The sequence below is a fragment of the Uloborus diversus genome, chromosome 3 (assembly GCF_026930045.1).
Source record: "Uloborus diversus isolate 005 chromosome 3, Udiv.v.3.1, whole genome shotgun sequence".
NCBI lineage: Eukaryota > Metazoa > Arthropoda > Arachnida > Araneae > Uloboridae > Uloborus > Uloborus diversus.
Window position 1 is genome coordinate 192072055 of NC_072733.1, and position 288358 is coordinate 192360412.

The 288358-nt window shown below is 32.9% G+C and overlaps 4 protein-coding genes across 5 annotated transcripts; all 4 read left to right on the top strand.

Annotated features, from left to right (window-relative positions):
* Positions 1-5834: 5834 nt before the first annotated feature.
* Positions 5835-27973, top strand: LOC129219246 (uncharacterized). The gene is made up of 6 exons (XM_054853572.1): positions 5835-5897; positions 13529-13615; positions 18684-18873; positions 20964-21171; positions 26640-26813; positions 27689-27973. Exons 1-6 carry the CDS (start codon positions 5846-5848, stop codon positions 27971-27973), a joined length of 996 nt encoding a protein of 331 aa, XP_054709547.1. The 5' UTR covers positions 5835-5845.
* Positions 27974-60759: 32786 nt separating this feature from the next.
* Positions 60760-85664, top strand: LOC129218477 (uncharacterized). The gene is made up of 4 exons (XM_054852759.1): positions 60760-61270; positions 66212-66334; positions 83570-83749; positions 84747-85664. The coding sequence occupies exons 1-4, from the start codon at positions 61267-61269 to the stop codon at positions 85013-85015; spliced, it is 576 nt and encodes a 191-aa protein (XP_054708734.1). The 5' UTR covers positions 60760-61266; the 3' UTR covers positions 85016-85664.
* A 14504-nt stretch (positions 85665-100168) lies between these two features.
* On the top strand, positions 100169-217192 carry LOC129218479 (attractin-like protein 1). The gene is made up of 24 exons (XM_054852760.1): positions 100169-100228; positions 119206-119406; positions 123705-123833; positions 128052-128230; positions 134731-134893; positions 142119-142212; positions 153846-154098; positions 154743-154923; positions 155120-155274; positions 155413-155500; positions 156299-156363; positions 159933-160079; positions 160167-160285; positions 174024-174162; positions 178393-178602; positions 184766-184963; positions 186027-186104; positions 186715-186874; positions 186954-187012; positions 190995-191159; positions 193937-194135; positions 201141-201219; positions 208689-208808; positions 216953-217192. The coding sequence occupies exons 2-24, from the start codon at positions 119261-119263 to the stop codon at positions 217190-217192; spliced, it is 3366 nt and encodes a 1121-aa protein (XP_054708735.1). The 5' UTR covers positions 100169-100228; positions 119206-119260.
* Positions 217193-239418: 22226 nt separating this feature from the next.
* On the top strand, positions 239419-280697 carry LOC129218480 (glutamate receptor ionotropic, kainate 2-like). Of its 2 annotated transcripts, XM_054852762.1 has the most exons (16): positions 239419-239523; positions 239605-239769; positions 257753-258001; positions 259610-259788; positions 259875-259928; positions 262982-263140; positions 265073-265225; positions 265342-265446; positions 268878-268991; positions 270313-270513; positions 271702-272063; positions 272143-272341; positions 272755-272980; positions 273056-273315; positions 275657-275684; positions 280136-280272. In XM_054852762.1, the coding sequence occupies exons 1-15, from the start codon at positions 239433-239435 to the stop codon at positions 275666-275668; spliced, it is 2529 nt and encodes an 842-aa protein (XP_054708737.1). In that variant the 5' UTR covers positions 239419-239432; the 3' UTR covers positions 275669-275684; positions 280136-280272. The 2 variants fall into 2 exon arrangements, with proteins under 2 accessions (XP_054708737.1, XP_054708736.1); XM_054852761.1 differs by lacking the exon at positions 275657-275684 and having other exon boundaries at positions 280136-280697.
* Positions 280698-288358: the final 7661 nt, after the last annotated feature.

Sequence of the window (288358 nt, forward strand, 5' to 3'; positions counted from 1 at the left end):
AGAAACTCCTTTTTAGTGAACACAACGTTGGTGAAGCACAAATTAGCAACAAATTGCAGACGCTTGTTTCGGGGTTTCAAGGAACTCCTTCTTCATTGCAAAAAGTCAGATTTTCGATATTATCCCACAAAGTTATTCATGAATGAAAGCAACTCATTTCAGTATAAAGCGAGACATTTTGGATTTTGGGTCGTTATAGAAGGAAGATTTTGAAGAATCTTCCGGTTTCGTACGTTCAAACGATAATAGCTGATTTGGAATGAATGAATACACAAGACGTTAGACGTACAAGGATACACATCTCTTGCGCAGCAAAAATTTGTAAAGCAAGTTTACACCGTACTCAATGAATTTATGAGACATTAAAAAAAAAAAACTAGAAAAATTGTCCAAACTTAGCACAAACGAAAGGAAAAACCGTTATAGAAAAAAACGATGGGTGGATTTTTAGGACAGAATAGGAATCTCAGTCCCTAGCAGTTCAAAGCTGAATTTCACGCTTTGCAGAGAATCCTATATTGTAGAGTAATGCCTGAATAAAAGGGAGGAGGAGGGAGATGTATTCTGAAACGGAAATTCTGCACTTTTCTTAAAAAATTGCTTTAGTACGCGAAATGTTTTTTTAATTGTGTTTTTTTCCTGAAGGGCACAATTTTGTAAAAGGAAACGATAACTGAAACGTTCGAAATTTTTTGTCTTTTTCTTGTAACCCATTGGTTCAATTTCAAACGATTAAATTCAATAAATTTTAAAGTAGTTAAAAAACTAAGCCGAATGTCCAGATCTATAGAAGAAAAATAAAAAAATAAAATAAAATAAAAATTGAACATGTATTATTACTTGTTTCTTTGATCTCTTATGAAACATATATTGATCAGAAATGAAATAATTTCAGTACGTTTCGATAATTCTTATATGCTGCAGATCATAATTAGTTTTGAGAAAAACTTTTGAACGGCACAAAATGTAATTAATGCTTTTCATAACTTTCCAGCCAAAATTTTGCTTCAAATAAAGCCCAGACTAAGAAATAAACTGCTTAGATTAAATTTAGAAAAAGACTACTTCTGAATTTGAACAAAATATTTTTACGAGGACTTCCATTAGCATCACAGTTACTGCTCGAAATTTTTGAAATGATTATGCTTCTGGTGGATTTTTTTTTTAAACTTGTTTTCAATTATATTTCACTCTGATGATACTCTAAAACTTACGGTTCAGGGCAAAAAATATTCCTTTGGTTTTCTATTCTTCCCATTTTAGAGATTTACTTTCTTGTTTTTGAACTTCAGAAGTTGGCAGTGGTGCAATGAAGAGATCGCGAAGTATATTGGAAAAAATCCATACTAATAATATAAAGCAGTAGAGTTTGTTGTTTGAACACACTAATCTCAGGAACTACTGGTTCGAATTGAAAAATTATTTTTGTGTTGAATAGTCCATTCATTGAGGAAGGCTATAGGCTATATACAACATCACACTATGACTAATAGGAGTGGAACAGCAATAAAAAAAATGTTATTAAAATGGGAAAACGTATATTATAATATAAAATGATTGAAACGCAGAATATAGCAATAGTGGCTCGACCTGAAGAAGTGGGCATCACGATCCAATAGGCGTAGGTTCGAGTCAGCCATGAGGCAAATCTCGAGGGAACTTTTCAGAGGAAATAATAAACTATGCTAAAAATGATTTGTAAAATATATATATACGTATCACTGTCTTATTTTTATTATTAACTAATAATATAAAGCTGAGGAGTTTGAACGCACAAATCTCAGGAACTACTGATTCGAATTGAAAAATTCTTTTTGTGTTGATTAGTCCATTCACTGAGGAAGGCTATATGGTATATAACATCACGCTATGACTAATAGGAGTGCAGCAGCAATAGAAAAATGTTATGAAAACGGGAAAATTTATATCTATATTAATAATTATACGGCTGAAAAGTTTGAACACGCTACTCTCAGAAGCTACTGGTTCGAATTGAAAAACTCTTTGTGTTGAATAGTCTATTTATTGAGGAAGGCTATTTCTTTAAATCAGATTGACCGAAATGTTTGTAATTGCAAATTAAATGTTTAATTAATTGTTTAGTTCTATGAATTCCTAATAGATGGCCGACAGCGTCAGTAGCTACAAGGAACCATGCCCATGCTACGTTGTTGTGATCAGCGAACAGATTTTCGAATGCGATTTTTTTTCGATGTTCAGGTACATAATTTGTAGGATTTTTCTACTGGATTTTGTTTTCCTTATTTCTTCAACATTTGGTTTTGCTCTCCTAGTTGAAGACAGTTACTTATCTAAGTAAATAATTTTATTTGTTGGATTATTCAATTGTGATTGCTCTTTATAACGCTTTTATTATAGCATTGTTTATGTGTCGGAACACTTTAAATTGCAGGGAAAAAACCGCTTCACTCGCTAAAGGGCAGGGTTACGGTAGCGTGGTTGCTTGGCGCGTACAGAGATGAACTATGTAGTTGTAGGATTATTTTGAAGAGAAAAGCTACTGTTAATATTTTTATGTGTTTTGGAGAACAGTTTTAAATTCCAAAGAGACTTCAATAGGATCATTTGACATCAGAAAGGGGACAGGGTCGTGGATTTTTTTTGTTCAACGGACTTTCTTTAACTTCTTAGCACGGGCATCGCCGTGCGGGTACTGCTAGTGAAATAATAATTTGCCTGCGATAAAAACGATGAAAAAATCTTTTTTTTAACTTGACTCGTCACTCCACTGCCTCTAGAAGCCCATTCCTCTTCGGAGGATATAAAAACTAGCTTTAAGAAGCAAAGAGAGGTTTTAAAATAAAGTAATGGTGTTGATGGCCAAGAGAAAGAGAGAGATTGCATTGCTACTATTCGATAACGGTCGGTTCTTATAGGGTGAAGCGTGACATTTTTGGCATGAAGGGAAAATAATAAAGAAATAAAAATTTGAACCTTTTAGGATTGTTTACAAAAGAAAAAATATTTTTATAATGTGAGTTTTCAGAGAGAGATACAAACATATATGTTACTGCTTTTACATGTAATGTCTCTATTCATAGCTTTTACAGATTTACATAATGTAGAATAATGCCATTAAATTAATCCTCATACGTATAATAGCCAAAGATCGAGTAAAGCTCCTGACGTCATCAACAATGAAAGTCGCGCCACGTCATGATAATTTGATAACATCTCTTAGTAATGCTTAACATGCAGGGAAAGGCTTAATTGTGACAATGCTGAACTGGATACGGTGCCTTTACTGTTTTACTAGTAAAACTGTTATTTCAGGGGAATGCAGAAAAGAAAAAGTGGTCAACAATGAATTCTATCTACTGCAGTTTAGGGTTAATGCACTGGAGTTAGGGTTAAAATTTCAACATTAAAAATTTCACCAAACAGCAATTACTTTGTTCAAATGTAAAGCTGTTTTCACCCGTCATATCTTGACGGGCGATTTTCTAGTAAAGTAATGGTGTTAATGTCCAAGAGAAAGAGAGGGATTGCATTAATATTATTCAATAACGGTTTTTTTTAGGATGAAGCATGACATTTTTGGCATGAAGGGAAAATAAAATGGAAATAAAAATTTGAAGCTTTTTAGAATTATTTACAAAAGAAAACAAGAATATTTTTGTAATATAAGTTTTAAGACAGAGATACAAAACTGTAGTGTTACTGCTGTTAAATGAAATGCATGATCGTAATGTCCCTATGCATAGCTTTTACATATTTACATAATGTAATGTTGTTAAATTAATATTTAAATATTATTACAATGCTCACTAAACAAGGGTTTATGAAAATACCGTAAAGGCTGTAAATTTTTACTGTATTTACCACTCTTGACTCTACTGTATTTACCAACCTTGTAAGTGCTCTTTGACCATTGTTATCAGTTACATATTTAGTCCTGAATCATATTAATCAACATCCATAATTTGACCACTTATCTATGTTATCCACTAAAGTACGGCACTGTTGGTGGTCAACTTACACAGGTTTCACTGTACAGCACGCAGTGCCGGCAAAAAAAAAATCTTTACATTTGGTTGGCAATTAAAAACTTTGCATGTAAACTTCTTGTCGTGATTTTACTTGGCATGCTCCGTAGTACCGAATATTTGGTATTCGGCCAAATCACTAGGGAGCTTGGCAAGTAAATCATGACAAGAAGTTTGCATGTAAAGTTTTAATTGTCAACCAAATGTAAGGATTTTTTTGCCGGCACTGTAACTTTGATTTAAAGATACCCGATTTAACGATTTCCTCAATTTAATAATACATTTCACTGGTCTGCATTCGACTACATTAAATATCTATGGTCCTCGCTTAAGCGATGTCTCTGATTTAATGATAACTTTTTCCAGTACCTTGATAATCGTTAAATCGGGGTTATACTGTATTTGTAAATGATGTGTAGATATAGAAGGAGAGGTTTTTTGCATCTTAAGAACAGATTGAAAATTTTAAGTGTTTTTTGTCCCACAAATTAAAGTGAGTTTTTCTAATTGAAAACAACTGTTAGAAACAGAAAACCAAACCTTTTTTGTATTTAAATCAGTGTGCACTTCTCATAGGAGAAGTGAGTCGCTAGCAAGAACGCTACGTGAATCATTTTCGTTTTGACCTATAGATCCAACACATTTTCATTTAAAGGCCTAAAAAAAAAAAAAAAGTTTATTATACAGTGTTACCGGCATGAAATCGTAAAAGTCGACGAATTTTTGTCAATTAGTAGGAAGCTAATAGCTACAACTAATATTGTTCAAATAGAAAAACCCTTGTTCCGCATTGGACTTGATACTAAATCCGCCCGTGGAATGTTTTGTATTTGATGGTAATTGTCTCTACTACAGATTAACAGGCACGCATAGATTTTAAATGATTGTTAGATTTTAATGTGCATAAATATTTTAAGTGGATACAGTTTTGTTATGTCTGTGGGCTAAATTTCGTGCATGTAAATGTGTTCAAATTTCAAAACTCAAATTTAAGCCAATTATTAAAATTCGACGTCAAAGTCTTACCCATTTGTCTACTAACTAAAAAAATCCAACCTATTTAATGATCGAACGAAGATCGGAAAAATAGAACGTACGATTTTCTGCGACTGCACGAACGATCAACTAATTTTAATTGATCCATTTCAACTAAAAAACTATGCGATCATGACTAACAAATAACTTTTCAGCAATTGATGCCTAGTTAAAAACAAGGCGAGGGTCGAATTTGAACATATTTTTAGATAAGTGATAAATTGAGCTATGATCTTGACGATGTTTACTTTTTTTTGGGGAGGGGGGTTCATGTTGTAATTTTTAATACCTTCGGAAAACTTCAACGAAAGTAGTTTTCCACAATTCGGCCCAATTAATCTTCTCTGTTCCTGTTAACCCCCCAAAAAAGTAAATATTGCAAAAGGTCATGGATCTACTTTTGGTAATGGTTTCCCCTATAACCGCCAGAAATAAATTTATTTTTGATACTGTTAAAACAATCCCAAAACTATTCATCGAATTTCATAAAATCTTCTTTTGCAATTAAATTAGTACAGGTCCTCTGGAGCCTCGAACTCCTACGCATTTTCCCGCCTTGCCTCCTCCTTGCCCCACCCCCTCTCTCGACTTAGGCACGGTGGATGTAACCTTGCAAAAAAACATTTCTGAGTGAAAGGACCAAAAAATCAAAAAAAAAAAAAAAAAAAAAAACCCAGCAGATTCAGTTGTCTATATGTACTCAGTCCCCCAGAAGCCTTTGCTTGTGAGCGTTTTCGTCTCCGGAATGCTATCGCCTCCAACCATGTTGTTCCCGAGAGCAAAAGGGGAGGAAATTGGCGAAAATGGCAAGCTGGGAAGATTTATCTTTGCTTTGCGAAACAGAGCGGAATGACGGTAAGTGTTAATAACTTTTCAATAATAGCTGGTACTCATATTTTTCAGCAACCCCTCCCCCCCCCCCCTTTACTTTCGAAATAATTAAGCGAATTTGGCGCTCACTCTTACTTCACGTATTCTCATTCTAATACCTTTTAAAAAAATTTCTCAGTACTAAATTTCTTCAGGGATGGGTTTCGACAGGAGAATTTGAGGCGTTTCGTATCAAAACCAGCTGAATCCTTTTTTTTTTTTACATTTTACACTAGAAACGAAAGGCATGTCACGCTCTGCCCACATCATTTTTCAAAATGTTTTTTTTTTTTTTCCTTTTTCGTTTGATAAACATTCGTGCAATTTCGTATTTGAGTAAAAATGACAACAACGTGCATAAAGTACAAATAAAGTAGTATAAAAGAAGTAAAAACTTGCTGAGTTTTTAACTCTTTTATACTACTTTGTTTGTACTTTATGCATGTTGTTGTCATTTTTACTCATTCCATAGTACTAAGTTTTCGACTGCTTTTTTACAATTTCGTATTTATTTGTCGTTTAAATGAGCATTATTTACTGACAAAAAAAAAAAAAAAAAAAAAAAAAATTGGGGGAAGCTGGTATTTAAGTAAATTGACCATAATTTTATTTTTATGTTTTAATTTAAATTGAAATTAAAATTAAATTCATGTGATGTCTCACTCTTCTGCTGTGTACTAGCCTGCATAGTCAAAAATGCAAGTTGATTTAGCAATTAATTATTATAATGTTGTTCATGTTAGCAGTGCGTTGTTGCAGTGGCGATAAGGTAAAAGCACGGATTGTGCTAGTTTTGAAGTTAAATGGATTTTTGGAAAAGGTTTACAACATGATTGAGAGGGATCCATTCCAAATCGTATTCTGGAGGCTAGGCAACGAAGTATCAAATTACGGGGGAAAAAACACCTTAAAAAAAGTTGTCTGATTTTAATAAAACTAAATACTTCCACTTCATTTTAGCTCTGGCACTTCTATAGCTTTAATAAGAGATATTTTCAACGCATCTACAATAGTATTTATTTCATGCATTGAAAATAAGAAAGAAGCGTCAAGAATTTAGTCAAACGTACTTTCACGCTTTGTATTTAAATAAAAATTTAGCATGTTTCGAAAATGGTGTAAAAATCTAATGAAGTTTTTTTAGTGTTATATATATTTTTTTTAAGTAAAAAATAATAAACATTTTTCAATTTAAAAACAGAAATAGCACTCATCTCTTCTTTTCCTTTTTATTTAATCTTTAGCTTTCGTTTTACAAGGAAATTGATCACTGTTATGGTTTTCACTGTTTTCGCAAATTTCACTTCTCTAAAATGAATTTCACACCTCTGACACTGGCAAGAAATATTTTCACTTTTAATAAAGTCTCTGGGTCAGCTTAGGTCTCTGGTTTTGATTAAGAGTAAAACTACGTCTTAGAATCCTTTAAAATCGTTCTTAAACAATGAAACATATAAGACAAGATAAAATTCTGAGAAGACACATTCCTTGACTTTACCTATCAATAGAACTATTTTAATAATATTACCAAGCGTTTTATTTGTAACAAATGTGCTGCAGCGACTATAGAAAAATCTCAACAAAATGGTTTAAACTAAGTAACAGAAGTTACGAAGAAGAGGAAAAAAAAAAAAAAAAAAAAATATATATATATATATATATATATATATATAATAAAAGTGAAAAATATTGAAAAGACCACACCAAAAGCCCATAGATGCGCAACGCAGCAAAACTAAAAAGCCAAGTAAATATAAAATTAAGCAAACAGAATTTCAAATATTAAACAAATTATATATAATTAATGATGATAAAAAGGAAAATTGCAAACAGCTATTAAGTAGGAAAAGATAAAGTATGAATCCAGAGCTCATCAGTTCATAGTTAAAATTTTGGTCTTTTGACCATAATTAATGAATCCTCCACGGCTGATGAGCTCTGGATTCATACTTTATCTTTTCCTACTTAATAGCTGTTTGCAATTTTCCTTTTTATCATCATTAATTATTTATAATTTGTTTAATATTTGAAATTCTGTTTGCTTAATTTTATATATATATATATATATATATATATATATATATATATATATATATATATATATATATATATATATACCTCAGTAAAATGCAATTTATTCAACAATACCTGATATTTTGTTTATATTCTCAAACAGCCAATGTGATTGATTTTCTGAAAACTCACTACAAGTTTCCGTTTGCACCAATGTTTTGCTCTTTTGACGGAAAAGGGAGAAATTGTTATGAAGAGGTCACACAAGCATGTGATATCATAAAATAGAATCTGAACTTGGAAGATCAATTTTATAATTTTTAAATTCGAAATAACATCAACAATTTATTAGGAGAAATTGATTATGCTCGAAAAAAAAGTGATATGATGTTAAAAAATATTTAAAAAAAAAACAACGTATTTCAAAGGAACTTGATTTTAGATCGACAAAAATATCAGTGATGATCTAAAATGCACCATGTTACCAAAAGAATTGGGAAACTTTTAATTATTTAATGTTTCTATTTATTTTAAGATTTTTGCAGGAGTTGTAAGAAAATTTCTCATATTTTGATGAAGTGATTATTTTACAATGTTAATTGCGAAAGGCATTTTAGGAAACAACGGCTATGTTGTCATTCTGTTTGAATAATTGAGCAATACTATTGGCAATGTAGAGTAAGGTTCTGATAAGCTAAAAATTTTGTTGTAAATACTGTTCAGCCTTGAATTTCGTGTAGATCAAAAGAATTATCATTCCTGTCCCAATTGGGTTTAAACACATTTCTTCCTATCAAACTGTGGCTTTCGATTGGTATTAAAATTTAAATTGGGGAAGAATTTTTCATACTTATAATTGAATATTTATTTTAAAAGTTGATTGAAATTGAACAAAAAATAAGTAAATAAATCAAATTGAAAGAAAAACAAATTTTTAGAGAAATCGCTTCGAGGAACGCAACTTCAATTTCTGAATAAATTTTGAGCCCAATTTCAGGCCTTTAGGTGTGACAAGTGCGTCTGCACATCGTGACATAATACACACACACACACACATGCACAATACAACCAAAAAGTTTGAGGCACTTTGGCACTTTTACGAATTTCTTGAGAAATAAGGGACCAATTGTTCTGTAACCTTTTGTCACACAAAAGGTATGCCCCAGCTTTCATTTTCCAGTCAAAGCTTCCAGTTTTTAAGTCAACCTTGCATTTAGGGGACCAGCAAGAAATTGAGAGAAACAGAAAAGTTTTCTGATCATCCTTCGCCGTAAATAGCTGGGAATTAGCTGTAAATTTCAGAAGTTAGTTGACTTACTATGTGCAAGTATTTTACATATCTTCGGGTCTTTCACGAAGATATAAGAATATTTTTTCGTTTGAAAATACGAATTTGATATTGAATGTTTTTGGCTCGTAACACGCAGAATTCTCCGTTAAACCTAAGCAAACTTTCAGAAAATTTGAAAGTATACTAGATAAATATTATACAAAAATTCAAACTCAAAATATTAAAAACTTAAGGAAATATGATCGTAAAAAGCAATTATTTTTTACTTCGCCGGCGCCAAAGATAGCAATTTCCAACCGTCATAATTTAAAACCAAAGTAGATGTGGCAATTCATAAAATTTTTACCAGTGGACTAGCTTAAAAATTTAGAAAGATTTTGGCTTTGTATGAGCTGTACTTTAATGATTCTCGAAAGCACGATGAATTACAAGGTGTTTGTTCACAAATAAAATGTTTCTACTACAAACTACACCGTAGAAACGCTGAACAATGACAAGTGTTGCCAATTTGCGAACGATCCCTTACGGTTCGTCTCCTATCCGAGAATAATTGAAATTCAGCTGATTATGTCGCCAATACCATTTTAAGCTTTCATGCAAATAGAATTTTTTTTATGTGTTTCCATATCTACTTGGCTACGAAATTTTGAATGTTTTTTGTAAAAATTGTCTGCCAAAAATGAAAAGTAATTTTTCAAGGTAAGTTTTATCGTAAAATAAATTTTATTTCTATATATCCTGTAGTTTTCAAAACAAATTTCCAATTTGTTCATTTTGAAAAATGTTAGTTAATCTTATGTATTTCATTTTGCCTCAGATTCCCTTACCTAATAACAAGTGCAAAAATAAAGCAGAAATGCTTACTCTTCTGGCATCTAAGGAGCTTTTAACAAAAATGGTATCGAGCAAGTCAATACGTAAACGAGAGACACGCAAATGAATATTGAATAAGGCACACACAGGGTTTTTGAATTCATTTGAAGTTGTTGTGGCGGTACTATGATCACACAAGTGCGTGAAACTTGGCAATCTCATCGAGCACTTGAATCTTTTAAGGACCACTGTGGGACATATATGCTCCTAAGTTCAAGTTAATGTTTTAACTGATCTAATAAAAAGATATAAATTCGATTTTTTTTCATGTTATATTGTTCTTTTTTTGAGCAATCACGATTGCTTATTGCTTTCATTTGACTGTTTTTGGCGTCCTATCATTTTATTTTCCCACCGCCACCCTCCGCACCATCACCGTCGACCGGCTCCTCGCGATGCTGCTCCTACAGCGAAAGCCGTTTCCAGGTTGCATCCATGTCCTACACACACAAAAACATACACACACACATGCACACAACTACCCACACATTCATGCCTGCACACAGACGCAAACACATATGCCTACACACACATACACATACCCCTACACACACACACACACCTCCCACACACAAACACACACGCCTACATACACACTCGTGATTGCGAAAAACATAATTTGAATTCAAGATGTCAAAATTCAATGTTTTTTTTTTTTTTTTTTGATAACACTGTAACCTTGAGCATTCCACAACAGAGCTTATCGTCCTAGCCGTAATTCGTTTGTCTTTATGTGATGCAATAATTGTGTTTTCTGTATAAAGGAGATAGTTCTGTGGAAATACTTCTCTTCGAAAGCGAAATGACTACATACAATGATGACCGGTAAATATAGCCCATTCGAATTCAGCCATTTGCATTGCAGATACATGTTATACAATGCAGTCCATCTAATTTGGGATAAAAATTTATTTATTTCTACTTTTTTTGATTTGCCTATTTAAGAACACTGGCAACCCACAAGCCCATCTACCTTAATGCATGTGTTTATGATAGAAGATAGATAGTAGGTAGGCCAAAGGTGACCATGTTAAATTTTTATGATTTTTCATATTTTTCTGATTAGGTTTATTTTGCAGACTTTTTTATGTTGAATTTTATAATTATTTATAACACATGAAATGCATTTTATTCAGTTGTCACCATTTGCACGATGTAAAATTATTCCCCCCTTAAATTTATTAGATTTTAAATCAAGTTCATACGATTCGAGAAAAAAAATCTTTTTTGAAAATGTATCCAAATTAAAAGGATAATGAATAACACATGAATTTAAAAAAAAAAATGAATTTTTACTCGGAAATGCTTCTCCTCAAAAGCGAAATCACTACATATACAATGGCAACCCATCAAGGTAGTCACTTCAAAATTCAGCCATCTGCATAGCAGATAACACATGTTTTACAATGCAGTACCGCCGGTTTGGCATCAAAATTAATCCCTACTTTTTGAGAGTTGTCTATCTCAGGAACACTGGCAACCTTTGGCTTACCTACCTTACAGCACGTGTATAATTGTAACATAACATATAGTAATGGAGACAATCTCTTATAAATTGTAAAATGAGGATGGATTGTAATGCAATTAAAATTTGGTTTCAAAATATTTAAACGACCCCCTCTAATTGTGACATTCATTCCACTTACGAAAGGCTAAAAATTTATTTCAAAATGTAAAAGAAATTGCGAACGATTCTGTCACTGGAATTAATATTCTACATTATGGAATTTTAAGGTAGCTAGTTATTCTGTATCTCCAAAGCCGCTTATCGAAAGCATTTTACGCAAATGTAATGAATAGAAATGAACTGCAGACAGATTTTGAGACTGTAAGAGGTAAAGCCGTTCTAATCAGTTCAGCAAACACAATAAACAATTTCGCAATATTTTCCTCAGAAAATTAAGCTCAGTTTTAAAATATATTTTTGGTCGTTTGTTCTGAATAAGTATCTTTCGAAATTTCTATAAAGTGAAGCAAACATATAACCGTTTCGGGACAGATACATTGAAAGGATTGAAATATTAAAGAGTTAACAGTATAAAAGAGAAATAAAGCGTTTAGTATCATAAACAGCTGAATCTATTTTTAAAAGTTTCCCCCCCCCCCCGTGGGAGAGATTTAAAAAATAAAACATTTCCTCGCTGCACACTGTATTCGTCGGTTTTTTATTTTATTTATTTATTTTTTCTTTTGAAAAACAGTTGGTATGTGACTCTATTTTTCTTTTCCTTTTCAAATGAGCAATATTGTATATTTATTTACAGATAAAAATAATGTTGTTCGAACTGGTGTTGAAGTATATCGGCCTTATTGTTTACTTTTTGCCTCTACAATCAAAATTGTACCCCATTAAGTAATGTATAACATAATCATGTTGGTGATGTCAAACCGTATGATTTCACAGTAGCGTTATGGTAAAAGCGTGGATTATTTTGGTTTTGCGATAAAACGGGATTTTGGAAGTCGTTTTTGACCAGATTGAAATTAATTCCTTTCAAATCACTTTGTGGCACGATAGTATAGAATAGACGAACTAGCAAATTACAAAAAAAAAAAAAAAATAATCTGAATTTTGTCATCCTGAATTCAAATTATGTTTTTCGCAATCACGTGTGTGTGTGTGTGTGTGTGTGTAGGCATGTGTGTTTGTGTCTGTGTACAGGCATGAGTATGTGGATAGCTGTGTGTATGAGTGTTTGTGTGCGTGGGGGCGGGGTATGTGTATGTGCGTGTAGGCATATGTGTTTGTGTGCAGGCATGAATGTGTGGGTAGTTGTGTGTATGTGTTTGTGTGCGTGTGCAGTTGTGTATGTATGCGCGTGTGTGTAGGATATGGACGCAACCTGGAGGCGGCTTTCGCTAGAGGTGCAGCATCGTGAGGAGCCGGTTGACGGTGATGCTGCAGAGGCTGGCGGTGGGAAAATAAAATGATAGGAACGTCAAAAACAGTCAAATGAAAGCAATAAGCAATCGTGATTGCTCAAAAAAAAAAAAAAAAAAAACACACACACACACATTAGTTCTTGGATTGAAAATTCTTGGATTGAGCTGGTTTCGATACTAAACTCTTCATATTTGATTTTAATTATTAGATAACTTCATGGTGGGCATGAAAAAAAGGAATCTCACCAATTCGGAGTAAAAAGTAAAAATTGAGATAAAATTTTTAAAAACGTTGAAGAAAGTTTTGACTTAAAAAAAACACCAAACAGGTTATTAATTATTTTACACTCGAAATAATTGAAATCAAAAACAATGACTACAAACTATTTCGCATTATTGTAGTTACACTTAAAGAATCAATTTCTCCGACGCAAGTTTTTAACCAAATCAGATACCCGTGGGCACATTGTATTTGTTGTAAAAATAAATGCAGTTGTGAAAAGGAAAAATAAATTTAACATATAAACTTATTTATAACATTTTCTCTTATTCACAGTACGAGTGAGCAGTCCGAAGAGCAGTAGTGGTGGCAGCAGCCCTGACAGTCGCTCCTCGAGAGTGAAACAGAAACAAGGAAAGCCGGGTAAGATTATTTCTGTGGTTCTGGGTGTGGCAAGAAAAAAGTTCCTATTGAAATACATTAGAAAAATTAATAATTTATCAAGGATGAGTGGGATTATGTTTTCCGCTTCTTATTATTATATTACTGTAAAACAATATATTATTTTGTAGTAGTATTGTAAACTGAATAAACACCAAATTGACTTCTTTCGTTTCTTTTTTGGAAAAGAAAGTCACCAAAATGTCACATCATATGCTGCAATATTTAACTGTTCTGAACTGTGTAATATTCCTAATAAAAAGAGGCCTCTTTTTGTTAACCCTTAACTGGTAGGTGGGATTACCTACACCACATAAAAATTTAAATTCTATAACTTGAACAACTTTGCTCTGCTAATTCACATACCTTTTTCTCAAGCCAAATAGAAAGTGACTGACCAAAACAACTAAAGTTAGCATTGAATGCAATCTATTATTTTGCTGTTAAGGGCGTATTTCATCCCCCGTCACCAAAAGAGTTAAAATTTTTACAGTTAAATCTATTATATTTCCCTTTTGCATGACGAAGTAATTTTGTAATTTTGTCTTAAAATAGTTTCATGATAGAAATTTCTAGCTCTGCATTTGTATTCAAAGTTCTGTTTTATTTACTTATATGGTTGTATATGTATGTGGGGCATTCCAAGGTATTTTTGACATTTATGTAGAGTCCGTAACGTGACCTTTTTTGCCATAACTTTTTAATTTACTGTTTGATTTGCATGTTATTTTATTTTGATCTTTTCCTACCAACACACTAGCTCAAATTAAAATAATTTGCAAATCAAACGGTAAATTAAAAAGTTATGGCAAAAAAAGGTCACGTTACGGACTCTACATAATGTCCAAAATACCGTGGAATGCCCCATGTACACTTACGTACCATTTCAGTTTTATGTAAATATGCAACATAAAAATCAATGTGGAAGTTTTCTTCTTTAAATAAACAATCTTTCGAGGAGTATACAAGAAATATACGACCTTGGGAACGGAAAGAGCAGTATCAGCATTATTTTTTCAGCATTTTTGTCATCTATAGTACCGTAAAATGGTGCAACTATGGGTCACTTTTCGATGTTTTCAATGAAAATTCCATGTATATCTTTGATTTAGAAATTTGAGGACTTAAACAATGGTAGCTACACATCTCGTCTTTCAAATGAAATGTTTAAAAAAATCTAAGTTGGAAAGAAGAGGAAGGGGAATTTTTTCCCCGTGCCCCATAGTTGTACCCCTACTGGATACAACTATGAGCCACCTCATTTTAACCTAGAAAACACCGTGAAAACTTGATCTGGCCTACTTTTGTCTGCGACTACATGTTGTCCTCTGCTTGAAACTGTATAAAGAATTTTTTTTATACCATCATTTACCTTTTTTTTTTTTTTCAATTTTTAAAGACTAAATCATTATTTGTCGTTTTGAGTGATTAATAAAGTTCAACATGGTAAACGTAGGTAACGTTCTTTATTTTCTAACTTGGTTTTGACATAGAAACATTTGAAAACTAGAAAAATCTCACGAGCTAAAGACTAGGTACCTATACATTGGTCTCAGAAAATGCGTAGGTCTAACCCATTTTAAACGAGATCAAAAAAATATTTTTGATAACTAAAATTCGAAATCACATTTCTTATTCCAAATCTCATCAAAATAAATAATTTTTAAAAATTATCTCAGTTTGTATTTGGTCCGGCTTTCAGTCAGCACCTTCTTCAAAAACTCCCAGTACGGGCTCATGAGTACGGGCGATAGAGCAACCCCCAAGCCTTCTTCTTTCTTTTCTTGCCATTATTTACAATAAGTAAAACAAAATATGACAAAAGCATCCATACAGAGAATAAAATGAAGCTTCAAGACACTAAAAACCGTGAAAAATAGGTGGCCCATTGTTGTACCCCAACATTCCCATTTTCGATAAATGTTGAGAGCTTGTGAAAACTACGAAAAATTTTAAGTCAACAAGCGGCTTAATTCATAACTGACAAACTAGTAAAACAAATCTGAACTTACCAGACCTTGGAAAACAATTTTAATGGTCTGCCCGAAGGAAACTTTTGGCTCTTCTACGAGTGAGTCGAATCACGCACTAAGAGCGATTAAATTATCCGAGGCATACAAAAATAATGGCAATCTCTGATGAAGCGTCTTTAACTACCTAAATGGTTACACTACCCGATGATTTTTTTGGAGCACGTAAGTTCGAAAAATAGGCCACTAGATATCAAAATCATAGTTATGGCAACAGCGGCCCATTGTTGCTCCCCTTGGCACAAAGTTGTACCGTTTTACGGTACTTAGCTTACTTGATTTTCGCTGAAAATAATGCACGAAACAAACGTTAAATCCCAATATTTCCATATGCTAGTATGGAAGCCAAAACACGTTTCCTCAAATACCTCAAAAAATATTTCTGCAGATACTGCCTTTTATCTTCCCACGGTAAATGCTGTGGTTACACACGCCCCACCGCTTACATTTCAAAAGTATCACCTCACCAGTTAAGTGTTAATAGGTATATTTTTCATTCAAATTATTTGCATTTAATTTTTTTGTGAAAAAAAATACCGATATTCATTCTAGGTTAACAATAGCCAAACTAGCAGAGACAAAACATTCAATTACAAAAGTACTGAAACTAATGCTCGCTCTAAGATATACGAGGCCACAGCTTATTCACTAAGTCAAATATCGAGATAAAAAAAAAAAATCCTTTTCAATGATTTAAGTTAAAATGTCGCAATTTTTCATTCTAGCAGACTAATGCATGATGGAGAATAATATCTATTCAACTGATGTCACAAACCTTAATTATTTTTCTCTAAAGTGTTAATATGTCAATGTCAAGTTAAACCCTCTTATTACAAAAAAAAAGTTAAGCCCTAACAATACAATTTGTGAGTATAAAGATACATTTCGCTGGTTCAAGCCTCTGTATGGCTGTGTGTGTGCATGGAAACCTTTAAAAGTCACTCGAAAACCCTTTTAGTGAGCATATTATTATTGTTTCTACGATCAAATTGCTCTAGGAAAGCGAACTAAACATAACAAAAGTAAATATTGAAAAATACAGATGGGGGACAAAATAATATGAACACCTATGAAAAAGTATGCCGTATTTCACACCTATAGTACAGCCACGCCACCTGCAACAGAAGTCTGCCACCTGGTGAGCGTGGAGAGGAACCTATCAGTGTCTCAACAGTAGTCACAAATGTTGCGTGCTTGGTTCTAAATTTCTGTAATAAGTCGAGATGTCAGACCTTACAGAGTTCCAAAGAGGAATGATTGTTGGGGCGCGTTTAAGTGGAGCATCGGTTACGGAAACAGCAAAGCTTTTGGGGCGTGCAAGAGGTACGGTGTCAGAGGTTATGACAGCATACACGAAAGAAGGTAAGACGACGTCTTCAAAGCACCACAGTGGCCGGAAAAAGCTTGCTGATAGGGATAGAAGAGCTTTGAAGCGCATAGTAGCCCGAAAGCGCAAGCAATCCTTATCCGAAATAACATCTGAAATGAACAGCCATCTCCAGGACCCCGTTTCAACAAAAACTGTCAAAAGGGAACTTTATGCTGCGAACATTTATGGCAGAGTGGCAATTCGAAAACCCTTGGTGACAGCAACTAATGCTTTCAAGCGACGCCAATGGTGCAGAGACCACAAAGTTTGGTCCCCACAGATGTGGCAACAGGTAATATGGTCAGATGAATCATCATTTACCCTATTTCAGACTACAGGGCGCGTTTATGTCTGAAAATTCCCTCAGAAGCCTTTAATCCTGAATGCCTCTTGCCGACTGTGAAGAATGGGGGTGGCTCAATTATGGTATGGGGTGCGATATCTTGGCGTGGTCTTGGGCCACTTGTTATTCTGCATTTTTTTTTTATTTGACACAAAAAGAAACTCCCTATGCACCACATAGTATCACATAGGGCCCGAAAGTAAGAGGCACAACAGTACAAAATACACAAAATAAAATGAGCACAACATACAATTAACAACGAATAGAGAAGAAAAAAAAACACACACACACACACATACAAAAAGGTCAAACAACTGAATAAATAAAACGTTTAAAAAGAGAAAAAGTCTCGACGCTCTGAACTAGAGCAGAAGGAACAGGAGGCCAAGAAACGGACAACTTCCTCAGCTCCCGCATAAGAATTTCTCTCTGGGGGTTAAAAAGATTGCAGCGAAACAACAAGTGTTCTGGATTTTCAATATCCTGTCCACAATCACACACGTTACTAGTAGAAATATTAAATTTATACAAGTACTCTTTGAAATTACCATGCCCAGTAAGAAACTGAGTGACAAAAAAATCAGTTTTGAGATGTTGCCGTTTCAATCTAAAGAAAATAGTGGGAAGGAAGCGCTTGGTCCATTTTCCCTTATTTGAAGACAGATAGTCTGAATTCCAATCCTTAGTAGCTTTCTTAGAGTAGAACAGTTTCCAGAACGAGGGAGGATTAACTACATCTAAGGAAAAAGGTAAACGAGTAGCCTCTTTTGCTAAAGCATCAGCTCTTTCATTTCCTCGAATTCCTGAGTGACCTCGCACATGGGTAAAATCGACACAAATATCGTGTGAATTAATATTGCTTATAATGCTTTGAACTTCCACAATGAGCTTTTCAAAACTTCTGACATTCAAGAGAGAAAAAAGAGAGATGTGTCCAAGAATGGTTCGAAGAGCATGACAGTGAAGTTGAACATCTCGCCTGGCCCCCTCAGTCTCCAGACTTAAATATTATTGAACATTTATGGGGTTATTTAGAGTCCAAACTTCGTTCCCGATTTCCACCTCCATCCGGACTTTCAGAATTAGAGACTATTCTGCAGGAGGAATGGCTTAATATTCCTTTAAATGTTGTCCATGACATTTATGCATCTATCCCCCGTCGCATTCAATCTGTTCTTCAATCAAAGGGTGGTCCAACCCCCCTCTGAATAAAGATTTTTCCTTATTTCACAGGTGTTCATATTATTTTGTCCCCGATCTGTATGTTTCATAGTAATTTGTAACTTATGCTCTCTTATTTTACACTAGGGACTTCACCTCTTGCAAAAGATAATAGATCAGATACGGTGAGCATCCAAGTACCGGACGTGAGAATCCATTTTCAAGCCCAAGAAGTGTCTGCTCTACAAAGGGAAGTCGAAGTTCTGCGACTGGAGCTCAGTCATGCTCAAAACACAATCCACTCTCTTCAAGAAAGAGAACAAAAACTTAAAGCAAGGTAAGATGATGAAAGTTGGAGATGAAATTGAGCTTAAAGCTTCTTTATGCAGAAGGGAGTGACAAAACGCGAATAAAGATTTAATGAAAAACTTATTGTGATTGCATTTTGTATGGAAAAAGAGAGACACTTTTCAAATCCATGCAGTTCATATTAATGAGATCATCCAGCAAAATAGGGGAAAAAAACTGTCCACAATTTTAGTTACCGTCTGTACAAACTTAAAACTCTTGAAACTGTTGATAAAATAATAGAAACCTGAGTTATATCAATATATTGCCGAACAAAATATAAACCTTAAGCAAGTACAGAAACTATAGCAATTTTCTGTAACATGCCATTTGCTTAAAAAAAATAATAATTTTATGCAAGCAATTTAAAAAGAGCATGGCTAAAATCATCAGTAGTTAATACTGCGCTAGTACATAGATGACACTTACAAAGAAAAAATAAAATAATAAGAGAAACACAGGAACCAAAATTTCAGCTATGAATAAGCTGAATGGTAAGCATTGCAAATTCAAACACCATTTAATAATTTGTAATTTTTGTACGATTTAATTATGCCTTTTATTTCCTCTTTATAAGTATCAACTACTCGCGTAGCGTCACTACAGGTTGTTTTACTTTATAAAAGGGTTGTAAATTAAATAGTAGCAATTTTACCTAGAAACTTGTAGACGATGTAGCATGCTCAAATAGGAGCGTTTTAGATGCGGTGTGAAGAGCGGTGTGGTAGAACTGTTGTCGATGTGTAATGCAAAAAACAGTTAATCTAGTAAGAAAGTTAATTGTTGTGTTTCTTTTAATTAAAAAAAATCGTTTTCATCGCTTTGAAGCATGTTTTTAAATGGTACTTAGCGGTCGTGGCTTAAGATCGAAGATTCCCGTGGCAAAAAAAGATCATAAAGGTATCGAGTATTACTGAAAGAGCCTTACCGTATAGAACAGTTGCATGATGGATTAAAGCGTTTCTTTCGGGTCGAAATGAGACTGCGAATTTGCAATGCACAGATCGGTCCTCGATTCCTCAAGATCAGATTGACATCCTGAGCGGTCTTCTTGGCATTGACTTTCGATGAACTGTCCAAGGATCATCCCTAGAGGTTGGTCTTACTCATCATATGCCCGAGCATTAAGGTGCTGTATCTCTGACATCGACAATAAACGCCCTGCTAGTGGTCTCCAACGACTTCCTGACACATGAAAAAAAATTATAACCGTTGCTGGTGGTTACATAAAAGGAGTGCAATGCAATTGCTCTTGTAAATTTAACTTGAAAATTCAATGAAAAGATTTTGATACCTATGTAGCCATTACTTAATTTACAACCCTCGTATGACTACAAAAGTAACATTTAGGTTGCAAATAAATCGTAAAAGTAACATTTAGGAAGAGAAAATAAATTTATATTTTGATAAACACAAAAATGCTCGAGGAATATTATTTTTAGCAGCAAGCAAATTGATTATTGTCATATTAATTTAAGTTATTACAAACGACCCGATAAATGTTCTCGGCAAACAGAAAATTACACTACGAAGCAGCGGTTTAGTTGTCTTATATTAGTGACTGAACAAAAATAATCTCCGTTTCGGGCTATCTCGTAAAGGTTTTCGCTACATAGGGCTCAAAGCGACAAATTCACATTATATAAGGAGCCTTGTAAAAATTATGGCAAACCTTTTTTTTTTTTGATAAGCAACAATTGTATACAGAATGCAAAAAAAAAACTTTTTGCGTAACTAATAAACACATTTTGCAAAAGAAACAGTTCGTTTTAATTTAAAAAAAAATATGTCAGCCACCAGCAGAGTGGTTGAGTTTCCTGTGATACGTGCTCTACCGTGAAAAGTGGTCACATTCAGATGAGTAGATAAATCCAACGTGATAGGAGAAATTCAACTGTATTTTTAAAATTAGCATACCTATTTTGATCCACTGTAAAATATAACTCAACTCAATATAACAACACTGTTGACTTTGCAAATTTCAATTCGTGTGAATGTGCCTTGCACCTTAAAGTACTATCTATAGAAATTAAATTTCATTTATTATTATTATCATTTTTATTATTATTTGTACCTTAGGCTCGCCGAACAAGCTCAGAAGATGTTAGAACGCGGTGTCCGCTTTGAAAGTTTAGCCCTAGGCGAGAAGAGACCCACTGCATTAGTTCGCCACTATGGAAATCTCTATGCTCAAGCTCGTGTGGACACTCTGGATGCTTTGGATGCTTTGCCACCCCTCAAAGATGCAGATGAACTCAAAACTAAAATATTATTCTCCGTTATTGTAGTAAGTCTACAGTTTTGAAATCATTCGAGTTTATCGTAAAAAATTGGAAAAATAGCTTGAATGCTTTATTCAAAGCGTTTACGTAAAAAAAATTGTTAACAATAGTTTAAACATATTTGAATATTGAGCATTTTCTTCATTTCACGTGAATCATTATCAGAAGGAATAAAATGTAATAATATCTATCTTTTGCTTAGGTACATCAGTGGCGTACTTAGCAAGGGTAACACCAGGGGGGGTTATTTGTGGTGTCGTCCCCCCTCCACAAATGCAATAAAAAAAGGAGTTTTTAATGTTCTATGTAAACACAAAATTCATGTTATTTTCAGAAACTAAATTTTTTTTCGACAAAACTTTAAGTTGGCTAATATATAAAATAAAAATAAAAACTATAACCACTTTTTATGTAACTTGCCCTAGACGCATACGTGCAGGGCCGACGGGAAGTCGTTAAAGTAACAGAGAGGGGGGGGGGGCGGTTGTAGGAAAGTGATGGCCACTTAATTGTTTCAAACTTATCTGAAACAAAGGGAAGATAATGGGGTTCAATTTTTGGGATTAATGCAATATGAACCGTATCCTGAGTATGACATTCACTGTATGGTAGGGGGCAGGGTGGGGGATACGGGGGGGGGGGTTCTCACGGAAAGTTTTCAAATTTGCATTTTGAAAATGCATTCCAGATGAGCTTTGATTATGTTAGGAGGAGAAGAGGTTCGGGGGAAGTCCCCTGAAAATACTTCGAAATTGTAGCTCTTAAAACTCGGTTTTAGACACATGTTGGGGATGTTACGGAAGAGAGAGATTCGATGGCTCACGCATGGAAAATTTTCAATTTAGAGTCTTAAAAAGTCTGTCTTTGGTCTAGAGAATGTTAGTGGTTGAAGAGGTTCAGGGGCCTACCCGTGGGAATTTTCAAAATTGAGCTCTTAAAATCGCGTTTGTAGGCAGTCTTTAGAAACGTTATCGGTACTCTACGGTACTGGTACTACGGTAAAATTGTCGGTACTCTAAGTACCGACAATTTTTCGAATTAGAAGCTCTTAAAACGTAATTAAAACAACTCTTTAGAAAGCCGAGACAAAGAAAAAAATATTTATAACGAATAACGACTGATAATTGTTGATCTATTTACTGTTTTAGAACCGTTGCTCAATTGCTCAATGCTTAAACTCTGAAATGCATTTTGGGTGTCACCCCCCTAACCCAAAACAATGTCAATTGGAGCAAGCCCCCCCCCCCCCCCCCGTAGTGATGCTAATCTGCTTGATGCCAACCACAAATAAGCAAGATTGTAATGGGTAAAATAGTACATATAATATCGTGACTAAAGACTAATTGAATCAATTATTTGAGAAAAGGCAAAAGTCCCATTTTTGCAAAATTGAATTAGTTGTGGTTTTACCATATTTGTACATAGAGAAATTGACTAGTGTAGAAGGGAAGTCAATCCTTGCACAACAAAGCACTTAATTTAGGGGACACATTTTTCGTTAAGTGCAGAAAGCGCATAAGTCCCGGACATTTGATTGTCCTTTGAGACCGGGCTTTTGGGGCAGTAAAGCGAATGTTAAACAGATATGACAGATTATTACCATGGGAAATTCAATCCTTTATAAGTGAAATTCTGAAATTACATCAAAATTCACCGTCAAATCTGTTGAAAACAATAAAATCTGTAATTGCTAAAACAGGTGCCCTTCATTTTTTAAGAGTTTTCATTTATTATCCGTCAGTTACTTCATTTATTATCCCTCAAATTGAGATTTCGGAAAAAGATTCTACTGGGCGACAAATGTTTTCAGTTTTTAACAATGATGGTTATATATTCAATAGAACACCAAAGGAACGGTTTAAGGCCAGCTATGTTATAGACGGTTTTTAAGAGCATACTGCCAATTAACGCTTGTTGCTGAACTAACTACCTTTGGAATTTTTCATAGTATAGGAAAAAATAACAGACATCAAGAGGATTAATCAGTGCAATTTCGAACATAATATTATTATTATGTGCAACGAACTAGGTTCACAAAACTAGACAAGAGAAGGACAGAAACGGAAATTTAAATGGAAGATGTAATTGATGAATAAGAATAGTTTATACACATCTGAAACTTTTGCTTTTTTCTCAATTTGTTACTTTTTCTTTTTACCCCAAATTTTATTATTTCACGAAACCAAAACGAAGGAAAGAGGAAAATACAAGATATAACTTCTTAAGATAATAAATTTATACATACGAACTTCATTAGTTATTTTGTCACTTTATTATATTACTTTTAATTATCATAAATCAGTTTGAAATAAATATGTTTCACTTGATTTATATTTTCTTCACTCTAAACTAGCCTTTTAGTTATTGATTACGGAAAGGGCGTAAGTCCAAAGTTTTTTAGAAGTTTTAATTAATTTTAATGACGAATCGAAACGTTTTTTATGGTGAGGTAATGATTCTACTTGTAGCTAGATTAGTCACAAAAATTCTTGTGGAATTTAGTTCATGTATGAATGAAATAAACACTTTTTCTTGAATGTTGAAAAGTTTCATTGGTCCTTATGGACTTATGCCCTTTCTGAAAAAATCGATTGAAGTGTCACTTTCTCTGATGAAAATATGGAATTTTGGATGGCTTAGTGGAGTTATCATTCTATTAGCGTGACTTGGAAAAAGATCCGAAGAGCATATGTTGCGGGCTACAAGATGGGAGCTCGCTTATGATTTGTTGAGTCTTTGGATTTAATACGAGCACCTCTCTTTGCTCTCTAAGTTGCAGGAAAAAAATTAAAAATAGTCAACAAACTGTAGGTGAGCATTTGCTGTCATTTAGTGATCTTGCTCCCAATTGGATCTTTCGGCAAAAGAACGCTTAGATACGCACTTCTCACAGTACAAATGAAAGGTTTGCATCTCAGACTATCACTGTGTTGATCCCGTTAGCACTCGGGTCAGATATCAATCTGATAGAGAACATCTTGGAAAACTCTCACGTGACTTCTACAATAAATGGAAGGCAGTATTTTTCAGAACAAAAGCTCAAATCCGCGATTTTGAAAGCCCGTAGCCAGGGCCGCGCCAAGCCTGATCGGCGCCGTCGTGCAAATGTCTTTAGAACGCCTTTATGTTCTGGCGTTCGGGGAAAATATAGTTAACACCTGGAAAGAGGTTTTGTAAACAAATATATAATGGAAAAAAAAATACATTTGGCATTTAATTTATTTTAAAAATAATGTGTGAATATTTAATTTTGGAATATATTATACATTTTTATTTCATGTCTCGAAATTATTTAGAATGCATTTTCGAAAAAGAAAAATGTTTGAAATATCAAAATTAACGCCACTGTGAGTATCTAACTAATCTCTAAGTGATAAATAATTAATAAAGCAGTTATGTCTGTCAAAACGTGACAACAGGAGCAGTGGTGAAACTAGAAAATAGATTTAAGGGGCACATTGAAAAAAAAAAATCTCTTAAAATTTTTGAAATTTGTAGTTTTAAAAACGCAATTTTAGACGGTCTTTGGTGGTGGTATTAGGGGAAAACGGGGCTCCGCGGAAATTTGTAGAAATTGAAGCCTTAAAAAGCGATTTTAGGCCATATTTATTGAAGTTAGAATAAGAGATGGAACTTTGGGCTTCTACCCGATTTTTGTTATTATTATTATTATTATTATTGTAAAATAGATAGAAATCAGTTCCTCCTCTCCCCTCCATTTTTTTGAAATTGAACTTCCAAAAACGCAATTGTAGACAAGTTTGAAGATTTTTACAGGAAGGAGATTTTGGAGCTCCCCCTAGAACATTTTTCAAAATTAAAACCCTAAAAACTTAAGCAATATTCTATGATATTAGGAGAAGAAGTTCATAGGCTATCTCACTTAAATTTTACGTAAGTCATGCTTTAAAAACCTAAATTTTAATGATATTAAAGGAAAGCGGTTCGGAGGCCCTTGCCCGAATGTTTTCTGAAATTGAAGTCTTGAAGACGCGATTGTAAGACAATATTTGGTAACATTAGGGCCGGCAATCTTTTAAAATTGAAGTTCCAAAAACGCAATTTCAGGTGATTTTCGAACGCAGTTTCAAGCGATCTTGTTCTTGTTTGGTATTCGAGGACTTTTCCTGGAATTTTTGCGAAATTGAAGATCTGGAAACGTAATTTAAGATGCTCCATACTTTTGGCAGCTGGGAAAGGGAGAGAATGGAGAAGCATTTTGAAGACACTCTTACTTTCAGACGAACTAGAAAAAAGAAAATAATAAGGAAAAATGAAAAGAAATATGACGGAGGGCGGAGTATCTGAACAATTAGCTGTAACTAGTGAAAATTTTTAATTCAAAGAGTTCTTTTTGAAAGAAACTTAAGTTTTTCCCCAACATCATTATTTTTTTTCTTATGAAAATCACTTTGTTTTCCTAAGACGCGTTTTTTATTATTTTATTTATTTATTTATTTTTTTTTATTTAAGAATATTTTCGAAAAACATTCAACTCAGCATTCTGGAGGTGCATAAATTATAATACAACGTATTCACTGCAAGAACCAAAATGGGGAATAGCAAATTTCTTGTGTTTCGTATGCTCAACCTTGTGAATCTATAGACATACAGAAATAGCATTCACGGCTCCACATATGAAGAAAAATGCTCATGTATGCATGAATTAGCATCATGTGTTTTCAGTGCAAAAAACTGCGCTTTTGAGTAGCACGTTCGGACACAACAAGGCAATATTTTTCCTTTTAGAAAGGCAGCGAGGATGGTTGCTTGTTTTAATGAGCAGTATAATTTCACCATCACTATTAGATATAATGAAAAGTTCAATGTTATTTATCTATTTATTTATGTTATTTTTTTTTTTTGGTTGGGGAGTTTTTCTACTCATTTGGAGCATTTTTGAATGGTAGAGCTCGGCGCCTTTTTGACTTTGGCGCCGTCGTGCCCCGCACGACCTTGCACATAGGGACGGCGCGGCCCTGCCCGTAGCAGATCCGCTCTCAAAGCCTCCCACAATGCTGCATCATCAATTGAAAATCACATATCGTTGCCTCAGAGCAACAGTAAGATATCTTAGTGTTATTTTTGGGATTTGATGTCTTACTGTTTCTCTGAGGCGACGCTATTTCATCTCGTCAGGTGCAATGTAAACGCTACAGGCTACTGAAAGACTTTTGTGCTTTGTGAACTGTAAATATTTTGTTTGCATAAACTTTGGAGACAACACAAGATTTGTTTAATAATTTATTATTTTCTCTTTAATGACTTGTCTCCAAAATTGACATATGAACTAGCAATATAGTCGTTTTGATACAGTGAAAATCTCAGAGCATTCCGATGTATATATGATTTTATTGAAACATTTATCTTGCGCTTAAACTTTTGCACCTTACTGTATCTAACAATGTATTCAAAATGTTTGTACTTGAGCCTTCCGCTTTTGACCAAACATTTAATGATTTTTTTCTTTCAGCTGGCCTTCCGATCCGTTCAGAATACTCTATCGGACATTAAATATTACATTAAAACAACTCTGAAAGTATCTGAAGATTGGGAGAGAGATCCAGCAGTGAGTGATGTAGAGAATGCCATTGCATTATATCTTCGGAAAACAGCGGATTCCTTCCCACTGTCAAAGAACGTTCAGGTATGGAAGCAATTCTACCACTTTCTTTCGATTCAGGTGAAATGTCTAGTTTGTGGCATGGCATGTATACATTGACTAATTCTCGAGTCGTGTAGTATGCAACCAATGAACTCTATCGCTTTTGCTTTTCCTTATGAAGAGAAAATGGAAATTAAAAAGGGGTCTGTGTGTGTGTGCCATGTGTTTTTACCCTAACAACAACTGGGAATGCCGTGGAAACCGATTAGGTAGACTGGAAACAGACCCCTTTTAACCCACAAGTCCATTCATTGCGCAGTAAACGCTCTCTTTAAGTAAAAGGTGTCCCAAAGTTTACACAAGATGTACATAGAGTAGGGTTATGTATGCAGTAGCACATTGGGTAAATGACCTCTACGGCTTTTCTGGAACAAAATCACTTTCGACGAAATTTATAGTCTTTTGCAGAAAACATGGCTGAGTTTCGTTGATGCAGTGGAATCTCTTCCTTTAATGCCCTATTTGGATGTGAACTTGTTGACATAGACGTTCAACTTCAAATCAACCTACAGAAATTAAACCAATGGTGTTAAATCACATGATTGAAGCCAGGGATTCTTAATCTGTGGTCTGTAAGCATTGTACACGTTTAGTGGTGACGCCACAGCGTTGCCAGAAAGACGAAATTTTCCAACAAACCGTTTCTATGAGTGTTGCTAAGACAGAAAGAACACAACTTCAAACCCTTGACCGGCTGCTCTTTCGACATTCCAGTCAAACCCTTTAAAGACTTTGGTTGGGGGATTAGACATTTTTTCTATATTCACATCTTCTATTCACTATTCAATAGCATTTTTGCTTGATTTTCTATCCCCATTTTTAATACTTGAACTCATGTGTCTTTGTTTCTTTTGCAGGACGTATGTGCCCAAATTCACGCCACCTTATACGACTATCCATGCTTAAAGCGGTGTACTGGTCTACAAACATACGTCCGGGACTGCGTGCGCTTAGCCTGGTGTCTCACCAATCAAAATCCAGCTTACTTTCTCGACTACGAGACACGCACATTTCGCAGAGATATGCACGTTCGTTTCCACACTTCCAATCAAAACTCTGATACCATCAAAAGTTACTTATGGCCCACGCTGACTGAAGGTGAAAACGGACCCTGTGTTCATAAGGGCGTGGTACTTACTTGAACTCATTTACTCTTTCTCCAGCCCAACGAATTGTCACTCATTTCATTCTTTGATTTTCGTATCATCGTGTATGTGTGGGTAAATCTACGACAGCTGACGACATAAACAAAGCAAAGCAAAAGTATTTTATAACATTCCACGTAAAACATATGTTATTTAACTGAACGTTTCCCCTTGGTTTATGTCCTTTTTATAGCTGAATTTAATAGCAAAAATTTAACACAATAACTAACTCGCATATATGCAAACTACATATCGTATTGCGTTAAGAATGGCAGTCAGTTACCAGTGTAATTGTCCATAATTTCCTGTTTAATTTTTGTCATTTAACAAGAATTTTTGACTTAACTGAGTCTACTCATCAGTATTTAAACTATGTTCATTTACTAAATCATGATGTAAGGTGCATACGAATGTCACAGCAAGAGGATCAGATTACAAAATATTTCATTGTAAGTGCTATTTGTTCCGGTGTTCCTTTTGCACTTTTCAGTAAAGTAGACACAGAATCAGTAATGTCTCTTCTGTTGCTCTAGTTTTGTTTCAACGGTAAACACGTTTTTTTTATACAACTTCTATCTTCTTTTGTTTTCTACAATAAAAATACACTCTTATACACACCTAATATATATATGTGTATGTATGTATGTATATATATATATATATATATATATATATATATATATATATATATATATATATATATATATATATATATATATATATATATATGCAGCGTGTTCACGTTTAACCTGAACGACTTCTCTTTTCACAACCCAAGTCCTGGATAGATAATTCTTGTTACAAAAGTTGTCAAAGTAAGATGCAGTGCAGAGTTAAGATAATAAACATTTGAAGCAAAAAAAAAAAAAATATGGGGAAAACTTTGAGATCTAACTTTGTAAATGGCTTCAAAGGCAAAATATAGATTTAGGGAAATCAGAAGCATAACAAGATATTAACAAAAAAATTAAAGCATTTAAGACCTAACTTCAAGCAAACATTCGAGCTCAAAATTTTAAGGGAGCCATGCTGAAAATGAGATGCGAACTTATCGCCCTTTCCGAAAAACATCGATTATGGCAACTACTAAAGCAAAAGTGTATATTTATCCAAGGGGTGCTCCCCCCCCCCTAATGTAAAGTGTTAGAAGTTACGAAACGCTGCGTTTCATATCTCCCTGAACATTGGTCTTGCTAATAACATTTTTAATGTTCGGATTATTCTTTTATCCAAATGATTTCCCTAAATGCAACTGAAGGAACCTGGGATCGGTGTAAAAAGCTAGATTTCGTATTTTTTTCACTTTTTTTTCTTTCGTTTTGAACTTTTAGTATCTGAACTCTGCATCTTGTTTTAACCTTTTCTTTTTCCCTTTTTTTCTTTCTTTCTTTTGCTGCTTATTGCACAATTTTATTTTGATGAGGACTACCACCTGAGTATCTTGCCTCCTTTAGGCATGATATATTTTTATTACAGTACGGAATACATATAAACACATGAAAGAATTTACATCACAAAGATGGGAAAGTACATCCGGAGCAAGGGTGGGAGTCGAACCCATCCCCTCTACTGTGTGACAAAGCAATCGCTTAGACCACTCGGCCACTGAGGCCTCTTTACCATTTTAATCAATTTAAAGTATCTATTGAAGACTACAGTTGTGGGTACATAGATTATTCAGGTTAAACGCAAACATGCAGTATATATATTTACGTTTGAAAGATACCGGTATTCATGTACCAACACTTTCAAACCGTAAGGGTTCTCCATGTACAAACGAGGGCTGTTTGAAAAGTATCCGAACTTTGGCTGAAGAAAAACAAGTAACAAATCTGGAGCGTTGGAAACCTAATCACAGTCAAAGTAATCTTTTTGGGACTCGCCACACTTCTAGTGGTGCTGCCCTATTGTTGGAAGAGTTCCGAGAAGGCCTGTTTCGGAATGGAGTATAGCTCGGTTGTAGTTGCAGCCATAATGTCTTGTCCGAAATGTCGTACCTTTCAATCGCCTCTTGGGTTTGAAAAACAGACAGAACTCACTTCGGAGAGTCAAGAATCATTAGTCGCTTTCTTCCAGTTTCTGGCAAAATTTGGTGCAATGTAGCACTGCTTCAGTTATTCCGTTATTTTTCTTGAAATTCAAAAATTCGACTCGAGCCCTACCCACTATCGCAATCAAACACTAATTACCAGCGACTGAGGCTATTGAAACGGGGGAAAAAATCAAAAATGCGCACAAGGGCTCAGCTCATGCAAACGCGCTTGGTGCATACCTATCAGGTTTTCTCAAAATGGTCAGATACTTTTCTAACAGCCCTTGTACTTTGACCCGTGAACCTTGAAACTTAAATTAATATTTTGTCACTTGGACAGTTACTTTGCTTACATTTCAGTCCTTCAAACCACTTTTTTCGCAAATGAGATTTCGCTATGCATCAGTGTTTTATCCACTTTTCCCACCGTTCATCACTCGTTGAATTAATTCGACAATCGCAACAATTATTGTTCTTACATCTATCATATACTCATTATGGCAATTCTTAATTTAATTACTCGATGTCATTTCTTCATTGGATCATCAACACGTGTGAATTTATATTTATGCTCATTTTGTGCTCTGATAATACTCTTTCAACTAATCGACTCTTTATTTAATTATCATTTGCCTAATGATGATGAATGAAATACATTTCAATAGCCATTAAGTGTAATTTCCATACTCCATGTAACCAGTCGTGTTAGTATCTTATCTCATATTTTTAATTTTTTACTTTTGAATTATAGGCAAGACTCAACATTAATGATTATTTGTTGAAATGTATACATATATTGTGCAATACGTACTCTTAGTTATTTTACGCAAAAACTATTTTAAAGAATACTACTGCAGCAATTACTTCCTGCGAAACAATCATATCCAGGGCAGCTAAAGCTTGAATTCTTTTCCCCCGTCATAAGATCTTGAACTATTGAGGTTTTATTTGACAAACTTGGGAGGTGGGATATTTTCTCCAAGATATATATTTTGACAGAGCGATCTAGAGAGAGAGAGAGAATGGAGGTTTCCTTTACGCTCATTCTCTGACTACATAAAAGCAAGCATTGGGAAAAAGTCAAAATTCGCTGTTCTAACCCTGAAAATAATTTATCACATGTCGTAAATCTTTCCTCCCTCTCTGGCTAATACTGACGGAATAATTGTATCAATATATTAATGAAACTTTTTTCTTCCAGAGGACAATTAGACACCATTGATTAAGAATTTTGTTAAAAAGAAATGACTTTTAAGAGATCAATTTTATTTTTAAGTATCATATTTTTACGTTATCGATATTAAGGTTAATGATCTACCGAGTACAATAGTAGCAATTACAAAACATGGTGACTGGATTTCAAGAATTGTTAGTCACATTATCTTCAGTTTTGTTGCCTAAATCTTCTTAATAGTTTTCGCTCAATCTCTTGAGTTTTGTGAGAAATCTCATCGACTTCCCTTAATTCCAGCAGAATCAGTTGTGCTGTGCTTGTTATGACCACAGTGAGCTTTTTTTTTTTTTTTTTTCAGAAAGTCAACATTGAAAACAAAACTTTTGCTCATTTCCTGAGTAAATGCATAACTAATTTTAAAAAGTGATAGTTTCTTATGAGCAATAAAATGTTATAATGAGACCTTACTGTATCACTTATTTCAACAGTACCGATTGTTTGTAAACAATGTGTTTGAGCATTTGTAAAAAAATAAATAAATTTTTAGATGCAAACAGTTTATGTCATTCTTTCCAGCAAATGTCTCAATTTTGGTTCGTTCAACGTTTCCTGTACTCCTTTTTAACAATGTTCGCTCACTTTTTTCTGTAAAAGTTCGTAAATAATATTTGAAATATGCAAAATATTATGATTTAACATTAAAGATTTATGAATAGTTAGAAATAAAATAAGTGTATGCCCTATGCTATAAAAAAAGAAAGTTCGTTTAATATGTGAATAAGAAGTAGCTTGTTCTTAAAATGCTTTTTACTAAATAAGTGTAACCTCTGTTATTTAAACATATAAGAAATAAAGGTTATTAAAGCAAGATAAGTTTCAAGAAGTTATAAAGTTTATATAACTAAAAAGATTGTCTTAACTCATGTATAACATTATACTTTTTTTTTCAAGAGTTAATTATTGGACTCAAGAAAAAGAACAGCAAGCTGTCAGAGGCCTAGAATGTTCAAATGGCCCATGTTCTACTCCTGAGTGGAACTTTTTTAACCCTAGAACTATCTTTCACCTGTAAATCACAAACCGGGGTACATATTTACCCCATGGGGTTTTGGCTCTTAAAATAATTCTAAAAACTATGATCTGATTCATAAATACATGAACTTTTTTGCATTTTAATGCCGATGAGAATGGTGAAGCGTAAATTCAATTTTGTGAATATTTTGTTGGTAAAAATAAGATTTGAATAGCTAAGAGTGCTGAAAAGCGGGTTACAAATGCGCAAAACCCAGTTTTCCTGAGATAGATGTCTGCCCCGGTTTGTAGTAGTAGTGTTAAAACTCACTATTGCATGAACGTTTTTTTTTTTTATAAGGTGTAAGGTACTTTGATAACAGAGAGCTTCAGAAAGGCAATGCATTATTGGGATGCCGCCAAATAAACATAAGATTATATGTATTCCAGGGTACGCTTTTTCTTTAACTTTATGTCGACTCGGGCTGTGTTATTACCCACAAATGATCAGTGACAAAATGCTTTTGGCTTATGACTTTACATTCTTAAAATCGCAACTTTTTGCAATGTAACTCCGACTGTCGACAATTGTCTGAAAATTTTTGCTTTTAACGTTGTTTTTCTTACTGTTACATATTGCACAAGGTTATTTATTTATTTATTTATTCGTGGTGAATAACTTATGGGGGGAGGGGATATTTCTTCTTGGGTGAGTTTGGGCAAAACTCTCATGAATGACAGAAAAGTGCGGTAATGATACGGGAAGATATGACGCAGGACATACAGTCAAATGTTCTTGACGCGGGTAGGAAGCTGAGAAAGAGTGGCAACAGATGATCTCGTTAAGCGAATGAATCAGGCGATTGGAGGATATCGTTAGCTCAGAATTTCTGTGTAGAATAATGTTTATTCAACTTTAACTTGAGCCAGAAATTCCAGTACCGCAAACTCTGCCTAATTGGCCCCGAAGATGCTGTTCGACCATTATAAAACAACAAACTGCACCTTTAATTTTTATCCAGGGTATGATGACGTAGAAGTGCTTTTTTCTTGAAAAAGATCATCGCGAGGGAAAAGAGAAGGACCCGCTTCGAAACATAAAAAAGGGCTAAAATTTGCTCCAGGACCGAGAAGATGTTCTCTTAGTAGAAAACATAGAACCTGCCGCGATCATTACTTTTGTCTGTTATTGCGTTTTTCTACAGTGCTTACAAATAGCATTTAGAACAGGAGCAGATGAATGTTGTCATCAGCCATTGCCCTTCTTCATGAGAGTTTCAAGTCGCATACTGCAACTGCGACAGAAGACTATCTGCAGGGTTTTAGAAACTACGCGTTTTGTCTCCCCATCGTACAGCTTAAACTTGACCCCGTCATTTTTTTTTACTCACATGAAACACTGACTCGGAGGAGAATAGTTTGGCTCAGACAATGAGCTATGTGCCCGTTTAAAGAGTTGGCTGCAAGACCAAGCTACTGCTTCCTATAACGACGGTATTGGGAAGTCGTTACCACGCTATAACGGAAGATGGTTCTAAATATTCCAAATAAAGGTTTCCATCATTACTCTGGTTTTCATTATGTGACCAATCGAATCTCAAATAACTAATATCTATTAAAAAATTAAAAAAAAAGGAAGAAAGAAAAAAAAAACTATTTTTTCGTTGTTGCCTTGCGTTTAAATTTACCCTGTAGGTAACATTGTGACTTATTATTTTTCCTATCTGTGTTAAGTAAATGGATAAACTGTGAATGTTTTATTTTCCGGGGGAGGGGGGGTAGGCAGAATTTAAATTTCACTGGAAGGGCGTAAGATTTATATTCTTTCTAACGTTCACAACGGGCAACGCCATGGTGGAGAAAAAAGGGGCAAGTCAGCTTGTCGTCATAAGCGAATAGTTCGAAAGATATCGTAATTACCTTTAATTAAAGTTTTTTTTCTTCTTTTCGCATTTCTCAAAATACGGCTTATAATGCAGGACATGGCAGCAAAACAGGAATAAAGAGCATCAAAATGTTTATTTTGCCAATGAAAATTTGCAGAAAAGTTTGTTGAAACTTTCAAATGATATTTGAAATATAACTGAAACGATTGTTTGTTCCTTCCCTCGCTTCAACAACGGCTACGGAGCATAAATCGAATGAGCCCTGAAATGTTCTATTAAGGCTCCAAACACGAAACAGTGATTCTTGAAAATGTGAACGTTATTTTGACTTATTTTTCATGTTATCTATAACCGTTTTATTCCAGAAAAGGTCTATAAGCTGTTAAAGTTAGGATTGTTTCCAAGCCAACTAAAATACGAGATTTTTACCCCAGCTTTCCATTTAGTAACGTGCATACAGTTTACAGAAAGGAATGCAACAAACATTTATAGGTAAACAGAATAGTTGAGTATGAAAATTATTTTTAAATTTACTGGAGAAACAAGACATATTTCAAGCTCCACCCTCTTCATTTTTCCAAAAGGTGTTTTTTTTTTCGTTGAAATAACTTTCGGAGACAACAATACCTTGGATTGTGCTTGTTTAAAGTAAACTGGCCTTACTAAATGTAGTTTAAATTCATTTAAATTCGAATGAAATTTCCGTGGTTTCTCACTTTTATGTTACTTACAGTACCATCAAAAATGTGAGTTGATTAAGCAATTTATTATAATTACGCTGTTGGCGTTACACGTTAGTTTTTAGAGTGGCGATATGGTAATAGATAGGGCTATTTTTGAAGTGAAACGGATATTTGGTGGTGATGTTTGACCTGATTGAGAAATACTTTTTTTTTTTTAAACCTAATACGGCTGCATGTTTTCTACACATTATTTTCAGACTTGACAGACTGCATTCCCCTAGGGCTGGGATCAAATCAATATTTTCCTATGGCACCACTATTGGCGGGTAGCTATTATCACTTGGGATTGTCGGCGCCCAGTTCAATTCGATGCGATATTGCTATGAACATTTAAATTAGCCGACAATATCAAAGCGTATTCGCTCAAGGGATCTTTAACCCCTTCAGTCGGAATTATGAAATATTTGACCAAAAATGTTGATATTTGGTACACAGTGTACTATGGTAAAGAGTATCTTATAGACAAAATTTTGGGTTTGTAGAGAGAAAAACTAAAAGAGTTATGGCACGTCCAATATTCCAAACTTATATTTTTGAAATCAATATTTCATATACAAAAACGATAAAATACCAAACAAACTTCATTATTAAATGTTCTACGAACAATTATAAAACATGATATAAGCGTTTGAAACGATTAATTAAAGATTATATATATATTTTTAAAAAATCAGGAAAAAACCTCGCTTTTCAGATGAAAATTCATGGTTGGAATAATGAGCCACTCTCTATCTCTCAATCCTTATATGTCAGTGTTGTCAATCCCAAAACGAAAAATTATTTCACAGATTATAATAAGCAGAATGTAAAGAGTCAACTACAAAAAAAAATCAACTAATTAAGTCAATTATTAAATGATTAGCAGCTGTTCAAAGTGGTTGTCCGGTATACCGGACACCAGGTCTGAAGGGGTTAACATGCCTCATAATCATATAACACGATGACTGAAGATGTTGTGAATCTCAAAGATCCACCGATTGGATGCGGGTTTGAACCCGTGACCTTGGGCGTAAGGGGCTAACGTCTGAAAACTACGGCAATCCGCCGATTTACGTTGCTTAAATTATTTGCTTCGAATATTCTAGTACAAGTTTTATGAAAGAAAAACAATCTCTCTTTTATGTTGAGTGTTTCTTTGAAAATTTAAGATGTGTCTCTATCCATTTCCAGCATATAATTTGGTTATATTTTAACGTTAAGTCATAGTTTGTATAATGTTAGTTTTTTTCACTGGATTCAGACTTTGTAATTACAAAACAAATTGAAGATAAGGCAGTAAATTTCACTTAGTTTTTTAACTACCACTGCGCATTGACGAATAATCAAACATGTGAGCAGTTCAGATAAGTTATGTGGTCTTCAACTGGATGATATCTCTTTATGACATGTGTTTCTCACTTCGCATTCACTTTTACATATATAGATAGAAGATGGTAGGAGGAGATGAAGTAATTAAAAAAAATCTAACAATTTATTTTCTACTGCTATAAAACTGTGCATTTCAGAACAATTTTTCATTTCAGAAGCATTTCAGAACAGTAATTTAAAAAAAAAAAAATCTAACAATTTATTTTCTACTGCTATAAAACTGTGCATTTCAGAACACCAAATTAAGAAACTAACATGTTTAAAAAATATTAAATTGGAGGTAATTATTACAATAATATTTTTAAATAACAATTAAAAAGCAACATAAATGTTCCATCCCTCCCTTGCATAAGGGAGGGATGAAGCATACATTTGAAAGTAAAAATGCATGCACAATTTCCAGAAATATTACGTAAAAATGGTAAAGACAATGTATCACTTACGTTAATAAGGAGACTATTAATAGAAACTATGTCATTTAACATTGGACTTTAATAAGTCCCGATCAAATGAGAGCTATTCCTTTGCTATCAGCCATTTTTGACGGGGCAATAGCCCTGCAAAAAATGAGCTCAATCAAGCATAATTATTCAGTCTCAGGTACTGAAGTGCGGGGGGGGGGGGACATCTCTGAGTCAATCTCTTCCATCCAACCCTTTGCACAAGATGTCAATATAATGGTTTATTATTATAAACATGGTACATTTTAGGCGCAATTGACTGGCATTTCATGAAAGATACTTTACAAGATGCATAAAACATAAAAAGCAATTATATTAACATCATTAGATGAGATTGAAAACTTGTCTTGAAAAAGATGTAGTTATTACTGGTGATGACAAATCGTCTTTTCTGAAATTAATTTTACCGAGCCAACCCTACAGCTAAGATTATTTACTGTAACAAATATGGTGTTATGATCGTTCCATCATGTAAAACAGGCAGAAATTAAAAACAATTTATTTTATGCATAATTCTAGGTTTTCCATTCCTCCCTATATATATATATATATATATATATATATATATATATATATATATATATATATATATATATATATATATATATATATATATATATATATATATATATATATATAATCTGCTTCATATATTTTCTTTTCTGAAATTATGTGTTTGCTCTTAATGGTGGCGTCTTTTTAAATTTTTAAATAAAAACCATTAAATACAATCTTAGCGCTTGGTAAAACTCTATGTTAGCGGACGCCATTCACCACGCAGCGACTAAGTAAAATGAAGTGGCGACTAAACATATCATTCGCCACTCTTCCCATCCCCACTTGTGTTATTATTAGTCCCTAATATAACGAGAAATATAATCCCAACAACAAAGCTTCATGTTCACACATTTAACACTTGATTATACGATTAACATTAATTCCATTATTTAATTACAATAATCTTCATTTATACTGAAATGTTTTTCCTTTAAATAACAATTTATTGCCTTATTTCTTGTTCAGTTACGTGTTATTATTTTCAAAATATAAGTGGAAAAGAGTGGTGACTAATAAATGATCTACTCGCCACTGGCGATCTGAAAAATTTCCCAATCTTAATATTTATCGCTTGGCGATTTGGCGTGGTTCGCTAGCTCGCGTGATCTCATCCGTAATCCGCGCTTCACTTTGAACATACAGACCACCGCAAGAGTCCGCCTTCTCCCGACAGGTGAGTTCGGACTGACTCTCTCCAAAGCTTGCTCTTGTTCACCATTCCACAATTTAGCACTCGTAGATTCATTTTGTTGCCATTATCTCTTCGTTGACCTCATTTATAATGCAATATTTTTTTTCTCTTTCATTTCATTTTGCTGATTTTCATACCATGGAAATATTTTACATATATTCAGGATTAAGATTGGGAACTTTTTCTAATCTCGAGTGGATGAGTTAAAACAAAACATTTATTAATCAGCACCTTTTTCTAGTCGGACTTTTTTTTTTTTTTTTGTAAATGGAAAAAGAAAGTCACTAAGCAAGCTATTACATTTTCAAATGCTACTAAAACACAAAAAGTATCAGTTAAAATAAAATTAAATGTAACGCTAATGACAATAATATTAATTGATAAGAATTAGGTGTAGGAAAAGTGGCGAATGATGCGAATATTTTTAGTGGCTACTTATTTTTATTTAGTCACCTCGTGGTGACAGGCGACCGCTTGACTTAATTTTTAGAAATATGCTTAAATCGGACGTTTCTAGGAAATAATTTTAATGCCATGCTTTGTTTCCCAATCTGGAATTACAACTACCAATTGAATACGCTTTCCTTCATTTTGTAGCTATACATAAATATAAAGTAATACATAATATATAAACATAATTATAAACTACATATATGTTCTTTTTTTAAATTGAGCCGTTGATTTGAAAATCTAGCCAAGTCTCAAACTCTAAAAATTCGAAAAAAGTATTTTTAACTCCCTATGAAATTTTAATTAACAGAGAAGCATACAGGTATTTGGGAGAAACTTCAAATATAAAAAAAATTAAAAATCGAGCAAAACCTTAAAGGCTTTTACTTCGGTAATGAATGTCAAATTAAAATTAAAAAACGTAATTTATTTTAGCTCATGATTGTGATGGAGTTGTACACTGTCATGGGTAGGTTAACTGCTATAACTGCAGAAATGAGTTTTCGGGATACTTGAAGAAACGCGTTTTGGATTGAATCCTAGCAATAGAGAAATGTTGCAATCAGACTTTTTTTTTTTTTTTTTGCGCTTTTTTATTTTTTATTTTTAAAGCGGAATCCAAATAAGCAAGCTTGGACGAGAAAGCTAACGTACAATCGATGACGAAAATGCGAAAAATTTAAAAGTAAAAAAACTGCTGTTACTACTCTTTACCTGCCCACGGCAGTTTACTTTACCCATGTTAACTAATGTACGAGAATAGATTTTTTTAATGCTATAATTGGTATGTTATTAAAAAAAACTCAAAACTAAATTTCTAATGATTGAAAATAGAAATATTAGTGAGTAATTTTTAACCTTTAAAGTATATTAACATTCAAAAGAATTCTGACAGTTAAAGAAAAAATATATGTTGAGGAATGTAGGGAAAAATCAAATGGTAAAATATTTTCACAGTTTGCAGTGCCACTAACCTTGAAATATTTTAACTATGTTCTTAAAAATGTCGTTGACTCCAGTCAAACAAAATATTGCCCTGAAGATAAAGGTTTATAATTATACAAGAAAATTTCATAATTCCTTTTATTTAATTTTGCAAATAACATTGGCGTTGCATTTTCACCTTATTTGAATCGATAAATCTTTAATGGTAAAATTCGCAGTTTTGATTGCATTGTGCCAATCTTAATCAAGGAAATTTTGCAAGTACAGACTCACTTGCTTAAAACGAAATGCCAATTCACGAATTTGTTCGTATTGGTCGTTATTCGTAAAAATCATGAATAAGTGATATTGGGAAAATATAAAGAAACTTTACCTATATAGGTGAGAAAGGATTGATTTTGTGCTGTTAATGTTAGATACCAAAATAATACTTCATGATTTTTTTTTGCTTTTTTCCTATCAAATAATGATTTTAACACCTTTATTAATATAATATTGCAGAGAAGCATGTTTAATAAAAATTTAAATTACAATTTATTTACGTTCCTTAAATACTTTTTTTTCGTCTTCTGTTTAAACAATTTTATTTTGACTGCATATTATTATTATAGGTAAATAAAAAAAGCCGTAAAAATTTTTACTTTGTGCCTTCTTCCCCTGTCAATTTTTTTCTGGATCCACTACTGGCAACATTTTTTTAGATGCAGTTAAAATTATGCTTTCTAATCAAGAAACACACTAATATCTTGCTTAATATGATGTAATTACTTAAACACTTTATATGACAGTTGAAAGCAAAGCATAAAAATTTAGTTTTGCGCACAAAAAAACAATTTTTTACAAATACGTCGCAAACAAATAGATTTTCTCCCGCGTATTTATATCGAATAAGTATAGTTCGGTTGCTTCTTTATAAAATTTTCAGTTCTAAGCATGCATTCACTCGAAAATTAAAGCCCGTGTATCAACTTAACCCTGTATCAAATGGGGTTTGCCCTATTTTAAAAAGAGTTACTACTGTTCATTATTGCTAATACACTCATTGTAATCTTATTGTTAGTATATTCCGAAAAAAATAACTTATTTTTTAAAGTTGCGGGCCAGGTTGTAATGCAGAGCGGAAGCTTGACAGTTTTAAATGCAAGCAAATCTAAATGCCCACAGGTAAATAAATGTATTGGATCTATGTATTGTTCGACCTATTCGCACAAATGAGACATTTTGACGCATATATTTGCTCTTTATTTCCGGACTTTTAAAACTTTGGCTTTTAATTATGATATACTAACTGCGTTGCCCGGTGTTGCACGGTCTACCTCGAAAAATAAAAATTGTGTCAAGTGACGCATGTTCAACATTCAGGTAAAAAGAAAAGGAGAAAAAAAATGGAGTAAAATTTCCTGTCAAGGTTTAGAAAACATCTATTTTACGACTCAAAATTTATATTTAGACTTCTTTGGATTATTTTTTGAAAGTCCAAAAATTCCGTCAATATTGTTAATTTGCGAATATCCCTCTAAAGGGGTCAATCTCAAAAAGGAGGATTTCCCCCCCCCCCCCCCATAGTACGGCGAAAAAGCCCCAATGATAACTCCTGAACATCAAAGGACCTTCGTGCCGAATTTCGCAAAGATCTGACCTAAACACTGGATTCGGATAAGGGTAACCACATTAGGATGTTTCTTCCCTCTCATTAGGGAGTCCCCCCCCCCCATGACAACTTCTGGGCATCAAAGAACCACCACTATATCAAATTTGGCAAAGATCCAACGCAAATTGTGGATTTGTTTTTACCTTATACAAATCCACATATGCCCTCCATTATTTGGGGGTTGAAAAGCCTCCTATGGGAATTCCTGAGCATCAAAGAGCCTCTGTGCCTAATTTGGTAAAAATCAGACTTAAACTGCGGATTTGCATAAGGAACATTTTCACACACACACATAGAAATAAAATTCCATATATATATATATATCCGGATGTAGAAACTATTATATACAATAGAATATTTTGTACTTCGAATATTGATTTGTTCGTGCTGCGGCCGTGACCGATTCACAGTTTTTAAATGCAAGAATACTTTTTAAAATGTTGATACTTTATGTTATGATGCATAATAGTTCTTCGTATTACAATGAATCCCAATTAAAAGCCTGAGCCTAAATTTTCGGTAATAAAATGAAAACATATGCTAGAAATGTCTCATTTGTAATAAAGGATTGAGCAATACGAAACAATGGTTGTGCGTGTGTGTTTGTGTGTTTTTTCCTTAAAAAAATCCAGTCTTCGTCGCGTTTTTGCCAAATTTAGCACAGAGATCCTTAAATGCTCAGGAATCCACATGGGGGGGGGGGGCGTCCTTATACAAATCAATTTGCGTCGGATAGTTGACAAATTTATCACAGCGGTCCTTTGATGCTCATCGATTTCAAGTCACAAAGTTGCTCTTTTCGCACGTTTTTCATTTTCTTTTATTTCAGCCTGATTGATGAACATGAGCCACAGAACTTTTCTTTTCGAGGTAGACCGCGCAACTCCAGGCAACGTAGCTAGTATATATACTTAGGCATACAGAAGCTACATTTGTTTCTCGATACAAAATATACCTTCTACAAGCTCAAAACAATGAATATATATAAAAAGGAAAACTACAATATTCAATTACGAAAACTTTCATTGAGGAGGTTAGAAACTTTTGTTCGTTTTAGTCAAAATTTTCATTTTGATGCAAGTAAAATGCGCGATTTTTTTAAATGTAACTATAAGGCAAATCAAAGTCAACGAATAATGTGTTCGTTTTAACCTTGATTTCGTATAAACAGTTTAAGTATTAAAGGGCTTTTTTAATGCTCTTAAATAATACTTTGAATGAAATGCTTTTTTTTAAACGTTTATTCAAATGGCACTTACCGTGCCATGTGCTTTTTTTTATAAGATAATGCTTGGTAATTTCAAGCAGATAATTGTAATTTCCTGAACATAGATCAACTGTTTTTTGGTGCATAGTCAAACATAATTTACGAAAAACTCTTAAAACAAAATACTAATCTTAAATTAAAAGAGTTAAGGACAATTATTTAAGGACACCATCTTCCTACTTAATTATTAAAACCATACCGATAAACTTAGCAATATATAGCCCAAAAAAAAAAAAGTTAAGTTATAGGTACATCTGGAATTTTTTTCAAAACTACGGGTCCCTTATGCAACATTTTAAGTATCAAGAGCTCAAAAATACCGCATGGTCATTGCAAATACACTAAGAAAACATATGTAACATTGCAAACATAAGAAAACATATGGTTTAACATTTGAAATCACAAATATAATATTTCGCTACTTGCCATAAATAGTAATTATTCCGAATTACGCACTTATTCAAAAAGTGATTTAGCACTTGTTTAAATCTGCGACTGTGTGTTCTTTATATGTATTCTGTACTGTAATAAAAATATATTATGCGTAACGAAGGCAAGACACTCAGATTGTAGTCCTCATCAAAATAAACCCGTGCAATAAGCACCAAAAGAAAGAGAGTCTACTAATTCGATTTTCATTTCTAACATGTTGCATTTGTTTTTGCCTTGATTCAAGGGACCGAGTTTTGCGACGTGTACTTTCTTGAGAGGCTTTTTTAGTTTTACGAGAAAGATTTGACTGACGACGTTTCCGATTTCGCATCATCATGAGTTATACAGACTGTTTATATAGCTGTGCTGTGGTTGACTTACGTTCGTGCATTTTTGCCGAAGGTCAAGCACATGTAGCTTTAAGTCAAGTTAGGTCCCTATAGGGACTAATTATCTGTAGTTTAGACCACCGCAAGTTACTTAATAAACCTCACGATAGAAACAAACTATCCCGATGAAATGACAAGGTTGCGAAATGTATCGTGTTAACTAATAAATAATCGTATAACTAAGTCAATGGAAATTAACTAAAAAGTGTAAAAAAAAAATATTAAATAAAATCAAAAACCCCCACTGCGTAAAAACCAAAAAAAAAAAAAACTAAAAAGAAAAATGTATTAGCCCAGTAGTTGAGAATGCTATTAAGTACTACTGAATAACTACACCGTTGAAATAGTTTTATAATCGTACACAGATAAGACAAATCATAAATTCAAAAGCAGAGTAGAAGGATCAACTGTCGAGGCCCATTCAAATTTTACGGGGTGCTTTGAATCAGAAAGGAATTCAAACCATTGCGAACGTCCTCGCCAAGTTCCGACGCCAATTCCAACAAAAAAGCCTTCTTATACTTAACTAAATACGTCATACAAAATCGCTATACGTGAAAATAGTTTAATTTCTAGTATCTTATCAGTTCGTATTCCTAAGTTTTAATCGCTAAATACGCTATGCAGAATCGTTTTTTTTTTTTTTTTTTTTTTTCTGTCTGTAAAATGTCCTACTTAATTTCTAATAGCGTATTAAAAGTCTTACAGTTCGTTATGGTACGTATTAGCCGTTAAATTAATTACGCAATTTAAAATATTTTCGAAAATTTAATGTACTCTCGTCACTATCGTTGTAGATGCTGTTTATCCCATTTCTGAAGTGTAAAATTATATTATTTGTAAGCTCAATTCTAAGCTTTCTATGAAATAAAACGTCGTAAGCTAAAGATTCCGTTTTTGGTTTTTGTTTATTTGCTCCCCGTTCGAATTTCCTCAATCGTAACGGTTACAGTTACAGTCATATTCTCGCGCTTGAAAAATTCAAAGTTGCCAATATTATTTTGTAAAGGATGGCTTTTAAAGATAAGAAATAGGAGGACTTAGGCGAATCTTTCAAAATATGTCCACAAAACGCAGTTTTAAGGTATCTTCGGTCACTTAAGGGGGGGGGGGGTGATGAACCCTATGATCCCCTTCTCTCTGGATTCACACCTGATCAGAGCCAGACTAAAATGTGTGAAAAAAAGTCTGATGTTGAAAAAAGACATTTAAACTAAAAATTATTCAATTTTTTAAAAAAAAACGTAGAGTGACGGACGGCACCAGTAACAGACCTGCTTAAGACATCGCTCTCGGGCTAACTCAACTTTCTGAGCCTTTTAATGCTTTTAGACTTTTTAAATTATTTTTCTCTCATGCAACTACATCTCATCTAACGTTTGGCTGCTTCTGGATCCTCTGAATTAGTTAATTCTAATTTCATTTGCTCAATTTCAAAAAAAAGCTCCGCTACCAATAACAGACACCGAATAATCTGATAATACCTAGTAAGAGATAGGATGAGGAAAGGATCAGTTATGGACAAAATTCCCTTTTTATCTTCAAAATGTGCATGAGTTCTTTATTTTTAGAACTGAAGCCTTATTAAATTTAATTGAACATGAAACACCAGCTGACATTGTGGTGGCTGTTCCTTACCTTCCGCCACTGCCTGTAAATACCAACTAGCTTATAAAATTCACTCTGATAACACTAAATGTTCGCACCGTATTCATGAGTCACAGCAACATCAGTTCAATCCGCCTGAAGTTCATATTTTTTAACTCCAAACATATGACTGTCTGTTACTGGACCCTTGTCTGTTACTTGCCGTTACCCTACTGTTATGAGTTTTTATTAATGGCAGTTTCTTTATGAATTGAAACTTTAGTTCTGACATAAAAATATATTGGACAGTTAAAATATAACGTTTAACTTCGGAATACTAATTTCAAAAATACATCGCAATAGCATGTTTCAAATGGCTCTTAGTGAAATAAAAATGAGTTATTAAAAATAAATAAATGAAAAAAGGAGATTCTTCAAAGCAAAATTTTAACAGAAGATATAGTTGTCAGATTCACTGTAAAAAAAACTGTAAATTTTGAAGAAGTTATCCGTATTTTTTACAGAAAAAAACTATTCGTAATAAAATACAGGATTTCTCTGTTTTTTTGAATCTGTAACCGGTTATACTTTGTTTTTCTTCGAATCTTCGAAATTTCGCCCGCGTGTTTGGATTTTCTTTCTCGTGCTCGAGTTTTTGATCTTATATTTATTTAAAGCGAGTAAGTCTTAAATCGTTTGCAACTTCCATTTCATTGCATTCTAATCAATATTTTATTATGATGTTTTTTTGTCATCTGTTACAGAGGCATATTCGGAAATTTACCTTTGTATACATGTATTTCGTAGTAGTATAGTAAATATTGAAATGGATTTATGAAAATATAGTTTCATTTTTTAATCTTCATAAAATAATAAATCAGCTTGAATAAATAAAAATACGGAAGATTTCTGTAAAATAAACGGAAGAAAACTGGCGTCCTGGCTGACAGTTTTTTTCTGTAAATTTTACGGATTTTTTTTACAGTGTTGGGACATATGTTTCGAAAGAATCAACACATTGCATCATTGCAATTCCAGAAGAACTTCATGCACCTAAGATTAAAAATGTAAATTGAAAAATAATCTTTCTGTCATTAAACTGCTTCAAATATTTCAACAACGAATGAATCATTGTAATGTCTTTCTCACTCAGAAAAACGTATTTTCTGAACTTTCGTCGCTTAATAGTGTAAGAAGAAAAATTAAATTTTCATTCGCAATATTTCAAGAAGTAGTAAAACCTGTCTTTTCGTATCTAAAGGAAGAATATTTTATGTCTTTAAATGTCGTCATACAGTTCTTCCATCTCAAAGCAATAAAATTGACACATTTAACTGAGAGGATTGCTTAGGGGTTTTTTTTTTCCTAAACGGTGGAAAATAAATTTGCTTGATATATTGTACTAAACTGGGACATTAATGAGAGTAGCTTATATTAAAACGCATTTCAGGTGTTTAGTATAAAAAACAGCTCAATCCATGATTTTTTTTTTTTTTTTCAAAATTTAATACTTCTTTGTCTATACTATCACGACACACAGTGATTTGGAAACGAATTCCTCCAAATTTAGTAGAAAACCGCTGCCAAAACTCCAGTATGCTCAAATCCAGCTCAATCTCTGCTTTTACCATATTCGCCATTGTTAAAACGTACGGTTAACATCAAAATCATAACAAACTACTTAATTTGCATTTTTTATTGTACATGCATAAAATATTATAAACTACTTGAATTTTATTGCCATTTGAATGGAAAATTGGAAAATAAAAACAAAATAAGGCGGATTAACTTAAAACAGATCAATCCAAGTTATTTTTTTTTCAGTAAATAATGAGACAATACAGCTCATTTCAAAAAAAAAAGAGCAAAAATGAAACCGTGCACTGAATGTTTTCCCAAAAGAAAAAACCTTTTGGAGTAATTGATTGAGAAGTGTAAGAAATGTTTTTGTATCTTTTTTACTTCTTGTTAAGTGAATTGAGCTGATTTTAATCTAAACACTTCATTTAGTAACTTTGGCCGAATGAAGAAAAATACTTCAATTCCACAGCACGGTATAAGAATTTTGTCACAAAAAAGTTTTAGGACAATTTCAGATCTTTGTCAAAACAGAAACGATGTTAACAGACTTGTTAAATGCAGAAGAGCATATTTCTTTTTTGTAAGTCAAGAAAGAACTGTTTTTCATTGTTGATCATATTCCACGTACAAAAGGAAAGTATCTACGTAAAACACTAAGTTAGTCAATAAGCAAAGTACATTGTTTATAGTAAAAACTAATCTTTTGGCAAAATTAAAATATTTAATTCATTTTAGCTTCTGTGAAGGACTTCTTTTAGTAACATTTTCATATAAGATCCCAACTTTGAAATTAAACAGGTTCCTATATTTCAATACGTTGCACCTTACATCAGAAATATAAATAAAAGTTATGAGCTCATGACATTTGTTTACTTTATATCTGTTTAAATTAGTCTTTATTTGGGAAGCATTAAATTGATGATAGTAAATATGCCAGTAATAGGGTAGGTGGGGGTAAAGCCCCGCGTGGGGTAACCAGCGCCGATATTTTAACTTGATCACCTTGGAGTGAGAAATTCACCTCAATGTGGTGGGTTTGACTTATGGAAACCTATTGTTCCATGAAATTTTGTCCTGACTAGGCACTCCAGAGACGAGAAAGAGGGATGAGTCTGTTTTTTACTACTTAGATATAACTTTTCTAATATATTATTTGAACACTGTAAAATGTAGAGTTTGAAAAGAAGAATCACAACGAATTACACATTGATACTGTTACATTAAAGTTTCACCGTCGCGTATGAAAACAGTTATTCTAACGGCTGATTAAAAACAACATGGCACATTTTTCAGAAAGAGACAAAATGGGGCAAATCCCCCTGCAGTTGTTTTGGGGTAAAACCCCGCATCTCCAAAAGTGCAAGGATTCTCTCCACTCGACTTAAAAGTGTCTCTTTTTTGAAATATTATTATTATTTTTGTTTAGCATGAGTTTTGTACAGCTTATTCAACTGAAAAAAAAAATGTTGGTGGACATTTACTCATGAAGTTTTAAATTGGCTAAGATTCGTCAGCTAAAGTCTTACATTCATTTCAATTAAAATGTGCTTTTATTAATGTAATATATTTTTTTCTTTTTTTTAACGTTTTACGTACGTTTAATTTTTTGTTCTTGTACTTCCAAAAGAAAAACAATTCTGAACCATGATATGTGTCGAGCTTAATGAAACATATAACTTAATTGCAGAAATCTCTTCGTTCTGTATGGTAGACATTAGAGTTAAGTTCAAAAAGAACGATTGAAGACATCTCAGAAAAATGGAAAAAAAATTGGGAAAGTAGAAACTGATTTCCCTATCATTTCGAGTGAAACTGTAGAGAATAATTCAAAGCTAATCAATGCTCAATGTGGCCAAGGTAACTTTCTCCTTCTTGTCGTATTGAAGTTATGTAGAAGGTTTTTTTTATGTAAAACATCTAGAAGCCTGCGAATTTACTGAGACACACGAAGAATCCTTAATTGGCAATGAAGACGTTATTAATAAATTGTCGTAACTTGAATAGCACAGGATTCCATCCACGACGCAATAACGTTTTTAAAAAACTCAACTGAGTATACTATTTACTTAGAACACTGGGTACTAGATATTCAATTAAAGTATAGCCTCAATCAATTAAACTATTTTTTATAATGCGGCTGTCATTTTTTTCCGTGTAATTGATCCTCTTTTTGTGGAGAAGAAAATATTTTTGTAACAGTTCCAAAAAAAAAAAAAGGCTTAAACTTATACGATATTTAAGTTCGGTACTGCTAAATAACAATAAAACAATGATTCAAGGAGGTTTGCCATGTGTTTTTGTCAAGCAGTCACCTTTTTTATTCAGTCATCTTGAGTAGGGTAAAGTTCCGCATTACGAGGTTTTACCCCATTTTGTGGGGCAAAACCCCGCAATTTAGTTTTTCCTCTAAACAAATTTTCTCGGTTATTACTAATCAGACATAGCTATAATTTGAAGGGATAATAGGTAACAATTCGTGCAATGACTAATTTGAAAAAAAGAAAAGAAAATCTGCTCTTTATTGATCATAATGTTACAAAAACTGAAAATCGCGGGACTTTACCCCCACTTACCTTAACTGACTTCATTTTTACAATCATTCGAATAAATGTTTTATTAAATACCTATCCAATAAAAACTTCGGTGGAAATAAGGGAAGAAGGAAAAAAATGGTTTAAAATAAACATAAAAGATGCCTATTACAAAGACATATTAATGAACTGTAAAAATTAAAGAAAAAAAAGACCAAGAGTTAAAAAACTGCTTTCTGTTGTTCACCCTTCGATGATATCTTCTCCCGTGTTGAAAGCTGAAGAGATACTAAATCTGCCCCCGGTTTTCCCATCTGCTAGACTACTTTTAAATACTGTGAGTTCATACACATAGAAAACAAACAGCTGAAGCACGTGCCATGTTCTTTTTACAGAATTATATTCAAGATCCAGAATATCTCTTTCTATAATGCTTCTCGTAAAAGAGAGCACTGTTCATACGATACTCAAGAGGCTAGACATAACAGCATAGAAAAGGAAAGTTCTGGAAACTTGTATCTTTCTAACATGAGTTAAGAGTTTTCATGATGCTATTTAGGAGTATAAAGAAGCTTGAATGGCTTTAAACAAAATAGAAATCTTTTAGAGCAATGTTGAAACGGATACTACTTTTACGAAAACTATGTAACTCATGAGTTTGGTTAAAAATACATAGCACTTTTTTTTTTGCAATGAAAGTTTTTTCTTAGAACAAATATACCGAAAGCATATCCAAAAATATAAAAGGGTAAATGCACGTATAGATTGAATATATGGAATATATGATGAATCTTAAAAACATGTCACCAAACTTCGAGGTTTCATAAAATTGCAGTAAAGATGGTATGTACGAACACATTTCCCGTTTGTGTCATTTTCATTGTTGCAACAAAGCAATTGATTCCAACTCTGACATGATGACTACTTTTTTTGAACTCTAAGAGAAAAACTTACTGCATGACGACTTCATTATCGATTCAGTTTTCTTTTCTTCTTGCTTTTTAAATTTCTAATTGCCCTTATTTGTATTTAAATCCGGGTACAACTTCATCACCAAGTATAGTATAGTTTTCGCAAATGAATGTGACACTTCTGAATTCCTTGCCCACATATCGACTCAGTGTTCGAAGTCATTAACATCTTATTGATGAATACACATGAAAGCAAAACTCAAAATATGACTTCATTATCTATACCCTTGAAAAAGATGGCTTCTCCAAGAAGACAATATAATGTCTTTACACTGAGCTGGTATGAGACTTATAGAACCAATTTTGATTTAGTCAGTTTATATGTTTTTTTTAAATTAAGTAATTTATTTTATTTTATTTATTTATTTCTTGCTTCAGTGAAACTTGAAATGTCCTAAAAGAATTTAAATGAAAAAAGTGCAAAAAAAAAAAAAAAAGGTTCATTTGAAACGAACGTGTTTTTGAAACGTTCTTAAGTTGGTATCATTTGGAAGAGGTAACTTATAAAATGGATTCAAAATTAAAACTTTTAGGGTTAGTCAATTGCTCTAGATTTTCAAATGTTTTTTCTGAAGATGCAATGTAAATGCTAATTGTAAGAACTCGATACTCCCTTCAGAATATCTGGGCAATTTAACGTTCTCTGTAAATGCAATTATTTTCAAATTATTTTAATGTATACATATATGTGGCGTACCTCGTATGGGTGATACTTGGAGCGGTATTTTGTGGTGACCCCCTCCCCGGGAAAAATTTCAAATTTGTAGTCTTAAAAATGCATTTTAGCTTTATATTTTTCAAAAACTCTCAATTTAACTTTGGGTGCCACCCCCCAGACGGGTGACACCTGGGGCGGACTCCCGACCCCTCCTCCTGTAGCAACGCCATTGTGTGTATGTGTGTGTATATATATATATATATATATATATATATATATATATATATATATATATATATATATATATATATATATATATATATATATGTATATATATATACATAACCACAAGGTAATTTCAGAGATAAATAAATTTATGAACTAGGCTTTTTGTATCCATTAGGAAAATATAATATTGTGCTTTTGGAAGCGAAAACGACATATTTTTATTCGTGGACTTCAAATTCATGTAATTTTTTCCCCCCTACTAACACCAATATTTTACCAACCTGGATGTTTTATATGCTTTTGAGTGTTTCGTACACATTTTTTACTTGCTAAAACTACCTAGCAGTATATATTTCTCAACCATGAAAAGTAAGCATCCAAAAATATTTTAGCGACTAAAATGTAAACTTTTTCCTTTATAAATTAATAAAGAAAAAAAAATGAAATTTTAATTTTCTTAATAAGCTAAACTAGGACAGCAAACCAAAGCATTTCTTAAAAATATTCTATTATGATTGAATTACGAACAACTTGTACGCATTTTCTCCGGCTTTTACTTTTAATACTTGCTATAACATTTGCATTAACGAACACAAAGCAGCTTCATGGCATACAATTTTCAATTGCTCTTTTTGTGAGTAATTCTCGCAAAAATTGTGAAAATGAAGTCAGATTCTAGATTTTTTTTAAAAATCAAATTTAATAATTACCACATTTTTTTATCGATTCTGCACTGTACAAGTACCAATTGTTAATACAAAAGCAATTTATAAAGTATTCAAAAATATTTTTCTTCAGAACAAGAAGGAGAATATTACGTTTCCCAGCTTCAAATTGTTAAGAGTTGACATGTGATTTAAGGTTGTGCTGAAATGCGATAGTAGAAATTGCCAGTATTATACACTATATGACCAAAAATATTGGGACACTTTCAAAAATTGACATTTTTATGGATTTCTCGAGAAATAAAAGACCAATTGCTCTGTAATTTTTTTTCACATACAGAGTATACTCTAGCTGTCATTTTCCAATGAAAATTAAGTCTACTATTCATTTATGGGACAAGCAACAAATTGAGGAAACAAAGAGAGGTTTTTGGTTATTTTTCTTTGTAAATAGCTAGGAATAAGCTATAAATTTCAGAAATAAGTTTAAAAACTATCTAAAATTTATTTTTATATTTTCGTAAAAATATCTCTTATACCCACGGAGGTATAAGCATTTCTTTCAAAAAAAAAAATATATATATTTTTAAAGGTTTTCGGCTCATATCATGCTGAGTTTTCTGTCAAATGTTACTAAACTTTCAGAATATTTGATAGCATATCAGAGAAACATAATAAAATTTGAAATTGAAATATTGAAAATTCAATGAAATATGAACGTTTAAAGCAATTTATTTTTCACTGCGCATGCGTGAAAGATAGCAATTTGTAACTTTCATAATTCAAAGCTCAGGTAGATGATGCAATTCATAAAAAAATTCCACCTCAATATCTTTAAAATTGAAAAAGTTATCAACGATCTAATGAGCCGAATTTCTATAATCATTGGCTAGGCGACGAATGATAAGGGGTCCTTCGCAAACCGCAACACTTTCCTCTTATTGTTACAGACTGATTCATGATAAGAACGGATTCTTTGTGAACGATCCCTCACGAGTCGTCGTCTAGCCAAGAATATTAAAATTCGGCTCATTAGATCGCTGATAACTTCTTACATTTTAAAGATATTAAGGTGTAATTTTTTATGAGTTGTAGGATCTATCTGGGCTTCCGATTATGAAGGTTAACAATTGCTATCTTTCGCGCATGCGCAGTGAAAAAATAATTGCTTCAAACGTACATATTTCATTAAATTTTCAATATTTAACTTTAAATTTTATAATTATGTTTCTTTGATATGCTGTCGAATATTTTGAAAGTTAAGTAAAGTTTGACGGAAAACTCTGCGTGATATGAGCCGAATATCTTCAAAACAAATTTGTATTTTTGAACGATATTGCTTATATCTCCGTGGGTATAAGAAATACCTTCACGAAATTATAAAAATAAATTCTAGATTGTTTTTTAACTTATTTCTGAAATTTATAGCTAATTCCCAGCTATTTACAATGAAAAATGATCAAAAACCTTTTTTTTGTTTCCTCAATTTGTAACTGTTCCCCTAAATGAATAATAGACTTAATTTTTATTGGAAAATGACAGCTGAAGTATACTTTTTATGTGAAAAAAATTACAAAGCAATTGGTCTTTTATTTCTCGAGAAATCTGTAAAAATGTGAATTTTTGAAAGTGTCCCAATATTTTTAGTCATATAGTGCATACATTTATATAAAAATGAAGTTGCAACACAAATTAAAAATGGAAAAAAAATGTTTTTTTAAATAAATATCCCGAGACTTTCGATGTTTTGCATTGTCGAATCTGTTACAATAATTTTGTAAAGAAAATAAACAATTGCATTGAAGTAGTAAAATTTAAGTCTTTAGGTAGCTTTTTTGAATACTACTGTCAAATAACAAGGTGAGCAGAATTCTTTTTTTCTGATTGTTAATTAAAAGTGTTGAATGTCCACTCTGTTACAACGATATTAACGATTTTTTTAAAGATTTTTTTCCTTGAAATTGCAGACTGACTAACAGCTTTAGCATTATAATTTCAGTACATAGTTTTTTTTTATTGTACGTTTCGTTATGATTGGCACGATTATTTTTTTATTTTTATTTTTCCACTCTGTTACACCAAGTACTCAAAATACTTAAAAACTCTTCATAAATTGCTTATGTATAAACCAGTCATCTTTTATTATAACAGAACAAAAGAAAAATCGATGAAAAAAAAAACCAATTGGTTGGTGTAAATTATTTAACATTATAAACTAATTCAACAGTATCGGACATGATTTATACTATTTTCTCAAGAATGACTCTTTTCTCACTTGATTCTGCTTTTTTGAAAAACGCTCAAGAGTTGACACTACATAAAGAATTTTTCGATGAAGGATGTCTGAATATTTTCCATTTGATGTAGAAAATACGTACTTATTTTCCCTTTCTACCATAAATAAATCTTTCAAATGCGGCGATACAATTGATTTTAACTTAAGGTAAAACATTGGTTCCAACATCCCCATGCGTTGCATTGCGATCGGAGGAGTTGTAAATGTTTTCTCTCGCAAAACCATCTTCCAAAAAATAGTCCTAAAACAAGGAACTAGAACCAATTTTCTATCCCTAATTGTTGATTCATAGATTTCATTTAACCGGGCGAAAGAAATTACGATTTGAGAAAACTAAAACTTTGGGATTCCAATGATTTTCAACTGCATCCTAATAATGACAGATATTTAAAATTTCTTATTTGTAACATCTCACACCATTACAAACCCATGAAAATATTTAGCAAAATATTTATCCTACAAAATTAAACGTTTTATTTAAAAGCGCAACCCAGCTAATTGAAAAATTTCTTTTTCAAAAACATTAAGCCATAAAACTTGAGTTTAATTAAATACCATGCATATTAAGTACATAAAGTTTCATTCCCACCCCCCCTCGAAAAAAAAAAGAAAAATATGTACTTGCATTTTTTTTTTTCTGAAGATACTCATAACAAGAAAATGAGTTTAGACACTTCTGTAAATCAAGAAGCATACCATTTGATCTTATGTGAAATTGTTGAAGGAGTTTTTAATCATAATTCTATTTTTCTTTACTATAAACACATGTCCTTAGCCCAAATGGGAGCGCTCATTTAACCGGTTGCGTGCATTGTATGGAAATAAAGTGCATTTCTATAGATACAAGTAATCTGATTGATGAAATTAAAAAAAAAAAAAACACTTTTCCTCTCCTTATAAATCACGCCTGGTTGTTTTCTAAAGTTTACTCCTGCACTGTAGTTAATTACTTACTCGCGTATTATCAAGCACACAATTCACCTTAAAAAGAGAAAATTAATCAAGATTCGTGTAACTGTCCTCCATCCAAATGATTAATTCATAGTTGAAAGAAATGCAAATAATTTTCTGCATTCATAAGCTTTCCACATATTTAAGGGAACAAAAAAAGTTTTATTAATGTTCATTATCAGAAAACAATTTTTTGATACTTTTATAAGTAATATAGAGCTGTTATCGGGCACTTTTTGTTAATAAATGTAATACTAAATCAGAAATCCTATATAATTACTATCTCCTATATAATTACTAAATCAGAAAACACATCTGAAGCAACGAGAAGCACATTACAACTTCATATAGTGATCTCCAGAAGAATAAATATGGAATTTTTGCTATATTCTAAGCGTACTTAATCTCATTTTTTAATTTTAACTAAGGCGCTCCGCTCCCTGCTCTTTTTTCTCGTTAACTTTCCTAATGAAAAGATCGTTTTTTCTGAATTTAATCATTTTCTTATCTTTTCATAGGCGTCATACATGTTAAGTTTCGTAAATAGTGACATTTATACTCCGTTTTTATGCTATGTGCAATCTGGTACATAAAAAAAGAGAGTTTTTTAACATTTAGCCCTGAAATGTCAAAGGTTTTCTATGTTCTATCTATACATTCTGTCCGATATATAGCTTTTGATTTACGCAGTATTCACTTCTAAGGTTTATCATTTATTTCATTATTTCTGGCAGTCAATTTCTATTTCTTTCCATCGGATTGCATTATAAATCCAACGCCAACAGTACCTTATATTTCACAATCATTACATCACCTATTTGATTTCTCTATTATCGATTTGAAACAACTATCATTGCGAAAATATATTTGGAAATCTCTCTATTTCCCTTTTACAAACGTATTCTTACGTTCTCATGGCACAGATTGAAAAACTTTTATTCCTTTTGTATCAGAAACTAAAATATCATTACTACTGTTCTACCATATGACATTTCAGTTCATTGAATACAAGTTTACACTCTAAACCTTTCTCTTTAATAGACCGAACCCATTCGCGCAGAATATTTCTAACACAACTCTCAATGTACTGCATTAATATTTTCTATAACCACCAGTTTTCCATTTTTCTCCCATTTAGTTGAATTGTTTTATGACAATTCGAATGCAACAAGGTACTTCAGTTCGACCAAGCGAAACATTTTTTTTTTTTGTGACATTATTTTAAGTTAATATTTATTCAGTAAAGCATTGAGTAGTCTGTTTCAAATGTGAAAAATTGGATGTTTTGTGGAAAAACATGTATAAATGCAACAGAAGTTTTGACCGAACAAAAATGAATCTATAATTATATCGAAGTTTTTTAAATTACTGAAAAGGGCTTTGAATTATATATGTAGTTATTTGTTTTCATGTTACAAAAAGGTCATGATAGCTAAAATGAAGAGAAAATTTTCATTACATCATTGTATATTATAAGCAGCCACCCGCCCTGCCTAGTGGTCAGAGGAGTCTGACTGCGATGGAGAGGTCCCAGGTTCGAATCCGGCTCGGGCATGGATGTACAGTCTCTCTCCTGGTCCTTGTCCTTTCTTTATGTGCATGTATTGTGAATGGTTGCCTTCCCTATGAACGGAACCTTATGGAATGTGTGTCCTGTGGAAGTCGGACTTCACACCAAATTACGATACAGTTGGAAAAATGTAGCAGCATACTCCAAATTACCAACCTACCTGGCACAAGACAACAACATAACATAAGCAATAAGCTTACAGGCATTCAAGACATTTTTACTGAAAAGATTCAGGAAGCTTGAGCTTTTCCTTAGAATTTTCAGAGGGCCCAAAACTGACTGGAAACTACCATTAAAAATTCCAGTTTATGCTTTTAAATGAATTTTCAAAGAGAATGCAAATGTGTTAGAGTTGGTTCAATAAGATATTTCGATACAGTTTTAAAAAGTGAGGACAAATTTTATAAAATGCGAGCTTTTTACAAAAGTGAGATATGATTCAACTTTGTAACAATGTCCTAAATTTTAATTATGCGACAAATTAGATTCAACAGTCCTAACTATAGAACTGTAGCGCAAACACACATAATGTGAACATTTTTCATGTTGAAGTGGGAGGAGGGAAACAAATAGAATCCGGTGGAACCTTTTGGAAATTATATTTGCAGCTTCAGCGAGTTTTATTTCAAAATTTTCCGAACCAAAAAGTGATTGACCCCAGGACCGCCGAGAGGAAGTCAGTCAAGTTGAAATTGGCAGTGTAGATTGTAGAAGGTAAAGATATGGGAAGGGGCTCGTGTAATAAATTTAACATGGGTCCTCCTTGGATCTTGGTGGGCCTTGAGGACCCCAAAAAAGAAACTGTTTATCCTTTCAGAGGTTAATCGGGCTCTGAGCATATTCCGTTTATTTTCATTTCAACATGCAGTTACCAGTTCTGAAAACGCTAGAAGACTGATAAAGCTATTTTTAGAGGAAATAATTGGTTTTAACCGAAAATATCAGTACCTCACAGTCAGTGACGTAAACTCAAAAATTGCGATTTTCCGTTTATTAGTGCATTGTATGTAAAAGATTATTCCGCATCGAGCCATGTGAATGTAATTCTTTAAAACAAAATTTTACCAGGGTGAAAAGATCGCGCGTCCTAGCCTTTGCATGCGCCAGAAAAAAAAGTCTTTTATCTCTCCTGTAAAATTATCATAATGTGACTTACGTCCTTCTGGCTCTGAGGTACAGATATTAGGATACATTTTTCGCTGATTCATGGAAAAAAACACTGTTTCAATTTCATATTAACAATCATTTTTCACAACTGCTACTCTATTTGAAAAATGTGAGAGTCATTTAATGAAAAAAACAAAGCTTTTCTGTTGCAATTTATTTTACATGCAGAATTTCTTTTTTTTTCATGCGCAATGAAAATATAAAACTCATAAAAAAAATTGTGGGCGGGGGGGGGGAGCGATTGTATCGAAAATTCATTCAACTTTTTTTTATTTTATTTTAAATCATTACATACGATCAAAATTAGTTTCCTCATCGGGCTGTAACTTGAAATAAAAAAAGGGTAAAATTAAGTTATTTATTGCGAAAATAAATCATTTTCTATAAGTTGCGTCATCCCATAGAAAATTTCTTTAGAAAATTGCAGCAATAAGGAGCAGACAGCATCAGTGAAGACATTTGAAGGTCATCCAAGCAGTCGTGTTCGCAGCTTCAAAGATACCTGCTGTGTCTAATAGCCATATGCCGCGAAGCACCTGCTCACCCGGAGAAATAATCACGATATCTTCACTAAAATATTTATTTCCTTAACCTCGTCTAATACTTCGCTACAAATACGTGAAAATCATCGTTATGCGAGGGGTACCCATCCCTCACAAGAGCAATGACGCAGCAAACTCAAATGCATTCGCGAGTTTTTCCAAAAAAAAAAAAGGAGAAAAGTACCTTTTAAAAGAATCCCCCCTAAAAAGTTCGACTGCTTAACGGGCCATTCCACGAAAAGACAACCCTTTATCCCGCACGTAACGGTTTATATATTTCATTAATTAGTAATAGTTTTAAAGGGTAATGACAGTTTTTCAAAAGAAATCACACATAAGTTTGTAATTTTTTAAGCAAAAAACAATTGTTCATTAATATTTTAAAGTATTATTTTTAATGAAATATGTGAGGCGTCACGTGCGGGACAAAATGAGTTTTCCGCGGAATAGCCCTTAATCTGTGCCATGCAGTCCCCTCCCCTCAACTTCTGCCCTCTTCTTATGCTCTTGCTATAAATTTTAAATTTTCAAATGAAAAAAGAACTGACTTCAAAAAACAAAGAGGAACTAAAAAGTAAAAAAATAATTGGTCATACTTACATTCGATTTCCTACCCAAACGTATAAATCAAATTTATTTTACGATTCCAGTACAAAAATCAACTAAACACCAAATTATAAAATAAACACTAATTTTAATTACTATACGATGAATTATTTTAATACCTTACTAATTATATACGATCTCTTAGTTTTTAATAACCATTTGAAGTCGGGGCCTCCTATAAACTACTAAGTAACGTAACTGACCACCCACCAAATACTGAGTTGAACACTAAGTTAACAAAACGCGGAAGTCTTTAAAACTAAACCTACTCAGTTAGTAGTAGTTTATAGGATGCCCCGGCTTCAAATGGTAAGTAAAAATTAATATAATTAGTTAGGTATAAAAAAAATCACCGTATAGCAATTAAAATCAGTGTTTATTTCATAACTGGGTGTTTAGTTTAGTTGATTTTTGTACTGGAATTGTAAAATAAATCTGATTTATACTTTTGGGTAGCAAATCGAATGTAAGTATGACCAATTATTTTTTACTTTGTAGTTCCTCTTTATTTTTTGAAGTCGGTTCTTTTTTTATTTGAAAAAAAATTATTTTTTGCTTTTTAGTAGTGTAAATATAAAATGAGTACGTAGGGTAGAGTATGTAGTACACTCCTTACGTACATCTCGAGTGAGAAAGCGTCAAGCACAGGAGTCTGAAAACAACTAAGATGAGCAAAATAGAGAAAGAAATAGAGCTTAGCGGTCTCGAAGACTTCCGAAGACTGGCAAGGCTTTTTCAAATGCGCAATTATTTACAAAAAAAAATTGTCTTTATCATCAGTTTGACTTTATCAAAGTGTGCTTTCCGAAAAAAATTCACGAGTCACTAAAAAAACAACAGAAATCGCTTTAACTTTGCCCTTAGAATTTGAAGAGTTTTCGTGATTTTTCAAGCATCCCATCTTCAGATATGACAAATAAGGGAATGAAAGGGTGAAACAGTGTTGGACTTACCGTTTTCCTTATTGAAAAATACACTAGTTGATGCTGTTGTGATTTTTCATATTTAGCGAGACAAAATGCTTTAAAAATAACTATTTTTGAGCCCGATGCATTCTTAATGGGTAGGGTTTTCGAAGCGGTATGGGCAGGCGATCCGTCATGACGAAACAAGTTCCGATTGCTGCTATTCAGGGCTTGGCCCATGACAGTTCCTTGAAACTTTGCTCCCCTTTGAGAATATTCTCAAATACCACGATACTAAGTGAATTTTCATGATTTCGTTGAAAATTTTAACAATTATTTTAAATTAGCAGCGAGATCAAGTATTAAAAGAAAGTTTACTGAAAAAGTTTAAAAAACGACTCTGTGCACAAAATGTATCAGCGAAAAAGAGGGGACAAGTATTGAGATACCTTAAAAAGAGAGTTTGTTTTAATGCATTGAACCTGTCCAACATTAATCCAAAAAGAAGTTTTCAAACAAATCACATATGGGGAAATAACTACATTGCAGACATATGAAGGAAAACATATTGTGATCCATTATGAAACCCAAAGTAATACACTTCTGAAGCAGCTGAAGATTGTTCTGGGAGAAAGGAAGTCATAGCAGAAAATATCTCAGTTTCTGCTCTCAAAATCTATACTTTAACTCATTTTTTAAATACAGGGATTAAGAAAGGGTTTTTTTTTTCTTTTTCCAAGGCATAAAAATACTCGACATTTTTAGAAGAGTGAAATTTATGAAAACAATGAACATCGTACGAGTGATCAATTCATTATAAAACTAACTTTCTGATGATGAAATGGATTATGAAAGGTAAAGATGAAATGTACTATTTTGCTTTATATTTAGAGTTTGTGACATTTTGAATTTAGAAAAAAAAAAAAAAAAAACTAGAAGAACAATCAGATGTAACGTTCTAAAAATTCAAATTCCTTTTCTCCTCCATTTTCCACAATGCTAAATTTTCACTTGAAAGTACAAAGCATGAAAATATGCAACATCAAAAAGGCGGAAAAATCACATTGCTGTCATACTGCAGAACTAAACGTGCGAATGTTTGACCATAAAATAAGAATCCACCCCTTCAAAGGAAATGAAACTTCTGTTACATATCTTTCGCAGCCTACGCCAGACGTAATAGACAAACCGCCACATCTATGAAACAATTATCTTCAACGTTATCGTAGCATATTCTTAGCTAGTCGAATGAAGGATTGTGGACGCAGAAACGCGGCCAAATTTATATCATCAACAAACTCGATATTCCTGGTTAAAAGGTCATGCAAATGCTTCATCTTCGTGTTTTGAGCCAGTGCCTCCCCCCCCCCTCCGAAATCGCCTGAAAGACGAATAAAATATTTCTCGTGTTTTGCTTCTTGAAAAAACGAAAATGTTTGACGAGGCAGCCAGTTGAATATGGCAAGCGTCTGCTAGAGGTTGCTCATGGCAACCTCACGACTAACATAAACCTCCCCTTTTCAGCTGCCCGAGTGGATCACGCACAGATCATGTTTTGCTGAAGAATGGCTTCAGAATAGTCAATGGTCTTCACATTACCACTTCATAAATATGATCATGCGTAGAATCTCACAGACGAGTGACTGTTTTTAAATGGAGAGATAATTTGAGCCTTGACCTCCTCAATCAATTAAAAAGCAACCATTTCTAATGTCTGAAAATGAAGTTAATTCAATATTTATGAGCGCAAATTGAATTTGAGTTTATTTCAATGTGATTCAAGATTGAATCAAATTTTAAAGGTTTTCTGTAAAAAGGAGCATTTTGTAAAACGCAAATGTTTGGATGATCATTTATTTTACTTCGGTAAGCTTTTTAAAAACTGCAACAATACCACAGGTTGGATATATGACAATAATGCTGACTGTTTAATTTACAGCTTACTACTTCTGAGAGATAAACAGAAAATATGAAATGGGTAAGTGTTCATAATTTTTTTCATTTACATTCTGAAGCATTTTTAGTTAAAAAGTTAAATGTCAAATATTTTGGAAAGATGGTTATTGCTTTTTTTTTAATTTGAACTTCAATTACATCTTGCATCACCTGGTTAAAAACTAATTTCTTCTAAGAGTGCTGTGATTAATGCGCTATATTCTTTCAAAAGCTATGCTATAACGTCGATTCCAAACATTTTGTACGTATTTCAATGTAAGCTATGAAACCTTACTTCGTGTAGAAAGTTTCTCAATCATCTTCATCCAAATTAGAGACGGTTAGTTTCACTTTGTCCCCATGTTCCACTTTGATACAAGCCCCCGGAATTGAAATTATTTTTTGTTTCAACCAGATCAGTGGCACTTAGTCATATGAAAATAAGAGGATTAACAGTTGCCTTTATACAACGTATGCACGTTTAGCCTACAGGAACTCCACTTCCGAAAAAGTGTTAGTCCTAGATGCATACTTTAAATTGCAAAAATCGTCATTTTTGCATTAACATAAAAAACAATTTATAAAACTTTGTTACATTGCAAGACTAGTTGAAGCATGAATAACAATATTTAAAAGGGTTTCCTACCGATTCAGTCCAGAAATCAAGCTGAAATATAGTTGAAAGTTACTTTGAAACTTTTCCGTACCTTCTTCCTTTTCGCTATCTTTTTTTTTTTTTTTTTGTAATATAGCTTGTCCCCATTTAACCTACAAGAGCTGTATTTTCACAACTGTTACTTGTAGATACATACTTCCATTTCCCTAAATATGAATAGAGGAACATAGAAACCATGTAAAAAAGTTAGATTTCGTATTTTTTCCAATAAATTCTTTTATAGCTTCCAACATTCGACCATTTTTACAATTGGAAGTATTTATCAAGAACAAATTGTTGCGAAATAAGAGGTCTTGAAGGTTAAATGGGCACAAGCTGTATGTATGTTTCTGTAAAACACAGGAACCTGATAAATGTCAACATTCGCGTAGCATAGATATTGACGAAATACTGAATATTTCCGGTGAATCACTGGCACTGTACAATTACATTATTTCTCAGTAAAGAACATACGTTACTGGAAAGACCGAAACTCGATAAATGTCGACATTCGTCGGTGAATGTGAACATAACATTCACATAGCAAAGCATAGGCGAAAGCAAATATGTCCTATTATTAACCGATAAAGTTTGACATTCCCCAATTTCGGTCTCCTACAGCAACATACACACACACAAAATTTTACACGAAATTTTCAAGCTAAAAGGCCTGATTAGCCATTTGATGTTTTCGCTATATTTTGCTGGTGTTATCTTTCATATTGAGCATATTTCGTAACCGTGTCATCGTGACGAAAAGAATACTTATGAATTTTGTTTATCAGTTTTAATCACCTACGTACAAAATATGCTTTTATAAATTATGTATCAATTTGCGTACGGTAAAGTCAATGATTTGTATATAGAAGAAACTAGGGAAACTTGACCCAATTTTTGGTTTTTTACTTCCCTCACCCCCCTTTTTTTTTTTTTTTTTTTTTGATAGAACTGTTGGAACGAAATTAAAAAGATATATAAGTAGTTTGCCATTTTGCCATTACTATGGCTAAAAATAATAGCATAAGTCTAAGTGAAATGGTACAAAAAAATTATATTCCTCAAGTCTACATGTGGATCAATGTTCCTAGATCTAGGGAGATTTGACCCAACACTTAGGAAGATATGACCCAACTTCATAAATGTAAGAAGACTCATTGGTACTGTAATTAAAAATGCAGGTTTGATGGTGTGTTTTGCTTAAAAAGTGCTACTTAAAGTCAATGAACAAATGTTTACTCTTTACGTAAAGTGTTGCACATTTTTTAAAAATTAATCTTATTCCATATCAGAAGAAAAGCGGAAGTCTAATTCAAAACTTGATCAGCTCAAGCCTAAACAGTATTTCAGTTATTTTATTAAATAACAAATCATTAAGCTTAAATATTAATAGTATTTTAGTTATTTGTCAAACAAAAACAATTTATTGGACCAAAACATTTTAGCTGTTCATTGAGTTTAAAACAAAATCAGGCCCTCATATTCAGAATATTACAGTTATTACTTGAATAAAATAAAATCATTAAGGCCTAAATCGAAATATTTTAGCTAATCGTAAGCAAAAATTCTTTGAAAAAACACTAAATTATACTTTGGGTCAAGTCTCCTTAGTTAGCTTGGGTCAAAGCTCCCTAGGTAGCTTTATTTTGTTTACCTTAAACTTTTAGCAGCTTAAATCAATCAAGTTAAATCATTAGGCCTAAATCACAATATTGTAGCTATTAATAAACAAAAAGCCATTGAAAAAACATCAAATTAGTCTTCGGGTCAAGTCTTGCTAGTTAGTTTGTGTCAAAGTTCCCTAGGTAGCTTTCTTTTGTTTACCTTTATTTTTTAGCAACTTAGATTAAAATTATGTAAAACTACTGCAAATCAATATATAGCTTTTGAAAAGTGACTAAAACATGTATACTTTTAAAATTAATTTCCCTCAAAAATGGAGGTTAAAATCTCAGCAATTCTAAAATCTTCAAAATTTAGTTGAATGGTGCAGTATCATTTAATACTGAATTTCTTGTAAACCACAGATAACTCTAAAATGACTTGTCCTTGCAAAATACTGTTGCGTGACTGGTCAACCAATAATATGACTATAATTTTGCCTAAATATCCTTTCATAAACAAAATTCCCATGGGTCAAGTCTTCCTATGGGTCAAACCTACCTAGTTTCCCCTAGTTCTTAGTTTTTAAATATTTGGACCACTGCGTGAAACAGTAGAAAAATATGCATTTAAAAACAGTGCATGAAAAAAATTACAGTTGTAGAACGAGCATAAAATAAAATAATGATTTTAAAACTTATTCTGCCTGAAATTTAAAGAGGAAAACCCTTTTTATCATTATTAAGAATACAACTGAGAGGATATTCAACAGTTGAAATTAACTATAAGAAAAAAATTTGACTCACCTAATTTGTTGACTGGAGAGTTCAAAGTAGCAAACTGAGCAAGAAAGTTTCACTTAGTCTTCTCTAAAATGTTACTATAATCAATGAAATTGTTTATTTTATTTTTGAGAAGACTACAGCCGAGTGGACAGTGCGAAACATAAAAAATGTTGGAACATATGTAAGCAACACTAGTTTTCAAAGATTTTTTTTCTCTCAAGATGTGTTGTAAGTTGATTTTTATGCAAAAGATGATAATTTAGATTGTTGCTATTCAGCATAATATTAAATATCATTTTAACTGCTAATGATTTGAAGATGATACTTTAATATTGTCTTTGTTCAAAACAAAAATATTTTTGCACCACTTACAAATTACCGATGTGAAAACAAGTGATACTCAGTATATTATAAATAAAAATTATGGCTAACTGGCGGTAGTGTTTAAAACTCATTTAAAAAATGTCTAAATCTCGAACAAGATTTGTCCCTTTTTTACCGGAATAAACCGGTCGCACGAAGCTCCGACTAATTATTTCATTGCGTCAAAATGCAAGCACTAAGTTCTCACCATCTGTTTTATTACGTCAAAATTCATGACATGCATAGATTACTTCCAGACAGTCATAAAACTTCAAATTATTTTATGTCAACATTGGTAGATCGTTGTTTATCCACATGTGTAATTAAATGTTTTAAATTTTTCACGGAATTATAAAATTTTTCTAAGCGGCAATGCTACTCACAAACGAAAATTTGTATTTTGTTTTGAACTCATTCATTTTCTTGTACTTATAATTTTTAATCTAGTCCAACATAAATTTGAGAAGATTTACAACGTTTTCGTGTTAATTTAAAGGATAGTTGAGGATCATCTTCGGAAAAATGAAACAAATCATGTCCAAAACTTTGTAATTATTGAATCTAACTTAATAACTACCAAAATTAATCATATTTTTGTTACTGATTCTCCGTTTAATTGTATATAATCAAGTATCAGTCACATAAGTTCATAAAAACTTCAAAAATACTTTGCTAATATATGATTTAAGATTGAGCTGACATGAAATGACAGTGTAAATAAATAGACATCCTCATATATATATATATATATATATATATATATATATATATATATATATATATATATATATATATATATATATATATATATATATATATATATATAAAATAGCCAATGACCGAGTAACGCTCCTGACGTCATCAACAATGAAACTCGCTCCACGGCATGACAATTTGATAATATGTTTGGTAATGTTTAAAATGCAGGGAAAGGTTTTATTATGACAAGGCTGAACTGGATCCGGTAACTTAACAGTTTTTACTGGTAACACTGTCATTTCAGGGGAATGAAGAAACCAAAAGGTGGTCAACCATGAACGCTATCTACTGGAGTTCAGGGTTAATCCACTGGAGTTAGGGTAAAAATTTCAACTATCGAAATATCATCAAACAGGCACATGCTTCGTTCAAATGTAGAAGCAATTTTCACTCGTCATGACGGGCGATTTTCTTGTCTTTGAAATAAAAATAAAGTTACAACACTATGGGAAAAAAAAGTTCCATGATTGTTTTGAATTTTTTTACGATTTCTATATCCGATTACGCTGTGACCGTTGTAATGACGAATCTTTCTCAGAACCTGTCACCGATGTCGGGGATGTTTTTACGACACGTGCATTTGAGCTGTTGCTTGCAACTTAAAACAACCCCGCTTTAAGTATTTCTTAAAAACTAAAACGTTGTGTTATTTCGCCTCTGTGTAGCATACGAGTGATATGTTTCTCACATGTCAGTTCTTGGCTTTGTGTGCATAATCCTATGTGAAACCCTGTGTACCTGCCTTCACGCTTAGTACTAAAAGTTTTGAATGACCCTTTATTTAATACTTAAGTGTTCAGATACAAGCATTATTTTTTTACAGGTCGAAAGAGATTGAAAATGAACGGAGATTGGCCTACTCCATGGTGCTCACAGTTTGCTTCGTTTACTAAGGAATTCATCCCTACGTCCCTTATCGTCATCTTCCTCTTTAGCAGTTTCATTAGTAAGCAACTTAGCAATATAATATATTGTGTTCAAGTCTCTGTATTTCAACGTTTTTGAATGCTTTTAAAAATACTTAAGTCAGATAACTTAAGACAAAATACTAAATACATTCATATTAGTTACACGGGTGATAAGTTTTACTTCTGAAAAATCCAGCTTTGAGATTTTTTTTTTTTAACGGATTGTTCAACAGAATATAGTTTTATCAACGACAACAAGAAAGTTGGTTTACAAAATTTGAATAAAATTTAAAATATGTTTTAAAGAACAATTATGAAATTGTAGAAAAATAAATCATAGCTCGTAGAAATGAACTAACTATTTGCTAACTCTAAAAAATCGGAACCGTAATTAGAAAAAAAAACTGATGAAGATGTTTGTAGCATTAAAAATCATTAGTATAATAATTAATCGAAGGTCGATTATCTTTTTCCGAATAAACGGTAATCGGTTAGTTTACTCATTGAGGCATCCCTAGTACTATAAAGCCATATATGTAAATATTACAAAACTTTGCATGCTAATATAGAGATCTTAAAATTTCTGTTTCAAAATAACTTTGAAATGAAAAAAAAAAAAAAAATTTGACGTATCTAGTTTACTCACTGGCATCAGCATTTCAATTAGGTTAAAAACTCATAACCCATTTTATGGTATCGACGAAAATATAGCCCCGAAAATGTCATTTGGGTATCCTTATAGCTGCATTTTAAAAGGCTTGCACAATGATAGAAATGTCGATAACAATATAAAACTATAATATATAGTTGCTTATGTTATGAAAATTGCTATAATGTAACATTCTTGGACTTAAGCAGGGAGAAGTGATATAATATATGTACAAATAATTCGGTCCGTACATAGAAATGGTTGTCTCCTGTGAACTTGAAGTGGTATTGCTTATTTAAAAAACAATAAAATTTAAGAAAACCGACTTCGGTTAACCGAGGTTTCGGTTTAAAGAGTTTCGGATAACAGTTTACTTCGGTATTATTAAATATGTTTTCATTTTTTTAAAGTTTATAAACATTTCGAAAGCATGTTCATTTTTTATTTAATTTTTCTGTTTTGTATTAATCTGCACACCTGTCTTACGTAAAGTATTTTACACATATCAAGTGTCAATACATTCCCAAACACCCCACCTTTAGCATCAAGGTTCAAGATTGCCTCATAATTTAAGGATAAAGGGGCAGCATTAAATGGCTACCAATAGTAAAAAAGTCGACACTTAACTAAAAGTGTCTGCAGACAACGTTTCATTATGTTTGAATTTTCATGTTCAACAGAATATAGTTTTATCAACGACAACAAGAAAGTTGGTTTACAAAATTTGAATAAAATTTAAAATATGTTTTAAAGAACAATTATGAAATTGTATAAAAATAAATCATAGCTCGTAGAAATGAACTAACTATTTGCTAACTCTAAAAAATCGGAACCGTAATTAGAAAAAAAACTGATGAAGACGTTTGTAGCATTAAAAATCATTAGTATAATAATTAATCGAAGGTCGATTATCTTTTTCCGAATAAACGGTAATCGGTTAGTTTACTCATTGAGGCATCCCTAGTACTATAAAGCCATGTATGTAAATATTACAAAACTTTGCATGCTAATATAGAGATCTTAAAATTTCTGTTTCAAAATAACTTTGAAATGAAGTAATACAAACTACTACTACGAGACTACTTTATCTCTACTAATAATAAAGCTGAAAGTCTCTCTCTCTGGATCTCTATGACGCGCCTAAACCGTTCGACCGATTTTCATGAACTTTGGCACAGAATTAGTTTGTAGCATGGGGGTGTGCAACTCGAAGCGATTTTTCAAAAATTCGATTTTGTTCTTTTTTATTCCAATTTTAAAAACATTTTACCCTGCAAATTATCGTAACGTGGAAGAGTAAATTACCGAATTGTCATATAGTGGAACCATAACATGGGCGATCAAATGAACATAGCAAATTTGCGAGAAATTCATCATCCATTATTTATAAATATACAGGCGAACCAAATGACCTTTTAATTTTCTACTACGGGCAAAGTCGTGAGGGTACCGCTAGTTTAGAATAAAAACAATGAATTTAAATACAAAGTAAAAACAACTGCAAAAAATAGATAACTAAAAACTGCACTCGGAAAAAGTGGTAACACTTTTAATGAGGGGGGATTTATCGCACAATAAACAGCAAAATAATCGAGTGCATTCTTTGCTAACTTACTCTAGTGTGTTTAGTCACTTTCTGTTTGGTTTGAAAAAGAGGCATATGAATGCACAGCGCAATCCAGTAAAGTAAAATATCAATACTGCCGTACTAAGTGCAAAATTCGTATAGGCAGCTTTGTTCAAAAAGAGGAATTGCCGTTTAAAGTTTTGCGCCTCCGTATATTTGACTCGCATGCAATTTTTTCAGATTTTTTAAAAAAATATTTACTATTGACAAATGACCATAAAACGTTGTATTTAGTTGAAATATGTGACAAAGAACCACCTGGTGACCGTAACTCAATTTTGATGAAAAGTACAGTTACGACTTTTGTGCTTAGCACGACAAAATACCCCGCCTCTCCACTCAACTATACAAAAAACCTTCGCCAGTCAAAGGTTAATGCAGTGATATGTGGAAATAATAAATAATTCTAAAAAATAATATCATTTTCCATCTAAAACGAAAAACTTCTGCTGAAGATTTTAATTGGAAACTTGTTTGAACAGCTGATAGCGATGCACGTCGTTTTCAAAGAACCATTCTTCAAAACGCACAGCATTATTTGTTAAAGTAAAAGCTTATTTTTTTCAAAAATTCAATATATTTTGAATGAAGTGTTTTTAGGTCAGTCAACATTTGAATTGTATGTGCGTAGAATAATGTCTGAAGTGTTGTAAAAACGTATAATCATAAAAAATTTCTTAAAAAATAATAATACAAGTTTTGCATGCTAGTGTTGAATGAAAACTGTTATCTTTGACCGATCTTATGCACATAAGTTAAAATATTGTTAGCCTGCATTTCCTACAAAAAAAAAAAAAAAAAAAAATAGCATCGACGTCATTTCCACTGAAAAAAATTTGTATTCGGTAAAAGGAAACAGAAAAATAATTCTAGTTCCTTACGAAAAGCAAAAAGTATATACAACTGGAAATGTTTAGTGAAACAGCATCGAACAACGATGAACATTTGTTAAACATGCAATAAACAGCTATTTTCCTCTCCTAACTCCATTTTCTTTCCATGACCAAGGAATTATTCCTTGTAGCTTCGATTCCAAAGTCCCAATTCTTATTGTAACTTTGGGACAATCATCGTTATTTTTTCAGTATCCGTTTTTGTTCGTTTGAGCAATGACCTGTGGCGGAGACTGGGCTTTATAAGTATGGGGGAACATTTTCTTGGGGAAGTTGAAGACTATTTTTGGGGTATATTTGGGTGATTTTAAGGGAGAGAGGCTCCGGAGGCTCTCCCCCTGAAATCATTTGATGCTGAAATCTTCAAAGAAACGTTTCGGCTGTCTTTTTTAATGCAAAAAGTAAGGGAAACTCTTGCATTAAAAAAAATCTCGAAATTAGTGTCTTAAAAACACAAAATCAGACAATTTTTAGCAAACTTAGGGCAAGGGAGGTTCTGGGGTTCTCTCCAAAAGGTTTTCTAAAGTTGAAAAGCTATTTTAGACTATCTTTGGGCGACTTAGGAAGGAAGGGGTTTAGAGGTCCTCCCAGTATTTTTTTTGGGGGGGGGGGAGGGGCTGATAAAGTCCTAATAACTCTGTTTTAGACTTCGTTTAGTGACTGGAGACGAAGGTTCGGGAGACTACCCTTCTTCCCCTCCCACATTTTTTCTAAGAATTAAAAAAGAATTTCTAATAATTAAGTCTTATAAACGCAACTTTATATATATTTGCTGTTGTAAAGGTAAAGGCAAGAGTTTCCCTTCCTAGAAAAAAACGCAAAACTGGAGGAAATTTAGGCTATCTTTGAAGTTAAAGGAAGGAAGGAGTGTGTTCGAGAGTTTTCTCGGGGAAATTTCGGCAACTGAAGTCCTAAATTTGCCATTTTAAGTTATCTTCGGTTACGTTAGGGGGTTCGGGTAATCTCCCTAAATTTTTTCGAAATTAAAATCCTAAAAAAGTTTAGGTGATCTTTGATGATGCAAAAAGCGCTAAGTAGTCCCCCTTTTCTTCCCAGCTCCCAAGTCACCACTACTGGCAATAAAAAATCTTTAGAATTTGTCCAATCTAAATTGGACAAATTGGCAACCATCAATGCTCATTCCCAATATTTATACATAGTTTTTTGAACCAACAGACAAATAAGTAGTCAGATAATTTGAGGTAAATGGAAACAGAATTTCAATGCTTCAACTTCAGATCCCTTTCCTTCCTTTTGGACGTATGGATTGAAAGTTTTGTGCATCACATCCAAAACTATACTCTTTGAAAGTAACTGGAAAATTGACTTTTCAAATATTTGTTAGCGAAAAAAATTCCGTTTATATTTACCGCATCAAATTTCTACTTGCCCCAGAGAACAGGGGTAGGTAGAAGCGTCAAGTTCCTTCCCCATGAGGTTGTTGTAAGAAGAAACCATAGTAATACACAATAAATTTAGATAATTTTGAAGTTCTACTTCACCTACACTCAACCTGCAGCCCATAAGCCGCATGCGTGCAGCTAAATCCTTCAAAGGTGATCTGAAATCTTTTGAAAACGAAAATCCTCCAAAAATGTGCTCTGAATTCATATAAAATACAGTCAGCTCTCTATAACTCGATGTCCCAAGGGACCGGACGAAACATTGGAGTTATTGCACTGTTAAAAATTCAGGAAACTTTTACGGTAAACATTACTGTAAAATGGAGTGTTTACAGTACAGAAAAGTTTTTCAGTAAATTGTACGGAAAAAAATTAAACGATTGCAGCACCAATTGAGACACCACGTGATTCACAGGGTGAAGCGGATAACACCGCATTTCCCCTCCTTCGATGTGCCCCAACTGGTATGGTGGTCAGCACAGCCGACTGGCAATACGAAGGTCCCGAGATGGAACCTGCTGCTCGCATTTTACGTTTTTTAACACGTTATTCTACCTTAAAATTTTACAGTAAAATAGGATTTTACGGTAAAAGTTACTGGCAACGTGGATGCCAGTAACTTTTACTGTAAAATTTCGGGATTTTTTTAAACAATGTGGTAGTTTGAGTTATGTGAAGATCTCACAACAGTCTCAAAAGTTTGGACCCAAGGACAACTTCGAGATAAAGGAATATTCGAGTTATAAGCTTCGAGTAATCGAAATCTGATTGTACACTTAAGTGTAATTTACATCAATATTAAATCGTCCAAACGAAAAAAGATAGGAAAAATGCAAGCTTAGTTGTTTAAATGTAGCCCAGAGTGCAATGTGTATAGGGTAAGTAGAAGCCCTAAATTCCACATCAAAAGTAGTAGTGAAGTTAAAATTTATAAAGGCGTTTACTAACCTCCTGCGTGACAACTAAAACTCATTGAAATCACACTCTAGAAACAACAATTTCCAAAATGACGAAAAAGTACCCAAATTTAAACATATCGCAGAGTCAAAATGGCTCCGACTATGTGGTACTCAAATTTGAAATATTCAAATACTCATCAAATACTCGAAACAATAGGTGCTCATTTTTGATGTATTTGTGTTCATTTTAGAATATGTAATAAATTTAAAATTGAGTATTAACCGAGTTATGTACTCACTTTTGACAATGAAATAATTCAGCGCACTATTTGAAAACATGGGTACTCGTATTTGAAACAAAAGGTTTCAAAAAATTCAGAAAGCATGAATATACTCATTTTTGAAAACTTCATTTTTCTCAGTTCAGTTACTTCGCATCTGTACATCTGCTCTTGTGGAAAAGGTAAGATCTTTCAACTTCAATCAATGATTCACACACTTTTTTGCGAACACGCGGAACTCTCCGAGTGTCTTCTTTTTGTTGACTAAGCTTTACCCACCGAAAGTTTGATTTTGAAAATCACCACACACAAGTGTTGTTATACAGTTTCTTTCCATTTACTCCATCTGACCAGGGTTGTCAGGAGAAAATTCTAGCCAAACGGCTTCGTGAAATAAGCAAAAAAATAACCAACCTGTGCGAAAACTACACTCTCTTCTGAGTATTTTGGAAATCTTTAAAGGGGGATCCCCTTTCCTATATTACTAAGCTTGATAAAAACTTACTAGGAGTATAGAACAAAATTGTGAAAAGGAAAAACGAAGAGCGAAATCAATGACGCTTGATACTTAGCTAAAAGCGCTACTTATGCGAGACTTTCGATTTCAGAGTTGTGAAACTTGATCCCACTATTCAGAATCCCTCCTTAAAATATAACAATAAGATATTAAATATAGTACCCTAAACAGCCAAATTTACTCTGAAACCAGTTTCGTTAGACGCAGGGGCGGATCCAGACAGAATTCTTGGGGGGTGGGGGACATTTGGAAAAATACGATGCTTTAGAAAATTTTTGAATTTTACAAATATTAATACAGCCTATCTTTAACTAGAGCATTTTTTAAGGAATTTTCACTAGGCGACATAAGTTGAACATAAAGGCTGTAATCTTCCCAAGAAATTCCCTCTTTTCTTAACAAACGTGTGCAGTGCATATATCGTCGCCTCAAAGTGGTATTCTGTAATCAGTACTGCGTTCTGAGGCATCTGTATAGGACTTCTGGTTTAAGAGAAAGCCGATATGAACCAACCGTAAGTATAATATTAACTCCGAAGTAAAGGGGACCCGGGGGTTTTCCCCCGGGAAAATTTTCGTATTTTTAGTCTTAAAAACGCATTTTAGATGATCTTTAGTCATGTTAGGGGAGAAGAGGTTCTGTGGTGCTCTCCTCTCTATTTTTCGAAATAGTAGCTCCAAGAATGCAGTTTTAAACGATCTTTGATGATGTAAGAGGGAGGAGAGATTTGAGGGTCCATCGAAGGAAAGTTTTCTGATTTTTAATCTTAGAAATGTATTTTCACTGCCTTTCGTAATATTAAGGGCTCGGGTGTGCCTCTTCCCCCCCTCCCCGCCCATTTTTCGAAATTGACATTGCGAACGCAAACATTATCTCCAATAATGTTAAGAAAAGGGATGTTCGGGGTTCTCCTGCGGATTTTTTTTTTTTTTTTTTTTTTGCTATTGTAGAGCAAAAAACGCAGTTCAATACGATTTTTTCGTGATGATACATGGATTTGAAATTTGAGGGCCCACACCAAGAAATTTTTCTAATTTTCAGGCTTAAAGATGCCTTCTCATTATCTTTGGCAATGGTTGGGGGGAGAGGTTTGGAGCGCTCCACCCAAAATTGTAGCTACAAAAAGGCTGTTTCAGATTATTTTTGGTGATGTTAAGGAGAGGATAGATTAAAAGGCCCATCCCAGGAAATTTTACCAATTTAGAGACTTAAAAGCGCATTCTAGACTATCTTTGGTAAGGTTCGGGGTTGAAGAGATTCTGAGGTAAACTCCCAAATTTTTTTCAAAATTGAACTCTTTAAATTGCAAATGTAGACAATCCATGGTTCACGAGTAACTTTTATAGGACCAGCAATTTCCGAAATTGAAGCTCCAGAAACGTAATTCTTGAAGACTTTCAATGATGTTAGGGAGGTTTACACATAATTGTAACAATATCTATGTGCATGTAAAACAGACTTTGTAAACTGCTTTTTTGCTTTTTATCACGAGAAAAAAAAAGTATTTTAAATGTTCATTGACATTTTGGTTGTCTATTCAGTATTCAGCAAGATCATTCTCCGTCCTGTACGCGCATATTTTCTACTTTTTTACTTAATATGAACAGTTCCAGTTAGTTAAAATTTTTCGCCATGAAAAAGTTTCACTTTTTATACATTTCTACTAATGAACGTGTATATACGCATCCCTCTTTCGAGTTAGAAAATAGGTATCTAAGCCAAAAGTCTCGTCAGGCGAAGAGTGAAAAATTCTTTAAGATCTAATTAAAACCCACCTGGAACTTTTTTAATTAAATTTCATATTTCCATTCTTCTTCCCAGGTATATTAATATATAATTATCAGGAACTAAAATCCTGTAAGCAGTCACTTAACGTACAACAGCGATTAGCTTTGAATAGGTAACCCGTATTAATGTAATGGTTTAATTTTAATTAATTTATTTTTTGCATATTGTATTTAAAGCGTTTAGAATCAAAATCAGCTCAATCCATTTTAAGAACTTTGCAGGACAAACAAAATACATTTACCGCTCTGCCCACTTCTTTTTTCAAAAGATTTTATTTTCGTTTGAAAAACATTCGGTGTACGACTTCATTTCTGTTTCCTTTTTTAAATGAGCAGTATTTGCTCATTATTTGCAGATGAAAATAGTTTGGATTGACCCAGACCCAATTTTGCTGTAAGTTGGCCTTAAAAAAAATTCAATTAAACCCCTTTCACTTGTATGCCACGTACTAGCATGTACAATACAAAATGTTAGTCAGTTAAGCCACTTATAATAATGTTGATGTTACTCGTACGGTTTTAGAGTGGCGGTATGGTAAAAGCTTGGATTGTGCTGGTTTCGAAATAAAACTAGTTTCTAGCAAACGTTTTCGACCTGATCATAGATTCAACTTGTTTTGATACCAAATGCCTCATTTTTGTATAATTGTTTCATTAAAATAAACTACTCATGGAAGTGCTATTAATTAATGAAAAACTGAATGGAAAATACTCATTAAGGAGTGATCATGGCATAAGAATAATCTTGTTAGAAATGATAGAACTTGTCCTTAGTTTCGGTTTCATCTTCGGCTATACTTCATTTCTATAGTGGCTTTTTTTTTTTTTTTTTTTTAATAATAAACAAAACTTAATCTGAGCTGAGTAATATTTTGCAATTTTTATGTTCTTAAATGCACCTCTTAAATTTTTCATAAATATTTGTTCGGATTTGAAGCATTAACCATGAACTGCTATGACGCCTTTATTTTCTTTAATCAATCAATGATCTCTCGAAAAGAAAATCTCCAAAAACGAAGAAATCAATGAGTGATTTGTATTTCCGGTCACATTTTATGACGTGTTAAAACGCTTTTTATTTATTTATTTTTTAAGAAACGTTTGCTTTTGTACTAATCATTTAAAGACATGTTTTGCAAATCTGCATAACAAAACTATATATCGCTGCGTCTTTTTCAATATTTTCTCATGGTTTCTAATGCAGTAAAATTACAGAGAGTACCAGTACAACAAAATAACCGCTTCAAAGAAATACAGTTTCAGTGCTGTGTTTGCTGTCATTACATTGCTTAAGTTCAATGCAACGAAATTCCCGTTACAATGAACAATATTTGCGATCCCTTAAAGTTTGTTGAAACAAGATTAACTGTAATTTTGATTTGGTGTTGAGTAGTATTGTTTATATTCAATTAATTATTGCTTAAAAACTACAATTTTTGAGCACAGAACTGGATTTTCCGTTTATACCAACAAGGATCATTATGCTTGGATTTCCGTAGAAAAATGATTCGTGGGGTAAAAAGAGTAATGGCAATTGTATAGTTATTTGATTGAGCTAAAAAATACAATACAATTCTCAAGAGCAACTAAAATGGCCTACAAAACATATATCGCTCACCGGCAACAATACTGAAACATCTCAAACGGTATAAAAAAACGCAATAATTATTGATTTGCTAATAATTATTGAAGTAATTATTCATTGAATTTAATTTAATTTTGTTTCTTGTCATAAAATCGGCAAAAACCAATTTACATAACTGATGTGGTGATGGCGCATAAACAACATAATCAAAAGAGACATCGTTTAAATGTCATTGAAAATATTTCTAACTTTAATTATACTCTATTTAGACTACAAAAATCAACTAGTGAGCATAACATCGTGAACATGTTGCGCACATCCTAGTACTTGAGCATAAATCGGTTAAAACTAGTGTTGCGTTTTTTTTTTTTTTTTTTTGGTCACCGGCAGGATCGCGGTGATTGAATTTGTTTCAGCTTTCAGTCATCATTTTATTTTCTACATGCCTACGGTTAAAGATAATTGTCACAAGACTTACCTTCTGAATTGCGTGTCAGGACTGGCTTGGTAATATCTTTTATCTAGGTGCATCTAAAACACTAATTCATCAACCAGTAAAACATGTATATCAGGACCAAACTAGTTGTTTTCGTGAACAAATATTAATTAATCACTCTGCTACACTATTTACACTTGAAAACCTTCATTGAAACAAATCATAACCAATTAATTCTTCTCTTAACCAACTCCAATTGTTACGTCTACGCACCTGCGCTTCTGCAAGTCAAACTTCTTCTTCTTGTCACACTTTGCGGCGATCTTGCTACAGTTTACTCAAGTGGCTTTACCTCTGTTACTCTAAATTATCACTCCAGAACAACTGTTAACAAAATGAAAAACGACTGAGGAAACATAATCAAACAGATTTTTTAAAAAAAGCCCACCACCAACCCAGAAACCGAACAGCATCAAAGGTCAAAGTTATTCCGTTTTTGTTAAAACAACCTTCCAGTCTATAACTGGTGTCTGTGAACTTCATTTAAAAATGCCAGCATTAGTTTTCTTTGGTTACAGCGTTGGGATAACAGCACATATGATTTTCTTCCCGTACTTAAGTTTTATAGGAAAAAATAAATAAAAATAAATTATATTATACTCTGTACAAGAAGTTGAACAACTTCACACATGTTTATTCCAGAAGGCTGCGAAGAAAGCTCCTTGCTTTTAGACAAACTCACAGAAAAGATTAACATCACCAAGAGAAGAAAATAGCTCCTAAGACAGCGGTGAGAATCGAACCCATGACCTCCTTAATTGGGCACAGGCAGCGGTCGGAGCAAACGTTTTCCGCCGTTCGGACATGGAGGTCCCAAAATGAAACAAATACAGAGTTATCACAAAAGAAAGAACAGATATCAAAGTTGTTGTTGTTGCTGTCTTGTGCCAGCTGACAGGGAACTTGGGGTACGCTGCTTCACTTTTCCAACTGTAGAGTAATTTGGTGTGAAGTCCGACTTCCACAGTACACACATGCCATAAGAACCCGTTTATAGGGTAGGCAACCATTCACAACACATCACGTTCACACAAAAGAAGTACAAAGGCAGAAGAGAGAAAGAACATCCTTGTCCGAGTCGGGATTCGAACCCTGGACCTCCCCCATCGCAGTCAGATTCCTCTGACCACTAGACATGGCGGGCGGCACAGGATATCAGTAACTCATAATATCGAAACTAGTACACATGTTAAAGTAATTGATAATCAAAAGTCAGGAAAAATATATTGGGTTGTTCGGAAAGTAATTTCGTTTTTTCCCGTAAGAGGAATTAATTACGTTTTTTCGAAATCAACTTCACACTTAAGCCGCATAACCATTATATGTCTTGAGAGCTGATATTGCAAGGCTTGTGTGTGAAAAAGTTCTATTAATTCTACGCAGTAGTTTTTGGTTGGTGCCCTTTTAAATATGGAGAGCAATAAGCAGCATTTTCGTCATATTTTACTTTTTTACTTCAGAAAAGGTAAAAATGCTGTCCAAGCGAGAAAAAAATGGACGGATGTGTATGGAGAAGGCGTGTTAACAGTACGCCAGTGCCAGAACTGGTTTGCAAAATTTCGATCCGGCAATTTTGATGTCGAAGATGCACCACGGTCTGGAAGGCCGGTCGAAGCTGACAAAGATGCGATAAAGGCATTAGTTGATGCAAATCGGCGAATAACCACACGAGAGATCGGTGAGAGATTAAATTTGTCGAATTCGACTGTTTATGGCCATTTGAAAGGCATGGGCTTAACCTCGAAGCTCGATGTGTGGGTGCCCCATGTCCTTACGGAGCGAAATTTGTGTCGTCGCGTTGACGCGTGTGATTCGCTCCTCAAACGTCAAGAAAATGATCCATTTTTGAAGCGGATTATTACTGGGGACGAAAAATGGGTTGTATACAACAATGTTAAACGCAAGAGGTCATGGAGCAGAAAAGATGAACCGGCTCAAAGCGTGTCAAAAGCCAACATTCACCAAAAAAAGGTGATGCTCTCCGTTTGGTGGGATGTCAAAGGAATCGTTTTTTTTTTTTTTGAGCTTTTGCCGGACAATACAACGATTAATTCAGAAGTCTATTGTCATCAGCTGGACAAATTGAATGATTCACTTAAAGAGAAGAGGCCTGAATTAATCAACAGGAAGGGTGCAGTGTTCCACCAGAATAATGCGAGACCTCAGACAAGTTTGGTCACTCGCCAAAAACTTTTACAGCTTGAATGGGACGTACTGCAACATCCACCATATTCTCCAGATCTGGCGCCTTCCGACTACTATTTGTTCCGGTCCCTGCAAAATTTTTTGGATGGCAAAAACTTTACCTCAAATGAAGATGTCAAAAACCACCTGAACCAGTTTTTTGCCAGCAAGGACCAAAACTTTTATGAGAGGGGAATTATGTTACTGAGAGAAAGATGGCAAAAGGTGTTGGACCAGAATGGCCAATATATAATTTAATAAAATATTTATTCATTATACGAAAACTGTCTTTCATGTTCTCCAAAAAATACGAAATGACTTTCCGAACAACCCAATACCAAGTTCGTTTGTTTTTTCAGTTACAAATGTTCAATGTAAAAACCTTTTTGCAACGGCAGTTACATAATCTGTAATTCAGTTCGCTAAATACGTTTTGTAGAGTAGCAGAGTAGCGCAAACTCGAAACTCGATATAGCCCGGGAAAATCCAGGAAACTCGGTCACGCCTTGGCAAGACGATAAAAAACCGCGCGAAAAATCTGTCACGCCTGAATTCCCGATAACCCGAAATTTTAAAATTCAGCGACTTTTGAGTCCACAATAGCTCGGGTTTTCGGGACGTTGTGCTGTATCACATTACAAATGGTTCGTAATGACTTAGCTGTCATGTGTCTGTCATTGGTTCCTAATGTTGCACAAATGCATCTGCCAATGGTTGGTATTACTACAAATGTTACGAACCATTGACATCACTTCCATTTCTTGAGTTGGATGTCAATAGTTGATAAACAGTGCCCTCCCCCCCCCCCCTTTGATAGACAAACAAAAACGTCCCAGGACGAGCGGAGCGAACTGAATTACTGATTAGATGTTTGTCGTGTAGCAAAAGGCACACATACTGGAAATTTTTAATTGAATAGTTTATTGAGCAATAACGATTGCTTATTGTTCTCATTTGACCGTTTTTGGTGTCCGTGCCTTTTTCAACTTGAACCAGAAGCCTCTGCAGCACCACCGCCCACCGTCCTCTGCTGGCGGCGCGGCGCGGCTTCTCCGGTTTTGAGCTATCCGCTTCTCCTGGTCGGAGGCGTCCATGTCCTACACACACGCACGTTCACACACATACGCACACACGACTTCACACACACACACACACACGACTTCACACACATACACTCACACACGCCTACGTGCATACACACAGGTCTACGCACACACACAACTATGCACGCGTAACCGCCCTGGAGGAGAGGCAGGCTTGGGGGGGGGGGGGGCCAGGAGCCGTTTCTAGAAACAATAACTCCAATGAGTAGGGTCCTGTCTCAGTTCGTGATTGCGAAAAACATAATTTGAATTCAAAATTTCAGAATTCAAATTATTATTATTATTGAGCAATCACGATTGCTTATTGCTTTCATTTGACTGTTTTTGATGTTAGCTGATTTTTCCCACCGCCACCCTCTGCACCATCACCGTGGACAGGCGGGCTGCTCACGCTGCTGCTCCTATAGCGAAAGCCGTCTCCAGGTTGCATCCATGTCCTACACACACGCGCATACATACACAACTACGCACAAACACACATACATACAGACACTTACACATATATACACACAAAAACCTACACACACACACACAAAACTACCCACACTTTCATGCCTGCACACAGACACAAACACATATATCCCCCCCCCCACACTCACACTCGTGATTGCGAAAAACATAATTTGAATTCAAGATGTCGAAATTCAAATTATTTTTTTTTTCTTTAACCTCATTTTTCTATTATTTTAATGCTTATAATAGGAAAAAAACAAAGTGTAAAAGAAAATGAATATTTTTGATTACTCCTTTTTTAATGTTTTATTACACAAAAATATTGATCGTACTTTTTTAATGAAGTATTCTATTCAGACCTGTGTGTGTAAAATCTAAATCTGTATGGGGGTCTTTTTTTTTCTCGTTTGTCTGAAAGGTGCTACACGTTTCGTACTGTACGTACTGAATAAAACACTTCTTTTGTGACGTACTTGACCTAAATAAAAAGTTAAATGAAATTAAATAGCTTTTTATTTATTCATTTTGGGAAAATTAAGCTCTTTTGTTCTGAAAATGAAATATAACTGTTGTTTTATCCATACAGTTTATGTGAATTCCAGCCATACGCTGCTAATATGTTAATAGGCTTGTGAATGAAATTATGATAAGACCTGACACTGTGAACTAAGCTTTAGTGGATTAGCTATCATGTTCTTTGCGTAAAGTTGTTCAGTGAAACGTAAAACATAAAATGTAAGACACGGAGAAAGTTTCACACACCAACGTTTAACAGATTCTTAGCGAATCGCAACGTCGTAGATTCCGCTGATATGAAAGCTTTACTCAAGCGGAAACAATAGCAAGTTTCCCATTAAAATCAGAATGACATCATCATCTTCAAATCCTAAAGCTATCATTTCAACTTTTGATTGAGTAATAGATGTTCTTATGTAGTTACGTTGGCAGTATTTTCATAGCATTCACTTTCTCGTGAAACGGCTTACTGCGTAAGACAAAATAATGTAAAAGAAACGACTTTCGTTTTCTCCCAAGAAAATCCTGTTCCTCGAGAAACACCAATTGAAGCTACTCTTCAATATAAAATTATGATTAACTCTTCTTTGAGCTTGCGGGAAGAAGGGAGGAGAAGTGATAGAAATGCGTTCACAATTCGATTCCTGTAATAAGTTTTCTTCGGTGGTTTGAAGTGGTATTGTTCTTTCACTCTATGTGATCTTCAGGGACACGGACAACAACAACACAACCAAAAATAATAATAATAACAATAAATTCAAGGAAACCGACTTTTGTGTTGATTTCAAGAAAATGAAATGAATTTACGAAACCTTAGCAATTGTCATCTGCTGTCTCATTTTAACAATCGATGAATTTAGTGACGTATGGTTTCCTCACATATGGCAGCTTTATAAATCGCTGTTCCCAAACGTCTAGCTTTACCACCGAAATTTTAACTGGCAGTATGTACACTGAAAACATAATATCAATTTAAAAATTATATTTGTAAGTCATGGTGACGTGTGAATAGTTTTGAATTAGTGTTTTGACTCCTGAATACTACTACTATAAATGACACCCCTCAGTAACTTATTAATAAAATACAATTATTTCATCACGCTCTTAATATTGTTAGAATTGTACTTAAATAAATGTATTAATGTTATAAAATTTTACTTTTGAACAACTAAAGGGTAAGGGTGTGATCCAGGTCAAACTTTCACAAAAATATCCTATTCCATTATACTATTCCGTACTTTCAGAATAATTATAACATTTATACCCGACTGTTGGGAACTATTGTTTACTTGTAAGCATTATCGTGTTGTTGGTGTCCTGTCATAGTTAATACTCCCCCTTAAAGGTATGGGGTTCCGTTACCGCTCAAAGTATTAGCATTCTCATAAACATTTTATTCTCTAAAAATAGTTGTTTTACTTTTTTTTTTTTCAATTCTTTGTAGAAGTATTTTCTATTCAACTGTGAAAATCTCTTGTTTAAGTTAAGGAATTCTTTATTAAGTTTGTACTTAATTTAACTGGTAACTATTTTTTTTTCTATTTTCAGATATAAAAGTAATAAATATATAAAGTAGAACATCGATTAACCGAATTAAAGATCGGACCTCCTTCAGCAAATTGAAAATTCTGAATTAAAAAGGTACTGAAGAATGACTGTCAAGTGGCAGAAGAAACTTCAACGTAGACTTTAGACATGCTCACATTTACAAAATGACTTCTACATGTGATGCTTTTGTTCAGTAAATGTCACAAAAATCAGAAAATACAATGTAATTTAATAAGATTTAATAAAACTCAGTGGCGTACAGCACATTGGGGCCAAGGGCTAGTGTGCCCTTCTCAATTTACGAGGTCAAGGGCTATGGGGTGCAAGGTAGCGGTAGATGTTTCAGTTAGGTGGTCAACCGAGCGCGGAACCCCCAGGGTTCAGTTCCCAAGCAAGCTCGATACTCATTTTGTCTACCCGCTAAAGTGATGACAGGCTGATAAGACACGACCCTTATCTTTCTTGTGTTGCTAATAATACAGTGTAACGTATTTTTTGCTTCTTAATTTTAAACATAATACGCTAACAAATATTTACTTAGCAAAACAACATTTTACTTTCACATTTAATGGAATTTAAATATATATATATATATATATATATATATATATATATATATATATATATATATATATATATATATATATATATATATATATATATATATATATATATATATATATATATATAGAATTATTTGATGTCTTAAAAATTTACTATTGGGTTTGAGGGATTTCAAAAAAAGAAAAAAAAAACGTGGGAGGGGGGGGGAGGTTGAAATGCGTAACTAATTTGTGTTTGCAGCTGAAATGGCTGCTTCCGGTGCCTTTGAGTGATGTTGTTTACTTATATATGAGACAGTGAGAAGAAAAGGGATGTATAAGTGAACATTTTCAAGCTTTGAGCAAAACGCGTTTAAAGATAAGATCCTAGGTAGACTTTCGTTGAAATTTTTTTCTGAATCATGCTGCTCAACGGTACTCACCAGGGCTACAAGTACTATTCCTTGCCCCAAGACAGAGGAGAGGTTCACCTTATCATCTGTACTCCAAATTTTAAAATTTTGCCACTCCCATCCCTTTGCTTCTCACTGCCTGTATATATAAAAAATAAAAATTAAATTAAAAGTCAGTAAAACGACCTCATTTGACCTTTTGGTTAAAGTAAGAGTTTCAAATAATGGAGATTCTTCTGTATTTTTCAGTTCCTGTAAAATTGACATCACTTTTCATGATTTCTGAATACCGCAAAAGTCGGCAATGGAACTGTTCCTCTCCAAGTCATTCGGTGACTGTTTTTCACACAAACAAATTTTTTTTTATTCATTTTAAGGTTGTGATGCTCTCGACTGCTTCAAATGTGTCTCTGTTGGTGGTGATAATAAAGCGTGTGAGGATCCTTTTCACAACAACTATACCAGTGACATATTAGAAGCTCCATGCTGGGCAGGGAGGAAACAAAGAGATGGTGTCTTTCCAGCAACCGCTTGTATAAAACTTTCAGGTATTTACGGTGAGTTTAGGCTTTCTTCTTTGTATTTCTTAGTTTGGTTCTTTTTTAAACTTTTCAATTAGATAAGAAATAAAAGTAATTCTAAGTGTTCAAATGAACAAAATACATTGATCTATGCATGTTATACATTACCGTTTTAAGCATGAATGACAAAAATACTAACATTTGAAGTGAATTGCAGTTTGCTGCAAAGGAATGAAGAAATCCAAGCGCTTTTAACAGTAAGTCTGGGGGCCTTAGTACCCTAAGCGGGTGCTAAGGCCCCCAGAACTACATGCAATGTACCAGATAGCTCGCTTATCACATCCCACATCTTGAGGATATGATAACCGGGCTGCCTGGTATATTGCATGTAGCTCTCGATTAACCCTCTGGCTTAGGGGCGATAACTTGCTGCTAAATACCCAAGCTTTGTATTCAATTCACGAGTCAAACCGCACCATGCTGCGGACACTTGCTGGTGAGGATTAATTCACTTTATCTACCAGTTTGTTGGCACTCTCAGCCTCAATGATATGGCATCTGCCTCCAGCTCGGAGTTCTAAGACGAACGAAACTGCAATTTCAGGATGTGATAACTTGGCCGTCTGGTATATTGCAAAAAGTTTTTGATTTTTCAATTTTTTCAATGTAGCTGCAATGTAGTGAGAATTGCAAATTGTATCCTTTCCTTTAAAAAAGGTGTAACGGAAACAGTTGGAGGAAGAAAAAAGTTTAAATTTTTTTCATTATTTTGCAGCAGACTGCATTTTACTTCATCTGTTAGTATTTTTGTTATTAATGTTTATAGAATGGTGAATAACTTTTCCGAACAAGCTATATTACGAGGTCAGTATAATGCCCACTTTTCGGGTACTCCACAGGTAAAAAAAAAAAAAAAAAAGTCTATTAAGTGATAGATGAAAGTGGTGGGAATTGTAAAATTCATTTCCTGGTCATATGCAGTCAATAAGCTGATGGTTTATTAACCACTTGTTTCCTTTTTCTTTACTTTCAGAGGACACTGGACAGAAAATGGTGGTGAGAGGATGTGCTTTGGACAGCGGTACATTAACCATCGACACAGAAATAGTTCGAATGAGTCACTGTGGAGGCTTTTATTTTGATGATCGCTACGTCAGCGGATGCCTTCAGAGTTGTTCCGAAGACGCATGCAACACAGCCCAACAATGGGCCTGGCCTTGGACAATCTGGCTTTATCTGCTTTGGACAATATGTGTTACAGACTTCCATCACAACTATTTATCCATTCTTTCCTTCGAATAGGTTTCTCCCATGACATTTTCATGAAAAGGACCAAAATTTTACTGAAACTATGGTGTGAGGAGAAAGGTCATTCCATTGGTAGATCTTGAAACTGACTTTTAACTCATTGAGCATTATCATGGTGGTTCTTTTCCGTGATACATCATGCAACATGCTGGCTAGACAGCATTATAGGATGTAAAATGTGGAAACACTGCTTATTTACGTATGAAGCCGTTCTTCCAGTTATAAAAACAAACGGAAATCCGCTTACACTACTTTTTCTTCAAACTTCGTAAGATTAATCAATAATGAACATTTTAAGGTGACTAGTTTTGTAATATTTACATCGATACTGTGGTGAGTAAAGAGAATTGTAAAATCTGGATTGCCAACTTCGCAGTATTCTTCTTATAGGAAGAAGTTGAGACTTGCTAGGCACAGTGAGGGGCCTTCACATTACTCTACAACTGATACAAATATCGATCATGGAATTAAGATCGAAAAAAAAAATAATAATATTTTACATTTTTGATGCCTTTAGGAGGAAACTTTACAAAAGTATGTTTCTTGAGACTTTCTCCGAAAATTGCACATTCTCTTCCATAAAATGTGAGGTTTAAGTAGTCAACTCGTGTAGCATTACTTTCTTTCTTAATAAATTGTTCTTTTATAACTGCGTGAGTTTGAATTTTCGAGTAAGTTGATTGGTACTAAGTTTTATAGGAATTTGTATTAATGTGGTGAACAATTTCATACACTTTTTAAAGTAATTACATTTTACGTAACCTTCAGTCTGCCAAAAAAAAGCAGATGAGCAATCAAAAGCCATAATAAAGAAACTGAAATCATAAGCACTCATGTGAACTAAAGTTGTCTACTGTTTTTCAGCATTAAACACTTCGGAAGTTCTGCTATAAAATCATATTTATTTAAAAAATCAAGGGGCTGTTCATATATACCATGTCATCCTTTTTTTTCAACACATTTAACCCCTTCAATCTTTGTCACAAAGTGTCACACTTCGTCATACCCTCTTAACCTCCCCTTGTCACTTGTCACGCTATATTTTGTAACATAGGTAGTGCTATATAAAAACATATATATATTTTTTCAACTAAAATGTGTGATGTTGCACTTCTTGTTACCCCCTCCCTCCCGACACCGTTACATCATTTGTAGACGACCCCCAATGAACATATGTTGACGTAAATACATGAAAATATGAGCAAATTAGATAAATATATTGTTCATTAATTAAGAGACGGGAGAAAATAAGTGCACCTAAAAAATAAAATAATCATCGAAGGGGATAACTCCAAAGCATGAGGAAGAGTTTGAAATCATTTAACTTGCATAACTGTTTTAGGAATTTATTTTTCCGTTTATTAAATTACACTATTGGTTGAGCGGTAATGCCTGGCATAGATGTGTAAAGCTTGACCACGGCGAGATGGCGGATGACTTAGAAGCGGAAACGTCATTTGCATCATTTGTAATGGGTAGAATCAGCCAGATAGCACCGAGTAGTGTGAGGCACTTTTCTGCCGATCCTATCTATTAAAAAATAATGACAAACAACCTATTACAAATGATACAAATGATGTTTCCGAATCAAGGTCATCCGCCATCTCTCCGTGGTCAAGCTTTAATTGTACTCAAAATTTGGATATAGCATTTAAGTTCGGCAAGAGGACGTCAGATGGACAGCAAAGATAGTGTCGGGAGAATATTGCTCTAGCTAGTAACAGATGAATAAATTCACGAAGCGTTGGAAGGGAATATCTGCTACAGGAGAGACTCAAAGTCTCTTCAAACGACCCTAGAGAAAAAGATGGAAGATGTTCGATAGAGGGGGCTACTTGTACAGCAGCAGCTGACGAAATGCTAAAACGATATTGTTCTTATGAAACCCGAGAAGAATGAACTGGTGGAACATCTGATACATTATAATTCTATTCCTACTGAAGATTAAAAAGCCAAGAAGACAAACTGCAGAACTAGTGACATTATCTAACGAGGAGCAGAAAGAGTGATGATGCTTGCATCTTTTGTAATGGCCGGTATGAAAATCAAACTGACAAACAGGGTTAGATTTAGTGTAAGTAAGTCGTGTGGAGCTTCAGCCTATGAACCTTGTTCAAGTGCAGAAGAAGATCATGTTAACTTCAGATGTAATTTTTGAAATTTAATTATTTTGCTGTTGGAAGCTGATTCTTGCTTGAAACGTTAGTGAACAGTGTTCACTGAACACAGGTCTTTTATTTCCATTTTTTAATTTCAACTTCCCTTAGTTTCACCAAATAAGTGCTCTTGATAAATTTTGAACTAAATTTGAAACGGACATTGCTTTTTACTCTTTCCCTATTTTACCCGACTGGTTGTCCAAAGAGGGGATTTAAGTCATTTTTTAGAAAATATTGTCTGCTTCATCCTAATTATTTTGTTCAAACAGCAACCACATTCAGTAAGTTACCGCCCTATAGCCAGGGCTAAGGGTTTTCCACCTCCAGCTCAGTCACTCCTATGCCGGGATGATGAGTGCTAATAAGCACAAAACTGCAGTCCTCGGCTGGAATTGACTGAGCTGGCGGTGTATTTCATGTAGAAACCACATGTTCCGGTAGTATAGCAGGGCTGAGAAGTCGGAGTGAAGCTGACTGACTCCGGCTTTGATTCCAACTCCTAGAACTTGAGATCCTTCGACTCCGACTCCTTTACCCCAAAATTACAGCAATTTTGACTACACGACTCAGACTTTGACCCCGCATCTGACAGAGTTGCTGACTCGGAGGGAAAATGATCGACTCCCACTCTCGGAATTTTTAAAAGTCTTCTACTCCCGACTCCGCAGGCTTGTAGTACCTAACCTGTTCAGTGAAGAAAATAGTTTGAATGTGTTTTTATTTTAAAATATTTCTTTTGGCAGGATATATTGTTACCTTCCGCGGTTTTGGACAATTCGCCCCTCACTTCCCTCACTACATAATTTGTACATCTGTTACTTTGTTTCACAATTTCTTAAATATTGCATTTTTCCCTTTTTTCATGTATTGAAACAATTAAGAGTAAATAGTTATTAATTCCATCAAAATATGATTGCAATTAATCCTACAGCTGTATTTTATCCAAACAATACCATCATTGCATGCAACAGAAACATGAAAAACTAGTTTGCACTCTTTCCCACGTTTTCGTAAGTAGTGCAGTTTATTTATTTATTTATTTATTTATTTATACACCACTGTATACATGGATGCCTCAGTTGCCAAATCGATTAACTCCACTTTTCTAAAAAAATCCTCATTTCTGCTTTAATAGTGCTTAATCAATGCTTAGAATGTGAATTTATATTAAACTTTTGGTTCAGTACATTTCTGATCCTGCAATGGCAGAAAATGTAACACGAGGACCCATTCACTCCTATAGATAACACTATCTTCTTCATCACTTTTCTCGAATTTTTGTTTTATGGAGTTAATCGATTTGGCAAGTGAAGCATCCATATAATCTTTCTTACTTTTAACTATAGCAGCTGAATGGAATTTTGGGTATGAATAAATGCAGAGTCTTTATATATATATATATATATATATATATATATATATATATATATATATATATATATATATATATATATATATATATATATATATATATATATATATATATATATATATATATATATATATATATAGAAGTAAATGATGCATTAATCTGTCAGAGAGATGCAAAGAACATAGTGCTGAAATTTCTATCTTTTTTTAACAATTTAGTGTTCTCAAATGAAAGAGAAGCAAAAGAACTACTCACCCTTGACAGTTTTTTTTTACTTTTAGACTGATATCTGCTTCAATATGAGGATGAAAATATTGTTTTTTTTTTTTCTTTTTTTTTTCCCTACAAAGGTCCTTTTTAGTTGATCAAAGTTGCTTTAGCAAGAGCTTAAACATCATTTTTGGACAATACAGTAAAGTTATGTTCCGAAACTTTCCATTTTTCTTTGCATATCATGGTTAACATACACACACTCACAATTCAAAGATAACAAAATTCTTGAACACAAATTTAAAAAATAAATAAATACTTTAAGAAATACATTTTGCAAATTTTTTAGATTTGAGACAGAACGACACGTTTGTGAGAAAAAACGGCACAAATCCAAAGTATGGAAGAAGAAAAAAAAAAAGAGAACTTATTTATTGCATTCCGTTATGTTTTACTTTGAAAAAAATTAACGTCGTACCCATGGCTTCTCGAAAAACTATTGAAATGCATTTCTTTACATTAAGCAGTTAATTTTCTCGCTTTTAAAATGTGAAACAATAGCAGAAACAAAAGCAGCAGAAATTCGTAAATAATTGTAAACTCGAATGTTATTTACGAGGGTGAGATAAAAGTTCTAGTTCTCATTTTGAAGTTTTAAAATTGTTCATCTTAATAAGACGTCCCTTTCTTTAAATAAAAATGTTCAATAGAATATTATAAAATGCATCATTACTGATAAACCGATAGTCCGTGCTCTATTATAAATATTGTTTAAATAGTAAGGAGTGTTTCATCCCTCTCCCCAGAGTGGTTAGTTTTTCTCTTTTTCATTCCTTATGTTTATTTTTTAGCTACTTATAGCAAAAGTAAAATGAGTAAACAGAATGTTTTAAGAACGTAACTTCTCATTTGCCTTATCTGAAAGTCATTGTCTGATGTCTGAGTACTTTTGATAAAGTTTTTAATCTAGGAAAGGAAATTATACTCTTATCACTTATCACGGTAGCTTTCATTTCAAAAGCAAGCGAAAATGAGCAAACATTTTGTTTCAAAATTCATTGCTTTGATCCATTAAGAACATGTTCAGGAAAATATTGAAAAGAAGATATGGTAATGTCGTCATGACCGTTGATGATGATGATCAAAATATTTGCACATCTCTTCCCTCCAAGATAAGTACTGAAATTGTTTTTTATAGGATTCACAGTATGTTGGATTTGATTTTTTGGAGCGATTATATTATTTAAAATAATCATTATGTAGAGGGCGACTAAAAAAATGCCTTGATGATCAGATATTTCAGAATGATGAAACAAATATTATACATAAATACTGAGAAATAATTTGCTCGGCGAGTAAAAGCGCTTCCTGGCTCCTAAACTTTTATACTTTTTTCCAGATTCTGATAATTTATCAACACACTTTGGATTTTTAATAAATAAACAATATATAAAATCTATTATTTATTTATTTACTTAATTTTCTGGCTTACCGCTGCAGATATTTAGAAAAGAAGCTACTGCTCCCTGAAACTTATTTGAAAAGGCAGATGATATTAAATTTTGTTGAAAGGTACTATTCATTATCATCTCTGTATCTTCAACTCTGGACCTTAATAATTTGCGTCATATTTAAAATATGACTGAAAAAATATTAATTTCGAAGTTTATAATGTAAAGTTATAACTGTGCCTCATCTCCTTGACAAGGCACCAGACTGTAGAGTCGACCGCTTTTTTATACGCACAGTGTTTATACGAATGAATTACACATAAAGCCGTGTTTAGGGGGTAAGTTTTTAGGGTTCAAACCCCCACCGAAAATTTTCAAAACCATTCCAGAAAATACTTTTATAATATTTTTTTAGTGATTTTTTTTATTACTACTATTTTTTTTAACATTTCATTCGGAAAATAAAATTATATCATTGAAGAATTTTAAAAACTCGGTGATTTATCTTCAGTAAAAAATTTTATTGTCGTTATTGTGGACATCATTTCTTACAAAAAAAAAAAGGTGTTTTCCTTCAGATTTTAAAAACCTGACGCTCACAAAATCATCAATTTTTTTTTTTAATTTGAAAGTGCCAAACTTTATATTTAACACTTTTTTGAAGGGTCAAACACAATATGAACTTGTGAAGTACTACTCCAAATGCGCGTACATGAGCTGCTCCCCCGCGGGGGTTACGTTCCACGGAAATACCGCGTAAATCGAAAACGCGTAAATTGAGACTTAATAGTAGTGTTAAAATAGGTTAGGTTCCGTAGATAAAAAAAAGAATACTTCGTTCTAGTGATGCTGAATAATTGTATAATATGTTTAATGTGTACTTATATCGATTTTTATGCACAACATGCATAAAGAAAACATAAATTAATTTCCTGTTCTGTTTATAAAGAGGAGCTGGCTATGATAGTCTTTTGGCAGTCATTAAGAACTTTTCTCTGTAATTCTTTGCAGAGCATAAACGCATCCATGACCACTTACATCATTTCAATTATAGAATCTTCCTTCACTAACAAATCAGAAAGATCATTTCTATTGTGTAGGAATGGCTCAAAATTTTCAATGTGAAAGGTTTTGGTTGTGTGTCACCGATGTCGGTATCCTCGTTGGATTTGGCTGCATTCGTCACTCCTAAAAGCTCTTCTTCCAATTAGTTCTGAACTGTATGAATTTAATAGCTTTACTTGTGGAAAGAGCTCTGAAACCAATAGCATAAATTGGTTCCAGTGTCCCAAGCTCGATTATTAGTACTCCAAAATACAGTTTATTACGTGTAATCTGCAATCGTTTGGAGTTTGGATTTTGAAAGAGGGGAAAACGTTATCTGTTTGCATTGCCGCATCCGTGTAAAACCGAAACTCATCTGCGTAAAATAAAATAAAGGTGTCAAATCTTAAACCCCGTATAATCGAAACCGCGTAAAATAAACCCACGTAAAATGAGGGTCTACTATATTAAAATACATGGAATATTTAAAAGAGGTTAAGTTATGGTGTCCACATCAATTTTTTCTCCTTCGTTAAATAAATAAGTGATCATTTACATTTGCTCATGTTGATGTCCTTAAAGCAGAACCTCTCATTTAAATAAACTATTGTAGCAAAAAATGTACAAATGAACTCATATTTTATTGGTCATATAGATTTGACGATAAATGTGTTTGGTAAAACTCTCCCCGAAACAAAAGCCTGGTAAGACAAAATGCTGTGATGAAAATTGCGTAGACTGATTTTAGAGTTACACGAGAGACATTTTTTTCGGAACAACAAAGTAGAGGTGAGACAGAGCATAAAATAACAGGGCGTTAAAAAATACTCGTTTTATGTGGCATAACTTTATCTTCTGGCTCTGAGGGAACAAATCCGAACATGTAAATTAGGATCCTACATATGCAAAGGAAAACCCCCCTTTTTTTAAAGGTCCATTCAAACATTATATCCCCCCACTCAAAAAAAACTAAGAATGCTGATACTCAGTATTATCTTTTGTCGTACTCTGAACTCCCCCAGACCGTTCTGCGACTGCTGACCTTTTTTTCAATCGAGGTGGTAAGGTATATTCTTTGGTAAGGACCTCCACTCATGGCTTGGCACAGCAAGACGGGAGGAGGGGGGGGGGGCGGTAAACAGGAACTCTTGCTTTTTTTTTCTCTCATACGATACTGTATCTAGCAAAAGTTTTGAGATTACGTGCTTTTCTGACCTAACTTTTTCTGCAAGCAAAATTTTTTAGGACAGTATATTGATTTGCATCCCTTTTTAAAGCTCAACAAAATGCATCCATTAAACAATTGATACATATGTATGAATTAAAAATTATTCCTCAATTACCTATCAAAACTCACATAAGGAAAAGTTTAGGCATGCTTCAGTTTTTCTAAACGTTTGATGATAAAATCAATCGTCTTAATGAAAACGAAATGCAGCAATATTTAATACTTAATAGGGTATCCTTTTGCTTTGAAGAGTGTGGCGCATCGTCTTGAGATGACATGAACAAAAAACTTTCTAAGGTAGAACTAGTGATTTTTGCTTAATTCGATTGAAGAAATGAAAAGCAAAAGGTTGTAATTGGCCTTTTCAAAGTTTTGATTGAAAAGAGTTTAAAGCTCTGGCCTTGTAGACATTTATTGATTTTTTTTTTCTAAATTATGCTATACAGCAACACCTAGCAGGACTACTAGAACTATCTCTTACCCGAACGAAGAGGAGAGGTTCTCCAACCATTTTACTGATTATCTCCAAATTTTTAGTTTTATCTCTTAAATCCATTTGCTTCTTACTTCCTCAGTTGAACATTCTGAAGTAGTCATGTCGTCGAAGAATGCTTCCATGTCCCAACTTTTTTACCAATGTGTCTCCAAATGTGTTCAAATGAATTGAGGTTTAGTAACGGACTCGGTGAGGTAATTTTTTTTCCTTAGCAGTAAACCTACATGTCACCTTTTGATATTCTTTGCTACACCTCCGTTCTTGGAGTTCCTGATCTTGGAACGTCGCGCGAATCGTAAGCAAACTGCATATATGCTCAAAATTATCGACGTTATAACATCAGTCATATACAGCTTGAACACAAAAGAAACATCGAAATGGAATTTGAAACATAGGGGTTTGGGGCACATGCGCTACCGAATGAGATTGATGGATCTACACTACTATTTGTGAAAATTTCAACACCACGAAGGACTTACGCGAGTGAGCTGAAAATTGCAGGAACTGTAAAGTAGGGCATGATATACATATGATTAGAATTACAGACCGGTAGCGCATGCGTATGCTGAGCAGCGCCCTCTGAACGGCGGATCGAACCGAATATAAATGGACGGCTGTAGCGAGACGTGTATGATTATTGGTGGTTACATGCTGGAGTAAACGTTAACTCTGAATCTTTACTATGTCTCCTCGACGAAAGAAAGCGAAATTTGAGCAAATTTCGGAGTTTGAACGGGGCAGAATCGTCGGTCGTCGTGAGGCTGGATTGTCTTATCGTGCAGTAGCCGCTCGTGTGCAGCGTAACAGCAGCACAATCATGCGTGTTTGGAAGAAGTGGACGGACGAGGGTCGGACAGCTCGGAAATCCGGGAGTGGACCCCGAAATGCGACGTCAGCTCGCGATGACAGACACCTGGTGCGTAGGCGCTGACGGAACGCACAGCTTCTTCTAGACAACTGGCAGCACAGTGGTCAACAGCAACAGGTGTTTCATTGTGTGCTTCATCCATTCGGAGACGTCTGCTGCAGCGTGGGCTGCGCGCAAGGATTCCTTTATACAGAATTCCTCTCACGCAAAACCATCACCGCCTGCGGCTACAATGGACCAATGTGCATAGGAGCAGGCGTGCTGATTGGCAGCAGGTCATCTTTTCTGACGAATCCCGCTTCAATTTGTGGCACCATGAAGGCTGAATTCGTGTCAGGCGCTATGCCAGTGAACGGCACATTCCGGAATGCATTATCGAACGCCACAGTGGACGAACACCCGGAGTTATGGTCTGGGGTGCCATAACATATCATGGGCGATCGCAAGTGCTACCGAATTGTGGGCAATTTGAACGGTACCCGATACATAAACGAAATTTTACAGTCCCAAGCTATTCCTTTCCTGCAAGGATTGCCAGGGGCTGTATTCCAGCAGGATAATGCCCGTCCAGATGTCGCCTGACTGTCAAATCCTACCTTGATTCGCAGCAGGTACAGCTTCTTCCTTGGTCTGCATATTCCCCGGATATATCACCGATTGAACATGTGTGGGATTTCGTTGGACCGCGTCTCGCTTGTGAGCCTCGCCCTGTTGCTTCGACAGACGAACTTTGGTTGCGCATACAAACAATATGGAATACTCTTCCGCAGGCAGATATTCAAACTTTGTTTCACTCTATGCCGAGTCGTGTAACAGCTCTTATTGCGGCGCGTGGTGGCCACACAAAATACTAATTTCTATCTCTTTTAATTGTTTGTTTGGTTTGAATATGTAATCATTCATTTGTACCATTACCACTCAACTGTGTATTAAATTTCATTCAACTATGATGCTTTCTTCATGATGTTGCAATTTTCACAAACAGGAGTGTAAATACAGTCGAACCTGCTTAATAGAATAGCCATATTGCCACGAAAAAATATTCTAATAAGCGTGATATTCCATTAAACGGGATCAAAATAACACATTACATTGGTTTGGTACAATGAAAATGCATGATATTAAGCGGGATATTCTTTTAACCGATATTCTAATAAGCAGGCTCGACTGTAATGCTAAGCTCAACTTTTAGATTTAGTTTCAATATTGAAATTTTGATCAGCGGCAACCCTATGATTGGACCACTTTTGCTTGGGCAACCCTATGCCATCGGTTTTGTAATATTTTTACCTGTATTTTTTATATAACTTGTGTGGAAATCGATGAGTGTAAATTACTTATTTTTGGGCACCTTTTATCCCCTGGAATTAGTTCACACGCAACAAGTAGGCAACACTGCTTAAACGTTTCGTTTACAACTTTTACTCTTTATTTATGACTAGCAGTAGCCGCACGGCGATGCCCGCGCTAAGAAGTTAAAGGAAGTCCGTTGAGCAAAAGATATACATGTCCCCCTTCCCCCACCCCCTTCTGATGTGAGAGGATCATTTTTCTTTAACTAAAATGCTTACACACCTTTTCAAAAGACTTATTAAAGGCTATATGGAATTTTAAACTATTCACCAAAACACATAAAAATATTAACAGTAGCTTTAAAACTCAAAGTAATCCTTCAACTACATAGTTAATCGCTTAACACGCCAATTGACCACGCTACCGTAACCCTTCTCTTTAGCTAGTGAAGCGGTTTCCCCCCTGCAATTTAAAGTGTTTTGCCAAATAAACAATGCTAGAATATAAACGGCATAGTGAACAATCACAATTGAATAATACGACAAATCAAATTATTTACTTAGATAAGTAACTACCTTCAACTATAAGAACGAAAACAAACGTTGAAAAAATAAGGAAAACAAAACCCAGCAGAAAACTCCTTCAAAATCAAATTATGTACCTGATCATCGCAAAAAAAAGGCATTCAAAAATATATTTGCTGATCACAACAGCGTAGCATGGGCATGGTTCCTCGCAGCTATCGACACTTTTGGCCAGCGCCCTTTCGAAGAGTTAACTTACCCCGCCATCTATTAGGAATTCATAGAACTAAACTTACCTCGCCTTCTATTAGAAATTCATAGAACTAAAAAATTAATTAAACATTTAATTTGCAATTACTAATATTTCGGTCAATCTGATTAAAAAAAATATCCTACAGCCTCCTCATAAATGGTCTATTCAACACATTTTTTTTTTAAAAATTCGAACCAGTAGTTCCTGAGATTAGCGCGTTCAAACAAACACTCTTCAGTTTCATAATATTAGTACAGATATAAATTTTCCCGTTTTCATAGCATTTTTATTGCTGCTGCACTCCGATTAGTCAGAGCGTGATGTTATACAGCCTATAGCCTTTGCCAATGAATGGGCAATTTAACACAAAAAGAATTTTTCAATTCGAACCAGTTGTTCCTGAGATTGGCACGTTCAAACAAACTCTTCAGTTTTATGTTATTAGTTAATTATATTATTATAGTTAATTATTAAGAAAAATTAGACAATGATACGTATTTATATATATATATATTTTCACAAATCATTTTTAGCATCGCTTAGGATTTTCTCTGAAAAGTACCCTCGAGATTCCCTCATGGTTGACTCGAACGCAAGCCCACTTGATCGCGAAACCAGAGCGTTCAAGTCGCGCCACCGTGGACAAGAATGTTCTGCGTTCCAAGCATTTTTTATTATACTATAAATTTTCCCGTTTTCATAACATTTTTTATTGCTTCTCCACTCCTATTAGTCATAACGTGATGTTATGTAGCCTAAAGCCTTCCTCAATGAATGGACTATTCAATACAAAAAGAATTTTTCAATTTGAACTTCTAGTTCCTGAGATTAGCGCGTCCAAACAAACAAACTCTACTGCTTTATATTATTAAGTATGGATGGGTAATTCTCCAAACGCCTGACATTTTCCAATCACTTTTTTTTTAAATAAAAATTCTTAAAAACATATGAAAAAAAATTATACTTTCTCTATGTTCGAACTTATTAAGGGGAAAATAGAGAGAACTTACTTTAATTATGCTACACCCCTTAAAACAGAGGGTCAAATTTTCACACACCAGGTGATAATATGAGTTTTATCAAAGATTTTCAAAAACTAGTTATAGTAATAAAGAAACAATTGTAACCTAAAGCAAAAAGTATGTTATTGCGTGACAAAACAAGATGTATGTAAAACTTCCCTCAACGGACACTCCCAAATAACGAACATCTTTTCGAGCCGCAGTCCCTTTGTATAGTTTTTTCCACATTATTCACCCTGAATATATTACACTCCGAATAGCGGACAGTTATTTGAACAACAGAAACATTATTTTTCAATTGCTATATTAAAATTCTAAACCAACAAATTAATAACAATTTTTATATTAAGTTCTATTGATTGTTATTTCTAATTATTTTATTTAGAAAAGTATTTACCTAGTTCTAGAAAGCTATCCTCTAATTCATCCGAGTCAGAAATTTAAAGCAAGTTCATTTACCTATTCGAGCAACATTAAAATTAAACGAGCTGATGTGTGCATCACATGACTTCCTTTTACTCCAATTTAATGTCATTTTCCCATTACTGGCAATTTTAAAGTGATTCAATCGTTTGCTCCCTAAATATTATCAATAGTGGTTAAATATATAAACCAGATTTTAAAAAAAAAATTGCCAAATTTGTCGCCAAGTTGGCAACAAAAATTGGCGACCAAACTTGGCGAACAAAAGACTGGCGATATATCGCCAAGTGTCCGCCAAATTGTAACACCACTTGAGTTTACATTGAAATTAACAATGATTTCCCCCAAAAAGAGGCAAAAGACCCCTTTAGAAACACGCGAATGCAACCAAAAGGAGAAGTGCACACCTAGACCCCACTAGGAGGCTACGTACCAAATTTCAACTTTCTAGGACATACCGTTCTTGAGTTATACGACATATATCCGCACATCCGCATATACGCACATACGTATATACAGACGTCATGAGAAAACTCGTCGTAATTAACTCGGGAATCGTCAAAATGGATATTTCGCGTGTCTATACGTTTTTAGGCATTTATCCATGACAGGTCGAGTCGAAAAAAAAAACTCAGCATTCATTCGGGGGTGAGCAAAATGGAAATTAGGATCGATTTTTGAGTGAAAATTTTTTCGCGAATACAATACTTCCTTTTTTGTAAAAGGAAGTAAAAAATGAATAACCAACAAATCTATTTTTGAAAGATTCGTCTGAACAAGAAAACAAGGGGGAAAAAAAGAAGATTAAATAAATAGAATTTTTCTACTGATACATTTTTTTAATTTTTCGTTTGCTAAATTGAGCTTCAAAAATATATATATATATATAATCATATTTTCTAACTAATGTTTTGGAAATATATAAACTCTATTCTTCTTAATATAATACCAGTGCCACATAAATAATGCTAGGGGAGCTTTACTTTTTTTTTTTGCGCCAGGTGATGTGATATTTTGCGCCAGGAGAATGACATTTTTTTTGAGGGGTCGGCTAATCCAAATCCCTCTGGATCCGCTCTCGTATATGGGGGAGTACGAAATGTTATAGCCCCCACATCCGTTATTTACAGTGCTCAGGAGGAACAACTGCTGCTCTAACTTAGAAAACTAATGTATAAGTAGGAGACGATTCTGTTGTTTTTTGATGCTATTTTCATTACCCCTTGACCCGCCTCCCCCCCCAGAAAAGTTTGGAATAAAGGGCAACCCCCCCCCCCAAATCGAATTATGTTGTACTTAGCAAAACATCCATGTATGAGGCAGTGAGAAGCAAAAGGAAATGTAAGTGGACATCTTCAAGTTTTGAGTAACACATGTTTTAAATTGCGGTCCTAGGTAGACTTTCATTGAAATTCTTTTCTAAATCATGCTGTATAGCAACTACCACGGTTACTAGTACTATCTCTTGCCCCAACACAGAGGAGAGTTTCACCTGCCATTTGTATTGGTTATCTCCATGTTTTTAATTTTGGCCCTTTCATCCCTTTTTGCTTCTCACTGCCTCATATATGCTTCTGCTGTAGTACCTACTATAGTTCCACGAAATTGATTAAGTATTGAATTATCGGAAAAAAAGGCCTTTTACATTTCAAAGTTAGAAGAATAACACGTTCCCCAGCGGTGCCCACGAAGCGGGAGGAAGGGGGAGAGGGGGGGCGTGGTGCACGGGATTTTTTTTTCTTTTGAATTTTCTTTGTGGGTTTGTTTAAAGTTGTGATTTTCTTAATTTTTTTGGGGGGGGGGGGAGGAGGGGAGGCTCTCACTGTTGGGGGGGGGGGGGGGAGGTGGACTGCCGCAGCATTTGAGTGATGTGTGACATTGCTCTTGGGGGTGGGGGTCCCTGAGTTCCAAAACAGTTCGCGGCGTATTATTTAAAAAAACAAAAAAAAATCAAGAAAGTGAATATTTTCGATGTGGTCATAGTGTATCGAAAGTTACAGACCGTTACTTTAAGGTGTTTTCATTGAGGGGAGGGCGGGAGGGGGTCATCAGCCTTTTCTCTTATAAGTTGTTGAACTTGCTTTGTCAGCTGTCGATTACAGCGGCCTCTAGTCCGTAAAGAGCTAAGGAAGTCATTTAAAAAAGGAACTGCGCATATTTGGCACGTTATCGCTGCGCAGACGAAACTAGTCGTTCTTCTTCTTACATTACTTGATTACTTGCATTGTTTCGAACAAAAATTTTCATTTCTTAAAACAAAAATAAAGGAAATTGAAGAATGTGCACAAATATTCAAGTCAGAAAATAGTAACTGCTTTCTTATTCCTTTTGTTGCAGACGTTTTCGAAGCCACTTCTTTGACTAACATTTTTTTCAACACTGGAGAAAATTGTTTTTAATTTCAAAATATGCTTAATTTTTTAAAATCATGACTTGTTCAATAAACAATGATTTTAAATTAGAAATTGCAAATTAATTGCAAGAGTTGGTTTCGCTTTGTCTGACATACAGTTAAGAATACAGTTTAGTTAGTTTGGCGACAATTGCTGTGTTTTGGTTGGCAAACCTATTATGAGTGTTAGACTATGCTTGACGGTATAGTGCAGCAATGGGAGGGCGATGATGGAAAGTTTAATGGTTTTCTTTACGCATGGAAGCAAATTTAAGCTTCAAAGTTTCGTCACTTGCTTATATTTACTATTGAATTTAACATTCGCCCTCTTGATTTCTGTCGAATCTGCTGCTTTGACATCTTTTTCGTGTCACGAAGTGCAGTGTATTCACGGGGTTTGTAAAGACGGCCGTTGCATTTGCGAACAAGGGTGGCAAGGAAGTGGATGTCACCGTTGTGGTGGACGAGCAAAGTGAGTTTTTATGTTTACAAACATCTTTTTCTGTTGTGATTGTTTGTATTGTGTGAAGGAAAAAATACAACAGGAGGATTCATTAACCCTTAACTGGTGAAGTGAATTTTTTGTAACGTAAGCGGTGAGGTGAGGTCTATGTTACCCCAACATTACACTTGCACACTCCACAAAATTTAGAAAATTAAAGTGGAAACATTTTCCACTGATTCTTGTATTATTTTTTGTAAAAATGCCCTGAAACTACTGTAAGTGACATGTATATGTAAACATTACCGAACGTTAGAATGGTTGTGTAAATCACCTTACCTAACCAGATGATTTTCAGTTGCAAATTACGAATTAATTTCAAGAGTTGATTTCGCTTTGTCTTGCATACAATAAAAATTACAGTTTTGTGAGTTTGGAGACAAGGTGTAACTAGTGAGGTTTCTTAACTCCCAAGCGAAATTTAAATCCGAAAATATTTTTACTTAACATACTTGCGCTGTGGGTTCACATACACCCAAACTTGTTTTCATGAGGTGGATAGGGACGGAACATAAAAAAGATTGTTCGAAACTTCACGAGTAGCTATAAAAAATTGTTTTCGTAACACAGTTTTTTTTTATGCGGTAGATTTTGACCACACAAAAAGTCTCACCATAGAACATAACCCAAAATGTTTTTATATCAAAATAAACCAAGTGATGATAATTTTGCCAACTCCCGAAAAATTTCACAAAAAAGGACATTTTTAGGGGGTCACAGTGACTTCCCATCTGGATACCCCTGTTGTCACTTGAAGATACTACCTCCCCCTCATTTTATAAATAATTTCCTCTCATTTTGTAAATAATTTTCATATACCGCACTAAAAAAAGACCCCACAAAAACAGGTTTGGGTGCACCTTATTTTTTAGCAAAAAAGAAAGTGACTGAGTGTAAGAGAGCTAGTTAGCTTTGAATGCAGTCCATTATTTTGTTGTTGGTAGTACAATAAATCTCACCTTGCCAAAAGAGTTATAATTTTTCCCATTGTAGATTTTAGTTATATTTTTTGTATTTATTATTTCACAGTTAACTAATACTCTATCTTACATAGTATATAGATAGTGGAGCAGCCAGAAAATGTTTCTGGGAGGGGTTTTCAGAATCAAAAATTGTTGCTTTCTTATGGATTCATTTATAATGAAGAAACATACAATTTTTTTTCAAAGAGTTTCTATAGCATAGCAATTATTAATTCTCAACACTCATAGAAAACTAATTAATAATTCATACTGATATCGCTATGACTTTAAAATGAAGGACCTGGGGGAAAAGCACATTATACTTATCATTCGTTTTACTTGAATCTTGCATTCATTCTATGTGGGGTCTTTATGAATGTCAAATTTATATCCATAGAGCTGCTCATATTAAATATTACTTTGTTTATTTAAAAATTGGAAAATAATATGACTGCTTCCCGATCATTAAAAACAGTAAGATATTTTTTTGAAACCTATCCCGCTTAGAAAAACTTAATGTTTTTTCCCCCTGATTTGTGTGGGGAGGATGAATGTGTTTAAGTTCTGGGAGGGGTTTTAACCAGTGGCGTAGCTCCACTATTTGCCGCCTGAGGCGGATCCTCAATTTGTCGCTCTTTCGTTGTGAAATAGCTAATACATTAAACTGTCAAGGGTATTTAAATTAAAACTAGAAATTCAACTAAAGGAAAAAAAGATGTAATTATTTTCTACATACTTACAAAAGATAAAAAAGGAGGAGGAGGTGGCCCAAAAGTGGAGCAAATTGCTAAATTTATGTAAAAAATCATAAATTTAGTCCGTTTTTGGTGAAGTGAAAGAAAAGGGCGGGTTGGGTTTGCTTCAGATTTTTTTTTTTTCAAAACAAGTCTTTTAGTGTTTTTTGTTGACGTTAGGGGATTGGTGGGCACCGAAAGGAAATGGTTTTAAAACGTAGCTTAGGATACTTTGTGGAGAGAAGAAAATCAGGAATGGTTGGATACTCAAATTTGAAATTTTTCAGGCTCTGAAATATACAATTTTAGGCTATCTTTGGCAATGCAATTGCTTGTGTATTCCAAGGCAGTTATAAGCGTTATGGACCGGAGGGGTGCTGAGGTTTCTTACTGAAGTATTCTTTTTATTGAAATCAATTTTAAGGGTATCTTTGGTGATTTACTGGATTGGGGAAGGTTCAGCTTCTTTCTTTAAGAATTCTTTAGCACCAAAGTCTTAAAAACGCAATTCTAGGCTATCTTTGGTGACATTAAAGGGTTCCCTAACACCTAATGGCACCAAAAATGTTGCGAAGCCAGGCGGCTCTCTCATGGAAAATTTTTGTAATTAACGCCTGACTTTCGGCTTTGTTTGATATTAAGTTAGGAGCAAAAGGTGACAGAGGGAGTTTTCCTTCCCGAAATCTTTCTTCAAGCTGAAGTTCATTTTTGGCTATCTTTGAGAAGGAAGAATTAGAGAGCTCTACCACCCACCGAAATTTCTATGAGCAAAATTTTGGGCTATCTTTGGGTAGCTAGGCAAAGGTCTGAGAAGTTCAGCTTTCCTTCCATGGAAATTTTTCAAATTTAAGTTTCCAAAACACAGTTTTAATCTTTGGTGAAGTTAGATGAGGGGGGGGGGAGGGCATTAAGGTATCTTTCTCAGAAAAATTCCGAAACTGAAGTTCTAAAAACGTATTTTAAGCTATCTTTGATCAATTTAGGAGATAAAGCATAGTCAAGGTTCAAATAATATTTTAAAAAATTGATATTGAAGTATCAAGGTTTTAAAACTATAAATTTAGGCTATCTGTTGAGACTTTAGAAGAGAGAGTAGGAATTTGCTCCGGGAAAGTTTTCAGAATAAAAGTCCTAAATATGGACTTTTTGGCTGTGTTAGCTACATTGGAAGAAAAGACAGAGTTCGAGGTTCTACCCCAAAATTTTTAAACATTGAGGCCTAAAACCATATTTCTAAGCTATCTCTGGTGATATCAGGAAAAGAGATGAAAGATTCGAGAGCTCTCCCTCCTAAAAACATTTTGAAACTAGCTTTCAGACTGTTAGACTACAGAGTGGGGGTGGGAGAGGTTCTTGACCTGAATTATTTGAAACTGAATATGCTAAAAACTTTAGACTATGTTTGACCAAGTTGAGGGATCAAACCAAATGTTGAAAAATGAAATTCGCTTACCTTCCATATCCTCCATTCCATACATACCATTTCCAAACATATGATCTAAAGTTGTTGGATATATATTCTACTCTCAAAAGCGAGAAAACAGAAATCCATTAAAATTACTTTTTTTGAAATAGAGAACTCTTGTAATAAATGAGAAATCAAAGTAAATCCTGCAACATGTAAAGCCACCCCTGTGATAAGCAATAAACTGTTTCGTGTACTATTTTTCACCTTTCACTCTCTTTCTAAGAAAATCATAAAATCCAGTGTTAACTTTTTCTTACAACGATAATTGGAAAACATCATTGTTTTCTTCCTAAAAGAACATCTTGGTCTCATGACTGTCCACTGCCGCCCCTACAGAAAAAAACAAGGCATTGTACTGATATGCTATCAAGAAAGACTTTTGAAAGTTTTTGAAAGAAAGCAGAAAGTATTGCATAAAAGTAATTTTAATCTGGCAGGGACACAAAAGATTTTATTTTTGCCTACAGTAACGGATTTTAACCATAATTTCCTTATTTGAAAAATATGTTTATTTTTTCTACATCAAGAGGGTTAATTTGCCATCTCTCGAAAAAGTGCCGCTCAGGGCTGGCTGCCCCCTCCGCCCAACCATAGCTATGCCACTGGTTTGAAATCTAAAACCTTTCCTGTTGCTGCACCAGTGGGTGTAGATAATTTATAGGTTTGTGTTCAGATAGTTATATAATAGAAATGTTAAGATCTTTCTGTTAGCCTACAAAGTTTTTGTACTATTAAGGTACCGTATATACGTGCGTATAAGTCGAGAAATTTAACACAAAAAATTAATTTAGAAGTTAGAGGTCAACTCATACGCGAGGCAGGACTTTCGAAATTTTTTCCTGAAAAAGTCTTAGGGAAAAGAACCCTCAAAAACGTGGGACATTTTCCCAATTTCAGACCAACCCTTTTAAGCAGATGCTATAGAAGTAAATGCTTACACATTCTGCTATAATTTTACATGGTCTGATTGTGAAATAGACTAAATAATTACAGTAAACGGCCTACTACTTGAAAAGTGGGGGATTCGCCGTAATTGCAAATTTTCCCGATAATCGTGAATTAATGCTCATTGTTTAAAAAATAATGTGTAATATGGCTACAGTGCAGAATTTTATTGATATTTATTCAAAATAAAAGCAATAAGCAGCAAAAATCGTAACAGCAAAATTGAACCCTTTACAAAAATTGCGATTGCAAAAGTGAACTCTTTTTGTGCTAAAGAGAACTCTTTGTTCTAAAGAATAATAATCTGATGTTTTTTAACATAAAAATGTTCATTGCATTTCATTTTCCTCCGTTTTAAAACGTTCATTTTCAAAATTAACATTTACGGCAAAACATTCCCCATTTTTTTTCTGAAAGTAGGGGCTCAACTTATATGCAGGTTTTAGTTTTTTCCCCCGATTTTCCTCCTAAAAGTAGGAGGGTCAACTTATACGAGAGATCGACTAATATGAGAGTATATACCGTATATGGCTTAATATTGTATATGCAAGGCTTAATTTGCATGAAAGCTCGGTACCTGCTTTTTCAGTAGAAATAAAGCACTGGTGTATGCACGTTAACTGTGCAACTGTACTATTTCAGTTGCATTTGTGTAAAGGAACAACAAAACTCATTGGATGTTTTCGTTTGTCTGTCAACTTTTGTGGAGTACGCAGTGTTAGGAAAAGCAGTTGTTCACAGTTTGAACCCCAAAAATTTTGATTAAAGGCCTTGATTTCGAAACCTAGGTGCCAATTTTAATGCCTAAATTTTGATTGCATCAATACTTTTTGTTTCTGACTCTGTTTCTGTGAGGTTAAGACCATCATTAAAGTGAAGAATAAATTGTTTAATTGTTTACAATTATAATTTTTAAACACAATCAATTTTATGTTTACAGAATATTTTCTTCCAGCTATATATTTCAGATTTCTTTTATTACTGTTAGATTTTTTTTAATGTATTTTTTAAAAATATTGTAAGTATAGATTTGATTCAAGCATATAGATACAGACATGACAGAACTTATGGAAGCTAGTTAAGGCACTGTCAAAATGCATGTTTGGTTGCCTGCAAACTTGCACACATAAATGCATTACAGACATCGTGAACAAAAAAGTCGATATTTGTTTAGAGGTAATTAATAGCAAAATTTATATTCTTCAGTGATTGATTTTTCTGGAAGACACGAATCTTTCTCTTTGTACAAGGCAGTAAAAGGTGCTCTTTCTTATGTCAACGGAAAAGTATAAAATTTTAACCTAAAAGATTCTTGAGAGTGGACTAATTTATTTAAAAAAAAACACTTGAACTGAGCTCTTTTTTGGGGGGGGGGGGGGGGAATCAACTGAACATGGATATAACACAGTCAAACTTTGATGTCTCGCACCTCATTATCTTAAAAACCTTGATATCTTGGGGAGAAAAAGTTTTCCTCTGCAGTTCCCATATTAACTCTTATGTATTTGTAACTGAACCAACTGTTCGGCAAATGTCCAAGTGGTTGGTTTGCTTCCCAGATGTGGAGTGCATAGGAGTTGGTTAAACCAATGGGCTAAGTGTATGAACCTGGTACTTAAGGAAATTTGCGTGAAGCGTAGTATCAGGTTTATTGATGTGTGGAGTAAATGTAAACGTGATTGGATTGCTAGGGATGGCTTGCATCTGAGCTCTACAGGGGTCAAAATAGTTAGTGGTTTGGTTTTAGAGGATTCAGAATCAAAAAAACTAAGTTGGAATGGGGGGCATGGTTTAAGGAGCAGAATTCAAAAGGGGCTATTGGGATTTTAGTAGAAATGGAAATAGGGTGGCTAATAAGAGAAAAGATTTTATCAGTTGGGATTCAAATAATTGCGCAGCATTAAATAAAAGTAAGATGGGCTTACTTGAAGAAGTTTTTTACACAAATGCTCGTAGTATTAGGAAGGAGATGGAAGAATTGAAAAGCATAATAATAGACGAGAGGTTGGATATTATTGGAGATATCGAGACATGGGCTACCGAAAATGATGATGATTCATTATCTATTGCTGGGTATAATTTGTTTAGACAAGATAGAGTAGGTAAAAGAGGTGGTGGGGTTTTATTTTATGTCAGAGACACTTTAACTTGCAATGAATTGGTAATTAATGATAAACCTAATGAGGTTGATATGATTTGGCTGGAGTTGATGAGCAATAAGGGCAAAAAACTACATTTAGGGAACATTTATAGGCCACCCAACTTAAGCCAGGGCCAAGATGAACAGTTGTTTAGTATTATTACTGACATTACAAGCAAAGGGTTAGTCATAATGGGAGATTTTAATTTTCCAGGAATTGATTGGAATAATTTTTACCATAGTAATAGGAGAAGAGGAATTTTTGAAAATAATTGGTGACTGTTTCTTGCATCAAATTGTAACTCAGGGTACTCGACAGGATGTGATTTTGGATCCAGTTTTCTGTGATATGGATGGTTCCGTTCAGGGATTATGTGTAGGGGAACACATTGGAGACTGACCACTACAGTATTTAGGTTTGGGATTAAATTTGATACGCACAAAGTAGAGAATTTTAGGTTTGTGCCCAATTTCAGAAATACTGATTTTGTGGCACTTAGGCAGAGTTTGAAAGCAGTTTTTTCTTCTGGATTGGACAATAGCAATGTGAATCTTCAGTGGGCAGAGTTTAAGGAAAAGCTAGCGAAAACGGTTGGGGATCATGTTTCCTTTAGGATAAAGGGTGTCAACACTAAAATTTGGCCTATGTAGTTTTCCAGGGAAACTAAAGACACTCTAAATTACAAGCAAGCCGCTTTTCATAGGTTTAGAGAAACTGGTCACAATGCAGATAGGCTCCAATATTGTAAGGCAAGGCATAAATTTAAGTATTTGGTACGGATTCAGAAAAGAGAGTTGGAGCAAAGACTGGCAGATAACATAAACAGGAGTCCCAAGAGGTTTTTTGCATACGCTAATTCGGGGAAAGTTCGAAACAGTCATATTGGGCCACTGGTTGATGCACATTGCTAATGTTCTTAATAACTTTTTTTCGAGTGTTTTTAACGATAAATGTATCTCAACAGCCGACACCAACAAGATACAAGCTATAGTACAGCTTGAGGACTTTGTATTTTCCAGGGATGACGTTTTACTTCATTTGAAAAAAATTAAAGAGACTAAGGCTCTGGGACCAGATAATTTTATCCAAAAATTTTAGTTGAATGTGCGGAGGAATTAGCAGATGTAATCGTAAATATTTTCAATGCTTCTTATAACTCGGGGACAGTGCCAGAGGACTGGAAGCTGGCTAACATTACACCGCTCTTCAAGAAAGGGTCTAAAGGGAGTACAGGAAATTATACACCTGTGAGTCTAACTTCGGTGGTTTGCAAAATTTTTGAAACATTGATAAAAATTAAGATAGTAAATTTTCTAGAGACTAATAATCTATATTGACTAGTTTTCAGTATGGTTTCAGGAAAGGTAAATCTTGTGCAACTAATTTATTACATTTCTATGACAAAGTTACCATGGCTTTGGACAATAAGAAGCCTGTAGATGTTGTTTACATTGATTTTCAAAAAGTTTCGATAAGGTACCGCATGATGATCTACTTAGCAAATTAGCTGATATAGGAATAGGAGGGAAAACTTTCATTTGGACAAAAAACTGGCTGACCGGAAGGAAGCAAAGGGTAGTTGTAAGGGGAAATTATTCTAATTGGACTGAGGTTTTAAGCGGAGTTCCTCAAGGATCGGTGTTAGGGCCTGTTTTGTTCATTGTTTTTATGAACAATATTCACAAAAATATTTCTGGGAACATGAAGTGTTTTGCTGATGGTGTCAAGGACTGTAGAAAATGAAGAACAAGCAAATCAGCTGCAAGAGGATCTAAATCATATTACGGAGTGGGCTGATAAATGGGGTATGGCTGTTAATGTTGGGAAATGTCAAATGCTACATTTAGGGCATGGAAATAAGTGTACAAAGTTATTATTTGCAAGGTACAGTCATTAGTCAGGCAGACAAAGTTACTGATCTGGGGTTCTTAATAAGTCAGGATTTAAAGTTTAGCCAACAGTGCAGCATGGCTAGTATTAAAGCTAATAAGATGCTTGGGTTTATCAATAGATCTATTTCAAGCAAATCTAAAGAAGTTCTTCTGCCCTTATATAGAAGTTTGGTAAGACCTTATTTTGGAGTATGCTGTTCAGTTTTGGTCTCCTTATCTTAAGAAAGATGATAATGCATTGGAAATGGTTCAAAGGTGGGCTACAAGGCTAATAAATGGACTTTCTCACTTAGACAATGATTCCTGGCTTAGAAGGCTAAAAATGTACAGTCTTGAGCAAAGAAGAGACCGAGGGGACATGATTCAGTTGTTTAAATTTATTAAAATGAAAGATGTTACAGGGGTGAAGTTTAGCATTGAAAATAGGACAAGGGGTCATTGTTTTAAGCTATTTAAATCTCAGGCTAACATGGATATTAGGAAAAATTATTATTTTAGCAGGGTAGTGTAACCTTGGAACAGCTTACCGGAGGAGGTGGTAATGAGCAAGGGAGTAGATAGTTTTAAGAGGGCGTTGATCTTCACTGGGGATTGTAAATTGACTAGGACCAGTCTAGCTGGGCCCAGAGCCTGTTGCTGGTCGTCACTTTTGTATTTGTATTTTCCATAGTAAGCTCGAAATTTCTTTTCGCAAACCCTTGATGTGTCAAAATTTTTGCACAGAAGGAAATTTCAATTGTTGTTTTTCCTTTGCAATTTTGTAGTAGAACCAGCATGGTTCTGGTGCCCCAAAGAAGTGGGGGGGGGGGGGGGCATGAGGCTTTTTTTTTTTTGTAGAATTGGGTTGTATTAAAGGCTTTTAACATTTATGATTCTATGACTTCCAAAAAATGGAATATGGCCTCCAAAATTGGGACGGAGGGCCACCGCTTTCCCCTTCTAATTCGAAGTTCCACTTTTATGAAGAAAATAAAATTAGAAGTTTTAACTTTGTAGATGGAAAAAGAAAATCAAAATTGTTGGTCATTTCAAAATCTATTTCTCTACACTTTCCTCAGTTATAAAAAACCATCAAGTTATTGAGAAAATTTATGATGAAAGAAATTGTTGAAAAATGAAAATTAGGGAGTTTTCTGATCAGAGCGGCCAAGAGCCAAGGCAGTCTCCTTGCGGGGCTTCCACAATCCTTCTTTGAGTAAGCCTGGAACAGGATAGAAGCTACTAAGTGATGGTTGCCTTTTGTGGAACTTAATGTTTACGTGCTGTCTGGTATCGTTTGCTCAAACGTTTGCAATTTTTTGTATTTACGTTTGCATTTAATTAACTCTTATTTATAATTTAATCATGATTGGTGTACATTTATTTATTAAGAGTTAAAACTGCTTTTTTTGCGATAAAAATTGATATCAAGAGGTTAAATTAAAAGCACTTACTTATAAAAAAAACTATTTTTCAGCTATTTCTAAAAAGAAATTACTGTGAAGGAAATTAACAAAAATAGTTGTATTTTAATATAAAACTATCAGAGCCACATCAGCCATCTGATTTTTTCGAAACCTGTGTTTAAGAAGACACATCAAAAGGAGGTGTGGTTGGCTTTGCGTTGTAAATGATGTTTTTTTTTTTCCTTTTATTTAATTTTTTAAATTTTTTCTTTTTTCCCCTTTTTTTCTTTTTTATGGGTTAGACCTTTATATTGTCTCTTGTAATCTGAGAATAATGAAAACATATCTGTTAGGAATCATAGCTTGTTTTAAAGATTACTGCTAAGATGCGCTAATGTACTCTAACTTCCTTTTTTTTTTGCCTTTCCTTGATTTAGCATTACTATTTTTTAGTTTCGAATAAATGTTTGAAAATACTTTAATGCAAACAGATATGATTTTTTTGCTGTGTTTTCCTTTGTTCTGTTGCATGTTTCACATTATTGTAATGTCTAAATCAGGAATTTTATCAAATAAGATTTTTTCAACATTTGTTCTTATATTTTCTAAGTGGAGAAGATTTTCATCGCAAGATAAAATCAATTGAAGAAAATTTAAAACTTGCTACAAATATTTTCACAATATCTGAATCTAGATAAGTCAGTTTACTTTTATCTGTATCAAGCAAATATTCTTTTGTCATAGAATTTGTTATTTCAAATAATAACTCCTGCTAATAAGTTTAACCTTGATGTGAAGTGACATTACAGTGCAGTGACTGAACACTGCACTGTAAATGAGGTTTTAATTTATGAACAGTGTATCCAGAAAGGTAAATATAGAGAGGTATTAAATCTTCTTCAGTCATGTTATAAAAGTCAACACCTTTTATGTAAACTTTAATCACTTCTATTGGTATTTCTTTTTCTGAAAACTCACGCAAAAATTCTTTCAAATGAAAAGCGCCACATTCTTTCGAATGCAATTTCTGTAAGCTGTTTATTTTCTTTTTTTTTTCAGCTTGAAAAACTTACTCTATATAAATACTGTATAACTGTACTGTATAACTCTATATAATACTGTCACATAACTGGTGATATTGACAAAATTCGCCTTCCAAAGGGTTAGTTTGGTACTTTCCAGTTAAAAATAACTATCAGAGAATAATGTCAGTTGATGAATTATTATTTTTCTTATAGTTTTTGTGGTACGTTCAAATGAGCAAAACGTTTCTGATGTCAGTTTCCCAAGTTTCATTTTGTGTCCTGCCTGGAATTGTAACCCTTTTCCATTCCCTGACCCATTCTATACCTTTTTACAAAAAAAAATCAATCTCTTATCTGATATAAGCTTAAAAGGTTTCTATTGTCTTCCAATTGTTCATAGCCTTTGTGAGGCTATTTCGCATTAATAATGCTCCTCCATTTCTTAATTATTTGGATGAACTCTATCGTTTCTTTATATGCAGAGTCACTTTACCTTTTGAAAGTTTGGGCATTTGTCACATCAAAAACTTTTAAACACAAACGTACATTTTGACGCTCAACATTGGTTGGGTGTTATAATACTACCGTCAACTTTGAAGCACACTTAATCACAGATTTAGACTCTTCTCTGCCTAGTTTTCTCTGAAGAACTAAGAATGATTTACCCCACTAAATACTCACATGAATATCAAGAAACTTAATTCTGTAATCGTAACACAGGATTTATGATTTAAAATAAAATTTCACAACTCGAAATGTCAAAACACATGCAATGAGTAATCAATACAATGCTTAAAGCTGACCCAAAGAGTGAAGAAACCAATTTTCCCCCATTGCTTAGCTCTGGGGTCGAAGGGCGGAGGTGACACTTGTTCCAGGCCCACTGAAAGAGAAACATCTCGGAGGCCCCGCTCCTGGTCAGTTTGTTTGCCTGACCCCGCTCCACACCCTAAAACTTGCCAAATTTATACTATTCCGATTCTGAGCTGGCCCCTCAAGGGAGTTTCCGACAGGCTGGCATGGCCTCTCGTCGGCCCTGTTGCTGATTTAGAATTGGCTAACAATCTGGTTTAACAATATGTAGTAACCAGGCAAAGATTGGAGCATTACACATTGTTACATCGAAACAGGAATATAGATGAATTGGAAATCTAGTAAAATGTTCAGGAATAACTTGCTAATCGTTATATGAAGTAGTCAAATAAGTACATGTGTATACAGGGGTCTGTCCAGGATTTTTTATAGGGTCCGTTTTTTGTGAAAAATCAAATAATTTTGTGAAAAATGAATTAATTTTGTGAAAAATGAATTAATTTTGTGAAAAAATCAAAAAATTTCGCAAAAAAAAAAAAAAAAATAATTTTTTTTTTGTTAAAACGAAACTTTAGAATTTAGAGATGGCACAAACTGTATCAATTAAACTTAAAGTTGAGTGTTTTCCTCTTCTACGTCGAGAAAATCATTCTGGATTTTTTTTCTGATATTTGGCGGGGGGGGGGGGGGGGGCATCGCTCTTTCAAGTATCATTATTTATCTACCATTCTACATTATGTTAAATTATACTAGATATATTTCTGTACAGTACTTAAAATAATTGTAACAAAAATATAAATAAATAAAATAAAATTCAGAATAGGGTTCAGCATTCAACTTTTTGACCCAAGACACTCTTAAGAAGCACAGAATTTCGTTTAAAACTTTTTATTTTAACAAAAATAAAAAGATATTTCAATTGTTTACCTCTTAACAAAGCGTAATAATCATCAAAAATTCGAAAAATCGGATTCCCATCAGGGTTTCCGCTACGGTCGCATTTTTCGCAAAATGCGAAAACACTATCTAAATTGCGAAAATTAAGCAATGCATTTTCTCTTTTTTGCTCAAGTAAAAAATAAATTAGTTTTTTAAATAAAGAAGAAATGTATGATCCTAGAGAGGAAGCGTGCATGGCGATAATATACTTAATCTTTTTTAAATCTTAGCTAAGATGTTTAAACTACAATTAAGTTCAATAACTATTAGTCTTATCCAGCATTATGTCCCCCCAAAAACTGCTTTATTAGGAAGAGGGGACTGCAACGTTCTAAACACCAATCCTGTTTTCTTTTTTTTATGTTTTAAAAAAATTGCTGTTGTACTTATTTCTTCAAGGATGTCACAAATGAAATATGAATTTTATTTTCAACTGGAGATGAAACACACTGAGGCATATATAAATATATGAGAATGTGTAACATTTTAGCATTTTGCTAACATTTTTCCATCAATTTTAGCTTTTATGCTAAAGAACTTTTGAACCCAGCTTAAACCCTGATTCCCATAGCGGATGCAAAGAGATCGCAATTCTCAAAGTGAAGGCATCAAATGTATAAAAAGGGCTTGTAAAAGAAATATTTTTGATAAAATTATTTTTAAATTACATTTCAGCGTCCTATGATAAACATATCATTAATATCTGTGGACACAGTTGACCCAGAAAATAAAATAAAATAAACCATCTATTCAGCATTTTAATTTTTGACTCATAACAGAAAATGGAATTTTGCTTTAAAAACTTGAAATGAGAGTTCTAACAGAAATTAAGAGACTTTTCATTTATTTGAATCCTAACAAAGCGAAATTAGCTTGAAAAAAGAGCAAAATATGATACTCATATCGGATGTTAAAAGATTGCATTTTTCAAAATGTAGACATCTAAAGAAAAAAAAAATGGTAATTAAAAGAGTTTATTTAAAGTTAATCATCCTTGTTAGCATTGAAAAAACAAAGCCCATATAATTTTCTCCCAAAATAACAATTAAACATCCCACTGCACCCACCACCGTAAAAGCGCAAATATTGACAAGCTGGTAAAATGATGAGAATATTTTCTAATCAAGTCATTATAAAGGTTCAACGCCAGACGCTAAGTGGTGATAATTTTGAAGTTAGTAACCCTATCTGAAGCGATCATATTTTTTCCCCCACCCTTACTATCCCTTTGCAGTTCTAAGTTCATTTCGCAGATATATATTATTATTGGTTATTAAATCATGAGCAGGGAGAAAAGTGCTTACCAATGCCTTTTCAGAAAAGTTTACAACAACACCGCTGCTAATTAGCTGTGATAAAACAAACAACCATTATATTTATTGGGCAGTAGCAATTATTTATCGCTTGCAGAAGCATCCCAAGAGTGCCGTTTTTTTTTTTTTTTTTCAAAATTAGCCGATTTTGTATAAGCCGATCCCTCTAATTTGACTTAAAAAAAGGTTCCAAAAATTATCGGTTTATACACAGAAATATGAGATATTTTGCTTTCAGATTTGCTCTTTCAATAAACAATTTGTGACAGATCCTATCTTGTTTATCAGAATTTTGTGAAGGGTCCGTTTTGTTTGATCGGGATTTTGTGAAAGGTCCGTTTTGTTTGATCGGGATTTTGTGAAAGGTCCGTTTTGGTTGATCGGATTTTTGTGAAGGGTCCGTTAACGGACCCAAATATCCTCTGGCCAGACCCCTGGTATATATATATATATATATATATATATCAGTGGCATTGTTGACACCTGGGGCTGTAATTTGTGGTGTCACCCCCCCCCCCTACAAACTTAAAAGAAAAAAATATATGTAAACATAAAGACCATGCAATATTCAGAAACAACTATATGTGTGTTAAAACAATATTTTGATTGGGCTAATGTACAAAAAACAAATAAAAATGGGGGGTCGGGGGGTTTTCCCCATAAAATTTTCTGATTTATAGTCTTAAAAATGCTTTTTTAGCTTCATATTTTTCAAAAACTTACATTTTCACGTTGGGTGTTCCCCATAGCGACGCCACTGTATATGTATATAAACATCAATAAAACAAGAACCAGACAAGGTAACAAAACAAAAAAGATAAATTACATAGATGAAACCAGAACTCCTCAGCAATGGAAGCTTCATCAGGGGTCGAAGTAGTCCTATATATCCTATATTTCCTATATTTTCAAAAAAAGCATCAAAATTGTCCTATATTTCCTATATTTTTCAAAAATGTTCTATATTTCCTATATTCCCATTTTTTACCCTATATATCTTTTAAAAAGAACAGTAAATAAACTTTCTAACATCGGATTTTTCGCTAAAAGTACATGCCCAAACGAATTTCAAATTAAAAAACTCAACTGACTAAATTCTGCAACAGGCACCTTCTCTCATTAGCTACAGCAATGTGACGTCAATGTATAGTGGGCGGAGTTTCGAGAACTAAGGCTGAATTTGGTTTTAGAATTTTGCTTTTGGGGGGCAACAGCCATTTGTTTTGTTTTCCATCATGGTTTTCGTTGGTATATTTTTGTGTTCAGTGCATTTTTTGATCGGAATGTTCTAGTTTTCTTTTTGCAATCTTTTCTTTTTGTGGAATTTTGGGATTGTGGCATGTTATTTCCTTATGATGTTAAAATGTAGTTTGTTGTAATAAGTGGAATTATAATGGTGAAATCGCATCGCTTAACAAAATTTCCTGTGGAGTTGTTGAACCAGGAGGACATTAATTCTACAAATTTTGGTGCATGGTGCATGAAGGAAAAGATGATTTTACCGCTTTTTGCCATTTTTGCAACTGTTCAGTGCCCATAAGCAATTGTGGATTTTTGCAATTGAGGCAGCATGCTAAAACATTCAAGCATAAAAAAAACTTTGAGAAACGTCTGAAGGATCCTTCTCAAGCTCTGTTTGTTCTTAATACAAGTGGTAAAGGGTTCAGTTTAGATATAAAATCAAAGAACAGTGGAATTAGTATTTGGGTCATGAATGAGGAAGAAAAAATAAAAATTATCTTGGTTCAAATTTTGTTTAGTTATTTAGTCTATAAAGTACACTGTTTTTTCAAAAATTATTCTTTCAACTACAGGAAAGTCATTTCAGATGTAAGGTATAATTTTGTTTGAGATTTTTTTTAAACAAAATCATTGATAAGAATAACTAAATAATATATGATATGTATTATTTCTTTTTTCATGGCAAAATTATTCATATAATGTGTCCTATATTTTTTGTGGAAAATGTCCTATATGTGACAAGTCGGTCACTTCTACCCCTGCTTCATCCTAGGGTCAAAAGACCAAAAAATTATACTGAAACTAAATGGATTATGTCCAGTTCTGAAAAAGCTAGCATTTAGGAATACATTGGGCTAAAGGTACCACATTTAAAAAATGAATGCAGATTTCTGGAACTAAGACCTGAATCAATACACTTGGGTTTAGTCTCTGTTATTAAAAGTCAAAGGCAATCAATAATAACCCTCCATCGTACCGCCAGCAAAACTTAAAAGTCTTATGTGTCTGACTGAGTGCAAGCTAAAATCTGTGATCGTCATGTCAGTATTTCTGCCAGTTGATAAAAATAAAACAAAAACATTCAAAATAAATAAAAAAGATCATCCGTTAAAAGCAAGTCCATAAATCGTGCAGGGTCGACCGTAAAAAAAAAATCAAAAGATATTAACTGAAGTCCACATGTGTGGTTTCCAACGATTAAATCATAAAAGTGAATAGTTAGGCAATTACAGTGAAGCAAAATGTTAATTAAAGGCTATGCTAGCAAATATGTTTTTTAAAAGAACATTTAGGAAATTGTTTTCAAGTGATTTATTTTAAAGTAGATTCATTTCTTGGTTGAATGCAGTAATAGTGTTTCAAATTCTTTTGATTCTGATGACTTGTGAAACAATGATGCCAATAGAAACTTTTTTACTGAGGCAAGTAGAAAAACTTTGCTCTATAATATGTTTTCAATAGGTGTTTCAGTTTTCTTTTCATAGTCTTTTGAAAAAAAAAAAAACTTTTTTTCTCAAATGCCAATTTCAAAATTTTCATTTTCTTACTGTTAATTATTTAAACTGAGCACAACATTCCCTGAAAAGGAAAGCTTCCACTTTTTCGCTGAACTGATTTTGGAGACATTTGAAAAAATTAAGGTTTTTAAGGAACTCGTAAGAACAGACCTGAAAATTCAAAATTTTTATTCAGCAACAAGTGGCCAGAAAACACTTTTAATTTAGTTATGTAGCAAATTTAACTTTTTTTTTAATGGTGGAGAGCCATTTAATTGTCTATTGTTCCTCACCTAACCAAAAATAGGTTAAAAGGTTTTTTAGATTACTAATTTCAAGTGACTTCAAGGTTCCGTCTCATCCCCTTGCCCCACTTTCCTTGTGTTACGTTGCAAAACATAGCTTAAAAATAATTGCTTTTTAACGTTAGGAAAACTCCCAATCTTGGATCAATTCCCTTAACATTAGGCCAAAGATAGTTCCAAATTGTGTCTAAAGTGCCTCAATGTCCAAATTTCCAGGAAGAGCTCTTGTGTCTTCTCTCTTCCTATAATACAGGGAAACCTCTTCAAGCGGACACCCTTCTTAACGTCCAATTTTTTATGGTACAGATTTTTCCCCCCCATAAACTTAATGTTAAAAACACCCCTAGCAACGATTGCAGAGTGAGTGCACCCTTCCCATTTTTCAGGAAATGTTATTCACTTCAGTTCCTAATATACAGCCTTTCAGTCAGTGTGTTATTGGTTGTTAACGAATTTCAATAATTTTGGAGTAAAAATGTCACTTACCCTTATTGTATTAGTTGGTTAGTGTGTGTTTTAGTGATTGATCTGGGTTGCAAACAACATTGTTAAAGAATATTTTTATGAATCTCAAACATCGTACTGAAATTCTGAGGAATGCAAGCACTGAAAACTGGTGAGAGTATTATTTGAGCACAATTTCGAATTCTTTTCATGCACGAAACAGCGATGGAGTGCCTTGATATTTACAGTGCCAAATGAGAGAAAAGTCTTTTGGTTAACAAGTCTGCCAAAAATTAGCATTTTTCAATCAAATCTAAAGTTAATTTGAGGTTCATTTAAATTAACTATTATGTTCGCTGTTTGCATTATTAACGTTCTTAGAATAAATATTTTTTTGTGCCTTTCAGACACTAATTCGATCTTTGTTGATCAGTTTTCTAATATGGTTAAGTATTCGTCAGCCAGCTAAATTTTCAACTGAAATGATTTAAGGGTTTTGGGAATAATAGATAAAGTCATCAAAAATTTGGATGCAATCACAAATACATTGGTTAGAGATTTACATTTTGAACTGAAAAATGAATTTGAAAACAATTGTTGTAGCATAAAATCAAAAATTTTACTCTTTCTTTGAAAAATGTAAACTGATTAAATAAAATACTCTTTAGAAAAGTCTCAAACTTCCTTTTATGTGTTAAACTGGCTTATATTATGTATTATAGAAATTATATTGCCACTAACAAAAACCTTTTAAAGCATTCTTCCCCTCTGAATGGCTGAAAATAAGGGAGCGGAGGGGTGATCCCGCTTGGAGAGGCTTCACTTTATCACCAACAATGGAGACAAATTGCATTTTTAGCGCTTAAAAATTCAGAACAACACCGAAGGAGAGTTCCCCATACCCTCTGCAAACATCTCAACACATAGCTTAAAATAGTTTTTAAAACTTTAAAGTTACAATTTTCTGGAAATATCTCCCATTCTAACGTCATCAAAGTTCTCCTAAAATGATTTTAGAGCTTCAATTCCAAAAAATGGCCGGAGAGGACCTCTGAATTTTCCATATTCCCTCTACATCATCAATGATAGTCTAAAAACAACTATCTTGTTACGCCTATGCTTGACCCTTTCTAAAGAAATTCCTGGCTATGCCTGGCTAAATCACTTTCAGAATGTTTTAAACAAAACATCATATAAACAAAGTGTAAATAATTTGATTACATATTTATTTTAAACTTCAAATTATTAAAGAAATCAAATTGTACCTATTTAAATTGTCATACTTGCAAGCATAAGAATTACTAAAAAGTCAGTTTGGTATGATATACGCCTGATGAATTGGCATATTGTTCAAAATCATTATTGTCAGAGTCGTCCATTATCAGATAGCTTTTTATAAAAAAATTACAAAAACACATAGTAAAAGTTAATTTGTGGTTAACCGCTTACTTTTCTTTTATATTTATGTACTAAAAATGGATATTTTACCTTTTCCACACCAAACAACTGCTTTATAACAAAGAATTCCGAATAATAAATTAAGATGTATCATTAAAATACACCACCTGGGTTACTCAAGGCAAAATCTGCATAGGTTTAATTATTATCTAGCCTATCTATTTTGACTGGAATATATCTCAGATGGGCTGGAAGTAAAATAATGCAAGATTCAAGAGCGCCTGTGTCAGTCACGAGCATCTGTAAGTTTGCCAGTAACTTTCGCTCGTGGCAGACATGGGCAAATGCATTCAGTGGTTAATGATGTAAGTTGTATCTCAAATAAAATTGTAGAACTTATAATAATATAGTTGTGCTTTAATAACAAGTTTATTTTATTTTCTAGGTTAACGAAATCATCAGGTTTTATCATAGATGGCACAGGTAACTATAGTGTTGATATGCAATGCACATGGCTTATTGAAAGCGGTACACCAAACAGTACTATTAGATTGGAGGTAGCACATTTTGAAACTGAATGCAGCTGGGATCATTTGTATATATTTGATGGAGATTCTGTATTTTCAAAACTTTTAGCGGCATATAGGTAAATAGTTTAGACAAATTTTATTTTAAAAATAATTTAACTTTGATTAATCTAATAAGTTCACAGTATGACATCCAAAAATGTTTTAATACTAAGCTGTATATTATAGATTAATGTCAGTATATGTCAGTGACGGATCTAGCCGATCATTTTGGGAAAAGCCATCCAAAATTTTTGAACAAATTCCCCAGAAATTTTATTAAAATGAAGTTTTAAAACCTCAATGCTAGGCTATCTTTGGAGACATTAGGTGATGGGAATGGTTTTAGGGATCTCCCCCGGGGGGGGGGGGAAATGATCCAAAATTAAAACTCCCGAGTAGTTTTTTAAAATAGGGATCCTATAAACGCATTTTAGACTATTTTTGATCATGTAAGAAAAAAAGACAGGGTTCTAGTGCTAACCCAAAAATGCTTTTTGAAAATGAAGTTTTAAAGCCGAAATATTCTGCCATTATATGTTCAGAAATTAGGAGATTGGGTGGGTGCTCTTCTAGTTCTGCTAAAAAATGCACTTTTATTATGCAATGTTTGCTGATATTAAAGGGAGAGTGCTTGGAATCTCCCCTTCCTTGAAATATTTTGTCATTGAGGCTTTAAATATCCAATTTGAAGCTATTTTTGGCCTCATTAGAGATGGGAATGGAACTTCGTGAGCTCTTTCCGCCCAAAACTTTCTTTTAAAGCTATCATCAAGATATAAGCCGGGGGAGGGGGTTAATCCTATTGGAAATCTTTGTTAGTTAAAGCCCCCAAGAATGTGGATAAGCTAATCTCTGTTGAGAATTAAACCAAATTGAAGTCCTAAAATGAAATTTTCGGTTATCTTTTGTGGCACTTGTGGAGGAACATGGGAAAATGGGGCTCTCCCTCAGTAAATTTTCAAAATTAAATCCATAAAAATGCAAGTTTAGGCTCTCTTTTGTCTTGCAAGCAATAATTATACTCTGAAGACAGCAGCATTTAGAGATCGTCCAAGTGTCTTTTGTTGGCCTCAAGAGATGATAACCGTGTATTAAAATTTCGGAAATAATAGTTCTGTTTTAAGGAGAGGAATATAATTTTTCTCCCAATTAAATCCTAAATTTCTTTTAAAGTAAAACACATGTTGAATTTTGTTATTTTCTCACAGTATTTTCTTTCCTTTTTTATTCCTACAAACACAAGGCTTTGGGAGGGCACATGGCCCCCCTCTAGATCTGCCCCTGGTATATGTCAATATTGTATTTGCTATGTGTATGCAGGCAAGTGTGGTGGCCCAAGCCGAAGCAGCTGTAATGTCCAACTGTCTTCATATTTTTAGGGGGCACGGCAGTGCTCCCGCCAAGTCGAGCGCGAAGCAAACACTGCCGTACCATCCTTTACTGGAACCATTTCGCCGCATTTTCAGGCCCCTATTTGAGAACCTCTGGATGAGACCAGAACGCAGAAATTTTCGTCATCCAGTAAGCTATAATCACATACTTAAAATCCAAAATTTCAAGTCTGTAGGTCATTTAGTTCCGAAGTTAAGCGAAAGCAAAGATCTGCATTTATGACACTCACTCACTCATGATCTTAAAATAGAACTAGTACTTCCCATAAACTCAGAGAGGTGAAATTTGGTACAGAGTTAGGGTTTAATGGCCACATAAAGGGAAAACTATAAAAACTAGGCTAATCGAAGATCTGGAGTGACCCTGATTAGAAAACACAAGAGCCCAATCAAACTATTAGAGATCGACATACCGCCTTTACAAAAAATATTCAACTTGGTGGGCCGCTTCATTTGATGTCAAAAATCGAGAGTCTGAAGTTTCTAATGAAGAACCCTCAGCTGGTCTCAGCTGTATTAGAGACATAATGCCCCCTTCTACTATTGGTACATAAAAAAATCGACTGTCATTGCAAAAGTCCAGCGTAGTGGGACACATCTTCTAATTTAATCTAGCCTAACTTTAGTCTACTCGAACCTTACACAAATTAAATGCTTCTACAAAAAGAAATGAAATCCCACCAAAAACATTCTGTAAAAAACTAGCCAAGTCTAGATGGAGCTGCTTGTTTATCTCTAAAAAGTAATGAAATCCAGACAAAGTCATGACAAGTCTAAGGTTCCTTACTGCGATTTATTTATTATTATAGTTAATGTTGTTTGACTTGGCCGTTAAAGGGTACACAAAGGTACAAAACCAGGTGCTCCATGACACCATTGTACCAATCTGTCGCCAGAAGCGCTACCCATTGACGATAGAAAATTCCCTCTTGGAAAACGTGTAAGCAAAATTGACTTGTACCCACTAACGTATAAAGAATGTTTAACGGCCAAGTCACACAACATTAACTATAATAATAAAGAAATTGCAGTAAGGAACCTTAGACTTGTCATGACTTTGTCTAGATTTCATTACTTTTTAGAGATAAACAAGCAGCTCCATCGAGACTTGGCTAGTTTTTTACAGAATGTTTTTGGTGGGATTACTGTTGCTTTATAATATTTGTTTCTAGTATATCTGTGCTTTCTGAGTAAAGCATGTTAATTCTAGTAACTTTCATGTTGAATCGAACATTATTATACAGCACAACAAATGTGTAATACAAAAAATTTTTAATTACAAAAGTACATTAGAAATGCATATTAGCAACACGTTAAGAAGACAAATAATGACTGAAACTAGGGCCGAAAATATGCAGCGTTATAAAATACCAGTACCACCAAGTGTACTGTTTTTTAAAGCAAATACTGCGTTTAATTTAACTGTTCATTTATTAATGAATTCCATTCTTCGTTCATTAGCAGCAAAATATTCCATTACAGAATCAAAAAACGTGTTGGGAGAGTTGTTTTTAAAAGAACGGATGCATTTCTAATAATAATACACGTAGTTAAAGCATGAGTAAACAGCCGGAGGGAGAGAGCCTATGTGGAGCTGACTCTGACATTGAAATTTTTATCACCATGATACTTTAATAGCCTTTATTCCCATTTGGAAAGTGTGTCTGCTCCACCACTTATTAAGGTAGGAAACCCTTCTAAAGTATTTGTATATTAAGATCAAAAATCAGCATTCTGTGATTGAAAACAGCTATCGACCATCTTGGAATAATAAATACTCCATCGACAGAAAGCCGTCTTCTATTACCATCATGAAGACAAAACATCCATCATCAAAATGACAACAGCAAGCTGAGGCATGAGTAAAAAAGATCAAATAATTATTTTGAAGAATTTAAAACAAATCTCAGTTAAAAAAATCATCTTTTGTCAAAAGATTGTTCAAAATTATTCAAAATCCAAATAAAGCAAAGATAAAACAAAGTCAAGAAGACGCAATTTTTTTTCAAACCAGCTGATTTCAAAAAATGCCAAATTTCTTGAATTTGGCTCGAAGAAGGCAATGGGCAACCCTGCTTCCCCATGTGGGGAACTGCTTGCTTGGTTTCGAGTCTGAAGGAGCGCCAACAGCGGTCTCTTATCATTGGATGGGAACAACAGCATCATGGTGCTGTCATGGCAACACACCTTTCTTTTTTTGCCATGCATGGTCTGCAGTGTGGATTTCACTTTCCTTGCCTGGGGATACGTTTTCCCGCAAAATTGCCATTTGAGCGAATAATAAATGTTTCTTCAACTTATTTTCAGTGAAAGTCAAGATTTGAAAAAACTTATAATTCTTACTTCCTGTCCATTATAAGCATACAAATGAGAAATGAAAATTTATTTTTGAAGTGCCCAAGCTCTGCTTGGTTGGCTTAGGTAGACTGTGCATCACTGTATGTATGTGTAGTATTTATTAATATGGTTGCCACTTTTCAGTCCTAAGGATGGAATTCCAACTATTCCCGGCGAGCAGATTTTATTCTTTCCACTATATCCTAATACTAAAAGAATGACACATTGTCTTCAAAAAAAAAAAAAAAAATCTTAGGCACATGTTCAGAATTTTCATCATGAAAGATTTCTGGAATTTTCAAATTGCATACTTTTAATCTTGCAAATTCATCTTATATGCCTTTTGTAAAGTAGAACATAAAACTTTAAAATTTATTGTATCATGAACAGTTGTTTTTTTCCCTTGTATCTAGCTCAATTGGTTAAGAAAGTTTCATTGGTCTAATTCATTTTATGATAAATATGTAAGCATTTAAAATATAATCAGCATGTTATGAAGTCTTGAAAATGGTCTTCTGTCATTCCTGTAAAATAGGTTTAGGGCATGTTCGCTTTCTGTTATAACCAATTCATTAAATAAGCTTCTATGTATTTATTTTTCTTCAATGTTTAGTTTTTATATATGATTTTGTTTTTATTTTATTTAGTGGGGTTTTAGTGAGATATGGAGCTCCTTCTGACAAGTTATCAGAAATTGTTGCTACATCTGGTAGTGCTTATATTTATTTTTACAGTGATGCTGCATACAATATGAGTGGAGTCAACATTACGTACAGGTATGAAAAATTTTAGCTTTTCAACTTAAATGTTGTATTATAGAATTTCTGTCTGCACCTTGTAAATTTCTGCCTGGATACTGAGCAAATGCAGTAAGAATTAAGTTAATAAAAACAATAATGTTATACAATAATTAAGTTTGTTGTATGATTTGCAGTTTCTTTTAGCTGAAATAAAAATTCTATGTTTTAGTGTAGCAAAACTTTATGTGAAATTCTTAATATCATTTGTTATTGAGCTGTAAGAAATAAAGATATTGTAGGTGTAATGTTATTAATCTTAATCTAGATTATGCAAAAAACTGACTATATTGCTAGAATTATTTTACAAACAAAGCAATTTGGGAAAGGAAATTAAAGGAAAAATAACCTTATATAGTGTTCTCACATTTATTTAAACAACCTAGTATTGGTAAATCTTTCAGTTCTTATATAGATTGATACAAAATAAGTACTAACTAAAATTCTCTTCAAATTTTTAGTGATATTAAAATCAACTAAACTACCCATTTTGTGTCATCAACTTTAATTTTTTAAAACCTATTTCTAAATTTTAACTTGAACATTGAGAGAGTGGTGTCAGTGTTAAAAGTTGGCATCTAAAGAGGTAAAGACTGATTCCAACTTTTACTCCAGTCAGTGGATTTTCAAGATGCAAAAAACAGACAGCGTCTATGTTGTATGAGTATGCAGCCTGTTAAAGATCTCCAAAGTTCTTGTTTGGCTTTGAGTACCCTTGGCAAAATTAAATTCCTAGTGTAGTTTTGCATTGAAGAGAATCCAGGGGTGTTCACTTATGGTGTCAAATGAAAAGGTAGATGCTATATAAATTGATGCAAAAAGTAAAGCCTCTACCACAGCCCTGTTTGAAAAAACTTAAACTTTCAAACTGGTTTAAAGAAAAAGCGAAGGAATAAATAGTGTCATTCCATGCCAACTAAAACCATAACATGGTTTCTTGAAGTTAAAGCTTGTGTTTAATATTATTATGATGGAAACATATTGAAAATTTTCGATTGAATTGCTGGTTTTGACAGACATGCATAGTTATGTTTAAAATTTGAGATGAAAAAGAGGCAATTTTTACTTTCACTTTTAAAATGTTGCTTTTTAAAACTGCAATATCTATTTAAAATAGTGATTTTTCGTACAGTTTTATTTTATACATGAAGGTTCATTGTTTCTGAGTATATGTGTGCAGTGATTTTCTTCATTCAACGAATATTTTTGTTTTTTAAAATTAAAAAGCCTACCAAAGATTAATTTGTCCACTCTGTTACAAATTTTTAAATAAGTTTACTTTATGCAAAATATTAAAGAGTTTCAAACTTAAAAATAGGTATATACAGTAAAATTAAATAGTTTAATCATATTTTGTAATAGTTTTGAAAAGCTGTTACTAATTAGAAGAAATATAGCCTTAACAGAGGGGACATGGATGTGTAACAGAGGGAACACAGTTGGAATGTCCTTTCTGTTACAGCTTGACATTAGACTTTTTATTAAAATCTCACTTTCTGACACTGTTCATAACGGATTCTGGAAATGTATAAATGGGTAATAATATCTTGCTGAAACCACTTTCCTCTGTGTTTGATCTCATTAGGATTCGTATGCGTCTTTCAAGGTTTTGCTTTTAAAGAAAAGAAAATAAGTGCCCTGAAATTTTACTACTATCTCCTTACAAGCTCCTCATTTTTATTCTGTAAATAAGTTGCCTTAAAGTTTTTCTTCTCTACCTTTAAAGTTCAGATAATCCCGAGGACAGTGGAACAAATGAATCTGATTTGCTCTAGAGGATTTGGGCAGAATAATTGACATTCTTGTTTTAACAGCTTATCATTCCTATTTCACCATCAAGATTTTGATGCCACTTAGAGTTCATGTTGGAGCCTGTCTGCCTCAATCTGATCACAAAAACCTTAAATTTTACTCCTTCTAAAATTCTTGATTTTTAAAAATTTAGCACCACAGTTTTATGTATTTTAAAAAACATTTTTGGAGACTAATCTCATGTCTTTACAATAATGAGCTTTTTTATTTTACAATGCAAGTACATGATATTTGAGTCCTCTTACGCATGCATAGATTACTGTATTAATCACAATTCTTATTTCGTTGAATTTCTCTTCAATTTGAACCGTGAAATCGGCGGCAAGTTCGGTAGCTTTGGTAAGAATTGTCAATTACTTTTTAAAGAACTGCACTTCATAGTTTTTGATTCCCTGTTGCTTTTTATATCATTCAACTGTAGAAAAAATGCAGAAATCAACTGCTTTTGCTTTGTAAAGCAACTTCAAATGAATTAAACATGTATTTTTTTCTAGAATTTTCTTGTTTTACTAATCTTTTTCGATCTTTGAAATTTTGATCTATTTTGAGATTAAAATAATTTTTATGATTTTTTTATAAAATATCCCTAATATATGACTTAATATTGTGACTTAATTTCCTCTAGTTCTATCTCATATGAGTAAAACTTGATTTATAAACATGCCAAAATTGAACATGAGCTTCGCCAATAGTTTCTTGCCCCCCCTCCCCCCCCCAAGGTTGATGACATACCTCCTCAAATGCTACAAAGCACCCTTCTCCTCAAAATGCGAGCAAAAAACTCAAAAAATATCTCCCTTTAAAGTTTCAATGATGCAAGACAGACCATGTGATGATGCAGCATGTGTTCAGATGTCATATAGATGCCTCACTTGCCAAATCATTTAACTCCATTAAACAAAAAGTAGAGACAAGTTAAGAAGAAGATGGTGTTATCCGTAAGAGCAAATAGGACCTTGTGTTACTAAATTACCTAAGAATATTTTTAAGATCCATTGAAATTATTCCAACTTTTTCTGCTGAAGTGGTAAGAATATATCAAATCAAGCTTATTTTTGAACTTAGTCTGATTCTCATTTTTGATATATTTTTTCCCTCAATGCATAAAAATGTGTATAAATTTCTTTATTGAACTTGTTCATGAAGTTTTCAAAATCTGTTCAAGTATGCTATATTTGTATGTATTGTTTAATGCTTGAGAGTAATTGGGAAAAAATAAATAATAGAAGGCTTGATCTCAGGAATGCAACTAACAGTACTTATATTAAAAATACTTGTTTTGAAAGCAAGTTTAAAAGAGAAAAATGTTTTAATTGTTGAACAGAATCCATTTTATACTTTCTTAGTTGTCCTATGTAATTTTCAAAGTTCATATTTGATAATTGATGTCGGACTGCTGTTAACACAAAGTCAATAAAATTTCCTCTTTAATTTCTTTATTCATATCATGTGCAGAAACCACTTGATAATTTGATTTAGTGAAGTTTTTTCTGTAAAATGGATTTGACTGAAAACACTGGTTGTCAATTATTGAGAGATGGGGAAAAAACAAAAAAACCTTCACAACTTTTGAACTGTAAGCGATATTCGATTGAAACTTCGATCAAATTCAGGCCATGTTGAGATTTTTTTGCGCTTGTTTGTTGCTCTTGTTCACCTTTTAGTGATAATGTTGAACTATGACATTTCTGAGCATATATTGCTCAGCAAGGCTCTCTGCTACTCAAAGGAAATTTGACTGAGGAAAACTAAAGGCAGCTGTTGCAAGTGTCCAATTAAAAATTTGCCAAATGATAATGTGTCAAAAATTAAAAAAAAAAAAAATATCCAAAGTGCCCCATATTTTGAAAAGATGTAGTTGATACAGAATAGATCACATCCCCCATTGGACTGATATTGAGAGTATTTGAAGGCCTAGAAGAGCATATTAGAGAGTCCATGCTCACTATAGAACTCCCAGGAGACTACTGAAATAGGAATTGCTCAGCCACACTTTTCTCCTGATTTTAACTGTTGTAGCTTATCCCTGAGTGATACAATAAAGTAAAAGCTTATGAAAATTACCTTAAAACTGTCCTTAAGCTCAAAACTGCTGTTGAGGAGATATCAAAAGCATACTATTAAAACTGCAATCTCAACTCTTCAGTGAGTTTTATAGAACTTAGCTTCTCATCTGTGCGACATCATAGCCGTTGAGGGCAGAGAAGTTGATAGTTTTCTAAAATGAACTTGAATATTTATAGTTGTTTGAAACATTTATATTGAATTGTTGAACTTATTAGTTTTTGAAGGTTTCATTTTTTATTTCATGTATCTCCTGTACATATTACAACTTATGTATCAATATTACCACTTCACTAAATCTGGTATAATGTTTGTGATTAGCATTAACAGCTGTCCAAGAAACTGTTCCGGGCATGGTATATGTGTTGATGGTATTTGTACATGCTGGGCAAGTTGGACTGGTGAAGCTTGTGATGTTCCAATATGCCCTCCAAAGTGTGAAGAATTTGGAAAATGTGATACAGAGAACCATAAGTGTATTTGTATGCCAGGATATACGGGTATGTTCCATTAAAGTAAATTGTTTTACAATGAAAGAAATGACTGTTGTTTATATTTAAATTCAAAACAATCACTTCTCATAACATTTTGAATATGTTTTGTGATTTCCGTTTAAGTATTGTATTAGTAGCCATTTATAGGTTGAGCCATGACCTTGACAGTGTTTACTTCTTTTAAGAGGGTAAAGGGTAAAAGACTGTGTTTTGGTGCAGATTTAAGTTGATAACCTTTTGCAAAACTACTACAACAGTTACCCGATACAGTTCAGTGCCAATTATCCTTGCCTATTGCCTCCAAAAAGCGTAAACATTATCATGGTCAATGCTCAACTTATCAGAACCACACTGTACTCTGTAAAGGACTAGATTTGTACCAAATGACAATTAAAACAGAAGGTTATAATGCATATTGATAATTCAATTGCATATCATACAGTTTCCTCAAACTCATTTCTCTTATAAATAAAAGTGATAATGTTGCAGACTCTTGCGGAAAATCATAAAGCTTTCTTTAACTCTTAGAATTAAAAAACTTCAATTTGAAATATAAAAATTGAAAAATAAATGAGTTGATAAGGGTAATATTAATACTCTACTCTGTGAAATCTTAATATTAATAGTTTCATTTATTTAAAAACAAGGTAAGCATCATGCTTGAGGGAGATAATTTTCCACATTATGGTATAGACTCAAACCTGTTTATCTCAAATTCAAGGATAGGGGAAAAAATAAAGATATTTTTTTTGGAATACAGAGGTTTTGATAGTTAGTAATAAGTTGCAGTAATAAGCAACCGGAACAAAATCAAAGAGTTCATCAATTCCTTGACAATTATTTTATTGAACATGATACTCTGATTTATTTAAATTACAGGTTTTACTATAAGTTTATGTATACCTTTAAGAGGAAAATAATTGTTAAATGCATAACGTTAAATAATTATGAGTTTTTTACTTGATCCCTAATCAAAATAATGCAAACGTTAGAACGATATAAACCCAGTGAACAAAATAACTGTTCTCAATGTCTCAAAGGTGATAGTCATGCAGCTTTTCCACTGTTCAACAGTTCCCGAAAGCTGCCAAAACCTATGCTTACTTGCTTTTTCAAATGTAAAGTAAAACATGTCCACAGCATTTAATTGTGATTGTCACTGAAAAGGAAATGTGAGCTGATAAAGGGTGTTTGTTCACTGGTTAAGTCATCCAGGTCAAAGAGCGATGACGTCCCTGGCAAGGTGGGGCAGTCATCATCACTTAAACATAAAATAGTATTTTTCTTTTTAAAGTACTTATTGTATGGCAAAAAAAAAAAAAAAAACACAAATAATGTTCATGATTGATATTCTATTACATAAAAATAAAATTATAAGATCAAAAGCTTCCCTATAATTGCATGTTAGAATCTTTTTTCAGTAATAGTAAGGCATAAATTTATTAGCACTCTCTACTGACTCTCAATATATTTTTATTTTTTGATAATATTATAAATAAAATCAACTTTTGCTTTGTGTTTCATCATCTGTTTTTGAGCAAATGATTAAAATTTATCGATAAGTATCTTGATTTTTAGACACTAACAATCAAATAAAAGATGCTAAAGGAAAGCTTCAAATTTTTTCATGTACAAAAACAGTTAAAAGCGGTTGGTAATATATGGAAAGTATTACACTGAAAAGTTCATATGTTTTGCTTGTTATAGTGTTTGTCCTTTGTTCCAATTCCAATATATTTCTATTTTTATTTTGATTTCACTGTCTTAATCAGGTATTTCCTGAATAAGAAAAGTTTCACTGATGTGGTCTCATTCTAATACAATAAAAATATCCCTTTTGTTTCTCATTGATGATACCTTAAATTTTTTAATATTTTTTGAAGGCATAGCTGTAAAATTCTCCATTCATTACATAATTAATGAATGGCGTTGCAGGCAGCTTAAAGCATTGTTCCTTGGATTAGTGCTCATACATAAAACAGAGTATGAGTCTCGACCCCAAGGTATATTTATTTTGATTTAAAAAGTAAACTTTAGCAGCATTTCATGTCTATCGATATTAATAGGTAATGATTTCTCTAAGGCTGTTCATTAAGTTTGAAATATCTAAAATTGCAATTTGAAATACTGTATATACTTGATTATAAAACAAGAAATTTAATATAAAAATGAGGTCAAAAATTAGGGGTTGACTTATAAGTGAGACAGAACTTCCTAAAATTTTCCCCAAACAATTCTTAAAAAAAAAAAAAACACTCGAAAACATGAACATTTTCCCGATTTTAGTCCAACCCTTTTAAGCAAATGCTATAGAAGTAAATACTAACACATGCTATAGTTTTACATGATCTGACTGAAATATGGACTAAATAATTAGTAAATGGTTGACTACGCAAAAAGTGCAGGAATCGCTGTATTCGCGAATTTTCCCGACAATCGAGAATTAATGCTCATTTTTTAAAAAAATAATGTATAAGATATGGCTACAGTTATTGATATTTATTCAAAATAAAAGCAATAAGTAACAAAAAATGTGACAGCAAACTCAAACCCTTTAAAAAAATTGCTATCGCAAAAGTGAACCCTTTTTGTGCAAAAGAATAATAATTTTTAACATAAAAATGTTAATTGCATTTCATTTTTCTCCTTTTTACGTCGTTTATATTCAAAATTAGCTGCAAAACATTCCCGATATTTTCTGATAGTAGGGGCTCAAATTAATGTGGGTTTTCGATTTTTTTTTCAAGATTTTCCTCCTAAAAGTGGGGGAGTCGATTTATACGTGAGATTGACTAATACGCAAGTATATATGGTGATCAAGGAATCAAATGACATGTTATACTAGCTATACGCAGGTAAAAAGGTTTTTTATTGCTTACTGTGGTGTTTGTTTTTCGTTCCGGTTTCAATATACAGTGAAATCCTTTTTTATTAAATACTAGTAGAACAAAATATCTGTTTCAAGAAAACAAATTTTCAGTCCCAGTATAATTTTCTTTACATTGCTTGAATTTCATTGCATTAAAATTCATGCTGCAATGAACATAATGTGCAGTCTCTTGAAGCTCACTGTTTCAATATTTCACTATCACTGTATTGCTATTTTTTTCCATTTTTTTCTTGAGTATTTCCCAAATGAGCAAAATTTCACTAGTATGTTTCAACTAAGTACCATAAAATTATTTTAGTTTCTCATTGAAAAGAGCCTTCTTTTAAAATTTTTTTAAGAGCATAGCTGCAAATTTCACCATGCATTACATCATTATTACATGGTGTTGCTGGCAGTTAAGGCATTATTCCTTGGATTAGTGTACATACGCAAAATAGAGTATGAATCTTGACTCCAATAAACATTGTGTATGCTATTTCATCAGTTCACGTTAAGCCTTTTTTTGTTGAATGTATTACACTATAAATAAAGTCAAATATTGTTTCGTTTTGCAATTTTTATTTTGCGTGGATTAGTGTACATACGCAAAATAGAGTATGAATCTTGACTCTAATGTATATTTTAAAGTCAAACTTAAGCAGCATTTTATGCACCTAGCAAAATTAGTTGTTTCTCTAACTCAGGCTATTCAGGAACTTCAAAATATTGAAAAGTTGCAGCTTAAAATAACCAAGAAATTTCATGAAACATAAAATGATTTTTCTTGTATCCGATTCAACAGTTCTGTAACTTAGATTAGTGGGTCTTTCTATGTCAACTGGTATGTATTTGTCCTTTGAAAAACCATCTTTATTTCTCTACAGCTTGCCCTGCAAGCTTTCCATCTGAACGTATTGAGCATTAGTTACGTTATTATTTTTAACTATATGATGTAGATAACGAATAAATACCTTTGTGCTGAAAATTAAAATAATCAATTAACCAACGTTTTGAAGCACAAAAATTACAAAATTACTGCATACAAGTGATTGGGGGTTACAAGGGACACCTTTTTCAATGCAAATAATTGTGAGCTTCTGGATGAAAAGTCATCCATGAAAAGAAGAGTGATGTATGCTTATTTGTAAAAGTGGGTGAAAATTGGGTGCTTTCATCACTTTGAAGTGGTAACCTTCTGCATATTTGAGTTTTTTTAAAGGTTAGTGAGAAGTGATAAATAAATTAGTGCTTTTTTTCTGATTTTTAACTTTCAATTTTTATTTATGAAATAAATTCAGTTAAAAATATTTTTCACAAAACTCTGGGAGCAAAATATTTTTCCATGTTAAGAGAGTTGTATTAAATGGAACAGCATACAGTCCAGGCTGTTTCATCAGTTCACGTTAAGCCTTTTTTTGTTGAATGTATTACACTATAAATAAAGTCAAATATTGTTTTGTTTTGCAATTTTTATTTTGAATGATCTGTTGTGAGCAAAACGGTAAAATTAAACAAATAACAGCAATAATAAAACACAAGATCATGAAAAGTAAGTTTTGAATTCTTATTATACACACAGTAATTAAGACAGAAGACTGTAATAGTTTAATGTGTATTAAGTTTTACACAGAAAATGTCTGCTCTGTTGCTTGTTACTCTAACTGTTTTAATTTCCAATTCTAATATGTTACTATTTTTCTTTATTCACTGATACGTAAATTGGAATAAAATTTTGCCAGTGCATTTTAATTAAATATTACAAAAATTTATTAGTTACTCATCTTTGAAAACATCCTTCATTTTTAATGTAGTTTAGCTGTGAAATGGTCCATTCATTACATTATTAATGAATGGCGTTGCAGGCAGCTTAAAGCATTGCTCCTTGGATTAGTGCTCATACACGAAACAGAGTATGAGTCTCGACCCCAAGGCATATTTATTTTAATTTCAAAGTTAAAACTTCATGTTTTATGTATTACAAAACTAGTAATCTCTCCTAACTCAAGCAGGGTCTTGAAAATATTGGAAAATTGCAGCATGCGAAACATTTTACCAATTTCTCTGTACAAAAATGTCCCCATGATTGAATAGTCTTTTCTTTGTGTCATTCATTTTTTGAGGTTTTTAAAAAAGTTATTTCTTTACTGTATGGTGTTTAAAAAAAACATCTTCAATTGCTCACTTGAACACCTATTGAGGGCGGATGTGAACAGGCCCGGGCACATTAGAACACAATTAAAAAATGCAGGACAAGCATTATATTTTAAAGGAAAACTCTTAAATAAGAAATATGCATACATGTATCAATTACATTGTAAAGTTTGTAACCTATACTGTGCCAGTTTAAATTGTGTCATCAAGAAGGTATTTTTTCCCAAATATCTAACTGCTCATTGTCGAATATTCATCTCGTATCCTGTTCTGATCACTGGGTAGACATGAAAAAAACTTATAAGACCACATGAGCACAAAATTTTTTTTATTATGTAAAGATTATTCTAATTATATATTACTTTTAAACTTCATACAGAGTATGATAATGTATTTTCAAATGATTTTTACCTTCAGTTTTTTTAACTTTATAAAAATATTTTGTTTCTTTTTATTTCTTGTAAGTATTATATAACTCTAAATCGTAGACCATTTATTTAGAAACAAAAGAAGAAAAAAATATATATAAATATATAATTGTAATATTAATAAATATACAATCTGATTATAGAAAAATAACAATTGAGGCAGTGAGAATCAAAGGGATGTAAGCGGACATTTTCAAGTTTTGAGCTAAAACACATTTAAAGTTCCGGTCCAACGTAGGATTCCATTGAAAAGTTTTTAAAAATCATGCTGTATAGCAGCACCTACCAGGGCTACTAGTACTATAGCTTCCTCAAAACCGAGGAGAGGTTCACCTACAATTTGTATTGGTTATCTCTAAAGTTTTAATTTTGGCACTTACATGCCTTTGTTTCTCATTACCTCAATTATAAATTTTTAACGCTTGTAGTATGCTACACTAATTTTAATATTATGGAGGGGATATGGGAACTGTTCATATGTGCCCCAAGGTGTTGTGTTTTCAAGTGCCCCATCAGTAACCTTAGAATTAACTTGCACAAAAAGTGAACTCTTAATTTCATTAAAAAGAAATAAACATTGCATAATAAATTTACTATAATGTTCTTATAATAGTTTACAATAACTTAGTTTAGCTTTATAGCTAGTTTAGAATGTTTTTATGAGAACAAGAGAGTGATAAAATTACATGCAATACCTGAGATACCCAAGAAGTTGTCGCCACAGAAACATAAAATGGCTCATTGCTCTAAAAGCTTGGTAGAACTTTTATTGTCATTACTTAAGAATTTTTGCTTGAAGATTTCTTAGTAAAACTTCCCCTTATACATTTATATATTGATATAGACAGGGTGTTTCAAAACTCTTGAAACCTGTACACATTATTATCAAGCTTTTTTCATGAGTTTTATCTAAGTAGAGTATAACTTTTAACAGTATTCTCGAACATTGATACATTCTTTTGGCAACAAATTATTTTTTGTACAAAATTAATGAAATGGAATAAGTTTTACTACAGTTAGAAAGTTCCAAATTTCTTTACTTTCATATTATGTTTTAGGATTTGACTGCAGCTTTCCTATTGATGAAGGATGGTGGGCTGAAGAGTCAGTCAAAACTAAAATCCAAGGACGGGCCTTACATGAAGCAGTGGTGGTTGGTGATGACATGTGGATTATTGGAGGAGAGAATTTTTATCATTCTGTCTTCCAAAATATGATAAAGTAATTTTTAAAATTATTTTTGATAATTCATCGAAGGCTGAGTTATATGATGCTAGTATGTTCTTGACCTTTTAATTGCATAGAAGTGAAATAACTGTGATAAAAGTGAGCAATTGGGTGGATGGATCATCTAAAGAAAATATACCTTTGCTCAAAGTGGTAGAAATTTGTTTTTTAACACTGTAGTAGGTGTTCTAACAACATTGATTCAAAGAATATAAATAAAATATTTTGTGTAGATTCTGCTAAAATAATTCTTTTGAAATCATTTTTTACCTAAGCAGCATATAATAGGTTTAGTTGTGCCCTTTTTTGCAATAGTGAGTCATTCCATGTCAAGTGACCTAGGGGTCCCCACTCGACCATCTTCGATTTGGATGAAATTTTATAGAGGAGTAGAGATGCCTTTGAAACTAATCTATGCAAATTTTCAGCTTCTTAGATGCAAATCCTGAAGATCTAGGATTTGAGAAAAATGTGATCCAAGATGGCGGATTAACTTTTGGTGCCAAATTGCCAAGTTTACGCCAAATTGCCAAGTTTACACCAAATTTACAGGAAATTTTATTACACTGGAAGCCTGAAATTTTAGGCGCTTAAAGTATGTTTGACCGTTAGTATATTCAAGTACTTTTGTGAATTTGAGCTCGTTAGATTTTGTGTAGCATGAGCGTGAACTTACAAAAAATTGCAATGGGAAATTTTTTTCCCGAATTTTAGGTTGTCATAAAATCTGAGCAAAAATAATTCAAAAGCTTGTACTGCGTGATTCTATTGTAAAAGTGCTTGTTTTTAATGGGTTACAGTTACAGAGCTTAAATATCTATTATCTAGAAGATATTGTGATTCAAAGTGGCTATCAAAACTGTTCAAGTGAAAAATAGCCCATTTTCAAAGCGCAATAGCTCAAGTTTGTCACCTCACATCTTCTTTTTGTTCATAACATTAGAAAAAACACATTTTTTCCTTTCAAATTAACTTTTTTCTTCGATGGTATTCTTTCAAATAAGGATAGAAAAACGAGCTTGAAATTATATCTGTCGTAACGAATTGCCATGGTCAATCTCAGATTACAGGACATTTTATAAGACTAGAAGCCTGAAATTTTAGGAGCTTTAAGTACTTTTGGTTGTCAACACATTCTAGTATTTTTGTGAGTTGGAGTTCATTAACTTTTGTGTAGCATTTATGCAAAGTCTGGACCAAACCAAAAGAGAAATATTTTCCTGGATTTTAAAATGTCATAAATTCTAAACAAAAATGATTCAAATGCTCTAACTTTGTAATTCTATTGTCAATAAGCATGTTTTAATGGGTTATAGTTGCAGAGCATAAATATTGATTTTCTAAGAGATATTGGCATCCAAAGTGGCTATCAAAATAGTTCACATGAAAAAGAACCTGTTTTTAATGCCCTGTAGCTCAAGTTTGTCACATTGCATCTTGTTTTCGTTGGTACCATTAGATAGAACATATTTTTTCCTATAAAATTTTTTTTTTCTTTTCGATGGTGTTCTTTCAGATAAGCGGGAAAAAATGAGCCTGAAATGCTATTTGTCGTTAGCGAGAAAATCTCGTTCTACAATAAATAAAGAATGCCGTGACAACCGACTTATAGGAATTTTGCAATGTTGTAAGTCAGAAATAGTTTTTATGAATCATTTAAAAACTTCTTTTGTAAATTAAATATGTTAGATCAGAAAAATATTTTGTTCAGGAAGCTGATACAATAGACAGAACAAGATAATTTTCTTTTTTTATCGTATTTCATTTGCAAAGTATCTTTTTAAAAGATTAATAAAAAAATATTTCTGACTTATAACAGTTGCAAAATCCCCATAAGTCGGTTGTAACCAGGGCTGCAGAGTCGGATGGAAAATGGCCGACTCCGACCCCAACTCCGACTCCTGTATTTTGAAACGCCCGACTCTGACTCCGGATTTTTTTTTAAATTGTGTTTTTTCAACTCCCTCTCTCCCTTCAGGGGAAGGAGGAAAACCTCTAAACAGAGATTGAAATATTAATTCCTTTTTATGAAAATTTCACATTTTGTTTTTTATTGTAAACCCAAGACGTATACAACGTTAGAAATTCAATTTAAAAATCAAATTTTCCAATAGTTACGAGTTAAAAAGTAAGATCACTTAAAAATCCCTTTTAAAAAATTGAAAAGGATTACCTGTAATTTGCCCCCTTTTAATGTTTAACAAATAGATATTGATCAAATCGTGTGCTTTCAATTTGTGAGAGCTGTAACTTGAGAGGAAAAAAAAAAGCTTTTTTTCTAAATCCAAATTCTTGAGAGGGGGTGGTTTACTCCGGTTGACATCTATCTGGTAGATGACACCCAAAGTTAATTTCAGAGTTTATAAAAAATATAAATATTTTAATTCTGAAAATTTTCGCGAATATATTTTAAATTATATTTCATCAATAAAATGTCAACGAAAATATGGCACATATACGTCAGGAGCTATTTTTACACAAAATGCGACGGTATACAAATTTGTACGAATAGCTTTTACTATACCCTTATTCCTTCTTCGCCTAATTTTTAATTTAAATTTTATTGGCTGCTTTAGAATTAACCTCAATATGAAGATTTTAAGATTAACTGCAATAATTGAGTGTTGTAATCAAGAAATCATTTACATAATTTTGTTCCATACTTTTTAGTGAGAACCAAGCTTATAGAAATAGTCTTAATAAAGAAAAAAAACATTAGATTATTTCATCGGATCTTTTGGATTCATGCTTTTGCACCAGAACTTCTTTGAATTTGCCGATCACCCTTAAAAGTTTCAACCTTAGCCTTGACTTACTAATTTCTTACAATTTTTTAACTATTTTATATATATAACTGAGATCGAATAAAACACTATATTTCTATTTTTATTTGAAAGTGATTATTTGAAAATGTTAGGCAACAAAACTGTTTGCTGACAGTTGCTATTAGTTAAGTTAAAAAGCAAGCAAACTAGGGGACGGCTACAGAAATTTCGGTAAGCGCTCAAGCTAGCTGATTGCCATAACAGCAGTTATTTTCTCATTAGTATCTTTTTATACATGTAATCGAACCAATTGGTATTCAGTTTTAAAAAAATACAAAGAGAGTCAGTAAAAAGGAAAGAAAAAAAGAAGCTCGGAGTCGGAGTCTGCATGTTTTCCAACGACTCCGACTCCACAGCCCTGGTTGTAACGGCATTCACCATTCTTCATTTATTGCAGAAGGAGAATTTCTCGCTAACGACAAATAGCATTTCAGGCTCATTTTTCCCTGCTTATCTGAAAGAACACAATCGAAAAGAAAAATTAGTTTTACAGGAGAAAATATGTTCTATCTCATGGTATCAACGAAAAGAAGATGCAAGGTGACAAACTTGGGCTTCAGGGCATTAAAAACAGGCTATTCTTCATGTGAACTATTTTGATAGCCACTTTTGATGCCAATATCTCTTAGAAAATCAATATTTACACTCTGCCACTATAACCTATTAAAAACCTCCTTTTTGACAATAGAATTACAAAGTTCGAGCTTTTGAATCATTTTTGTTTAGAATTTATGATGTTTCAAAATCCAAGAAAACGTTTCTCTTTTGCGTTTTGTCCAGACTTTGCATACGTTCTACACAAAAGTTAATAAACTCCTATTCACAAAAATACTAGAATGTGTTGACAACCAAAAGTACTTAAAGTTCCTAACATTTCAAACTTCCAGTGTTATAAAATGTCCCGTAATCTGAGATTTAACATGACAATTCGTTACGACAGATATAATTTCAAGCTCATTTTTTTATCCTTATTCCAAAGAACACCATCGAAAAAAAACTTAATTTGAAAGGAAAATATGTGTTCATTCTAATGGTATAAATGAAAAGAAGATGTGAGGTGACAAACTTGAGCTATTGCCCTTTGAAAATGGGCTATTTTTCACTTGAACGGTTTTGATAGCCACTTTGAATCACAATACCTTCTAGAAAATGATATTTCAGGTCTGTAACTGTTACCCATTAAAAACAAGCATTTTTACAATATAATCACGTAGTACGAGCTTTTGAATTAGTTTTGTTCAAATTTTATGACAATCTAAAATCCAGAAAAAAAATTTCCAATCGCGCTTTTTCACAAGTTCACGCTCATGCTCCCCAAATCTAAAGAGCTCAAATTCACAAAAATACTTGAATATACTAAATAGTCTAAAATTTCAGACTTCCAGTGTAATAAAATTTCCTGTAAACTTGGTGTAAACTTGGAAATTTGGCACAAAAAGCTAATCCGCCATCTTGGATCATATTTTTCGGAGATCCTAAACTCTCAGGATTTGGATCTAGTAAGCTGAAAATTTGCATAGGTTAGTTTCAAAGGCATCTCTACGTTTCTATAAAATTTCATCCAAATAGGAGAAGGTCGAGTGGGGATGATTTGAAAAATTAGGTCATTTGACATGGAATGACTCTATTAAGTATTTTAATAATTGTCATGTTATTAATTAACTAAAATACTCACTTTATTAAGATGTTGTTTCCTATTTATTTTTTATTAAAAATAAAAAAAAGAAAGATCAATTAATTTTTGTGCAAAGTTTTTTTAGAAACACTTCTCTTCTAGCAGATACATAATTTTGCTGTTCCTTCTTTGATGATGGAAGTCAATGATGTCTTCAACCAGTTGCATACACGATCCTTAACCTTCTTTTTGTTGAGCCTTTGTCTCTCATAGCGTTTTTTTTTGAGAAGACCAAACAGATGGAAGTCATAGGATGACAGATATGGGCTATGGGGAGGATGTTCAAGTGACATCCAGCCCTCGTTCACCCACCTGTACATGATACAATTTCTGCTCGGACGTCAAAAGTGATAAATCCACCTGGCACACATCTTACGAAAACCTAGCTTCTCTAATTATGGAGAATGTACTACCATAACTTATACAAACAATGTTGTTGGTGATGCCTGTGCTGGGTCGGCAATCATGGCTCTTGTTTTCATATTTCTCATGTTCCTCCACAAATTCTTGAGGCCTTGCAACCACCCTTGTTCCTGATAGCGTGTCGTTCTTTTATTGTGCAGTCAATCTCCTCATATCTGCTGGTTTTACAACCACCCTCTCCCTAGCAAGAAACTTAATAATGTGCTGCACAAAAGGTAGCCCTCTGATCAGATGTTGTCACAGTGGGTACTGTAAAGAAATAGCAAGGTCGCTTTTTCCCTGTTTCTTTCACTCCCCTCACCCATGATATGTCAAAATGCAAGAAACCTTACACTTTATATATTGAATGTTTGAGGCCAAAAGTCTTGTATACATGAGATTCATCATATTTCCAAAATTATAGAAAAAGAAAAAAACCCTTTAAAATACCTTATGTTTGTCCTATCTTTAGAAGAGTTAGTTATTCTACATATCTTTGATTTCTTCACAGACACCTTATTTTCAGTTACATCGTCATGAATTACTCAGAAAATTCACCTTCCCACCGCTGTTTTCATCTTGCTGCTAAAATTATAATAATAACAATAATTGAAGGAATTCCTATATTCTGGAAAAGACTGAAAAATTTGCAAATATTATTCAAAATCAGGGAATTTTTCAATATTGACCTATCCCTAGAATGATTGTGTTAGTAATTATAAGTATTGATTGTCATAGCTTAGTAACATTTCAAAGTTGTGTTACAGAAGACCTCATTTTATGCTGGGGTTACGTTCCTTGGAGATGCCACGTGAATCAAAACCGTGTAAATTAAGACTTCATATTAGTATTAAAATAGGGGTTAGGTCTGTAAATACAAAAAAATCATTCTAGTGATGAATAATTGTATAATAAATTTAATGTGCACTAATATCGATTTCTATACATAACATGCATAAAGAAAACAAATTAATTTAGTGTTTATGAAAAGGAACTGGCTATGATAGTCTTTTGGCAGTCAAGAATTTTTCTCTGTAGTTCTTTGCAAAGCATTAATGCATCCATGATCATTTCCATAATAGAAATCTTCCTTCACTAACAAATCAGAAAGATCATTTCTATTGTATTTTCAAGGAATGGCTCAAAGTTTTCAATGTTAATGTTTTTGTTTCTGTGTCATCAATGTCGGTATCCTCGTTGCTTTTGTTCTTTGTCACTTCTAAAAGCTCTTCTTGCAGTGGGTTCTGAACTGTGTGAGCTTAATAGCTTTAATTCCGGAAAGAGCTCTGGAACTAATTGCATAAAATCTCTAGTGGCTCAAGCTCCATTATTAACACGCCAAAATGCAGTTTATTATATGTAATCTGAAATCTCAAGGAGTTTGGATTTTGAAAGAGGGGAAAATTTTATCGGTTTGAATTGCCACATCCACATAAAACAAAACTCATCCACATAAAATAAAGGCGTCAAATCTTAAACTGAGTATAGTCGAAATCGTGTAAAATGAGGGTCTACTATATTTTTAAAAGTTCTTTAATTTCCCATTTTTGTATTTTTTGTGTTTACATTTTTAAAAATGCAATCTTTTTTCATACGCTTTCATAAAAGTGTGTATTAAAGAAACTAAAAGTATCTAAAAAAGAAATTAAAGAGATTCTCAAATGTCAAAGCAGTCTCCCAAACTCAAGGAAACTTAAACTCTTACTTTAAAAAAAGAAGAAAAAAGTTTGTGAAAATGCAAATGTTCATACTTTAATGATGGACATTTGTCAAACTTTAAGCACTTTATTTATGCTTAGCTTGGTATAGCTTGACCACGAAAAGAAGGCGGCAAAACATTGAAGCAAAAACTATTAACAAAACTCAATATTTTGGAATACATAGGATTAGCGAGACCTTTCCTTTTACTATTCGGTGCTTTTTGGCAGATTCTACCTATTACAAATCATACAAATAATGTCTCACTGCAGGGTCATCCACCTTCTTTTCTTGTTAAAGCTTTAATTTTATAAAGCTATCTTTTCGACACGTCCTTGGCTTGTTGTAGAAGTGTCACAGTAATGTTTAGTTTTATGCCTTTTAACAGTATGGTGATTTTTCAACAAACCTCTCAATCTATATAAACTTTATTTAGTTGCAATGAATCGTTTCCAGATTTCAGGGTTGTTCAATTTCAAATCTAAAAGTTATAAGTCAAATTTATGTTTGTCAGTTTTAGCACCTTAGCAGCTTTTTTTTTTTTTGACAATTATGTATTTGCTCAATGCTTGTTTAATGTCTCTGCAACAACTCTAATAAACTGACATTTATTTTTTAGATATAATTTTATAAAGAAAACATGGAAAGTTATATCTAGCGAATCGTCTTTTGAACCTCTTGCAAGATACTGCCATTCTGTTGTAGCTTATGAGGTAAGCTTTACTGTTCAGTAATTGTGTATCATAATACAGTCGAACCTCCATATATCGAACTTCTACATATCAAAATTTTCTATGTATCGAAATCCCAGAAAATTTCTATGTTCATTACTTAGAAAAATTATTTCTATATATCGAAAAAATCTCTACATATCGAAATTTTTTTCGAGACATTCGTAGATTCTTTTTTCCACTTTAGACTGTTTGTCTCATGAAAAATGAAAGTTAGGGGAGAAAATTATGTTCACTAAAGGTTACTACGAAACTCATAAGGAATCTGGGGTTGAGGGGTATGTAGATAGATCGTTGTTTCGTTCTGGAGTTCTTAAATTCCCTCAAGTTTATTTCAAATCTTAGTTGTAACCAGTAACATTGTAAAATCAGTTTCAAGTTCTTCCTTTTGTCTGTTGATTATCATTCCTCGTCTTTTTAGCTGCAGTAAAAGTCATTCAAGTTAAGTAGATTGATTTTTGACTTTTCTTTCGATTACATTGTCAAAACGAAAATCCCCTAATGTTGCGGATCAAGCTGAATTGAAGAAGAATGAAGATGTATGAAGGCGCAAAAATGTAATCTTGGTTATTTTTTTAATTACTAACTTTTATTTTATCCGATGCTTGTATCAATTAGAAATATGCTTTCATACACGTAAATAAGTTTTAATTTTAATGTTTTAGGAGACTTTTAGGATAAAATAAGATCGTTTCTGTATATCAAAATTTCTATATATCGAATTTTTTTCCGACGATTTGCTACTTCGATATATGGAGGTTCGACTGTAATTTCGAAAACAAAGCTGTTAGATTGTGTTAATTTTTAAGATCTAGTTCGTCCAGTTCAGTGTTTAGAAGTAGCGCGCTACAAGTAGCGATGCTGCTGTAGTAGCTACATTTTTTAGTTTGTAGTGTAGCACACTACTTTTAAAAAAAGTAGTGTAGTGAGTAGTTCGATACAAAAAAATTGTAGCTTGTAGCAATTTCTGAAAACTACTTTTAAATAAACTTAAAAGAAAGAATCAAGATTCAAACGAATTTGACTGGCACAAATTTTGCACAAGTACATCAGCGGATGCAATGAGAAATAAGACTCATAAAAATACAAGCTGGCCTGGATATCATTTTGACTCCATATGTTCTAACTGTTTGACACCATTAGTTTGTTTAGCATCGTAATTTTCATATTTTGCCAATATTTGTATTGAATAGAGCTTAAAAAGAAACATATACGAATGAGCATTAACCTCCAATTTAGCAACTTGTTTTTCTGCCAAGAATGTCCTGTTGGTGAACATTTTAGATTTTAGATTCAGTTCCTATACCGTAAAAGCACTCATTTTCGCGAGAATGAAGATATCAGTGATTTAGCGAGTGGAAAATTTCTTGAATTTTATATGAACCGATCGAAAGTTGAAAAACAAAAATATTTCGAAAGGCAAAAATTTTAGTGATTACGACGGGCACATTTCTGTTGTTAAAACATTGTCCCTATACTCCACGTGCACCACAAAAATATTTCAATTTAAAAATATTTTTGTATCCCACCCTTTTTTCCCACAAAATTTTCTTCAAAAAATTGATTTTTTTTTCAATTTTAATTTTTAAAAATGTTAGGTAAATTTTACAAAACTATCAAGCTGAAAAATATAAACAGTAAAGTAGGTAATTAGAGTTAAATAGAACTATTCGCTCTCCTGCAATATTTAAGTCTCCCATATAATACTCAAAGATATGGATTTTTTCCAAGTTCAAGTTTTTTTCATTTTAAATGTATTATTTTTTTATTATTCTTTTGCAAATGTTGATCTGAAAATGTGTTTGCTATTAATTTTTGAACTTGATATTTTTTAAAATTTGTATGTAATTTTTTAAATATAAAAAGTAAATAGTCACTTTTTTGCAAGAAATTATAATTTTTAGGCTATCTAAATGTTTTTAAATTTGAATAACTGTTTTTGCAGTACATGTGGGGTATACGGCTAACGTTTTATCAACAGAAATTTTAAGATTCTATACAAAGTTTTTTTTTTATTCGATTTGGCCTAGCATACAATGCTGATTCATACTTTGATATGCAAGTTGGCACGAGTTGCTGTTGTTCAAATTATATGAAATTTTTTTTTTAATTGTTTTGACATAGAGGAAAAACATAAGAGGTTATGTGACTTAAAAAATAGACTTTCATGTTTTGCATGTCTAGTGTGTGTGCGTTTTATTTACTTATTTTTTGAAAAATAGAGAAGTAGCGACTACATTTCAAAAGTAGTTTGTAGTTGCTATATTTTGTAAAAAGGAGTTGTAGTTATCTACATTTGTAACAAAGTAGTTGTAGTTCGCTATGAAAAAAATGTAGTTTTTCCAACCACTTGTTAAAGGTCAAGATTAAGAAAATTTCTAAGTGGCCAGTGGCCACTAAACCCAAAAAACTTGATGGCCACTACTGTCGCCGAGTGTTAAAGTACCAAATGGGAAAGGAATTTTTACAACTTTCAAGAAAAAGCAAATAAATAGAACTTTACAGAGTTATTTTAAAAGCAATAAACATGCATTTTTTTCCTCAAAATAAATAGACAATTAAATCAGGGAAAAGTCGTCAGAAAACTGCATTTTTGAGGCAATTTACAAGAAATACAATTTTGCTGATAAAATTTCACTTTTCCAGAAAATAACTAATTAAAAAAAAAACATAATTTCTGGCCCTTTTCATGTTATTTACACTGGTTTGCACTGAGATAGTCATTCAATTCTGTTTTTGAATACTTAGGCAATTAAATAGTCTTGTCTGCTTAAATCTTTCGAATGACCAAACATGGCGACTACGCGAAAAATTTAAGATATGAAAGTAATTTTAATGATTAAAAATCCTCAAAAAACATTAATTTAGATGAAAGAGTCAGTTTTAGCACATTAGCGTCTAAAGCAATATGGAAAAAATAATATTTTGGATTTAAAATTTGAAAAAAAAAACTGCATTTTTCAAGAAAATAATTAATTATCCAGGGGGGGGGGGGGATACCGCACATATTCGGATTGTTCAATAGTTTGCATTGTATTGTAATAAACATACAATACTATTTTTGAAAACGTAGGCTCTTAAAGAATCTTGTCTACTGCCATCTTAGGAAGTGACCAAATATGGCGACTGCGCTAAAAATTAAGATTTATGTTTTTGAATTTGTTGCATAAACATAATTATAAAATAGAAAATCCTCATTGAACCTCAATTTAATTGAACTGTTATAGGTTTTAGCAGATTAGCATCCAATTCAGTAAGGATAAGATAAAATTTTAAATACAAAATTTTTCATTTCTCAAGAAAACTGTTTTAAATAATAAAAAACAAATAAATGCTTTACAGCGCATTTTGCACGATTTTCATTAGTTTGCATTTGAATAAACATCAAATTTGCTTTGTTTTTGCAAACTTAAGCACTTAAGTACTTTGCCTACTTCCATCTTGTGAGTGACCAAATATGGCGTCTATATTTCACACAGAACTGAAAAGTATTGCCGTTCTGGTCAAAAAACGATCTTCTTTGATGTGTTTATACTCAGGCTTATGTTTCCAAAGCAATTTATCTTCTTCCACCCTCTTAAATCACTGGTCATACCAAGATTTTTTTTTCTTTGGAACAACAGGGGGGTAAATGGCGACTGAGAACGTTTTTTTAGTCTGACCACTTTTTCAAACTAGGTCGCCACGTGGCGAGTGGCGACCGTGAATCTTGACCTCTACCACTTGTTCAGTTACATAAAGGCTATTTGATTTCTGCTCCAAAATTGCAAGTTTTGTGTCTGGAAAATTTTCTTGATGATGAACTACAAGTGGCAAATAAGAGGGAAAAAATACCTTTGTGGAGAAAATTTAAAAAAATATATGGAAACAAAAAATCTTAAAACTTGTAAAGAACTGCAGGCATGTGTTTTGAGTTTTTAAAGACCCCCTCTAAAGTGCAGTTTTGAGTGGAAAGTCACCGATAAAAGCAACTTGAATGAACAGTAGACTGCTTAAATACGAGGGGGTTTAAAAATGTAAGGTAACAAGCTTATGCAGCAGAAAAAAATATTCAGGAATCACAAAAACCGTTATGGAAGAAATCGTCATAATTGTGAAACCACATCAAGATGACTTGCTGAACTGCAGCTTTGGTTCTAAAATGCTGACCTCCCAATCGTTTCTTTAAAGGTCCAAAGTGATGGAAACCACTTGCTGCTAGGTTAAGACTGTAAGGAGAGTGGTCCAATTCATGCCCGGCATTTGGCCAATCAGAGGGAGGTCAGGTGACCCCTTCTAGCTTTTAAAAACAAAATGGGATTTTGCATGTTTTTTGTGTTTTTTTCCACAAAATGCATTCAGTACGCATTTGTCCCTGAAAGGACAGGCCTGGTCCAATACCTTTCAATGCAAAAACCTTATCATATTTCTTGTTTCTATGTCAGACCATGTTTCTTACAGTGCAGCATCTTCTACTTTACATTTTGTCCTATTAGAAAATCAACACACCAGAGCTCTTGTTACCTTACTTTTTGATACACTTACGTTGTAAAAATAGCAAACAAGTCAAAATATAACTCAGAGCAAAAATTTAGTATGTGATTCCCTTCAAGAAAAAGCTGTTAAGCTATAAAATTTTTCTCAAAAAATCCCATAATTATAATTTTTGTTATCCAACTGGTTGTGAAACTAGTAATTAATTTTAAAAAAAGCAATAAATATAGGTTAGAAATCTAATGTAACAAATTTATTGCTATATTTAAAGAAAGGCAAACTAAACATAATAATGGAAAAAAATTAATTTGAACTTTGACATCTTGAATTCAAATTATGTTTTTCGCAATCACGAGTGTGTGTGTGTGTGTAGGCGTGTGTGTTTGTGTGTGGGCGATTTGTGTATGTGTATGTGTTTGTGCGTCTGTATGTATGCGTGTGTGTATGTCTTTGTGTGTGTAGGTGTGTGTGTAGATGTGTGTGTAGGTGTATGTGTGTGTGTAGGTGTAAGTGTTGGCAAGTAAGTGACCCAACCTGGAGACTTTTCGCTAGAGGGCAGCATTGTGAGGCAACCGGCTGGTCGACAGTGGTGCTGCAGAGGGGGCTGGCGGGAAAATAAAATGATAGCACATCAAAACAGTCAAGTGAAAACAATAAGCAATCGTGATTGCTCAAAAAACAAATGTGCTGGGTACTATGACATAAAAATGAAAAATGGAAATCTTACGCTGGATTAATTATGTTTTTATGTCAATTATATTGGTACAGTCGAGTCACGACTTACGCGAGGGATGCGTTTCAAGACCCCTCGCATAAGTCGAAATTTCACGCTGTGGAGAAGGCTATATGTAAAATCTTTTATAAATATACGTACCCAATTATTTTTTTACTTGTAAACACCACCTAAAACTGTTAGAAATCATTTCTCAACTATAAATTATTGTTTCTTACATAAAAAAAATGAATTTTTATTTGTATTAACAAAAAATGTTTTATTTAGTCCAAAATACTGCTACGAGGCACAAAATCAATGATTAATGGGAAAGAAAGATATAAAATAAACCTGTGCGGTACGCACAATATGTAGTAAGAAAAACAGATGCACTATAGTTGTATGGTAGATTCATTGATGATATTTGTAACTTAGAAAAGAGAAGATGATGGTGGTTTATGCTGCATGATCAAACCGTTATTGTTATATATTTTTATATAAACAACAGTTGCTTCGCTAGTTTTTTTTTTTTATGTTTTTTTATAACATTTCCATCTATGGTAACACCCCTATTCCTAGTTTCTTAAATTCACAGTACAAGAGCAGTTTCCATTTTAATAATTTTTGCACTTTCCTCAAATACTACTTGGTGAACTTTTACAGATTTCCTTTTCGTGACTTTTAGTCGTACATATGGACATGCAAGGGTGCCCATCTAGGGGGGGGGGTGTCATGGCTCAGACTGCGCCATTGAAACTTTTAGGGGGTATGTGTTTTAAGGGTTATTTTCCTCTTTTTTTGGGGGGGGATCTTCATGGTATTGGAGGGGGTGTATCCTTGCTCTTAAGGGGGGTGGGCACCCCTGGTTCATGCACATAACCTTTAGCTTTTCTTTAATTGTCAGAAACTTTTTTTTTTTCCTTCACAAAGTTTTGATGACAGCGCTTTTAGGTGTCATTATATTTCATCAACATTCACATTTGAAATGAAAATAATAAATGGAAGAAAATATGGAGAGGGGGTATTTGTATAAGTGATGTTTAGACTAGTACGATGTGGGAACTTCCACTCTCAGCGATGCTAAAGGGATGAAGGTCCATTTACGAAAAAAAAAATTTAATAGCCAATAACAAAGCCAATACTTACACATCGCAATTCCTTTCTAAACATTTTCGTGTTGCGGGCGAGGAATTCACGTTAGATCTAAAATTCTTTGTTGGGGAAAAAATCGCATTTTAGCCATTTTGCGTAAGTTGGAACGCGTTGCAGCGGGAGTCGACTGTATCTAAAAATTTTCACTACAGATTTGTTAAAGTGAATTTCTAAAGCTTTTCTTAGTGCCATTTCTATTTTTTATGCTATTTTAATGCCATTTCTATACTTTTGCTGCTTTTATTTGTAAATTGCGATCTCATCCAATCTGCTGTGGGAATGTGATTTTTTTCATTTTTGACACTACTAATCTTTTAGGCAAAGCAAATATATAAATAGCTTATTTGAAATCATTAATTGATGTTCTTTAATATACTTTTGCTGCTTTTATTTGTAAATTGCGATCTCATCCAATCTGCCAGGCTTGGAGTAATCGCCGATTACGTAATCGTAATCTGAGTAATCGATTACGTTTTTGTGTAATCGTAATCTGTCGATGGGATACTGCCGTAATCGTAATCGAAATCATAATCAGGATTTTCATGCGTAATCATAACTGTAATCTAAGTAAAATAATCCGTAATTTCCCCTTGTAATCGTGTAATCTTGACTTTCTAAAAGAGAAAACATTTAAGCCTCCCTTTTATTAATGTATGGAAAGATAACATATAGTGCAATAGTAACATTGAAAACAACTTCTTTCGTTAAACGACTATTCAGTGCTCATCCCCACTCGTCCCTGTTTGCAAACAAGAGTCATAAATCGAGCCCCATCTTAAAGTGTTTAGTACAATTAGTACCCTGTGGGCGCTTTTGCACTTCTTGGCTTCTTGGGAACGTCTTCCCAAATCCCTACAATTGGTCATTCATCAGTTTCCCTTTCATCTGTCAATGTTAGGCAATCAAGCGAAGCACATTGCCGCCTCAAAATCGTATTTTGCAGAAAAGTACAATGATATCAAAAGTACAACTAAGTTTTGCGCAACAAAATGCTTTTGTTTTTTTTTATACTTTCATGAGAAAGTAGTGAATGACTGAAAAAAGATTTTGTCAAACGAAAACGGAATTCGCATTTGTGTTTCAGTGATTCTTTAAGTATTCTTGCCTCTACACGTATTGCATTTATTTTTTGCTACATGACATCTAATTTAAACCCTGGTGAATAAGATCCTCGCATAGTTTCATCTTAAATGTATGTTCATATGTTTACAACTGATTATCTCTAATTAATGAGTATGTATGAAAGTAAAAAGTTTGCATTGACAGATTTTATAAAATTTGTTTTCGTTTTATTGTATCAAGGAATTAACACAAATTTTGAACTTTAATTATCTTTTAAGCTACATTTTTAAAGTGAGAAAAATTGCACTTCAATGTTGCATTAAAACTGCGATGTATAAATATCATTATAAAATACTCATTTATGCAAAAAAAAAAGCTGTGTGACAAAAAAGTGGAAATCATAGCAAAAATATGTTATGTCCAATCTTTTTTTTTTATGAGTGTTAAGTTGAAGCCTTTTAGCGCTTGTAAAAGTGCAATTTATATGGTACGTGAGTGATTCAAAAATGAAATCAAGTTGTAGGGGTCTAACACTCATAAGTATCTTTTTGCTAAAAATAATACTACCCAAGTATTTTTTCACCTCTGCGTCATGTGCTCCAGTTCAACGATTGTTTAGCATTGCTGGATTTTTTTCACTTCTCAAAGAATGAGAGAGAAAAAAAAACAGACATCTTTGAAGTATTAATTACACTTAAATGCATTTAATTCCTTTTTTTTTATTTCAATTGTTTAGTTCCGTATTTTTTAGTTACACTTTCCGCGTATTTTATTACATTGCAGTTTTTCTGCATAAAAATCCATAGGAGGTTCTTTTTTTTTTTTTTGAATAGCTGCGCATTAAATTAATTGGTAATATATTAAATAATTGAGAGTACAATGATGAAATATACCACGCAATTTTTAGAAATAATAAGCTATAAAATGTTGAGCAGTTTAGCAATAAGCCATTGCCCTTAGCCAGGGCTAAGGCAGAACTACTGCAATGGCAAAATAATAATGAACAGCCGAGTCAAAAACAATATGCACTGTGTATCCATTTGAATAAGAGTGTGCCTATACCTGTACAGTCATTGTGGCATTGTGTAATGTACGCAATTTGAATTTTCTAGATTTTTTTTTTATCTTTCATATATTGCTCTTTCCCTGCAACAGCGCAATAATACAAAATAAATAACCTTTAAGTTAATACTACACGGTAGTTGCAATTATCTCTTTAATATTAAATCAAAAATCATAATTTTCAACTATCACGTTGTTGATGCAAATGGGTGATATATATACAATATAATATAAGTCGGTAATCGTAATCAAAATCATAATCGGCATATTATAATCGTAATCGATTACATTTTCTACATAATCGGATAGTTGCTGTAATCGTAATTATGTTTTGCCAGAGGATTATAATCGTAATTGTAATCCCCCTTTTATTGTGCCCGTAATCATAATCGTAATCGATTACATTCCCTCGTAATTGACTCCAAGCCTGCAATCTGCTGTGGGAATGTGATTTTTTTCATTTTTGACACTACTAATCTTTTAGGCAAAGCAAATATATAAATAGCTTATTTGAAATCATTAATTGATGTTCTTTAATAGTGTCGAATGTTAAAAATGCAAATGCTGAATCGATGACTTAGTTTTAGTTTTGTTTCAATCATTTTCAGTTTTGTATTGTATACGTACAGGGTTAGTACAGGTCATGGAAATCCTGGAAAGTCATGGAAAAAAAGTAAGAAAATTTCAGACCTGGAAAATTAATATTTTCTTTAAAAGTCATGGAAATGTATTTGAAGTCATGGAAAAATGTCTTGTAACAGTAGAGAATTAAAACTTTGAGTGATTTCACCATATTGCATGTAAAAGCTTTTAATACTCGAAAATTGAACAATCTCAAAAACAAATCAGAGTTTAGTAATCCTATTGCTTCCGCTTCTGTAACGCTCGTCCGCCTTTTTGTGTAATGTGATTTTACTGCTGGGACGCGCCTAATTTTGAGTTCACCACTATTTTTAGAACTTCTGTGTTATATTCTGTAGTAGTGGGCTTAGCATGTTCTTGATTTTGCCACGCCCACTCAAAAAGTGTAATTTAATTGCATCAGAGTTTATTTCAACCACTTGCAATTGTCAGAGTTTATCTTAAATTATTGAAAGCTTTAGAAAATGAAGACTTTAGTCAGGCGATAGAACATACAAATAGGAGAATTCTAATAGTCAAACATTGGTGCCCAACGTGCAGCTTGCAAATTTGATCCATGTGGCCAGCTGTAAAATCTGGTTTAGAAAAATGAATTCACTGACATTAAATGGCGAATTAATACTGGCAAGTTAGACATTAAATAGTACCATTCTCTTCATGTAACAAGATAATGAAAATGTTTATGTAGTCTTGGCAAAGTCATGGAATTTTTTCATCCGAATTGAGTGTGAACCCTGTACGTAATGTCTATTGTTAATGTTTCTCTTCTGGAATATTAATTATGTCATATTGGAATCGACTCATATTGTTAAGAGATCTGCATATTGATCTAATTTGATTCTTTTTCTGTATTCATTAGCAAGTGCAATTTTTATCAATTTGACATATTTAATTTTTGAGAGTATTTTTATCCAAAACTTTGCATCTGCTATTAAAATGAAACATTTTTTAATTGTTAAAACATACATAATTTTTAAATGAATTCCGAACTAAATGTTTCAGAAGTGAAACTTGACTGTCACACATCTATCTCTTTGTTCTTACTTTGAGCCTTGACGATACTTATTCAAAATTGTTAATGATACATTCAAAGAAATACTTGGACTTAAGTAAATGTAAAAGTTTTGAATTAAAAGTTTTTTCTTAAATTATTAGCATATGATTAAGAAATGTTAATTCTTTGGGCCTCCAAGACTTGCTATCTGCCTTTCAGAGACTTAAAAACTGTTTCTTCGTAGTTTCTGTGGACGTGCATTCCTTTACTACAGACTATGCTAGTGATAATACATTTTGTATAAAATTTTGATTTCAATTGTTTATTTCCACTAACATAATTTGTTTAAAATGCTTTAAAACTATGTTTTCCTTATTACTAATCTTCAAGAGGATAGAAGAAAAGAGAAAAAAAAAAGAAACCTTGGAATCACTTGCATTTTTTAAGATGTCTCTCAAAAGCTGATGCATGCCCTTTTTTTTTCTTCCAGTGTATTTTATTTTCCCTTTTTTTTCCTTCTTCCCTTGTTTCTATGTCTATGAAAGTAGAGTGATTCAACAGCCACTTGCCTGACTTTTTATTACATGTACACTTCACTCAGGAAGAGCAAGAGTTCTCTCCTTCGGTTTGAGAAATGAGAAAGTTCTGTTCTGACTCATTTCAAATGCTAGGATATTTTTACTTTTTATCCTTTTTGTCTTTTTGTCCAATTAACAAATCTTATAAGTGGATTGACGAAATGACGTCATTTCTTAAGTGTTGCACTTAGAGTCATTTCATTTTTTATGTCACAGTATATTAAGTGAAAATGACGAAACCCATTATTATTTTTTTAAATTTATATTTTTTGAATAACATTGCTAAATTAGAAATTTTAGGAAAATATATTTCATTATATTTTCAAGATATGTCTTTAACACTTCTTTCAGTTGATTTAAATTTAATTTTCATTTGATATAAGATTTAATTTTCATTCACTTTTAGTTTACAATTTAGCAGAATTACAAGTATTATTAATAATTTTGCTAGTGTATATTTTTTCTGTTTCTATTCTAATCAATATTAATGTGAGTTAAAATATTATTTTCATTAATTTTATTTTTATGCTAGGTTTTTAAAGTCCAACTATTAATTTTTGTAATGTTTGAGGCTTAGCTATTTTTGAGAAAATTCCATGCTTTCACTATTGTGAAAAACTTTTTTTTTTTACCTTGCTGGAGTGCAAAAAATTCCCCTTTTATAATGGAGAGTCTTTTCTTCTTAAAGATTTTGTTTTTCTCTCTTTTCTTTATGTGTTAAATAAATTGTCCAATTATGTGATAATTCTATGAAAATGATTATCATTATCAAAAATATTTTCCATAAGAGATGCTATCATGTGTCCATACCCCCCCCCCCCCAGTTTTATGTACTAAAAAAATAAAAAATGAGAGTTGATAATCACAATTTTGTTCATGTTTACTGTGATACTCGACAATGGGTTTCTATTTATCTGAATTTATTTTTCTCTTATTTCAGGGAAACTTATATATGTATGGAGGAATGTTATACAATGGAACTGTTTTGAATGAGTTGTGTGTTTATAATACTTCTAAGCGCACTTGGCACTTGCTTTCAAAAATGACGATGGATCAAAACTGCCACTCTGAACCTTGTAGTCCTTTAGCAGCTATAGGACACACAGCAACTGTTGTAGGAAAATATATGATCGTAATTTTTGGACATAACCCTGTGTATGGTTATCTTAATACAGTACAGCATTACAATTTTGGTAAGAATAATTTTGTAGCAGATTATAATTTTTATCTACTGATAATTTTATTCTTAATTTCATGTTTAAATAAATGATTTTCAAGTGCTAAGTACCACTTTAATTTACACTTTACATATATCATGGATGAAAAGAAATACATGCCAGAAGAATATTTTTTACCTTAATAATACAAAAAGAGCAGGGGCAAAAATTCAAAATTTTAAACTGATGGAATACTTCCCTTTAAGGAAATCACATATTTTTTGGAAAGGAGAAATAGTGATAATATTATAACTATTTCAAGATTTTCATCTTCCCAAATTTTATAAAAGTTTGCTCTTGGCACTGTGTTTTCCATTCAATGTGCACAAGTAAGCCAAAAATTTTGTGAAATTCTAAATCATAATGAAATAGTTTTCATTTTCATACTTATCTTAAATTTAATTTTCAATAAAAATCTCCTTTAAATTTTTTTTTTTTTTTTGGATTTATTGGTATTCCAAACTACGAATCTAATCTATGCTTAACATTAAAAATAGTTTATTAATAAATAAAATCTTAAAAAAGTTGTATAAAAAATAAAAATTTTAAAATGTAAAAAAAAAATGTATAAACCAGTGTTAAACTTAGAGTTAAGTTGTAATGCTTGTTTATTCCTAAAGCTTTAGATCAATGGGAACTGGTAACTACTCGAGGTGCTATAGTTAAAGGTGGCTATGGGCATACTAGTGTTTATGATCATCAAACACAGAGAATTTATGTTTATGGAGGTTATCATTCTCATGGGGCCGAAGCAGCACTTGTGGATTACCTGTATGCATACAACTCTTGGGAATATACTTGGTAATTATAAATTATTTTTTAATCATTAAAAAAATCAAATTTAAATTATGTTTTTCATGCTAAAATCTGTATATAATAATTTTATCCTTGCAAGTACATTGATTTGTGAAAGTCGGAGCTTATTTCTAGCTTTTTTATAATGCTAGATGATCAATAAATGTTTTTTCTTCAATTCAACTTATAACTTTCTTCCTAGGGTTCTTCTAACACCTAGCCAGTCACATCGCTATTTGCATAGCAGTGTAATTTTAAATGGAATGATGTTAGTATTTGGAGGGAATACTCACAATGGTACATCATATAGCAATGGAGGACAGTGTTTTTCAGCTGATTTTCAAGCTTATGATATAGGTAATAAATGCTCTGTCAATTACTATTGAAATTCTGCTGTTCCTTGTTTTAAATGTTAATATCCTTTCTGTGGAATTCCTTTGCTGAGTGTTACAATACTCTCTGAAGTGTGATTCTTTTTTTTTTTCCCTTTTTTAGCATGTGATACTTGGCATAGAATGAATTTTCCATCAATACATAACCAAAATATTGCAAGGTTTGGTCATTCAGCTGTTGTCTATAATGGGTAGGCTTTGTTTTTCATAAATATTATTTAACTGCAAGAATATTACTTTAAATTTTGGATGTGGGTGTTTTAAATACTATTTCTTACCAATTTAGTGCTTCTAATATCAGTTCTTTTCATTTTCTCTGCATGTTTTAGCATATGTTTTCTAGACCTTTCGAGTTTTTTTTTTATTTACTACTACAATTTGTCTTACGGGAAGACGTAACAGATGTAAGTAAAGCATTGTGAGCCTTGGCAGTATTGATCTCTGCTACACACAGTCAAGACCTAAAACAGCATCCATATAAATGTTACAGTTTTGCTGCATAAAACTGTTTTGATGTTTGTGATTTCTTTTTCAAATAGTAATAAATTTTCATATTTAGGAAAAATAAGTAAGAAGAAAGCAAAAAAGAAAATACACTCTGAAGAGAAAAAGAGCAATTTAAAGCAACAAAGCACTTAACCTACCAACCTTTGCGATAAAACAACCGCCTCTTATTTTTACTTTTCCCGTTACTCTTTTTAAAACAGATAATAGATTTGGTGTTTTTCAAAATGTGATAGTAACAGTTGAACAGCATTTTAAGATACAGTGAAATCCCTCTAATGTGGACACTAATGGGACAAATTTTTTTTGTCCGCAATACAGAGGTGTCCGCGGGACAGCGGTTTAATAATGTGATTTGCATTGGAATTGGGGAATTAAAAATCGTCCGCATAAGAGGGGTGTACGTTAGGTGGGGTTTTACTGTATATATTTCTCTAAATAGTTTCTGTGCAAAATTTAATGCTTTTTATTTCATGTAATTTCAGATCTATGTATGTTTTTGGAGGATTCAATGGGCAGATGTTAAGTGATATACAGAAATTGACACCAGGTTTGTCTTCTTAACTAATTAATGCTTTATATGTAATTATATATTTAAAATATTCCAATCTTTGCTCTGCAATTTTCAGTTATGTTCTGTAAATTTGAAGCTTATCATATTGGCACCCTCAGAAAGAATAAGCCTTGTTCAAGTATATAAGTGACTTAGAAATTTCATCAAAACTTTAAATAAATTTTATTTATTTGTCTCCAGAAAAAGTTGCCTATTTAAGTACAGCTGCTCATGCCGCTGTGTTTGGCATTGTATTCATCTGCAAATACATTTGTGTCATCAATTTGAACAAGTCCAGAGCAAGGAATGGACTTGCACTTTTCTACGACTGCATCTTTGAAGCACTACTACAAACTTTAATGAAAATTTGATACAATTTTATGTGTGATATCAATGAATTGTTGTGCATTCTTGGATTAAATTTTTATTAAATGTTATGCATTGTAGTTATCTGCTTTGCTTAGTTAAAAAAAAATATATATAATAATGATTGTACTAAGTTATACTTGCTAATTTCTTACTTAGTTTATTTTTGTGTGAACCATTTTCATTAATGATTCGCCAATATCTCTGTTCAAGTGCAAAATTAGCAATGAGTGTAAAATACATCGTGCGTGAATTTTTAAGATTTTGACACCTCCAACCCCAAACAAACTTTTTGAAGTGGCCCTCAATGCAATCAAGACTGGTGTTTGTGGCCTGCTGTTTCAAAAATGTCGTGCATTCCTGATGTATCCTATTATTTTCACCTCGTCTTATATTTAAATTTTTGTTGAGGACTTGCACACTCATAGTTTGTCACACCCACTTAAAAATTTCTCACCAGTTCTATCGAAGCTAATTTAAGCCAATGCCATTTGTCAAATTTAGTCTCATTGCTTATTAAAGATTTTGCTCATGAAGATGTTAATAAAATTAAATGTATTTTAATTATTCTTTGCTAATTTATAATGAATAGATAAGTAAATATGGGAATCCCTGGCTCAGGTACAAGGAACTGCTTAACTTGAGTAGGAATGAGGTCAAGAAGTCTGTTGGGTTACTAAATGGACACTGCTCTCTTAATAGGCACCTTAATCTGATAAGTGTTATCGACAACCCTTCGTGTAGAGGATGTCATATGGCTGATGAAAGTTCAATTCATGTGCTATGTGAATGTGACTTCTACTCTGCACAAAAATTTGAGCACTTGGGATACCACTATGTAGATCCCTGGGAACTGCCTAGAATTTCGGTTAGGCAACTGCTGAGTTTTATTTCTGTTACTGGGCTCCTTTAGTAGTCTAAGCGGGGATAGTACAATAGACCTGTGGTCTCGGTGCTCGCGCTGTTTTCAAGCGCCCCCCCCCCCCTTTTCACTTCATACTTCAAATATGGGAAATTAAAAATGCTTATACTCAAAGTATGACAGATTTATATAAAGCTGCTTTATTGGTTAAAAATATTTCTTACTGTGCTTGTGCTTTAAATGATTATCAAAGTGCAAAAACAAACTAGTTAAGTGGCTTTCTTAAAGTAAAAAAAAAATTAATGCAAAGTACCATTGTGCTTGGCAAGAATTTCAAAATGCTCTTTAAAATCACCACAGATGCTTCTCTAATTGTTTCTGCCCTGATTATGTAAAAATACAGTTTAAATCTTTATCATTTTCTTTTTCGTTTATGAAAGAAAACTTTTTAAATGCAGATAGGTAAAAATGTAAAGCCTTGTAAAGTTCTCCACTAACTGAATCCAGTTCACTGCACTAAGGGTTGAGAATCCCTGGCCTAGACTGTGTGAGATATGTTTAAAAATTTATATAATATTATGAAGTACAAGTTTCAGTCTTTGTTGAAACTGCTGCTAATCATTTGTTTCAAAGGCATGTACAAAACACTATGTTTGCTTGTAAAAGGATCATGGATTAGAATAATATTAAAAATCATTGAAAAATATATTTCGATATTTTTACCAAAGACATATTATAGTTGAAGAGCAATTCTTTGGAATCTTCACTATTTTGAAAGATTTGCATGCAATTCAATTTAGTTTCTCTTAACAGTTTGGTTATCCAATTTTTTTCTCTATACATTTTTTGGCTTCCAAGCAGAGCATCCTCACATACTTCGTCTATTCAGCTAACTGAACCAGCTTATGAGAAACATCATGTATACCTTTTTAAAATATTAAACCACCTGAATTATTAATTTTTTGCAGGGTATCCGTGCACCTGGAAAGTCGAGGAAAATCATTGAAAGTCATGCATTTGGATGATGATCGAAAATAGTCATGAAAAATTATAATTTTCAGCAAAAAATGCTCAAAAATCATGGAAACTGACAGTAATGGGTTTTAGATTCTAGAGCGTAAATACTTACCAAATTTTACAGATAGTATTAAATCTAGATATCTTAGCTGTTTGTTGCACTTTTATGTGTCACTCTCGATTTTTTTTTACACAAAAAATGCGCTTGCTTAAGGAATAGCTATTCACCCGTAGTTTTACATGCATAGTACTGCTAGTTTGAGGGTTTTTTGCATTTTGGAAAACCATTTTACAAATTGAAACTATTTTTTAATTTTTACGTTTGAAAAATTCTCGTGTATTACACCATATTTTTCAGAGAAAAAATAATAAATTTGTTCACATGTGCATTCTTCTGTGTTTCTAACTTTCATATGATTTCTCGGAAACTGAAAAATAATATCTGAAATTTTTTCTTTGTAAATGAATGCATAGTAGCAAAATATTAAGTTTAAATTTCTTATTATTTCATGTGTATCACTAGTTACTGTTTTACTTGTATTTTGTTTTTTTCGAAGACATATGTGCAAAGCATAGATCATATGGTTGAAGTTTTATTTTTTCACAAAGCACTATAATATATAAATAGATATTCTTGTAAAAGAAATGTGTTTTATCTGGAAATTACATCTTGTGAGTCATGGAAAATTACAAGTAGAAGTCATTGAAAATTGGAGAAAGTTATAAATTTCAAAACTCAAAACATAGCATATACCCTGTTTTTAGTTTTCCAAAGCTAGAGTAAATCTATTTTTGATTGCGAACACATTAAAATTCGTGTTTGTAGAGGAAAATAGTCTGTGCAAAGAAAAAATTTATAAATTTTTTTCATTATTTGTCTTTATTTTTTTAAAAATAGGTCAAAAAACCTTTTAGAAGCTTATATAAACCCTGTAAATCTCATTTTTGAACTTTTCATTTTTATTTACATAAATAATTATAACTTATAACTTTGTTTTTCCCTCAAAAAGCTCAATATACAATACCAAAATTAAGTCATTTAGCTTTGAAAATGTTTTAAAAGATATAGAGTACAAACTTGTAAAATGAACTTTTCAATTTCTTTTTTTAAGCAATTATTATCATAATATAATAGTAGTCGGCATCCATGTTAAGAGTATTTTAACTGTTGTTGCAAATTTTGTTGTGACAAAAAATCATATTATTAAAGATTAAATGTCTTTACTTCCCGAAATTTTCAAGCAGTGCACTTAGCGAGTTTCTAAAACCTAAGATTATATTATAGTTTACAGTAGTTCATTGTATTTTATTATTGTTTTAGGTTCATGTGAAAAAAATGACAACAGTGGTGCTTGTGAAAAAGCTGCTCCTGGAATTAAATGTGTTTGGAATTTTGAAAAGAAAATCTGTCAACCATTTTCAGTTACAACAAAAGTAGCTTCATATCATACATGCTCTAGGAGAGGGGGTAATGAATTATAATATTATGTTTACTATTTTTCTATTAAGTACACGCTGTTTTTGATTACTCAATGATATTTTCCCCTTTTTATAGCAAATGTTACATCTTTATGTGGTCGACTGACTTCATGTCCTAGCTGTTTAGAAAATACCTATGGATGTGTTTGGTGTGGTTCTTCCTGCTCGCATGGTCGTTGCGGAAAAAATATTAAGGTACATTTTTTTGTACCATATTTTTACTGTTTTATTATTTGATTATCATTATGTTTCAAATTGTTTTAATTTATATTTGTATTTTGTGCAATTTATTTTTGATTAATGAATGAAAATGTTCATTAACTATATGAAAATTAACCCTTTTCTTTGTAATTCTGAAAAATTGCAATATTCAGGAGTTTTGGGGCTTTAAATTATTCCCTTTACAGTAATATGATTTTTATTCTCTAAATTTTAGAATTGAAAATTTAATGCAAATTATGTGATGTGCAGGGGTGCGGACTCGCTATGAAGTGAGTGTAAAAGACATATGATGCATGAAAAATGACTTAGTCCAGGCTAGTGTCTATTGAAATGCCATGAAACCTCTTTTATATATATATATATATATATATATATATATATATATATATATATATATATATATATATATATATATATATATATATATATATATAAGGTTTTTTGATGTTTTCTGTAAGAATTCGACTTTCTGATTTCAAATCCAAGGAGTACCAGACGCTAAACCTTGAACATTTTTACCAAAATGGTAAAATTCAAGATATCTGCCAAAACAACTGTAAGGTTCGATTTCTAGGTGTTAATCATTTTTTTAAACTATGAAGGGCATTAAAATAGAATGTTTTACCAAAGATTATCATTACAATGATATATAGGGATCATAAAAGTTTTGATTTACCTTAAGAATAAACTCTAATGGATTAAAAAGGCTTAAAACATATCAGAAAACTAAAGTAGTACCTATATACACTATGTTCATGGGTCATCAGGTATTATAAGGAAAACACTAAATAAAATTACAACTACTACTTTGGCATTATTACTAGGAATATTTAATAGATTCAGAAACAATTTGAAATCAATGAAGAACGGTGATGTACAAAATGCAGTTACTTTTCATGCCAAAGAGAATCACTCACATACTGCTTCAGAATGGCAGACAAATAATTCATGAAAAACTCTCCACTTGCATTGATGCATTAAATAGCTTTGATCAACCAGGGATGGGAGTGGTTAACATTTACTACGGTATGAATATCAATGATACAATTTTAAATGTAGAAGAATCTTAAAATTGGCAAGTCACAGTGGCATGCATATAAGAAACAGTAGTCTCAAAAATTTCCAAAAGACATTAAAAAAGGCAGTTAAAACAATGGCTATATTGCTATATTCAGTAAAAAGAAGATTAAAATCGGTGATTAACGTCATACGCTGCGTACAGGATTTATATATGCTAAAATAATTCGTTTAATGGCACCATTAAGGGAACAGTCTCCTTGCAGAAATCATTCAGTCAAGAACTGGTTCCTCATCCTACTGCTTAATGTGATGATGATGGAAATATGAGAGATTCAAATAAATCTGCATTGAAGTCAAAACTGAAAGTAGATTACATGTAGGACATAGTGTTTTGGCCTGCAAGGCTAGCAGTGGTGGGTGGTTGTATTAATGCTGTAGAAAACCATGCTTAGCACCGCATACAAAGATTTCCAAGGCATACTTTGACAAATGCAATAACTTTAGCACCAAGTCACAATGTCAAGGAAAAATTTTTATGTCGCGATTTTCAACTAAATGAAGAATCATCACCTTTGCAATAAAAGATATCAGCTTGAAAGTAGCAGCAAATAAGATGAAAGTAATTAAGTTTGGTTGGAAGCAAACTGAATTTAATGAATATTCCTCTATGTCAAAGTGTAATTGTTATTCTTCTCCACAACACCCCACCTTTTAGCTTTCAGCCTTAAGTTAGTGTAATTGTTACTGGTACCGATCTTTTTTACCATTGAAATTGGTTTAGGACCATAAGCAGACGCCTGTTGTCCTGAAAAAGCTGATGTGATTATAGCAAACCACATAATTTGCGAATAAGGAAAAGGAAAGTCACATCTAAGAGTCATTTCTGATGACACGGGGTCTTTGCATCTTAGCTCATCATCTTTACATAAGAAAGGGAGTAATGCTTAAGGAACAGAGTTGATCATGAAGAGAAGCACACCAGAAACTGGAAAAAAAAATCATGCCAAACATACCATCATAGCAGCGCATGCTTTCATTGACTGTTATAAACTGCTAATTTTTCCCAGCTATAATCAAGCCTATGAGAAAGGTGAACCAGCTAATTTCTATAAAATATTTTGGTAGTGAGCAAGTAGGCAGTGTGGATAAAAACCAGCTTCAGAAGAAGGCAAGCCGCTAAGTTTTTGACACATAAATGCCTCTTTCCATTTAGATCTCCCTTTGAAACATAATTTACCACAAATTTTCTAGAGGCAGTCCATCCTGATTGCGGCCATATAAACTGGAAATAAATTTTGATGCTGAATGTATCACATTATCTATTGTCACCGTTGGAACATCTGGATGAATTATGTCCAAGACATTTGTCAGCTCCAAGCGAAATGCTCAACTTAAACAGTTGCAGGTACACTACTAGACGCAGAGTATACTCTGCTCCATGGCGAAAATTTTCTATGCAATGTCCAGGATTCTGCTTTTGTTATGGATTTGACTTCAAGGATCCTTCAAAACCATCAAATATCGATAGTAATAATGATAATGATAGCAACAATTAAAAAAATACTTTTAAGAAAAATGAAAACACAATTTGTGTGAAGTCATCTGAATATATCATTTTTCTTTTGCAAACTATTCTTTGTTCCAGCAACAAATTGTTCTATTACAGTCTGTATGTGGCTGGACTGATTTTATTCATATCCCTTTTATAAATATTTCTTCCAATAACAGTAGAATATCATTCATCCAGATTTATGACCCAGGTTGTCTGAATTAATGAAAGTAAGAATCAAACAAAATAACCTATAAAATGAGCTAAGGATCACAAACAAACTACTGTATGCAGTAAAAATTCTCAAAAGCTCCCCAGTTTGCTGTAATTGACACCAATCGACATCACCGGCACGACAGTAACTTCTATCACCGTGCCACGAGCATACATAACACATATCTACAAAAATGCGCCTACTCATCTTTTATTTATACAATCTTTACATCTAAATGGCTGTCCGGATAAGGCAAAGTCCAGTTTAAAAGGGTTTGAATGAATGAAGGTTTGCTACATATTTTGTCCTGGCTAAAAGTTGCAATAATTTTTAAAATGTCTAATACATTTCATTGCACTTATGTTTCCTATTTTTGCTTTTTACCTTTTATAGCCGCCATCTTGAGTTTTGCCATTTTTTAAAAAAATGCTCCAAGTTTAGCCTTTGGCACTCAACAGATTTGGAATCAGCAGGTCAAAATAGTATAAGAACAGTCAAAAAACATTATATATGTTCGAAAAAGAGGTATACGGCCTTCTAACCTGGACTAACTGCATTTTCTAAACACAGTGGGTCCCAAAGGATGTGCCATTTTCTGCCTCTAAGGTTTTTTTTTTTTTCCTTTCTTTCAAAGTTCATAAAAGTTAAGCCAGAGCAAAATGAGATTCAGTTTTCTCCTAAAAGAATTACAACCAGAAATCTGAAAGGCCTATTAGCAATTCCTTTGTGTTTTTCTTTCCTTTAATAGTAATGCCGGTGACAGGAGCTTGAAATGCTTACTCCATGGAGGTGTGGGGGATTATACTAGTAGTCCTTGCCCCCTGTACTTTGGAAATTAATTTATCTCTTTACATAGGTGTCAATTGCTGATCCACATCACATGCATGACTGCACATTCCCCTAATGCTTCAGCAATGCATTTGCATGAAATGGAATGTTCTTCAAGAATTTTCACTTTATGTTAAGCAATTACTTACTCTTTTCATGCTCCCTGCAAAATTGTTCTGTGCTAAAATGTACTGAGCCAATTGAGTAGCTAACAATCAAGTAGTTCCAGACCTAAAATTATCACATTCTGTGAAAATGCTGTTTAGTTACATGTATTTAATTTTTTTAAATACATTTTAAAGATGTTTATTATATTTATCTTTTAATAAATTTATTATAAGGTATCTGATACTCCTATTCTTGGCCCTAAATCAGCAATAGGGATTGAATCTTATTTTGACTTGTTTTTGATATTTTTAGGAAAAAACTATAAATTGGATAGGCAGCATCAGGCAAAGGAACTTGATAAGGGTTGACCTAGTATTAGGGCTGAAGAACTCTTTAAGTCTGAATGGAAAGTGTTAGAAGGCTGTTGGTCTTCTTGCTGGTCGTTACATTCTTAAGCCCTCCATCTTACTGTTATGAGCGTCATAACACTAGAATTACGGAAGGGGTCATTTTGATCCAAGCAAACTTTTTTTGCTAACTGCTTCTCTGTATCTTTGCATGAAACTTATTCCTTTCTTGACTTTTCCTTAATCATTTTGCTGTGCCATAATATTAAGTTTTCAGGAAAATTGTATTCTATTTCAAACCCAAATTAAATGGTTGTACCTAATATCTGGACATGTGTCATTTTGATCTTTTTGAGCAAAATAAAAATGCAAGCACATTTACTCATGCTGAAACAGAGCAGAAACTCAAAAATGTCTCTTACAACATATGATTGTCATAACTTGAAGCATGAATGATTTTTTTGTACATAAAAGGGGGCTTTAGCCCCTAGTTTCTGAAATTCAACTGAAACAGCTCTGGTTACTTTGGGGTTGTTTAAAACTTTTTAAAATTACTTCATTATATATCAGTAAAATCTTTGCATCCTTTAAATAAACTATTTCTTTTTAATATTTTCATTTGAAACTAAATTTTACCAATATATAACATTACATAGCAAACTATACAGATTTCTTTTCAGAAGGTCAAAATGACCCCCGCTGTATTTCTAGGTTTTAAATGATTGCCGTGATTCAAGTGGTAATGATCCAACTTGTAAGAGTTGCCTCTTTCAGAAAAGAATTGTTGGACACATTCTGTGGGATTGCGAGGTGTTTTCTGCCTACCGGTTTGAACACCTTGGTCGCCACTTGCTTGAGGGTTGGAAGATTCATGACATTCCCATTAGATGCTTGCTGAATTTTGCTTCTGCTATTTAAGACTTTTCTTTGAGGATTCGTACAATGGATCTCTGGTCACAGTACTTGGCTCTGTTTAGCCCCCTCTCCTTCATTTCATTTATTATCTAGATAGATCCATAGCAATAAAATAGCCTCCCTCTCACGAATATTCGGCAAACTTTATTTTTTAGATCTTTTTCACAATATTGCTAGCTAACTTCTCTCATACTTTTTTTATTTTTCGTGCAGAGATTTTTTTCCATGAAATAATTTTAACTGGATTATAATCAGAGCAACTCCGCATCTATAAAATTGCTGCATTGAGCTAAACCATTGCGGTTGAACTTTCGATTTTTTTCATGCATAGCTTTTGCCTTTCATACTTTGTAGAGATTGTTTATTTTAATCTTAAAGAACAATTACACATCCATAAAGTTTGGCATTAGCTTTTAATTTTAATTTAGTTTCAGTTAATATTGCCATTAAAAGGGGGGGGAGGGTAGATGGAGGGAGAACATTTGTTTCACGTTTATAAGATTTTTAATTAATTTTTTGAGAGTTCTAGATTTGTAAAATATTTGTTTCAACATTGCGCTAAATTGAAGTCATGCTGGTCAGGTGGCTCTAAATTGAAACATTTTTGTATTCAGTTTCATATGAGTTGGTACAAACTGTTCACTCTTAATACCATTCTTTAAATGAGAAAAAATCTAAAAGGAATCCATGATTTTAAAAAAGAATCTACATTTCTGTGAACCCTGAGCCCCTGGGACCCAATTTTATGAGTCGTCAGCGGCATCCCTATATGTATGTGTAAAAAAAAAAATGCACGCAAGTAATTGAAAAATATTAACCAAAACTGCTTTGAAAATATTCAGTTCTCATTACAAAATGTGCCAATTTTGTTTTCAATGTTCAGCTTGGGGTTTCTGTAGCAAAACATTGCTCGCTTGCATTTGGACAACGAATAAAAAAAAGTATGAAAGCAGGAGACATCTTACTTTGGAAAAAAAAAACATTATTTTTCAAGAAAACAAAATCTCTTTTCATACACTTTATGAGTATGAGTAGACACTTACATACAAGCTTATGATATACAAATATCTAAAATAGTATCAATTTAATTTTTTTTTTTTTCGGAAATAGAATGTCATGTATAGGGTCTGGTGGGGGAAAGTGGTCAATGGGGGTAAAGTAGTCATACGTCAAAGAAATGGCTATAGCTTGGAAATAAATGTTCGAATGAATGTGAAAATTTTATTTTAGAGCAGGGGGGTTAGAAACTACATTCTGAATACAAAATTTTACAACTGGAAAAATGTTATGTGGTTTAAAAAAAATATTTTGGGTGAATATGAAAAATTTTACAATCTTAACACCTCTTTTAACTTCCTCAGGAAATTTTGTTTGTTAGAATTATGAACAGATGGACTGCACAGGAAGCTTCCTACATGTCTCAAGAAATCTTACTCGTTAGCAGTTAGCTCAATCTCTTTTTGATAATTTTTTAGAGCAATTTAAGTAATATGGAGTAAAGTGGTCATAATATTAGGCTTAATGAATGTTGTTCTTCTAAAGTCACTTAATATTTAAGTATAAGGCAGATATAAATTGAATATTAATTTCACTTAACATGTTTTGTTTTTACAGTAAACGGGGTTAAATTTACGAGTATATGCGTATGCATACGCATATACTCGTGTAGACACGTATATATACGTATTCACATAAATGCACCAATAACTATGTATATGAGTGTCTGCAAGTATTTTTTATCTATATACAGCTATACATTCGGCTATACACGTATATGCTGGCTTAAACTCATATATATACGAACAGTTATATACTCAGGTAGACACGTATATACGCATTCGTACTCGAGTAGACACTTACATACAAGCTTATGATATACATGTATACAGGGTGGCTTTAAACTCTATGGCAAATCAATCCTAGGTGTTAGAGGGAAGGATAAGAAGCAAGAATCATAGGGAAAATATGGTCACTAACACAACGTTGACGTGCTACATGTACGCAAAGCCAGAAACTGATGGATGCAAAACAGGTCACAAATTTATTTCTGTTGGCCTTTAAAGGTGGACCAACGGATGTGGAATGGTAAGTTCGGGAGAAATGAAGCAATGGAAACTGAATTTCAATTTAAATAACATTTTATTCAAAAACATGTGTAAAATGTAAATAGGCAGAAACAATCAAACATTTATAAAAAGTAAATCCCCTATTAACAATTCACATATAATAATACCCCCCAACAAACAAATATCACAGAGAAATATCACAAGATTCAATTACTGAAAAAAACTATCAACAGTTCTAAAACGTTCCTAATATTTTTAAAAATTTACCCTACTCCATGCCACAACGATGGTAGCTGTCCAGAAAACTATTTAAATAATCATACCACTGGAAGTCCATACTTTTAAACTTGGCACACATAACAACGAAGGTAACATCCATCTGTCGGATGTTCAGACGAGTTGAAAACGTCCACTCGTGGACAGCAGACCAGAATCCATGGTCAATCAATCCCAGGCACACCTATGCCACAGAAACAGCAGCACAGGAAATTATTTGCCCAGCTTCAAGCAAAACAGGAACCTCCACTAGCAGAGGCTACCTCACCATATAGTGGATTCAATCCAGTCCGACCGGCTCCGTAATCGAGTATATGCCAGACGAACCTTCCGGCTTTGTTAGGCCTAATACTTAAAAAAACATCAACTCTTTAAATTTATATTCCTTAAAAAAACTCCTTCGTTACTTGTAGGGCACTGTTTTAGAACATCCTGCACTGTTAGCAGGCTATTGAATCTTGTTACTACATATCGGAAAACCTCCACGTCCTCTGCGTGGATAAATCATTCTATTCGAGCACACATGCTCAAATCAAAACACACCGTCTGCAGAACGGAAGCAAATCATAAGAGATCAATTGATTGATTGTTTTTCTATTTAAACCTTCTCTGTTACCCCGACGCAATGACATGACGTCATCAAAATTTGCATCTGAAAGCAACTCACAGTTAATCCTTTAACTGTTGCTATTTCTTAAATTTACTTTCTTGACTGCTACCAGCAGAAAGATCCTCAACTCATGAGGCCTGACGTCACGTCCGCCGATGGGCGAAACACGTGATTGACTTGTCGGGTGTTTAGTCACTTGGGGATTTCTCACGCTCAGGATTTTACGCACGCCGGTTTTTCAACAACATTTAAAAACGGAATGTATTTCTAGGATAGTTTGAGTGAATAAGTTTTAAACAATTAAAATACATTCTATCTTTTTAAGAAATTGCTCCAAGAACATAAAATATAGGCTTCTGCTAACAATTTCACAAAGACAATTTTACACAACATTTAAGGTCTCAAGAAAGTTTTAAAAAGATTTATGAAATCTGCGGATCGCAGCTGTAATACACGCGTCGCAATCACAAAACACGTTCTGTTGTAATAATGAGACTTATGAAAATCGTTCATCAGTCGCTGTGCCTTTGTTGCGATGCACGTATTAGAGTTACTACAGGCCATAACTTTTAGCAACTCCTCTAAATATTTCTTAAACTAAAATGTTGAGTAAAATACTCTTTGTGAACAAATTTGTGACCTGTTTTGCATTAATCAGTTTTTGACTTTGTGTGCATGTAGGGCATCAGCAACCATAAGTTTCTCATAATTCTTTGCTTCTTATCCTGCCCTCTCACATCCCTTAGATTTTCGCTCAAGAGTTTGGATTCACTCTGTAGGCATGCACGTATATAAGCGTTCATACTCGAGTATGCATACATGTACAGGTATATTCAAGAAAATGTACGTATATGCGTCTTATAATCGTGTTTACATACGTATATAATCGTGCTTCCATATATATACGAGTATATACCTGAGTAGTCATGTACAGACACGCACTGGGTGTATCTACGAGTTAACTCATGTATACGTGTTCATGTATGCGTGTATGTACTCTTATATATGTGTATATACGTCTACTATACACGCATATAGACAGGTATGCGCGCATATACTCAAGATACAAATGCATACGCTCATATGATGTTTGTTTACACGTGTATATACTCGTATATGCACGTGACACATTTATACATGTCATGTATATACTCGTGAAGACACTTATACACTCTTGTAGGTTATACCGTAAAAATTCTTATATACTGTGTATACACGTATATTCTTGTGTAGGCACGTGCATGCATGTATCTGATGTATACATGTATCTACTCATATATAGGAACGTGTTTACTCATGTTCACAAAACACATACATACTCGTGTATGCACGCATATACTTGTGCATATATTTGAACTATAAAAACAACCGAACTATACAAATATTAGGGTTATTTATAACGGTTTTGAAGCTATTTTTCACTATGACCACTTTACCCCATGCTATGACCACTTTCCCCCACCCCATGGGTTAACGTGGTCATAAATACATGAAGAAAAGAAAGTGTTATAAAACTACTTAAATCAATTTTTTTTCCTAAAATTCAATGTGCCGTGTTCTTTAATAATGCAATGTAAAATAATAATAAAAAAAGTTGAAGTTTTTTAAAGAAATTATAGCATTTTTTGTCCACCTAAGTTGAAAACCTACGATTTTATGGCCACTTTACCCTACCAGACCCTATTGAATATGCAATAATATTGGCTGATGACTTATAATTAAAATACTTCCGAGAAAGTATCCTCAATTTTTTTTCTGCACTTTTTTTTTTTTAGAATGTATGATTCCTATTGATTAACATTACTTGGTTCTAGACAGTTGTAAAATTATTTTATATAAAGCTGAAAACATTAATGCAATTGTCATACATGCTGAATCTACTGTTTTTTGCAGTAGCTTCTTCTCCTTTATTGGCTGCCTTAAGATTTCCCGCTTCCTTCAACTTTTTGAAATAATTTAGCCAAAATTATTTAAAAAGACTCACTGTTACAAATTAATTCATCCACAATTTTCAATGATCAAAATTGATTCGAAGATAAGATCAAACCATGGTCATATTAAAATGCAATTGTAAATTTATTTTATTCCTTACAAAGCTAGATTTTTTTGCTTTGGTTCCACACTTGAAATGAGAAATGCAATTTGTGTTGGGAATTCCATTTTTCGTTAATTTTTGATTACCTGTTAACAGGATAGTGAATAAAATTCATGTTTGTTTTTATTTTAAGTTTAGTTCTGAAAAGTTTAAACAATTTTCTGTGATTATTTTGGGTGCGCGTTTTTAAGTCATTTTTTAAAAAAGCTGGTCAAAGTTAATGGGAGCCGGATAGTTGGCACCGTCAATTTTCCTGAAACTTTCAGGATATTTTACTAGTACTGAGATAAGAGAAAGTGAAGTTTCTTTCCTCTCTGATTTGTTGACCCTCGAGTGGAGGTCAAAGTTTAGGGTCGTGAGAAAAAAGAGCTAAATATATTATTGTTTTGCTTAAAAAGCAATGAGTGAACCAAGCAGATTCTTTTAAATAAGGATACTACTTGATACTAAGTACATTTTCGTATGAATATTTTGGTGACTCACTCTTTGAGGGCAAAGGTCAATTGTACATGCTTTAAAAAAAATTTTTTTTGCCTTTTTTGGGCCTGGATATCTGCTAAAGTCGTGAGTAACCCTCAGAAATAAGAGTATGATTAACTACTCACCATAGTATAGTACTAAGAAAAATATAAAATACAGTCGAGTCCCGACTTACTCGAGGGATGTGTTCCAAGACTCCTCGCGTAACTCGAAATCTCGCGTTGTGGAAAAGGGTATGTGAAAAAACGTTTATAAACATAACCAATCATTTTAGACACTTGTAAACACCACCTGAAACAGTTAAAAACCTTTTCTTAACTATACATTACTTTTTCTCACTTAAAGAACTGAATTTTTATTTGTATTTAAAAAAGTGTTATTCAACATAAAATACTGCTATGATGCACAAAAACAATGATGAATGAGAAAGAAAGACATAAATAAACCAGTACCGTACGTATAGCATGTAGTAAGGAAAACAATTGCCCTATAGTTGTACTGTACAGTTGATTCAGTAATGATTTTTGTAACTTAAAAAAAGTGAAAATGATTATGATTTATGCTACGTGATCAAACCCTTATTCTAATTTATTTTTTAATACAGTTGCTTCACTGGTTCTTTTATAACGTTGGCTTCTTTCATTTACAATAAAGAGCAGCTTCAATTTTCATAATTTTTGCATTTTGCTTGGAAACTATTACTCGGTGAACTTTTATGGATTTCCTTTTCTTGACTTTTAATTGTATGTATGGAAGATTCACTCATACCTAACTGTTGTGCTACCCTTCGAAGCATTTTTTGGTTCAGCTTCAGCTTTTCAAGATGCTTTACCTTTTCTTTAACTGTTAGAAACAGCGCTCTTAGGTGTTGTTATATTTCGTTAACTTTCGCATTTAGAATGAAAAAAAATAATGGAAAATGAGAAGTAGTTATTTGTATAAGCGATAAAAGACTAGTACGGTGTGGGTACTTCTGCTCTTAGTGATGCTAAAGGGATGAAGGTCCATTCACAAAAATTTACACACCACGGTTCCCTTCCGAAACTTTTCATGTTGCCAGCGAGGGCTCAAAAAATTTTTACTGTTGAAAAAATTGTGTTATAGCCATTTCGTGTAAGTCGGATCGAGGTGTAGCGGGAGTCGACTGTAGCTTTCGTTTCTCTTGGCTTTAGTAGTTAAACAGTCTCAAAGCCTATGATTTTTTTAAAATGTTCAAGTTTAGAGGTCAATAACTCTGATCGTGACGAGGCAACAACTTTGGGACACAGCTCTAGTTATAGTCCAAATGGTGTAGTTTAAGATTCCGGTTAGAAACCCATGGTAACTCAAATTTTCAATTCATCCCTTTCGGAAATTTCATCCCTTTCGGGGATGATCAAGCGGGGACAGTTCGAAAAATCAGGTCAGCTGACGTGGAACACTATGCACATTTCAACCATATGTTTTGCTATAACCAAACAAAACTGTTTTTTTTTCCTTTTTTTTGACTTTTTATTTATGTTTTTCCCTTTGAGCTAAATTTAATAAATTTGCTTATTTATAAAAGTTTATTACCAAGTATTGTATATGCAAATTCTACTGTAATTATGAACTAAATCTCCCCAATTGCAATTCTCTTCCTAAAATATAGCATTGATTTATGATCATTATAAAGTCAAAAAAACAAAACAAAGATGCATGTAAATTGTCAATATTATATCAGAGTGATTCCACATCAAAAATGGCAGATCAGCTCTGTAAGAAGAACTGCCATGTTGTGGTGAAGGTTACAGAAAAATTTTATGACACTGAAAGCATGAAATTATGGGAGCTTAAAGCCCATTTGGCTGTTGATTCATTCTATAATTTATGTGAGTTTGAGCTCAGAAGATTTTGAGTAGTACCCATGAGTAGTAAACTCATGAAAAAATGCTCTTTTATACTGAAATCATCATTTTTGAGACTTTTTTTATTAAGTAATACGATTAGATCTCATGGTTTTCTAACATGAGTCTAAAACTACACCACGTAGAGCATAATTACAGCTCTTGCTCAAAGTTTTTGACTCAGGAGTTATAGAGTAATTGGTGTAAAACTTTGATTTTTGTTGTTTCAAATTATCAACTTTGAGACCGCATAGTTAAAAAAGTTGATTAGTTGCCATGGGTTTCAAACCTGGACCTTAAACTACACCACTCGGACTATAACTAGAGCTGTGTCCCAAAGTTGTTGACCCATCACGATCAAAGTTATTGACCTCTAAACTTGGCCATTTAAAAAAAATCATCGACTTTGAGACCGTTTAACTACTAAAGCCAAGAGAAACGAAAGCTGTTTTATATTTTTCTTAGTACTATACTGTGGGGAGTAGTTAATCATATACTTATTGCTGAAGGTTACTCACGGCTTTAGCAGATATCCGGGTCCAAACAAGGAAGAAAAAGTTTAAAAAATTGTATTTTCTATTGACCTTTGCCCTCAAAGCCATTGTGAGTCGCCAAAATATTTATATTAGAATGTACCTAGTATCAAGTAGTATCCTTATTTAAAAGAATTGGCTTGGTTCAATAATTGCTTTTGAAGCAAAGCATTCATATATTTAGCTCTTTTTTTCATGACCCTAAACTTTGACCCCTACTCAAGGGCAGACAAATCAGTGTTTTTAAAAAAAGGAACTTCACTTTTTCTTATCATAGTACCACTAACACATCCTGAAATTTTTACGAAAATTGAAGACATCAACTATTAAAAGTGTCCAGCTTTAAAAAAAAAATGACTCTTAAGTTTCATTAAGTTGAATGCTGAACCCAATGAAATTTTATTCAAAAAGCTGTCTTAATATTTTCAAAATAAATTCAGCTGTTTTTTGATACAAAAATCTAATTAGTTTTCTCCTGTTAGACTTAGTTTAAAAATATCTGCTGTTTTTAAAAAATGGCAAGTATTAATTGTATCTTCTATTTTGTTAGCTTCTGTAGACACTTATTTGATTTTTTTACTCTTTAAGTAAAACTATACTACTTTCAGGTTATTAATTTTATATAACTAAAGAACTTCATTCAGCTTGATAATACACAAAAGATAAAGCATTTCAGTTGCATTACTCAACCAATTTAAATGTTTTTCATTTTAAACTAAAATTTATATTATAATAATTCCGTGAAATATGTTCTTCAATTGTACCATGTTCAATTTTTTAGTTTTAATGTACTTTATTGTTTCAGGAAACAAATATAATTGAAAAATGTGAAGTTGCTGAAAGTAGTAATTGTGATAAATTACATAATTGTCATGCATGCCATACTGAGTATCATTGTGGGTGGCAAACAGATGAAAAATGCTATACATTTGTTCGTGAATCCAGTAAGAATTTTATCATTATTATTCTAGAATTACTGCATTTAGAGGTGGATAGAGCATGTTGGTACACTTATTTACTTTTAATTTTTTATCTCATCAAAACATTTAATCATCAGTTTGATTTTTTATAGTAAGTTTCACGAAACATTTCTTATCATCCTAGATTTTTTTTTTGAAATGTTGAATTGGTTCATTATGCATACAAGGTGTTTCTGAATTCTTGGACAAAACTTTAAAGGGGAATAGTACCCATATGGGCAAACAATCTAATGGCAAAAATAGGGTCCCAAACGTCTTCCGAAGCAGATAGGCACCATTAAAGTTTAGGGTTCAAAATTTCAAACGATCATAAAAAACAAAAACTTGGGTTGATTTGTTTGCGGTTTTCGCTAAAGTTTTTATTTTTATCATTATTTTCTTGAAAACAAATTTTGAAGATGTAGTTTAAAAATTGCTGATAGAGGGCACTTTAAACTTTGGAGTAACCAACAACTATTTTTACCCGTATTTTTTAATCCAATTAAATGTTTTTTAATGCTTGGAATTAAACATAAATTTTGAGCTCAAAATCCGAGTTGTTGGGAGTGATTCAGTAGCAAAAACAGAGCTGTCTTCAAAGGTTGAAATACACTTTGTCAACAAAAAAATGTATGCATCAAAAAAAAATTGAACTGCAACCAGCAAACTCGGCAGGAATGTAGTTCGGTAAGAGATGATTTGAATTTCGTCGCCAGTAACGAAAGGGTAAGCGAGGTATGCGCATACTAGATGTATAGATAAATACGATTAAAATTGTGAAAGCTTTGTCTCAAAGGGTACTTCAAACAAAACTGTTGAGTTGTAAGGACGCTATGGTGACTAGGATGACCTTTTAGAGGTATACGAAAAATTGTTGAACTTTTTAAAAGGACGAACAGTAGGTCTCAGTAAAACAGGTTGGTTGTATGCGCATATCTGCTGCCACCTCGGTCAGAGCGATATGGTAGTAGCTTAGTGTAGATTAAAATGAATGAATCACTCCATTATGGTCTGTTAAGGCATTCTAAAAATGTCCAAAAATGGTGCCACTTGTCTGTTACTGGTGCCGTCATAATATTGTTTTTTACGGGGAACCTTGTAAAGTGGACCAATGTGCCTCTACCCATGGTATGTTGATTCGCCTTTCAGGGCACATTAGAGTGCATTATGCCTACAACTTCTGTTACAATTTTGGTGAAAAATTTTATTCTTTTTTTGCTAACTTACTATCTTTTGTGTGTTGACTGCAGTAGCATAACTAGGGGTTGGCAGGAGTGGCTCTCGCCGGGAGCCCAGCAGTCAGGGGGGCAGCATTTCGACTGATTAAAAATAAAATGATTTTTAACCTGCAAAACCTTTATTTTCGCAACTGTTGGTCCTAGATGTATACTTCCAATTGCAAAAAATGTTCAAAATCAGATGCAGAGTTAAGATATTGAAAGTTTAAAGCAAGAATAAAAATGAGTCAAAAAAAAAACTTTTCATGCGTATCGTAGGACCCCTAACAAATATTTGGAGAAATAATCTCCGTTGAAAACTATTACTGACACAAAAAACTTGACATTTGTGCGACCAAAACTCAAGGAGATATTCCAGTTTAAAGTTTTTCGGGACCATACAAAAGATGAGATTGGAACTTATCGCCCATTCAGAAGAATGACAGGTCGTTAAAGTAAGAAAAACAAGGTAGTATTTATACTTTTCATTGCTATTCAAAAATAAATGCGAATGTTATGCCGTGATATGCAAAAACACACTACAAAACCTCAAACAGTTTTAAAAACCACTTTCTATGCACCCATATAGTTTTAAACACTTGTTAACCACTATGTTTTCCCCCAAAAGGTGTTATTGACGGCGAGTGAAAAGTGGTCTAAGTCACAAAACGCCATGTTTCATATCTCTGTGAATATTGGTCGTACTAATTTCAAACTTTTCGTGTTGGAATTATTTTTCAATGGAGATTATATCCCTAAATATAAGTTAGGTGACCAGGGGCCAGTATAACAAGTAAAATTTTACATTTTTTGACTTCTTTTTATTTCCACTTCCAACTTTCAACATCTTAACTCTGAACCTGTTTTTAAACATTTTTGCAATTGGAAGTATACATCTAGGACTAACAGTTATGAAAATAAAGGTCTTGCAGGTTAAAACGAAACACCCTGCATATACACATACATAACATCTACTGAGAAGGATCATTGAAAACAATTCTAAAAAACAATTCTAAAAAATTGCTGCTCCTATTTGTCAAATCAATTACTCAAAATGTTCCAAAAAAATTAATAAATTTTTTTTGAGGTCACAATGACCTCTTGTGACTTCCCATGTGGGCGACCCTGGGGGAGGGGGGGTTGCAATTTCGTTTGTTCACCAGAGGCACTAGACCACATAGTTATGCTACTGGTCAAATCATAAACCATCTTTCATTTAAAACAGCAGTAAGTGTTCACCATTAGTACACAACTATTTTTTTAAGATATAAAGAATAATTATCTAATATCACATGAAAAAAATAGTGCAGATTAAAGTTAGCAAAAGAAGTGTAATCTGGGAGCATAAAAGTCTGCTTCTTCCTGAACAGACTCTGGGTTCTGGAAGAATAAAACATATACCTCAATAAGTAGTCAACCGTTTAAGTAGTCACTCCGCTTAAGTCGTCGTTTTCCTTTGGTCCTGACAAGGTATCATTCACAGTAATGTAAAATGATCCTCTTTTACTGGTCACCAAGTTTAACTTTACCCCGGCTAACTAGTCACTCAAAAATTGTTTTCTAAAACTCTCTTTTGTTATCGTATCTTAGAAAATGGCATTAGACTTAGTTGAAATGCTGTGTGATAGTCATTTTTCCTTGAAATCTTGCTTCTCACTTCTGGTCATTCAAAGCATACTTCTTGCTACGACTCCGTCTAGTACCAATCATAGGAATCAAACTCCATCCAGCAAGACAGACAAAATTTAATACCTGGAGAACATTTGTCAGTATTTAACATTCGTTAAAGGTACAACAGACGCAGAATTTAAAGCTTGAAGCACGTTAGAAGACAGAGTTATTTTCAGTAAGCAACAACGTCATCACTGATGGATTGTTTTAGTACATTAAGCTGAGTTATTATGATTGAATAATGTATAATTAAAAGAATATAATGTTAGGTAACTATAATGAGTGTTTTTTCCTTTTTAAAGTTCCCACTAGTTTATAGACATTGATTACTCAAGCTTTTGGTTTTTCTCACTGAATTCTATAGCTAGTCATGAAAGTACTTGTGAGAAGTTTTTTTTTTTTCTTTCCTTCCTTAATTTCCCACTCCACATAAGTAGTCACTCTGCATAAGTGGTCAAAATTTTTTTGTCCCTTGAGTGACTACTTAACGAAGTTTTATTGTATCACATTTATGTACAGTTGGTAACAATGTTTCGGGGGGGGGGAAGCATTTTTTTTTCTTCATTGAGTCGCATGAAGCAAAAAAAGAAAATAGTCCTAATAAACAGATACTATGTATATCAAAGAAAAAGTGCAATGAAATTGACGTTTTTTAGTTATATGTTTGCATCCTGAAAATTTTTTTAATGAAGAAAATGAAACAAGTTAATCTTAAGAAAAATTGTTTTTGTTGTTGTTTCTATGCTAGTGCATCATTTGGCAAAATTTATGTTTAATCCCAGAACTTGATTATTTACATATACATATATTTTATTTTTTGAAAACAATTAGTCTGCAGAGTTTTAGAAAATATTTGAATATATAATTAGTAGAAAAGTAGTTTCAAAATAAGTCTTTTGGTATAATTAATTTTTTTACCAAAGTGTGAAAAAATTAATTATACCGTGTGATTTTTTTAGTGTGATTTTTAAAAATAAGTATAATATATCTTTGCTCGTTTCCCATCAAAGTTTTTTTTTTTAGAATTATTTCAAATATCAATAACATTAAATGAATGTACAAAAAAAGTCAGAATAATGTAAGAATTATTGTGTTCATTTTAATGAGTATACGGTACTTTATGAAAATTTCATTCATGCAGTTTTCAAGATTTTAATCCCTTGTCAGCTGACATTTTTCTTTTTTCATTACATATATTAACTGAATAATTAAGAGTATTTCCCCATTGACTGTACAAGTGGCACCTATATTAATGATTGAATCTTTTCTGTGTAATTCAAAAAATAACTATTTCCCTTCTGAGACTAAAGTCTTCTTTTATCAATAGGTAATGGTACAGAAAAAGCTATTCTTACTGATGATTACAGAGTTAAATGTGAAATTCCTTGTAGTAGCAGACATACTTGTGAAAACTGTACTCAAGGTCCATGCATGTGGTGTAGCAGTCAGCAAATGTGCATAGAATCCAATGCTTATGCTGCAGTTTTCCCTGTTGCCCAGTGTATGGAATGGACCACTCAATTGCCCAAATGTAGAGGTACGATGAAAGGTTTTGTTTTAAATAAGTTAAAAATTCAATGTGTTTTGCCTGCACTGTAGAATAGAAACTTGTTTTGTTTAAGGGTCTAAAAAGCACATAATTAGTAAAAATTTTCTGAGCAGTTAAGAGCAAAAATGGCATAAATCATTTTTTTTTTTTAATAATTTGTTTACAACACCAGAAATTAGTTTTAGCCTCTTTCAACTTCATGCAAATAGGGTGTAAGTCCAGGTTCAACCATTTGCCAATAGACAGTAACCGTAAAACGGAACATCAGGATTGTCTTGCGCAAAGGTAGTGTTCAACTTCTCAAAATCTTGTGCATGAAACATATGTGCTTCTCAATGTTGGTCTTGCTTAATTTGTAACTATTTAGTTACTAGGGCTCGACCGATGGCATTTTTTGGCCGATGGGCCGATGCCGATTGTTGACCGATTGTTCAAAGATGGCCGATGGCCGATGGCCGATTGTTTTCCTCCAAATGGCCGATTGCCGATGGCCGATGGCCGATGCCGTTGGCCGATGGAAAAAAAAATCAAACAGAAATAAATTAATAAGATTATCAAGGATTTAAAGGATCGTTTATTCATTTCACTTTACTTCCTTTCTACGAATAAGGAATGGTATAATCACAAAAAAAAACAAGAAAAAAACAGATTTCGACCTAAATTTCTATTTTACGATCACCCAATTTAAATTTCATAAAGTTTTTCCGGCACATTTGTACATGCATATGTACTTAAGAACATATAGATGACCGAAATATCCATTTTGAACGCCTCCTCAGTTAATTATCGCAAATTCTCGCGTAAACTTGCGCCACTCAAAAACGTTATGAAATAGTATGTTAAAAACACATACGTACTTAGTATGATCTAAAAGTTCAGGGACAAGTTGTATAAAACCTTACCCTGAATAGTTCACATTACCGAAGCACATCTATCAACAAAATAGTCACCTTGGACGACTATGCACTTCTGCCAACGTTCGTATAGCTTTTAGAAGCACTCCTGTGGAAGACATTTTTCGCAACCTCCTGTAAGGCCTCTTGCGCTGCTGCTTTAACTTCATTGTGGGGAAGAAGGCGAGTTTCATGTTGAGGCTTAGCTCCGAGTGACTTTTACTTGTTCCCAGCCAAAAAAAAAAAAAACATTTGCATGGACGTCGCTTTCTTCCGTTAGGAGAAGATAAAGCTGCATCATAGAAGGTAGCGAAAAACGGCTTCCAGGACTGATTCCAGAAGTTTCATGAACACTGGCAGAAGTACATAGTCCCTCAAGGTGACCTTTTAAAAGTGAACGTGCTTCGGCAATGTGAACTATTTTGAGTAAGGTTCTATACAGCTTGTTCCCGAACTTTTGGATCGTATTACGTACAATCTGTATAGGGTGTAGTTATGCTTCTCCTTTTTTGACTGCTGTGTGATGAAAGAGAAAGAACAACAGCCAAAAAAAAAAAAAAGAATGAAAAAAAAAGGAAGAAAAACAAAGAGACTGTTTAATAACCAATAGATTTTTTTTTTAAATTGAACATATAATTAAGATTTCAGTAATATTGTAATAATGTATGGATTTAGGTACACTAAAAATAGTTTTAAAACATTAAATTATGTTATTTAATCATTCAAAAAAAAATAATAATAACAATAAAAAAAATAAAAATAATAAGAATAAAACTGTGAAACCGTCAACAAATTACGCAATTAAAGTGGAAAGATTGCACGTAGACATTTTTTAGTCATCAAATCAAACAAAAAAGGTGTCAGATAAATTACAATATTAAATCATAATAGGAATATTTTTGTACTTATTTAAAATTTATGAATAGAAAAGTTTGCGTTTTTCATAAAAGCTATAATAGTGACATACATTTTGCTGAAAAACGAAATAGCCATGAAAAGAGCGAGGTTCTTAAAACGCAGCTACAAAAAAAAAAAAAAAACTCAATATTTACACCAAGTTAATAACCGAAATAAATATACTACTTGATCTGATGTTTGCACACATAATATTGAACAATTTGATTGTTTAATCTTTTATGAAGCTTTACAAACAAGTTCAAATTAAATTTTTAAATTTAACAATAATTTTCTGAAATTTTTTTCAAAAAATGCATAATAAAAAATCCTTGAAACTTTTCTATAAAAAACGAAAATAACTGATTCATTGATTTTATATAAATAGAAAAAAATCGTTACTCACAACAGAAGAAAAATCGATCGCTATTAATGATGCAAAAAAGAAGGCGCATTACGAAATATAGGTGAAACAAGTATGAGAAATACGCAAAATGACATTTCTTGACCAAAATAAATAATCGCTCTAAATATTTAAGAAATGCTTGAAACGACGAGGGATGGTTTGGGGGGGAGGGTCACCCTCTGATTTTGGAGTAACTCACACTTCGGCCCCATTTTAGGCCTCATTTGTTTAGTACAGAACCGCTACCACCAACGCCTCGGAAGAGTTTCTGAATCTACTTCAGCACTTCTGAAGAAAAAATTTCAAAAGTCCCTTGGATTTTCGAATTATGTCACCATTCAAAACGTCTTTAATCAATTTCTTACATTAATGCTCTAAATTCTTTCTAAACAATAGATAAAGTTTGAATAAAAAAATATCTAAATATTGTTAATTTAAAGAACTCAGAAGTACAACTAGAGTTTAATTTCAGAAATTGAGGTAGTGGGAGGAGGGGCACGCAAGTGTTCTCGGAAATTCAAAAAATAGTCGTAAAAAATCGAGTTCAAAATAATCATAAAAATAGAGCTGAAAAAACCTTTTTAAACTTGCACCCGAGTTTGTTTTGACGTGCAGTGGCGGATTTAAAATATAGCAAATGTTGCAACTGCACGAAAGGCCCCATAACTATAGGGACACCGTAGGAGTTACAAAAATGCTTATGATAAATGTTTTACAACTTCTGTGATAGAGAAATGGGGCCCCAAAATATATTTCGATGGGCCCCAAACTTGTAGCTCCGCCGAAGCGATACAGAAAAGACTGCATTAATGTGATTCATATTAAAAATATCGAAAAATTAAAAATTACCGTCGGTTCAACTGGAATCTACCAAAATGACACAAAAACCGGTTTTGCCATCTCATATTTGTTTCCATGGTTTCCAATGCGGCAATGTATCACCAAATGATCGTCAGTCTGAGACACTATATTAGTTTTACTTTGAAATAAGTAATTAATAGCTACAAAAAAGGAGTAAACCGGCTTTTCAGAACACCCAATCGAAGACAAAAAGGGAAGCGCACAACTGGAACGTACGCACACCCCGCATGCGAAAACTTAACCTTCTACAGCTTACCATCTTTGAGTTATGACTTATGAGAGATATATACGTACATCCAACTGCAAGAAACAACGCAATAATTAACTTGTTTGGTACCTGAATGTAGTATTAAAAACTCTTTCAGAGGTGACTAAAATAGAAATTCATACTGAAATTTAAGTAAACAGTTTTAAACTCCCAAAAATCAAAAACTCCCTTTACTTTGTATTAAAAAGTAAAAACAGCAAAGGTCCTTTAAAAAAAAAAAAAACATCGGCCTTTTCCATCGGCTTTTTGATGTATTTTAAGGCCGATGGGCCGATGTTTCCTGCTAGTTAGCATCGGCCGCCGATGCCGATGCCGATGGCTAAATTATTGAACCATCGGCGCCGAGTCCTATTAGTTACTAAATGAAAGGTGAGTGTTAGCGGAACTCAAAAGCAGTATTAATAGCAGGTAGTGTAACATTTTTTGAATTAAAAGAACGAATATTAAAACTATTACAATAGTGATCATTAAGGTACAAAATAGACCAGTATTGTCCAACCTGCGGCCCGCATAACTGATCCATGTGGCCAGTTGATATGTTCAATGTTATGAATTGAATAAGATATTTTGAAACCATCTAGCACAAACAATCATCTTGATTCAACATTTTGAATGATTGTTGCAAATTTGATGTTAAACAGTCAGAAATTTGTATCCAAAAAACAGTTGGAAACTTCACTCCAATGTAATAAGCATGCAAGTATGATAGCAGCAATATTCTTGATTTGTAATTTTCTTTCCTTTTCAGTTTAATACTTATTGTTATCTAAAAATATTTAAGTATATTTTAATTTTATATGTGTTCTGGCCTGCGAGATTCACTTTAATATGAGGTGCGGCCCACAAGCAAAAAAAGGTTAGACACCACTGCAATAGACCTTCAGTTTACGTTGGGAGTAGGTTTCGCGAAAATGTCACATAAGTCAAAACCACATGTTTTAGACTTAATAGTAGTGTTAAAATTAGGGTTAGGTTCCCTAGATAAAAAAAAAATGCTTCAATCTAATGACAGATCATAGCCGACAGAGTGATGCAGTGGTCAAGACGCGGGACTTTCACTCCCCAAAGATGCCGGATTAAACCTGGCTCCAGTCAGTGGATTTTCAAGATGCAGAAAATCGACAGTGTCCATATCGTGTGATTATGCAGCATGTAAAAGATCCCTCTAGTACTCATTTGGCTTAGAGCACCTCTTAGAAAAATTAAACTCCTAGTGCAGTTTCGCATTGAATAGTGCCCAGGTGCCTCCATCTAGTGGGGAAACTCGGCATCAAAATTCTCATGGCAATGGCATCCCACCAATGGTGGTGCAACATGAAAGAGTGGATGCTATGCCGGAAGATTGCACTAAGTCTGCAGTGTCTCTAAAACAGCCCCATTAGAAAGAAAAAAAATGATGGATCAAAATATAACTGGTTTAATTTCAGTGGCATATGCACAATGTGCATAAAGAAAACATGAATGAACTTAGTGCTTATAAAATATAGCTGGTTATTATAGTCTTTTGTGGAAATCATTATTTTTCTCTTTAGTTCTTTGTTGGGCATTAATGCATCCATTATATCTCGCATCTCTTCCATGAAGCATGACGAACTTTCTTCACTAACAAATCGAAAAGACAGACCTGCCAACACTCCCGTTATTCATGGGAGTCTCCCACTTTTTGCTCATTTCTCCCAGTTTTAAGTTTAAGTATTAATTTCTCCCATTTTTCTTTAGATTTCTTACTTTGTCTTAATTTTATCATAATTTATTGATAATTTTATTTGTAAAAGGAAAATTGTTTTTCTAATCCTGATTAAAAGGCACTACTATAGCCTCCAAGTTCTTTTCAGTATATGGTATGCATCTGGGGGGAAAGGCATTACTGATGTTTGGGCAGCAATCTTTTAGCATCTGTTTCTGGTTTGTCTTTTTTTTTTTTTGATTACTTCTTAAATTGTACACTGTGCAATGCCTATTGAGTTAAAATTTAAAGGTATTTTTTGGCGTCCCTTGCTTTCAGCTCCCTCCCCCCTAAAAATGGCATTTAAAATTGAAGCTTTTTGTTATGCTTGAAATGTACTGCCGCGGAAAACTCTTTAGTGATTTTTTTTTCAGTGTATGTACTTTATTTTACTGCTGGAATTAATTTTTCCCCAACTAATTAACCTAATTCAAATTGTAGCCAAATTTACCTAAGTTTCTTAGGGCTAATGACACTAATATAAACTGTATTAGTATTTTTTTTTTAATAAACCCTTTTTTTCCCCTCAAATAACATAGTTTAAACTCTCCAGTTTTCTCTCTTTAAACTTTAAGATAATTTCCTGTTTTTCATTTCGTAAGGTTGGCAGGGCTAAAAAGATCATTTGTCATTGTCAAAGAATGTCTCAAAAAGAAAAAAAAGAAAAGAAAAAAATGAAAATATTCCAATTTTTCTTAATTTTCATTCCCTGTTTTCTTGTTCTTTCAATTTCTCCCCTTGAATCTTTATCAGCCTGCAATACCTGAACGTAACTGACAACCCACCGAATCCCTGAATTAAACACTAATTTAACTATACGCGAAATTAGTCTTTAAAACTAAACCTACTCAGTTACGTTAGGTAGTAGTTTATAGGAGGCCCCGACTTCAAAAGGTTATTTTAAACCAGTGTTTATTTTATAATTCGGTGTTTAGTTTAGTTGATTTTTGTACTGGAATTGTAAAATAGATTTCATTTCTATGTTTGGGTAGGAAATAGAATGTAAGTGTAATCATTTATTTTTTGCTTTTTAGTTCCTGGGTATTTTTTGAAGGCATTTTTTTTTTTTTTTTAAGTAATTTTCTCTAAATTATTACTTACAGGTCTAAATTGCAGAGACATTCAAACATGTGACCAATGTCAAAAAAATCCTCGCTGTGGTTGGTGTGATGATGGTAGTGGAACAGGCTTGGGAATCTGTTTAGAAGGCTCTGCTGCAGGGCCTGTACATGTTGGATCAACACATCCTTCAAATAATTCCATGTGTCCTGCCGGTCAATGGTACTTCACTTCATGCCCAGGTAGATTTTAAATTTAGTACATATCCGATTACACAATTATGTAACTTAGACTGATTGGTCATTCCATGTCAGTTGGTATGCCATCTGTCCCAAAACAAAGGGGTGGATACAATGAGAAGGTCATGGGGTCATGACCCCCCCCTCCCCCAACTGTCAGAAATATCATTTGTTCCCATTGTGTTAAAATACTTTATGAACAAAGAAAAAAAAGATTTCAGTAATCTTTTCAACTATTAATTATTTTTTAAAGTAAGTATTTTATATACTACTTTTCATTGCTCATGAAATGAATTAGTAACCTTTCTATTTTATTAGGTGCCTTGTTACTGATTGATTTGGTGCTTTTTCTTGACTCCCAAACAGTTCCAGAAATTTTTCATACTGAAAACCATAGGTTTGTTCATCCGGGGGGGGGGGGGGGGGGCAATTTTCAGCATGATCCCCTCCCCCTAAAATGGTAGTCTGTATCCGCCCCTGAAAACAACATGACCGCCACAGGTAGCCAACATCTACCTGCTCCGATTGAAGTAGCCTTTATATAAATAGTTTTTTTAATAAATTCACTTTTGTTAGAGAAATGCCTAATGTAATAATTGTTTTTAATTATTGAAAACAATCCAATGATATTTAATAGTTTACTGTAACTTTCTAAAGTGTATTCATCAATCGTGCATTATTTTTTTTTTATTCTCTACTTTAACTGGAATTTTGCTTTACTGGACTCCTCCCAATCCTATTTAGCCATTTGCTTGGGAGTCTACTGAAAATAACATTGCATCCATTTTCAATTTACTTTATAAGAAAATAAAAATGGAAGGAAAAGAAACTTATAGGGTTTTAAACATAAATATTGATTTCTCCATGTGTTAATTTTTTTTAGATTGTTTTAAAGTTTTTTCAGAGTTGTGGGCATCATTCTTGCATGCTACTTGTTGCCATGTAATTCATCGTTCAGTAATAATTTGAAAGGGTATCAAGATGTACATTTTAAATATTACTTATAGTTATCTGCTTCAAATAAGCTATGTAACAAAATATGTAATTAGTTTGTTTTTGCTTATAGCATGTCAGTGCAATGGGCATAGTACTTGTCTCAATGGAACGGATAAATGTGTCATGCCTTGTCAACATTTAACAGAAGGTAAGTTATTGTACATATATATAATTACAGGGTCCAACAAATTTTGGGCGCCAGGTCACTTGGGCCTGGATAAAAGAATATTTTAGCCACTAGTTCTTTCCAAACAAGAATCTGTCATGAACCATGCTCCATTGAATTTTCCTATAAACTAAGAAATAATTTGTGTGACAGATAAATTCTGTTCCTGGCTTCTAAGATTTCACAATGTTTGTTCATTTCTCTTTGTATATTGTGTGTATGTATATATTAATGTATATTCGATAAACTTTTATCGCTTTACTCATTTCAAGCAGTGAGAAGCAAAGGGATGTAAGTGAACATTTTCTAGTTTTGAGTAAAATGCGTTTAAAGATAACATCATGGGATGGCTTTCATTGAATTCTTTTTCTAAATTATGCTGTATAGCAGCAACTGCCAGGGCTACTAGTACCATCTCTTGCCCCAAGACAGAGGAGAGGTTCACCTACCATGTGTACTGGTCATATCCAAATTTTTAATTTTGCCACTTACATCCCTTTGCTTCACACTGCCTCATTTGATAACTACTACAAAAGCATTGACAACATTATTTTTATCTGTGGTCTGACTAATATTTAAAATACTTCTGCAGGTACTCATTGTCAGCAGTGTATGGCAGGCTATCATGGAGATCCTGTTAATGGAGGCAATTGTACTCCATGCTTTTGCAATAACCATGGGGATTTGTGCCATAGGGAGACAGGAAGGTGCTATTGTACTACAAAAGGCATCAATGGGCCACATTGTAATAGGTAACTTTTTTTCCCTTTTGGCTGCTAAAGTTTTTAAATTGTTCTCTTTTGTTTTTGTAACTACCATTGATACTTTTAGATGTGATGAATCAAACCATTATGTTGGGAACCCAGAAGAAGAAAACGGATCATGTTTTTGTATGTATTTTCTTTCATTTCTTCATTTTTTTAAATGATTATTCTTCTGAGAATATATTCGATAAATTTTGTGGAATTACTAATAAAAGGATTCATGGATTTTTGTGTGGAATTATTCAGTCAATGTTTATGCTCCTGAAAGATCATTCACCGCAATTGCCTACTGATTAGGCGTACCCCTCAAAAAGTGGAGAGTGTAAAAATGTAGATAATATTTACGTACATCTCATACTTATACTTCATCATATCAATTTCTTATTTATATTTTGGTTGGACTTATGCTATTTGTTCCTATTGTTATGGGTTCATCTACATAAAGAAAATTAAGGCTTTAAGAAGCAATCTTAATCCGTTTGACTTGATTATAGGGAAGTTTTTATACCAATATTTTGTAATATCCAGCCACCATGCTCAAAATGGTTTTTTGAATACTAATAGCTATCTCTTAGGCTAACTAAGAAAGGAAGAATCAGCATTATATAATTCAGGGTAGTCAATCACTCAAGAAACCAGAAATACTTGGAATTCTCAGAATATTGAAATACCATTGGAAAACTTGAACACTCCGGGAAATTTTGAATTGGACTCTGGAAAATATGACTAGTAGCATATTGGCTTTTACTGAAACCGTTTCATGTAATTTCCACCAATGCACTTTTTGACTGCAACAATGGGAATCGTTTTTTATACTTAAATATCGAATATACTCGCATAAGAGCTTGATCCTTCTACTTTCAGAGAAAAAATCATAAGTCCACTCCACACTTACAGACGAAATTGGATGATGTTTTGCAGAGCTTTTCTTAGGAGTAATCATTGCACAAAAAAAGGAACTGAGGCAAATACCCCCCCCCCCCCCTCCCTTTTATCAGTTCTTGTGGAGGTCTGTTTTTTCAATCGAGAATTGGGTAAATGGCACGTGTTGGCTATTATGATTTTCATCTCCTCCCTATGCCCTTGTTGCACTGTAGAACTTTCCGAGCTAACCTTGTAAGCCTAGCTAGGAAAAATAAAAGTGCAACTAAAGCAAATTAGTTTGATTTTTAACTACAATTCCATTAAATCATTATCCACCTTAAATACTTCTTGTAATTTCTTTCTCTCCTCATGTTTTTGTAAAATGATGATGATTGATATAGAAAAAATCAGTAGAGAATAAAAACCATCGAACTGAGAAAAAATAAAATTTTACATTTGTATATAAATCAATCATCATTACTGAATATATCCTCTACGGAAACATAGCTTTTTCTATTATTCTCGTGTCCAATGGCATATCCAGGATTTTTCCAAGGGGGGAGGGGCTTCGATCTTCAGATAATTTTCAATGTTCAGTTGACTCGCTCTACAACGTGATTCGACTTATGCAAACGACTATAATGAGAGTTTTTCACCAGTATTGATTTTTAGAGCTGACACAAATTCTTTGCCGCAACATGAAAATTTTCGTAATCGCTTAGCGTAAGTATCGTCTTTGATTCTGGTACTAAATATTGGTTTCATGAATGGAATTCAGTCCTTTAGAACCATTGAAGTGCGGAAGTTCTCTCACCATACTTAGTTGAATCGTTGCTTTGTTATACAAATAACCACTCTGTATTTCCACTCTAAATGTAAAAACTAATTTAACATTGTAATATCTTAGCATGCTGTTTCAAATTAAGCTAGGGAAGATAAACTTTCTTAAAATTAAAGAAAAAGTATAGATTCTCAATATGCAGGAGAATATTGATATTGATCGGTCAAGCTTATCACAGCACCTACCAAACCGTTATCATCTTCAGTTTCTTAGTTATTGTAGTAATTATTATATTTATGTACTATAGAGTAGTGTAATAGTATTGCATTTCGTTAATATTATCAATGTGTACTGTACATACAGTATTGAGCTTTGTCTTCCTCTCCCATTCATCATTGATTTTGTGCTTCATAACAGTACTTTATATTGAATAATGTAGGGATTTTTTTTAATGCAGTATAAATTTAGTTCTTTATGTGGAAAATGTTGGCAAAAACTTCAGGAATGGATTAAAGTAAGCTGAAGGGTGTTTACAAGTGTCTAATATTACTGTTTATGAGTAACAACAGTTCGTATACATACCCTTTTCCACAATGCAAAATTTTGACTTACGCAAAGGGTCTTGGAATGCATCTATGATGCATGTCGAGACTAGACTATATTGTGTGTAAGAATATATACACTGATGAGCCAGAACATTATGACCACCCAGTCAATAACGCGTTATGCCACCTTTGGCCCGCAAAACAGCCACAACTTGCCTTCGCATGGATGCCACAAGCTCTTGGTAGATGTCTGGAGATAGATTGTACCTAATGTTAATGCAGCGGTAAAGCAAAAATGAGGTTTCTTGAGAAATCGCGATTCGTCAGACCAGACATTTCTCCTATAATCATCCAAGGACCAGTCTTTGTGTTTTCGGTCCCACTGTAGGCGTAGTAGGCAATGACATTGGTCAATAGAGGCACATGAGTGGGAAGTCTGCTGCACAGTCCCATATCCAACAGTGTCCACAGAACTGTATGTTTGGAAACACTTTCATTCGCAACTGCATTGCATTGAGCTGTCAGTTGATCAGCTGTCTGCCTCCGATTTTGCTTTAACAAGCGGCCTAGTTTCCGACGTCCGTTATCTTTCATGACGCGTGGCCGTTCAACACTTTTATGCCTACTGTTGGTTTCAACGTCCTTTTTCTACTTTGCATAAGTACTAACAATGGCAGATCGTGAACAACCTTCTAGTCTTAAAGTTTCTGAGATACTCGTTTCGAGTTTTCGGGCCATCACAATCTGCCCTCTATCAAATTTGCCAAGATCGTTACCCTTTCTCATAATTTGCAAAAGAAAGTGTTTGAATGAAGCCTGGCCTTCTCCAGCCTCAGTTATATAGCAACCCAAATTCATCATGTAGTCTCCACGTCATCCAGACTAATTCTTTAAAAAAGTTAGGGGTGGTCATAATGTTTTGGCTCTTTAGTGTATATATATATATATAGAGAGAGAGAGAGATACACATGTGATTGTATGCAATCATGCAAGCTCACAATTTTTGCAATAAATAAATCTTTTCTGCCATCCCCTAGACAGTTTAAAAGGTCATGTTTTCATGGCAAAGTTCACCCCTTTTTGTGTTTCGATTCACAGAGGAGACCACAGAGTTGGCCCACAAAAAACATGTATCTGGGACAATTAAATCATGCTTGCTCTGCATGATTTTTTCTCAGAAATGTAGGAGGAAAAATGATCAACCTCATTTTTATCTGGGGGGGGGGGGGGCTAATCCCTTTCCTAGATACGTCAGTGCTCTTGTCTGATTTTTATGGGCCAAGTAAGCAATCCATTGCAAAAAATTAATGTGATTATAGTTAATGTTGCAGTGTTTGAGTAGGAACTTCTTCTGTTACTTGATATTCTGCTAATATGTTCATTGTCTCAAAACAGGACATAAGGACATAATTGGGCTTCAACAATACCTTGCAAGTTATATAATTTAAAAAAAAAAATTCAATACTAAAAATGTATGATTAATCCACACACACACACAAATTTCAATGTAATATCATACTTTTTTGCTAAACCTGAATCAACCACTCTTAAAAAGTTTCACTTGTAAGTCCTTTATATTAAGTTTATATTTTCAAAGCTCCATTCCAAACATACAAATGATGCAATGTCACTGAAAATATTTTTTCTGTGTAAATAAAATTGAAAAATTGCATTCTTTTTCTGTATTTCTTGCTATATTTTCTTCTTGGTTAACCAACACATGAGTATATACAATATTTTAATTTTATTTTAATACTGAATTGCATTAATGATAATAAAACTAATACGTGTGTGTGGTTTTTCCATTTATTCATTTTTAAGGACTAGTTTTACTGGTTTTTCTGAATTGTACTATTTATTACTTGCCTAAAATTTAAAAAATGTCAATATCTGTTTCTCTCTCCTTTTTTTTTTATAGATAACTTATCCATTGATTTTCAATATACTTTCAACATGTCAAAACCAGAAGATCGTCACTTTACCAATATCAACTTCATGAATATCCCAGTCAAACCTGATGTTGATGTTGATTTCTCAATATCTTGCTCTGAATCTGCATTAGTAAATATTTCTGTTGCATCATGTAAGTCTGATATAGAATATTGCTGCTGTATTTCTAATGTTTTATTAGTAGATTATGCATATAATAATGCATTTTTCTGTATACACTTTTTTTTTTTCTCTTTGAACAAACATACTAAAAACATTATTTGGCAATCTTGTGAAAGTCACAACAACACAAAAAATGGTTAGAAAGAATTACAAGACCAGAAAGTTAGAGCAAAATCATAAGAATTTTTAAATGTAGCTTTGCTTGGACACGAGACCTAAAAACAGAAATCTCAACATTGACAAAATTGAATTTTCAGTATCCTAAAAAAATTATCATATAACCTGTATCTTTGCCTTAAATAACATTTTCATCTCAACATTCCTAGTGAATTTGATTTTTCTAGATTATGAGAAGTTGATACCTATAATTTAGCACATTTAAAAAATTTAGCTTTTCTTTTTCATGCCCCAAAAACAGTAGCACAAGTTTATTTCTGTAAAAAAAAAGATATTTTTCAAAAGCACATATTCTTCACATTTTTGAGATGGGACTTTCGTTTCATGATTAGATTTAAAAATAGGAATATTTGTGAATGATTCAATAGTATGTTATTTATTTCATTGGACATTAATATGTAATCAATTTAAAACCAGCCTAGCTTTATATGCACAGCTTCTTCCGAGACCTTAATTTGTATTTGAATGTACAATAGCATAAAGATCAGAATATTAAGCACCAAAAATTTAAGCAACATTGAAACTTTTCCGGAGCGATTTTGAAGTTCTCAGTTTTTTAATGAGTCTACTAGAATTACACTTCTGAATAAGTTTTCATAATTTGTCAGTACATTTCAAAATGGCCATTATTCAAGTTATAACTTTAAGAATGTATTATAACTCATTATGGACCGGTTACGAGAATTCTCGTGACATTCTCGTTCTCGAAAAATGACCATTTACGAGCATCACTAAGTGTCATTGTACAATGTGCACTGGTAATTTTCACACCATCTCATACATTTTGTTGTGAATTTCTAATCGGTTCTAAAGACTCATAGCACATTGACTCACATCTCTGAACAATTACACATGTGTTACATCAGGAACAACCATTTATATTTCACCGGTCAACAATGCGTTAATAGAAAAACAGTAAACTGTTCGATATTTGAAATGCAGGTAATGGGGGGAAGATACACTAATGCAAAATTAAGCTGCTATAATTTCATTGAAAACAATTAATTTGATAAGTTTTTGTATGTTTTGACATGTAGAGTAGAACTTCAATTATCCAGCCCTTATTTAACTGGATCTTTGGATTATATTGATCAATCATGTAGCATTGAAAAAAAAAAAAAGCTTACATCTAGATAATTTTAAATTATGATAGCTAAGAGTGTAACAATAAGATGTCGAACATTCACTTTCTTATTTTGTTCAGCTGTGCAGCACTTGCATAAATAAAACAGTAAATTGTTGCAATCTAACAAACACCACTGCAGCTAAACTATACAAATGAAGCGTAGATTGACCATATAAAATTCTAAAAACAATCAAACAACACACGTGTGTGAACCAAAAGACAGCTGACCAATTTTTTTTAAAGAAAATATGTAAAAATTATTTTGATGTTTTTAAATGTCTTTTAACAATTCTATTTAATTTTGCTGAATTAATGAACGAAAAGTGCTTATTTAAGAATTTGTTTTGCTTAATACCCATACTATCTGAATTACCCAGGGTTGCTTTTGGTCCCAGTTAATCCAGATAAAAGAGAATGTACTATACTTTTATTATGAATGCTACTGCGACTTCTTAGCTGTAATAATATAAACTAGTTTTTCAACAATTTTTGAAAAGTTTTGAAATCTTTTTATTAACTTCAAAATATTCCTTTAAATCTGGGCTAAAGGGAGATATCAAACCCATATCTTCATGTGTAGATTTTATACCATGTTTCATTAACATACTTCTAATGTTAAAGTACTATCGCCACAACTTTTATCTATTCTTAATATGTTGTCATTCCCATCGTGCAGTTACTTTCAGTGTCAGGTTATTCAAATTTTTGCTCCATCCTTGCTTCTCTGTATGTGATTAGTTTATTTATTTATTTACTTTTTAATGAAATACACTTGAGCTTGGTTAATATAAAATCTCAAAAATAGACAAATTTGTAAATATTGGCCATCATTCACTACAACTGTGAATTAGTGATACCCTGAAAGAATAGAAAAATGTGCTCCTACATTTAAAATATAAGTACATTCAGAAAAAATTATTTATGTGTTCAAATTGAATGTTTTTAGAAACGATTGAAAAAGATGATAATGATGGAAGATGATAATCAACAATTGTGTGTGCCAGATAGGTTGAAATCCACAATGAAATATAGACAACTTCATCTCCAAGCAAATCAAAATAACCATAGGAAAATAAGAATATGAGCTTTATTCTTGATGAAAAAGGTTTAACATTTTCTTCTTGTTGCACAATGGGCCTTCTACGACCTCAAAAAATGCTGATTAATTTCTAAAAATAAAATTGTATTATTCAATCAGAGACATTTTCAGGTCAAACATGAGGTCACAAGAGGTCAAAATGTTTTGTTCATCTTAGCTAAGACTTTCAATTGTTTAAGCATGTACTTTTGCGTGAAAATTTTAATGTTATTAAATAGCAAACCAAACTTGACAGATAAAATGTATTTTAGCCGTGATTTTGTACTAGTGTTGGACTGTTAATTAATTTTGTGGCTGTTACTATTTCCATTTTAATTTCATATATTTTTTTTCCTTTTAGCTTCAGCACCAGAAAAATTTCTTGATGAAAACCATAAATGTGGTACATTCAAACTTCGTTTCTCTCATGATGACCACATATTTGGATCTGATAATTCGACCTTTTATGTGTATGTTTTCAATTTCAACACTCCATTTGTACTGCAAATATCATTTTCTCAGCACAGACAACTAGATTTACTACAATTTTTCATCACATTTTCTAGGTAAGTTTGTTATGATACATATTTTCTAGGAATTACCCATTTCTTTGGTAGTAATTATACTTGCAATAACTTTTCTTTTGATAGCTTTTCAAGCTACTGTGCAGATTTCAATTATTTTATTTTTCATATAAGAGAAATTTTCTAACCTTCAGCTTTTTGTCTCATTGAACAGTTTTTATTTGTTAACTTCAAAGCAAAATTTGCTGTTTTAAACTCTAAGGTATATTATTTTCTCTGATATGTGCAAGTTTGTACTTGGACATTGGAAAACTTGCATTAGTGTACAGTAACTTCTGTTTGTGATTTTTTTCAATGCCAAGGTTCACTCTTAATTTCATAAGTTTTATTCCACAAATGACTTGTACTTATAGTCTATGTGAGAATGTATTGAATCAATGAAATTATGAATCACTATCAGAAAAAGCATACTAGTGCCTTACTATGAAGTCAAAATTTGTGTATGCTAACTAGGGAATAAGTTTCACAAACACCTTGCATAAAATAACTTTTGCATTATGTGAAACAAAAACAATATATTTCTCACCCGTCCAAAATTTTAACTGAGATTTTTTAATGCTGCAAAGGGATTTGATTTTTTCTTTGCATATTAGTTTATTACTAGAACATTTTATAGAAATATTTACTGGAACAAATCATTTACATATCATATAGCACAAAATTTATTTGCTAGCATCCTAAGAGACCATTACATTTAATAAGTACAACAAAGGTGCATCTTATTATTTTTGCGATTTGGACTACTTTTAAAGAAAATGAACATTAAAACCTATTTCAATGTCTGTTACATATAAGCAAGATTGATTTTTCAACTCACTTATTTACTAAATGGCACTCTAATGAAGTAGTCTCAATTGGACTGTTATTTCAGGAGCCAGTCAAACAACATATTTGTTATGAGAAATACAGGAGGAAGTGTCTAGCTACTCTGTATGTTTTTATGAAGCTGTTAATGTAATTTCTGCTAAAAGTAGACCTTATTTGATACATTATAGGTAGAAATTCATTTTCTTGCATTCTGTTTTCTTTGCAAAATAATTATTAAAACTTTTTCTGTTTGGGTCATTCCATGCGAAATGAGCAAATCAGCTGTGGCTGACATGTCACAGATTTCAATGAAAATTTTTATTTAGGTAAACCATACATATCTATGAGGGAATGCAAAGTATGGAAGTTTAAAAACTGTTTGTTGCTTTGTTATTGAAATTAGATGTTGATGCTTACGCTAAGCCTAAATTTTCAGAGTCCATTGCTACCAGTTTGTGACTCAATAACTCCATAAGTTATAAACGTACACTTAAAAAATAAATATTTCTATAAATAATTCTCTATTGAGAAAGAGCAAAGTAAAATTTATTTGGATCTTTTTTTGAATCTGAGATATTAAAAAAGATTAAAATTTGCCAAATTACTTCAGATTTTACATCACTTTTCTAGCTCTTTTAGTGAAAAAATAACAGTAAAAATGATTTAGATTGAAAAACTATCTAAAACTCACTATCTGCTCTAATTTAGTAACTGATTATGAATTTCTTGATGATGAAATTGTACTTTAAAAAATCGAAAATTTCCAAAAATTTCATTTTTTCCTCTGTTTTAGATGTTTTTTTAAGTTGAGGGAATGTTCTAAATTTACTCAATTTTTTTAACGTAACATATTGAAGTGTCTTTTAGATGCTACTAAATTTTAATCATTGGTATCAGCGTATTTTTGTTACTAGAGTAACTTGAACTAAGGTAAAATTTCATTCGTTACTTCTTTTTATTTTGTAAGTTTAGCAAAACTAAACATTTCTTTCGTGTTTCATTTTCTCAAAAGCATGTTTTTGAAGTACAGTCTGAAATGTACATTTTTTTAATTGAAATAAATGTTAATTTTACTTGCTTTTGCATCATTTAGTCGTTTATCTAATTCTTTGAATTCTCATAATTTCACATAAGGGTCAATCCATACAGGTTCCATACAGTATCAACTACTCATTCATGTTGAAATATTTCTAAGTTATCAAATTAAAATAGTTATTTTGAAAATTACAATATGTTTTTTTAATATAATGTATTATATAGGGCACAATATACGTAATTTAAGAAGGTGCCATGACGTTTTCACACTTTTTATTTCTGTTTTAGTGTATGAATTGACTAGCAAAATTGCTTAATTTCAAAGACCTGTATTTTTTTTACAAACCAAATACAAAAAACAATATGCATAACATGTATAGTACTTGAACGGAATATTCAATTGTCCAGCAAACTTTATTTTTAATTCCATCCGCTTTTGGTTTATAGGGGTCTAAAAATGTCATTTTCGTCATTTTTCCGATTTTTGAGGGACTGTAATCTATAAAGGGTGCACAAACACGCAGCAACAGTTAAATATTCTTTTTGGCATGGTTCCAGTGATTAGTTTTTGTCGTAATTCATTTTGTGTTTCCGTCCCCTACGTGAGTTATTCCCCTTTGAAATGAGTAAAATTTTTACATTTGGCCTTGAACTTTAACCTGTTGCCATTATTTTAATTATTAACTCACAGCTACATAACTCAGCATGTAAGACTATCAACTTATGCACTTCAACAACAAAGCGTTAAATTAACTTACAAATGTAATTCAAATAGATTTCGGCCAAAATGCAAAGGTCTAAAAGTCCCATTTTTGACTACGAAAATCACTTTAGATGACCTAAAAAATCAAAGGTCCAGTTGAGAAAAAATAAAAGTGGTTTTAAACATCTTTCATATGCAGCTTTTAGGAATATGAATTTAAAAAAAAAAAAAATTTAAATGGCCGAGCGCACCCATCCGTCAAACCTGTATGGATTGACACATAAACCAAAAAAAAACGCTATTTTTCTGAATTTTATTTTACGTTTGGAAATCAAAAATCAATTTTGACTTTCTTCAAGCAAATAGTAGAAACACAGCTCTATATTCTTGTAAAATTTTAAAGTTGTCTGAATTTTCCTTCATTTGAATTTTTGTGTGTATGTGAAGCGAAAAATCATCATTTTACAAATTGTTTAAAACAATTTTTAAAACTGATTTTGAAGACAAAGGAGTTTAAATACAACTTCAAAAGTAAGGTATTTCTTTTATGATACTTAGCACATTATTGGGTATTAATTTCATCAAAGCTAATGCATTCGTTAAAGATTGAGATTGAAAAATAAAATGCTTAATTATGAGAAAATTGAAATATTTTAAGTTTTTGAAACTCAGTTAAAAGTTAACTATAATAACTTTGAAAATTTTACTGATATCAAATTAATTACCCTACTCCATAGATTGCAACAATATATACCTTTTATGTTTTCATTAAATAGTTAATAAGATATAAGCCTTCAAAAGTGCAACATTTAGCATTTATGAGAATGCTGTTCAATTTGACCAAATTTCAATCGCATGTAACTATTCAAATAAAAAATGTTAAGCAAAAATATTTTAGATATTTTTATATAGGCATAAAAGGAACCTGTATACCAAATTTCATAAAAATCTGTTACCATGCGGCCACCACTTTTTTGCGAATTTTGCTCATTTCATATGGAATGACCCGTTTTTGACTTGTTTCTGCAATAACGGATCTGTTCAAATCTTGTTCAATGCTTAACTTTTTTTTTTGGGGGGGGGGGGAGTTTTGTAATAAACATGAGAATATTAGTTTAAAACAATGAATTTTGGTTTGGCATTAATTAATAATACTGATATATGATGCTGATTCTTCCTTTCTTACTTAGTGGGGGGATAGCTACTTGTCTGCACAAAACCATTTTGAGTACATGATGTTCAGACAATGCAAAATGTTGGTGCAGAAATTTTCATATGCCCAACTAGCTACAGATTAAGCTCGCTTAAGGCCTGAATTTTCTTTATAATGATGAATCTATAACAATATAAGAAGAAAATGTAGCAGTCCAACCAAAACATTAAGTTGATGTGAGAGTAAGGTGAAAAGTTCTCGGCCTAACACAGAGGTGATTCTGCTCTTTCATGTCAACCATTAGAAAGTGGGTAGCTGAAATTAAATGTAGTTGCACGTCCCTCAAGGATGAATCTGCTGAAGGTTGGCCAGAAACCATAACCACACTGGAAGATTGTGGAAAAGTATAATTTTGTGTTGGATGATAGGCGAGTAAAAATGAGGATGTGAAACCTCTTACACACAGAATTAGGAATGTAAAAACTCAATGCAAGTTACAGTGCTGGCCAAATTATTAGACTAAAGAGGTTTTTTGTACACTATTTGTACTAAACTTTTATTTATTTTACTGTTAAAGTACAGTATATATTGCACACTGATTATTACATTATTTTAGCATAATTTAATGTTTGCAAGTGGCGGTACTGTCTGCTTTGTTTATGTTCTTTGTTTATCTACCTACCAGGAACATAACCTCAATCAGCTTAAACAGTTCACTAGTTCTTTTTATTAGTGTGTTCTGTTATATTTAAAGTTAGTTTTAGGTAATTAGTGAGTGTGTGTATGTGAGTATATATAATAGTGAGTATAAACAATTTTTTTCCCTCCTTTTTAAAAAAGTTAAGAAATGGTGTAAACCTTGTGAAAAGTATGCCAAAAAGACTTAAAATGTTAATCAAAAACTAGGGAATGAATACTAAATATTAGTTAATTATTTCACTGTTCGTTATTGTGTCTATGGTTATGTAATCAATAAAGAATTTGTTTTTAAAACAGTCTTAGTCTAATAATTTGGCCAGCACTGTAGATGCCAATGTGTTGAATGCTGAATGCCAATCAAGAAAAAAAGTGGAAAAGATTTTTACAACAATGTTTGGACTTATTCAGTAGGGATCAGATTGATTTTGGACTGCTATTTGCCACCATGCTAGAGACATGGGTCCTTCACCACATACCAGAAACGAAACAGCGGCCAACTAATAACAGTTGTAAAAACTTTTCCATGGCAATCACCATCTGTTATATGTTGTAGAACAAGATTTTGTCATGAGCAACAGATAGTATTTCAAGTTTGTTATTTTCATCCTTTTCTGTAAGAACACCATCAAAAAATCCCTATTTTGATGCGAGAAAATATGTTCTTTCTAATGGTACTAACAAAAAAGGTGACAAACAAGGGTTTCCTTTGCTCCAGGAAATATACAGGGAACTCCAAAATCCGCAAAAAAAAAAAAAAAAAGAAAAAAAAAAGAAAGAAACTTGGAAAATTCAGGGAGTTTTGGAACTTTCCTTAAAATCCTGGAAAATAGTTGTTTAAAATTTCAAAAATCAATGCCAAGTATTAACTTCCAAAACAATACATGAATAAAAATTAAAAAAGAAGAAGAAAAGCAAGTAGAATAAAATAAAAATTATAATTTTGCTTCAACTTTTTTTTTGATTTTGTTTAAGTAAATATTAAATTGTCTATCATAAAAGTGGAAACGATTGATTGATTTGTTTCATATGCATCCTGAATTCCATGCACATTTAATTTAGGGAGGATGAGATTTTTCATCTGTATTAATTGTTCTGCTTAGCCTTTTTTTTTTTTAAAGGCCAAGTAATGAATTGTTTTAGCAGTCTTTTTTCCCCTTCAAAAAAAGTTAAACAAATATTCAGTCACCTTGCTGTTATTTAAGGTTTAATGGATACTTGCTTGTTCCCCTTATTTAATTAATTTATTTTTTCCTCATGATGAAACTATCAGGATAATTAATATTCTTAGAAAAATACCAGTATTTGCTTGTTTGTAATGTTGCATCTTGATACAGGAAGTTTTTCTCCCAGGATTGAGTGGCAACCCTGCAAATTAAGCTACAGCTCATTGAAAACAGGCTGTTTTTCATATGAAGGATTTTGATATTGAATTTGGATGATGACATCTGTTTCAAAATAAATTTTCATGATTTGGAACTGTACCCAATAAAAACAAGTATTCAGATAATAGATTTAAGAAGTACTAGCTTATGAATTAATTTTGTTCAGCTCTTATGACATCCTAAAAATTGAGGAAATAAATTCCCCGCTGCCTTTTGTCATGACTCTACATGTGTGCTGTACAAAAGCTAATGAGCTTAAATGTACAAAAATGCTAGAACCTATAAACAGTCAAGAGTACTTAAAGTTCTAAAATTATCAGGCTTACACAGTGTAATGATATTTTCTGCAATTTTAGCCTTAATAGACAGAATTTCAAGCTCATTTTTTTTCCCATCCTTTTCTAAAAGAACTCTTACAAAAAAAAGTAATAATAATAATTTGGTAGGGGGAAAATGGTGACAAACAGGAGCTACAGCTCATTGAAAACAGGCTATTTTTCCGCTAAAGGATTTCGATAATCACTCTGGATGTCAATATCTTTTACAAAATCAATATTTATGCTCTATAACTGTAACCAAACCTATTAAAACAAATATTTTGGTATTAGAGTTACAAAGTACTTGTTTTTCAGTTATTTTTGTTTAGAATTTATGACAGCGTAGAATCTAGGAAAAAAATTCCCCTCCAAGCTTTGTCAGACTTTCACATGCATGCTAGGCAAAAGCAATTGTGAGCTGAAACTCACAAAGAGACTAAAACATATTTGCAACCAAAAGTACTTTAAACTCCCAAAATTTTGGACTTCCAGCACCATAAAACTTTCAGCAACTTGAACCTAAACATGACAATTGGTTTCGCAAATCTGATCTGCCATTTTGGAGCCCTCTTTATGAGGGATCCATAATCCTCAGGATTTGGCTCTTGTAAGCCGAAACGTGAATAGGTGAATTTCAAAGTCATGCCATTCCAATAGGACATGGTCAGGTGAGGAGCACTATGTCACTTGACATGGAACAACTCTTCTCAAACTTATGTTTTCTTGGTAAAGGCAAACTTCTATCTTATTTAAGCTGCAAAATATGTTTAAAAAAAATAGCATATAACTAACTTCTAAGTTAAAAAACATAGATTAAATAATAAAATTAATGAATGGTCTTGAAATGATATTTTACTAGTTTCTGTATAAAACTTTCTTTTTCCTATGTAGTTGCTTCCTTTCCCTTTTAATTATGGCTGCAGTTATGTGGAAAATAAAACAAAAATATGATTTATATAGAAGAAGACAGGTAAGTGCGTGTGATTTTCTTTCAGATAAGTAAATGTTTTTAGTTCCAATATTTATTAACCTAATTTGCATATTTTTCAAAATCTTGCTGTTTTAAATGTAAACTATACTGCCACTAATAAAAAAAACCCAATAATAATGTGAAACTTTGTTAAATCAAACTAAGATTTCCTTTTTCTAAATTAAGTTTTATTTTATACATCAGACTTTGATTTTGTTGCCTTGGACTCAGCACATCTGTTGCTGTATCTCTATTGGAACAGTTACACTATGATCTAGATATCCAAGAAATTTAGCATGTTACTTTCAGTGTAATAAATGGTACTGTTATAGTCAATTGTTTTTTGCATTTTACAGAAAAAAAATGAGATTTTCAAGACAAATAGCAATCTTTCCATTAGTCCAAATTTTTGGTCATCCAACAACAGCTGTCTTTAATCATTTGGAAATAACAGAACTTTAATGTATTTCTCTCTGCAAATACATATGTAAAATGCTTTGCGCTGCATTCATTTTACAAATTGTATTAAATAATCAATATCAAAAACTGCCTAATATTAACTTAATGAGTTTTGCACAGAGATCAGTAAATCTTAATTAGTGCTTGAAATGGTAATAACAAAAATTTCTTCATTTTGAAATAAAAAATAGCATTTTTGATAAATCACCAAGTATTACAATATGGGTAGCAAATTTTGAATATGACTTGTTTAATTATGTATCTTGATCTTTAGATTTTTTTTTTTTTTTTTTTTTGAGCAATCACGGCTTGCCTTTTGTTCTCACTTGATCATTTTAGGCATTCATCCATTGTTTGATTTTATTTTTAGATCGGTAGTAATGCAAAGCAATTTCACTTTGTCCCACATTCCCTTATATCTTTTAAAACATTCTAAACTGACCTTGATACATTTCTTTCAAGTTCTAGATTTTTTTTAATTAATTTTTTTATTGTTTAAAATTTCAAAATATTATTATTATTTTTTTTTTTTCAAATATTTCAAAGTAAGGGCCTTTTTTTTTCTCTTAAGTTTTTAATTTAACTTTTTTATTATCAATAAATTGAATAGTTTGGTTGTTCGCCAGGAAATGGTGCTTGAATGAGCCATGTCATAGCTATTTTTCTTCTAAGACTAATCAATTCTGAGAAAAAATTAATGTGTGGCTCCTTAAGATTTTTCCTTGCTGTCTATGGTTTTATAATTTCTCTCTCTCGGTGTCCAAAAATATATACAGAGCAAGAGAGAGGAAAGGGAGGGGCTTAGGTGAACAAATTTCTCAGCATAAAAAAGCCCTTGTGATTGAATACTCTTTTTCATATCATGGAATTTTTTGAGATTTTTTAAAAAATCATTATTTTACTTTGATATTTTAAATAAATGATTCAGATTCCAAATGTTCACATGTGCCTCTCTAGGGGTACTCATGTGAACAGGCCTAGAGCACAAAATTAAAGTTACAAGATAAGCATCATATTTTTAAGAAAAATCTTTAATATGAAACATACATGTATATAACAGTTACATGGAAGGGTTTGTAGCATATAACTCTACCAGTTTAAATTGCACTGTAGTTGTGTTAATTAAGAAAACATTTTTTTTAAAACAAATATATAACTGCTCACTGTCAAATTTTAAGGTGTTCATGTGTTTCCAGAATAATGTGATCTCTGGATCAACATGAAAAAACTTCAAATATACTGTGCATTATTTACTTGTTTATTGTCATGATTTCTCTGATTATAATATTGCTTCCAACTTCATACAGAGTTTAATAATGTATTTCAGAATGATTTTAAGCTGCAGGTTTAACTAAATTAAAATATTTTGTCTTTATTTCCTGCAAGTATTATTTAATACTAAATTGTAGAGATACTATAAACAAAACACATTGATAAAAAAATAATTGAAGAAATAAAAAATAATTAACTAAATAGTTAATAATAATTATAATCAGTAACAATAAATTTACAATCTGATTATTGAAAAATTATAATCATAAATATATAAACATTTTAACACTTCTAACATGTTAATATTAATATTTTAGAGTTGGTACGGGAACTGTTAACATGTGTCCCTAGATGTTGTGTTCACAGGTGCTCCATTATTTATATTTAGAACTAAAAGGAGAATTCAAAATTTAATTAATGAATTTCAACATTGTTATAAATTTACATGAATGTTCACATAATGATTTGTGATAATTAAGTTTATCTTAGTAGTTAGTTCAAAATATGTTTTAACAAGAAAAAGACAGTGATTAAATTATGTAACAACATACAACACCCGCTAAAACAAAGAAGTTGCTACAACTGAAACATAAAGTTGCTCATTGCTTTCAAAGTCTAGCTGAGAGGCAGAACTGGTACTGCCATTACTTGAGAATTTGTCAAGATTCTTTGCTTGAAGTTATTGTAGTAAAACATATCACATTTTCACATGTGCCCCCTTTCTCCCATATATATATATATATATATATATATATATATATATATATATATATATATATATATATATATATATATATATATATATATATATATATATATATATGGGAGAAAGGGGGGTGTGTGTATGTATATATATATATATATATATATATATATATATATATATACACATACACACACTGGTGTGCAAAAATTAACGACGAGACGGTTTTTTAAATATAACTTTGTACAAAAGCTTTCCAAATCAACACATTTAATACCGTAAGATCCCAATACGTAAGGGACATGTGTAATGTAAGCAACACTTACTAAAAGAAAAATCAGAGGGATAAAAAGAAGCTTTATTGAAAAAGTAGCGTGGAGCGCAATGCGACTGAAGGCCGAAACATCCCTGTGATGGGTGTCCAGCAAGAAATATCCAGTCTTTAGTAGGGGATATGATCTCCCCCGACTGCTAGGCAGGTTTCACAGCGTCTGCCCATGCTGAGAATGAGGGTGTCAATGAGTTGTTGAGGCATTGCTGCCCATTCATCTTGCAGCGCCAATCGAAGCTCCCGAATCGTTACTGGTGGTAAGGTACGAGCTGCCAAGCTTCTGCCTAAAAAAACCCATACATGCTCGATGGGATTGAGATCCGGAGATAGTGCTGGCCAATCCATACGTTCAATATCCTCACTCTCTAAGAGCTGTTCGGCAGCTACTGTGCGATGACATGGTGCATTGTCGTCCATGAAAAGGAACTGCTGACACATATTGAAAATTGGTTACAACACAATGATTTGTTCCCCGGGAAAAATTAGAAAAAGAGATCTTACAATGAGTCCATGCATGGATTAAAAATCCTGTTGGTGTTCCAAGGTGACGCCTCACCGGTCGTTGGACAGCATGGCAATTTCCACGAATTGCAGGCAGGTCGATTCACACCGCGTGAGCAACAGTTCACCACATCAGGGAAAGGTATACCAGGGATGGACGCGATCTTCTTCCGCAGGAGAACAAAAGACCCACATCAGGGAAACTTAGAACTCTTTGCTTTTGTAGACGTCATCACAACACGCGGGTTCCAAACTCAAAACATCATCAGTGCTTTTCCAGGAAAAACCAGACCTCACCAAGAGGCCAATAGCAAAAAATTTAGGATGACATTTGACGAACACGTTCACGGGACACAGACAACACAAGACGAGGAGACGAGTAGAAGTAAAAAAACGAAGCGAAGCGATCGAGCTCCTGCCGGTCTGCGTATTTATAGCCAGATTCGGCCTTTCCAGAAACAATGTGACGTTACCTAATTTGCATATTGCCAAAACAACACAACCCGGAGAAAACACAGCTTGCCGGTTGCACAATTCTTATTTAATTTGGCATTCAGCACTTAACACCTCAACATGATTTCATCACGTCATTGACACGTGCTCTTTCGGAAGTTTACCGACATCTGCCGAATGACAACAACCAATCATAGCATGCCGCATGTTTTCCAAACACTTCCGATTCAAACTCGGACATTTGAGTGTTGGCGGCAGGTGGATGGGATTCTTCGCGCAAAGTTTTCTCTCGGAATGGCAAAAGGTAAGTCACAAAATGATTTTTCCTTTAAAACAATATTGGTGAAATCCTTCAAGAACCAAAAATAAAGGCATTTAGCCCAACAACTGCGAACCCATAGCGCCTCTAAAAAGACACATATGGAAGAAGAATCTCGCTACAATAACGGGTCCCATTGACTGAACCTGCGTCGAAGATGTGAAGGTCTGTACGACTACCAAGCATGATGCCTCCCCAAACGAGAACATCGCGACCTCCATACCTGTCCCTTTCAATGATGTTCGAGGGATGATTGCGGCTTCCCCGCTCTCTCCAGATGAGTATGCAATGAGAATCGCTACTCAGACTAAATCTGCTCTCATCTGTAAAGAGTACTCGTCCCCATTCATTGTCTCTCCAATTCCGGTGTTCTCGGCACCACAGAGAACGCCTTCTCCGATGGGCAGGCGTTAGAGGTACACATCGTATAGGACGTCGTGCAAACAGACCACCACCGTGCAGTCTTCTGGCCACGGTAAAACGCGATATCGGTCGTCCAGTCGCCTGTGTCGTGTGTCTAGCGATTTCTCCCGCTGTCTGCCGCCTGTTTCTTCTGGCCTGTAAGACAATATACCGGTCATCTGCGGGTGTGGTTCCTCGTGGACAACCACTACTGAACCCCCGGATAGCTGTTCCTGTAGTTTGAAATTATCTCCAAAGTCGTGAAACGATGCTGTGAGCAATTCCGAACTCTGCAGCCACACTTGTCACACCGAGGCCTTCCTCCAACTTCCCAATGATTCGACCTCGGGTTAAAGCATCCAGATGTCGTCTAACAGATTGATTATTCGCCATTTCTCACTGAGGCAGCAACTCAGTGTGATTTTAACTGCTATACGGCGTGCAATCTCTTTGCCAGAAATACTGATCTTACACCGACAACATGCTTTATACTACTCAGACACTCCCCTATTACATCTGCCTGCATATCTGCGCATGTGCTACCGTACATCACCTTACTTAATCTCCTGATTGGTCTTTCTGTCCCCTCTGCCTCTTCGTTCAGCTGATATGCTAATTTTTCGACTTCGTCCTTAATTTTTGCACACCAGTGTATATACATACACACACATGAGCCTCTAATTTACAAGCTGTTTGCGAGTCGCAAAAAAGCAGTTTTTGAAAGAAAGTAATCTTTTATTCTTTTTTACAAAGTGGAAATAGTAACAATCTCTTTTTAAGGACTTCATGTGAGGACACCAAGGACAAGAAATCTCTGGAAAAATAATTCCTTTCATTTAATTTGCAGTTATATCTTTTTTCATCTTCATTTTATTTCTATAAAGATATCGGTTCAAAAGTGATCAGCAGACTTTGATAGCTTAATCCAAATTTCTGGATGTGCGTGTTTAGACGATCCTTTATTTAACGTACAACAAAACTATTAGTTTTGATAAATCTTGTCATCAATATATGCATATCATAGTTTTCAACGTGTCAAGAGTTTACGAACTCTTGTTTTTGTAAGCATATTTTTTGGTAGAGTTCCGAAAATCAATCATCAACTGTATATACAGCGTATCCCCATTTAACCTGCAATACGTCTTATTTTTGCAAACCGTTAATCCTAAATGCGTACTTCTTATTGCAAGATAAGTTTTTGAAAGTTTGAAGTGAAAAGGAAAATAACTTTCATACGGACCCTAGGAATTCTAACTTATGTCTAAGAATTTTATCTCCTTTAAAAAATAATTCCAACATAAAATCTTTTTAAACATTTTTGAACAAATCTCAGGCAGTTATTGGAGTCTTAAATCTTAAAGGGACTGTACAGAAGTGAAATTGGAACTTATTGCCCTTTCAGAAGAATGATAAGTTCTTGTCATTGAATGATAGGTTTTTGTCAACGTATAAAATCAAAATTTTTATATTTTTCATTGCTATTGAAAATGAAATGCAAATGTTGTGGTATGATACGTTAAAATACGAGGTGTGGCTAGAAAAAAACCGAACTGATGCTATAAAAAAAATTTATTTTCCATTATTTACAATTTGATGTTATCTCCTTCAATGTACTCTCCTCCTCGGTCTATACACCGCTCCATACGAATTTTCCACTGTTCATAGCAATGCTGCAGATCATTTTCGGTAAGTCCATACATTACTTCCGTTGCTTTTTCTTTTACTGCTTCAACACTCTCAAATCTAGTTCCTTTCAAAGCTGACTTGACTTTAGGGAAAAGAAAAAAATCACAGGGGGCCAAATCAGGTGAGTAGGGTGGATGGTCTAAGATGGGAATGTTGTGATTGGCTAAAAACGTCTTCACTGACAACGCATTGTGCACTGGGGCATTTCATGTGATTCAAACTTTCATGAAGAATCTGCCTAACACTTTCCTTGTCAATTCCTGTCAACTCAGACATTGCTCTGATTGTTAAACGGCGATCTTCTCGAACAAGTTTACCGATTTTTTCAATGTTTGCATCAGTTTTTGCTGACAATGGTCTGCCAGTGCGAGCGTCATCACTTGTGTCTTCGCGGCCATCTTTAAATCGTTTAAACCACTCAAACACTTGTGTTCGCAATAAACAATCATCGCCGTAAACTTGTTGCAACATTACAAACGTTTCACTTGCAGATTTTCCAAGTTTGAAAAGAAATTTGATGTTAACACGCTGTTCTTTCTGTACACTCAACATTTTTCCGACGCACCGACAAAAAGTCAACTACTTAGAACAGACGCCACGGGCAGACTGAGTGCAGGAGGCAGATGAAACTCGAGCAGTAGGCGGAGCAAGAGTCACGCGACAGGCCAGGCGACTTTCAGCCTTATTGCATTCGTTTTATTGTTTCACCTGTGCTAGTTCGGTTTTTTTCTAGCCGCACCTCGTACATTGCAAAAACCTTGTACAATTTGAAAAGGCACTCTATGCATACATGTAATTTTAAACCAATATTTGTCGCTACTTAGTATTCAAACCCTTACATCTTTGAATATTTGTCATACTAATGTCAATTTTTTTGTGCTGGAATTATTTTTCAATGGAAATTATTTCCTGAAATATTAGTTAGGGGGACCTAGGCTCTGTATAAAAAGTGAGACTTTGTACTAATTTCTTTTCTGCTTCACACTTTCAATATCTTAACTCTTCACTTTATTTTGACCATGTTTGCAGTGGGGAGTATGCATTGAGGAGTAGTAGTTGCAAAAATAGAAGTCTTGCAGGCTGAAAAAGTTCAAGCAAGAAAACTGATCTCAATAACTAGTATATGAGGATCAAAATGTCATTTTTTATCATAACAGCTTATGTTTTTTGTCGCTGTGAAAATACTTAAAAAATTCATGAATTTGCTTTGTGAGTGTAGGCTCAACTTACAACTAAAGAGTAATTAATTGATTAATTTATGCTTATTGATTCATTTATTTTTATCAGCAACATTATTGATCTGACAAAACTGATTCTTGCAAGGTTATTCTTTGCTTTTTTAGAGATTATTTGTTGAAATGGAGCAAATGGCTAGTAGACCCTTTGCTGGGGTTGCTGTTGAACTTGATACTCAACTTCTTCTCATATCAGGCCATACTGGAAATGATGATCATAGGAAAAAGGTATGTCTTTGATCTTTAATCTTCATGTATGAGGCAGTGAGAAGCAAAGGGTTGTAAGTGACAAAATTAAAAACTTGAAAATAACCCTCACAAATGGTAGGTGGACCTCCCCTCTCTCTTAGGACAAGAGATGCTATTTCATCAATTTAGTCTGTTGATTAACATAAGCAGAATATATCATGTAAAAAAGTCTAATGTGATAACTAAGAAAGTTGTTAAGATTAATCATTCTTAAAAACCAAAAGTGAGCTCAAATATACTCTAAAAAAATTTATCACTAGGTCACTGTTTAGTAGGAGGCACTTACAGTACAAGCAAATACATGCACTTTGTATAATTATGCAGGGCAGGGGCACTATGCACCTCTCAAAAGAAAAGATAACCCTAGTGAAAAGAACACTAATTGTAAAAATAACAAATTGGTGCCAATCAGGCTCACAACTAGATTGCCAGTCCAGCAGAAGAAACTAGACTGCCTCGCACATATTGCTTGCCCTTATAACAAGAATTTTATTGGGATTTTTTTTATATTTGTATATATATATATATATATATATATATATATATATATATATATATATATATATATATATGAAATGATTTTGAAAAAGAACTAATAAATAACTAAAAACCTATTGCAGTCGAACTTGCTTATAACAAGCACGAAGGGACTGTGATGTTAGCTCTTTATAATTGAGTGCTCATAAAAATGTTTGAAAAAAAATCGTAAAAATTAATCATGGTTGCTTTTTTTTTCTTTTTAATGACTGTGTTCCAAAGAAGTTGTTACTTTGCTTTGAACTGTCTAAATGTTTCTTTCTTATGTCATTGTTTCTGAGGAATCTACAAATACATACACACTCATACAGGGTCAGGGTTCGCGTTTACGCGCTATAGCGGGTTTTTTACGCAAATTCGCGGGAAAGGGACGCAACTTCCGCGAAAAATCGGGTCCCAGGGACCCAGAAAACCCAAAAGATAAGAACCAGAAAAAAAATGGGAGAAAATGCTAAAGATCTATTTAGTAAATGCTTTTAAGCTTCAAAATTACCAGGAGAATCAACAGGAAAGGACTAAAATGACCTTATCTGTTTATCAGCTATTCAAACACACCCCAATTGTGGACCAGTCAATGGGATTTCAGTGATAAGACTGGAGCTTACAGTGACCTCCTGGGCAGAGCTCAGGGAGCAAGTTCACAAGTAGCCCATTGTACTGAATTCTAAGAATAAGCTTTCCCTCAACTTTTATCTTGAGGAAATTCCTAAAAACAGAAACGAAGACTAAAAATAAAAGAGGTTTTCAATGCAATCTTCAGGATTAATACAAGACAATTGTACAGTAAAAATATTGCAATTTGGCATTCATGTAACCAGAATTACTTTTGAAAATCATCACTTCGCATCCCCAATAAAAAGAGGGGAGAAAAAAAATGGCGAACATTTTCCAGATCGCGCTAAACACAAAGAGTTCGGAACTTTACATTTCTCTTGTTAAATTGCTTATGAATACTTGAATTTTATACAAAAGCACCTTAACCTTGTTCTTTTTCTAATAGGTTATTTTTATTTGGACTTGCAAAAGTCGGGTATTAATCGATCGCGCCATTTTGAAAATGGCGCGATTTTAAAAATAGAACAAAAACCAAAACAGATATTTTGAACGAGTCAAAATTCACACTCATATGAGAAAATGTTTCGTTTTTGCGATCGCGATTTTTGCGTTGGGTTCATTCGCTTGCGATTTATTATTATTATTATCTAATTGCCAATGATAATTGGGAGGGGGGGGGGGGTCTGTTTGCTTTTTTCGCTAAGAAAAATTTCCAGGAAAACAAAGGTTAAGGGAGTGCTTTTTGCTTGATCAATCAGAGTCACTTGTTTTATATTTTATGGTAAAACCCATTTTTAAAGTAAATTTTGATTTAATCTCATTGTAACTGACCAAATAGTTTCTCACATAACTAAGTCTTGCAAGTGTATTATTTGAAAATAATTTTACAATGATAAAATCACAAAAACGTAGGGCAAAAATAACCAATTTATTTTATTTCATGCCTCCCCCCCAGTATAAATATTTTTATATTATTCATTTACACTAAGATTTTCTGTTTAAAATTTAAGGGACTCATTTTTTCCACCAAAGGACCCAAATCTATTTCATTAATGGGTCCCTGGGACCCAGGTTACGGATAGTTGAGCGCGAACACTGAGGGTGTTTCTGAACTCTTGCGCAAATCTTTAAGGGGTGATAGTACATATCAGGACAAAAAATATAATGGCAAAAATAAGGGTCCTAAACGTCTTCCGAAGGAAATTCCATTTCCATCGGAAGATGTTTCGAAGGCGCCATTCAAGTTTAGGATCCAAAATTTCAAATGGTCATAAAAAATGGTTGATTCATTTGTGGTTTTTGCTAAAATTATTCTTTTTGTCACTATTTTCTTGAAAATAAGTTTTGGAGATGTAGTTTAAGAAATGCTGATAGAGGGAGCTTTAGACTTTGGAGTAATAAACAACTTTTTTTACAGCTATTTTTGAATCTCATTAGATTTTTTCTGATGCTTGGATTTAAACTTAAATTTTCCTCTCAAAATCAGAATCTTGTGCGTGATTAAGTTACGCAAACTCAACTGTGTTAAGAAGTTGAAATACACTCGGTCACAAAATAAAAATATGAGCAATTTTCACGAAACTTAAAATGGTTGTGGCCTACGACAAGGTAAGGAAATGATTACTAATTCGGAACAAAAGGTTGTTTTATTAAGGAGTATGACACAATAAAGGTTAAAAAGCTGTAAGTTGTATAGCCTCCTCTAGCTGCTATACAAGACAAAACATGGCGTGGTATGAAGGGAAATAGGTTACTTATGACCACTGAAACTTAATTGGGATTCATTGTAGAAGATAACATGCCCCTGTCTGTCACAACCCAGCTAATCAAGTGCAGCAAAAAGCCAATAAACGAAAATGCAATTCATCGCAATGGACGCCGGTTCGAGATACCAGCGTCTTTCAGTCTTCTCAGGATTGTTTTTCTTGAAACTATCAGTTTCTTGGAAGGTGTTAAATGGCATGGAACTAATGTTAGTGACCTTGTCCATACAGTAGTGGCAGCTCGTATGATGTGCGATCTTCACGCTCATTTCTGTTTCTAGAATCCCTTAATTAACCACAATGGAGTGATCCATTTATTTTTACCTACACTAAGCAACTCCCATATCGCTCCGAGGTGGAGGCAGATATGCACATACAACAAACCTGATTCTCTGAGACCTACTGTAGGCCCCTTTAAAATGTCCAAAAATTGTTTGTATACCTCTAAAAGGTTGTCCTAGTCACAATAGCATCCTTACAACTCAACAGCTTTGTTTGAAGTGCCCTTTGACACAAGCTTTCACTCTTTCAATCATACCCATTTGTGCATCTTGTATGCATATAACGAGCTTACCCTTTTGTCACTGGCGACGTAATTTAAATCATCTCTTACCAAACTACATTCCTACCAAGTTTGTTGGTTGCAGCTCAATTTATTCTTAATGCATACATTTTTTTTGATACAAAATGTATTTCAACCTTTGAAGACAGTTCAGTTTTCGCTACTTAATCACTCTTAAAAGTTTAAGACCAAGCATTAGAAAACATTTAATGAGATTCAAAAATAGCGGTTTTTTTGATACAAAATGTATTTCAACCTTTGAAGACAGTTCAGTTTTCGCTACTTAATCACTCTTAAAAGTTTAAGACCAAGCATTAGAAAACATTTAATGAGATTCAAAAATAGCGGTAAAAAATAGTTGTTTCTTACTCCCCAAAGCCTTCTATATGCATTTTTTAAACTACGTGTTCAAAATTTATCTTAAAGAAAATGCTGATAAAAAGAATTATTTTTGTGAAAACTGCAAACAAATTGCCCATTTTTTGTTTTTTATGAGTACTTGAAATTTTGGACCCTAAAGTTTAACTATCTTCTTCGGAAAACGTTTGGGACCCTTATTTTTAACATTATATTGTTTGTCCAGATGTGTACTATCCCCCCTATCAAGTTTTGCCCAAGTGTTCAGAAACACCATGTAATTTTTAAATGCTTCGCTTCACAAATTAAAAAACGTGCTATCATTGCTTGGCCTCAGGATTTATGATTTATCAGTAGCTTTGGTTCACTTTGGAATGATAAGAAAATTTTCCCACATTAACTGAGCTGGGAAGCAATTGAAATTTTATGAATCATAAAATATTGCTCGCTTTAAGCGGGGTTTGCTTGTAAAATGCGTGGTCTGCTCCCATGGACTTAACAGTGTACCAACCAAGTATTTCTGATTTCCTCACTAAATCCAGGTTCTCTTTAAATCAAGGCTCGTTAAAAGCAAGTTTGGGTTTTTTGGTGTCAAAGGCCAGTATGACATGACATGTCGAAAACTCAAAAACCTGACTGAAACGTCAAAAACCTGTCAAAAACTCAAATACAGCCGTTATTGACATTTTTTATTAACATATGAGATTCCTCATTCTGAAATATGATTTCAACAAAATTTATTTTCTTGTCATTTAAGTAAAAAAAATTGAATTAAAAAATTTCATTAAAATAAAATTAATTCCTTAAAATTAATTTGTGCACCACAAAAATAGTTGCAAGTAATTTTATCTATATAAAAAAATCTTTCAATAAAATTACTTTTGTAATAACCTTTTCCTTTTGAGTAAAAGCAAAACTAAATTCATTAACAGGCAATGATTAATTATAAATAAGACTGGTAAAAAAATCCTTTTTTTTTGTTTAAACCAGGTTTATTTGGTTTAAATACTATTTGTAAGAAAAACAATTTTATTTTAAGAAAATTACGAAGATTTCATGAATTAATTGCTAAGGAATGTTTAATAATCATATTTTTACCTAATTTCTTTGTAATTAATTAGATAACTAAGAGTAAAATCTTGTAATTTCATTCCCTCATACATAGAGATTTCTATGGGAAAATATTGCATGAAAATCTTTAACTACTATACAAACATAAATGGGCCTTCGTATAAATAGCCAAAGAAATAATTTACTGTGACATTCAGACATTATTAATTACTAATAACCAAGAATAAATCCTTGTAGATTAATTTCTGCATAATCATAGCTATCTAAAATAAGCAAAAAAATAAAAATTAAAATCACTCATTTTTAAATGTGTGTGGAAAGCATTTTGCAGTATCTACAAAAAATTCACAAGTCCAATGTACATTACAGAACTTTAAAAATCAAAAGATCAATGCACATTTTGTTCGAAGATTTTTAAAAAATGTTACAAATCATCTAATTTTTTGACAAATGTATCAGTAACAACAATTATAGAAACAGGACAAGTAGGTTTTAAGAAAATCATCATGTTTTCTGATGTAGACATTCTTTTTCACTGGTTTAATGCATTTAGGAACACAATTTTTTTATCAATGAAAATTAATTATTTTTATGAATTTAATTATTAATATGAAAATACTCTTTTAACATATTTTAATAATGCACTGTCATAAAAAATAATGTTTATTAATTCTTCCACCACGCATACATGAGACTTCTTTTATTATATTGGGATCAAAAGTTCTTTGAAAGGTGAAAATTTGGCATTAAATTTTTTTTGTAAGAGCAGAGTTGCATAGATATATTGTTTTCAATATTTTATATATTCTTTTCTTGCTCTGACTGCAGTGTCTATTGGGAATCCAAAAACTGTGCAGGTATAAGTGCAGTTATATGCCTACTCTAAGTGTTCTTGGACTTCTTGAGTTATCTTTTTTTCTCTTATCATTTAAATATTCTTGCGTTAAGATTTATATACAATATGTATCGCTTCAATGATACATAATCTATCTGAATAAATCTTAAGTAATCAATCAAATTAGGTAGTGAAAGAAGTTTTGGTTGAAATATCCTTTTTGGACTTTTGAAATGCAAAAATCTGGAAAATAATGATGAAGCTACTTGGATATTTTTTTTCCTTGTAATTTAAGAAAACTTAGGTTGTCTGCCTTGCATATTTACATGCCTTATAGGTGATTTGAAAAAAGAAAAACTATTTAACAAACTTGCCTTGCCTTAAAAAATGTTTCAAAATTTATTAAATCTGTAATTTATCTATAAAGCTTTACTAGTTACTTTGCATTAATTAAATTTTACTCTGTACAGTAATATGTAATATTTATGAAAACATTTGGGGGAAAACAGTAGTGCTTAAAAAAAATTGAAAAAAAAACACATGGTTTAAAAAAAAAAAACATTTGGTTTAAACCAAACAACTCTGATTATAAGTCAGCTAAATATTTTTAATGTTTTTTGTAAATCTAGAAGTGAAAAAATATCTCTTTTGTTGAAAAAAATGAATGTCTTCCATCAAAAGGTGCAGGTCGGGTCTTAAGAGTTCGTCTCCAGCAAATTTATATAGATAACTATGTAATAAAAACCACTCTTAACACAAAAAATGACTGCTTTTTAAGCTGAATCTGCATCATATCCAGGAAATTAGTTCTCGGTTCAGAATGTCTCTGCAACAGTAAGGTTGGAAAAGTCTAAGGAAACCCAATATTTCTGTCAAATTTTTACAACCCATGGCGCATTTACACATTCTAGCCCATTTTGTTCAACATTTATTGAGAGGATCTTCTCAAGTCTGTTAGGTTGAAAGTATAGGTACTAGATAAATGAGTAATCTTTTTACAGCGTTGGAATATTAAAGGAATTAATAGTCATTAAGTTTAGTTTTAGCTATTTATAATTACTTTCTATTCGATAATTACAATAGCTCTTCCATTTATTTCTCTTTTTTTTTCTACAGAAGAGCAGCTTAATGAATCAAAATTATGCTTGGGATTGTTTACTTCACATCATTTTAGGATTCTAAAACTCCTAAAATCAATTCAAAAACTATAATACTATGATGAATTTTTGAATGTATTTTTGTAATCAATATGAAACATAGGCAGGTTTTGGATAGAAATTTAGGTTTTTGACAATTTTGTCAAAAACCATGTCAAAAAGTGGTTTTTGACATGACAGTTAAAAACAGCGGTTAAAACCGGATAAAACCTCTGACTGTCAAAAACTTGCCAACTGTGGGTAAAATCGAGTTTGACTAATTAAAAAATTGGGGGATGGAGAAATTCTGTTTAAATATTTCAAATCATCATCAAAAATTACAGTAGGGGCTGTTCATAAATGTTACTTTTTTTTCTATATTTTAACGTTCCTTTTGTCACTAAATCACATTTCACTTATCCCCTTGTCACATGTCATGCTGTATTACATTAATATCATTCAGAAACAAGTTTTATGTTACGGATGTGTTCTCATCATAATCATAAATGAAACAGGTGATACAAAAGAATCAATTCTATATTTTCTGAAAAACGTAAATACCCAAGATTTCCCTTTTTCTCTAAGCTTTTAAGTGGAACTTATTTTAAATTTTAATCAGCATTATTGTTTTTTGATACTATGTAGAATCAGTGAATTACAGAACAGAAGAATATAGCATTTTTACCCTTCTCGAAGAAACACAAGATAAAAAACTAAAAACAGTTACACTACTGACTTTAAATACAGAAAACTCCCGATTATCGACGAGTCAATCAATAATCAGGAATATTTTTTTTCACAGCAAAAAGCAAGTACCAATGACTTTTTCTGTCGAAAATTTGTAAATTTAAACTTGTTTTTGTTTTCATTTATTCTACTTTTCTCAATGTAATATACACTTGTTCTGTATTGATATTTAGTTCTGTTGTGCGAAAATACTAACATTTTTACTGTGTGTTGTATATATTTTCACTTTCTAAAAAGTATTATGCATCAATACAGCTTAAGTTTCTGACAGAGGGCGATTTTAACCTTATTTTCCCCTCATTTTAGACTGTTTGTAGTTTATCCATGATTTTTATTATCTGCGGCACTTGTGCCACTCAATTCTGCGGATAATTTGGAGTTTACTGTATATTTATTTTAACCAAAACGAGAGTTGTCTCATTTCTTATGAACCTGTTCCATCCTCTTGTCACAGTTTCAAATACCCCTTCTCTCTTCCACCCATAACATCATTCGTGGATGCCCTTTAGAGGCACTGTAAATGTTTTATGTGCTAAAATCTTTATTTTATTTTCTTTCAGTGCCATCCAACTCCTATTGCACTTGAACCATGTTCTGGTGGGAAAGCAGCAGTGCTTTCACTAATTGTCAGGTTACCACCTGGAGATGGAGAATATACTCCTGCTGGTCAGTCAGGTCTTGGTATAGGAAGTGCTCTTGTATCATTAGGAACTTTATGCAAGGGAAATACAGATGTGATTAAAGAGACTAGCAAACTTGATTCATGGAAAACTAGCTCTAACTCTAGTACATGTATATGAAACAACTATGTACTTAAAAGTTCTAGGAGATGGGAAAGTCATTCCATTCCCTTTTTCCTGAAATTTCATCTATATTTATGTTACTGATAAAAACCACTCATGTTCATTTTTTTCTTTAAATTTTATTTCTTCAGTTACGTTGTTTCAGTTTCATGTTGTTAAATGTAGGTTATTCTGCTTGTATGTTGTTTATTTTAAATTTTATGCAGATAATACAAAGTATTAATTAAATTTTATGTGTTTGTTACCTTGCATATGTATCATAGCTAAGTCATTATTTATATTTTATTGCATGCATACCATATTTTTATAGTAGCATCAGGACTTTAAATTATATAAATATTTATATTAAAGGTCTGCAATTTACATTTAGTTGTGCATAAGAGAGAAAAGTGAGACCATGGTTCCTTGAGATGAAATCCAATTAATTTATTACTCAGGAAAAATGACTTGACAGCAATAATTATGAATAGCATTAAATTCTTACATATTTAAATACTTGCCCATTGAATATAAAATTGGAGTAATAAATATTGCTATACCTGTATCGTAAAAATAAATCAAAATTGGAAGCCAAATGACTATTTCATAACTTGTATTAAAAAAAAAAGAGGATTTACTTTTTTCAAGTATTACACAAATTTCATAAGTATTTTTTACAGTGTGTGCTGTTCAACTGAATTTTGCCTGTGATTCAAAATGTGTTTCTGATTGTTTATATTATTCTTCTGGTTTGTCTGTAGTTTGTTTTAAATTGTCTGTGGTACATAAAATTATTTATGAAAAGACTGTTATGTGAATGGTCAATGTTGCCAATTTTGCAATAGTTTTTATGCTGCAATTGATTATGCCGTTCTTCATCTTACTTGTTTTGTAGTTGTATGTATGTTTATATTTATAAGGCTTGTTTGTAAATTTGTGTGAATAATTATTGTGCAGAAATAGTTTCAAACATCATTTTAATTGTTTATTTTAACAATTTTTAAATTTTATTTTTAATATTTTAGCCTTTTCTCCCATTGTTCAAGTTTTCTTAAATTACACATTTTCATGCATAAAAGTGCTTTTATTTTTTATTTTATCAAGGAAGAAACAAAGAAAGATTTTTTTTTTAATTCATGTGTTTTACATAATTTGGTTAAATCAGATGGTAGTGATTGAAGCTTTATTGCATTTACAATTTGAATTTGTTTATTGAATCACAACATAGTTCATATGCTCATTTAATAAAAGAGCTTTCTAGTTTTATGATTTTATTATGTGAGTAATGCATTCAAAGAATATTTATTCTTCCAAAATTATGTGAAGAAATATTTTCAAGTTTTTTTTTCTCCAAATAATTTAAGAAAAATTTTGAATAATCCTGTATTGTATTTTAGAAACCTGTCATAATAAATTTGTCCTTGCTGTTAGTAATTTCAGTGAATGTCTTCATAAAAAAATACTGAAAGTTTAATACAGCAAGGTTTGTATGGGCTTTAAAGATCACTAGTCTTTGATTCAAAATTTTAAATATAGAATGCAAAAATGTTTTCAAAAAAGAAGAGCTTTTCTTCTTGTTAAGTTTTTTTTTTGGGGGGGGGGCATCAAGTAGTATCCATTATACATATATTAATTACTCTGAGAAATGTTAAGCAGCCAGAAAAGTATTTACCATTATTTTAGAAGTAGGCCAAAATCATGAATTCTGTTAGTTTCATAACATTGAGACAATATTTTATTTCTGAAAAGTGCTGGGTGTAGATATATGGTACAGAAAACCACATACTTTCCAACAAACACTTATAACATCTTGATACAGTGCACAAACACCACTGCCTGAATGTCTACTTACAAGATGTTATGTAGAAAAGAAATAGACTTCATCTGCCAGATGGTAGGGTTGGTATGCTTTTTTAGAAACTTAAAAATCATGTTAATGTCTCACCAAGTTAATTGGAAAACTATTTCTATTTTAAAAAAGCTCTATAAATAGGAACTGCATAAGAATTATCTTATTTATGGTTAAGAAAATGTAGTATGCAAAAGTAAATCCCTTTTCAGGGTTTAGTACATTCTTGAAAATGATTTAAAGATATTTTCAATAATGCATTACAAATAACCAACTGTGATATTTACCTTCAAGTTACTACTTGCATATTTGTTATTGGAGGTTTTTCTTTTTTTTTCTTTCAATCTGTTTTATTTATTTTTCTATAATTTAACTTGATATTATAAAATGTTTCCCACAGGTTGTTATTTTTTGAATTACAAATATTTCTCCTTGTAAAAAGTACAGAATATGCATATACTGTTCCATGCTCTTTTTCCCCCTTTTATTTCCATAATACACTCTTAGTCAAAACTTCTTTAATTCTTAGAAGTGATTTTTTTTTACATGATATGTTAAATCACTATAACCTGTTCTTTAAAGTTTAAATAAATATTGGTTAGTATGTAATGCAGAAGATTTTTAAGTTAGAAAAAAAATGTTATTTCTTTGTAAAAAGCATTTTAAAATTAATGTGTTTAAAGTTATTAAAATTGATTTATATTTCATAATAAAAATGTAACTGAAATGCTTGCTGTGAATGGTCACTTCTTAGATGCCTTTCTATTGTGGAAACTTTAAGAGAGTAATAGTATCTTAAGAGTTTTGATATTGATTAGGTTTCAGATCTTATCAAGTTTTAATATCTTTATTAATTTGTAAAGGAACAGATCTGAAAGTTTTGTAATTCATACTTGAAACCTTTTATTTCAAGCTTTAAACTGATCTCTAGTTAAACTTGCTTCATAAATAAATGTTGTTTCTCTAAATGAAGTTCATTACAATATACCTCATTTTTACTATGTCTTTCATTTTCCTAATTTTTCATTTTCACTAAATCATGATCTTGATAAATCATTCATACTGTCTTGATAAATCATTCATACTATCTTGATAAATCATTCATACCATCTTGATAAATCATTCATACCATCTTCATAAATTATTCATGTGAAGTTAAGTGTTATATTTGCTTTCAGTGTTCACATATCCTTCTTTTGTTTTCATTTTTATCTTTCAGTTTTTAACTATTATGACAATTTTCTAATCCCCCTGAAAAGTATAAGATGTTTATCCTTCAATTTGTTTATTAATTTTGAAAAGTGTATCTTCGGGCACAACTTTATTTGAATTGTAAATGCAATCAAAATGCTCCTGTCAATGAATTGATAGTTGCTTTAATTAAAAATTATCAGGAATAAAATTTCAGTTTTGGGAGTGAAAATTTTATTTCAATATGCATAACATGATCTAATTGCATTTAACAAAAATGTTTTCCTTGATTTTTAGTTTTAAATTTTTGTGCCATAAGTGCTGAGTGATAAACGTGGATGAGTTTTTTTTTTTCAGATGATTTCATTCTATTTTTCAAGTTTTATGTTAGTCAATGTCTCAACGCCTTAATATTTCTTCTTTCTTAAATAAAATTTTATTTTATTTTAGTTATTTATTTATTTATTTATTTTTATTTATTTTTTTTTTTGTACTGTTAAGTATTAATAAAATGATGTAAATTCCAATTAAACAATTTTCAGTCAAGGTTTTTAATTTTAAAGTACTTTTAATCTCATTTTGCTTTAATTTTTCAAAGTCTTTTCTTCCATCATTTCCTTAAATTAAATGTATGCTTACTTTTTCACCTTGAGTTGATTTCTTAGTAATTTGTACCATAATTGATCATAATTTTATTTTAAAAGTAATTTTGTTATTATTTGAAATACATATTTTAATTAATAAGTTATTTCACTCCATATTTTTTTTCTTTTCCATTCTACATTTATCTTCATAATGTGAATTTATTTTATAGGAAAATGTTTTTGTATGTAAAGACTAAGTAGAATTTTTTCTTGTATTATTTTTCTAATGGTAAATTTCTATTTCTATTTTTCATTCCATGTTGTTTATAAAGAGCACCAAATGTAAGGTTTTATGTAGTGTAAACTTGTATGAATTTCAAAGCCTTGAGCTTTTCATATGGTATGAAATAATTTTTGGAGTACTTGGTTTGTCATATTTCATGTCTTATATGTATGAAATGTTATTGTTTGAATGTTATAAGTTTTGAAGAGTTTATTTTCTGAATATTTTTGTTGAAATTGTTTAATGCTCAGGGGTCATTCTCAATGTCAAATCAATATAATTTTCGCTGTGAAGTTTTGCTTTCCTACCTCAAGTTTTGAAGGAAACATGGCACAGAGATTGAGTTGACGCAAAAAAATATGTAATGTTGAAAAATTACCTATACTGCAAATTTCGTACATGCAGCAGATGGCATTTTTTTATATCAATCACACCTTTGCCAAATTTAAAGTCGTAAGATCGAATCAGTGTGTTGATTTCATATGGAATGACCTCGTTGCTTATTAATTTTGTAAAACAATTTACACAACTTTAAAGATCTGGCAACTAATTTGTTATCTTTAAAAATACATCTTTTGTTACCTTTAGTTTTGAAAAGTTTAGAAGAAGTTATGCTTAAAAATAGATATGAAATGAAGTATTTTACTGAACATTTGAAACAGTATTCAATTTGCATGCTTAAGCTAAATTTCAAATGCCATCCGTACTTAAAAGATACTGAAATGTCGTGTGGGTGTAAGGATCAGTTTGCATTAAATGGAACTGGTGTGTGTCAGTAATGGATTTGATGTATTTTGCACTCTTCTAACATTCTTGTAAGAGCCCATGAAAAAATTTCCTTTGAAAAAATACTGGAGAGCTTTAAAATAAGTCGATGTTTTTATGAAAATTATTTGTATAATTTGTAATATAGGTATATTATTTAATTTAAATTGTAAATATTGATTGAAGTTTATGTATATATGTATGTATAAATATTTGCTGAGTAATACTTAGCATTATCAGTGAAATTATAATTATCAACTTTTATGAAAATAAAGCAAATGTTCTAAAAAATGGTATTATTTTTAAATGTTTGCCTCTTTTTTTTTTGTCAAATTATTTCCTATGCTAAACATTTGCCTCTCCTGTACAGGGTGGGGGGGGGGGGGGGTGCACTACCATGGTCAGTTTTTTGCTTTTTTGGCAAATTTTCAAAATCAGCATTCTTCATCATATGTATAAGCTGAATAGAAATCCTAAATTTAAAGATCAGATTAAATATAAAAGAAAAACTTCTTACTTGGATGTCATGTCTTTGCTCTAAAAAAGTGCTGGACAGAAGCTGGGTAATTTTTAAACTCCTTTTCTCTAAAGTTCTACCAGCATTTAAGGGAACCTTTTTTTTTATATATAAGGATTGATGGAAATTTTTGAAGTTAGCAATTTTAAAAACTTAATATTCTTATCTCAGATTATAGCAGCTTAATTCCTATTGTTATTTTAACTGTTAAAAGAGGAGTACTTTTTCAAAAAAAAAAAAAAATCAACTACTTGTCTTGGTTTGAGAGCAGTGATTATTTTTCATTTTAATATAATTATTCATGTATTATGAATAAATTTTCATATTCATAAAAATTAAAAAATAATTCAATCAGAAAGCTTTTCAAATTTTGTAATTTATGCTTAGAAAATATGCTCTGTAATCAGTAGTTAGTAAAACCAACTTTCAGAATAAACTTCGAAGATTGTTTTGAGGTCTTTTTTTTTAGTAGAGTAAACTCCCGAATGTCCGCGAGCGGGTTATCTGTGGAGCGGATTATCCTCGAGTCATTTAAGAATCAGGAGCATGTCTTTTCAAAGTAAAAAGCAAATACCAACAGTTTTTTTTTTTATCGAAAAATTGTAAATAAACTCTTGTTTTTGTTTCATTAATTTATTTATTGTGCTTTCTTCATCATACATACACTTGTGGTTGCAAAAATAAATTCCTTGCAGGTTGAAGCAATACCCTGTATAAATATATAAAATTCATATTCACAAGAAGTTTAGTTTGAACATTTTAATGGTAAGGCTTCAAAGTTAATTGAAATACTCTAAATTACAGACTTTGGCGCTCGCTGTGTTCGATATATTTAAGGAACAGTGCAGTTCTGCTTTAATTTTAGTTTTTGAAAACCATCCACTTGGCCAGGTTAGAAAATTTGTATCCTTTTGCGTTCAGAAAATTTTTGGTTTCAATCTATTAGTATTTAGGGTGTAAAATTAACTAAAGTAGAAATATATTTATAAAAGAATTTTTTTTTCAGATTATTATTTTAATTTATTTTGTTTTCCAGTCATTCTCAGTATTATACCAACTGTCACAACCAGTGTGTTTGCGTACAGAAGTTAATGAGGAAAAAGCTGTGAAGATAAAAATGTTTCAAAAGCTCTCATGTTTGTGTTCAAGTTCATAACATATCGCACACTGGCAAGGAAAGTGACCAAACTCCAACTTGGTGAAAAAACAAACTAACTATTGATTTAAAATCCCTATTTTTTTACTCTTTCTTGCCACAAATCTCGAACAAAGTTAGATTACATAACTGGCATGGGTGGCGTAAAACCGATATAATCAACAGTGAAATATCAATAAAATTTCAGAATTTGCAGAAAATTTTTTGAACTTTAAGTATGCATTATTAGTTTGTTTTGCAAAAAAACTAACCTGTAAACATAACTCCACAGTTTTATTTTGTGCGTATTGTAGTACAGTCGAGTCTCAACTTACGCGAGGGATACGTTCTAAGACTTCTCACGTAATTCCGCGTTGTGGAAAAATATATGATCAGATCGTTATTCATATGTAATACATTTTTAACTATGGTTGCTTCTCCTTTTCTTTTATAACATTTCAATTTGTGGCAACAGATCCTCTTCCTGATCTCTTAAATCCATAATACATAGCAGCTTCTATTTTCATAATATTTACTTTGCTAGACTGCTCTGCAAGCTTAAATATTGAAAATAAGTTCTGAACCTTTACGAATATCTTTTTTGTTTGACTTTTAATTGTACGCATGGAAGATTCAATCATATTTATTGTCGCGCTACCCAGGGCTGTGGAGTCTGGTTGATTTTGGGGTAAAGAAGTCGGAGTTGTTAGAAAACATGCCGACTCCGACTCCGGGTTTCTTTTTTTCTTTCATTTTCACTGACTCTCCTTGCATTTTTTAAAAACTGACTACCAATTGGTTCGATTACATGTATAAAAAGATACTTATGAGAAAATAACTGCCATTATGGCAATCGGCTAGCTTGAGTGCTTACCGAACTTTCTGTAGCTGTCCCCTATTTTGCTTGCTTTTTAACTTAACTAATAGCAACTATCAGCAAACGGTTTTGTTGCCTAACAACATTTTCAAGTAATCACTTTCAAATAGAAATAGAAATATGGTGTTTTGTTCGATCTCATTTATAAAATAGTAAAAGAAACGTAACAAATTAGTAAGTCGAGGCCCGTAGCTAAGTTTGAAACGTTTAAGGGTGATCGGCAAATTCAAAGAAGTTTTGGCACGAATCCAAAAGATCCGATGAAATAATCTAATGTTTTTTTTCTTTATTAAGACTATTTTTATAATCTTGGTTCTCACTAAAAAGTATGGAACAAAATAAGTGTAAATGATTTCTTGATTACAACACTCAATAATTGCAGTTAATATCAAAATCTTCATATTAGGTTAATTCTAAAGCAGCCAATAAAATTTTAATTAAAAATTTAGCAAAGAAGAAATATAGGTATAGTAAAAGCTATTCGTACAAATTTGTATACCGCCGCATTTTGTGTGAAATTAGCTCCTGACGTATATGTGCCCTATTTTGGTTGAAATGTTATTGATGAAATATAACTTAAAATATATTCGCAAAAATTTTCAGAATTAAAGTACTTATATTTTTTTATAAATTCCTAAATTAACTTTGAGTGTCATCTACCAGATGGGTGTCACCTGGGGCAAACCACCCCCTCTCAAGAACTTAGATTTAGAAAAAAAGCCTTTTTTTCTCTCAAGTTACAGCTTTCAAAAATTGAAAGCACACGATTTGATCAATATCTATTTGTTAAACGTTAAAGGGGGGGAGGGAAATTACAGATAATGCTTTTCAAATTTTTTAAAAGGGATTTTTAAGTCATCTCACATTTTAACTCGTAACTATTGTAAAATTTGATTTTTAAATTGAGTTTCTAACGTTGAATGCGTCTTGGGTTTACAATAAAAAACAAAATTGGAAATTGTCATAAAAAGGAATTAATATTTCAATCTCTGTTTAGAGGTTTTCCCCCTTCCCCTGAAGGGAGAGAGGGAGTTGAAACAATACTATATAAAAATATATAAAATCCGGAGTCGGAGTCGGGCGTTTCAAAACCCAGGAGTCGGAGTCGGGCATTTACCTTCCGACTCCGCAGCCCTGGCGCTACCGTCGACGCTTTTTAGTTGTTAAAGCGTCTGAGAATCTCAGCTTTTTTTTTTTTTTTTTAAATCAGAAACTTTTATTTTCTTCCCATCTTCACAAAAAGTTTAAATGAAGATACCAGCAAGATACCAATACATTTCATCAACTTTAATATTCAGAATGAAAAAAAATAAATAAATGATGGATGCTGAATGGTTATTTGGTTCACTCGATGCGAAGGTTAGTTTGATGTGGGAACTTTCGCTGTCAGTGATGCTTAGCAGGATGTAATAACATTCACGAAATCAATATTTAGTAGCCAAAATCGAAGCCGATACTTCCTTTTAAAAAATTCGTGTTGTGGACGAAAAATTCGCGTCAACTCTAAAATTCGTAACTCGTGAAAAATTCGCGTTATAGCCATTTCGCGTGAGTTGAATCGCGTTGTAGCGTGAGTCTACTGTAATTGAGATTAAATCTTGAAAGTACTTTTGCATAAAACCTTGATTTTCTCCAATGCTTTTTTTTTAAGTTGTATGACTTTTTTTGCCGTAGTGCGATATTAAATATAAATAAAACATGTTACTTTTATGCGTGTAAAAAGTACATATATACAGTGGTGTTCAATGTTTTAAGGACAAAAGAAAAAACCCCAGATCTTGGCTGCATTTGGTCGGAAAGTTATGCAAATTTTAAGACTAGAAACTAATGGTGAAAGTCACTTTAGTACTTTTATTGGAAATACATAGAAATTTCGTCTTCATAGATTGAAGTTTGAATTTATGCATCCCTGTTGTTTGGATAAACTTATTAGAACAATTAGATTTGTGTGTTCTAAAAAGCGAAGTTTGCTAGTTTATTGTTCTGTAGACTGCACTACATAACAATATAAATGCTCAGTAAGCGATTGGGAACGTCACATTCTAGTTTTACAGTCATGCCGTTGGTTACTACACTTAAAGAATTAGAGAAAACGAAAGTGGTTGCTTGAAAAACTTCACGATTTACTATACGTCAAATAGCAACAAGTCTGAATAGATACAGATCGATCATTTAGAGCTTTCTCGAGAATCCCGACAAATAAGGATCACAAAGACGAACAGGTAGGAAATCTTCTGTTTCTGTACGTGTGAAACACACGATAATGAGAAACGAGCTTGCTCCAAAAAACAAACATCAAGACATATTAGAAGGGAATTCAATTTACAATGCAATTCTCGAATTGTTCAACATGTTTTACAAAAAAAAAAAAAAGTTTCATGGTGTGAAACTAATGTCACGACCGACTCTAAAAAAAATTCACAAGAGGTCAAGGGTTGAGGTTGCCAAAAATGCGTTGTTATGAGTAAAAAGTGGTACAACGTAATCTTTTCTGATGTGAAAAAGTTTAATTAGGATTGACTAGATGGTTTTTGCTACTTATATTACGATCTCTGCGAAGGAAAAAAAATATCAATGCGTACATTTGGAGGAGACTGAGTAATTGTCTGTGAAAGTTTCGCTATGAACGGAAATTATTCCTTTTTTTTTCTTTTTTTGTGCATGGCAGAATGAATTCTGAGAGTGATATTCATGTACTCAGCAGTATTTTTTTTTTAATCAAAAAACCGTTAATTACTATTTTAAGCAATTTGTTCTAGCAGAATAATGCCTAATTGCATGTTTCTTAAACCTCAAAATCATTGTTTAATGCTTTCTCCGTGAAACTGCTGTAGCGGCCCGACAAAAGGCTCGTTAAGTTTAATGGCAGCTTTGTGAGGTATTCTGGCACCCAAAGCATGAAAAACTGGCATTCAATGTCGAAACAAGCAAAAACTTATTTTGTCCATGGAAGAAGAAAGGATAAAATTTTTCAACAAAGTTCTTCAACTTCCATGACATCAAGACAGATAAAAGTGATTGAAAAAAAGGTAAATTATTGATAGGGTTTTTCAGGGCCAAGTGCTCGTTGTCTTTATACTTTTGTCCAGCTCTAACAGTGACATTTTTTATTAATCACAACAAAACATTCATATTTTATATTTTCGAATATTTGGCTTTCCACAACGATTTCTAGCATAAAAAGACACTTTGTGTATAAATTTCGCTGAATTATTTCAGAAAAAAACTTTTTTTTTCTGTGTAATTTTCTGCTGTCCTTATAATTCTGACCACTACTGTATGATTTGATTTCATTGCAGTGAGAAGAGTATGATTAATTTCAACTTTATTGGGCCAACATCTAATCTTTTGGAATAAACATAGTTCTTTTAAAAATTTGCAAAAAATTGTACATTACGCAAGAAAACCAAGAGTTATGTTTTTTTGCGTATGCTAAGCCTTTTCTACAACCTTACATGTTTAGAGCCAGAAGAAAAGCACCGAATAGAAATTTTAAAAACTGTTACTGGATTTATAATAAAGCTAAATATGCACAGCTAAAATAAAAGACTGTGTACCTTTTGACCCGTAAAACCAGACGGAAATCTAATTCTGCGGAATTCATAGTTTTGGGAGGGTTGGAGTTTTAAGGTTGAAAAAATGCAAAGAAATATTAATTTGAATTTAAACTGTTTTAAACTGTAAAAAATTGCTTCTTTTTTATGTAAAGAAATTTCTTCATTTAAAATTTTATATTACCTTAACGCTCGAGTAATAGTACACCTGATGAAGCATCTTCACCGACTAGCAGTAATTTTAAACCTGTTAGCGGGTATGATGCAACTTTTGACACTCGGAGATTACTACTGAAAAGGGCATGATGAAATATTGCGCCGCAATATGAAGTTTTTCTTCATCGCGAAATAAGTTGAACGAAACTGCATTCCAAATTAAACAGCTCAGTTCGATAACTGTTATTATAAGCAATTGAAAAATATTGGAAGTTTGTAACTACCACTTAACATTTTATCCGTCATTGAAGAAGTGCTGTAATAGATGAATAGAAAATTAACACTGTAATATAGGGTGTCCCGTCCATATATGAGAAAAAAAAAATTTGAGCTACACTATCACAAGAGGTGTCAAAATTTGCGAAATTTTTCACAGATCACGAAAAAGGTAAAAAAAAATGGAATTGCGTGTCATCTTGAGGGCTCTACCGCTCTTTGAAGTTTTGCATATTTTACATTTTTGACATACCTAAACGATATGATTTAAAAAATACAAAAATAAAGTTTAGAAAGCATTTTATTTAAGAAACTAATGAAACAAAGCACAAGAAAAAAAAATAAACAAACTACAGTTTATAAATAATGACAAAAGTTTAGAATTTAAACTTATTTTTGTGTCCAAAATTTGGCATTTCTGCGCGAGATTGCAACTTGGTTCTAACGAAGCCATCTCTAGAAGTAGCGTTAGTAACACTTTGTGAAGCCTGTGTTATTAGTTTAACACATCTTTCCACAGATTGTGAGTGGCAAGGAAAGTCAACGATTTCCAAGCTATTACCTTTTGCCATAATTTGAAGGTTCTCGTTAGAAATATGTCGAAGAACCGGTGGTGCTGTAACCTGACACTCTTGCCAGACAATTATTTCCGTATAATCTTTAGCAGAGAAGTCAATTTTTGGTGTTTTAAATATTCTGCGTTTAGTGCTACTTTCAGCCTCTCTAGCTTTTTTTATTCTTCGTAATGCTAACTCCCGAATGTGCTCCCTATCATCAAACAACATACTGACCAGCAGGTTTTCTGGGTGCGCAAAAAAAGCATTTCTTTCGATAACAGAATACACAACAGATTTCAAGTTTTCGGGTAAAAATCGAGAGTACACAATCATTTGAAAAAGATGTTTGGCTGCTTCCTTAAAAGATGACTTTTGCTTGATTAAGAACCAAACTGGAGCGTACACTTTAACCACGTAGTTAACAAGTAATCGCAAATTTTCTGTTGGATTAATAGTACCTACATAAAGTCTGAGTATACGATTAGCAGAAGTAAGCCATCTCGAGTGCGCCATTTTTCCAGGTTGGCGATGACTACAGAAACCAGTTGATACAGCTTGACAAATCTCATAAAGATATTTTTGATCCGTGCTTAGTTCATCAACCACATTTTTCGTCAAATTAGGCAAATTACCATCCACCGCGCAAAAAGACAATGTCATTTTATTTTCACAATCAGCTAACTGTTTTCCAATAGGTCCGGAATATTCTTTAGGACCCAAAATACTTACCATCTAAGGTCAAGAATAAATGACGAAGGGGTAATTCGTTGGCATGAAGCATACACACACACCATTGCAATGGTCTTTCCAAATACTCCTCTAAATATTGAATCACGCCCCCCTTCCAACCGGTGTTTATTGCAGTTCCGTCACATCCAACGCAAATCACGTCTTCTAAATTCAAGCATTGACCTTCTAATAGAGCTGTAATCGAAGTTACAATCGCCTTTGCAGTGCCACGACTTGGCGTTGTGTGTCCCAAATAAATTGATCCGGGTTCTGCTAAAATTGAGATGTGCTCTTCTAAAATTTCTTTGCGATGGTAACGAGCTCCTATTTTCTCATTTATCAGAGTCTTGTCTTTACGTCCATCAAAGTAAATGCTTTTTATAACAATACTTCCAATATCTTTGGAAGCTTCTTTCCGAGCTTTAGCTACAGCTCTGTGGATTTTGTTTTTATCAACAACTAGAGTTAAATCTTCTTTTGAAACCAAGCCGACATCAGCTAAAACTGCAGAAGCAACAGCAGCAGCAGATCGCGTCGACAAACCGTATCTATCACAGACCTTAGCAACTGTTGGCAAGATCAGTGTATTCCTATTTGTCGTTGAAGTTGATGGTGTACCTGTAGAGGCCGTATTCGTCTCTGTTATGGGATACGTTTCTGGAAAAAATTCACGCATTGAATCGTCATCAAAATTTGCTGAGACAGAATCGTTATTTTCAGTAGAAGACTTTTTTGCTGCCCTTTCAAGTTTTCTCTGCTGTTGTTTCATTAATCTAGCTGTTTCTTTCTTATCGACACCTCTTATCACCATTTTCCTGTCATTTCTTTGATCCAACAAGAAACTTCTCTCATTGATGGGAACTTTTTTAGGTTTTAAACACGAATAAGACTCAAATACAGGGCACTTACAAGCCGCAACGTCGAAGAGCTTCTCAGATGACTCTAAAAAGCACTTCAGTTTATTTTCAAAACTATCACTTCGTTTGCTTCTGGGGTATCGTTTCAAATTGACGTACTTTTCGAAATAGAATTTTAATAATTGAATTACTCGTTCCTTAGTTACGATTGGAATTGAAGCTTTTGTCCAAATACTGTTGATTTTTTCAGAAACAATTGTATATATATCTGAACTGGAAGGGTCCTTTCCATTATGCATACATTTCTGTTCGCTCCTGACAAATAAAATAAATTTTATGACGTCTTTTACAGTAGGTAGCTGCCGATCATCAAGTTCCTTGTAGGGTCCCAGTATAGCACAAGTAGTCTCACTACGTCTCGAACTCATTACTTAAAACTAACAGAATCGGCATATAACACTAACAATTGCAACTGTACTTTTATAGCATTAAAATTACTTTGGCTACGAAGAAAACACCCGTGAGTCAAGCCAAGAAAGCCCTCGAAACAAGTAAAAGGAATTAGCAAGTTGAAACCAAACAAAGTCGAAGTCGTCAGTAACATATTGTTGCATGGAAATCGAGACGTGGCGCCAAGCTTCGTGGACGATTCTACTGCGGAAATGGGGGTTATTCCCATATAGGCATTTACAGTAGTAATCACCATATGTTTTTTTTTTTTTTTTTTTTCTGTTCGTGTTGATATCACGATCTTTTTATTTCAGCTGTCGAGCTTTTATTTCACAGTAAATTTATAACTTTATTCACACTACTTCTTTTTCAGTTGCCATAAAAATGACAATTTTTCAAAACTTTGACAATCGGTAGAGCCCTGAAGATGTAGTTTTATTCTATTTTTTAAATTATTTTTGTAATTTACGATCGATTTCGCAAATTTTAAAAGGTCTTGCATTAAGAAAAACGGGGAAAAAAAAAATTTCGGGACACCCTACTGTAATAGCTTAAACTCTCTTAACAGTATAGGGATAAGGTTGAATCACTTTGTATCTCACGTGTAACCACAATCTCCAGGGAGACTTGCGTTCTCTATCACGATCAACAAGGCATAAGGGCAGTAGATTAAGTACTTTAAATGTATTTGAGTTGTACCTATTTCCGTTATAAATAGATTTATGTTGCTTGCTCAAGGTTGGGTTCACTCACAAATGTAATTCTTTTTGCTGCTGGGAGGCGGACAAGAACATTATTACGAGCAAGTTTTGAGTTAAGTTTGTGGATTACAAAATTTTGAATAATTTAACTTTTAAATTTTTAGACTACGTTTCGAAACGTGGAAATACATTTCGTTTGCTTTTAAGCTGTGGATAAGGGGAACAAAATATGTAACAATTTTCTGTAAAATATAAACAAAATATTTGTCTATTATACAGTTGTAAGCACAAACAAGACTTTGTTTTTTTAATTTATTCTGCCTGCAAACAATTAAAAAAAAAAAAAAAACAAATACGGATAGGGACCGAAATACGCGCCCCTACTTCTTTCTCTATAACTCAGTTTAATTGACGGTTTTCAAATAGTTCGTTCCATAAGTTCGCATCCACCTACTTCCATTTTTAATGTTTTACGTAACTTGAAATAACTGTAATATAGTCAGTGGACCCATTCCCATCCCTTACGACGGCTGTTTCTCTATAAATTAAAATTTCGATGTTCTCTAAGGAATACTCCGTCTAGAGCAACAAACTTAAATGCGTGCTCTCTCTACCTGCATCAGCATGAAATATTATGTACAACATTTACGGCAAGTATTAAGTTTTAAAAATTTGAAACAGAACTTAAATCTAGACAAATTTCAAATCGTTACAAGACATTAATATTACTGTCTAACTGCCATTTTTACTTACGAAAATGGAAATTGGACGTCAATATAAGGAAATAAAATGTAGCTGACGATCGTCTTTTTAGACAAGTTGCACTTATTCAATTTTACTCTATGGCATGGCACTATATCATCATATAAAGAGCGAACAGACACATTTTGTAAAATTATTTATACTAGGCAAACTTTTTCTGCGAAATGTGCTTACCGGAAAACGTACAAAATAACCTAAGACATGATAACTTCATTCGAAAAACACCGCCAAAAAATCCGTGACACGGAGTTTTATTGTCTATTAACAACAGTGACTGAATTCTTTATTTTTTGTACGGGGGACTGCCTGTTTAGCTTTTGAGGATTTTGAACGAATCTAAAAATATTGTAACTGTGCCCAAGAAGACTATTTTGTATATATTTGTGCCTGATAATAAGGACTGACTTATATATGTATATATATATATTTTTTTTGGTAAGCTTACGACTCTTGCTAAGGAGACATTCAATGATTTATTTCCGAATAAAATGTATGTGAAGAGTTCTGTTGCATTATTTGATGTCTTGAGGAAAGCAAAACCTACAAAGGCAGAAGCATCACGTAAAAGGTTGTCCCACAAGATGTGCAAAAGACGATAGTTTGTGTTTGCCATTAAGACAATTTATGTACCTCCCGTCTGATTTAACCTGAGACAACGTGCCTCATGCGTTTACGCTTTAAGTTGATGCTACTTTTTCGGTAAATGCTTGATTTTCTGTGCTATTTAAGACTTTTGAAGATTTGAGCCTAGCGGTGTGAATGCATTTTTTTACGCTCAGTTAGATATAATTCTTTCAATTGATTATCCAAAATATATGTTGCATTGAAAAGCACCCGGGCAACGCCGGGTAATAAACTAGTTGAATATATAACAATGGGCTGCATGGATCAGTTTCGTAGACCCCATGGAGTTCTAACTGCGTACCCAAAAACTGCGTAAGTAAAGAACACCTCTCGATCACTTCATGTTTTAAATCAATGGTCCTCAACTTGGGGAATGAGCCCCTTGGGGGGGGGGAGGGTGCGAACACTGTTAAAAATCATCTGCTTAGAAATGAAAGCATTTATCTTCTCATTTCTTCCAAGCAGTTTTGACTAAGAAATACGCAAATGTCAAATTTAAAATCAAGTAAGCAGACCATTTCAAAGATAACGCATGCGCAGAAAGGAAAGTGGGAGTTGAATTTCTCACTGCAGAATCCTCACTGTTGTGAAACATACTTTAGCTCCCAGTTTAAATATTAACTGAGCGTATTTATGAAGTGTATTGGTTTCAGTTCGATTACAGTTCGTTCAGATTGATTAAGCTCACAAAGGGAGCAAATAAGTCCATGGACTACTTAGCTTTGCAAGAATTACAGGTGAGCGAAATATCATGCTCCCGAATGGTACAACATGTGCTTATTTTTGAGACATTCGTGTTCTCAGACCAATTCGACATGTTCTCATTTTTGGGACAGCCCTATTCTCCGAAATGATACCGTCTGCTTATTTTTGACTAGAGCGGTATTTCAAAAATGAGAACATGGCAGAAGAATGTATGTATCGAAAGTAAGAACACTTGCTTTTCAATTCTAAACTAAGTTGTCTTGGAGCTATTTTGAGTAAGTGATGTTCTCAAAAATAAGCGATTTTGTCTCAATTTTAAGAAATCTGTGTTGACAGTGAAGGTTTGAAAAAGAAAATATATAGCAGTAAAACTATAATCTCGGCTCGAATGAACACATCGTCTAACATTTTAGACGTGTAAGTAATAGTTTGTCACGTATAAGTATTTTAGACACAAGGGCGGATTCAGGAGAGGGTCAAAGAGTCAGCTGACCCCCCCCCCCTGTGATGAAAAACGCTTTTCATCAGTAACGCAGCCATTAGCAAATACGTAAAAGAATGTATAGCGTCAGGGCTCCATTTCCCAATAGGCAGAGAAGGTAGTTGCCTAGGGCGGCAAAATTTTCACGGGCGGCAAATGATGCTTTAACCACACATTTTTAAATGATTTTTTTGTTCTTAAAAGTTAAATATTAGCATTCATTCATTTTTCACACAGACAATTTTTTCTTGCAATTTAATAATGATTGCTTTCACACATCTTATGAAAATCAAATGTTTTTCTATCAAGGTAATTGATTAGCGTAAAACAGTAAGTGAAGACGAAAATCGGGTATCGATTTCAGAAAGTGTGAATGCGTTTATTAAGAAGTCGCAACAATATTGGAGTTTGACTAAGATTTTTAGTGCTATACTAAAGTTTATTCAGCACTGGTTTCCTTAGTGATTGATGTTTATTTTCTTTCTTACATTATTAATATTTAAACATTGTTTTCTGTTAATATTAAGTCTCGGTGGTAAAAGAAAATGAGAGACGAAAGCAAAAAGGCTGAATAATTTTTAAATAAAGGATACATTTCAAATTAAGAACCGAAGGACAAAAAAAGAATCTTCAAAAGTTTTTAAACGTGATAGATTTTTTTAAAATGTGAAGTTTTCAAAAACGGAAACTTTGGACTCTTTGCAAAGTAATCCAGATGCACTTTACTAATGAAATACCTTCGAACAGTGAGGAGTGGTAAGAACACAAGTGAGTGAACGTAATAACAGAGGAAATTATTCAACTCGTTGATTCCTAGATGAAGGAAAAAAAACAGGATAAAGATGCTGTTGTAAATAAAGATGACATCTGATAAAATGGTTTAAGGCATAAAACATTTAAGTTCAATGCTCATCAAAGATTCAGCTATATAGATATTAAATAACTAAGCTAGAGTTTCGATTTCCAAACACAGTTTTGATCAAAGGAGCACTAATACGTAACTTTTTTTTTTAATTAACGGAATTAATTCGGAATTTAATCGGTTTTCTTTTCTAAAATCAAACTACCTTTTTGAGCAAGCGATAACAAATAATGAAACAAAAGAAGTTATTAATTTTTTTCAGAAAATAAAGATCTTACGTGATACATACTAACATGCTTAGCATTCGAGACAAATCTCGGTTACTCTTTATTTCCCCATTGTCTATCATAATATTTTCCCTTATAAGTCGATCTCAAGTCTATATCATATTTCAGTAATTCATCTGCGTTGCTTTCTAAAGAAATGTTTTAAAACTTCAAAGAATGAAAGAAAACATGTTTTATGAAACTATAGGGCCATGAAAAAATACTAACCATGCTCTATTAATTGATAATTGTAAATAAATATACATATTGTAAATATTATTTAAACTGGTCTTATCTGAACCGCTTGATAAGAGCAGTATTCATGGCCCAAGAGCAATACTTGAGCCATGAATCCCGGATGCACAAAATTAAATAATGTAAACAGAGGCGCATCGAACTAAAACTTTTGGGAAGAAGAAAATTCTAATTTTACCGAATGATAAAACACGAGCTTACACGCATATCATGCACACGTACGTAACATCATAGAAGGAACGTTAGGTATCATTAAAGATAATTTTAAAAAATTTAAAAAAGAAAAAAGGATGTGTGTCCATGTAATTTCCAAATTTTCCGAATCGTCAGCAAAATTTGCTGTATAAGGAATTTTTTGGGAGATTGCTGTAACCTCCCATCTGGGCGCCCATGATTGTGAAACGTCATCATTTCTTCATAAGCTTGACAGTGTAAATTTCAGATTTTTTTTTTTTTTTTTGCGTTTTTCTGAGTTTTTGTTTATTTTAGGAGAGAGGGGGCGCTATATTTCAAATCTGCCTAGGGGCGGCATGGAGCTAAATTCAATCCTGTATAGCGATACAGCGTTTCCGTAAAATACATTTATCATGAAATACACCGCCAGCTCAGTCATTTCCAGCCGAGGACTGCAGTTTCGTGCTTATTAGCACTCATCAGCCCGGCATAGGAAAGTGACTGAGCTGGAGATGGAAAACCTCATAAGGAAGCCAAGAGTGCGAAACAAACTGGTAGCTAATATAGAATGAGCAGACCAGACGAGTGACCGAAACAATGGTTGGGTTCAACTCGAAGATTGAACAAGAGGCAGGGTATATTCATCTGAGTGCTAATAAGCACGAAACTGCAGTCCTCGGCTGGAAATGACTGAGCTGGCGGTGTATTTCACTTATTTCTGCTTTAGCCCTGGCTAATGGGTGGTAATTTACATTTATCATCTTTATTCTTAACACTTCACACAAGTACATATTACTAAACACGTGTATTCAGTGATCTGTATATTTGTGCAACAAAGCGTTGGATATTTCCAGTTACCTCAAATTCATTTGTAGTCAGTTCTTTGATTGCATGACTTCAAATAATAATGTGCTCAAAAATGTTGTATTTATAGAAATATTAAATTTTTGAGCATTCAAACTGATCTATATTTTTGTTTAATAACCAGATTCAGTTTCAAATTCTTAAATGGGCTGACTACATGTGGTGGTGGTGGTGGGGGGGACCTCTCATGAGTGTTCAAAGGGGGGGGGGTAGAGCCCGAAAAGTTGAGAACTCCTGTTTTAAATGAAAGAACTTAATCAAAATCGGTTCATCCGTTTAGAAGCTATCATGTCACAAGCCACAGATAGACACACAAGTTGAACTTATCATATCCCTCTTTCTGCGTCAGTGGCTGAAAATTAGGATATTTTGAATCATTTTTTCGTATTTTATGAATGGAAGGGCAAGTAGAGTTCGAAATGAATTTCTTGCACATACATTGAAGCCTCGAAAACGTCTAACAATCTGTGACGGCACATGGAATTATTAGTCTCTAGATGGCAATGTAACAATGTTCGAGGGGTCGAAATTACCGGTCGTTATAGGTCAGTTGTCCGTCACACACCCGAACTGCCGAATGAAGCCCCCCCCCCCATTCTTTAGATTAATGAAGGCTTCAACTAGACAGTCTAGTCTGGCGGAGGTTCTTATCGGCTGATTAATAAAGCTGTTAGTCGTATTTTGCATGTTCAAGATTCATTTTTACATTCTGCCGTTATATTTTGCTACTAAATTTTTTGCTATGAAAAATCGGTTCACGATGTTGATTTCACAATTTGTTATTTTTGCCAAGAGAATTCAAATCTGCTTTTCAAAATAGGTTTTCCGCTTTTTCTTTTTGAGTTGTTTCTTTTTCGTCTTTTCTTTTTTTAAGATAAATTTTTTACAGTAATTTTATTTTCACAACGATGTTATTGTCTGTCCAAACAGATGTGCCAATATACTTTCAGAGCAAAGATGTGCCGGAAGAAAAATATCTCCTTCCCACCTCTTAATTTTCTGTTCTTAGACTGCCAGTGACTTGTGACAAGGGTTGAGCCACCCGATGTACTCATAATGAAACTCAGGACTTGATCCAGTTTCCACATTTGTATTGCAATATCTTGTTGAATTGCAATGCCTTTTTTTCCTTGTTGAATTTCAAATCGTTGAATCACGAACTTTTACTTACATTTGAAGTATGCTCGTAAAAATGATTCAGATGAATGTCCTGTATTTCATTTTGCTGCGAGCTAATGAAAGGCCCAAACCCAAATAACATTGAAAACTTCCCAAAAGTTTTTAACTGAAAAGATGTTTCTGCTCGCTTACTTATAGATAACTTATAGATAATTTTATCAGTAAGGCTGTGAGGTTTTGCGATGCTTTTTAACAAATAGACATAATTACAGAAACATTTTAACAGTAGGAAGCTGGAAGCTAATTTTTATTTGTATCTCGAGGGTAATTAAGTAAAGTTTTCCCAACTGTAAGAGATTTTACTACAATAACCCCTCATTGCATCGCGCCTCGAGATATCACTATTTTGGATTTATCGTGCTTTTTCATCATATCCAGAAAAATTAGAAGTGAGGAAAACCTTGCTTTAAATTTGAGACCGGTGAAATAAAAATATTGTATCTCTCCGGAGATAAGGCTTTTTAAAAATATTTTTTTAATCAATAAGCACAGCTGCTATGTTGTCCATTGATCTAAATTTGCTGCTTTTATGCTGAAAATTTGGATTCTTAGGTCACCAAAAGACTAAAAATATTTTTATTTTTTGCTTTTATTAATTTTAAAAGAACATTAGGTAAACAAGCTTTATTTTGTATTTATTAAGAAAGTAATCCTAATATAATAATGAAGTTACAGTAAACTCCCGATTATCAGCGGAATAGGGTGGCACAGTAACCGCGGATTAGCGAAAACCGCGGATAATCCAAATAATAGGTAAAAGGCGTTTCTACTATATACAATTGCTGAAAAATATGAATAACACTCACACTTACATTTAAATCATAGCTAAAAACATTGCTACATTCCATCTACTAACATGGAATGTAAAAAAACATACATATCTAAAAGCTAAAAACGAACAATAACACGATCAAAAGTTTTAAAAGCATTTAAAGACTTAAAAAAATAGTGAAAAGACCCGCGGATAATCCGAACCGCGGATAAACCGACCGCCTGATAACCGGGAGTTTACTGTATTTTTAAAAAGTTACAGTATTCATTTGTACATTAAAGCTATTGTTGTTTTTAGTGATCTCGGCTATATCGCGTTTTAGGATCTATCACGCTTTTTCGCAGGGCTGCGGAATCGGAGTCAGACTGATTTTTGGGAAAAGGAGTCTGTGGCTTTACAGTTCCTGGGTTCGGAGTCGGTCCTTTTTTCATTTTCCCCCCAAGTCCGCTTCTCTACTAGCGCTCCGAAGTCGGAGTTGGACTCATTTTGGGGTGAAGGAGTCGAAGTCGGATGCTTTAACATTTCAGGAGCTGGAGTCGATTTTTTCCGACGACTCCACAACCCTTCCCCCTTTTTTTCTCTCTCTCTCTCTCGATGACCGGGATCAAACGAGGGGACGTTGCAGCGAGAAAAAAACATCCGTACTTAGCCAGAGCAAAACGTCCTCCCAACCTCGAGTTGGTGCCTCAACTTGCATCCGACCCTCCAGATCTCGGGCATCCCAGAGCCAGTGATCCCAACGAAGCGCGTGTGTCGAGGGATTGCGCATGTGCCTGATGTCTCGTGCGCGCGCTTCGGCTCTCGGAGTCTCGGCCGGGGAGAGGGCGCTTGAGATGCGGCGCGGAGCGGACGTGCGCTGGCTGCCGCTGCTGTGGCTGCTTCCGCGGCTCAGCATCGCCTCGCTGCCCGAAGTCATCCCAATAGGTAAGTCATCCCTATCCCAAACCTCTCCTTTTCACCGGGGACCTCTTCCTGATGCTTTTTTCTTTTTCTTCTCCACCATAGGAGGTCTCTTCGAGAGTCTGGAGACTTTCGACGATGACCGGGAGATGGCGTTTCGTTTCGCCGTCGACCGCATCAATTCGGACGAAAGCCTGCTTCCCAACGCCAGGCTCGCGGCCAAGATCGAACGCCTGAAGCCGCAAAGCAGTTTCCACGCCGCTAAAGCAGGTACCATTTATTCTTTTTCTCTCCATCCTCTCAAAGCATCACTCTTCCTGCTCCTCCCGCAAACGCTCTATACTCCCCCGAGTTTTGAAAGCCCCCGTTGGAAAGGGAGCACTTTCCCTAACTACGAGGGATGGCTACTCTGCATACCAAAACATTCTTGCTCTTTATCTCACGGAAGATTATGAGGGTAGTCCGACCACTGAAGAAACAATTAATTGCAATTTCATTTTCAGTCATTGAAACGTTTAGTCTCAGAACTAACTGAATCCGTTTTGCAAAATTTTACCAGAGAGACAAAAAATGCATGTCATGCTTGTCCACTTTATTTTCCCAAAAGTTTTTTTTTTCTTTTGAAAAACATTCGGTGTACGACTTCGATTTTGTTTTCTTTTTTAAATGAGCAGTTCTATCTCATTATTTACAAATAAAAATAGTCTGGATTGAGCTGGTCTTGACGTATATCGGCCTTATTTTACTTTTATTCTTGAGTTTTTAATAACAATTAAAATTAAATTCATCGTTTTCTAGTTTTTTGCCATGTATACTAGCATGTACAATCAAAAATGTGAGTTTTTTAAGCAACTAATTATGATAATGTTGTTAAGGTTACCGTTCGTTTTTTACAAACTACTTGCACAACTACAAAATTTTCTCGTCATTTTCTCTTTGGGATTGCATAGATGGAAATGAGTGTTGCACGTTCATCAAAGGACAAACGTTTGAAACCATATTTTGTAAAAGGAGTGACGAACTGTTCTTTCACTGATCAGTCTACTCTACCGAAATGTTCAAGTTCTCTCTCTCTATCTGAGAGAACTTGAACATTTCGGCTAATTATTTTTAGGGAAAACGAAGAACAAGCATAGCTTAGTGAACTCGCTATTTTCGCTTTTTTGCCTAACATTAACCATTTTTAAAGAAATGCCTTTGTGTTTGCTTCTTTGACAAATCCGAGTTCATGATTTGCTTTTGTTTAATTATAAATAAATCTATCTTTCTTTGATTGAATTCGTCATTTCCCCAATGGAACACATCCTATAGAATAGGGGATCACACTTCCTATAGAATATGTATCTATTTCTCTGCCGTAAGATAGCTTTTGAGATGGAATGTTTCTTAGTCACAAAAAATATGCTTAAAATAGAAAGTACAAGCAGTTACCATTGCATAGAAACCATAAAAATAGAGTTAAAAAAAACAGATTTGTAACAATGTAGCTAAATAACATGTGTTTTGGGGTTTAAAAGAAGCCCTTATCATTGAAAAACATGTGAACTTGCTGTTAAAAATCATTCAAGTAAAAGTCAAACCAACTCTGAATGAAAAGGGTGATAAATGCTATCACAATGCGGCAAATTTAATTTTTAAGTGATATACTTTAAAATAAATTTTCAATCTTTACTCGGATGACTTATATGCGGAAGACATGTATTAATAAAACAGTTTCTTGTTATCCCAAAACACGTGTATTCATCATTTTTGCAAATTTGTTTTATAACGTTTCTTTAAAAATCATAACATGGTTTAATAACGTTGCTTTATGATTTGAGCCGTTGAAAGCGAAACTGGTTTAAGTCAATGAAACACTTACGCCACTTTTGTTCTCAACACAGCTCATAATAATGAGCGCAAAGTGCTCTACTTTTATTGAAACCAAAGTTTTTTCCCTAATACTCCTTTGTTTACACACTTACATTTCTAATTTTTTCTATAAATGAAAGTTTAACCAAATCAATTATAGCATACATATTGAGCAGTTGCGAGCAAAAGCGGTGTAAATCTCTCATTGACTTAAACCACCTTACTCATTTATTTAAGTAGAAAAAATGGCAAATATACTTGAATTTAGTTCCTTTATTATTTATCAATTTTTTCAAAGCCTACATTTTGCATTCTTTGGAAAAATCAATCTAGTTTAACCACTAGCGCAGCCAGAAATACCTTGTGAAGAGGTTTTTTGATCAAAAATACCTTCTGGAGGTTTTTTTTGGTGAAAAATGCCTTCTGGAGTGATTTTTTTAAATCAAAACAGCCCTTTCATATGCATAAATTACTGTATTAGAGTTTGCATCTATGTTAAAACCAATGACTCTGGGGGGGGGCGGGGTGTTTTCACCCCCCCCCTTCGCTGCGTCATTGAGCTTAACAGATCCTCTATCTAGAAACTAAATTATTCTAATTACTGTATTCTTTCACGTACGCCCTTTAAAAAAGCAGATATTCCACTTCTTTCTTAAAAAATATATTGATAAACGTTCGCTTTAAATACCAAGTTCTAAACAGACGGGGGGGGGGGGGGGAAGTAGAATTAGTGTCAACATTTTGGACTTTTACAGATTGTTCCTCTTCTTGAAGAATTCAATTTTATTGCTGACATTCTTAGAAACTCCAATTCGGCAAACTTTGTTCATCATGAACAGCTCCGATTTCTTTATGTGTGTGTGTGACACATTTTTTTTAAATTGCAAAATCCCCTGATAAATACGCTTGGAAAGTTAGTAACATTTTATTGAAATAATTATCAAATTTCAAATACCACCTAGAGTTACTAAAAAAAAAGCCATCATATTGCTTTTTATTGTATTAGTATTGCAATTTTCAGAGTGGGGTAAAATTTAGTTTTATAGCTAAAGCTAATTTTAAGTGGCATCTTTAATATTTTGATAAAAAATCATTTCATAATCAATATTCGTATGCATGGCAATTTTTAAAACAAAGCGAAAGAAGTAACTCGGAACAAAGCAATTGTTACGAGGTCAAGTGTTTTATATGAACAAGCACACACACACACACAAAAAAAAAAAAAAAAAAAAAAAAAAAGAGGAAAAAAGAAGAAAAACAAAGGAAGGAAAAGAAAACTCTTTGCTAAACGCGGTGAAAATTTTGGCAGTAAACCACTGGCATACGGATATTACATAACTACCAAACATGTTTATATTAGCTTAGATTATAACTTTAAAACTTATCAATGAGATGTTTTTTCATAGTTATATTAGGAGGATATATTTTAAGAAGAGCTGCATTTATTTTTAAAACTAAAATGAAAATAATTTTGAATGTAGCTGATATTTTTTACTGATTCCCGACGCTATGACTTTTGAAGTGCTTTATTTTAGTTTACTTACATTTACTTAAAATTTGGCTGAAATGCTAATTGAATATGCGTATTATATTCAACTTTAGGAGTAGCAATTTTGAAGCATTTCGTGTAATTTACTATAGGGGAAAACGATAATAAAAAAAATAATAATTATTTTTTGAAAATAAAAGAAGCTAAAAATAATTGAACACTTATTTTTAGAACCACATTTGTTTAGTTTTAAAATGCGAGACAGTTTTGAAGTATTATCACAATCTTGGTGCAAAAATGAAAATTAAAAAAAAGCACATTTCAAATGCTTTAAGCAAAATTATGCAGAAAAAAGTAAAATAGAAAAATATAGAAGAATACGTCTTTTGTAGGTAAATTCAGTGTCTTTGTAATGCTTCAATGCTTCTAGTTATTTTATTTAAAAAAAACAATCTATTTAAGTAGTGCCCTACTATTATATTTTAAGCACAATGAATTCACGCACTCCGGGCTCACGTAAACCAAGATGTTTACAGTAAAAAATGGAACCAACTAAAGCTTGACCGCGAAGAGAAGGCGAATGACCTTGAAGCGAAACCTCATTTTGTATCATTTGTAATAGGTAGAAGCATACAGAAAGCACCTAAAAGCAAGATTCGTTCTCACTGATTCCAGCTATTACAAAATAATAACAATCAACATATTACAAACGATACAAATGATGTTTTTGCTTCAAGGTCATTCGCCTTCTCTTCGCGGTCAAGCTTTTTTTTTTTTTTTTTTTACTATGTAGTAGATTGCATTCTAGGACTGACAAAAAATACTCCCTCGATCAATGATGAAATTGTGGGTTAAAGAGAAAAAAAAAAGGTATTAGACAATTGAAGGTGCAAAACCTATTGATGTAAAATTAATATTAGATAGAGTACTGCTTGAAACTGACAAAAACAGCTTCCTAAATAAATAATAAAATCCTCTGTTGAAAAGGAAATGGTACAAGACAATTGAAGGTATAGATCTACGAAGGTATAGGCACAAAGAAAAAGCACCAAATATTAGGCAGTAGATTGCGGTAAGGAATGACAAAAATAGCTCCGTCGATAAATAACAAAATCCACTGTTTCTGAAAATATTTCTGAAATGCGGAAACCACAAAGACCTTCCCGGAGCTTACATTACATCAGTAACATCTGAGCTTTTTCGCAGCCACAAACAGTTAACATTTTTCTCTCTTTTGGCTTGTGATATGAGGAAAAAAAAAGATATCTTTAGTTCGTTCTTTTCAAGATAGAAATTTTCGTTTTCGAAGAAAACGTTATCGCAAATTATGCGGACCTCTGCTTTTTATTCCCTTAACTTTTTCCTTTTTTTTTCTTTTCAAATACTTGTATTCTTCTGCTCCTTTAGCGATATTTCTTTTACATTTTACTATTGATTTTTATTTATTATTATTTGAATTTACAACTGTCTTCATTTTCTTTCCGCTATCGTCCTGTAACTATTTATTAATTTTAGAAAATTTTAAAATATTATGAGTTTCGAACATTCTGTTTGGGGAAAGGGGGGGGGGATGAAAAGATTTTTTAGAGAACCGATATCATTAAAATTTAGCATGAAGAACACATATGGCAAAATAAGTAATCCTACCTATTTTTAGATTTCTACTTTGAAAATTGTTCAAAATAATAAACTAGTAAAAAAAAAAAAAACTAGTAAAATGGCAAAACTAGTAAAATGCGCGAAAAAAAATTAGAATTGTGTTCTTACAAATGACTGTAACTTCTCTCCTAATTATAGTAGAAAGAAAACTCAATTAATATTGTAAAGCTAAAAAAATTGCCTTTTTATTCATGTATAACATGACCTTCTTACGAAAGATTAAAATTTTAGGGTTATTAATAGTAACAAGGTAATATTACGAAGAATGGTTTACCCCTATTTATAGTATTTTCAGAAAAATCCTGAAACATGTCAACTTTAGTTTAGGTTTTTTTTCAAATTTTTCAATCGTTATTTGAATTTTTGAAATTAAAATTTAAAAGAATATATATATAGAATATATTGTGCCCTCCAATTTCCAATTACTTAATATTTAGGGGTAAATTTCACCCCGTTAAAGGTGTTTGTAGCCGATAAAAAAAACACCGGTTCAATATTTTTAAGTGTTCTATCGATGTGCCAAGTTTTATTCTAATCGGTGATTCACACTTGGGTAGGGTTACTTTGTAAGTAAAATACTATTGTGCCCTTATTTCAGACATTCAGAAATATGGGAATAACCTAAGACTAGTATTGAAATGTATGAATAAAATTCCATTATTGCCCTTAAAAATATTTAAAAGTTATAAATCCAATAATATTGTTTAGGTCCTGTCATCTAGTGAATAAAAACGAAATGGCGAACTTTCATTACTCTCAGAATACCATTGAATCAGAACAACGTGTGACTTTTTTCATTATTTTGCACTAAAAAGCTCATTTACGTAAATGTTTCGTTTTTACCTTCCATCTATTGATTGCTTTATTCTAATAACATGTAAACTTAATGAAACATTCATTAGGGGATTGGATTTAATAATTATACGCATAACAATTTGCGTTATTAAGAAGTCAGTTTTCAATCTGATGTGATCGAAGAAATTTAATTAGTTTATGAAAATTACTACTGCAATGTTTGAAAAGCTACCACTAATTGTATAGGAAATAGCTTTAAGAAGTAATATGGTGAAAATCTTGCTGATAATTTGCTGTCGGGGAAAAATTAAAGAGCAATAAATTGAATCGTTTATTTCGAAACCAGTCAAATGCCTTCCAATTTTAGGAAAATATTTATACGATAAAATTGAATTATTAATTTAGGACTAAAATGCTTTTTTGTGAAAGAAATATACCTAAATGTGTGTCCTTTTCAATTTAAAATATTGTAATCCTTATTGAAAATTTTTAATATTATTTTTAAAATGCATTTTCCAAATTTCAGAGCTTGGTGCTTAAATGGTTTCTGAAACAAACAGTTTCATTTATAGACTGCGACTATCCCTCTGTCCTGAACTATTTCTTCTGTTAAAACCAGTATTAAAATAATTATATTTATACTTTACTTTCCATGACAAAATAAAGTTCATAAAAGAATTTTGAATCAAAGGCTAAATTGATGTGCCTTTAAACTGTCTTACATCCGTTTTTCGGGCTACATCCAAATAAAAATGAAAGTGAAACCACATCCACGTTTTCCACACTTTCTCACAAGTTTCTGGAATGTTTCCAAGAAATACAGGTAACTCCGATTGAGGATGGATTTTTGTGACGGTCCTTTTTAAATCGCGTTAATATGATTGTAGTGCATTGCTTTTGAACGTAACTATAATTCATTTCTATTTTTCGATTCGTGTCGACAATCAACACCAAATAGCCGTTACCTTCCGAAATTATAACAGAGGTGGCGTTTTATTTGGGTTAACTGAGAGTTTTCACTTTAATCATCTAAACGACTGAAGAAAAGACAATAAGCATTTGTTATCCATGTATATAGTAAATTTATGTCAATATAAATATTACATGACTTATTTTTATACCTTCATGAACTTGAACCAATTACCAATACTATTTTGTTAAATTGTTAACAAAGAAAAAGCAGTTTTTTCGGGTGACAACCTCAAGCGAAGATGTGTCATAAATTTTCAATTATACCTGAATTGGAGTATTTCGGAGATCATTCCAGCAATACTTGAGTTTCTTTGACTATTTCGAAGGGTACGTCAAAACAGTAAATGGATTTCTAATAGAGTGAAACATTGTATCAAGAACCAAAATGAGACAGTAAGAGTTAAAGTTTTCACCTGTGGGTACAGCATGGTCCTACCTGAGTTTCCTTTCAATCGGAGAATTAAAAAACAAAGTGACTAATTTCTCTTTCAACATTCCAATTGCTGTAAATTTCGTCCCAGTGCCAAAATCAATTTATTTCCAACAAATGACACTTGGTGCCCCTTCTTTGTCACCCAACGTAGATCAGAGCCATCTCTTACATTTTGCCGCCTATGGATTGCTAGTTAAGTATTCGTTACCTTCGTTTTTTTAAAAATTTTTAATGGAAATTATCCAGATTAAAGCTTCGTTTTGTTTTATAATTGTTGTATTCTCCAATAGTGGTTTTAGATTTCAATTCAGATCTCTATTTTTTGTGTGTTTTTTATATTAAACATTATATATATATATATATATATATAAAATCCTTATTAACATTATAAATGCGAAAGTGAGTTTGTTTATTTGTTTGTAATGTGTTCACGCCTTAACTACTCTACCTTGCATCATGAAAATTTTTAGACACGTTGTCAGGGGTGCAGAATGGAACATAGGGTACCTTTCATCTGGAAGAAAAAAGTAATCCAAGACTTTTACTCCAATTTTAAAGAAAAAGAAAATCTTAAATTTGCGAGTATCTCATCCAAAAAACATCATATTTATTCTATTTTTGAATATTTTTAAAGCCCTTAAAAAGCTACACAATGCACTTTACGCAGAGTTCGAGAGATGATTAGAACACCCCCTAATTCTTCATTTTGAGTTGATTTCATTTTCCAGAACGAAGCTTATCTTCATTTTTAAAGTATAGTCTGCAGTTTCTAGGCACGGAATTGAAATTAAATAAAGTTGAATTTCTCATTCGTAGCAAACGATATTTTCGTGAAGAAGAGTAATAAATAACAAGCTTGAAGAATATAAAAAAGAACGAGCTGATGTGTGCATCACATGACTTCCCTTTACTCCAATTTAATGCCATTTCTCCATTACTGGCAATTTTAATGTGATTCAATAGTTTACTCTCTAAATACCACCAAAAGTGGCCAAATTGAAACAAATTTTTAAAAAAAATCTCAAAATTTGTCGCCAAGTTGGCGACAAAACTTGGCGACCAAAACACTGGTGATATATCACCAAGTGTCCGACAAATTTTAACACAACTTGAGTTTACATCGAAATTAACAATGATTTCCAACCAAAAAGGGGCAAAAGATCCCTTTATAAACACTCGAATGCAACCAAAAGGGGAGGTGCATAACTAGATCCCACTAGGAGTCTGCGTACCAAATTTCAACTTTCTAGGACTTACCGTTCTTGAGTTATGCGAGATACATACACACATACGCACATACATACGTACATACAGACGCCACGAGAAAACTCGTTGTAATTAACTCGGGAATCGTCAAAATGGATATTTCGCGTGTCTATACGTTCTTAGGCACTTATCCACGTGTGGTCGAGTCAAAAAAAAAAACCCTCAATAATTATTCGGGGATGAGTAAAATGGAAATTAAAGTCGATTTTTGAGTGAATTTTATTTTCGCGAATATAATACTTCCTTTTATATAAAAGGAAGTAAAAAAAGGCGAAAATTATCTCATAATAAAAAATACCGTTTGTTTCATAATCATAGTTATTTGGGTTAAAATCAGTAAAAACTTTTTTCCTTTCTTAAAAAAGAATAATGGGCTCAATTTTATGGATCACAATAGATTGGAAAAAACGCTGATACGAGTCCGTTGATGTACGTTAGTTTTAGAATTACTTTTAGTCTAAGTTTTTAAATATTTTTCTGAAATTTTCGGAACTTAATTCATTGATGCATGCTGCTATCAACGTGGAAGAATCGCGCCTGATGCTGGTTAATACATAATGACGACTGAAGTTTACTGCTTTTAAAAAAAAGCCAAAGAGGTATAAATTTGAATTTTGAGTCATAAAATCGAACGTTTCTACACATTGATGGGAAATTTTACGTGCCTAATTGCTGGGCATGCGTCATTTGACACAGCCTTTGTTTTTGAGGTAGACCGTGCAATGCCGGGCATTGCAGCTAGAATATATATATATATATAAACTGTAAAGTTTAGCCTTCTACACTTTGTACCGTGTGATAATGAAGCTTACTTGCGTTTCTTACGTCATTCTCAAATGCATTTCAGCTATGAGATAAGTTTTGCACAAAATTAGCCATCAACAAGTTGTCAAGTGTCGGTACTGCTCACATCGGTAAATTGTTCAAATGTTATATTATCCTAGGATCCGCATTTAAGTCCCGGAATTTTGCGAAATGTAAAATGTTTCTTTCCTTCTGAAATTGTTGGCATGCTTTACATGACTGTCATAACATTTTCCTCTCTATAGTTAAGGAAGAAAAGTTTACAAATGTTGATCTTAGCAGAACAAGATTGAAGCTCGCCAAAGTTTCTTCTCAATGGAGAGCGACCAAAAATAGTTTCTTGCTGCGTTGCTATTCTAGGCTTTTACCGCTTTTTTGAAAAAGTGGGCCTCCTCCTCCACCGAATGGAATTATTACCACGCTTATGACAAATAAATTTTACAGAGAAATTTATTGGCTGAGAACAACTCGAGCAAAATCGCTTTTGTATTACAGTTAGCAGGAAATATAGAAAGCTTGTTTTCTACTAAAAGAACATTTTAAACTAAACGGTTATTTTCGCCAAACGGAGATAGCAGAAAGTAAGCGATTATGTATTACATTTAACAGAAAATGTAGAAAGCATGTTGTCTACTTTTAGAAACGTTTTAAAACGATTATTTCCGTCAGGACAGACAAACCAGAAATATAGGCGATTCCTTTTTTTTTTTTAGTTTGGCATAAAACTCTTAATTGCCAACTATTAATAACTCAATTGTGTTTCTGTTTATTTCCGCCAAAATCGTTTCGAACTAAATTATTTTGCTTTTGAGATATTAATTAACAATCAACTTCTTGGTAGAATTGATAGTTCAGTTGATTATTTATTTTAGTATGTAAAACGTTTTCAAGATTATTCTAAACTGACATAAGTTTTCGACATTTTTGTTGTGCCTGTGTCTCTTATGTGTCGTAGTTCTGAGACCCATTTAAAAAACGAAAGTGTTTGAAAAACTCAGTGAAATATTATGGAAAAACAAAGAAAAGCAATAGGAGTGGAGGTGTTTTGAGGAAGAAATTTTTTTTTACCACTCCTGAGCCTATGGGGATGGAATATCAGGGTGGAATGCTATAAGTAAAGTTACTACAATTAATTTTTTTTATACTGGTTCGAAAAATATTCAACAAATTAATGTTTTCACAAAATTTTAGTATAATGGGAGAATTTGATTTACAAGTTAAGAAACTACCATTTCTGTATTTTATTTAATTATAAGCATTTATGTCTTCTTTCAAACAAAAATTTTCATCAAAATTGAAACATTTTTTTTTCAATTCCTACTATTAGTTCAAACTTTCCCAATAAATATTTATTTATCTTGTTCAAATTTTCAATAGTTAATAAAATACTTTTTATTCATCCACTGAAGTTCAAATACATTTTCTAAAACTTTTAGTGGATGACATTTGATGGTAATACCGTTTTTTCAAATATTGATTCATTAACTAAATTTAACTGATTTATGTAGGAATAAATTCAAGTAGAAAATCAAATTGTTGTAAATTAAAGATTATTTACGGTGGGATTTGACTTATTTTTTTTTCTATGTTATTTGTTAAAATTTGCAGTTACGTAGTTGTTGTACTCAGCATATGCTATGCATTTTATTATGGTTTTAGTGCTGTTCATGGAAAGTTTTGCTTTCTAATGTGAACAAATATCAAACTTTTGTTCAGTACACCCAAACCTGATTTATGCAGTGGATAGGGACCGCATTAAAAAAATCCATAAAAAAATTATTTGAAACTTCACGAGTAGCTATAAAAGTGGTTTTCGCAACACAGTTTTAAAATATTTTTTTTTATGCGGTGAATAGGAATCGCATAAAAAAAGTCTCACGAAGAAAATAACCCAAAAAACTTACGAAATAACTAGAAATTGCTTCTTTATACGAAATCCAAATAAACCAAGTGAAGATAATTTTGCCGAATAGTCGGACAAAATTTCCCGAAAAAGGAAATTTCTGGGAGGTCACAGTGACTTCTATCGTGGTGCCCTTGTCGTCACTTGAAGATACTAACTCGCCACTCGTTTTATAAACAATTGAGTCAATGTTGCGCGATAATTTTTTTTTTCGTTTGAGATATAATTTTACTAACCAAAAAAAAAAAAAAAAATCTTGTCTACACCCTGGTTTTAAATAGTTAATTCTACTAATTTTGGGTTGACAAAAACGAATATTTAAATGAATTTATTTTGTTAGCTCTTGTTTTCAAGATGCACAAAAGCCCATAGGAGAGAGATTCACAACAACCACCTATTGATTTCAAAGTAAATTTAAAAAGAAAGAAAAATCCTGTGCCATGCATGTAATTAAATTGGTCCTGTTTCATAGAACAATGGTTATTCTTCAGAAAGCAGCAGTTGCTTTCTGCCTACCTCTTTAAACGCTTCATTTTCAATTGCTTCTTGTACCTCAAAAGAGAAGCATCCCTTGTAATAGTCCAGCAATATTTCAGAACATTAACTCATTTTAATGACCCTGATGTCTGTGTTCCATTGCAAAGATATCTTGGTAAAACCTTTCTTCATGCTCATCGTTCACAGCTCCACTGTTTCTAGATAAAATATCCAGGGGTATCCACCTCCCCTAAGTGCAAGAGCTCACCATTCCTCAATATCGCGGAAAACCCCCCAAATGAGAAAAATACCCCTCAAAACACCCCCTTAAAAATTTTAACGGCACATTCCTGCTCGATTACCCCCCCCCCCCCCCCCAGATGGGAACCCCTGAAATATCTTGGAGGAACTGGAGGAAATGAAGTTTCGGAGACGTATACTGCATCAATGGTAATAAAACTTTTGTAGAGTTTTTTCACCAACTGTTGGTAGTTTTTGTCTTCTCTGCTGCCTATAAATACTTGTATCACACCCTTAAAGGCTTCTAAGAATTTATTCTTTTCTCTCACATTTTTTTTATTTTCTTTTAAATCGAAAACGGTGATAGTGGGTATTTGAAAGGTTGTTAAAAATTTTCTCCTTAACCTTTGGTTCAATATATTTTGGGAATTTCAACCTAAGCCACCTTTGTTCATAGTTTTCACGAAGTTCTTCATTATTCCTAGCAGAATGAGCATATGAGGAAGCATAAATGGATGAATCTAGTAGAACTAGCTGCTCATTTTTGGCATTTTCTATCTCAACCTGGGGCCAAAGTTTAAAAGACAATCAGTCCCATGGGAGGTGCTTCTATCTGCCGGGAAAAATAGCATTAATGAGATTTTCATAGCCCAATTGGCTCTGCATCACAAAAAATCACGCGAGACAAAATGATGTGGAAATAACTAATTTTGAGCGTGATGCATTTTTGGTGTTGCGTAGTTTTAGCATCTGGAAATCATCATTTTGTCTTTGAAGGTGGGTACCAAGGAATACGCCTACATTTGTCACTTGTTTGCGCCTCGATTTTTTTTCTTTTTTAAAAAACTGATCTAGATTTAAAACTAATTTTTACAACATTTACATGAAAAATTTCGGAATGGGAGTGGTTGAATTTCGGAAGGAGATATAATTTGTTTTCAGGCTTTCGGAGAGTGATTGATCCCCAAAGCCTGCCCAATAGACATTCCACTGATGCAAAGTTTTAGCATACTTCAACATTAAGATTCACATCGTAGAAAGGAAAAGATTTAATAATGCCCCCATCCCCCCTTCTTCAAGCTAACTTGTCAATGATTTAGATAATTCAAGTATATTAAATGATTAGTTAATAATACTTTTCTAGACGTTCCAAATTGAAAGTATAAAAATAAATCAGTAGACCACGATACTCGAGATTTTGTTATAACAGTATGAAAAAATTGCAATTTCCACTCGGACCCGTGTACATTTCGTTAATAAGAATTTACGAGCTTTGCTGATCTTTACGCATGCACTTTGAAACTTTACACAAGCCGCCGTGAAAGTTTCCTCCAACAACTAGAGCTTTCTTAAAGCAGGCAAGACTTACTCCAGAAGTTGCGTAACGTTACGCCCATTAACAATGATAACATTACAAATTATTTTACAATGTGCATGGCTTAGCTCCGATTATTACTGAGTTGGAAAATTGGTTCAATTTTTCTCTTTCACTAAGCATATTGGAAGGAGGACATTTTTGAAGAAACTATATTAGAAATTCCAGTCTGATGACCCCTAACCACAGATTGGGGTGCTGTTTGTGATATTTTTACTTGCAGTTTCTGCTTGCGTAAGTCACGTGACTATTTAAGTCGAAAATAGGTTTTCCGTATTACTGATTCTTTTTCTGTCGTTAAACGACTTGGAGTGAGGGAATAATGGGTATTACTACTGGTTTCTATTTCACCTATTAATACTAAGAGAAGAAGTCAATATTTAGAAACGAAGTATGACTATTTTGGGTTGTCCCCAGTGAGTTTACACTACCCTTCAGTTTTTTTTTTAATATTTCAAAAGAATTGTTGTAAAACGATGATTTTCACGAACTATGATTAGATACATAGAATACGAAATGTAGTCAACTACGATAACTCGAGTCCTTACAACTGGAATATTCCTTTCTCTCGAAGTTTTCGTTGGGCCCCAAACTCTTCAGAAGACTGTGGGGTACCTCAGAACAATTAATAACAGTTTAAATGATAACATTTACGCATAGAAAAAGAGTAACCCGGAAAACTCTGAACTCGACGATTCACGTGTGTTGGATACCATTCGATTTTGCATACGTTTAAATGATTGCATAGTGTTTTGTCAGACTGTCCATGTGAATATAATAATACAACTATTAAATTATTTCTTCATTCATTTTATAATAAGTTAATAAACAGTGGAATGCGATGCACAGAATATTTTGAAGTTTCACCTTTTAAAAGTTATGATGGTTGTGATATGATGCTAAAGGTTTTACCACCACCATCAAATAAAATTTGCGGTTTAAGGAAGCTTATTTTTTAACTCAATCCAAAGGCGCATTGTTATTAAATTTAATTTACAATGATAAAACATTTATAATACATATTTCGTTTAAATAACTTATTAAGTAATTATCCGATTAACACTAAAGATGAAGAAAATTTATCTAATGTGTTTTTTGGTTCAAAACGCTGTTCCAATTTTCAGCAACTAAACAAAGGAAAAACATTTATATTGGTCATAAATTTAACTTTCTTATAACTGCATTCTGTGACTTTCTCAATATAACAGCTTTCATTTTCGCAGCAGTTTTTATTTAGAATTGGATCGCCCCCCCCCCCCCCCAAAAAAAAAGAACGAAAAAACTCGTACTATAAGTAATATTTATAAAACAGATCAATAACTGCCTGGGGTTGTTCAAATTAACCTCTGCTATTGTTTTATACAATAGCAGGTAGTTTTAATTTTACGGTAGTTTTTCGTTCGGACCTTAAAAAAATAAACATTACACAGAAACATGTTTACACTCATTGTTTACTTTTGGAAATGTATACTTCTCATCTTTTTCAAAGATATCTCAGAATTTAACCGAATATTCTTTGTGTATTTGGTATCGCTATACATGTTTAAGATGTTCATTTTCATGTTTAAATTTTTTGTTTAAAAGAGTACATAATCGGAAAATTTTCTGATAGGTTTTTTTTAATCAAATCACTTAGACATCGTGAGAACTGTATTACAATGAAACGCAGCGGTACGTTTGAAGATGAAAAGAAAAAGGGGTGGGGGTGGGGGGATCAATAACGAATTTCAATTCATCTTAGTACAGTAAGCTCCCGATTATCCGCAGAATAGAGTGGCATGTACGGTAACCGCGGATTATCCGAATATTAGGTAAAAACGATACTACTGTGTACAATAGCTAAAAATATGAATAACACTCGCACATGCATTTAAATTATAGCTAAAAGCATTGCTACCTTGCTCCTACAACATTGAATGCAAAAATAATACATATATAAAAGCTGAAAACGAACAAAAAACCAATTATAAGTTTAAAAAACATTTAATGACTGTTAAGAAGTTAATAAATAAAATGAAATAAATTGCGAAAAGATCCGCGGATAATCTGAACCGCGGATAATCCGACCGCTGACAATCGGAAGTTCACTGTGCTCGTCGAATTCAAAAGTGACACTTGTGAAATTTTATTTTACGTTTAGAGCGAGCGACAATGATATTGTTTTACGACATTACAGTCATTATAAAAAACAAGCATTTAAAAAGCGATTTCGGTAAATCATGTTGTTTTATTTGACATGTGAAGAAAAAAAAAAAGAGAGCTGAAGCTTCATAAAATGTTCTACAAGGTGCATGGGCAATTTGCCATCAACAACCACACGTGCCAGAACAGGTTTGAAAAACTTCATTTCTCAGATTTTCTACAAGAAGATGCAAGATGATCTGAATTGCTGCGGAATGTTCACGGCGAACAAGGAGATGTCCTTTAATCGATAAATAATCCACCAGTACAACGCCGGAAATTCCTAACTCCCCTACGATAGAATGCTAGTATATTCACGATTTGGGATGTAGTCAAACTTTTGACAACTACTTGAGAGGTTTTCTGAAATCTGAGAAATTAAAGTTCAGTAAAGTAATTAAACAGTGGATAGAATTTTGGACAACTTTAACGAGGCAATATAATTAAACATTTCAAAGCATTTGCGCGTTTTGATGCGTTGGGTTATAGTAAAAATTTCGATATAGTAAGAACATTTTAGAGACAGATTATGTTATTTTCCTAAGAAGAGACTTTATTAGTTGAATTTGCACAACCTCAAACTACTTACCGTTAGTTATACATATTTCCGGTTTTCTCTTTAAGTAAAACTTTTTACGTTTCTTTAGGATTAGTTTCCTAGGTTTTAGATCTACTTAGGCTTCCTGGCTTCTCGCAGAAATGGAATAAAATATTAACTAATTATTTTGTCTGCAACTTATTATTTATCCTCTTGGCTTCCTTATAACATCGCTTACAGTTCTTTAACGATGTAATATATTTGAAAATTTCAAAGCATTTGCTGGTTTTGATGCGTTGGATTGGAGTAAAAATTTCAATATAGTAAGACCATTTTAGAGACAGATAATGTTGTTTTCCTAAGAAAGGACTTTATTAGTTGAATTTGCACTTTCTCAAACCACTTAGTTATACATATTTTCTTATAAAATTCACTTTGAAAAAGTAATGCATTATTGTATGTTTATATAATGACAATACATGCGAATTTTTAAAAGTTTTTCTCAGCTTAATTAATGGTGTGATGAAATATTGCATTGAATTTTACCGAAGCTCTTACGCAAGGCCATTCATTTCTGTTTTTTCTTGAATCTTCTTCTATACGTATGTCCTTTCCATTTTCTGATATGCATAAGGAAAGATGTTTTTCTGTTACCACCATCTAACTCATTTGCCACTCATTAGTTCGTAATCTTAGCTTGAATGCTTGTATTTTTAGCTACAGGATTACATTTTTATCCGTGCTAAACGCTTAAAAAATTTTAGAAAAAATTACAATTGAAGACTGAAATTAAAAAACGCATTCAGTGCAAAAAAAAAAATCGTCAAAATGAAGTAATTGCCAAGCATTTCACTGAGGTAAACGATTTATGTGTCTATCCCTCCTAAAAGTAGTTAAAATAACGTTGTTAGGGTCCGCCAGTGGAGCAAGTGTTAGCGCCCGAGCGATTGATAACGCAGTAAGTGCCATTGAAGGTTATTTACAGGGTGTCCAGCAAAGGACTCCCTGGTTTCAAAATTAAATATCTCAAAAACAATGGACGATAGTGGAATAAAATAAACAGTATGTTTATTGTGAAACCCATAAAATCATATACAGGAACTTTTAAATTAGTTTTGAAAATTGCCAACAAGTGGCGCTTCGCACTGTAATTGCAATAGAAGTCTCCATAAATAGTGCTGCAAAAAGGTTAGTTGTTTCATTAGCAGTTTAGCCTCTCAGATATGCTTACATATACACTAGAAATTATCGTCCAACCTCTTCGCAGCACTATTTATGGAGACTTATATTTCAATTTCAGCGTGCAGCGCCACCTGTTGGCAAGTTTTCAAACTAATTTCCAAGTTCCTGTATATGATTTTTATGGGTTTCACAATAAACATACCGTTTATTTTATTCCAATATCGTCCTTTGTTTTCGAGATATTTAATTTTTAAACCAGGGATTCCTTTGTAGGACACCCTGTATCTTGGTTGGTCCAAGTCCATAATGTAAAAAGATGGAAAACGCAGTAAGAGCCACAATCCTCCTGGAATCTTATTTTCGATGCCCTGTAAAACTTTTTATTTGGCACTTAACTGCGTTTTCCATTTTTAGGCTTCAATTTACATTATTTTCAATTTTTCTGAAACTGGGCAAAGTTCAATGCTATGGAAGTGGTTTACATTCTTTTGATTATGTTAATTTTCTTTTTTCTTTTTAATTTCGATAACTCATTGTTTTCTTCTGATGATTTCATCATAGCATTAATTTAGTTTGCACATAAATGTGCTCTTTTATTGCACTAACTCACATTCTATTGTTCTCCTAATCTTGTTATTATTCTAAAACCATTTCGTTTAAACTTTTAATTCCGTGCCCGTTTTTTTGCCTGTCTGTATAAATTAAAAATGAATTTTCCTCAAATAATTTACTAAACGTTTATTTCATTTTAAGGTTTTATCTTTAACTAAGATTCTTTACGTGTTTTTCGGGTTAGTTTCCCAGTTTTAGATCTACCTAGGCTCATTGGCTTCTCGCAGAAATGAAATAAAATATAACTAATTATTTTTTCTGAAACTTATTATTCATCTTTATGGTTTCCTTAAAACATCGCTTACAATAACCCTGTAACTTTATAGTACCTGTTACTTTGTCGTGACAGGCTGTGCTATCAGAGGTTTTAAAAAATGTGGTATCCTTTGAACTAAACTTTGTTGTTCTACATTAATATTAATAATAGCCTTTTTTTTCCACGACAGAAAAATGAGTACTACTATGTTTTGTTGCAGTGTGCGCCTTAGTGAGCGAGGGTGCGCTGGCTCTTTTTGGTCCCCCTTCATCAGCATCGAGCGCGTTAGTTCGTTCCACATCGTCCACCCTTCACTTGCCCCACTTGGAGTGGCATCCGCCCACACGGGAAGGACCCCGCTCTCCCTTCACAGTCTCCTTGTTCCCTCGAAGTCTGGGACTTGCCCTCTACCAGCTGGTCAGGTCTAAGAACTGGAGGGCATTCACCATCATCTATGAAGACCCTGAAGGTAAGAAAGGAAGAATCAGTTGATATTTGCACAGAACATGCTTTAGTTTCTCTAAACTGATGAAAATTCAGATTTGTGGTGTGGACCCAATTCTGGTTCCCTGTTGCTGTTTCTGAGCTTTGATTATATTTGAATTTTTAATACACTTGGAAAACAAGAGAGAGTTATTCTAGATTATGAATGCTTGAATAAGTGCTGCATCTGGTGCGTCGTGTCGGTGAAATGCCGTATTTATTATCAGTGGTGCAGCATTGATCAAAGGCACATTCGAACCCACTCTCATTATTCCAGTGTGTGTGTGGGGGGGGGGGGGGGAATGGAAATTTATCCACTGAATTTGAGAAATGTAAATGTATTACAGTTATGAGTAAGTATGTGTTTTGGCATAACATACCGTCGATAAAAAGACGAATGGGCGTATCTCACTTTTAAGCAGAAAACCGATTTAAAGATTTCCAGTTTACTATATCGCTTGAGAATCGCCACCAGTGTGAGGGACTGTACCTTTTTAACTATTTATTGTAGAGATTCGATCATTGGTCACATTTTAAAAACGATTTTGGACATTTCTGTGGTGGTCATAGCTCATTTTGTTTTTGACATACGCCCATTCGTCCTTTTAGCGACGATATACATGTGTGCTGAGTATGTATGCATGCATTACACCTCAACTCCTTCTATAATTTTGCTTGTACCCCCCTCCACACTCCCGCAAAATTCTAAATGGCTCTGACTATGGAGTGATGCAAGCAAAAAAATAATTTAAGGCGGGCGGCTCCGTCCGCTGTTTGATTCTCTTGCCAGCCCCAGTTCCCCGCCTGTGGCAAGTTGTTGTACACCACTGAAAGCGGTGTACTTCAAGGCTTCATCTTCTACTCGCCGTCTTGGGCGACTGTAGTTTGGTAAACAAAGCTGACAATTTCTCGCTACATTAGGCGATCAAATTATCTACGTGTCGAAAAATAATTTGGTGCTAACCTGGGAGACAATAATTTGAATGGTATGGTTTTCAATTAATATCTTTAGCAGGTAAAAGTTTAGAGGGATGGGGCAAGGCGGAATGACTTTCTGTGGAAGTCCTGTGTCTAACAATACCTTTGTCGATCTGTGAGACATTGTAAGTCCTTTCCTCTACCAAAAAAGGGAAGACATCGCATCGCTTGAATATATTGGGTAATGTGTTTATCCTGTTAAAGATAAGATATGTATGAGACGTTAAGGAGACATAATTTATTGAAAGTATTACAATTCGCTGAAAAATATTCGACAAGACTAAAAATATTGTACCTAAGCAACTGATCAAGAATTTCGGTTAAGTGTGATGACACGGAGCCGTAAAACCATAGAAATTAAATGCTAAATTCTTTAATAGGAGATGCACTCTTCTAAGTATTCCTGAATGGGAAACGTTTTTACTCTAATAACTTTTAATTAAGCTTGTCTGATTTTTTCCATACTGCTTTTTCTTTTGTAAAAAATAACTATGCATAGTGATCTGATGCTTTCTTCAACAGTTATTGCCATAAAAACTTTCCTGCTTTAAATGTTTAAACTTTTACGATATTTCAAATCTTAATTTTGGTTTGTTCAATATTTATTTTTTCGCAGAACTTATAAAACTTCAGGATCTGATGAAACTTCGAAATCTCAGCAATGTAAAAATTTCACTCCAGCAGTACACATTCGACTTTCAGTACAACAAAATCCTCAAAGACATTCGAAAGAAAGGTGAGACGAACATAGTCCTGGAAGTACCAACTTCACGAATTAAAGATGTACTCACTGAGGTATAATTTAATACATAAACGTCGCAAAACAAACACAAGTTTGCATTTAGTCATTAAGCATATTATTCATTTCTTTCACTTTTTAGGCACAGAAGGCTGGCATGCTCACAGAATATCATAATTATCTCATCACATCCCTGGTAAGTGTTTTTTTAATTTTTAAATGTTAATTATCATTAAAAAACGCATTCATGTTTGAATCATAGCTTCCATTAACATTATAAATTCAATCATTTATTAAATTTATTAGTTATCATTGCCCTCACAAAAATATTTTCAAAAATGCACTTATAGCAAGATACCGAAAATAATTGTAAAATCTTAGGAACCAGGATTAAATTTAGGCGCCAGATGAATTATTTCTCTAAGTACTTTTGGAAAATTCAGTGCACCATGCTTCTGAAACATTCTTGTGAAAGAGCTAATCGCCAAGGTATTCTTTCAGTCGCCCGGGTATTTATCGGACTTAGGTAATGCCTATAGGGGAAGCTGCTGCACCCACGGACAAAATTAACTTTTAAATTTTTGCTGGTCTTTGGAAATGGATAATCGATGGTAAAAAATTTCTGGCAGAATCTACAACTTATCATCTAATTTTGGCAATTTTTTTCAGGTGAAAATCTCAAAGTTTTCAGCCCCCAAAAAAAATTTCGTAAAAACCATCTTTTTTATCCGTGGGTACAACAACCCGTTCACACCGCGAACAGGTGCCTTTGCACCCATTAACATATAAAAAATATATATAAATAGGTCTGAGGAACTCAATTATACTCAATACATTTTCATAAGCCATTTTATATTGAAATACTTCAAACATGTATTGAAAATAACATCAAATAAAATATCCAATAGAAATTAAACTTTGAAAATTAATCGAAGGTTTTTTTCCCTTTTTTTTAATTTTCCTTAATCTTTAACATCAGTGAACTCTTTAAAAAAGTTATCAGTTTTAAGAGAGTTAATGATGTTATGAATAATTAATATGTTTTTAAACAAAAAAAATAACTAGATTCATGATAGTATGACTCTCTATGTACCTACATAATAACTTCAATTTATAGGCAAATTGAAACTTTTAATCAAAATTAACCCATTACAAACAACTCAGTTTAGATTAAACCAACAAAAATCTAGAAAAGTCGGCTTCAATGAAAACAGGTGGGCCTGACGGTCAGTAGTTCTTACTACAGGTGGGGGTTACTTCAACGCTATATCTTCAAGCCCTACTTCTAATTCATTATCATTGTTGAAAGCAAATTTCGGACGTTGATGACATGGCTCCATTTTGAGGTACGTCGCATTGTAAGAAGACTCAGGTGTGACCCAAGGACACTAAAAATTGCTGTCCGTGGGTACACATGATTGTGTGTCCTTGAGTACAAAGGTACGCCATTTTGGTTTTGCAAGGCAGTCACATCAACAAGACCACAGTTTTAAAACATTAAAAATCAGAAGCGAAACCTTCAAAATATAGGGAATCATGACACCTACAACAAAAGTGAATAATACAATCCACGACCGACGAAACAAAAAAAAGAAATTGCTCATATTTTTTTTACTTAGATCCTACTAAAAACGAAAAAATGTGACAGAATCTGAAATGTTCGCTTGATGGCGTTGAAACTTTCTGGGGTATTGGACAGAGCTGTGACACACATGTTGAACCCCAATTAGGGTCTTTCTCGATGATACCTGGAATTTCCCTACCAACGTCCGTAGGTACAACCGTCCGTGGGTACAGCAGCTTCCGTTTCAATTTGAAGTGATAGTGCTTAATTTGGCTAGAAGATGAAGGCGTGTGGAAGTTTTCAATCACCTGTTGAATCAGAAAGTAAAAAGTCTCACTCAATTACGATTGTATTGAGAGTTGGAAAGTTGGGATTAATAAATTGCTGAAGTCAAAACGTTTTACTGTATGATACAGGGCAATGTTTTAGTTTTGGCCACCATACCTTTTTTTTTTTTTTTTTTTTGTAAAACCAGGAATTTATACTTTAACATTTACATAGAACCATAGTTTATGCAAAGAGATGAAACCATTTGCAGGGAAAAAAAGAAATTGTACTAAGCAGCAATAATATTTATCTCAGTACGCATTACATTGACCGGCATTTGTAATACAATGAAGACCTCTGATTTAAATCAAGTTTGTTCTAAACAGTTTTGATTCAATAAAAGCAAAAATTAATCTATTTTTTTAATTGCTAGCATACACTTTAAGGAAAGTCAATTGTAGATGAAATATAGTTAGTCGTATCCTTTCGTTCAAAATATTAATTCCTGGATTATTGGGGAGGAGGGGGGAGCATGAAATTTGAAATTTTTTGTTCCTTGAAAAAATAAACTGTTGCTGACTACTTAGAAGAGGCAATAATTAATTTAAACAACTTTTTTCAATGTCATTAAAAAATCTTGTCCTCAAAATTCGGATCTCGTTGCACCAATGATAAACACTCATTCCAATGTAATTCATATGATCTCTCACTTTTATGCCATGTACTAAAAAGTGTGAGTTGATTATGAAATGTAATATAGTGATGTTTATGTCATTCATACATTTTCGCAATGACGACATGGTAAACGCATGGATTGTACTGGATTTAAAGTGTTTTTTGTAGCAGTTTTCTACCTGATTGAGAGGAATTTGTTCCAAATCGCTCTGTGGCGTAATAGTACGGACAAAGGTTTATTGAATCATAACAATAAGTAAATAATTAAATAAATAAAAAGACTTTTTGAAATTCATCGATTGAGCTGGTTTTCATGTTAAACGCCTGCATTACATGCTGAAATTAACATCATACTCTTAAGCATTTTAAGAGCATTGACGGTCCTTTTTGATTAGTTCTACGGTTTAAAATGCTCAGCCAAAACGATTTCTGTAAATTACACATGCAGGCATTGCTCTCAAAATGAATGCATATATGTAATTTATTTTCACTGCTACAGAAATTAAGTCATTTTACATTGCTCTTATTTAATTCTAATGACACAGGATAGATGGATGTACTATGTCCTTTGCATAAGTTTTTCCTTTTTTTATTTCAACCACCAAACTTCAGTTCATTCAATCAGATGTGACGGGCTTTTGCACTGAACTCTTCTAGCATATAGAAATATTTATGCGTAAAAGTATTTGTGTTTTTATATTTCTTCATATAGATCTGAATGTTTCTTTCGTTCTATATTTTAGGACTTCCACACCTTAGACCTTTCATCTTTCCAGCACAGTCGGTCAAACATCTCTGCGTTTCGAATTGTTTCACCCGAAGGACAATACTACGGGCGGGATTCTCACACGCGGCTTTTCGGACGCAAAGAACATTCACTTAGAAAAGTGACTCCACTTACGGTAAGTATATGCGTTTGATAAACTTATAAAATAGGGTTAGGTAGGCGAAGTTTGAATAGAATCCTGTTTTCTAAAGAAAAGACCATGCAATTAATTTTAATGAAACTTTTGATACGTTTTAAACATTTTAGATTTGATTAATTTCTGGTCGTAACACATTCAATTCTTAAGCAAGTTTCGCTATTCTTCGCAGATATCAAATGCATGTATAAAACCTACATAAGTACCGCCTATTAGGAAGTGCCCAGGGCCTGATCAAGTCATAGTTCGCCCCTGGGTCTAGAGTTCATAAGAACTCTCCTCTCCCTCATTCGTGGTATGAATAAAACTATGGGTACTCCATTCTTTAAAATTTAAATGCAAAATTCACTTATATGTACAATCTACAATATAATATTAATGTAATATTATATTGTAATTGTTATTTGTTATTGTAATAATATTAATGTAATATTATAAAAAAATTTGGTATGAAAATGTGCTGGATGTTTAATTTAAACCATAAATATTAGATAAATTTAAGGAAAACGAGCAAAAAACATTTTAACAAAGATTTTGTTTTTAATAATTTTATATTAGAAACCCAATAATAGCAGATTCTGTAACCTATAATGCATGTGACTTTGAAAAGAAATGGATACCCTAAACCTTGTTGGCCCCTGGGCCTGGGCCCAAGCTGCCCATACGTTAATCAGGGCTTAGAAGTTTTGCCAAATTGGGTGACTTTACCCTATAAAAATATAGAATAATTGTGATGCTGTTAAATAAAAATGAGTATTAAACGTTTTTGTCTTTTTTTTTTTTTTTTTGGCTTCATGTTACAGTACTTAAATAGAATAATTTATTCATGGTCGAAGTTATTGTAGATAAAAATAATTTGTATTAAACTGAATTTGAATTAAATTGACCCTCCCCCTTTTTTTTTTGTCAATTTTTTTTTCAAATACTAACCAAACACAATCCCAACTTTATGTCATTTATTTGCTCTTGAAATCAAAATGTGGGTTGATTAAGGAATTTGTTATAAAAGTTATGATAATGTTACCTGTATTTTTACCGTATTTGTTCACTACAAGCATGGATAGGGCAGGTTTTAAAATAAAATCGGCTTTTGACTTGATTGCGAGGGATTCGTTCCAAATCACTTTCTAGAGGAAGGCTTCTTTCACACGAGGTAACTTAGTTGAATCTACTTTCAAATGGCCGGTTATCATGATGTATAACCAGGTAGAAAAGTGAAGGAATCGCCCGGCATCCTTCACACGTCAGTCAACTCGTTTGGCACATGTGTCGCTACCATTCTCAACCTCGATGAGTGGAATCAACGTTTTAGTTGATTCATCTCATCGGGACATCATTCGCTCTACACACGTGTAAACTAGTTGAGTCAACTCGGTTCAGTTTTAACAGTAATGTGGAGCAGCTGCTAGAATAAATTCACCTTATTACTAGAGCAGTTGAGTCAACTAGTTACCACTTGTGAACGCATCGAAAGACGCCAGTCAAGTAGTTGACAAGCAACTTTTTCGGAAATTATATCAACTAACTTCTTCGTGTGTAGGTGACCTAATATAGTATCGACTAAGAAGCATCAGATTATGAAATAAAAATAATTCGTTCTCTTGAAAAATAAGTATCATTTTTTGCATTTTTTTCTGATTTACATTATGGAGCTAAAAGCGGAAAATTCTTCAACGCTTTCAATAATTGGAATAATTTTACATACTGAAATGAATGCTGTTAAAAATGACATTTTTTTTGTCACATAGAATATGCTTTTATTATTAAACGTAAGGACTCGAAGTAAGGGGAAAAGGTATTGGCAAAGTGTCAGACTATTAAAACCTGGAATTTTATTTTTCTCACTTATTTTTCGTTTTTTTTCTTTACTTTCGCTGATTATTTATAAGAGCGATTCTCTCCTACTCTTAGACGGAGACGGCATTGCTGGTTGATGCTGTCAATTTGTATTCCAGAGCACTACATGATGTGGCTCAAAAACAAACCATCAGTTCACGGAGTGTATCATGTGACAGTCCTGGAGTATGGCCCTATGGTACAAGTGTTTTGGAAGCCATGAAAAAGGTAAATTAAGGATTAAATATCGTTTCAAATAAAACAGTTGTGAAAAACTTTTTATTTAATGCATCAAATTGTCTATTTACTATTATTTGGATTAAGGGTTTCCCATTCATTTTTAGATGCAAATGAGAGGTCTGACGGGTGATGTCCAGCTCGACAAACAAGGACGTAGAACGAATTATACATTAGATTTGTTAGAATTGAAAACGAAGGGAATCGTCAAGGTACTGAGGTTGGCAGTCGATTTTCTTTTGTATGTTCAAATTATGTTAATGTTTTATGCCTCTTGGTAAAACCATTAATATAAAACATAAAAGCATATTTTGAAATAATCTTGATGCTTTGAAAGATTTAAAATGTATTGTACTTGTTGTGGAAAATAAATTTTCCCGGAGAACAGAGTTTCACGTTATAAAGTAACAGATCAAAGAACAAGGAATAGCTATCTCATCTGCTTGTAGCAGATATTAAAAGCATCACCACTCATCTCTTAACACTTTTTGGCCCTGGTAAGCAATTACGGATGGCAAATCGAAGCTGGGCCTATGGAATTGCTGAAATCTCATGAAAAGTGTTCTGCTTCAGTTCTTAAACAATATGAGGGGTATTTTCATACACCTTAGACTTGTGGGTTCCCCAAAAAATTCAGTCTAAGGTATAAATACAACAACCCTCATTGTCAACAAAAACTGCTTCAAAAAAAAAAAAAAAAAAAATGAGATGAGATTGCAGCAATTTTAGGATCACAGCTTCTATCTGCCTTCTGCGACTTAGTGGTCATAATTTTCAACATCTGATATTTGCAGACTACCGTGCAATGTCCTCTCCTTTGTCAGGGGTGCCCACCTAGGGAGGGGGTCATGGTGCAGACTGCACCATTGAAATTTTTAGGGGGGGGGTGTTTTGAGGGGTATTTTTCTCATTTTGGGGGGCTCTTGCTTTTGGAGGTGGTCTCCACAATATTGATGGGGTGGGGGGGTCGCGTCTTTGCCCTGGGCGGGGGTTAGTGAGCACCCCTGCCTTTGTTGATTTTTTTTTTTTTTTTTGTGACCTGTGTGGAACTCTGTCTTCCGGCCACTTTTATTTGCCACACCCTGAATGTACAGAATTCTGAACCGTAACACAGTATACGCATTGAATATCCTATGACCTGAGATAAATACGCAGAAGGGTGTGCTATTCCTAATATTCTTTCTCAAAATCTCTCCTGTGCAATTATATTTTTTCATGAGCGGTAAATGCTTAAATCAAATTATTTGATACAGGATAATTTAATCAATACGGATATTTAATGGAAGAAAATATATCCAAATGCAAAAATAAGTAAATATAAAAAGCGAAAACTCACAATATATGTAAATTCATGAATAATTTAAAAAATTCTTTTGTTAGTTTTACGAACTGCGTTTCCGCATAATAAAACTAAAAATAATTTGCATAAGTCTATATTTATTGATTTATTTTCAAGTGGATAAATATTTTTCAAACTAATTTAAACATCTGTATGTAATAAATTTAATCATCGATGTATTGCATCGACCATATTTTTACATATACTATGGTCATTTAGAGCAACTTGAAACCATGTAGGCTCACTTTGTACAAATTTGCATTTTTTAGTGTATTTGACTTCAAAAGAAACTTCCTAAGACCCAAATCTGCAATCTGCTGGCGAGGTTGTAACATTAATATTCTACATTTTACTTTACAAAAGAATTTGGTAACACTGTACGCAGCTCATTGTATCATCTAATCATTCTGAAGAATGAAGGTAGTGTTTGAGGTTGTCTACAAATGATGTCACTATTTTCAAACAATGTTTCTCCCCCCTTCCCTTCTTTGTCCCAAAGTTTCGATTTCACTTTACACTCTCTTCTTCCCTTGTCACACTTCACGCCGTCTTTAATAAGCGAATTGTCATTAAAAAATATTTTATGTCGCACTTTTTGTTATTCGCCCCCCCCCCCCCATTAGGGTGTCCCCTCCCCAAAAAAACGAAAGTCTCTGATTTAAGTCGCACACCCCTTTTATATTTTTCCTTTTAGGTCAAAACAATTGTAAAAAACGTTTCATGTTATTTGAACAACGGCAACCCGTGCCGACTTGCGCCTGAAGGTATGAAGCAGCACTCTGTACTAGGCCGAATAAAAAATTAAAAAAAAAATTTGAAAGTTCGAAATTTCATGTTGGTGAAATGTTGCCCCCGTAGCCCCAAATGCACAACAAAAATATTTAACCAAATTAAAAAAATATTCAGTCTTTCAACAGGAGACCACCTAAAATTTATAATTTTCTTCAAAAAATTGATTTTTTTCGATTTATCTTTTAAAAAATTACGTATACATTTAACTAAAATATCAAGTTCAAAAATTATTAGTGAACACGTTATAGTAAAAAAATAATGTACTTAAATTGAAAAATTTAACTTAAACATGAAAAAATCAATATTTTTTGCACTATGTGGGAGACTTCAAAATTGCAAGAGAGCAAAAATTTCTATTTGACGTTAATTACCGGCTTTACTGTTTATATTTTTCAGCTTGATAACTTCTTAAAATTTACTTTGCAGTTTTTAAAAAATATATAGAAAAAAAAATCTTTTTTTTTTAAGAAAATTACAAATTTTAGGCCTCCTGCTGGACACCTAACTATTTTTTTTTTAATTTGGAAAAATATTTTTTGGAATATGTGGTGCTATAGGGGCAACGTTTTAACAACATGAATTTTGGAGCATCCAAAAAAAAAAAATCGATTTGGCATAATACTAGCGGTTTCACACCTTCAGACGCAAGTCGGCACAGGCTGCTGTTGTTCAGCAGCAAATGGTAAGCGGTCAGCAGTAAAAGTTCAAATTATATGAACCTTTTTTTACAATTGTTTTGGCCTAAAAGGAAAAACATAAGAGGGTGTGCAACGTAAAAAATCGACTTTGTTTTTTTGGGGTTGACACCTTACCCCCCGTATCAAAAACTCAAAATTTTACGACCCCCTCTCCTCCAAGAGCCCTCAAAACTTAGCATAATTTGTGGACCACCCCTTTAAAAACTTCTTCCATGGTTCTTTCATGCTAATTTGAAGTTATCGGAATCTCTCGTCCTATAGTGTAACATTCTACGCAGTATAATAAATAATTGAAGTCATGTGAAGTAATGAAAAAAGGAAGGAGTTTTTGAACATTAGAAATTTCATTTTTACGTCTAAAAATTTCACAAATTTTTTAATATTAATTAAAATTAAAATAAATTATTTTTAACTTCCTTTTTCGTATGATTCAAAGTGACATAACGTTACATGATAATTTTAAATGTTTTTTATACTTATCACACAGTTCGATTTATTGTATTTCATGAAACTTCTTCCGCGAAGTTTTCATATAAATTCGCAGGTTCTTGTAAATAATTTAAAATTGTTTTGATATCTATTTCTAGAGGAGCTTTATAATTAGTGTTTTTCAATAACAATTATACTTTTTCTAATATGCTGTTTTGACTAAAATTCACACAAGTTTGATCACACAAGTTCAGTAATGTGTTACGTTATTTTTAAGCTTTGGACAATTTTGAAACATAACAAATGGATAGGTTTATTTTTAGGTTATCTACTATTAAAATGTATTGTAAATCTTTCGTTATGTTTTTTTCTTTCTTTTTTTCAGGTGGGCGAGTGGGATCAAGAAAACAATCTAGTATTTTCACGTAATTATTCACGTGACCTTTCGGAAGCAAAAGACAACCTCCAGAACATAACTTTAAGAGTTACGTCCATAGAAGTAAGTAATATTTAAGGAAGTAAAGAATGTGTAAGGTAATGTATCTTAATTGACAGCAGGATCAAAATAGTTTCTAATTATTGAAAATATGTTTCAAGAAAATAAAAATTGGAACTAATAAAAATATAAAATAAATAAATAAATTTTGTGAATTCAATATATAAAAGTAAAATAAAGTAAAAAAATACGTATTTACAAGTACATACTAATAAATCACCAACAGCATTAAGATACTGCTGCTTCACTCTTATTAGAGGGAAAACTCTAATTATTAAAGTGAAGCTGCTGTAGTATGGAGTATCGAAGATGCCATAGGTCAACTGTCAGTTTATGCTTGTAGGTCTGCCTTAGCTCTGGCTTGGAGCGGTAACTTAGAACTTATTTATTTATTTCGATGTTGATTCTGTTAGAAACACCTATGATTTGTTTTCGCCTGTTTGTTTGAGAACATGTTTCATCTGCTTAAATTAATAGAAATTAAATTAGGAATAGCTCATTTTGAAGTACTCGGAGTATGAGGTAAAAAAAAAATAGTAGGGGAATGTGGGGCGAAGTGAAATAGTGGGACAAAGTAAAATGTAACACATGTAAGCTACTTCAGACACGAAAAAGTTATCTCTGAAGATCAAAACATATGATAACACAAGCAATTTTTAAAAAATGATAGTCACATTGTAATATTTTATTGCAAGTCAAAAATTATTTTTGTAATAAAAATTAATAAAGTACCTGTTATCAACATTTTGAATATTAATTGAGACCTATTGATATTCAATATTTATTTAATTAATGTTAATCTTACATATTTTTTGAATGTTTAGTGCAATTAGTGAAGCGTATGCGGGGCTAAGTGAAATGATTCGTTTCGTTTATTTAATGTATTCATTAACTAATACATTCATTTACATTACGTCATAACCGAAACCATGCGGTGTAAACCGTGAACTGTTTCTGAACGCAGCCTAAGTGTTTGAATTGGTATATTGATCACCAGGGACCTCCATGGCTCTGTAGTAGAAGCTTCGTGTTCTAAGCCGGAAGTTGTGGGTTTGATTTCCGCCATTGCCCTGGGTGTTATATTCTTCTCTTGTGTTGTAAATCTTCCCTGTGTGTGTCTGGAAGCAAGGCGCTTTGTACGCCGTCCTCTATGTCTGTGAAGCTGTTTTACTTCTGCGCAAATCAAATTCAAAAATATTAATCAACACCACCCCAGAAGAATCTCTGGTTGCAATATGCTCTAAATAACTTTGACAGTTGGTAGTTTTTGTGTATGCTTTGCTTTTCAAAAATCAAAAATTTTGTTTCCATTTCATCATTTCAGAGCAAACCCTATACAATGCGAAAGAAAGGCGAATACCTCCGTGGAAATCAGCGATACGAAGGATTCTGCGTTGACCTCATCCATGCCATCTGCGAACGGCTCAAGTGTAAATTTGAATATCGGTTGGTTGGAGACAAGAACTACGGAAAGAAACATGAGAATGGTACGTGGGATGGTATGATAGGAGAAGTCATCAATCGGGTAAGATATTTCTTCTTTCGGATTTCATTTATTGAAAAAGATATTAGATTATAGCATCACTTTACGTCAATCATTTCCCCTTCCTTTGAATTTTAATGCAGCAAAATTTTAGTCAGTGAAGAAATAATGTATTGCAATATTTGACAACATTTCTTACTCATAAAATCTGAAAAAAAAACTGAGATTAAATATGTTATATTAGATTGAAGAAAGTAAAAGAATGTACACAGGACTAATAGCGTGTCCAAAGCGATGTTTAAACTACCCCACTTTGCAAATTTGAGAGTTTCACTTAAGTAATAACTTCTCCTGCATGAACCTAGTATAGCCAATACAAATATAGCATGTTTAATATATGACTGATTAGCTTTTAACCGTTTTACTTTATAAGAAGAAAATTGCGGGGAGTCATTTATATTGGACAAGATGATGCATTTTCTCAACCACATACAGAAGAGATCCCCTGCTTTTGCCGGTATGGCAATTCAAAACTTCATTCTCAGGAAAGATAGACTAGATGCAAACAAATTGTTGCACCATTAGGCGACCTCATCCATGTGCTTGGCTTGAACGAGAAAAAGTTGATGCCATGTGGACGGCGAATGTGAATCCCATTGTCTAACTTTTTCTCGATTCAAGAGAAAATCCCCAAAAATGGCATACATTGACAACCTTCTGGAAACCTCTTTGTTTACTTTCGGTCTATGTATTCCGTGAACAGAGTGTAGAGTAGAGCTCAATGCTAATAGGCAGAGTATGGAGAACAAAAGCTTCAATCTAATACTATTTAGTATTACAAAATCATTTTCCAACCCCACCATACGCTTAGTGTGGCCGCGCATAGTAATCCTAAGAATTCGTACTAGCAATTCGTACTCGCACGTGCAATTAAAAAATTGAGTGAAATCAATGTACGATGCAATTCTTTTGGGATCACAGCAGACGTTGAGAATATTTAGTTCATTGTAGAGGTAGAATCTAGTACAAAATCAAATTTATGAACGCATTAAGTTAGTAATTAAACATATGAAGTATTGGACAGGTTCTCATTAATTTTGAAGCAAAAGAATGGTTTGAAAACAGTGAGGTAATTATCACACAGGTCTAACTGAAAGCAAATGTAACACGAATTATATTTCCTTCAATTATTCCGTATATATTGCTAAAGTGTTTTTTTTTTTCTTTCAGGAAGTGGATCTTGCGATTGCTGACTTAACCATCACATTAGAACGAGAAGAAGTGGTCGACTTCACAATGCCTTTTATGAATCTTGGAATCAGCATTCTTTTCAAAAAACCTATCAAAAGTAGTCCGAAGCTGTTTTCTTTCTTGGCACCGTTTTCTTTTGAAGTGTGGGTGTATATGGCAACTGCTTATTTAGGAGTCAGCCTTCTTCTTTTTGTGTTAGCTCGCTTTTCTCCTTATGAATGGATAAGCCCACATCCCTGTAACCCAAAGACTGAATACCTGGAAAATAATTTTTCGCTTTTAAACAGCTTTTGGTTTACAATTGGATCCCTCATGCAACAAGGTTCTGATATAGCTCCAAGGTACTAATTGACCAACTTTTTCCCCCTTATGTTGAAATGCTGTTGCACAATGTATGATCTTATAATTTTCCCCCCATAGGGCTACTTCTACACGCACAGTCGCCGCTCTTTGGTGGTTCTTTACCCTCATCATGATATCTTCCTACACAGCAAACTTGGCTGCATTCCTAACAGCAGAACGCATGAAAAGTCCCATTGAAAGTGCAGATGATTTGGCAAGACAGTCTGATATTCAATATGGCTGCGTTGAATCTGGTAGTACACGAGCTTTTTTCGAGGTAAACCCTTTTGTTCTATTTTTTTTCTCTGCATGCTGTCCTCAGTTACAATGGTATTGCCGTAATCATTAAACATCGTTTTTTGTATACAGAGTATCTTTAGAGCACCAATAGATATTTAAAACAGTACTTGAAGTCTGACAGTGTTAAAAAATGAATTTGTACAGAATTAGTTTCACGACAGGTCAGATTCCCCTATGATGTAGTTATGAAACAGTTGTTTTTTTTTTTTTTTGGAAAGCATAATGAAACAAAATGCATTTAAATTTTTAAAACTTTATTAAGTATTCGTTTTAGGAAAATATAAGAAATACAATGCAGAATATGAAAAATAATTTCAGAAGAAAATGTTTTAAAAATACTTTGACAAGATTATAAATAAGGGAATAATAATACCACTTTTTTCCTTTCAGTCCTCCAAATTGCAACCTTATAAGAGGATGTGGACTTTCATGCAAACAACACAGCCTAGTGTGTTTACTAAGAACAATGATCAAGGTATTGAGAGGGTAAAGAAAGGAAATTTTGCTTTCCTAATGGAGTCAACAACGATTGAATTTCATACAGAAAGAGACTGTGATTTGACTCAAATTGGAGGGTTACTAGACTCAAAAGGATATGGTATTGCAACACCACCAGGTAAATATCCCGAATCTTTAAACTGCATATTCATGTCAACAGTAAGAAATTTAATTGAGAAATTCTTGTTTTTAGGCTCACCATACCGTGCGTTAATCTCCAGTGAAATATTGAGGCTACAAGAGGACGGTATTCTGCATATGCTGAAAGAGAAGTGGTGGAAAGGAGCAGGGCGTTGCAAAGACGAAGACAAAAAGCCAACTTCGGCAAGTGAATTGGGTTTACCAAACGTCGGAGGAGTGTTTGTTGTACTCCTTGCTGGTTTAGGGATGGCTGCTATCGTAGCTGTTTTCGAGTTTATTTGGAGGACGAAAAAAATACCTCGAGATGAAAGAGTGAGTATATTGGTTCTTCGATACATTTAATCTTGTATTTTAAATGAGTGTTTTGATTGGCTTTAGCGATCTAAAATCAACCGAAATCAAATTTTGGATTCAATCAATCAATCAAATTAGGGTTTTGATACTTTCTGAAGTTTTGCTATCAAGTCTTAAAGCAGAACAGCTGAACATTGTTTCTGAGTTGAAGAGATCCCCTCCCCACTCACGCAGAAAAAATGTTCTAATTAAAAATATATATGTGTAACTTTATCAACCCCACTAAAAATTCTATACTGTTTCGTACTTCAGAAACACGCAAATAGTTTATCACATTAATCCTTAATAAAAACCCTTGATCATTAAACTGCATATGCATGTCAACAATGAAAAATTTAATTGGGAAATTCTTATTCCTTTAAAGCTCGTTTGTTATACCGAAAGCAGAAATTTACTGCTTTTTGAAAAAAAAAATTGTCTTTCTCGAAGTTCAAAATGCTTTTTAGCAAAGGTACTTACTAAGCAAAATGTGATAGCATTTTCTGCACATAACCTTTCTCTTAAAGTATTGATTTGTTATGGGAATGCGTTTCATGCATTTAAGGGACCAACAACTGAAGAAACAAAAATGATGAATGGTCATCCTACATCGTTAAAAGCTAGGAAAATGCTGCACATGTCACATTAGTTTTACCTGCTGTGTACAATTGAAGTGCTTGTTTCCAAAAGGCATCATATCAAAATTTACAAAAAATGACTTTTCGATGGAAAAGATCAAAGCACATTTGTAACAATATATTTACAGTAAGTGGAAGTTCCAAACAAAGTTAGTCGCATTGAAAACAAAGAGTAGAGCTCGTGTTTGGTCTGAAACTATTGAAGTTACTTGTAAGGTTGGTGCTAAAAGGGAACTTAGTCAACTTGAACCAATTGCAGTGTTCCTTAAGAAGTTCTACAATTGAAGTGCTTGTTTCCAAAAGGCATCATATCAAAATTTACAAAAAATGACTTTTCGATGGAAAAGATCAAAGCACATTTGTAACAATATATTTACAGTAAGTGGAAGTTCCAAACAAAGTTAGTCGCATTGAAAACAGAGAGTAGAGCTCGTGTTTGGTCTGAAAATATTGAAGTTACTTGTAAGGTTGGTGCTAAAAGGGAACTTAGTCAACTTGAACCAATTGCAGTGTTCCTTAAGAAGTTCTTGTCTTCCTTAGAGCGCACAGAGGAGGATAGGGAGAGGGGGAGGAGATCTCCCTTCGAACTCCCCTTCTAAAATGAACCGTAAAAACAATATGAAGCGAGCAAAAAACTTTAAAAATTTTGAAGTTACTTGACATTTTAGAAATTAACGAATGGCACGATTGTTTTTATTTGCAACGATACAAGATACAACTAACGCTAATATTAATAAATATATTGATAAAGGGTGAAATTCGGTGAAAAAATAGAATTTGTCACTGAGTATTTCCAGTAATCTTCCAAAACTGCGTGTATAAATTTTATGCTGTACTTATATGAAAAAAGGACTTGAGTTTCTTTCATATGAAAGTAAGCCTCATTTCGCAATTTGTTTCTGCTAAAAAGGCTCAAGTCATATAGTTTTGTTCCAAAAAGTTTACGTTATTTTTTTCCTTTTTTTTTTCTAAATAAGTACACTGTCGTTTCTTATTTACCATTAATGTTATTATCATGCATAGATTACTTTGAAAAATTATCTCTCCTTAAGTTCAATAATGAATCCTAGATGAATCCTTAGAACGAAATTGAGTGTTTTCAGGAGTGAAAAAATTGACATAAAGCCATTTTAAACAAAGTTTTTAATTATTCTCTAAAATATCACAAAAAAAAAGAAACTTTCACGAAGATGTAAGCATTTCTCTCTAAAAAAACTTTCCTACGTAAGTTTTTGTGTCGTAACAAGCAGAATGTTTCATGAAACTTTATCTGTCACTTGATAGCAAGCAAGAAAAACACTATACACAAATATGAATATTGAAAACTTGATAAAACATGACAATGTGTAGGAATAAATTTTTCACTGCGCATGCACAGAAGATAGCGATTCATAACGTTCATAATTTCGTAGCCATATTCGTAAAATGTATGGCAAAAAATCTATTCAATATTGTAAAGATTTAGAATGTAATCGCGATCTAATGAGTTGTACTTTAACGATTATCAGATAGTAGATGGCTGGTATAGGGAGTGTTCACATGAATACATTTGTAAAAATAGAAAATTTTTAACCTTGAATGCCATTTTCTAGCAAATCCTTAACGACTTCATTGACCAGTTCAATTGTGAAACTGTAAATGTAATTTAAACTAACAATCATTTTTGTCTCTTTTTACACAAGCCTTTTTCGTAGGAAAAGATATCAAAAGGTAAGTGGTTGTGATCCTTTGACTTTTTTATAATTTAAATCTTTAAAGAGATTAGATATATCATTGAACGTAATGAAAGGATGATATTTTCAAAAAAATACAGTTATAGGGTCATTCCATATTAAATCAACGAATGGGCCGTGCCGCACCATTTTTGATTTTTATGAAATTTGGTAGGTAATATGTACTTATATTCTGTACTCCTAAACTGCTATATTTTTTTCTAGGAAAAATTTTGTTCCTGAGATATCGCTATTTTTTGCTCCGCGGATGAGTAAAATTTAGCATTTTTGATCCTTTTTCAAAAAGCTCTAGTAAATGTATTTAAATTAGTAAGAAGATCAAACACATCTCGTTTTAAAGGTGAAAGAATGAACTTTTATTTGTGCATAAAAAGATAAGATTTAAGTTGATCCTAATTAGAAATTTTTGGTTGTCAAATCCTATTTGAAAAAGGGTCGGTTTCGTCATGTTGAGCCTAAAAAAGTCGACGAGGGACTTTCAGTAAGAAGCTAATTTTTTTTCCTGTTGTAGTTAGCTATGCATACTAGAAGCACAGAAAAAAATAGGTTGATACTGGTTGCCTTTTATGACGAAAAAAATTGCTTTAACTTAAGAAAAATGAAAAATGGGCATTTTCACTCCCAAAAAACGGGATGTTTGTTAGGTGATAAAAATTCGAAAATGCTAGAGTAAGAAGCCCTGACATTGCAATTTAAAACAAAATAGATACTGTCTTGTTTTTTTAAGGTGTAGAAGAGATATAAATCTTTAAATAAAACATTTGTTTTTGGTAAAAAATTGTGTTTTGTAAATATAGTTAAGGGTCATTCCGTAGTGACTAACGTAACATTCGCAGCCGATTTTCAAACTCCTTTTATTTACACCGGGAGTAAAAATAAATGTGTTTTGGTTTAGTATGCAGATTTAAAATGTACAAGGTGACTATTTTTCATTTCTACCAAGAATTTGAAGCAAAATAAGCTCTGGCAGGTTTTTTTCACCAAAAAAGGCATCGTGACTAACGTAACATTTTTGCAACCCTGAGAAACAATGCTTATGTTACGAGGAAAATTTTTCTGAAACTTACGCAGGTATTTAAAATCGGCCTATATATTTGTAAGAGGTAAACAATCTATTTTTAAAAATGTACTAGAGATTTGTTACAGATGAATCATTTTGGCCCTTAATGGTACTTTTACGAAAAACTGTGTGTGACTAACGTAACGTGACTAACATAACCATCGAATAACAAGCAATGAATGCATATAAAAAACTTTTTATAATTGATTTCTTGCTCTTATATTACTTTTACACTTTTTAAGAACCTTCTTTGTGTTGCATTATGGTTCTTTCCTTACTTTTTTTCTATATTAGTGTAAGAAATTGAATGGAAGAATTCAGTTCAATTAACTCAATTTGAATGTGTGAAAAAAAAAATGAACAAATGAAAAAACTGCGTTTACAAACTGAATAACATCATTATTGGGCTAATTAAATCCTAAATATCTCTCTTTTAAAAAATTTACTTTATGCTAATTGATAGTTTCACCGAATTCTAGTATTCTGCCGATATACTAGCTATCGTCATAAGAAACTCCGTAGTACTTTTCAGTGGCATATTATTTTTTAAGGTTTACTGATTCATCGAACGAAGTGCTGTGCATACTTTTGAATTAAAATGTAATATTGAAAAAAAATATTCTAATGTTTTTGCAGAATGCATTTTAATTCCAGATATCAGCGCAAATATTTGAATTTCTAAATCATCATTCATGCAGTTTCTGAAATATATGGCAACAGCGCTTATTGTCACTGTGTCATGTAAAATCTTCAAATGTTTTCCAACGAGCAGCCATTACTTCATTTTAATAATAGGAGGAGATGTATTTTCTAAAAAATAGAGACGTTCTCTTTTGTTAAGACTATTTCTATTATCTTAATTCTTAAGCTTGGATTCTTGTGTTGAATGCACATTCAGCAGAGTACTCATTTTACTTTACTCACCTGTTTTCCTTTTTAATAATTCTCTAAATTGGAAGTATCTTTATACAGACCTTTAAAAAAGTATTTTTCTAAGTAAACAAAAGGTTTACAATGTAATATTACTGGTATTTTTCGCCCTTTATTTTTTTAATCAATATAAAATGCCTACATATTCAAAATTGTTCATGAAAATGTACATTAAATTAAATAAATTTTTAATATTAGCAGTCATTTTTAAAATGTTACGTTAGTCACATGCAAACTGTTACGTTAGTCACACTAATTATTTTATATCTACTGATACTAAAATAAATATTTTGCACTTTTTAAGTAGATATGACACAGATGTAAGAAAATAAAAAGTGCTGTTTGGTTCAATCATCTGGTTTAGTTTTTAAGCAGGAAATAGTACATTTTCGTGACTAACGTAACGTAAATATTTTCAGTGAAATAATCAAACTAATTAAAATACTTATCTTACAATATATGTAAAAAGAATAGTCCATTTTATTGGGCCAACATGTAATCATTTAGAATAAACATAGTTCTTTTGAAAATTTGCAAAAAATTTTACATTACACAAGAAAACGCAGACGCATGTTTTTTGCACATGCTAAGCCTTTTCTACAACCGCGAACGATTAGAGGCAGAAAAAAAACACCGAATGAAATTTTTGCAAACTATTACTGAATTTATGTACTTGAAAGTATGCTGAATGAAATGACAGGTCACAATTAAGGCTTTGTGGAAAAAAAATTTCTGAGGTTGAGGTTGACATTTCTATGGAATGACCCTTAATACACAAATTGAAAGCTATTTGTTGTTTAAAACTACATTTTACAAATGTATTTCAATGAAACATGGTTAGATGGTATTTTTTAAGGTATTTACCCAATCTACTTGGACTCTTTTAAGTAATGTGCAAAAGATGTTATTGTTTTACTTTAAAGGCTTATATCTCTTCTACGCCCTAGAAAAACAAGAGTTTTTTTTCGGGGGGGGGGATGTCACTTTAATTTACCGCCCCAGGTTTTACCCATGGTAGGTACGCCACTGATTAATATTAATAATTTATTTGCATGTTCGGACTCCTGAATGATGTAAGTAGAATATCATAAATAGCCTTTTCTGGCCTTCATTGACTGGAAATTTGAATTTAACCTCCTCAAAAGAAATGTGATTCTAAATACTTATTTTGCATATGGGGCATTCCACGGTATTTTTGACATTTATGTAGAGTCCGTAACATGACCTTTTTTGCCATAACTTTTTAATTTACTGTTTGATTAGCATATTATTTTATTTTGATCTTTTCCTACCAATACACCAGCTCAAAATAAAATAATTTGCAAATCAAATGGTAAATTAAAAAGTTATGGCAAAAAAAGGTCACGTTACGGACTCTACATAATGTCAAAAATACCTTGGAATGCCCCATATAGCTTAATCCTGGTTTTGTACATCAGAGTATGAAAATGTAAATTGTTGTTATTCGCCATTTTCGATATTAAAAAGGTATTTGCATGTTTAAATAAATCGGTATGTTGGCGTACAATGAACTTCAAACTAATCTTCCAAAATAATACAACAATCTGTAGATAATTGTCGATGTTTAAAGAAAAAAAAAAAAAAAAACCGACGAAGTTCATTAAAGACATTTGAGTTTTGCATTTGATTGAAATTTTGAATTCATTACTTTCTTTGCTTTAACCAGCGAAACAATGACACTGATAAGCCCACTTGTGACAGTTTAAGGCGTCTTCAAAACAATGGTTGCTGTTTTTGTAGCAGTAAACACGTTTAAATTCATATAAGATCAAAACGACAATTGTGACTTTGTGATGACTTTTTCTGGCAATCCAGCAATGTTAACCTTTATTTGTCATGCTGGGTGTATTAGACCCAAGAATAATTGACTTTTGCATTCAAACGTCTCATAACGTTTACAAATATATCTTTATATGTGACTTACAATACAGTGTGGCTTTGAAAAGTTGAGCCATGACATGACTTTTGGAAATGTTTTCCACTTTTTGGGAAGTTTAGTGAAAAAGGAACACATTATTGGCGCGAATTCGAGTTGGAATATTTTCGCAAAAATGCTACAAAAATAATGCAGTTTCTGCACCAATTACCCTCCAATATTTTTCCAGAAAGAAGGCAACATTCTGAAGGTTGTCGCCTTAACAGAGCCACACTAAACATTTTCGGTTGTAGCTATATGAATAAATTACACAAAAACATTGGAAATTTTCTTACTTCAACTAAACTGTTGGAGTGTTGGGGTTATACACAACCCACCTCACCACTTGCGTTATAAAAGTCACTTCACCAGTGAAGGGTTAACGTTTGCATCAAACCAAAGATTAGAAATCCTGATAAAAAGGAAGGTCCTCCTCATCCATTTTCTTGTACGTCATTTGCATCATAATGTGGCATTTCTAAGTTAAAACTGTTCTTTTCAGCAAATGATCTGGCTGGAAATGATCCAAGAATTGAGAGACATCTGCAAGTGTCGTGGTTCCAGTCGTCCGGCGCCCAACTACTTAAACGGAGACTTGACACGAGGCAGCACAGAAAATGGCTTTGTTCTGCATTCGACGACCAGTTTCAACACACTCTCAAGTCAAGACTTTCTCTCATGATTATTCGAGCCGTCGGCTTCGTTTTATACTTAGAAAATTAGACTCTACTGACTCCACGTTATTTTGAGAACGGAATGGGGCGAAAACATCTTTTACTGCATTTTTATACATTCGATTCATAGCTTTCAGTTATTTTCTTATGAATTTTTACCCATAACAAAGCTTGAAATTGATTTATTATTTTTTACTCTTCTTTCTGTCCTTGGTTCATGATTAAATTTTTAATCAGAGGAAAGTATTTTAAGTTTATGGATATATCTATATAAACAGCAACAGGTTTTTATCATTTAAGCGCTGAACAGATTCAGTTCATTGTGTAGTGCTTAAAATGATTGCATAACGTATACAAAATTTGTGTTTAGAAATAAATTCTTGTGAAAGATTTTATCCAAGTTGGATTTATTTCGTCAATATTTAAGGTAAAACCACTACTATTTGGCACTGCAACTAGATTTACCACTTATACTGAAAGGTAAGCATTGCAAATTTAAACAGAATTTTATAATTTTGATTAAAAAGAAATTTGTTCACTCATATCTTTTATGCTTTTTTAATGAATATTATAAAATTGTGCTTAAATTTGCAATACCTAACTTTCAGCTTATTCTTTATAAGTGTCAACTACTAGTAAAGTGTCAAATACTGGTGGTTTTAACTAACAGATACAAGGTTAATTCTAAAAGGACAATAAGTTAGGATTTATATTTATGAGAGTTATATATAATCACTCAAATAAATGAAGTTATTCATCGGTAAAATAAGTATCTCTATCTGTAAAGTTTTACTATTAAATTAGGAAAGTGTGAATTTTATCGTCTGAAACCTTCTTTCAAGATTTACTTTAATGCTAATTTTCCATAAGCAAACCACAGAAAAATTCAGCTTGTTGATCTTTATTCTTTTTGTCGTCACGGAAAAGAAAAATTAGATACTTGGACTAGATGTAAATAAAGAAATGCGTTCTTTGGCTGCTCTAACCACGTGCTTGGCGTAGAAAATGACAAATAAGCGCCTAGCACGCGGCGGATGTTGGTTTACTTTTTTTCATTGCAGAGAAACCCCCCGAAATTTCCAAAACTTCTAACAACCCAGTTGCTTACTTTGGTCTATCTTTTCACTGATGTGAGTATAGATCTAGAGTGAGTGTAAAAAAAGGTCAAGTGGCAGCTATTGTCTAGCAACATAGGTGTTGCACTGTGACGCAATAAATAAGTATTCCCTTCAAAAATGACATCAATATTACGTCAGAACATCTTTTTGTGTAATTAATTTAATAGACTGATTAACTTTTGAATGTATACATAGCAGCATTTCTTAAACGCTACACTTGTCTTGCTTGTTTAGACGAACAATACTTGATCTTGATGCTATAATACGCATAAATCTTACCTTTTTTTCAATCAATAAAGGCGCTTCTAATTAGGAAATTGAAGAAATGCAAGGATATAATGTTACTTTCTAGTTATCAAGTCTTCGTAGTTAAAAGAATAATAAACTTTTAATGCCTTATTATATTGCTAATCGGTAGGGGAGAGTGTTGCACCTTGGGACACTTATCATGTTTCAATTTTCAGCGTCAATTATTTAAATCAAATTTAAAATATAAAAGTCACATATATAAAAGTACCCCAACATATTTCTCTGCAATATACTTTTTAAATTCAGACAGTTTGAAAATAAAATATTTCTAACCTTTTAAAGTAAGAGTTCCTAACTGTCCCAAGGTACAACATCCTGCTGTGCCATGACACACACACGCGCACACACACACACACACACACACACACACACACACATATATATATATATATGTATATATATATATATATATATATATATATATGTATATATATATATATATATATATATATATATATATATATATATATATATATATATATATATATATATATATATATATATATATATATATAGCCTTGGACACACCAGCTTCCCCTTATGAATTTATGGAATTGAATCTTAGTTCAAAGTTTTTTGCTTTCATAGTGGCACACATTTTGTTTAAGTAAACGATGCACGATGATTTACAAATGTTATAATCATTAGACACATTTTTAGAATTTCCAAATTCATAACAAAAACGCGAGACCAACGAAGCTGAGCGGCGGAAAGCGATTGGTCTGATAGCTACCTGCGCGCAATTAAGGAAGTCGTGAGCTCGATTCCCACCAAGTGTTATCCAGGAGGTATCCCTTTGGTGTTATTTCCTTCTCCTTTCATTGTTAAACTTTCCTGCACATTTGTCTGGAGACAACGAACTTTGCTCGTATTTATCTCATGTATGTAAAGTCGCTCACCTTCTTGAACAGAATATAACAACAATATATTTATTTATTTTATTTATATAGAAGTTAAACAAGCTTCACATACATAGAGGACTGAGTGCACAGCGCCTTGCCTCCAGACACAAACAGGAAACATTCACAACACAGGAGAGGTAAATAACAACCTGGGCACCCCCGGGAATCGAACATACGACTTCGAAGATGAAGCTTCTACCACAGAACTAAGGAGGCCCCCTTATAATAACAAATATTTGCAAATAATAGCTATTCACTGCGATTTTAGTTAAAAGAGCAACCAATAACCAAAATTTATCCTAATTTTTTAAGCCTATTTTGAGAGAAAACAATCAATACTAATGTAACATAAAACCTTTAATTTTATCCAACTCGGTTATTATTATTATTTTTTTTTTTGAAAGAGAGAGAGAGAAGGGCGCTACTATTGTACTTTCTTTCACTGTACACTAAACTGTAAACAAATAGCGTTCACGTGACACGTGCAGGCAGAATCAAGTTGGAATTGTATTAAAAACCGACAGCTTACTGGCGTCTCCGAGAGCTCGCTCAAGTTCAAGGTAAGTTCTTCTTTTATAAGTGTTTGAGGCACTGGAGGGGGGGGGGGGGGACATGGATTTATTTTTAAACAGAAATAACGTTTTGGTTTGATAACAAGCAAGTATGTTTTCTATTCTTTAGGATGCATAAAATGTAAGGTACTTAAAACGTTTTGCCCTGCATGTTATTTTGTATAACAAAATACTTTCTTGTTTTTATGTATCAGGCTATATTTTAGGAGTGCTTCCCGAAGTGGAACTCATGACGCAGATTGCGACATTAAAATTTTAGGGGGGGGGGGGGGGTGTTTTAGTGGTTAATTTTTCTCGTTTTTGAGGGCGGTTCCGTTGGGGAAGAGGCACCCCTGTATATGTAAAATGATCATTAAAAAAAGAAAAAAAAAACTAGGTTTCGTATTAACAGCTCTGTTTAAATTCTGTTCAAAGATCAAAGTTCCTTTTTGAAATATACCAAGTTTTTCTCTCAATGCTTCGCATTCAAAAAAAAAATGATGCAATTGAATGCTTGATGAAACTAAGGGTAATGTATAAAATTCGATAAAATGAGAAATCTCACATCAAAAGTATCATCGTCAAGGTTGGCAGACATTCAAAGACAGTACTCATATTTTAGAAATATGTTTGTTCATTGATGTTTTGACATTTATGTTTCAAACGAGCTTTTACTGACGAAGAAAATAAATACATTAACCAGTTTATATTTCGACATACACAATATCAAATCCTAAATGACTTACATCTCTTTTAAAATAACGTAGGAATGCTTGGAAATTTCATTCAGATATTGAACTTTTGAGTCAAGAGATTTCAAAAGCACATAAATTGATGAATACTTTCTTTTTGCTTATTATTTTCAGTTAACATTTACTTTACTGCACATTTTTTTTTTTTGCTGTTTTCATTTACTAATATAGTTTTCCAGTTATCTGAGTTGATTTTCTTTCACTTTCTTGTTAAAGCTTTCTCATCTTTGCTCCTTTAAAACTTATCGTTGTCAAATCATTTTTAGTATATTAAGACGGTTTTTACCCGCATAAATCGTTCTTAATAAGCATTAAAAATCTTAACAAAAAGCATTTAGAAACTTTTGAAAAAAATAAAAAATGACGAAATATTTAATATTTCTTGATCGTTTCTTTCAATACCTTTCCATTCATCTTTTTTTGTAAATTTTTGATTAATCTAGCTATACATTTTTGGAATTCTGCAATTAATGGCTGGTTTTATGACTGAACTTTCAAACGTTGAAATCAGACGTTTAGCATCAAAACCAGCTCAATGCATGCATAAAACATTTTACAGTAGAGACGCAACGACCCCCCACTTCACGCTTTACCCACTTAATGTTTGAGATTTCTTCCTCGTTTCAATAACATTTGGTGCACGACTTCATTTTTGTTTTGTTCTAAAAATGAGAAGAATTGTTTCATTATTTACAGATAAAAATAATGTGGGTTCTGCTGATCTTGAAGTAAATCGGCTTTCTTTTCTATAATTTATTTATTTTCCCCCTTCAAATTCCAATTAAATTCATGCGCTAGTTCAGTTTCTTACCGTGTACTTCCCCGTACAATCAGAATATGAGTTGATTAAATATTTTTTTTTGTCATAGTGTTTGTAATATTACCCGTACGTTTTGACAGTGCCGATATGATAAAAGCATGGATTCAGATGGTTTTAGAAGTAAAGTCGAACTGGTTTTTGGCAGCGGTTTGCGACCTGATTGACACTGATTCGTTTCAAATTGGTACAGGCAAAGAAGGAACAGATCATTACTATTTTTTTTAAAGCACTTTCTAAAATTCATAAATTGAGCTGGTTTTGATACTAAACTCCTCATTTAATATTTTAAGTTACTTTTTAATTACGAATGAATGTTTTTAAGCTATGTTCTACTAAAATTAAATTAAGCATTTTTTGTTCAGTCAAATACTAGAGTTTTATCTTGGAACTAAACATCACATTGAAAAACAGGCGTACGATAATTATGTGTCAGTTGTTGATGGAGACTTAAAATAAAAAAAAAATCTTGATATGAAACAAATTGACTTTATCAAGAAAATGACATCTTCACATTTCTGTTTAAAACTTGATTTGAGGAGATAGTGTTATCGGTATGTAGAGTTCACACGCTACATACTTGATTAACTATGGCTCCGTTTTGCATGATGTAAAACAAAAAAATCCTAGCGGTTGCATTTTAAAATTAGCTCATAACTGATTTTTGAATTGCCAGTGTCGAGCTTTTATCTGATTTCTTCGTGCTGTAGTCTATGCTATTTTTCAGCAAACAGCTAAACGGCCTTACCTTGAGAGTTTCGGATCTGAAAAAAAATTCTGAATTTAGGTATATTCGCATTTGATTTGAGACCGGCATAAGCACTTTGAGTTCATAGACCGGAGTTCGGCCACAAGGGTCCACTAATGTTAGCTTGATTCCAAAAATGCGATGCATGAAAATTTATTTATTTTTTTCAACATTCTCTTGCAGTTACGTAGCAGTATGTGCTAATTAAAAGCATTCGCAATAGATTCCCCCACTTTGCGATATTTTGGCTGTAGACGCAAAACAAGCCTTTAAATTCCAATGAAACCTCCGTAGCATTTTTGGTGCCAAACAAGCAACTTAAGACACCCGTTGCAAACGGACTAGGACTTATGCACTCAAATCACTCTAAACAAACCTAGTGTGAAATACCCTAAATCCAGAATTTTGACCAGATCTGTGACCCTCAAAGTTGTGCCATCTGGTCATAAGGAAAAAAAAAAGAGATCTATTCTTTCAACATCATGCATGTTTGCAGATTATTATGGTGTCTCCTGTTGTGGATAAAAAGACTAGATAATATAAGTAAGGGGAGCACAGCACAGCCCTCATTTATTCTGAGCTGAATATCAAGAATTACAAAAAGTTAACAACAGTGAACGCCGGTTAATTGAATCAATGATTAATTGAATCAACCACTTTAATGAATCAAATTGCATAAAACAGAACGAAATCCAGCTTTATTGAATTAGCCGCTTTTTTGAATCAGCTGCTTTATGGAATCAAAACTGTTAAGAGCAAACGTGATTCATATAAGCGGCGGTCACTGTACCGTGTTCTTTCTTTCTTTTTTTAACCAAATAGTGGAGGAAGTGCACCAAAGTCGGACCCTCCAGTTCTATTTCTTCGTACAACTTCTTTAATATTTAAAATAAAATAGCTCCTTCAGTGATAAAAAATGCTTCATTTAGCTGCTCAAAGGTCCAAAAGTCGTAAGTTAAAAATACTATTAATAAAACTTTTTGTTAATAGTATTTTTTAATGTATTAAAAAATTGAAAAACATGATGTTTTTTAAAAAAACGTTTTCCAAATTCGGAATCACTATACTTTTTATCAACAATGTAAAAGAGGCATATATTAATTTATTCATGTTTATTCATTAAAGAGCGAGAAAATGAAAATATATTGAGGAATTTTATGTTAATTTGGTTGTGGTCAAAGGTTGTTCGTCTTTTCCGTAGTCTTTTCACAGGTTTTGAAATTTGTACAGATTGAAGATAGCGCTTTACTACTAAAATGATATACACTCACTTTTATTTCACAATTACATATTTTTTTTAGAAATATGTAGCAGAATACAGAATACATAAAGGGGGGGGGGTCCTACATTATAACTAATAGAGAATCCGGCTTTGGAAACACAAACGCTGAGCATAATATATGACTTCGTCAGTTATAAACTGTAACAAACAATTTTCAAAACTCATAATCAGCTAATTCTTTACGTCTACTGCATACTTGTAATTGTATAATGTTTCTTAACCGTTTGAAAGTAAAATGATAATGCTTCAAAATCACTCTTCGAAAATTTCGTAGAACACAAGAAAAATATGTTCAAACACTGTGACAAAGAGTAAATTATTTAAGATGCCTACTGAGAGGTGCCTACTCCATGTATTTGGCAAAATAATTTTGAGATCAAGTCCAACTTCGGTGAACTTCTTCTAATTTTCAAAAAGTTTATAGTTAATTTTGCGTTGGATTAATGAGCTGTGCAAATTGTCAGTAACGGAACAGATATTAATGTACAGTCAAGGAACCATACTTGGGACAGTACTCTAACTTAGGAAGTTTTAGGAAATTTTGTTTTATTGCTTGTACATCTATCAGTATTCCACCAGTAAGATATGAATGGTGCTACAAGTTAAATGAATAGCTAGAAGGGTGACTCAAAAATAAACAGAACTTCTTTATTTTAGCTTGAAAATTTAAACAAGAAAATTTTTTTTTCTACCTTATCCCTTGATTTAGAAACATATTTTAACCAGCGTATATGTAATTTTGCTATGCCTCCTCGAAGAAATCGGTCGTGTCTCCAACCAATCACGCACGTAATTCTCAACATCCTCATCGTTGTTGAATCTTTGTTCCCCTAGGGGCTTCCTGGCGCAAGCTCCTAGAAAATTTTTGAAAGTAAAAAAAGAAAAAAAAAATGTCACATTGAAATAATCGAAGACATCAGATTTTTATACAGAAAGTTCAGTTTAATGTTCCAGTCATGATATCCTAAAATCTGACAATTATTTAGAAGGGTATTATTAATCTAACCGCTGGAAAAAAAATCTCTCAAGTCACCCGCCACCTCTCCGTGGTCAAGCTTTAACAGGCTCATAGCTTTGTTATCAGCTCTAGAGATGGGCAGATTCGTATTGGTAAATTCTAATCTGAATTTGATTCACAGCACTTTAACGTGTCAATACGAATACATTCGTGTTCACAAGTGTGAATTCGAATAGATTCATATTTGCAAGTGTGAATCCAAATACGAAATTTGGATTCACACCTATGAATCCGAATCCATTCGGATTTACACCTAGGTATCCAAATCATTTCGGATTCACATCTATGAATACGAATCCATTTCGATTCACACTTGCATTCACTGAAAAATTCAATTTAAAAGATCAATATAAATAAATAAATGTCTGTCTGTACCTCGCTACAGGTCGAATTTTGGGTGTTAGCGAATTTTCGGATGCATATTTACTGGCGTCAAACTAAGTAATTGACCCGAAAATAAATTTCCTAAATTTTGGAGCTCCAAGTCGAATGCGACTGGTTTTCCCAGGTTTTCGGAGTCTATAAATAGTTTAAAAATCATGATTTTATGGTCA

Bases quoted from the DNA above. Each gene is read 5' to 3' on its own strand.
- LOC129219246 (XM_054853572.1), top strand. From the start codon at position 5,846: ATGGCAAGCTGGGAAGATTTATCTTTGCTTTGCGAAACAGAGCGGAAT. The intron at 13,616-18,683 runs GTAAGATTATTT...ATTTTACACTAG, and splicing joins ACAGAAACAAGGAAAGCCGG to GGACTTCACCTCTTGCAAAA. The intron at 18,874-20,963 runs GTAAGATGATGA...TTTGTACCTTAG, and splicing joins GAACAAAAACTTAAAGCAAG to GCTCGCCGAACAAGCTCAGA.
- LOC129218477 (XM_054852759.1), top strand. The intron at 66,335-83,569 runs GTAAGCAACTTA...ATTCATTTTAAG, and splicing joins CCTCTTTAGCAGTTTCATTA to GTTGTGATGCTCTCGACTGC. The intron at 83,750-84,746 runs GTGAGTTTAGGC...CTTTACTTTCAG, and splicing joins AAAACTTTCAGGTATTTACG to AGGACACTGGACAGAAAATG.
- LOC129218479 (XM_054852760.1), top strand. From the start codon at position 119,261: ATGCAATGCACATGGCTTATTGAAAGCGGTACACCAAACAGTACTATT. The intron at 160,080-160,166 runs GTAATGAATTAT...CCCTTTTTATAG, and splicing joins TACATGCTCTAGGAGAGGGG to CAAATGTTACATCTTTATGT. The intron at 160,286-174,023 runs GTACATTTTTTT...TTATTGTTTCAG, and splicing joins GTTGCGGAAAAAATATTAAG to GAAACAAATATAATTGAAAA.
- LOC129218480 (XM_054852761.1), top strand. From the start codon at position 239,433: ATGCGGCGCGGAGCGGACGTGCGCTGGCTGCCGCTGCTGTGGCTGCTT. The intron at 258,002-259,609 runs GTAAGAAAGGAA...ATTTTTTCGCAG, and splicing joins CATCTATGAAGACCCTGAAG to AACTTATAAAACTTCAGGAT. The intron at 272,064-272,142 runs GTACTAATTGAC...TTCCCCCCATAG, and splicing joins GGTTCTGATATAGCTCCAAG to GGCTACTTCTACACGCACAG.